The 280,474-nt window shown below is 37.2% G+C and overlaps 1 protein-coding gene across 1 annotated transcript; it reads right to left on the reverse strand.

The window, feature by feature from the left end:
- Nucleotides 1-11,694: 11,694 nt before the first annotated feature.
- Nucleotides 11,695-151,591, reverse strand: TRPC4 (transient receptor potential cation channel subfamily C member 4). Its single transcript, XM_052671340.1, has 11 exons — nt 151,076-151,591; nt 100,801-101,205; nt 76,341-76,859; nt 49,293-49,629; nt 35,829-35,968; nt 31,186-31,496; nt 29,432-29,627; nt 27,595-27,789; nt 18,489-18,530; nt 16,499-16,588; nt 11,695-14,308 (listed from the first exon to the last, which is right to left on the reverse strand). The coding sequence occupies exons 2-11, from the start codon at nt 101,176-101,178 to the stop codon at nt 13,592-13,594; spliced, it is 2,925 nt and encodes a 974-aa protein (XP_052527300.1). The 5' UTR covers nt 101,179-101,205; nt 151,076-151,591; the 3' UTR covers nt 11,695-13,591.
- Between the last annotated feature and the right edge of the window lie 128,883 nt (nt 151,592-280,474).

Consider the following 280,474-nt stretch of genomic DNA (forward strand, 5'->3'; position numbering starts at 1 on the left):
ACAAGAGGTAAAACATAAATCCTATGAATTTCTTCAAGGCAGAAGCAAGGATGAGGTAGAAATGAATGAAAGCTACCTCTCAATTTTTTTTTTTTCTGTTTGTTTCAAATAAATGTTCAGAATCTGATACCTCTGTATTCCCAAGGATTTAGTAAATAGGGAGCCTTCCGGAAATGCTTGTAGGCTCTAGTTTGCAGTGTAGGTGCTGCTATTAATGTCACACCAGCAAATGTCTGCATTTCTTTACAAAGATACCTCCACAGCCTGGACTAAGGTGCAACTTCAAGTCAACCATATCACAGAGATGTGAACTCCTGACAAGGTATCCATTTTCCCAGCAAAGTCTGTATTATGCATGTGTCTTCCATAACGGAGGTGGTGAAATCGCTGTCCCTGGAAGTGTTCAAGAGGCATCTGGATGAGGAGCTGCAAGATATGGTTTAATCTTGTGGTAGCACTGGTAATGAGAAGATGGTGGGTCTAGATGATCTTACAAGTCGTTTCCAACCTTGTGATTCTATGATCCTATGATTCTATATGAGGTTAATCTTGAGAAAACTCACTCAAGAGAGACCTAGATTCTTGCTGATGACAATACCAGGATAGAATCTGACTAGTGATAGTGTGCTGTATGTGAGAGAAGTGCCAAATTTACTGGAGTATTCTGTATTAATGAGCATCTTTCTCAAATTAACCCATTAGACACATTCTTCTTTGTAGGTCAGGCCTGTTCTGAATAAGAAGAAATAGAGAACTCCTTAGCATGCTTAGCTGAAGTGGGAAGCTTGTTCCAGACTATCTAAAATCGCAGAAGTATGGACAATATTTCATAGATATTCATATTTCAGAGAGAGATCAAATTGAGACTTTTATTCTGCCTTTAAAATAGGTCTGTCACAGTTTTGAAAAGAGTATCTGTCCTCTTCTTGGCCTAGGAGTCTAAGCCAGATAAAAACATTGCCTCCTTCTTTGCATCTTTATTTTTTCCTGGAATAACTGAAGTGACTCAGTGCACAGAGGTTTTATTTCTAATTCTCAGTGTAAAATAATTTTAGGAACTAAACAAAGAGGCAGTAAACAATTATATGTTTTATGATGGAAATGCCTAATTCTGGTTAAAGATATAGCAATGGAGTACTTAATTTTCAGTTTTTTATTTAGTTAATATGATCATACTGTGGTAAAGCAAGCATTAATTTCTCTGTAGCGATAATTTCAAGAGCCTCTATGAAAACAAATAGTCTAAACATTAGGGAACATGTTTGGATATTAAAAATATATGATTGTTCACTTTCTTGATCTCAGATCAAAAGCACATCTTGAACAAGTCTGAGTAATTCACTGGAAAAACAGAAAGATCACAAGGTCATGATTAACAAACAAAACATGACTAAGAGCAGAAAATGCACTACTAAAATACAAGATATTTCTGTTCCCATGTAAATCCTCTATTCCCAGGAAGCTGAAGTATTGAACAGGTCTAGGGAAGATGTGGAAAGTGAAAGCTTTGTTTTGTAGCCAATAGACGAATTATGAAACCTAAACAAACAAATAAATAAATAAAGAGTGCATACTTTTAGAAAATCACTTGCATTTTAAAAGGTTAAAATTGAAAAAAAAAAATCAGTTAATAGGTCCTCCTGCAAATGGTGGGAATGCTTTTTCTATTCTCATGTTCTCTTTCTCCAAGCATTAACTGTAATAATTCCTTCTGAAACTCAAGTAAGAAGGTATAAGACACAAATAGGCCCTGTGATAGCAATTAGAATGATGAACTGTAATCCTAAACTCTCATTGCTTATCATCATTAAAAAACAGATGGCCTTCTTCTGTGAGTAGGTGTTTTAGTCTGAACATTTTAATAAAACTGTACTGGAGGTAAATTTTAACTGCAGTTTCAGCTGGATGAAGCTTTCTTCACTTGCAGCTTAAGCTTTTAGAGTACTATTCATTATTCAACAGTATCTATTTAAAGCCTTATTATCTAAATTCAGGTTAAAAAAAAAAAAAAGGCCACAGTAATATGAAATCCCCATACACAAGTTAAAATTAGATTTAATGTGGAAGAAAGGATTCTGTGCACTACTTCATGTGTCAGGGAGTCCCATCTTGAACTGATTCATAGGAACCTGTGGGCATGGGAAATAAAGTATGTTCCCACCAATTACAAGTGGTTTCTCAAAAATAGAAGATGAAAAAAAAAATTGTATTTTTGCATTTTGCTTCAGGATTAGTGTGACGAAATAACTGCAAAAATAGAATAATACAATCATAGAATAACTAAGTTTGGAAAAGATCTCAAAGATCATCTAGTCCAACTGTCCACCTATCACCAACACTTGCCCACTACAGCATGACCCTCACGTACAACATCTAAATGTTTTTTGAACACCTCCGGGATAGTGACTCAACCAGTTTCCCAGGCAGTCTATTCCAGCATATGACCACTCTTTCAAAGAAAAAAAATTTCCTGCTATCTAACCTGAACCTCCCCTGGTGCAACTTAAAGCCATTCCCTCTCATCCCATCACTAGTTACACAGGAGAAGAGGCCGATCCCCACCTCACCACAACCTCCTTTCAGGTAGCTGTAAAGGGAAGTAAGGTCTACCCCAAGCATCTACTTCTCTAAGACTGAACAATCCCAGTTCTCTCAGCTGCTCCCTCTAAGACTTGTGCTCCAAGCTCTTCACAGCATTGTTGACCTTCTCTGAACACAGTCTCTGAACACAGTGTCTTTCTTGAAGTGAGAGGCCCAAAACTGAATGCAGTACTTCGATTGTGGTCTTAGCAGGGCTGAGTACAGAGGGATGATCACCTCCCTGCTCCTGCAGGCAACACTATTTCTGATACAAGCCAGGATGCCATTGATCTTATCAGCTACCTGGGCACACTGCTGGCTCAGGTTTAGCTGAGCACTGACCAACACGTCCAGGCTCATTTCTTCCACATATCCTTCCAGCCACGTTGGGACTTGTTCTTGTTGAACTTCATCCTATTCACCTCAGTCCCAACTATCCAGCCTGTCCAAATCCCTCTGGAGGACCTTCCTACCCTCAAGCAGATCAACACTTCCACCTGACCTAGTGTCTTCTGCAAACTACTGAGAATGCATTCAATCCCCTTGTCTAGGCCATCAAGATGCTTCTTTGAATCACATTACATGTGATATTCATGCATTAATCAGGGAATAGACTAATTCAGAATTTGTGTGGGGATCAATTATTTGATTGCATAAACATGGATGAGAGAGGAGTGAAATACACTAAGAAGAGTAATTATGAGATGTGAGGACGGAAAAGAATGGTGGAAAAGAAAGAAATACTCAAGAAATACTCAAGGGCTGGATTTAGAAAATGGAAAGAGCCATTAATAAATTAAGTTAGAAATACAAGGAAAGAAAATCTGGAATACCAGGGAGAAACTTGGAAATGGAAGAACCTTTTCCAATGATGAAGGATGAACACAGAGTTTTGTACACTGCTCATGCATGCTCTTTACTGATCAAATTGATTTTAAAGAAATGTTGACTGAATTATTTTGATTTCCCAAGTAAGTGTTGAGGACATGACTTAGCATGCTACATTTTCCTCATAAATTCTGTTCATTATAGTGTAGTCCTCCTATTCACACATTGAAGGTCAGCCTTGCATCAAACTGAAGCAAATGTATATGTAAGGATTTCCATCAGGCAGAGACCTTTGTCTCTAGATGAGGCAATAATACAATTTAATATTGCTGTAATTTACATTCAAACTTCCCAGCACATCTCTTGTCAAACACAAATATATAGATAGGAGTTATTCTACCTTCCTCAGAGATGTACCTGTCTCTAGGATTATCTCTGCTGTGTAGGATAGTTGCTCTAGTAACTCTAGATAGTTACTCTAGATTGTGAACTAAATAAACTCTTCCAGTTCTGTTCCAACTTTTTTTTAGGAAAACAAGCCAACATGAAGTCTAAGTTGCTCCTACTTTGAAGAGTGACTTAAACACTGTCAGGAGAGAACATTGTGCTTTCTTTGACACTGATGACAGTGTTAGAAAAAATCAGGAAGCAAATCCCAGGTGAGATTTTAGATGTTGACTGAGGATACTTAAATTAGATTTGTCCTGGTTTCAGGTGAGACAGTTAATTGTCTTCATAGTGCTTGATATGATGCTGTGTTTTAAATTTAGGATGAAAATAATGCTGATAACACACTGATGTTTTAGTTGTTGCTAAAGCAGCACTTACAGAGAGCCAAGGATGTTTTGGCTTCTGGTGCTGCCCTGCCATCAAGGAGCTGGGGGGTACATAACTGTGACTGCTGACCTAAACTGGCTGAAGAGATGTCCCACATCATGTGCTGTCATGCTGAGCAATAAAATTGGAAAATAAAACTTGGCTGAGGCGGAGGCTGCTGCCTAGAAAGCGGCTGGGTATTGGTCAGTGGGTGCTGAGCAATTGCAGCGTGCTTCACTTGTTTTATATATTATAATTATTATCTATTATTCTTTTCCCTTCCTTTTCTGACCAATTAAAATGCCTTTTCTTAATCCACTAATTTTGTCTTTTTCCAAATCTCTCCTCATCCCACTGTAGGCAAAAAAGCAAATGGCTCTGTGGTGCTGAGGTGCCTGCTGAATTAAACCACAATACATTTTAATAATTTTACATAAAAAATTAATTCCATGGGGAAATAGTGATCTAATTCTATATAAAAGCATTTGCATTTTGCAATACAAGCAGCCATTTTCAGGTTTATGATTTCTTTCACTCTGTCTTTCATCAGTTATTTATCCTGATCATGCTGGCTAAATCTTGGCTCAGTATCATACATCTGGTTCTATCTTCATTAGCTTCTGGGTGTGAGTATGTGGGAATATGTCATGTTTCAGAGTTTGTGTTCCACAAGAACAGAAAACAAACAAGCAAGCAAAGCAATATCTCCCAAAATGAAGAGCTCTTTTTTCACCATACATGGTCCTTAATGAATACACTTTTTCAGTATTCTTTTCACTGGGGGAATGGTGCCATATATGGGTTTGAATGTGACTTTGAGTTGGCTTGTTTTAGAAAAGTCCATTACCATACTGAAACATGCATTATTATCTCTCTTTTTCAGATTATGTTGTGTATGTCTATTTTTTTTTTTTATCATTCTTTTGACAATACTGTTAAATGATGATAGATTGTATTCAGTGAATGTCTTCCCCAAAAGAAAGTTCTTAGTGCAGGCTCTCAAAATGAGCAGAGTCCATTTCTCTGAGGCTCAAATCCTGATGCTTTCTTTATGTGTTTCTGATTTCAGATCAAACCTATGCAAATCAAGGACTGTAACTCTACTTGGAAAACAGTGAGATTTATGCCTTTGGAAGTTGAATTCTGTTAAAATCAGTGGATCCAGTTCTCAGATGAGATCTCCCTTAATAGTCTCTTGATTTGCAACCTTTATTAATGAAATACTCATCAACAGTTGAATACAAATTCCGTATCTTTTGCAAAGCAAAGCAGAAACAAAACCTTAATACTACTTAATGAAAGTGGATGTTACTGAGGGTACTAATAAAGAAGATAAGTCCAATTTCTTAAAGAATACCTTCCTTTAAATTTTGTTTTTGCTGCTTAGTTCTTTTTCTTAAGTTATAATTGGAGTCAACTAAATTGAGAAAGATTATCTCCATGCTTTGGTTAGTGGACGTGAGTATTCATATCTGTGTTATGATTGAATGCTATCTCTCAGTATTGCACGCAATTCACCTGAAGAAAACTGCTTCTAGTCTTTCCTAGAAACTGTCCTGTCATCCTATGGACACAAGGTCCTATCACAGAACCACAGAATCACAGAATTGTAGAGATTGGAAGTGGATCCCCAGAGATCATCAAGTCCAGCCCCCTTGCAAAGCAGGCCTACAGTAGGCTGCACAGGTAGGCATGCAGGCAGGTCTTGAATATCTCCAAGGAAGAAGAACACAGACCTCCCTGATCAGCCTGTCTAGTGCTCTGTCACCCTCATTGTGAAGAAGTATTGGAAGCGTATTTGTGCAGAACTTCCTATGCTCAAGTTCATGTCCATTTCCTCTTGTCCTGTCTGCACAGATGGCTAAAAAGAGGTTGGCTATGTCCCTTTGACACCCATACTTAAGATACTTATAAGCATTGATCACCTCTCCGTCTTCTTTTCTCAAGGCTGAAGAGACCAAGGACAGCAAGTGTTATTCAAACTTTCCTCATAGTGGAGATGCTCTAGGCCCTTTTTCATTTGTGGCCCTCTGCAGGACTCACTCCAGCAGATCCCTCTTTTGAGGTCCGACCAGGGCAGAGAAGATGTTACATGTTATACTCCAGATGATGAGACATAAAATGTTGCATTATTGGGTCTTAATAGACTACTTACAGAAATATACAGTGGAAATGGAAATGGAAAGTGGTATATTTACTGGGGAAGGGACACATTCTCTGTATAAACATATCATCAGACTGAGAAGATTAGAGGGGAAGAAAAGGACTTTATACCTTTTCCCCTAATGTACATGAAGACTTACTGGATTTAACTCATAGCTGTCACTCATAAAAATGGTGTTTTATGTATCTATCTTATTGTAATTTTTTTTTTTTGTAAATATTTTTTTTTTTTTCTTTTTTTTTTTCTTTTTTTCTTAAAGTTGAGCATATGCAACAAATCCGAAGAGCATTCTTCTTTTTGAGTTCCATGGACCAAAAAGCATCTTATGAGTTAGCTCTTGATTCATGCAATGGAATAATGTCTCACAACTCCTGATTGTGTAGGGTTCTATTTCTAATGTCCAGACTAAAGAGCATTTGTAATACTAACCACTTTAAAGGTTTCATCTTTTTGGAAACTCCAATTTTATATCTTGAAGTCTTGAACACTCCTGTTCCTGTCTGCAAGTAGTTCTCTGGTACTTTGAAAATGCAATAGTGAGTAGATTGCCCTAATGAGACTCTGTTATCAGCAAGCTAGGAAAGAAGAAAAGTGAGAGAAAATATACTGAAGCATCATCCTGTGGAACTGGTATTCATTTTATCTAACATCAGCCATTGGAAAGCTAGATTTCAAGTCAGAGACAACTATCTACACTTCTGAAGAGTACAAAGGGGCAAAGTATCTCTCTCAAGGACCAATAATCTGGCACTATGGATGGTGTTTGAAATGGTAAAATATATCAGTCCTTGAATGTACCAATTGCTTTCCACAGTAGAAGGAAATTGAATTGCAAAGGGATAAAGGCCAGACTGAAAAGGCCACTGCAGTACTGAACACTGAAACGCATCATGCTGTGCAGCACTCTGCAGTAAATGTTAGTCAACTAAAGAGAGCAGAAAGCCTTAGCCAAGAAGAAAACAACATATTTTCTTTAAATCCAAAGAAAAACAGAGCTGAATGAGGAAGAACACTGTCAGAGGAACAAATATCGTGTGGAGAAAAGCTATAAAGTTAAAAGATCATGAGTGCTCAAAGAATACAAATATGAACAGTCAAAACAATGAATACAAACGTTTCATGTAAACTACTGTGTTCATGGAGGTGAAAGGCTGCAGCTATTTCTTTTGTTTGTTTGTTTCTTTTATAGAGAGAGGAAACATTTCTGTTGCATCCTTTTAAATTTGTAAAAAAAAAAAATAATAATAATAGCAACTTCTAAAGCATTAAATCAGTGTTCGGTGAACTTGTTTTGATGTAGATCAATGGTTTTGATTCCTTTTTTATATTTGGAAGATTCAGCCTCAACCCCAACAGTTTATTTTGGATCGCATTGTACTCTTAACTGTAAGCTGTCTCAGAGGATCTCTGAACTTCTCCTTCTAAAGTGTCTGTAGGATTCAAAACTAAATTTTTGAAGCTAGTCAAAAGGCTGTAACACACAGAAGATTTTTATTCTGGACATTGGCATATTTGTGTGGGAGGAAAAACTCTTGAATTCCTGCCCCAAGGACAGCAAGTGTTATCAAATGGTTGCTTGATGTGAAAATACAGGGAATTTTGAGTAGTGATCTGAACAGAGGAGTTCTGCTCCTCAGGCAAAGGTACAAGATTGCTTTTATTACATTTAATTTTACAATTATGTTTAATACCTTTCCCATTACTAGTACTGATCTTCTATGTGTACTGTGTGTTTGCCCAACTGAAGATGTTTTTCCCTCTTAATAGACTAAAGTGAAGATAGGTTGTATCACTGTCCAATATGAATATCTAAATTTCCATTAAAAATATATATATATATTTAATACAGTTACTTTGATCTGGATGCAAAAATGCATTGCCTGATTACCATCTTTAAACATTATGATTCACCTTTCTATTTCATGCTGCCTCTTGCTACTCTCCCTACATTGCCTTTACTGATTACTTACAGAGATTTAGAGAGGAAATGGGATGTTATAGCCTACAATACATATATATATAGTAGAATTTGTGATGGGCATATAATTGTTTCTTTAGATCTTATCTCTACAATGTATTTATGTAAGGATGTACTTGCAAAATTATCCTCCTGAATGTGGTTCAAGGATGCTGTTAAGGAAGATACTTTTGTTTCAAATCCTCTGTTTAAGAACTTCGGGGGCGCATTTAATAGAACTGCTTTTTACACTTTTCTATAATTATAGCTATGAGAAACATATGTATTGTCAGGAAACTATTTTCTATTTATTTATATTTATTTATATTTATTTATATTTATATATTTATTTATTTATACACTATTTATTCACAGAAAAATTCAGGTCAAGAACATTATTGTGGGTCTTTTTGTGAAATCTTGACCTATCTAATATACCTAATCAGTACTGTGCCAGAGACTCATGTAATCAGGATGCACGAGATATTTGGCACACACCAGTCAAAACTGTAATGGCCTCAATCTTTGGACTGAGAAAACAAGACTAAAATCAGCTGTAGAGCTGTGGCTCCTCCCTGGGAGGCATCTACCAGACTTGATGTCTGCACAACACAGAGGTAGCACAGTGACCTGCATCTGGCTCACCGGGTCTTGCAGCGCGAGTCTTCTGATGCATACACATGGCTTTCATATCTGCAGTGCCCTCCTTGGCCATCCTGGTGGCATAGTAAAACATGCCTCAAGTTGCACCAGGGGATGGTCAGGTTTAATATTAGTAAAAATTTATTACAGAGAGGTTTTGAGGCATTGGAACAAACTGCCCAGCCAGGGAAATGATAGACTCACTGTCCCTGGAAGATTCAGGAAACATGTAGGTGTGGTACTTGGGAACGTGGGTTAGTGGGTGTGGTGGGAATGGGTTGATGGTTGGACTAGATGATCTTAGCAAGCTTTTCCAACCACAATGATTCTAGGATTCTACGCAGATGTAAGAAGCTTTTACACTGTCTTTTTGAAGATATGGTATGCAGGTGATGTTTCATCCTCACCAAAAAAAGTATGAATTTTAGAGATGCTTTCTGAACATTCTGAACAGCCTAATATTGATGCAAATTCACTTCAAATTTTGACTGTTTTCTAATTCACGACGTCAAGCTATATTTCAGAAGACTTTTTGTTAGGAATTTGCATGCTTTTGTGTGTGTATGTGTTTTCCTCCTGTATTGATGCTAATGGCGGCTCCAGACAGAGACAACTATCTTCAACACTCTTCACTTTGCTGAAGGAGAAAGCATGCTTTGTTTTACAAAGCTTTATAATATCTCTGCTGTGGCATATTGGATGTTGCTCTGTGCACCTCCAAATCTTTCTTGGTACAAATGTCCTCCTGAAACATTCAATGAGGAGGGTTCTTTGCTGGTTGGCTTTTTTGTTTGTTTGTTTGTTTGGGGGTTTTTTTTTGTTTCTTTTTTTGTCTATTCACAAAGTAAACAAACAAACAAAAACCAACAAACAACAAAGAACAAAAACAAAAAACAACACCGCCATTTCAAATTTGGACACATTTTATGCTCTCACCTATTTTCACAGAATGAGATGCGTATTTGTGATTAAAGAGAACTCTGATCACCTAAGAATCACATAAAAATAGAACAGATGATGATTTGAGGTATATTTTATTTGATATACCTTAATATTTGGTTGAAAAAGAAAAAAAAAATCTTACAATTTTGCTACACAATGCAGTATCATGGCTCTGCGCTAAGCATCCTGCCCAGTCTGTGCTGATAATTTCTTAGGAAAAATTGTATCACTTCATGGTGCCTATTGGAAACAGGTGGACATTTGCTTCAACCAGTACAGCTATTGCTTTGCAAATCCTGGAGTCAGACATGTCCCTGTTTATTACAAGGGAGTTGGACTAGATGACATTTACAGGTCCTTTCCAACTCAATTCTATTTTTCTATCATTCTATCTGTTCTCTCTTTGTTGCTCTGTCTTATATCTACTCCAAGACTTAGACAAGCATAGTGAGGCCCCAGCTCATGGCTGATATTTCATGTTAACTGTTCCATGCTTCTGCTCTGTTGGGAAGTTCACAGGTGTAGGAAGAAAAAATATTTTGTACCACTGAAGGAGTCTCTTAAGATGGCAAGATAGCATGTAAAGAAAGCTCTTAGACCTATGGAGATTTCCTTGTTCTGATAATGATACTGATCAGATTATAAATACCCTCACTGGAATATCTTGACTGGAATGAAAACAGTGGTAGGAATGTGTCTTTGGAGGAAGGACTGCTCTTTTGTTCTGAATTTGCCTAGTGAGAGGATAGTGTGGTTGGGATTCTGAGTTGTTAGAAATGATGATAAGTAATAAGGAAGGGAAATGCATTCAAGCCTTTGTCTACTGGGAGCATGTAATTCTTGATGACAGAAAAGAGCACAAATTGTAGTCCCACTTTTGCAACTCATAAATTTAAATTCTGCCATGACTGTAGTAAAATTGCAGATGCCAGTTTATATCATTGCACTCATACTATTTATCTCTACATTCCCACTGAGAGAAATCTTCTGTATCGAGATCTTGTTATACTTTTATTTTTTAACTAGTCACCATTATTTGCTGTTAACAAGGAACCTGGAATCACAGAATCACAGAACAACCTGGGTTGGAAGGGGCCTCAAGGATCATGAATCTCCAACCTCCCTGCTACAGGCAGGGCCACCAACCTCCACATTTAATACTAGACCAGGCTGCCCAGGGCCCCATCCAACCTGACCTTGAACACCTCCAGCGATGGGGTATTCACAACCTATCTGGGCAGTCTGTTCTAACACCCTACCACCCTCGTAGTAAAGAACTAGTGCATTTTTTATGTTTTATGATGGAAATCATTTACAATGAAACCTATGCTATGGTTGCCCTTGGCCATACCATTTTATTTGTCAGTGGTAACAAAAGATCAGAACTTGTCATGGTGCCTTTCTCTGTGCTGTGCTGGACTGCAAAAAATCAGGCAACTAGCTGAGTCAGTAATTCCATCTCAAACTGGCAGTATGACAAGGTGCCACACCAGAAAGAAGAAAGGAGGCAAAGTTTTTAAAATGAAAATCAACCCAGCATCTCTGGACTGGCAAACTTGTATATCCCAAATGACAGTATTGGCCTTTATAAAATATGTTGTGAATCGTTTTATGAAATCTGTGATGGAGAAAAACTGGGATATAGAGAAGTTTATAACAAAAGATACATGTGACACATTGACTTTACGTCATTCTTAGCACAGACATTACAGTAGAAAAAAGAACTCTCTAAGAGTTGATCTAGTAAAAATGATATGAAGTTATTTCATCATTATTATTATTTATTTCTTGATACGCTTGTTATAATTCAGGTGCTTTCCAGACAGAAAAGCTTCTGGCCCTGCCCCGAGGAGCTCACAATCTAACGGTGGACAAGGGAAGAGATGAGGAGAAGGGGTCCACAGCGCAGTCAAGACGCCAAGATGGAAATCAGCCATAACTTAGTAATCAAATGTGGTGTAAACACAATGTTGCAAAGCAATACAGACCTTTTGTCCCACTTTTCCATTTTGGCTCTGTGAATTCACTCCTAGGTGCATGGCGCATGTGCATGTACAGGAAGGAAGCTCACAATATGTGAGCTCATACAGAGTAGTATGTGAGTGAAGCAGAGCGGAAAAACTCACCCAAATGTATATCAATGAAAGGATTTTCAAAACTCAGTTCAGTAAAAGGACAGTTTATGTCCAGACTGGTATGGCTTTAGGTCATATCCTACAAGGTGGTAGTTAACATGTCATGGATTCCATTTGTTTTGTCCTCATTTTCTGCACGTTTTGTGTTCCTAGGAATATAGGATGTAGGTGTGCTGTATGCACGGGCAGGTTTCTTACCACCGGCAAAAAAGAACTACAAAATCTATTAAAGTAGGGACAGGGATGTTAAGAATGAAATGACCACAGTGCTGTGGTATTTTTATGTCTCCACAGACAAAGAATGGTGTGGAAGCTCAAAGGTGTTCCTTCTTAGGTCAGTTGTAAATTTTTTAATAATGTAGGACACCAGTCACTAATTAAAGAGCAACAGACTGTTTAATTTTAAAAATACCATTTTTGACTAAGACAAGAAGTCACTTATCAATTAAGAAAAATACTATTAGACTTTCTTTATACATTTAAATGTCTAAGTAATTTTATAAAACCTCCAATCAGGTTCCCCCAAACTCTGAAGCTGTCAAAGGAACTTTCGTCAGGTTTTTCTTTAAAAACTTCTCAGCAAACTGCCACATTTTCAAGGTACTCAGGGGATCACTGTTTGCTTGTTTATTCCTGATATATCTTTCTCTCAGCAAATACAAGTGTATTGTGAAGGCAAAAGCTAATAAGCAGCAGAACATTAAAGTGCATAGGTTGTCCACATTTGGAAAAAGAAATGGTTGAAGAAGCAGTAGCTGTTGTGACTACGGATTCCTGGGAAGTAATCCGCCATCAAAATTTAGCAAGACACAAATATTTCTTTTGCTATAAGATACATTTTTACAGTCTTCAAATCCGGTGTATTTCTAACAGTGGCATCAGGAAGGGAATAAATCTCTTGCTGAGTGGGAGAAGCTGTAATTAAATAATCAAATAGACTGATTGTTCAAAATTTACAGGTATTCATATTCCTTCAATAAATAAAAGAATATACTTTATAGTTTGTTTCTTTATAGATTTTGAAGCAAATCAAGTTCCTAGCAATTTAAATAAATGATTCTAATAGCTTGACATGACATATGTTGACAGGAACCACTTACGATTATTATGTTGCCCAGAATTTTTAAGAACCTACAAAGTTAAATAAAGGCGTACAAGTCTCTGAAGCTACTTTTTATTTGCATAGAAAAATATTTATCGTAGGAGTCAACTATCATATGAGAGAAATTGCTTTTGTTGAAATTGAAAAAGATAGCTAAAAAGTTTCTGTGGGTTATTGCAACAGTACAAGAATACAAGATGCTTCCATTTATTAAAAAATGTAAAACAAATTGTGAAAGCTAAAGCAGGCTACAAAACAGAAGGTCCCTTTATTATCTTTCTCTTGTTTCCTGTGTTACAAGATCATGTGCCACAGTTGAGTACTATAAAGTGTAATTCTGCATATGCTAATATGTTCTTAAAACATTCCCCCCCAAAAGCACTATGCAAAATATATATATTTGTAAATGCTTCTTCCTGTAAGCATCACAACCTGGTTATCACATAGTCACCCTGCTCAATGGTTTCCTGTTTTCCATCACAGTTAGTGCTAATGTCTGATTCCTTGTCCAGCTGATCCTGTGGTGTGGCTGACTCTGAGTTTTGTAACTCCGTTTTCTCTGTTTCTAAAGCACAAATACTTCCTTCATCCTGTGAATCCAAAGTGTTGCTGTCATTTTGCAACTCAGCTACCATGCACTTTTCATCAGGACTTTGGGTGTTTACTTCGCAGTTCATAGTCAGTTCTCCCTCTTCCAGTTCATCATTTTTCTCACATTGTTCTTCTGCCTGTTGACGGGAAACTTCTTCAGAAACAGTGTATATTTTATTTGTACTCTGTTCCGCAGAGTTTGTTTTTGATCGTCTGTGAAATAACCCAAAATTTTTTATGTCTGTTACAAAATTCACACGCTTCTGTTTCTCCTTAATGGACTCTGACACCAACATTGCTGAGCCATTGCTTACGTTATGTGCTTCAGAGGCAATTGTGGCTGATCGTGGGTGAATCATTGTTGTAATATCAAAAAGGCTGAATGCCTTTTTCTTTCCTTTCTTGTTTCCTTCACTCTCATTCTTTTCTTCAGTTTCTGACAGAGAGGCAGCATCTTTGTTCATTTTTGGAGTCTGCACATTAGAAAGCTTGCTTCCTTTTAGCAAACCCAGGACTTCAAAACGGAAGCTGGAAATATCTTGTTTTAACTCCTAGAAATGAGTAAGAAAGATCAGAGGATTAGTTCAGGAAGAAAGATCAGAGAATGAAACCTAATGTGACTTTTCCTCTAATTAATAAACAAAAAATAAATTAAAAAAATAAAAAGCTTATGCTATGGATCAGTTATGAGCTTCGTCATCTGGATAACCTGAGATGTTCAAGTTACTTAGCAGACTCTGCTTAATAGATCTTCCAAGTAAGGCAAAAAAAGTGACCAGCAATTTCATCAGGGGAGTCTTCAGAGGAAATGTATCGTGCTTTAGAGATCACTGACAGTGGTGGAGAAAGGATCAAGGACAAATTTGTCACCTGCAGCTAATCTGCTGAACTGCATTATCTCAACACTATAATGGCATTTTGATGCCAGATATTAGATAGATCAGATATTATCACCATCCCCAAAACACAAACACAATAGGCGTACAGAATCATGCAACAGTTTAGGGTGGAAAGAACTTCTGGAAATCATCTGGCCCAACTTCTTCTCAAGCAGGGACACCCAGAGCAGAATGGTCAGAACCATGTCCAGGCAGCTCTGTCACTTATACAGTAGAAAATTTCTTCTTGATGTTTAGACAGAACTTGTTTTCCAGTTTGTGCCCATTACTTCTTGTGCTGGCAGTAGATACCAGTGACAGAGCCTGGCTCCATACTTTGAGCAATCTCCCTTCAGGTATTTGTGGACACTGAGATCCCCTCAAGACTCCTCCAGTCTGAACTGTCCAATCTCTCAGCCTCTCCTCACAAAAGAGATGCAGAAGAAAGTCCTAAAACTGGACACAGCACTCCAGGAATGGCCTCACAAACACTGAATAGAGGAGAAGAACCATCTCTCTTGTCTTGTTGGTCATACTTTGCCTAATGCAGCCAAAATATATATATTTACCATTAGCCTTCCTAACAGCAAGAGCACAATGCTGACTCGTGTTCCACTTGGTGTACATAAGGACCCCCAGGCCATTTTCTACAGAGCTGCTTTCCAGCTGTGCAGCCCTGGTGTGTTTCAGTACCTGCAGATATTCTTCCCCAGGTATAGGATTCTGTACTTCTCCTTGTTGAACTCCATGGGGTTCCTATCAGCCCATCTCTCCAGCCTGTCCAGATCCCTCTAGTTGGCTTTCTGGTGAATCAGTCATTCCCTCTAATCCATCCTCTTATCCATGAATTTACCGAGGATGCATCCAGGTTGGTAAGGAAGATGTTAAATAGGACTGGACCCAGTATTAGCCCCTGGGGTACTCTGCTCATTACTAGTGTCCAGCTAGCTTTTGCACAACCAACTACCTGCTCTCCTGCTCTGTCTGTTCAGCTTATTCAGCCTGTAATTCAACAGCTTTTCTATGAGGATCTTATGAGTGATATGTATGTGCAAGCTTCTCTGTGAGTGGAATGCAAGAACTGCAGGCAGGACTTTGTGCATTTCTCCTCAATGTTGGGTAGCTGGCAGCAAAGAAAAGAGTTAATCACTGCAGGATGCTTCTTGCCAGTACAACTTCTGATCTCTGTCCCTTAAAGGCCTATCTTAGGAAAAGACATCTTGCTTTTACAAGGTGTCTATCTCTTCATTTTCTATATGAGAATATGAGAGCAACTAGCTCAGGCTCTTTCTTTATCTTCTGCGTGCCAAAGTTGAGGCTGATGAATATCATTTTGGAAATTTGAAGGTTGAGACACTAACAGTAACAAAATATTTAACGCTAAAAATACACAGTTATGTAAAAGTTGTGGTGCATACGGCCCCATTCACTTAGTCTTGTCAGATTAAACAGATTTTAATATTTGACTCCTTATTTAAGTGTTCAATTTATTAAGCCATACAAAATGTGTTCTGATACAAAAGTGCAAGTGCACTCAACGGCACATAATCTGTATTTCCTACGGTGGAACTATTTGCATGTTATATTACCAAATACTTTTTTGCACACCCTTAGTCCCACTTTGGTGTGCCCTTAGTTCTTCCCTCTCTTCACCCCGTAACTCAAACTAGATGATAAAAGTGATTATTTTCCAGGAAGCAAGGGTTGTTGCAGTAGTCTATAGCAATACTATCTGCGTGTGGTCCATCAGCACACGGACACCGCTCTATGGAGGAAGATATGTGCAATTGTACAGGTGGGGACTGTGAAAAATGTGCTTCACAGTCTTCTAAAATATCTATGAACATACAATTAAATACATACCTTAAAATTTTCTTCTGTCAGCCCTTCCTCAGTTTTGGCATCTCTAATCATTGCTGCAACGTACCTCTTAACCAGATTTCTCATAACCTCCTAAAAACATAAAACATTGTGTTAGTTTTCTGGCTCATAGTTACTAAATCTATGCTTACTAGGTCTGCTCAACTTTTTGTGCTTTTGGAACATGACAAAAAATGTACAGACCTCAGATACAGTTGTTTTTGTTTTTTTTTCCCCTCTGTTTTTTAACAGTGATATTAAACATCCTAAGAATGGCTGCACAGGGTTTGACCAACTGCATACCTCATGCTGGTAACCTGCTCTCTTACAGTGAGCAGTTGCTGATACTTAATGAGGAGTGCAAGTGGAGTACAGTCATGTAATGTTATTTCCAGCTGTATTCTTTCAAGCCTTCTGCAGTCTGAGAATCAGGAACCTTGTGAATCAGAAATGTTAGCCTTAGGTTTAATGGCCTGCAACAGGTTTTCCCTATGTGTTTTGAATTCATGTAAACTTTCAGCATCCACAAATTTGCTGATGAATTTCAAAGCAAAGCCACAGTGAAACTCCTTGTTTTTAAATTTCCTTTTTTAATAATCTGTTCTCTGATAGTTTCCAGCATTTCCCTCTACTTCTAAGAATTCTAAAATTGTTTAATTTGGAAGAAATGTCTGGAGGAGCCCAATCCATATCCCTGACTCCAAGTAGAGCTATCACTGCAGTTGTACAAGGTTGCTTAGGTCCAATCAAGTGCTGAATATCTCCCAGGATGGAGATGCTGCAGCCTCCCTGTGCTGCTTTTTTTTCAGTTCTTTACCACCCTCAATGTGACAGTGATTTTCCTTACAGAATTTCCCTTCTGGAAACTTGAGTCCATTGACTCCTGCTCTTTTTCTGTGCACATCCAAGAAAAATCTGGCTCCCTTCTCTCTCTAACCACCCACTGTGTTATTGGAGATAGCAATTAGATCCCCCTTAACCTACTTCATGCTGAACAAACACAGATCTCAGCTTCTCCTTTTATGTCAGCCCTCTAACCATCTTGGTGGCCCTTTGCTGGATTCCTTCCAGTTTGAAACATCTCTCTTGTAGCAGGGGGCCCCAAACAGGACACACTGCCTCAGATACAATTGTACAAGAGTGGGCTGGAGGAGAATAACCAATTTCTTCAGTGTGCTGCCTACAGCCTTGTTATTGCAGCCTATTACATGTCTGATGTCCAGTCTGTGGATAGATGGTAAATAGCTGCTGTGTATTCACCTTCTATATAATTTCAAAGACTCCTGTTGTACCCTCCACAGCTGTCATTTCTTCTGGTTGGAAAGTCCTGATTTATAGTTATTTTCCATATGGAATCCATTCATTTCCAATTTTTCAAGTGTACAACTCACATGTTGGTGGATATGCACCCCATTAACACAACAAAAAATGGAAAATAGATCTGAAATTATCCATTATGCTACAATAATCTCCCAAAATCAAGAGACAGAAGCAAGAAGGATGGAGAAGAGCAGTTGGCAGGAGTCAATCAATCCCTCTAGGCAGAGGTATTATTAAGGAGCTCTCGGTAGGTGAGCAGAACTGGAGAGGGAGAGATGTAGAGCTGACTGATAGAGCACAAACAGGTAAGAAACATGTATGTTCTCAATTGATCCCAGCAGGGAGGTGGGAGTGTCCATGTCTTTTTTAAAGGCAATCCATGTTGAAATGGATTAAATGTTAGTTAGTCTAGAATTTCTTTAGGAAACTATCCTTTTTAAACCCACAATTAGACTACTTTTCTAATGCTGTTATTTCAACAACAAATATTCTACACTCTTTTGCAGAAAATGAAATAAACACGGATTTTCTTTTTTTCTTTTTTCTTTTATTCTACTTTCTTCAGAAACCTTTCCCTTCTATTCCATCTCTCCTCTCCCAACAGGATCTTTTGGAGGCACAAGCAAAAAAAAAAAAAAAAAAAATTGCCAAAAAAATAAATGTGCAGCTTTACCTGGTATTGATGATGTCTTCTCAGATTGTCAGCTGCACGTCTCTGAAAAAAAGAAAACAATGGAATACAACAAAAATCATGAATTTCTGCCTGGTAATAAAATACAGCACAGTAAAACAGCAACTCTACGCAATTTGTGGTAACTAACAAGGTGAAAGACATTGTTCAGTATCCTTCGAAAAAAGTGGCAGTGTTGGACTGAAGACTGTCATTAGCTTTACAGAAGGGAGTATGCTGTCACTAAAAAAGCTAAGTGGATTTACTACATTTCCATCAATGTGCTGCTATTCTGGCATTGATGTGAGTGTGGTGTGGCAGCCGGTTATCTGCTTGCAGATGACTTTGAAAGTCATAAATCTGATATAGAAGAACAGTGTGATTGTGTAACACACTCGCACAGACAGCAGGAATTGAGAAGAGCTTGGCATACAAGTGGTGGTATCTGTGGCTGTCTCCTTATGTCTCATTTAAGACAGAGCTATCCAAAGCCTACAATATAAAACCATTTAAAAGAGAAAATTCCCTGCTTAGTTCTTTGTTAAAAGGACTCTTGATAGACGCGGAAGCACAGAAGACAGCAGCTCAGCTATGAGATACAGAGTTTGTTGTTGATAAGGAAGGAGAGTAAGAAGTGTAGTGACTATGATCAGGAACAGCAAAAAGAAGAGTGGCAGGATGAAAGTAAAGCAAAAGCTTCAAGAAAATTTTGCATTTGCATATACTGCTGTATCTATGAGATGTCCAGAAAAAGGTGGTGGAAAAAAAAAAAGCCTTGAATTATTTAGTCCTTGAATTACTGTTGTCCTCAACATACTGAGTCACATCTCTCTTATTCTCCAACTTAATTATCCCTGACTGGTGAAAGAGTGCACTTTGTCTTTTTCACTTGGATTCTTCTATCTGCTGCTGATTAGAAAACTACGAGTCTGACCACTGGTTATATTTCTACAAAGTAGAACACTTAGAATGTCTTAAAACAGGATAGAACGATATTCAAGAGACTCATTAAAATTAATCTCCGTTGTGTAAGCCAAGTACAATAAGGTATTTTGTCACCTTTTTTTGCTTGCAACTGATTAGTAATTTATTTATGATTACCACTTTCCCATTTTGGGAACATATTTCTGCTTTATGGTTGATTTTGTTTTGTAATTAACTTGAGGGTTGCAGTACCTGCGTGCTCAGCAAAAGAAAATAAAAAGGGGAAAAATCATAATTTACTAATTGTTCAGTACATTTACCACGAGATAGGGCTTTATTCATAGATACCTTGCCTTCAAGATTTTTCCAAAAGATCATAAAATCATAGAATGGCCTGGGTTTAAAAGCACCACAATGATCATCTAGTTTCAACCCCCCTGCTATGTGCAGGGTTGCCAACCACCACACCAAGCTGCCCAGAGCCACATCCAGCCTGGCCTTGAATGCCTCCAGGGATGGGGCATCCACAACCTCCTTGGGCAACCTGAAGTGATGTTTCTGCATCTTATGTCATATTCATAGACGAGATGGAAATTCCTCATATGAGAGTTTACAGGAGAGGTGGGAATTCCTGTCCACCATCACTGCTGAAGGGACAACGTAGCCATGGGAAGGACAATACCCTCCCACCATCTACACCACTAGCCAGGATTATTTTTCAGGCTTTTCTCTGCCGACCACACGATGGAGATATTTCACTCCTGCTGAGAGAGCGCCAGGGGAGTCTGAGGCATTATGAGAATTCTCAACAAAAGCTCTGACTCACAGGCAGAAGGAAAATCACTTTAAGGTGTATATGAAACACACTTAATTTCAGGTGAAGCTAGTAACTCCTATAAATAAAACAAATGCTAGCTCATTTCTTGTAAACTGCTTTCTGCAGTTGCTGTGTTCTCTGCTTTGTTTTACAATGAAGTGTGAAATAAAGGCATAGGTTTAATCTGTACCTGTAGCAAGAAATACTTCAATCTGATTTATCCTTTTTAAAAAACAATTCTGAAACTCCCAGAAACAAAGGCTATGGCTTTTCTAGTCTATGCCATGATAAAAAAGTGGAATTTGAAATGAGTATACAAACAGATATATTTAAGTAATAATATGTCCAGAACAGTTGTACTCTCTCTAACAATAATTTTCAATCAATAACTCTGAGAAGCTGCAAGAGAATACAATTAATGATGCATTTGTACATACATACTGCAAAGGTAAATATGCAGACACATAGCCTATCCAAGTTATTAACCCCATCAGTTCTCTAACTCCAGTTTACATGTTCAGATTCTGATTCAGATTCAGTTCATAATCTTCTTTTGCATCCTTCTCAAAGTGCAATGAATCTTTACTTAAACACATCTGAAGATCAAGACACTACACCTAAAATGACAACAGCAATTATCTCTTCCTTAGTTGGTTTTCAGCCAGCTTTTCTCTACTCAGCCTAACTTGCAGTTGTTCAAAATTTGTTTCAAGTAATTGCTGTGCTATGTGCATGAAGTACTGGAAACTGTGACTGACAAAGGAATAAAAATTAAATCTGACTGAAAAATAGCAACACAGGAGGAAACAGTCTTGTGATGTCAGTATCATACGAGACTGTGTTACTGCAGTATTTCATCACTTTCCAGTGGGTGGCACCAATACACTGTAGGAAGTCTTAGCAGTTTTACTGGCACCGAAAACTATTTTGGTCATCCTGTTTGTGCCATTCTGAGTAATTTGTATTTTTTTGGAAGAAAAATATCTCTAGCAATCAAAAAATGCCACGGTTTATATTACTTCTTTGGGAGCTATTTATCAAAAATATATTTTTTACAAAGTATGAATTCAAATTCCTTTGACCTCATTTCTTTCTGACAAATACCCAAATAATCTGATGAATTTATGATGGGATATATTCCCATATTTGGAATGGAAGCATGATACGACAGGGACAAGATCTTGTCTGTGTGGACAGAAAGGTTTTCCTGTGAGATGGTCCTTGATTATACAACAAACATGCTCCAGATTACTGACTTCCATTCCATGTGGAAGGTGCTATTTCTTCTCTTAGTTTTCAGCAACAAACATTTCAGGGATAGTACAAAACAGTGTATTGACTCAGAATTTGCATCATTTCCATTTGGAGAAAGAAAGCTAAGAGAATAAGAAAGAAGATTTTCTCTGACAAATACTAATCATTATCATGTAGATTGCTTGAAAAAGTAGCTAGGAAAAAAAAAAAAAAAGCAATTTATCTAAACATCAGGTACACAAAAAACACTAAAGATATGCTTGGTAAATCCTTTCCATTATATCCCCTGGAATACTTAAAATTATAGATAAAACACTTCTTGGTGACTGACCAGGAACAAATTGGAATGGAATTTGAGGAAAATAACACAATTACTTCAGTATAATCTTGGGAATTCTTTACTTACATTTCTTCTATTCTAAAATAACAATAGATTTCAGATGATTAACAAGAGTAGCCTTGAGACACCTAAAGCCCATAGGAAGTCAGGAGTACTTCAGCTTGATCAATAGAATTGCATTACTAAACTGGCTCTTGCTAAGGTGAGCTGACAAAGTTAACAGAAATACTTTAAATAGCTTAAAGGGAGGCACACATTGTTATTTCAGAGTTTTAAGTGCAGGAGATACTTTGTGATAATAGCTGAAGAGAATGCTGCATACCTGGGATATGTCAAAATGACAGAAAATAAGGATGTGCTGTAATCTGAAAAGGTAGATCTTTGATTAACAATGGTGGTGAAATGCGAGTAAACGACATGTGAACATACCAGCCTTCCTGTACCAAAGAAGCCAGCTGTAGTTGTCATTAAAATGTGCCACCAGCATGATTGGACAGCCTTTGAGAAAGCTGATGTCCCATGGAAAATCTTCTTTGACCCCATCACCCACCTCTTCAGCAGCTTAGTATGACAAAGGATTCCAGAAACACAGGACAGTCAAAGAGAATCAAATTAATCATCTCTCTTCAGAAGCTCCTCGCTTCCTTGCAGACTCTCTTCTTTCATGTAACATCTCTGTTGTAACAAGCGCTGTAAATGGTCCTCCCAAGCAATCATGCCATTGTTAACTAGTTATCATAATTATCAGATTATTTCGGGTTGGACATTAGGAAAATTTTATTCTCTGAAAGAGTGGTCAGGCACTGTAATGGGCTGCCCAGGGAGACGGCTGAGTCACTGTCCCTGGAGGTGTCCAAGAAATGTTTATGTGTTGTAATGAGGGACATGATTTAGTGGGGAAATACTGGTGGTAGGTGGACAGTTGGACTGGATGATCTTGGAGGTCTTTTCCAATTTTGGTGATTCTGTGATTCAATGATTCGATCTCCACTGACATTTTTCTTTCTTTGTATGAGTCACATCAATCTTTTCTTTGTGTACCTGCTGTAAATTCTCCTGAACCTGAATCCTTTCTCTATGAGTTCTACTTGTGTATAATCTTTTTAATTTTTTTATATATACATCATACATTATGTATATAATCCAACATAAATCTATATGTATGTATTCTTTCTATATTCTTATACATATATATCTGCAGATACATACACACACGGAGTGGATTGTTGGATACACGTTTATACATCCTCAGTTCACTCCTGATTCATGACTCCTGGCTTTTTGGTGCCGTTTCTTTAATGCGTTATTTTATATCCAGTTCTTGAAAACTGGCAAGACAAGCTTAACAAGACAGATATATTCTGTCAGTAATTTGTTATGCACTCTCTAGCACTAACTCAGCCTTTGGATTCCCATTACTGTTATTCCTACTGGCAAACACTGCAGTACATCGCTGCTTTCTAATAGCAAACATTATTTAGAGGCTTCAGAAAAAAAATGTTTCGAAATCAGAGTTCCACGTCACAGACAATCTAGTATCCATCTAGCTGACCTAAGAAAATGAGCCTTACAGGAGTTTATAGGGTTTTTTTCCCACTATCAGTCATAGGAAAGGTATCAGAGATCATAATACAGGGCTCATGTGAAGACAAGTAGGTCCCAGCAAAGCTTATCTTGTAGATCTGAGGCTGAGATTCCAGTGAGCTGAAGTCAGAGAGCTGTCACTTAAGCTCAGACAAAAGCCCCAGATAACTTTTCACTTCCATTTGTTTGTAAGGGCACAGTGTTTCTAAATTTAATCGGCGATGGTGTTCGCTGGGATAACTGGAAAAATTCTGGGAACCCAAGGCTGAGCTGTGGGTGATGTGAACAAGTTTTTCACTATCTGAAAACAGCACATTCCTCCAGGACAAACTCTGAGCTTATGATGGTGTGCCCATGTTTTTCCTCCAATGATTTAACCTCTTTATTGGGAAAATTCACTTAACTCAATTGTGTCTGCAATACTATTTATCTGAACTGTGTGTAGACCTGAGTGAACAGTGGCTGTCATGCTCTGGTATCTACAGACAGATTTTCCCTATGCAGAAATCATAGGGCATAGTGCAAACTCAATTTTTAGTTCACTTTGGAGCTTGAATGTATAAGTGGGCTTAAAAAATGCAAAATGTTCCTAAATCAGACAGCCATGTTGGGACTCCTGTTATACCTGAAAAGCTAACTGAAGAATATTGTAGTTTTATGAGATACTCTGAATCTGTCTGGTTAACCAAGGCCACTCGCTTCTTCCAGGCAGCTGGAATTCTGGTTTATTGGTGGCTCAGCTGGTGAAAACTCATTCAGAAGGGTTTCAGATATACTTGCAGCTAAGTGCCTATTTCTGTAGTAGAAAACTGTAGAAAACTGGTGATGGATATAGCACTGCTGTCTCATAGAGCTTCATGATTTCCACTTTTGCTCCTCAAACAATGTGTTTTTTTTTTCTGTTTGTTTGTTTATAGAAAAGAAAAAAGAAAAACCACACACACAAAAAATCCTTATATCTCTCCCTCCTCCATCTCCTCTGCTTTCAATTAGTTCAGTTATTAGCTGTCCAAATCCTAATCATAGGGAAAACCAGGTTCACCTCCTTCTCTTCTTTTTTCCCATGGGACCACCTTTTCCTCCAGGGTATTCACTACTTTGGGATGGGAATTGTCTCCTGTCAGTGCTGTTCTGCTTGGCAAAAATAGTTGAATACACACTGGAGAATGGAAGTGAATTTGGATCTCCCATAGCCCAAGCTATTTGCTATTCTTAGCATGCGCTCCAATCAGAAATTCTGTCCTGAAGCTGAAAAGTCTTTCCCAACAAAAGATTCTTTGAAGCTGGTATACATTCATTAAAAAAAAAATAAAAATTAAAAAATCCGTGGTTTTAAATGCGGAATAATTCCCAATCAGCTTTGTATATACACTCCTTATTCACTGACCCTTTGCTGCAGCAGTTTTCCAAAACCTAAGCTGCTCTGTCCAGCAGTTGTTATTTAGGCACCCCAGCAGGAGGCAGTTACTGGAACCTGGTGGTCTGTCTGAACCCCCTAGTCTCACCATGTAGGGTTGAGAGCATCCTGCCTCTTTCTTCCTCCTTCTAGACAGCCAGGAATAAATTTACTTGCGGAGCTGCAAGTTGAAAGGGAAACAAAGGAAAAAGAATCCTGGATGGAAAGTCTGACAGAGAATATTGTCCTGAAGGCTTTGATGGGATGGATAAGATATTCTGGATCTGTCCCAGTCAGTCAGGGGTATTGTGATAACCAACTGTAGATCCTCAGCTGCTATGAACTGGCATTTCTCCACTGATTTAATATCACTCTATCAGTTTACACTAGCTAATCATCCCTATTGAATGCTTAACAAATGCCTAGCAGCGCTGCCCACTCTCCCCCTACACAAGTACAACAATCTCTCTTTTTCTAACAAAAAAATCACACATTTTCCTCAACTTTAAACTTTTTTTCTTTGCTAGCTTACACAAAGATGCTCTATTCTCATTTTTTTCACCATTCATTCTCAATTATCTTTTATTTTTATTTCTATCTGAATCACTACTTATTTTTCTACGCTGCTTTTCTAATAGTAATATGAAGGATTTTTTTTTTAGTGCTTCTTTCTTACAGTCTGCTGTTAGTTTGTTTCAATATCATACTCATGCTTACAAGCTTCTTTTTCTGGCTCTTGCATATCTACGAACACAACAGTGAAGCGAAGCACACTTCCTTTTCAGAATGCCAGCAAGATCATGATATTGCAATAAGCCTGATTAGAAGCTTTTCACAAAGAGTACAAAGAGAATCTATTCATCAGTTTAGGAAATGTGATTTAGTTTTATGAGTTGTACTGCCTCCTTATCATGCATCTGTGCATCTCTATGAACTTGTTCCGCGAGGTGTACCTGGTGATAAAACTGAATGCCAGGATATGACAGAAGAATAAACAGGAAAAAAAAAATAGGCTTAGTACTCACTTTGTCAAGGAACTAGAAACAGAGCCACAGAAAGAAAAAAAAAAAGAAATTTGTAGAGTAATGGTCCAGCAAATAATTGAACCACACTCTTGGCTTCTTTGGTATACTGCAACCAGGGTTAATAGCATGAGGACTACAGTCCTGTCTTCTTCCTCTTACATGACACTCATATACTCTCATTTGATGCTTTGCTACTTGAGCTCCTTACAGTGAAAACATTTAAACACACCACGTACTTATAATGAAAAAGCCATCATCCACGTTTGACTCACAATAGATTAATTTGTTTATTTATTTATGCTAGCATTGCCTTACTGAGGACTAGTTAATCATGCAACTGATTTTTTTATTCAACATGCAGAAAATATTCCTAGAGAGATTTATTTGCTTATGGATCAGATTGTTGCCTGAAAATTGAGCTGCTGACTGAAAGGTCTCAAGTGGACACCTGAAGTTAGGAGAGAATTCAAATCTACTTTATCCATTGCGTCTACCAGAGAAAAACTGTGATTGAGATATTACACAATATCTACTGAATCCAAATGCAGAACTGTTGTGGTTTAACCCAGCAGACAGCTCAGCATCACACAGACAGCCATTCATTCACTCCCTGCTCCCAGTGAGATGAGAATCAGAAAAAAAATAAATAAAAAGTAAAATTCATGGATTGAAATACAAACCATTTACCAGGAAAAAAGAGGAAAAATAATAGTGATTATAATTATCTTTATATGTACAGAATGCATTTCCAAACAAATGGTTCACAATGGAATTTCTTGCTACCTGCTGACCAATGCCCAACCAGCCCTCAAGTAGCAGCTTGCCAGCCAGCTCCCCCAGTTTTATTGTTCAGCATCATCACCACGTCATATGGTATGGAATATCCCTGTGGCCAGTTTAGATCAGCTGTCCTGGCTTTGTTTCCCACCAGCCTCATGTGCCCCCAAGCCTGGGCAGCACTGCAGCCCTGCACTGTCACAGCAGCACCATAAGCCTAAACGTCTTTGGCTCTACAAGCACTGCTTTTCAATAACTGAAGCAGAGATGTGTTATAGACATTATTTTTCTCCTAAAGCCAAGACACAACAAATCACTATGAAGGAAATCAACTCTATCTAGCTGAAACCTTTGTGCATCTTTCTCCTTTTTTTTTTTTTTTTTTTACTTTTTTCCCTGTAGACATTTCTACTTCTAATGAGTGCTAATAGAACAGGATAGTAATGTGATCCTGAAATAACTTGTAAATTCAAGTAAGCAATTCCAAGTAAGTGGCTACGTTTCAAAATGTTTTCTTTAATGGAAACAGCTGTTGGTAAGAATGCTTTTATGGAAAACTCATTTCAATACACGTTGAGAGACAAAGAGATACAAAGAATATGCCATGGTAGTTTATACACAGTTCTGTGCTTTATGATATGTCAATGGTACTTGCATCGTGATACTTGGAGCATCATCTAGAACTCTGAGAGTGATAGACAAATGTTCCTTGATGTCTGTATTGCTTTTAATCTTTCTTGCACTATCTTTAGATGAGGCATCATCATGGTTCATACTGCTGTGCAGAAATCCAATGATGCTTTCTCTTTAGTCAAATACATTGACTTGAATATTAAAAAAAAATAGCACCATTATTCTCTGCGAGAATTATTATGTAATTCCTATCCACAGTACTTGACATTTTAGAGGCCTCTATTCTCTGACAAGGCTGAGAAATACTTTACTGTATAGAAAAGAGGAGGACTAAAAGCTGAGTAGAACATAAGACTTACCCCTATTGTTCCAAAACTTTCAGGTTTTCTTCTAATTTTTTTCTTGCACAGGTGTCTCCATAACCACCTAATCAGATACCAGAGGGACTTAGGGCTTGGAATGACATTGAAAGGAGTGGGCAGAGTCCCTCCCTCTTCAAAGTAACTCATCCAGAGTTTTGTCCGAGCAAACTTCCACTCGATGTCTGCATGATCCTGCTCAGAAGAAACACAACAGAAGCACACATGTTGCTGTAACAAAGAAGGCGAAACAAACCTCTGGGAAAGCTGAACCTAAAGTTAGAACAATCCCAGAACTAATGAATTTTCTTGTCCCTTCTTCAAAGAAGGTCTTTAACACAAAGAAAACTTAAGCTGATTTACTCCAGTAAAGAGATATTTGATGCATACAGTATATGCTTTCAATCTTTCTTGCTTAGCTACAGGCTTTTACATAATTAACAATCACTCAAACAAGAAAGGATGATTACAAGCAAAAAAAATGCTACATTTCTGATAGAGATGTTTTGTTACAATAGCAGCTCATCGTTATTCCACACAGATCATTCTAATTTCTCTGCTGTGTAGCAGCTTCAACAAGTCTGCAAACCTCATACACTCTCAGCTTCCAGCCTCAGAAATTCATAAATAGTTTATCCACAAATGATGAGGCTGTTTCAGTCTGTTGAGTTTTATATCCTTCTCTTTCTACTACTTCAAAATTAAATATTTGGAATTGGTTGTTGATGTTTTGATTTTTAGTTTGAAATTTTATTTCTTTTGGATATTATATACTATTGTATAATTTAAAAAAATAATCAAAACCCAGGGCTTGAAAAAGTTGCAAAATCTTAGCAGCAGAACAAGAAATGTAAAGTAATAAGGTTTGATTTGGACAACAGACACAGAGACCAAGAACTTCAACCACTGATAAAACCTAAACTTTAATATTTAGCCATATATACTTTTACAATCAAAACAGTTATTAAGACATTCCTGGAGAAAAGTATTCTGCCTGCAATATGTGTTTTTGTGAATGTTAGTATGCCATGGTGTTGTGTATAACTATATACTAACTCTGTAACTACTACAACAACTGTTAAACACACGTAGTCATTTCTTTTGTGGACAACTTCAGGAAAAAAATAACAAAAAACAAATGTTTAAAAGTCTTAACAATGTGAGGCTTTCTTCTATTTGCTTGCTTTCTGCATTACTATATTTGAATTATCATACTATGAATTTCATTAGTCTCATTAATAGTCAGCTGAGAATTAAAAATAAGCCAACAGCTCTGATAACAATAAACACAGTTTTCATGAAATGAGAAAAAATACACTGCTTGATGAAGAGTCCTGACCTTTTGTTTCACTTGTTAATGAGTCCAAAATTGTATGTGAAATTCAAGCAATTAATTTCTCCTCACTGTTTATTTATGTTGTACAAGAATCCAACAATAAAAATGTTATAAAGGTTAATCAACATGTGAAAAATAAAGTAGGGACTGCACGATCTGTGACAGAGTCTCTTTCTTGAGACAAGAGCTGCACAGTGTAGTTCAGGCAGTGCTGAAGCCTGCACCATTTGCTGGCACCTCCAAGGCACCCTTCTCTACCCACTAGTTGGCGTCTACAGTAGAGTCACCTCTTTCCCATTCTGAGTTTTGGGAAAATTCACCCCTGTTCCAGTCCAGTTGTGGTCTAATTTCTGTGCCCTTCCTCAAAAGCACAAAATAATTGGAACAAATCTATATTCTATACTTAAAATAGATTTACTGCCAGAAAAAAAAAAAAAAAAAAAAAAAAAAAAAGGGTTGCAGGAACAGAAAGACAGTATATGTTATAAATAAACAACTTACAGCAATCAGCTGGTAAGAATTATTCATCATGGCTATTAGCATGTTGAGTAGAACAACCAGAGAGATTACATTATAGGTACCAAACATGGTGGCCCCAACAAATTCAGTAAATTCATGCTTTGGTTGCACATTGGTCACATATAGATTGATGAGTCCAAATATAGACCAGAATAATGACTGCAGCGTTTCAAATAATCTGAAAGACAAAGCCCAAGAGGAAAAGCTGTTTAATACTAACACATATACTTTTCAGATCAGTTTTTTCCCAAGACACACAAAGTCCTTCACTTGATTAAGGTAGATGGTGCTCATTACAATAAAGGCAACATATATAGAATACTCTTCTGGAGAAAAATTACCTAAATGTTTCAGATCTGAACCTATAGATATCCGAAACAGGAATAAAATAATAAGCCTGTATGTACAAGATTGTTCAAACCTCCAAAGGGTGTATTTTAGAGATATTATTTTGGACATCTGTCTTTGAAGAATTTTGTCTCTGTGCCTTGAATTTAGAGGATAGAACACAGATCCAAAATGAACTCACTGACTGTGTTTTAGCAACATGGTAAAGTAATTATGGTATGCTTGTATTTGTTTGATGATATCAATTTATGCCATTTTTAGTTGTTGAGAGCCACTGAGACAAAAAGTGAAGAATAGTTACAAGGGCATTTGTATCTTTAGCATCCATTTGTGTTTTTTGTTTTAAAGAATACAGACATTAAAAAGACAAACACGCCACTCTCAAATTACACGTGCTTTTGCAACTAATTGACATGGTACTTGGAGAAGTTTAGGGCAGCAGATAGGAAGCTAAATGACAATATCTAATAATATTGTTTCCTCCTATGATCAGCTCTGAAAACCTCCCCCGTGTTCTTCTGTTCAAACAGCATACCTGTGTCCACTCAACAGTTAGAGTTTAGACCTGCATGAGATGTTATTAATATGCAAGATTATGAATATTCTGTGCCTGAGCAGTTACTTGATTAAGATGAAATAAAAGGTGTTATTTAAAACATATACATTTGAGAAGGATGCCTCTGATATTAAACATTTTTTAAAAGCAGCCTACATATGATTAATAGAAGATAACAGGAAATTTTTCAGTGTAGAGGTTCAGTCTAAATGGGAAATGAGATGGAGAGTATTCATTTGATAGTGTTTAAGTGCTATGAATGAATTAAAGAACAGTGAGAAGTAAAATCGATTTTTAAGTGAAAGAAAAAGTTAAAAAATGTTAAAATAGAATACAAATTTGAATGTGTAGAATGGACTCTGTGTCTGTGGAAATCTGGAATGGAATGATTTTTTTTCCTTCCTCAGTTTATCACAATTACAAGGAATCTTTATGTTTTACAACTCTGGACTTATTTAATGTCCACAAGTAGTTACAGAAAAATTACAGAGCAACAGCTGCCTAGATAAGAAAACTCTGCCCTGGTGATTTTTCATCCCTTAATTCTAAATATGTACTTTCTAATCTCACATTATCTTCCCCTTCTTTTTATTTTATCTTTTAACATATCTTTGGTTATATAGATTTCGCTGCAGCATAGGATGAACATTATTACACACTGATGTGATGTTAACTGGATTTATTTTTTATTAAGGTAACTTTAGGAGTGTCTGTCAGTATTCCACTGACCAAAAAGATACCAGAAGAGAACAAAAAGACAGTCTCTTTCCTGTAAGCAACACTTAAGTGAGTAAAATGTTGGGCTGAGAGTAGAAATAGATCAGTCACTTACGTTGAAAATGCATTATTCTGCTCTGCACATCGTATCCCTTTGCACTTGGTTTCTTGTGTCTCGTAGTAGAAGTACAGCTGGTTCAATCCATTTGCAAATGCTAGCAACACAAGGCAGTATATGAAGAGAAATTTCAAAATGTCCAGCAGCATTCTTCCTAGAGATATCTGCAGAGGTCCCAGGTGAGAATTTGCAGTGAATAACGAGATCAAGCGTAAGGAGCTAAAGATGTTTGCAATTGCAAACAGTGCCTCAGCCACCAGTGTTGGATGCCACATGTCCCAGCTCTGTCGTGGAACCAACCCGCTATACTGAAAACAAGCAGAAGGGAAAAGAAAAATTACTCTTCTGTTTATATGAACAAACAAGTGTCTGTTTCTTTACGAGCCATCCCATTAATTTGCTGAGAGTACAATGAAAATAAATATATTTTGGAAGGAGTTATGTCTGTTGGAGTGCTTTTTATCTCAGCAAAAACAAAAATGGATGGTCTCTGAGTACTCATTCTACATTTTCATCTTTGGGACACTCTAAACTTTCTTGTTTTTTACTGCACTTTGCATATGATTATGACTTTCACAGAAGCAAAATAATTTCTAATAATTCTGATGAAGTAATAATAACAATTATGCATGAAATTCACAAAAACTTTGAAAAAGTTGGAATAAAATATTTAACTAAGGAATAAATACGTTGCTTAATCACTGACATTTACAAATTATGGGAAAGTGGTTTATTAATGAACCATGGCAAACTGCTTGTGTATCTCATTATCAAAGAGTCTGATCCTGGGAAATGCAATTCTTCAGCATTTCCAAGGATCCAGCTCTACCAAAACATTTACTGAAGATGTTACTTTCAGCTAATGCTTGACTACTGTGGCAAACTCATTATTTATTGGGTCTCATTAGTCTTCTTTACAAGATGTATCAGAGGACAGAATCTAAGCTACGAAGCCCTCTAAAACTGTGCGATAGTACAATGCGAAGCAGATATAAAGACAGACTACGATGCAGTCTGTATATATCTACTCTGGACCACCCAGACACATCCTTCAGAGATATTCAGCATGTCTTCAGTAGTAAGGAAAGGGGCACTTCCTGTCAGCTGTGGCCAGATATAACAGCATAGCCATACGTCACATTTCCACTCCATGTTCAGCATCCACAGAACAGGACTGCTCTTGATGTGTTTTCCGTGCAGTGTTTGTTGGGGCAGGATCCTATTACCATGCTGGAATTGCTTTTTTCAGCTGGTAGGGCAGCAGAGGCCTTACCTGTGCCCAAAAACAATCCCTTGTTTCACAATGCAAGGAGTTAAAAAAATGTCAGCTTCTGCAGAATCGGTGGCATAAGTATTTCACTTGCTACTAAGCAGAGTGTATCTGACATGGTGATCACGAAAATAATAAATGTAGAGATAAAAATGCATTTTCAATTACTTTTCAGAGCTTTTGCCTTAAACAAGAATATGTTTTCCTACTAGATTTTTGTGTTGGAAACTGAGACTCATATAATCAATAACATGAATTTGCATGCATTCTCTAGCAGAGCTGGGAATGGACAACACTTGGTCCAGTGCTCAAGTTTAGAAAATATTGAAGATAAATCAAACAGGTTTCACACATGAATTGGCGTTGTACATCATTTCATATACTATTACAAAATAAATACTCTTCCAAAAACACAAAAGCAACCATTTTGCTTAGAGCACAAACTCTTATGTTCATATTTATAAGCCTCAATCATATCAGATGTGATGCTTAAAATTAGTCATCCTGTACTCCTGTAAAATGTAAGAACTTCATTTTTTATTATATTAATCATGCTGTTATTTATCAGGGAGAGAGCATTTTCAGTGGGTATAACAGTTTAAAGACCTCACATACTGATACATAATTAGAGGCAAAGAGCATAGCCTTTTGAAAAATATGAGATGTACCCATCATTTTTTTTTTTCTGAATACTGAAAATGAAGCAGATAACTGATCTGTCTTAGCAGTTTGCTCATCCTGTGCACTCTTTGGTGAATTTTCAACAGTCTTTTGTGAATTTTACACTATACAGATATCAGCTGTTGTAAATAATAACTGTCCACTTAATCAGTACATCACTCAGAGAGCCTCAAATAGGCAATAAACAGTGAGTTTTACTCTAAGAACATCTATCACACAAGAGATCCAAGAAAAAAGAAGGCAGAGAAGAATGCCAGAAGGCCTCCATAGGTCCAGTAGAAGCTCGTGAACTTACTTAAGCACAAAAAGAAGGTCTACAGAGAGTGGAAGTAGAAATGAATTACCTGGGAGGAATACATAAAAGTGGTCTGAGCAGGTAAAGAAAGCTAAAACCCAGAAAGAATTACATCCAGCCAGGCACATTAAGAGGAGCAAGAAGAAATTCTACAGGTGTACCAGTGATAAAAGGAAGGACAGGGAAGATGTGGGCCCTCTCTGGAAGGAAAATGGAGACCTGGTCACAAGGGATACAGAGAAGGCTGAGGTGCTCAACAACTTCTTTGCCTCAGTCTTCATGGCAAGGACTCTAGCCACACTGCCCAAGCTGCAGGAAGCAAAGGAAGAAGGAAGGTCCACCTGCTGTAAGTGAAGATCAGGTTTGTGACAGTCTAATTCTATTTGTGAATTCTATGGGAATATATTCTATATGTGATTCTATGATACTCTCACCCTTTGATTCAAAGGAGTTGGTTAAAATGGCTTCTTACACAGCTTGAGATGCTGAAGTGATTCAAAGAAGGTAAGATGCATCAAAAATATTAGCATAGTGATTTGATAAAAGAGAAATACAGAAAAGCTGTATTTTAGAAAAACCTATATTGAAATATTTAGGAAATGAAAGCAAAAGTTTTGTATCAAAATGTTCTGGTTACGTTTGGAATCCTCTCAACCCCTACTCAGAGCTGGGGAACCCTGTTGCAGGTGTCTTAAGGAAGTAAGTTATACTTGCATTACTTGGTTCGTCATTACATACATTGTTTTGATTGTCTAACTGACAACACTGAGGTTCTTTAAAAGTACAGAATAGTCATTTGGGTGCAACATTGCACACGCAGTAAAAAAAAAAAATAGCTGCATAGTTAAAGATAGTACTTTAGGAGCTGTGATGATTATGATTGGCATGCAAGCTCTAGTTTGGAGACCGATGGATGCACATTAACATATTTTCATCTTGGAGTCTGATTACCACAAGCAGAAACTATCTGGGATTAAATAATTATAATATCTTGTAATTAATATTAGTCTAAAGTGAGTAATTGGCCATCTCCACTGCTTTGGAAACGAGCACTTTCAGTGACTTACTTGCTTTGCTACCTGGAATGGTGGAATGATTGTTTTATTCCAGTCACTTTATGATGAGAAAACCTTGCCCATCCACCAACTTTAAATGACATCTCTTCCCACATTTGAGCCTTTTTCTTTCAGGCAACATGCCAAAATTTCTTTTATTGAGATTTCCAAGAGTTTGCAATCAGAAACCTTCTGTGAGAGGAGGAAGCTGTTGAGCCAGTTGATCACGTCTTTGCTTATCCCTGCCCCTGATCAGCTCACTTTTGTACCCTTGTGGATAATCATCAGATGACATAAATAAGTTTCCTATGTTGCTCTATACAAATGGCAGGGATGCCATAGGAACAGCTGCAGTTTAGGGACAGTAACCAGATACTTGATGGCTGTTTCCTATTTTCAGCCAAAAGGATCTTGGCAGTTCAGAGACTGCTTCCATGTATATGGGGTAGATAGTGACAGGAAACTCGAAACAGCAAAAGTAGAATGCTGATGAGAGCAGCCAGTAAAAATGGGCTTGTTATCTTGGATGTGACAAGATCTTTGAGACAGATGCTAAGAAATGCTTTCATTTCTTTTCAGCTGTGATTTCCTTGCATTTGAGACCATTTGTAATGCAAATATTTCATCTTTAGAAGCAATTGCTGTTGTATTATGGATTTACGTTGAATACATAGGAAATGTGGCATGTCACATGATCTTGCAAAGAAAGACCGCTTTACTGGAAGAAATTTCAAGCAGAGCTAATAAAAAGTCCATGAAATAGGTGAGAAAATGAATATATCCAACGTTACATGATCATATTATGCCATTCCATTTTAATTTCTAATCAAATTGCACTTGTGATTTTTTAGATAAAAAAAATTAAAATCTTGTTCTTCAGCATTTTTTCTCCCTAATTTTAAGTAATACTTTCCGTGCAGTCCTGCCCTCTAGTTTTGCATGGTAATTAAAATTTTCTTAGGAATGGTAACTTCTTACTGAAAAATAGGCAAAGACTAAATAAAATAAAACTTAACATTGTACAAACAATATTAAGGATTGGGTGTGATCTGCCTTTTTGAAAAATACTATAGTAAAAGAATTATTAATGATTAAAAGAAAAAAAAAAAAGAAAAAGGAAAAGAAAAAAAAGAGATTGCATGAGTCAAGGAGAAGAAAAAAAATTAGCTGCAATCTTTTGTTTGCTCTTATTCTGATCTGACTTCTTCTCATAGCTGCAGCAGATCCGTGAGCAAATTAAGTATCTTTTACATTGTTCACCCTGAAAACCATCAAGTACAGAAGAAAAGAAGCCTAATTGTTACCTTAAATATTTTGCTGAAATAAATAATAAAGTTACCTTTGAAAATGCAACGATTTTCAAAGAGATTGTTGCCAAGTACAAGGAGTTCATTACAAAATCCATGAGGTTCCACCAATCATGAATGTAGTCCTGTAGTCCACCATCCCACATCTGTTTAATTTCACCCCAGATAAAGCCTGTAAATAGAACACAATTCATTGAGCATGAACACTAAATAAAAACATCTGCAACTATTCTAGACACTTATCTCACAATAGATTGAGTTTCCTTACTTTAGTTACACAGAGAAGGTGGATGAGTGCTCTAAATTACATATCTAGTCAGGTAAAATTTTTTCAATTAATGTTTCTGCAATTAACTTTTCAGGTATAACTACTCATAAAAATAACTAATCTGCTTGTACAAGGGAATTTTCTTTGGCTTTCTTCAATCCCCTTTTCCATCATATTCTAATAAGTATAAAGAAGGTCTCAAAACCAGTCATTACTGCCAAGCCTGTCCTCATTATCTATCGCAATAGAGTTCAACGGGAGATTGAAGGAGCCAAGACAACTCATTAACTTATTTAAATAAAACAAACACTGTAAGGGATAGAACTTCTATTGATTGCTGCCAAAGCTGAAGTAAAGTCTGCCTTTCTTGTAGGAAAGAACAGTTTTTTACATTGAAAATATTTTGTTGATTCCTTCCTTTGGGGCCTAGAGGCATAGAAATTTTGTTCAGGTTTGCAAAACAGTGGGAAATCTTGCAAGTTGTCTGATATGACCTCAATTCAACAGCTTCAGAAACAACTGTGTGGAGACTCCCAAGTGATGCAAACTGTAAAATCTCTCTGAAGAGCCTACTCCAAATATTGTATTTACTGAATGGATTCATATTGCATACATATAAAATATGATTTATTGCATATGTTGGCAAAGAAGAGCTGCTTTGCTCTGCATTATATGGAATGATAAAACACATAAACAATGGCATATTTAGAGAAATACTGCATATTACCAACAGGTCTTTTTGTAGTGCCAGTAGAGTTTTTCCATTTTTCTGTTAATTATTTGATTAAAATAATTTCCTACTTCCGTGCTCATTGAAGAGATAACATTTACAGTAATTAAGGCCAGCCTATAACATATAGATGTTGAGATACAGTTAATTCATCATGGCTTCCCTTCAGCTGCTGATCATGTGTTCTTTTAGAAAGTATCAAAAAGATTTCATGCAGAATCCACATCACTTTTAAGTCATAGCTTAGCTGACTTTGAACCTTGAAATTTTGTCTCAGTGCTGACTGTAAGGGTAAAGGAGGTCAAATGGGGGGGATAGATGGGATGCGTACAATTTGATTGTGTAGTGTTTTGCATTAAGTCATTTTGTCTCCTGATTGCTTTTCAAAGGAAAAAATCCTTTCCTCTCTACCTTGTCCCATCAGGTCTCAGACACACATTCCCATTTTGTTTCTGCAACTTATCATCAGATATCAGGAGCCTCAGAAGAATCTGAATCATCTAATAGTTCCAGCAACTTTTATTTTCATACAGCTCTATTTCAAACACATCATCATCACTATTTCACCTGCCTGCATAGTTGTAGGAACATCCATTATATGTCTGCTGCTCCTACTTTTTGCCCAAGCACCATCACAATGGGAATACACCTTCAAAAGTTTACTAGGCAGGCTCATAAATGCCTGCCAGTTTCAGCTTGTACAAAGCCTTAACCATCTGCTTTTCAAAGGGCTGCACACTCCTGTCACAGAGTACAAACAAGACTATAGAAGATCTGGCTCTCTCTTCCCTCCAGACTACCCTCCGGCATACAACACGTAGTCCATGTACTTGCAAATATTCTTGCTTGGTCTTTTGCTATGCTGTAGGCACAACATCTTGAGCATCATCAGGTCATAAAAGCAGTGGTTTTGTGTGCTGTAATATACTCGTCACATTTCAAACTCTGCTTTGAATTGGTCCTGCTCAAACTGCGAAAATGCACATAAAATCCAGTGTGACACAGGAGCCTGTGGTGGGGCTCAGAAGAGACCTGGAGACTAAGACTTGCAATAGAGGTATGATCCCTAAGCCTCGTTGTTAGTGAACAGATCCTTGCCAATTCTTATTATGCGATCTTGACACTAGGATGACTCCTGTCACTCAGAAAGCAGACAGCTGCATTGATAAAAAGCTTCCAAATTTTAAAAAATAAAATAAAATGAAATGAAATAAAATAATAAAAAGCTTTATAGAAATAGAATACAATGACATAACCAAAAAAAATCTTTTCTAATTCATTGCAGTTAAATATTTCCTTTAAAATGTGCTTAGAGAAGGAGTAGGTTGGGCTGATCAATAAAATAAATACTTAAAGACTGTGAGTTCATTAAAGTCTTCTGCTGAAGTACTGCATGATTTACAACTGCCAAAGACATGAACTGACATAAATGCAACAGGGCTATTCTCTGTAAGACTGTTGTTCAGCATCACATACTTTGGTAGCACTGATGGAAATATAGAATTATGTACAGACTGAAAAATAAATGCCGTCTAATGCTTTGGCATAGATCTTTTGCTTTGTGAATGAAAAGCCACACTCTTATTCCAAACAGTTCCTTCTTCTCTGAAAATGAAATATATTTATAAAGTTGATGTTAAGGGAAATAGTGACCTATTAAAGATTTCTCGTGGAACAGAATAGTTTTAAAGTTGTTTGTCAGTGAAAAATTGTGAATATAGTTTGATATTGTAATATTGGTGATTTTATTTTATTTTATTGCTCCAAGACTACATATCACTTTTATTCTGATGCAGGGATTGCTCTTTTTAAGCAAATGATTTTGGAAGCCCTACATTATTTTTGGCTATGCTGGAGATTTGATATATTAATCATTCTTGACATCCAAATATGTAAGTGCGAACTCCTTAAATAAACACAGTTACTGAAATTTTATGGGACTCCAGAGAAGCTGACTCTAACTGACCATAAGGGAGCAGATCGTCTCCATTAAGTGATAATTAAGTGATAAAATTGTTCTTTTCTGTTCAGCAGCTGACACAAAGCAGATTCACTGTGGCTGGGGATGAGATTTTTCTGACCTAATTTTAATTGTCTGCAGTGCAAACAGCTCCATCTGAGGTAGCCACCTTGGATTCCCTTTAAATTCAATGGAGAGAGAGGGTAGCTGGCACAGATACAGATTCTGGACTACAGATATCTACATATCAGATGAATCCTAGTCTCACAGTCTACTCCTAATGTAGAAATTAGGGAAAAGATCTCATTAGGAGCTCTTCAGTGAAGTGGAATTCATTTAGATTCAGTATTTTTAAAAATGATACTGCTTTTGAGCAATTTCCATGACTTGAGACTCAGAGTCTGGGTCAAGACTTTAAAAGCTTTCAGGGCCGTGATACTGAAGTGGGATTTGGAGGCATGAGATTCTGTACCATGTATTGGTACTTTCCTGTTTTTAACACAGCTTTTGGTGTCAGGTGTTCAGGTTTGAAATGAATATTACAGCAAATGGATTCTATACTCGTGACAAGCATGTGTCCATATCCATATGTGAACAATAGCATTTCCCAGGCAAGTCAGATACCTATTATTCTCTTCGAATGAGAATCTTGGGAGATACAAAGTCCTAAAATGAATTGCCAAAATCAGTAACTCCGTGTCAATGACACCATGGAAGCTGAGTTCAGTCTTTGGAGATACCAGGTCTCTATGGATAGGTGTTCTGATGGGTATTGAAATAATGAATGCTGGAAGAACTGGAATGTTCTGTAAGTCCTCCCACATGCACATGGAGGGTTTTCCTAGAAAAGTGTAGAGTCTTTCTGCAAAACCAAAGACTTCTTCAAGGCCTAGTAAGCCTACATGATGGTTCTAACCTGGGCAAGGAGCTTCCAAGATTCCAAGCTGCATGGTTCAGAGTTAATTTCTAGTCACACATCCAGAGATTGTGAAATGCTGTTGTAGATCACAAAAAGGAACTTTTTGCAAGAGGAAGAAGTCAGCATGAAGAAGCCAGGTCTTCTCTTCACAGAGTCTGACACATGCCAATTTTGTTTTCTTATATTCACTGGGAGAATCAGCAGCTAAGAAAATAATGTATTTTTTCTTAAAGAAAGAGACACACAGAAATCAAGGAAGTATTTTCTCTGTGACTTTACATACTCTTTCTTTCTACTTGGAATATTTAAGAGTATCTGGACACAACCTGACTTTATTATCTGAGGAGTCCAGTCCTCATCATCCTGTTTTTATCATTTATTTCCACGTAAATTATCAACACTATGCAGCTATTCCACCTCATTAATCAAGGATTTAAAACAAGATGCTGAAGACATTGAAACATTTATTGTTTATAGCTTAAAAGCCAAGTAAAGAAAGAGAAATAATAGCATGGATATTTTGAAACAGGTTGGCACTATACAAATTAATGTGAGTTAGTATCTTCTCGTTTTAATGGAATTAAATAGACTTAAATACAGGGCAGGAATCCTGCAGACCACATGAAGACCTGGGAATTACAAGCAGCATGGAGACATTTTGTGAAGCACTATGAAGTATTACAAGTAAGCTGATGAATGCAACTTGGCTGTAGTACAGTTTGACTGATAATTCAGCTTGATTGTGAAAGAAAGTTATGATATTATTCTGAACTTTGCTTTTAAAAAGATTTATGGTTTACTAGCTAGTTTTGCCCTTACCTTTCCTGTGAAAAGTTTAGAGTTCTGTGCTATTTTTGTTCCTTACCATTTAGTGATGGGAAGAAGAAGGCTCTCCAGAGTCAGTCTCTGCATGCCAAGTACAACAACAGCCTTTCAGTATGTTTTCACGGGGCTGTGAAAGCAGTTAACTGACAAACTCAACTTTTCTCTGCAGATTACTCTAGAGTTTTTACAGGTACAAGAAGTGAGATGCTAAAGATCTAATGCTCTCAGAAACAAGGGGAGGTAATTCCAGGGAATTCAGTGAGCTTTAATAAGGCTTGAAATCTCTCTTCTGTTTTACACGTGATCTGACAATCTGATTTCTATGGAAGGCAGATGACGGTGGCAAGAGGAACAGTGAGTTCTTCTGGTGTAATTCTAGGGCATATTTTGTTAATGAAATACAGCTATTGCAATGAATCATATATGAATTTAAAAGCAACCAGCAACCAGGGTGGGTTGTTTTTTTTTTTTTTTTTTTTTTTTACACAAGTGCTTGTAACAATAAGACAAGGTCTAATGGCTTCAAACTGAAATAGCATGTATTTCAATTAGATATGAGGAAGAAATTATTCATTATGAGAATGATGAGGCACCGGCACAGAGAAATTGGGGATGCCCCACCCTTAGAAGCATTCAAAGCCAGGTTGAACGGGGTTTAGAGGAACCGGATGAAGTGAGAAATGTCCCTATAGCAGGGAGGTTGGAACTAGATGATCTTTAATGTCCCTTCCAATCCAAACTATTGTATGATCCTATTCTTTCTCCTAGGCATAGGGAAATGGACTTTTGTGGAGCGTGTCTGCGACCTATATAAGGTCAGGCCACAAGATGGGAATGGCATAGCCAGAGATGCCGTTCTCCCAGCTCTCTTCTCAGGACAGTGATACTCAAGTAACCTGAATCTGGGACTACTGCAGATTAAATTATCTGAACATACATCTCAACACTGAGAATATTTCATATCTAAAATCAGTTTACTCTTAGTCCTCACTTTCTTAGCTACACAATTCAACTTCCCCGCAATGTGGAAGCAGTGAAAATGAGCTTCTTTAATACCTCTGGAGTACAGACAAAAGGTAAAGAAGAATATAAAGAACATGGAGCATTGAAGTTCCACTCTATCAAAGCTGAATCCATTCAGTGCTGATTATTTATCAACAGTACATTTACTCATGTGTTCAAGGAAAAGTATAATTTCCAAAAAACACTGATCACCTGTAAATGAAACTAGACTAAGCACAATATTAACTATGACATTATATATATATATACACACATATATTTTACATACAAATATGAGGGATGCTCCAAAAGTAGTGCCTCCTATTTTTATAATATTGTCCCATGATGTCAGAGGCAGATGTTGGTGGTACAGCAGTAGAAGCTGAACCATTCTCCCAGTATTTGTTTACACTTTGTTGCCTTGAGACAGATGACAGCACAGGATCTGTCTGACAGAATGGCATCTGACATGGAAGTGCATATGAAACAAAGGTCTTCAAGGCTGAAAAAATTGCACCCAATGACATTCATTGAGGCTTGCTAAATGTTTACAGGGAATACAGTGGATGTGAGCACAGTGAGGTGTTGGCAATACTTTTCTAGAAACAATGCTGTAATAGCAAATGTCACCTACATTGGTGCAGATTTTCTCGAGCGTGGCATGCAGGATCCTTTTCATCACTGGCAAAAATGCATAGCTAATGATTGTGACTATGGTGAAAAATAGTTCTGTGATAGAGCAAATATTCTGGACAATCAGAATTGAACAGCCCCTTGAGTATTTATGGATTAGTTTCATCAAATATCAGATTGTTCAGCTGTTTAAGTATTTATTCAGAAATTTGTCTATATAATGGGATAGCTGATCCCTTTACCTAGTATCTTAAATGGGAAGAGGTCTGGCTTTTCCAGTACTCTCATGAATGCTAAAAGGAAACATACGCATTTTTTTTTTTTTTTTTTTTCCCCTGAAAATCTTCTGAATTTCTTTAGCAAAATGTTGTGAAATGCAAATCAATTGTGGTATGTTGTCATAATGGAATTTTAAAGGAGATTTAACAGATTTAACTTACTACATCTAAACTTTATCAGACCTTTTTCTTCTCCTGTTATTATGCTTCTGTAAAACACAATTTTGGTAAAGAACAGAAATATAAACCAAGAAAAAAATATCCCATGGTTCACACAGAAATAAACTGCAACCCTGGATTAACTGTTATGTTCAGTTGGCCAAAGGGGCCATAAAATTACTTAAACTGATAAACTTACTCATCCAATCTGTTCATCTTCTGTGTACCTAAGCTTTCCGTATCAGTGGACTGTAAACATAGATGATGTAGTTGTCACAGACTCAAGCAGCATGGAAGACTGTATTTTTGGGACAGATCTTGTGCTTAAGCAGAAGTATCTAGTGTTATGTTAGACGTCCTGAGGTTATCAAAGCTGCCTCTTCATGTATTGTTAAAAAAAGTATAGGTTTCCTGTAGGACATTTATCATAGGTACATCCAAAAAATATTAGATTTTCAAAGACTTCAAAATTTATGTCAGTTTCCACTTTGTAGGCATCTGAGCTGCTTTCTTTTAATGTTGACTTTGATTTAACCATTTCATGACCAAACTTGCTAAATGCCTGAGTTTAGAGTAAGGGATTATACACAGATACTTCAGTATGGAGATACAATACAAAAATTCTACACATTTCTGAGTTTGAATTCTGCTCTAAAATTATGTTGTAGAGAGAAAATTATCCATCCAAATGCCTAGGTCCATTCAAGTACTTTTGCATGAGGGTCTATAAATCTGTTTAAGGAAAAAATATATTCGCATTTACTGCCTGCACGTCTGTTAAGCTCTCCACATTTACATAAGGAGTGGACCCACGCATAATGCTATGCATTAATCACCATGACTTCATTGAAAATTTCTGGCAAGCAATCATTGAAGTTGATTTAAATCTTTCTTAGTTGCACGAAAATATTGTGGAGAGGGTAAAAAGCAAGGCTTACATCTTAACAAAGGTAGCATTGATTTATAAAACAATACGTATCCTAGAAGTAGAGTCCTGCAATCTGATACTTATTAACATATCGTATCCACATATATCTATATATTCTTTATTATTCCCAGTACTAGTTGCATTTTCTTAGTGTTGCTAGAACCGTATGATGAATACTCCTATCATGGAGTTAGTGAAAAGAAATAAAGTTTTCAAGTATATTCAAGATCCATAAAGTAAGACAAGCAGTGCAAGAAGAATAAATTAATGTATAACTTGTCTATGAAGCACAAAAAGTCCTTCGTAGCACTTCTCAAAAGCACTTACATCCCTGCATAGAAGTTTAGCATCATATGAATCTCTAGGCAAGTCCAGAAGTGGATATTTAGGGATGTCTGAAACAATTCATCCCCCTCTCCACTATTATTGAGCATGTAAGAATTTGGAGATCTCTTGAGAACACTCTTAACTAAGAAGAGTACTAGGTCAGGAATAATGCTGTGTGGGAAAACATTCACCTTCTTGATAAAGGGGAAACTGAAGAAGAAGGAGATAAAAAAGAAAACCAGCCAAAAAAATAAAATAAAATAAAATAAAATAAAATAAAATAAAATAAAATAAAATAAAATAAAATAAAACAACCCAGCAACAAGAATAACAGAAAAAAAAAAATCTATAAAAAACCCTCACAGTCTATAGCAGCTTTAGTGGGGGATCTACAAGGAAGCAAATTCATAAAAGCTAGGCCTTATGCATACATTGTTTTATCCTGATCAAGTAAAGAATTTTATCCATACGTAGTGATGATTCCAGTGTAGGGGAATGTATCCCTGTCTTTGGCAGAGGGGTTGAAATTAAATGAGCTTTAAAGGTTTCTTCCAAGTAAAAGTGTTCTATGATTCTGTGATTCTGTGATCCTTAAGCTATATGATTATGAAGTCCAAATGTGAAATATTTGATTTGTAGAGGAGTAAGCACAATGTCATTTCACTGAAAATGGGACTGAGGCCGAAGAGAATCTCAGGATACTGCCAAAACCCATTTCCATCAGCAAAATCTTGTGATGGTAAGAAAAAATCGGATCACATTTAATATCTTTTTAGACTTGAATACTTGTCTTTACATGATTATTTGATACTATCATATAAAATCAGAGTTCTCATTTATAGATATTGCCTAGTGGGAAGGAAGTTTTCCATAGCTAATATAAGTGTATTCAAATTGAGCATTCCATGTATCTTTGTAGCCTGTGTTAGCCTGTGTTGAGCAGTAGTTTGTAATAAATGGCCTTCCATGGTCATCATGTGCATTATCCCTTGTGTCTGAAGTTGCATTCCAGCTTTGTCAGGTATTGTCCTCCACTGTACCGTATTTATCACTATTGGTTACGTACTGTTTCACTTTGCTGGCTGTATTAGCTTTTATACCTGTTCCCTGGAACTTATCAACTTGTATAATTACATTTTGTACACATTTTTTTCTAACAAATTTAGAAGATGATGTGTGTTGCCACCTTTATGAGTCCTTCATCTGAAGTGTCTTGCTATGCAGTTTGGATGTGCATTGTGTTCAGTACGTTCAATAGTGTACGTTCCCATATATTCTTCATAACAGTTTGTTGACAAAAGCACAACCACATGCTCCACAGATTCCTACAGTCTAATAATTCATACAAGCTACTGGCAGAAAGAAAAGGATAGGGAAAGTATTGTTCCAGAGACCAGTAACAATGTAGTACTGCTCCAGGCACTGTTTTGAATAAAATAGTTGCAATGCCCATAAGAGAGTAAAAGCATCATGAAAACAAATTTGCCTTAAAAATTGTCCTTTTTTTTGCTACAGTCATTCCATAAAACTGCCAAGGAGCTTTTTAGCCCCATCTTCTAAGCACCAGAAATATAGAAACTGTTGTTGGCTTTCACCTCTGAGTTATACAGCATTCTCTGGTGAATCAAATGTCCAGAGGACTCAGGGGACATTTACTGTGGCTACTACTCAAACTTAGAACAGATATGGGGAAGTCTATAGGTACCAGTAATATCTGTATATGAGCTACTTTCAAGGCACTTAGGCTTATTTCCACTTTGCATCACTGTCAGCGCACTCAAAGGCAATGCAGGGACTGGATGGGAAATTTGATGGTGCAAAATGTTCTTCCCACTTTTTTACAACATGGGTGTGTTGTTTTCTGTCCTGTTTTTTTTTTTTTTTTTTTTTTTTTTTCCAGTGGTGATAGATTCTCAAGGATAGGAGACAAGAGTATGTTTCTGCAGTGTGAAACATCTGGCATACTTGGAAAATCTGAATTATCAGCTGCCATGAAGAAAATAAAATTCTTACTAGCAAAAGCTTATTTCACATTTTCTTAGATACAAGGAAAGGCAATTCCAGTTCTTGTTATTCACAGATTTTTCCACAACTCTTTCTTAAAGCTATAACATTTGTTGGCCTTGTTGTACTGACTTATTGCTCCACAGATAATCTCTACATACTTTACACTGCTTGCGTAATCTTCTAATCATGTGAAAGGCAAAATTAATGCAGAAGTTTCCTTAAGAGAGTTTTAAAATGTAAAATCGATAGTCTCCATGGAAATGTAGCCCAATACATGTTTTTTCCTCTGAACCTCCTACTCTAGTGACACTTCTAATATGTGCTAATTATGCATATTCAATCTTCTTCTACATAGCAGTAGGCAAATAGAAATTACTGTTTAACTGCTGGAGACCTTAGATCTTTATGGACAACTTATTAAATTCTATGAAATATATGTATGCTGCAATTCCTTTGGAAGAGAAGCCTGGAAAGTAAAGCTCCTCTTCCTCTCCATTTTTAGAGAAGCAGCTATTAAAATGCAAATTACATGCAGAGGCATTTTAATGGAAAGAAGGACAAACAAAGACTTCTATTGTTTCAAATGTTAATAGTTTTGACATGCTGTAGCTACTCCAGGCTAACCTTTGCTTTGGGAAAATGATTTACTTGGGCACGTTCCCAATTTCAGAGCAAAACTAAATCCTTGTGCCATATTAGTTTCATCTCAGACTTCAACATTTTTCATTTGCATCCACAAAATCCAAAGATATCTATGTACTTTCCAGATAGAATCAAGAGTGACGTACATACTCTTTTAGGCAGACTAAACTGTGGTCTAGAATCTAACCTTAGTTTATTGATAGGAACATAATAAAAGCATTTAATTTATTAAAAAATATCTTTACCACAATCTTTATATATGTGAATTGCAGTCAAACACTCAACACGAAACCAGATGCCCCATGGAACCACTACTAACTACTAGGGATCACTGTATAAAACATGCAATGCTTTCGATACAGTAGATTTTGGGACACACAGGTTTCTCTGAAAATTATAGTCTAGATTAACCACGAGTTTCTGACCACGTTATCTGAATATTCATCTTTATTCATGCTCATAAACATTTGTTTATGCAGCAGCTGCCTTCATTGACTTGTGAAGGGCCTATTCAGCACAGGTAGGAGAGGGATAATCTGTCCATATGAGGCTCTATTATTATTATTAATATTGCTTTGAGAAATGATAGTCATCTAGATAGAAACAGTTTTCAGGGTTAATTGTTTCTTCAAACAAGTGCCTTGGGGTGCTGAGTTATTTAAACTCATTCCCAAGAAAATAACAGTGTTAGAAGTTGAAGGTAATAGAGGTTCTTTATCCCACTGCACTTTTTCTGAGGAGGAGTTAGTCATATAATTATAATACTGCAGTTACCTAAAAATAGCCCTTACCTTTCTCAAATTGTGCTTTTTTTTCTATGGTATGTTACATCTTTAAAAGATTAAGTTAAAGGTAAAACCCACTTTGATATATTGGGGTCTATGTGTTAGCTGCACATTAATTCTTATTACCCTTTCACCTTAGGATACTGTGAAAAGGAGGTACTGACTACTTGCTAGGCTGGAGAGCAAAATAACTACTATTACTTCCAGGCATGGAACAGTACCAAAGAACTCCTTGCTTCTCCTCAGCCTTGTAGCATTGATTTCTGAGGAAGTAATGCATGAAACTAATGAGCTTTGTATTAGTTTCTTACTTCTTGATGGCATAAAATTGGGAAAATTTACTGAGGGAGATTTTTTCTTTACATTTAAATGCACTGAAGCTAGCCTACTTTGTTCAAAGGAAGCATCATTCTGATCAGCCTGCAACACTGGTTAATTTTTTTACAATTCTAATACAAGATACTGGCTTTAAAAAAAAAACATTTGTAACGTTATTTACCTAGTGAAGGAAAGCACACCTTGCAGTGAAGACTTATATGCTGTTTTGTCATGGGGAAAATCCCATCAAGCTGTTTCTTCTGAGAGCTTCCCAACAAGTAAATCAGGCAGACAAGTTTGTTTAAGTTGTTAAGAAAGGCAGAGGTAGCCCTGCCTCTTCCTGTAGTGGCAAAGTACTCTACTAAGGAACATACAGTCAAAAACGCACTGACTCATTCTCTTCCAAAATGCCACTGACAAATAGATTATAACAAAATCCACACTGCATTATTAGTTATGTCATCAATGATGCTAAAAGACTTGTTGGTCTGTTGCTCTTAAAAAAGATGGGTGTTTAGGAAAGGTTTCAAAACTGAAGAGAGGCAGCATCTTCACTGGAAGCTCTGGGAGAGGTAAGTATATTAAAGGCTCACCAAAGCATTTCAGAAAGTTGTGCATGAAATTCTCCATGATAATCTAAATGAATATATCAAGCTTAAATTCTTGCAGTTAAAGCTACCAAGTCTTTTCTTCCACAGTTCCATTTCAGTCAGTATTGTTTGTATTTGTCCTGATGTGGTCAGCAATCAGACCGAATTGAATAAATTAAGAAACACAGGAAAGGCCATGGTAGGCAGAGAGAAACAGACGCACCTAAGATAGCACAATACCTAAAATAATGCATTTGATAAGAGTGCAAACACACAGGCAGACGTGTAAGGTTGACATTGCTCACACAAAAAATGCCTTTCAATAAACTGAAACTGAAATTTTACTTTGAACTACCAGAACACAAAGTTAATTGTTCCTTTTGAAGAATCCTAGCAAACTTTCTTATGCTTTCTGATGAGAAAAGATTTTGTATGAATTTGCAAGACAAGTTCTCATCAGTGGTTTGGCATAGAAAAATTACTCTGCATGGGTATTTGAATGTAAATAGTCGCTTGAAAAGTTTGGTCAGCACTACTTGCAAGAGGTGATACTAGAAAGAGCTCTTTACTTTCACAGGTAACAAAGTAATGCTCCAGAATTGACACTGCCTCATTCTAATACATGAAAAAAGTAATTATTAGAGTTAAAGGACCCCTACTTAAAAAATAAAATAAAATAAAATAAAATAAAATAAAATAAAATAAAATAAAATAAAATTGCACTGGAAAACAACAACAACAACAAAAACAACAAAAAACCACTAAATGGACATTTAGAAGAATCAGAACAATTTCTGCTCTGGAGAAAATGTATACTAAAAGTATTATCAATATTAATGTTTCATGCCGCTATTTAATCTTTTCCCTCGCTGTAGTATGTCAGAAATCCTACTGGTGTGTAGACTTTGGATTTTTAAACATTTCCTGAGTTCTCTACTAATTCTGCCAAGTACTGGAGTACACAAATAGATAACACAGTAGATAGATACCATACATTTGTTATAGCAGGTCAATAATTTGTGACAGATTTATGACTCTCAACTATGACTTTCCTCTCAGGAATGCTTGGCAAAACCATAGGGGTCAAAACACTTTTCACTGTATTTTCTTTAGTAATACATTTACCCAGGACCCACGGTAATATCATCCACTCAACGATGGTTGGAGGTGGTCCCTGCATGCTCACGTCTGACCTGTCAATGTGTTGAGATGCAAGCAACAACAGGAACAGAAAAGTCAAGTAGGATGCAGTATGGCAGATAAACTTGATAAATGGCTTTCTGATGAACAGCCCTAAGGGGCTTTTGGGAGCTATCAAGTAGCACACAGAGAAGACTGGGAAAAGGAGTCCTATGACAACGCATGTCAACATCTTCACAGCCCAGTGTCGCCTCCTCCACCCAGGGAACTCGTCATACCAGCGGGATGCAAGCAGCTGCTGGCAGTTGGGCTGGGCAACAAACTGAGGAAAGAAGAAAGGGAGATGGTTAGTTCCCTGTTATCACTGCAAAATTATTTGCATGCTATCTGTGATACAGTAAGTAACATTCAGATAGAAATAGAAGGAAAATTCCCCAGCCTTTTCATGCTCACTAACACCAGCAAGGCAGGGAAGGGTCAGTCTACCATTCCTTTAGTGCAAAAAGTATAGTACGAATCTCCCAAAATTTCACTTGCACGGTAAAGCTTGACTTCCCTATGAGTAAGGTACACAAGGAGTCAAAGGACTGTAAAACACAGATATCTCAAACCTGATGTCAAATTCACAAACACATTCACAAAGAATACTTCTGTTATTTGAACAGCAGCACTTCACTTGCAGAGAATTCCCAGATCATCAGGTGGAAGTCACCAAGAAAACTGAAAGCACAATATTTTTTACTAAAGCAAAAGATATATAAACAGTAGAACTGAATTCCAAAGGGAAAATGAACTATTTCCAGTATGTTCCCTGCTAATTGTCTAAAAAGTAGCTTTACATACTTTTATACTAAACAAAACTCTTACATAATATTTACAATATGAACCAAGCAGTAGCACTCCACAGCACTTCACTAATCCTTGTTAGGCTGTATTCCTATCATGTATGATCTTCTATGATCTGTCCATTTTCTGTGATATGATTTCAGTTTTAAAATACAATTCCTAAAATTGAGTTTCAATAAAAATAAATATATCATTAAGTATTTCATATTTTTCAGCTATCTTTTCAAGTAAGCTTTAAGTGTATTCAAGGCTTTTAGGACATATTTTGACATGACCACTAGTTAATGCTTTCTTTTATGAAAGGGACGTACAGTAGCAGCATGCTAGATTTGACATAAAAGATATAGAATTGAAGCAACATATGTATCAAAGACAGCCTGAGCTGATGTACTACTTTTAGTAAAAGAACTGCAAGAATATTTTTCCTTATCATGTTTTCAACACAAATACCTACATTGTTTTAAATCAGAAGCTGAAGACAATAAAGATGTGAAGGCAATTATTTATCTTAAAATTAATACTTTAAAATAGTTAATTTACATTAAACAATATTTGAGATCTAATTAAATGCACATAGTTTTTGATTTTGCCTGATTTTGATTAATACCAATAAACTATAGAAGACAAGTTCTTTTGGAGATGAATAATAGGTAAGTTCTCAGACAGATTCTGAAACCACTGGGACTCCTACCAGGAGAAAATGCTATTTAGTCTGGACTGAAATGAGAGTCAGCATGCATCTTTCTGTATATGTCTGGATATTGTCAGAAACGTTAACCTGAGCCAAGTTCAGACCTGGTGTACGTTAATGAAATGCCAGTGATCTTAACAGAGACATATTTGCCTTCCAGACACCAGCACTGATGCTGCCCCTGACTGTTGTGAAAGAAAAGATAATCTACTCATACCATAAGCATCTTCACAATAACCTTTAAGAAGACTAACAAAGTTTTCTCTTTTGTCAAGGAAAAAAAAATGCATTCACAATGTTTCTGGGTGCTTATTTCAAGATACAAAAGTCTAGAATAATATTGTATCAGAACAGGCAGTATCTGAGTTGTGTGTTGCCAACTTTTTAATGGGGGTCTCCCTACAAAGAAAGAAAGAAACAAACAACCCTTACTTGAGTATACATAGATTAGCTCTTTGCTTGACTGGTGGAAAAAATATGACTCTTAGACTAGTTCCTGATTAAAATATTTTCATTTTGTTTTTACCCCAGAATGTAGCAGATTCATTTTGCTACAGCTGTTTTCTTCTCCTTCTTCGTAATATCCTCTTATTACATAGCATCTCACCTAAAGTATGAGTCTTCCTGAATTTTGCCACTGTCCCTTTCCTCAATTCCTTTGGTCCACTCTAGTTATTTTGGGGACTGTGGTGATGAATGCAATGGTTAGCTCAAAGGCTAGTAGTGAAAGTAGGAGGCACAGTCCTTGAAAAACATGGCAAAAAAGAATTAATTTCCCTTGGTTTAATGTGGACGAAAAGAGGGAAGATAAGGGCTTTTTTTTTTTTTCTTCTCATGTCCAAATAGTGTGCTGTCCTGCGACTGAGTAGACTAAAAAAGATGCAGAACTATCTCATGCTACGAGGAGATATTTGCTGACAATGCCATCGGGAAGATGCTCCACACTGAGTTGGCAGTAGCTGCTTAGTACTAATATTTAGCCAGATTAAAACATTCAACATTAATACAGTAAGGAGGTGTAATGAGTAATTGCAGAATTTCTGAATAGACTTAAAAAATTAACACTCAGATTCCATCATACTTTGACAGCATTGCTGAAGTATGACATATAAAGGAAAACGTTCCTTCAGAACTGAAGGAAATTTTCAAATTCTGGACAATGGGCCATCAATTTTTTATATTCAAATTTTTCAATAAATTAGGTTTCATACTTTTCTTAAAATTATGACCATTACAGATATGACATAACACATTTAGCACTGGTTGGATCCTCGTGCTATAGTGGAAAACTAACTTACACTACGCATTATATGTGACCAGAGTTAGAGTTATCACCTTTAGCTATAGAGGAAGAAAACTGGAATTGTTCTCTAGATGACTTATAGATTTAAAAAAAAAAACCAACATAGGAAGAGATTAATTGGATGATATGGATCAAGCATGTAAAACACTACGTCAATACTTCATAAGCTGCACAAGCAGTGAGGCAATTTTAGTAGTGCAGGCAGAGGATTATAATAGAACCCACAATACAATGTCTACAGATGATATATTGCATTTCTGGGAGGTCCAGATACAGAGTTTCATGCTGTCACTTTTATCAAATAACACTGTTGGCGAGGTTAGTGAACAATGTCCTGAAGCAACAGAGTAATGTATCTTCACTGCAGCCTTTTCTTTATGGTTCCAAGCTCTGCTGACCATATAAATACTCTCCAAACTATTCAAGTGTCTTCTTCAGACAACTGGAAAATTAACCCAAATCTCCTTCTGACTTTTCTTTTAGAGTTATTCTTTTGCACTTCCTTTATCAAGGAATTGCATAACATTATTAAAAATGTCCAAATTAGTTTCCACTGCTTGCTCCATTTTTTGTGCTGAAGACAGCGTCACCATATGTCACAAAAGATGCTCAGTACTAATAACTATTCTACAGTAGCTGAATAAGGGAAGTTCAAATGGGGAACTGTGTCGATGCCAGGAAAATGCACACAGTGATGAACATCAAGGCTTTTTCCTCAGCTTCCCAAAGAGGGGGAGATTGTGACTGCACTCTGCACCTCCCTTCTTGTCCTTGTGGGCCTGCTTTCCTCAGAGGAAATCAGGAAAAACGGCGTGTTCTCAGAACTTGTCTTCATGTGTTTGAGGAACCCAGGGCTGGAAGTCTTCCTGCGCTGGGAATTCTTCCTGGGCCCCTGGGCCCCACATTGTAAATGCTGCCTATATTGGCTGTCTCAAAGGCATTACTCTATGTTATGTATGGTTATATAGGCCAGCTAAGTTTATCTATAAATACATTTCTTATTACAATTTTTTTTTTTTTTGTGATTTACTTACTAAAAAAAAAAATACCCTTAACTTGGGGGGAAAAAAAAGAAAAGAAAAAGAAAAGTAAGTCTCTCCTGTTTGCATTAGATTTATACTCTAGCTACTCTAAACCGTTTCATCATAAAGGACTGGTAGATACGGATGGAAAAAGACTTCATGCTCCAATCAATGAGAATCCTCTGTAAATGAATTGGATCTCATCTGGGAGATTACATGGCAAAGCTAAGAACAAAAATAAGTCTTCTGGTGAACTGGGGATTTTTTTTTTAAATGTATATGTGGACATATATAAAAATGGACAAACATTTACCACTAGAAAAAATAGGAATATTCTGTGAAAGTAATTTGGTAGCTCTACACTGCTTGCTTATGCCAAAATATTTTCACTTTAATGTACTTTCTCTTCTTCAATTGAAGATACTACATTCTGAGGTGTTCAAAACATCTTTTGTATTGTCAGTATTATGTTGGATGTTATTTGACTTTGACATTGTCTCCATGTAATTAGCAATCAGTGTGTTTATATTTTCACATTACAATGCCTTCCTCTTGCTTCCAGCAGTTTATAATTATGTGAGGGATTTTGCTGCACTGATTATTCCTAGTTGCACATCTTCAGCTCCCTCATAGACACTGCTTGTCAGAAACGGTGTCGGTGTTCATCCTTTCAGTTGTGCAAGGAATTGGCTCTTCCCTGACAGTGGTGAAAATCAGAAATTATTCATAGAGCAAGCAGAAAAACAATCTACTATAAATAACAGCAGAGCCAGATTCTGGTTATAGCAGATAAATATATTGCATATTATTTCATTTTACAAGCTTTTTAAATCTGATCTGTAATTTCCCTATAATACATGTCCTATTTTCAATTGAAGTGATGAAGAAATAACATAAGAGATACTGTACCCTGATATATAATTACTTTCAAGAAACAATATTTTTCTAGAAGTACAAGTTTTTATACAGTATGTATTAGTCATTGCAAGTCTGTTCTGTCTGTAGCACATCAGCACTTTAAATATTTATTTCACTGTATTAGAAAATACACAAATTTATAAAAATAAACAAAAAAATCCAAGCAATTGTAAGGTAGTGCACATTTTTATATTTTACAAAACAATCTACAAAATCTGAGATCTTAATCAAATTATTGTTCTGAAATCAGAAGGTGTTTTGTAAACGTGATATAAACAAAATAATGTAATTAATCACCTATAAATGAAAAATTATCAAAGAAAAGCAATATTTAAATCCTTTATTTATTTATTTATTTATTTATTTTGCTTTAGGTACAAATGAGTTATGCTGTCACACAGAAAAGTATCCCTGATATCACTTCCTAATGGAAGAATACTAAAGAAAATCTGTTAGGAGGAATTGAGTAGAAATACATAATTAACACCAAGTTTCTTAGTAATACCTTTTATTAAGCCATGGTCCAGGTTTTCTACTCTGCTGTACCATACAACCATTACAGCTAAGTTTCAGGAAAATGTTAGAACTGAGGTCTGCTCTTTTGTCCCACTTATATTATATCACAATGATTGCACAATGATTATAAGCACAAGTCTTTTTTCTTTGTCTAGATCACTTTTTTTTTTTTTTTTTTTTTTACTTATTATATATATATTCCCAAATACATTATGAAAACCCAAGCTCTTCTAGTTATTTAACTTCAAATTTAGATGTCAAAATTTTCTCTCGATTCTGAAAAGTATATTTGCTTGGCACTAATGACAGATTCAAGTCCAAATCTCATTAAGCAGCTTCTTCAATTTGGTAGATTTATTTTATTCCTCTGGAGACACCACTATGTATTCTCCTATATATCTACCACCCCTCCAGTTATATTTGTGGACTTAGGCACTTACTCTGTGAGGACAGGTTCAGTAAGACAAATAACATTTAATTATATTTTAAATGCTTTAACTTGGTTGACTGAATAAGTGCTAATTCTCATTTCTAAAAGCTGGGAACTGTTCTTTGGACTCCTTCGGGTGTATATCTGCTATCTGCTTTCTGCCTCAGGCCAGGAACCCTGAGTTCTGTGCCAATTACTGTGAATACTCTCAAGTCCATGCTGTTCAAGTCTAGAGCTGACTAGAGAAGGCTGTCATTATAATCATAATTCCTGCAGGAAAGAAACCACTGGGTCAGATTTCCCTCAAGTCTGTCTACAGCTTTGTGATGAAAGGAACTAACCAGTTCACTCAGGATTAGAGCACCAGAGCCAACCAGCTTGGATAACATCAGGGAAATCAGCACGAGATCAGTTTCCTTCAGCAAAACAAATTCACATGATTCCTCCAGAGTGAACAAAAAATTCGTGGGGAACAGAATAAAGTGGCAGTGTTTTTTGTACTTCTGGAAACAGATGTAGAATTGTTGGGTTGGAAGAAACCTCTAGAGATCATCCAGTCTAACTCCCTTCTAAAGCAGGTTCCCCATAGCAGTTTGCACAGGAGGGTGACTAGATGAGTCTTGAATACCTCCAGAGAGGGAGACTCCTCAACCTGTGTGATCAGCCTGCACCAATGCTTCATCACTCTCACAAAAAAGTTCTTCCTGGTGTTACTGTGGAACTTTCTGTGTTGGAGTTTCTGCCCATTGCCCCTTGTTCTATTGTGGCACACCACTGAAAAGAGTCTGCTCCCTTTGACTTGACTCCCACAACTTAGGTATTTATAAACAGTGATGAGATCTCCTCTCAGCCTTCTTTTGTCCAAGCTGAACGGCTGCAGGTTTCTCAGCCTTTCCTCATGCAGGAGATGCTCCAGACCCATAACCATCTTTCTGGCCTTCCATTGGACTCCTTCTAGGAGACCCCTGTCTTTCTTGAACTGAGAAGCCCAGCACTGAGCACACTACACTGGAGTTGGCCTCACCAGGGCAGAACAGATGGTGAGGATCACCTCCCTTGACCTGCCAGCATAGTAGCAATGCACCCCAGGATTCCATTGACCTTCTTGGCCACGATGGTACAATGCTGGCTCATGGTCACTCTGCTGCCTACCAGGACTCCCAGGTCCTTCACTGGGTTCCATTCCAGCAGGTCAGCCCCTAATCCACACTGGTGCATGTAGTTATTCCTCCTCAGGTACACGACTCTACAATTGCTCTCGCTGAACCTCATCACTTTCCTCTCCACCCAACTTATCCTATTGTTTGACTTAGAGTATGAGGAGGAAGAAAAAAGAATAAATGGAAAACATAAAAGTGAAGACTGAAATACTTCACTAAAATAATTAATGAATGTAACTGTACAAAAAATGACATTGCATTTTTTAATTTTAACATTTTAAATTTCCTTTTCACCACAGTGACACAAGCAGATGCTCTCCATTGTACTCACTGATACTTCTCAGTAAAATGAATCAGCACACAGAACGTTATTAAATACCTAATAAGTCAAGACTTATCTATAATTGCAATGATTCTGATTAATTGCTCAGAAAAGTTAACAGCCATTGAAAATAAAATGCAGTTCTTAGGAACCAGCTGCGCATGAATAGCCCTGTTAGACTTCCCAGTGGTAAAGATAAGTGAATTAGATATTTGTTTTGGAGATGAGCATGTGAATAGATCAAAACTTCAGAACTAAGCTGTTGGCTAAATACTTCTGGTTTCCATTTTGGGCAAGTAAGGTTTACAACACATACATATAAAACATAAAACATAAAACACAACACATAAAACATTTTTTGTAGTGAGAAACACTTTTCGCACTCCAGTATGTATCTACAGATACAACACAATATGAACTAGCTGTCATTGTATTGGACTGCTATTTTCACACAGCTAAACGGAGCATAACAATCTAAAAAACAAGGCTGATATTTATCTGCAACCCCTGAGACAGAATGGCCTCATGCAACAGTACAAGGTGGAACTGGAGGTCTAGGGAGTAGCAGAATGGACATGGGAACAATGGTAAGCAAGAAGCTGAATATGACTAAGCCTGTGTCACTAGCATGCCAAGAAAGGTTACAATTCCCAGTCTTTTTGGCACTTACGAGACTACATCTGGAGTGCAGTGTCCTGTTTTGGGTTACTCACTACTACAGAGGTACAGGCAAACTGGAATGAACCTAGAAAGGCAAATCCAAGAGGTTGTGGGGCTGGTTCAAGGGATATACAGGGAGAGAGGAAAGGAATTGACTGTGCTCAGCTTAAAAATGAGAGGAATCCTGTGTTTCAGTTGCTGTCTGACACAAATAAATTGGACAAAAGCTTTTATGGACAAAAGCAGGCTTTTCTCAGAAGTACAAAACAAAAGATGAATATGGTTGCAATACAATCAGAAAAATTCTAGTTATAAAAAAAAACGTTATTCCCTATCAGAGCAATTAAGCATTGGATGTGAAAGGACACTGCAGAACCTCCATCCTTGGAAGCTGGCTGGGAAGTTTCTTAAGCCACCTGCTTTAGCTTTGGTGTTAGTCTGGCTTTGAGCAGGAAGTCAGATCAGATGATCTTGAGAGGTATTTCTGAAGCAAGTATTTTTATGATCCTACGTATAATGAAAAAAAAATGTTTAGTAAGAGCCATAATAGTTGTGTTTACAGGTTGGATTAACTTACATAGGTTTAAATTACTTTCCTAGAAATTGAAAGTATTGTTAAGATCCTTTTCATGGATGCTTATTCCCTTTGAGCAGAGGCAGAGCCTGTTTGCCTGATATCTCTGAACCATATTATTTCCAAATACAAAAAAAAACATTTCAACTGTTCCAAACATTTGTGCTGTAATTATCTGTGAAACATGTTCAGGTAAAAAAAAGCATAATTGTCAAAATATTTGCATATTTTTTTGTCCCTTCAACCCTATTACTCTCAAAGTGGTTTTTGGATACCTCTGACAATAATATATATATATATTTTTTTGCACCAATGTTGTTTACAAAATGTCAGCACATATTTCTGATATCAAAACTGGTTTTGTGCCCTAATTAGGAAGGCCTCTAACCATTAAGTGGTCAGCCAGACAGGGCTAATATTTCAGTTAGCTACAATTCCAGTGCAATTGAGTATTCTCAGACCCTGCTTATTTTAACATTTCGTCTACTTTTTCTAGCTGCCTTGTTGCCAAAAGGAAATGTTGCAAATTAATAAACCAACCTATCAAAATTCAAGAGAGTAAGGGAAAAATACCAAAGAGACAAGAAAAGTCGGTTTCCTCTTCAGGGAACACTTGCTTATCTGAGAATTTCTATGGGCCTCACTGGAGACTGACACTCTCCTACTTTGTGCAGTTTGTTGCAGAAACCAAACAAGTAATAGGGACATTCTTAGCTTCATTTTCTCTTTTTGAACATCCTTTCAGATTTGAGCAGGTTATTCAGGAGAAAACTTGTCCTTTTCCACCTTCTTGTCACCATTTTCAGATTCTGCCTGTTTATAAGAAGAGAAGCGAGTTTTGGAAAGCTTGTTTGAAGACTTGACTGAATACAGAATGAGGGAGATGACAGAAAAATAAATAAACAGAATCATAACAGTCATTTAAACTGAATGAAGCAATAAACTCCATATTTTCTCTTGAAAGTTTTCTATTAATATGTTGTAGCGAGGTCTGGTTTTCCAGCTTTATTAATAGTAAAGAACTGAATGTATCCAGTCGCTTAGTCTACTTTTCTTTCTCTTCCAATGCTTCGGTGTTTTTCATCTTGAAGTTCTCTTGTCTAATTTGGATATGCATTCCCTTGAAAAATCAGATTAATCACCTCATTTCTGCACAAAGACTGAGTTGAAACTGAACTGAACTTGGTCAGTGACTGTCAGTGTGTTCTGAGACCATTTGCTGGAGAAATATACATTTTGTAATAAATCCACAGCAGATTTATCATTTGTATATCCAGTGTAGCCTTTTCTGCTGACCTTCAGATATGTTTTTTGTTGGTCCATTAGCTGTACTATTTACCTTTTTTCCCAGTTTTGCCTTATGTGTGTTCTTAAGTGGCAAGCTGACGATCACCATGTGCATCTTCAGTGCTTTAAACACACAATATGAATCTCAGAAGGTTTGCAGAGAGTATAATTGCTCACTCAAAAGCCATGCTCCTTTACTCTTAAGAGCAGGATGCGGTTCAAGAAAATGTCCTTTCCCTGTGAAGAGATCTAAGAAATAATGTTCTTCCCCACAATGAGAAGATTTTCTATGACAGCTATTTATTAAATTCTCTGTACTGCAAATTTGCCAGCCTGGAGAAATGATGACGTTTCTTTTTCTTATGAAGTTTTTCTATTTATGGATAAACATTATAGTCTGGTACTTCAAGGAAGTGCTGGAGATACTTTCATTGCATCCATGTGAAAAAAATATCATAACACTGCTGGTTTCTTTCATGGAAAAGGACCAGAACAATTGAAGGAACAAACAAAAAGCCTTCCTTCCTTGGGTTTTTATATATGAATCACTTTTAGGGTACATTCAAAACTTTTTCTCTCAGAGAGTGGTCAGGCACTGGAATGGCTGCCCGGGGAGGGGTGGAGTCACCGCCCCTGGCGGTGTTCAAGAGGCGTCTGGATGAGGAGCTGTGAGATAGAGCTTAGTGCTTGTGGTAGCAGTGGTAATGGGAGGGCGGTTGGACTAGATGATCTTATATGTCATTTCCAACCTTGTGATTCTATGATTCTATGATTCAGGGTACAACTGAGTGATTTTGAGGGACAGTGACTGAGTTTGAGCCCCAGGTCTCAGTCATCCACAACCCTATTTGCTCTTGCCTAGGTCCAGCTCTGTTCTCTCCATCTGGCTCTATTCAGGGAAAATCTACAACTGTCTGTAGCTAGTTTGCAGACGGTTCCTTTAGTGTCACTTGCTTTCAGGGCTGGGCTATGGTCTGCTCTCCATTAGCAGTACAGAGAAATTCTCAAGCAGGAGTTACTTACATCTATATTTTACAGAATTGTGTAGTGTGTTTCTGTGCTAGACATCTAAGATCATCTAGTCCAACTGTCACCAATACTGCCCAATAAACCATGCTAAGTACTACATCTACCATTTCCTTAAACAACTCCAGGGACAGTGACTCCACCACTTCAGCAGGCAGCCTGTTCCAATATATCATCACTCTTTCTGAGATGAAATTCTTGTTAATATCCAATGTGAATCCCTGTGCAACTTGAGGCCATTCCCTCATGTCCTATCACTGATGTGTGGGAGAAGAGGCTGACTCCCAGCTTATCACAAACTTCTTCCAGGTAGTTGTAGAGAGTGATAAGATCTCCTCTGAACCTCCTTTTCTCCAGACTGAAAAATTCCAGTTCCTTCGGCCACCCCTTGTAAGACTTATTCTCCAAAACAGCTTTGTTGCCTTTCTCTGGACGTGTTCCAGGAGCTTGATGTCTCAATGTCTTTGTTGTAGTAAGGGGCCCAAAACTGAACTCAGTACTTGAGGTGTAGCCCCTTAGTGCTGAGTACAGGGAGGTGTCATCTGCAAGCTTACTGAGGGTGCACTCAATCCCCTTGTCCAGATCATCAATGAAGATATTAATCATGGTTAGCCGCAATACCAACTCCTGGGGAACATCACTAGTGACCCGTCACCAGCTGGTCCAGGTGGAATTAAAAAAATCAACTAACTAGAGGATTTCTGCCTTGAACCATAGGTAGACTGTATGATGTCTTTTGAGCTGTTATTACCTCTTTGTATCTATTCTATCGCTTATCTCTCTCTCCAGCTTCTGATCTTCTCCCCAATAGCTACCCTGTTGCTGTAAAGGCCTAAAGCTAATTGCATCACATACATTAATCACAGAAACAAAACTTCTTTGCAACCCCATCCTCTCAAATTCACAACCTAAATACCACCTTGCTGAGGTGCTGGTAATAATGAGCCCCCTCAGTGCTTCTGTCAGCTCCAACCCTGGCAAATGTTGTAGTCCTTCTATTTTCATCTTCCATCAAAACCGAAAACTCCTTCAACAGCCAAACATTTCAGTGAAAGGCAGAGAGGATGTCAGCCAAAACTATCCATACTATTAAATTATAATAACAACTAAATTACATCCCAAATGCACAGGGGAACAGCAACAGCACTTAAGTTTTAACTGCAAGTTCCTTTAGTGCTTCATTTTAGAGCTTCAAAGTTACCATAACAACAGGAGTGGTTGGTTGCTTTTTTTTTTTGTTTGTTTGTTTTTTGTTTTGTTTTGTTTTGTTTTTTATTTGTTGTATTTTTTGTGGGGAATTTTAAAAACTTCAGTGAGGAATCTGGCACACAAAACCTTACGTTCTTTGACTTTGACAGCCTAAAAACACAAAAACTCACCTGCTGTTTTGATAAGAAGACTGGATGGCAGATGCATCTCACTGTTTAAGGAAATATTTTTCTTTTTCTGCAGTACTGAACTTGCTGAACCTATTACAAACCCAAGCTCATCCATGGAAATTCAAATGGAAATTCAATGAGAACAGAAGCCAAAGGACCGAAAGCTGAGAGAGCGATTGTATTGGCAGAATACATGTATTGGCAGTGTTACAACTATGGCCAATTTACTTTAATAGTATTTGTGAAAGAGGGAAAGCAGAAAACAAAGAAAATCTGTTGCCTTAATTTTCTCTTTGAAAATTACAAGATAATGTTCTTCTCCTAAATATTTTGAGATGATATGACGATAATTTTTAAGCAGTTGAGGAAGAGTATATGCAACTGATAAACAGTCAATTCTTTTCCTTAATATATTTTGTTACTACTTTTATTCCTAATATGAAGTACTTGTGCTTCATCCACAGGGAAAAAACATCTGTGAACTGAACACTTTCATATTTTACCTTCTGATGTGACAAATACTTTTCTACCAATTCATCCATCTACCTATGTCCTTGGTGAATCACTTGAAAATTCATACTGCTTGGTCATTTCAAACGCATTGAATTATATGTAAAGTTAAATATTCTTAGAGTACTGCTTCAATATTAATAACAGCAAAATTATGTATGTACCATTAAAAGTTAATAAGAATTAAGATAAAAAATGCTCCGCTTTTTATGCTTTCAGCTAATATGTCAGGGCATGTATTGGTAAACATGTGAGAAAGACTCACATGGCCAGAATTGTTAATACCAAAGAATGAGAGAGAGCATCTGTCTGTACTTTTGATGACAGGTTCTTAGACTCTTCCAAGCACATTGGTCTCTATGCATATGACACCTCAATTCCTGTCATTGTATCATAGGGTAATTCAGGTTGGAAGGGAACTCAGAAGGACTTTTATCCAGCATTTTGTTCACACCTCCAGCTTCTTTTCTCCAGAGCTGCCAGGTGGCCAGTCCCCAGCCTGTGTTGTTGCAGGGGCTTCTTCCTTCCTCGATTCAGGACTTGATTTGTTCTCGTATAATTTTCTTGGCCTCCTGACAGCCCTGTCCTCAAGAGTATCAGCTGCTCACTCTAGTTTGGTATCACCTGAAAACTTTTCAAGAGTGAGCTCCATCTTCTTCAGATGACTGATCACAGAATCACAGAATAACCTTGGTTGGAAGGGACCTCAAGAATCATGAAGCTCCAACCCTCCCACCACAGGCAGGATCACCAACCTCCACATTTAATACTAGAGGTATAATACCAGGTGCCCAGGGCCCCATCCAACCTGGCCTTGAACATTTCCAGGGACGGGGCACTGATACATCTGCTAAGCAGTTTAGAGGCCAGTACAGAACCCTACAGCAATGCAGTTTTTATTTGTCTTTTTTACTTGTCTGTGACATAACAACCACAAATCTCTGATCTTGATTACTCAATCCATTTTTTACCTATCTTGCTAGTCAGTCCACACAGCAAAATACTAACGTCTAACTTGGATACAATAATACAGTACAAAGTGATGTTGTTAGAGTGTTACTAAAATTGAAGTAAAGGACATATCTTCAGGCACAAACATAATTAGCATCCAAGCAAATATGTATATTCTGATTGTAAAATTTCACTTGAATGTTTGAACTCAAAAGCAAGCCAACTTCAAATCAACATAATCTTAAATACTGACGAAGTTTTATTTTACCATTATTTGCACACAGTAAGTTGCAATGATGATACATCGAAAGATCTTTCACAGAAAATAAAATGTGCTCTTACTCCTAAACAAATTTTGCCAGGGTTTAGTAAAGAGCAAAGAGCATTTTCACAATCAGGTTAGGAAGACTCTACCTTAATTTTCTTTAATGGATAAGACAATAACCTCTCTTCAGTCAAGTGCGATTATGCTACTTAACCTTTCATGTGATTTGACTGACACATTTATATTGAGAATAGGACCACATTTAGTGTATATAACAGTTTTTTTCTTTTTATTTCAAGAGTTTTGCTTTGGTTTTGAACAAACTCACTACAGGTTTCCAGCTTTGAAAATAATGATGAAGAAAAGGTTCCACATAAAGTAGTCTTGCAGGCTATCATAGCTCCAAAAGTAGTTATCGCCTGCAAAAATTTTCATCTAACCTTGAAATAATTAATATTGTTTAGGAAGAGTCAATCCAAGACTTTTTGACCCATTCTGTAACCCAAACACAAGCTGTGCAAATGGCATGACTGAGACCTTTTCCTTCAAGAGAGGCAGACATTTTCCATGTCCAAGCTTTTTCCCTACAAAGAACTCTAAACTGAGATCTAAACAGGTGAATGCATATAAATAACATGAGTCTCTGTGAGAAACTCATTTTCTCCCTGAAATTTTCTGCTTAATATAGAACTCATGGTGAATCAGAAGGGAAGCCACATCTTTGGCTGCCAAACAGATTCCGGTACACAGGCCCTCAAGGTTCATCCATCTCAGCTTAAGGGTTTTTTCCAATTCTCAGAACAGAATATCAAGACTTTCACAAAATTAGCTTAAGGCTATTGTTCTTTTCCTTCTGAAATTGTATCTATCACGCTATGTTTTTCTGAAAGAATTTTACCTTCTCTTTGCCCTGTATAACACATCTAGTTATCCCATGTCACAATTCCACAAAATGTGGAAGGACCGCAGGTGGTGCCAAGAATGATTTTGTTCATAAAAATTTTGAGTTGTTGTCTGGAGATGTCTATCTCTTCCTATCAAATATGAAGGGATGTTAGGCTGAGTATGACAGGTGCCTTAGTTAAATACTCAGTTATGTAGAATATCTCAGGACCCCATATCACTAACGCACTGCTAGAACAGCTATTATAATAGCACTGCATGCTATTAAAAGGACAAAAAAAAAACCACCAAGCCTTGAACTAATCTTATTAATAACATGCCAAACATTTTTTACCTTCCTTAACACTTTCAGCCTGGCTTACTGTCCAGTGCTGCATAACTGAGTCATGTCTTTTTGTGAACCCTAACAAGGCTGCTAATGAAGCCCTTAAGGCTAGCTTTTTAGAACAATCTCTAATTTAAATGAATACATTATCATACTAATTAAATATTATTATCTTCCTTCACAGCAGGCTGTGTTTCTTTTTCCTCTTCATCTACCTAAAAAAATAATGAGCTAGATCCTGTACTTGAGAAACAGAACATAGGTACACTGCACTTTATAAGACTTTCAGCAGTTTCTCCTTACTGAAGACCTGCAACAGTCATCTCACTCCTACAAATGATAAGGATGCTCATATTTTTTTCCACATTATGAAAGAAACACGGTCAGAGAAAAAAAAATATGCATGATATGATGTAATAAATAACATGCTAGGAGATGTTCAGTTTCTGATTCGTCTTCATATTCATATGCACTTATCTTTGGTTTTCCTTTATTCTTAAAAACGTTCTATAAAAATATTTCCTTTCTTGTTAGAAAATGTTGAAGCTAGACTGAGCCTATTCTCTCTCTGGCAAAAGAGTTCTCACTTTTTAAAAAATATTTCCCCAAAATGTCTTGTTTCAACAAGCTTTCCACAGTGTTTTGCTCTGCATCTTTCTCTACGAGTAACTTGTATGACTACAGTAACTAAAACAGTACAGAATTAGAATGGCAGGGCCTGTATTAAAGCAGAAAGGAAAAAAAAAATAAAATAAAAAGAAACACCCTATATGGAAGTACCACATAGATCACAGAATTTAAGCGAAGAATGAAATAAAAAAGATCTGAGTATAAATACTGATAGATTCTGAGTGTTGGGGGATAACAGGCAAAAAATCGCAGTAACTTAGCCCTGCCAAGATGCTATTCAATCATGTATGCAAAGGTAGGAAAAGCAGCCCATGTAGATTGGACACAAAACTGTATGGAGATGGTCAAGACTAGTGGTAAGTAACAATGTGTAACTGGATATCCAAAGAGAGAAAAATTCCTCACCAAACCACACAGCTGTGTGATTTGATGTTCCCTAAGAAACATTGTCAACATGCTCTTATATGTGATACTAAGGGGCAAGTAACAGCAGAAAGTGATGATATCAGAAGGTGTTTTCGTTCCTGTTATATCACTACTAGATGACAACTTTCCAGATAACATTTGAATGTGCAAAATCAAATTGAATTGAATTGAAAAAATAAAATTAATTCCATTTTACATTTAGCTACAGAAAACATGGTTTAAGAGTATCTGGACTTCTCTTCACCAACCATTTGGGAGAAAAGAGGAAATAATCTCATTTTAGATTAGATGAATAGAATAAGATTCTGGAAGTGCCTGTTACTTTCCACGAATAATTACCACAGACCAGGGATCCACTTTGAGAATGAAATACCCAAATTCAGGTACATGTCAGTAGCAAGCCATAATGCTGCTCAAGTTCCCATCATTAGTGATTATACAGTTAATACAGACAATGAATCTTAGGAAGAAATTCAGCTCACATCTGGAGCTACAATTCAGTTGCCTATATAAACACAGACATCTAGTGCTATTCTGAACATTCTAAAGTTTTCTGGCCTCTACTTCCTTCTCTGGAAGGGTATGTATTCACTACAGCTATAGCAGCATATCTACCATCTCTGATTATAGCTAAATTATAGCTTTCTCAGATAGTGCTAGACACATGTTTAGGAAAATAAACTGATCTCCAGCGCTGAAAAATTCTCTAGGACCTGTTGCGCTTAATTTAGATGCCATAGCAGAAGTTTACACACAGAGTCCACCCAAAAACAACAATACATAGAGTCCTTAGAGTTCTCAGTTCCCCTATACCTTGTACCTTTTGACATTCTCAAATGTATCCAAGATATCTTCACAAGACTGAGATACATGATACAGGAGAAAAGAGCTATTGTTAAAATGACAAATATTAATCGGTTGAGTCCCTGACAACATTTACTGTGAAGAGTAAAAGATAGCATGTCTGTAATCTCAGTTCTTTGTCCTGGGCTTGCTAAGCACTTGATATGCTAAAAGAAAAAGAAACAATTCAAAAGCACTTACATATTAGATAAACAGACCAGTTCCTGAGCATGTCTGCAGAGCAACCTGCAGCACATATAACTTTCTAAATGGTCTACTTCACTTACTGTCAGGCCAAATGAACTGTAAAAGGAAAATGGCATCGAAAAGTAACGGGCTTTCATTTCTCTTCTTATTTTATTTCAATACACCTTTGCACTTGTTTCAAATTGTGTCAGACTCTGTAATCTCACATTATATAAATGCAAGTGAAATTACAAGTAAAGATAAAACAACATAGAAGTAGAACAAAAAGTGGCAATGTTTTATATTCACTCATGACAGCACATCCCTCTGCCGTGGATGTGTAACCATTGTGTGGTTGGCAAAAACAGCTGCAGAGAATGGGGCCTAGGAGTATTTACAGTAATATCAGCTCTGCTATTAGAGCAATGAAAATGCAGAAGTCTCTACAATTGAGTAAGAAAAGAGAGAAAGTGTTAGGGGAAAAAAAAGAATAGAGGATGAAGAAGAAACTGATATGAATATTGAAATTCCTGGAGTGTACCTATATGTACGAAAAGGGACATATAATTAGAATCTCCAGGTATATTTTAGGCATCCAAATAACCAACAAAGATTTTCCTACATTTCTCAGCAGTCTCATTCAATCTAAACAATTATCTGAAAGCTATTCTAATATCTGGACTAATCTTGAAATGATTATGAAAGCTAAGTTCAAATAAACATTAACAGACTGCTGACAATTTTACCTTTCTTGTGAATCTTGTAATAATCAGAATTTTTCAGTTCTTGGGTTAGAATACATGGGTAGAATGTCCACTGCTGGACTATGTGAAGGATATGGTCTGAGAATAATTTGATAAAGAAGGAATGGATTGAAGAAGAATGTCATCCCTTTTGTTTCAGAAGGAAGCCAAATGCCCCTTTAAGGAGGACTTTTTAATAGTTTTGTGGGAACATTTTGTTTTCAGTACTCAAAATCTCCTAGAATTTCAAATATCACCAGTCATGCTTGAGATTTACATGACTTTCACAAACATAAGATTTTATTTTTCATACCAGTGCCATATTGAATACCTCTGACATTTTTCCTGCTTTAATTCCTAGGGCTGTAAAGTTCAGACTATTCTCTACTGGAAAGTACTGATCTCTTCTTAGACTTGAATGAGTTGGATATTACTGGATTTTTTTGTTAATCATAGATCTTATCTTTGATAATGGATGCATATATTCATGGAGGCAATGAATGAATATTTTAAGCTTGACGGTTAAGACTTACAGTAAAAATCAGGGCTCAAAAGGGAAGTGAGAAATGCTCTGTGGATACCTGATGGAGCATAAGGAAGGCTGATGAAAAGAACAAGCAGATGTGCCTAACATAAGTTTGCTTTTTTTTTTTGTCTTGTTTTATTCAATAAACATTTATCCTAATGGAGGGAGATCTGTGAAGCAGGAGAAAATATCCCTCTGCAACACTGTGCAGAATTTTCATCCATCTGACTGTTCAAATGTGCCTGTTAAGCAATTACTCAATCTTACCTCAATTGCTCCTAGCAAAGACACAGAAAGGCTAGATACTGGACAGCTCTGTGTGACAGAATCCTACATGACACATGAGAGATGAAGAGTTGCTTAAGAGCATCCTGGGAGCTAAGAAACAGAAAAAATGAGAATGGAGTTAAATAGACCCTTTTGAGATAGGTGCCCACATGATCTCTTCTTGCTACTAGGGCAGGTGCTAACAGTTGATGTAACATGAACGATCTGAAAGTACTGGGCTTTGCAGCGAGGACTAGAGTGAAACATAGCTGATGGTGTGCTACAGCAGTAAGAGGAGGGAGCACAAAGGGGTTGCTGCACTAGGGAGAGGTAGTAGCACTTAGGAAGGACTGATGGAGATTGTGGGAGGAGTGGAGGCAGCCAGCAGAAGCAGATTCCTCCACAGTTCACTTTGGTGCTCTTCACTCAGCAAAACTAGTCATCCTGAGCTGTGTGATGAGTGCTCCTGCTGGGGCTGATGAAGAACAACCAGACAACCAGAAAGTACATGGAAGAAGGGAAGGAGGGGGAAAAGAGGACTGTAAAACACGTTTACATTCCAAATAAAATATTGTGTGCTACTGTTTTTATCCACTATGTCTCTCAAAATTTGCTTGTAAAATGAAAGCTTTATGGCTTTAAGCGTGAAAAAGGAGTTCCTGGGGCTGAATGTATCCCAGGTCTCTAGGGAGGTTTGTTAGTGCATTAATAGTGACTCCTTCAAACAAAAAAAGCCAATTTCTGTTGCTGCCAGTCTCATCCTAACAGAAAGGCTGTGTACTGCTAGTTAGGGATATGTACTACTGCTTGCTTCTGCTTTATGCAGACATCACAGCAATGTTTCTTTTAAGGAAGATGCACAAAAGGAACAGAAATGAGAGACTGCCACTGTACTTCATTAACAGAAAGTTTCCTTCAGCTAAGTATTTCTACCAGGTGTTCAAAATAATAAGACATTGGTGTCAGTTCATGAATAGTTTAACTAGAACTTTGATGAGATGACAGGAACTTGTGTGCAGCATACAGAATTCAAAGGTTACTGCTGCCTTTGGAGACATCATTAAAAAGTTAGTGTAGAAATTCCTTTCCCTTATGTGGTCTCTGAGCCTTCTGAATCTAAAATCTCCATTAACACAGAATAAAACCTACAGTTGATGCAATAAAGTATCTAACTTGCATCATATTTTCAATGGCTCATGAAATAATTCTTCTAATTGAAATTTCCTGTTTCTTTACCAAGCCAAGGGAGCAGAGATGTCTCCACAGTCAACTTAGACATCTTATCTTGAGCAGGCAGGATTTCCCTGTGTGTGTACCACTCTCTTTTGACTATGTAAGGAATTTTCATACTCGCTTTAGGAAAATTGCTTCACTGCATGTTTGAAATGTAGGCAAAATTAAATACCCATCTTAAACAGATGTGCTCCCACTCTGTGATTAAAGAACATTTTTTTCCTAACAGCAATAACCACAGCTTTCTCTGGGTTCTGATGTAACAGATAATTAATTAGAGTAAGACTTTAAGCATATGTGATAGATGGATAAGCTACTTTCATAATTTATGCTATTTAACAATCTGAGGAGTCTTTATCTATAAACATAGAGACTTTTACATGATTTACAAAGCAAACATATGACCTGCTTTAGAATACCTGGCAAACTGTTTATCAAACTTTTGGAATACTACGGCTGAGTGTCTGCAGAAACTGGTCTTTTGGAGACATCTACTCAAACCTGCATACATCACTCCTTTCAGTTATAGGATTCATAGACTAAACACATCTTCCTTTTGTGTTAAAAATGTCCAAATATTATCTGAGTCAGTGCTTTGTGGGGTTTTGCTATTTTCTTTTTCATGGAGACTTCTGACTGCACCTTTCCAGTCTTTTGACAAACAATCACATAGCTGCAGTGACTGGCTAACACGTAGTTCCTGTGTTTCTATTTACTTTTCTTACTGTTTTTTCTTTAAACACAAGGCAATTCTTAGATGTTGTGTCTCCAAAGTCATTCCTTGTCACATAGTCAATAATTCAGGATTTTGTATATCAAAGAATCTTAATCAGAAACTCACTATAATGGCTACTAAAATCACTCAAAACCAATCTGTGATTCAAAAGGAAAATTCACTGAGTCAGATTTCCACAGTACATTGCTGCCAGAGGAGCTGCATGGAAATTTCCAGCATTTTCAGGCATATTTGATATTCCATATCAGAATAAAAGCCAAGGTTTCCAGAAGAATGACAGTTTAAACAATTAGAACATATTACATAGGAGATGCCAACTTTTTATTTTAGTACTTTCACTTTTTTTTTTTAATCTAGTCATTGTTGAAATGCTCCATTGTGATAAGGGATAATTTTTGCTTTGTATCAAATGTATACTGCTTTGTACAATAAAATGATATGTACTATATTAGGTATCAATAATACTCTGTCAAAAATGTTAAAGTGCAATTGAAGAAGAATCTACAGTAAAACAAAAAGCTTTATTTTACTGAAATAAAGCGTTTAGGCATCAGCATGAAATGACAGATTTGGAATGAATTGACACTTTTTCATTGAAAATTTCACTGAATTTCTGACAGTATCGTGAAACATTTACATTTCAGTGGAACTGTATTTTACATAGAAAACTAATGATGAATGCACAATGGCATTTTTAAGCAAATCTTTTTTTTTTTTTTTCAGTCTTGCATTTTTTTTTTCAGTCTTGCCCATTTTCCTAGAAAACAAGAATAAATCCATTAAATATAACTACCACATTACTATACTTCAGAATTAATTAATCAGTTAATAAACTAGAGATATTGGTTATATCAGTAACCTTTGGTGTGCGTTTTAACTTATATGTTATAAACAGTTGATCCGTAAGCTATACTTTATTTTTTATTTGTGGGAGTGTCAGTCTTATTTCTTGTCTGCCTGGAAATAAATGTGCAAGATAGTTTGAAGCTGATTTCCGTTACATAATTTCCATAAAATTCTCATTATTAAAGTCTCTACTCTTTTTAATCTAGAGCATGGTCTTTAACCATGCTAATTAGTAAAGCCCACTGTCTTTTTCTCAGCTTCTTTGCCAGTTCAGGCTCTGCGGGTACCAATGACACCAATGACTCAGAAATAAGCCTGCCCACGGAACTGGGAACTTCTATAAGATCAGCAGTAGGCATTTAGGAAAGGTTTTGAAGTTAGGTAGCCAAATTTTTGGTAAAAATCAACAATTCAGCTCTAAAGAAATGTACTGGAAAGAGAAATGGAAATTTAGCAACTGTTCAGTGTTTTAAATCAAAGCTTTACAAAATAATTCAAGATCAGAAGAAATGTCCATTCCTAACCTAAAAGTGCTGCCACTTTTGTTTTTCCTCACCTCACATGTGAGAGCTCTGCCTTTACACCATTGCTTTTTACTTCTTACTCATTCTTCTACGGCAGAACTGATGTTCCTCCATAGTAAGTATTGTAAGAAAATCCGTATTTTTGTATAAAAACAGTGGTGCCATCAAGAAGACAAGGTGACTCTCAGGTCTCATACTTGGTCTCAGGAAAAATGGAATTTGCAAACATGTTTCTTACCCATTTCTAGTTAGATTAGTGTTTTAAATTTTTTTTCCTCAAATGAATGGTATCCTATAAGCCAAGACTGAAGAAGATCTTTTGCTTACTACTTACAGAGGAAGAGAAATATGATCATGGTAAACTAAAAATGGGAAAAAGAGCAAACAAAAGATAACAAAACAGAACAGGTAGCCTCCATCCTTTTGAAAAGTGAAGAATATAAATATAATTAACATTTCTCTTTTTCTCTGAGTTGATAACCAAATGTCTAATAGCAAAGCAAAATGAGATAGTACTGCCAATAATGGCAACCATAGCTTGCTACTATTTTTGAACTATGTCTTAAATGATAGTGGCCAGTTAGTATGAGGCAGGCCAGGCTAATCAGAGAGATAAATTACATACACAATTTTTTATACTGCCCTAAAAAAAGTTCTTATGAACCTATAATATAGAGACTAGAGCCTATTAATACTCCGTTTCAGATATGGTTGACAATTAGTAGGCATTGTAGTAAACGCTTCTTCCCATTTGTGTAGATACATGTATAATATCTAAGCAGAACCACAGTTAAAACAAGCTAATTGAATAGTGGCAGACAACGTGGTTTTGCTGAGATTTCTTTAGTACATAGTCTCAATATGTAAGACGACACCCACTCCACAATCAGCAGCAAGGATGACTGGTTCTACTTCTTATTATAGACTGCACTGTTCTCCAATATTTAACTGCATTTTTGCACCATGGTTTGCAATCTGCTTGAACTCAGAGTGACATATGAGTCATACGTGACATCTGAGAATAACTTCTGCTTGTGAATCACATACAAAACTGGGGATATTCCTTCTGAGTACTTAAATGAAACCACAGTTGAATTGGGCAGTATTTTTATTTGCTTCAGGAAAACAGGAAACTATTTCTCACTGTTCACAGAGAAATGTAAGTGACAGCCTTTACAAAATTAAACTCTGCCTTAGTCTAGATATTATTGTACAGCACAGAGTAAGCGCCCAATGTAGAGTGGTGGTATCAGGGAATCTCTTGTATTGCTGACAATTGTAGATTGGGAAATGGTAGAAAGTGGCATCATAAGCATTAGCAACTCTTCTTTTCTTACAAGCAAACAGCACTAGTGGTGCAAAATTAAAAGAAAAAATGTACCTTGGGTGTTCTGTCCCAAGCTATTTAGCTATGCTAAAATTGCAGGTAATTACACATAAGCGCTGACAGATACTTCCTAGTTCTGCCACACAAGTCTGCGAGGATATTCTTAACAGTCCTGCAGATATCATTCCACAGTGTAAACTTGGTACATTTTTTTCATGTTATTATTTACTGACAAAGCAATTGGCTTTATCAGTTAACTTTCTGAATGTGTATGCTTTCTTTATTTCCATAGATGATAATACAAATGTGGTACCATAGGCTAGTAGGTCACTACATTGAGCAGTGCTTAATCACTTCAACTTTAATGACCTTTGTTCATTACAAGATAATTCTATATCTATATTTGATCAAACACTGCATCATTTTAGAAGCTCTTCAACAACTCCCAGCTGGAGTTTTCTCATATTTGCGAATTTTCTTCTCTTTACACCAGAAAAATTCTGTATCATTCAGTTACCTGCTTTTCCCACAAGATCTCTCAATCTCATGTTCCTACCCAGTCTAGTATCTGGTTTAAACCAAGTTATATTATCCAAAACCTACTGCACTCCTTTACGATACTAAGTTCTAACAATCACCATGCTTGCCTGCTTATTAAGGCCAAGATAAATTAATGCTTATAATTTGTAGACTAATTTGAAATTTGAAAGAAAAAAACAAGAGAACTCTGACTCCTGAACAACATGGCACATTTCTGAAACAGTTTTCATCATGCTAAATTATTTTCTTATTTTGAGTCACATTTCTTGGACTTAGACTAGATGTTCTGAACAATCAGACCTATTCATTCATGGATTTCTGACCTCAACCCTAATATATTACCATAATGTGGAATTTTACTATTCAAAAGAAAATAAACAAATACAAAAAAACCACAAAACAACAACAACTAAAACATCCAAGCAACAAACAACAACAAAGGAAAATAAACAGAAAATAGAGCAGAGGAGAGGAGAAAGAAAAAGAAAAAGGAAAACAGAGGAGGAAAAGTATTAAAGCCTTTCTTTCCCCCCAGTTAAAAAAGTTAAATCTATGGTTCTCCTCTTAGAATAGGAATGTGTTTGCTGGGGAGTTGACTTCTGGCGTTTGAGATATATAGGGCAGAGGAAGCCAAATCTGTATTTTTAAGCAAATTAAATTATATATTTATATATATATATTTTAAATCTATCTCATATATTTTTCTTGCCATTTTCAAATAAATTTTATGAATCTCCTCTTCTGCTGGTAATCAAGCATGTAAGGAATTATGAAATGTGACAGCATCTGATACAGTGAATTACCTGGTTAAAGGTTAACCAACATAACAAAAATAGAAAATAAAAAGGAAAAAAATGAAGTCAGCACAGAAGTACAGAAACCAGAGGACAATGGAGGCAGTGATGAAGACCAGGACTTGTATGAATGGGCCATTAAAGGACTGGATGCAACTGCTTTGAGAAGGGTGAACCTCAGCTTTGCAACAGACCATAAGGAGGGGAAAGTATCATCATGAGAGTTACGGGGTTCATTAAACTAATTATGGAGTATCAGAAAAAACTTCATTACATAAACTTTATTACAAGATGTTTATGGAAAGGGCAAAGGAGGGGGAAAGAGAATGATCAAGGAAGAAACATGACAAAATGGAGAGGAGAAAACAGTCCAGGCCTGTCTTGTATAAGTAGTTGATCAGTATGCTAGAGACCCTGGGTTCTGGGTTCTGGCTGGCCAAAACGAGCCAGGCTGAAACAAGCCCTAGCCCTGGAGCCTGCTGGATTTGGTACCTCTTGTGACATCTTGTAAAATCCTTAACACCGGAAACAGAAATACCTATCTGATCTAATTTAATTATGATCTGTATCTACTAGTATAGCTAGAATCCAAGTATTTGTTATGCCCAAGATAAGCTTCTTGGTCTTTGTGCCTGATTTGCCAGAACTTTTTTAATCATCAGAAGAAAAACAACTAATCATTAACATCTGCAAATAATTCAGTATCTAGTAGCAAATATATTAAGGAGCACAGCTAAAGAATCTAATGAAATCTGATTTTACTTCAGAGAGACTGAAAGGGGAGGAATAGTGGGAAATATTTATAGAAATGAAGAATGTATGTAAAATAAAAAAAAAAAACAGTACTGCTTTAATGTTTGCTATTACACAGAATCAATAAAGTTTAATCAGCTCTAATACTGCAATTTAATTAGGCATGGGAATCAAAGGCAACTATAAAAACCATTTCCCCCCCCAACAGATGTGTCTGACTGTCTGTATCTCAAATTAAGAAAATTCAAGCTTTGTACCTATCAGATTTTTCTATTCTAGCTGTTTAATGAAACCAGAATTTCCTAAATGATTATAGGATCATGCATTTTAACACAAAATTTGCATTTCAAGCAATCAAAAAGTAGTTACTGCAAGGCAAGTCTGGAACTGCAGCATCTGAAAATAATTTACAAAGGCAGATAATTTATTACATAAAACATTAGACAAACAATTATATAATGATGCAGTACATATCCAGAAGGAAAAAAAAATACACATTAGATTGTTTATTATGAGATCAGAGACCAATGGAGGTGTTTTTGCATTGGTACTTCAGTAGGTCCCTGTTTTCATGGTATCTTAATATTGCTAATTATATTTTAAATGGTCAACAGAGTCATTTCATATGTAGTTACTGCTCCTGCAAATATTTCTCACATACTTAAAATATTAATACTTTTATATTTTTTTCAGAATAGAGACTTAGCAATGATAAAATAGTTCAATACAACACAGATTTAAAAAAAAAAAAATCATACCTGATAAAAACAATTAACCTTTTTTAATTTTTTTTCTTGCTTTTACACTTCAACATTTCATTTTATTTTTGATGTAGAAGTTCCAAATGAGACGAAAAAATACATTTCAACTTATTTCTAGCAGGGATCAAATGAAGTTTTGGAAGTCTCAGAGGAATTTTCTTTGTATCACATCTTTCCATTATGATTCTCTTGCTTTTGCATACATATCTTTAAAAGAAATGCAAGCTTCAATTGAATAACTGTATCTGTGAAATATACTCACGAATTTTTAACTGTTATGGAAAGAAATACCCAGGTAATTCTATTTTGAATTTTATGAAGAAGAACACAAACATCAAGAATGTTAAAATTCTGGGAGTTGCACATTGCTAATAACCTTTTGTTTCCTTGTCTATTTATAGTACTCATTGACCCTTTCTGAAGAAACCTCCAGAGAAGTAACTTATGTCACAAGTATCTGAACACATAGCTTCCTTTTTCTTTTAGGCACAATTAATACATAAAGTTATTTTGAAGTATGCTGTACATATTTCTCATCCTCCTATTGAAGAGTATCTCAGAGCACAGGTACAGGAGAGAGTCTGTACAGGTGTAACAGAAAAAATTGTTTGGACACAGGCTATAGAAAAACAGTTCAGATTCTGATATTATAATAAGAGTTACTCAAATATATGTAATTAAAAATGTAAAGAAAGAAGAGACCATGTAGAAGAACAGCAGAATTTGTCTCAGTTAAAAGGATAAGCTTCAGGCTATTATCTAGCACATTACTACTACTTAATATGTTTAAATATTCTCCAGCATACTCACCTCTTTTTGACGGTACTTAATTGCCAGTTTCAATCTTGCAAGATCATTGCCACTTTGTTCTTCTATTAAGCTATTATCATCTCTGTAATTAAGAATAATTTCCAATTCCCTGGAACTCCGTGTCTGATCCAGAAGATCTTTTGCAAATTGCTTGCACTGCCGCGACAGTTCCTCATATTCTGACTTAAATTCATTTTCAACTTTACTCAGTTCCTGCAGCTCCCAGCTCAGCTGAAAAGCAGTAAGGAAAGGATCCTCACTGGACAGAGCAATCAAAGATGGGCTCGCCAGAGCCTTGTAGATATTGAGCCTAGATCGAGAGTGCCGAAGGCTGTCCACATCCGAACTTGAGACGCACTCAACGCAGTTACAGCGGACCTCGTGTGGCCTGGGCACAGAGACCCCCTTCTGCACGAGGAGTTTGATGATTTCATAGTTGTTGGTGTGAGCAGCTAGAATAATGGGTGTGATATCTGGCGTGAATTCTGAAAACTGCTTGTCCAGAAGTATTGGTGGGACCTATAAGAAAAGGCAAAAACTGTTGCAGGCTTCTTAATTGACTGACAGCTACAGAAAATTATGGTACAGATAATTTACCAGCTTTACTGTTACTGATGGATTATTGCTTGCGGCCAGAAGCAAAGGAAACCCTTTAAATGTAACAATTCAATTAGCCAAGATAGCCTCTGTTCAAGTAATAAAACTGCATAAAGAGAGTTTGATTTTTAAAATCTGTTTGTACAGCTCACAGGCAGCAATTTGTTAGTGCAAATGAGTAAATAAACATGTCAGATACAAATGTTCTTGTCAGGTGTGTTGAAGCACAAGCTGTGAGAAAGATGGAAATACTTTCTGATTTCTCACTGATTAATCTCACTTTTATAAGAGAGAGTCATGGAGGTGTAATTGTGATTCTCTGAAGGAAGCAGTGAACAGGAGACAGCAAGCTGGAGTTGCAAAATAAAAAGGGCAAATCAGTGTGAAAGAAAACATACATTTGCAGGAGAATTTTACAAACGTGACAGCGTAGTGAAACAAAGATACTGGCTGAAAAGATTTCACTAGTCTCAGTTTTACATTCACGTGTGCAGACAAATGTATTCTGCTTATAGGAAAACAGGAGTAGGGGTTATCAAGAGGTAACACAGGGTCCCAAGAGAGGAAACATCACTGTGGATTTAGTTGTCTGTTGTGGTCCACGTTTTATCAAAACATTGCAAGATGTTTATTTTTAACCTTGTTTTTATTTTTTACAACATTTGACTCTAAATGTTTTGCAAATCAAGACATCTCATTAGATCTCATTAGACTAGTATGACAAAGACACATACATTTAATTAGCCAATATCAATTAAAAAAATGGTGTAGAGAGCAGCACTTATGGACAGCTTTTGGTCCTCAGTTTGGTAATCAGGTACAAACTCAATCTGCTTCAGCTTGAAGAAGACAAATAATCCAAGCTCATGAGTTTGATATGCGCCTGGATATATAGATTTGTCTTGATGCATAGATCTTGTCTGTGATGTCACTGAGCAAAATGAGACACTTCCAATCCTCAAATCTCTCCAGCTATGTAGTTTTAGATTAATCTTCTCTGTTACTTGCATATTATACAGACAAAAAAGAGAGCACATGAGCACACATGCATACGTTGTTCCTGCTCTCTTAATCACAGTTAAATAAATCAATGTTTTTTTAGGCTAGAAAGAAATGAAAATGGCAGTAGTGGCTCAAAGACTGCATTAGGAAAAGTGAGCTTTTGGTGATCTGGCTGAACAGAGGTTTTCTGGGAGGGATGTGTTGTGCTCTGCCATCATCCACCACAGCCAGTGAGTCTCCCAGCGCTCAGGCCTGGGTAACAAGGTGCAGAGGCAATAGCTGGAAGGGCAGAAAGCTGAAGGATAAAAAGACATAGCTTCAAATCTTAGCAACAGTTCAGGCCATGCCTGTGTCACTTAGCATGTTATTATCTTTGTGCTGTCTGACAGTACTAAACTAATACTTGCTTCCAGCACTGCCAGAACTGAAAGCTATCGCAACACGTCATTAACCTCAATCTTCTCTGAAATGTTAATGGACACACAACTCTAAACAACATGGTATTACAGTGATTGACTTGTGTATGGGATTCTTAAACTCAAAACTTGCTTGTTTTTCTCCTTGTAAAAATATTTCATCTTAAAGAAACCCGGCTGTAAGGCTGATGCACACATTTTGGAATTCATTCCATCACAGTTCACCCAAATATAGAAATGTGCATTAAATCATTTCAGCCTTAACTTACAATGACATTTAAGCTTAAAGGGCAGACCCTGAGACTGTAATTTTAATTACATCATGAGTTTAACCTCAGAACCTTTACATCCTATTTTAAAATTTCCTCCTCGCTTAAACCAAAGATATTAAGAATGCCAAAGCAATAAGGTCAAATTATTCCCTCATCAGCAGCATAATGAAGTACTTACATTTTGAACTTATAGAATCATAGAATCATAGAACTGCTCAGTTTGGAAAAAACCTTAAACATCAAGTCCAACTGCAACTTAACCACACTACCCTAAAGTTATGAGTACTTGCTCTGAAGTCACTAGACCTACAAAGAATTTTAATTCCACAATACTGAAGTATAATTTCCTTTAAAGAAGCCAAAACATATAATGAGCACTCAGTGATATCAGCCACCCAATCAAAATCTTTGACAGAGCATTTTTAGAAAATATATGATTCTTTCTTAAATCCAGAGAGGATAAAAAGCTACTAGGTCTTACAGACACTGACTGTGACTGTAACTCCCCAAGGCTCAGAAGGGATGTGAATATGAGATACACTTTGGAGTTAATACGTCAAGTGTGAGGCTGCTTAAACTTAGGAAGGTCAAATGATATTTGCCTTCTTATGTTTTATTGAATTTTTTTCCTATTTCAACTTTATTTATAGGGCTGAGCAAAGCAGTTCGAGGATTATATACTTTTATGTACATCTGTATGGGGGTGAGTAGGAAAAAAAAACATCAGAAAAGAAAGAAAGCATGTCACAGATCTGTACATTTTACTGTTCAGGGACATAAGGTTTTTCTAATTGCATTCTTTTCCCCTGTGCTTGTTGTAATTGGGAATGAGTCAGTCTGACTTAGATACCTAAGAATTTTTTTAGATACCAATTGAAACATCCCTCTTAAATATGCGTATGAATTCCCTTTATGGCTAGTGTGAAGTCCCTTTGCTATGACAGAAAGAGAAATCTGGTATAAATTAATGCCAAACAAGTCTGAGACATTTTATCCTAGGCAAAATGACATCAAGGTAGAGAATGATTTCTGATGTCCTGTTGGATATTCAGGAAATTGCCACTCTAGAAAAAGAAGGAATAGAAACCCTACGTACATTTCTGTCTCTATTTAGATTTCTCATAATGATTCTCATTCCTGCAGTACTCTTAATAGAGAGATTTAAAAACGCCAATGTCCTTTTATTTCTTTTTTAGGTGCAGGAGACCAGAATCTATGTAAAGAAACTTTTTTTCTTGGATAGCTCAGTTCCTACTAGTTTGCTTGAGTCATGCCTTTATAAAGACATATATACAAGACAGATAGAAAAATGAATACATATGTTCTCTAACGGAGTAAAAATCTATATTAGGAAATTAATATTACAAGAGTGTGTTAGCAAGCTCATCAATTTGTTCAGAACTATTTCTCTACAACTGTCAATCAACCAAACATCCTGGAAAGACTGAACTTTGACTTTCTGTACAGCCCACAGCATACAAGATATCCCTATGCATATATAGTTAACTGATTCAGACTCTAGTTAGTTGATTTCTCCTGTTCCTTAGTTCCACATTGTTAGATTATCAGCTGAAAAAAAAATGAAAATTTCAAAATTTCAAAATAACACCTTTCAAATGCATTAAGTTCCTAATAAATTTCTATATATTTTAAATATCTTGAAGGTATAACTTCAAGACAATTAGGGTACAGTTGCCACATCACTGGAAGAGTCTGGATCCTGTTTATCCTGAGATCTGAAACTCTCCTCACAGTTCTGCACAAATAGCAAGCTCAAAATGGTGTCCCAGATATGGGGAAGGGTTCCTCTTCCCATGCCAGGATACTTGCTGTGCCTTGCACAGCTGGAATGTTGCTTGGTTACTGAGTGGATGGAAGATGCCAAAATGAGCTTAAGAAAAAACTCACTTCAGAGCAGCGTGTGTGATACACACCATGTAACAGCCATCTGCTATATTGTCATTTTCATGCTTTCTGTAGGTAGCTTTCCTGGCCTCTCTGGAAAGGTTTCAATTTGTTAATTACCCTTGTACTCCCTACATTTCCTAAAAGATTTGTGGAGCTTAAGTACCAAATGCTTAATGTAAACTGTTTTCCCATTTTATTTATTTATTTACAAAATTCTCCCTCTACATGTAATTTCTTCTACATCTAATTTTGGTCAGAAACAGATGTACCCACAAACTCTCATCCTTGCTCCAAGACACTGTAAATTAACTAACAGGAGCCCAGAGACTGAATGAAATGCACAGCAACCTATAAATGTGCAATGAAATTTAAATTTCAGAGATATTGTATCTTCTTGCAAATGCACACTTTGAATACTAATTAAGCACCTGAAATACTAATTAAACACCTGAACTTCTCTGGAGATGTTCAAGACCTGCCTGGATGCTTACTTGTGTGACCTGGTGTAGGGAACCTGCTTCGGCCGGGGGGGTTGGACTTGATGATCTCTGGAGGTCCCTTCCAACCCCTGTGATTCTGTGATTCTGTGAGTCTGTGAAATGCTGCCCGTGTAAGTTCAGCACATAAGATTTCATTACAAATTTTACAAATTATGTCTTTTAACATTTTCACACTCACAGTTCAGCTCAATGCTGTAAAGATGCTTAATGCTCCTCTTTCTTTTTTTTTTTTTTTTTCTGGCATCTGTCCACAAGCCACAGAGATGAAAGAAATGGAGCAGGACATATCTGAGGTCAAGTGATGTTAATCATTTTGGGTCTGAATTAAATATGAATTGCTGATGTACATTTAAAATATTAATAAATATTATTTAAAATAGTATTCAAATTACTAGACATGTAAGGCCACCGCCCACTTGTGTGAAATTATAGGATCTGTTTCACAGTAAAATGGAAGGAGTGATTAGCCAAAATAAAATCTTAGCCACTAACTTTGTGGTGGGAAGATTTCTTTGGCTGCAGTTTTGAAATGGAAGTGCCTTCTGTCAGATTCCAAATGCTGATATGAAGAGAAAAAGTGGGAGATAACATTTCAGGTGAAAAAAAAACAGTCAATTTGGCTTAAGGCAATACCAGCTGGCAATTTATCTGGACCTCAGGACACGAGATTTGTTCCCAGTTCTGGTGGTCACTTCAGGTTGCCTAGGCAGACCATCTCTTTCTGCTTTTCCTAGACGTGTCTACTTTTTTGAACAAATGATGCAGAATTTTATGAAGATTTAGCAAAAAATAATAAATAAACCTCAGATTTTGGTGTGGCCATATCTGAACAAAAGATTCTGCACTCTTTTCTCTTTTTTTTTTTTTAATTTTGAAACTGAGCTTCACTCCAAAACTTGCCTATAACTTAACAATAGAAAGGAACGATACCCTACATTTGGATTTAGATAAAATTATCATCATGAAACTATTTTATCATTTCAGTACTAAAGACTAATTTTGTTAATGTCCTTAATATTTTCCCAACAAAGTATTATTTTGTCAAGTCAGCCCAGAGATGTTCTTTAAAAGGGATGCTTCAATAAACATATCACAACAGATATCTAACTTTAGATAGCTCAAGTTTGGTAAATACTTGCTTTAGCGTATGACCCAAAATAATTTACTTAGCAGACTGTGCTCTGAACTAGCTCACAATTTAGTGTCTGAGCTACTTCATGCTAATGCCAATCTGCACCTAACCCTAACTCACATCTCCAAACCTGCACCAGTCATCATTCTGTCCAGTTTTCCAGATCGTGAGCAGAAGGTGTTAACAGTTAATGCTAAAACATGCTATCTGGTGGAGTTTTCTTTTTTCTATCCTACTTTAGTAGGGCACCGAGCTGCCAGTTTTGCTTCTCCTGAAAACCTGAAAACCCACTTCAGTGTACACTGTAAGAGTCGTAAATATGTCCGTGGATCAGGCCTACGTATCCTTACTTGTTGCTAATACACATTCTAGTTTGCAAGGTGTAACTTCTTCCTCGTTAGAATAGTGGTTATGTAATATCATGTCCGTTTGTTTTGCTAAAAATTTTCTTTCAGCTTTTCTGGGACATGACAAGCAATGGGGAAGTTGCCATAGCCAATATTAAATCCCTGTCACAATTAAGAAAGCTTCAGGGCTTGCCTTTTGTGTACACAGGACATTACTAAAGTTACATTGACAAGCCTGAGTTATTTTAATTATACTTCATCCAAGTTCAAACTCAGTTTTCCAAATCTCAGTTTTTCTCTCTTATCAGTTACACTTAAACTAGCATAAGATGTGACCCAATGGTTTTCTAATGCTTTTTCATGCTCATACTATTATAGCTAAATGAATTATTGTGCTTCAACAGTCACATCATAGACTGATGACTTCCAGTTTCTGTACCAGCCAAGATGCACAAAGAGAATTAATGCTACTATATATTAAGAAAAATAATTACAACAGCATTTCATAATTCACTGAAACCGACATTTTCTAAACAATGATGATGACTTGCACTGTCCCATGATACAAATAATAATATATTCTTAAGACAACTGAAAAACATTCCAGTCAAATAGTGTAGAAGACTAGAGCAATAGAAGCATCACATGGCATAAAATGGGGAGGAAACAGTCCTGAGAAGCTCTTGTTTGTCCCCTTGACAGTGCTTGCAGTTCAAGTATGGTAACTACACTACACCGTTCCTCACAGATATTTAATCAAACTATTCTTGAAGTCTTGCAGTGATGAATGGATATGTTGCACTCTTTTCTGGTAACTTTTATGATATTTAATTTGTTTCACGTTTGCGCAGATTAAGCGTACAGTGCTTTGCTTTATAAAATGTGGATGCAATGAAAACCTTATTTATTTACTATACTTTCCTTTTTCTCTTTTAAACACTCTCATTCCTTCAGACTTGTGCTATGGAGCATGTTTTCTAACTTCTATGAGACTACTAAATTCTTTCTCTACATTCTTTACCACTTCTCAGTATAGAGGAGGACAAATTTATATATCTCATCTTCTTTTGAGGTGACCAAGTGTGATATTGATGTGGTACTGTATTGTCATTTTCTATTAGTTTTAATTGCCCATGACATGTTGTTGTCTTAGCTATATTGAATTCTAGTTTATACTTGGCTGACTCTTTCTGCTCATTTACAACCTGATACTTATTACTAAACTATTCTATTTTCATAGAAATCATTTATCTGGTTTGCCAAAATCATCCTGCATTCTAATTGTGCCCTGCAACAGAATCTGTGACTGCCTCAGTTTTATGTTGTATACAGCTTTAACACGCTCCTTCTATTTCATTCTAAGCATCATAAATTAATATATTGATTGGAATAGACCCTTGCAGAATTGCTCATTTCATCCTTCACTCATTCTGCTTTACAGAGGACTGTTGGCAACTACACTTAGTCAATATTTTGAGTGAAAGCTTCTGAAATTTTACAAAACTTGAGCTATATGATCTGCTCTGCCCTAACCTATGTAGCTTGCTATCTGGTGATGAATGGAAATTGTGTTGTTATGACAAGATTTATTCCTGACAAATCCAGGTAACCTGCTACTCATATCGGCATTTTCTTCTAGGTACTTACAGGCAGTATATTTGATTATATTCTTTGGAATCCTCCTAGTGTAATAAAAGTACAGTTTTCTTTTATTTGAAAAAGGAGAATAGAGATTGGAAAGGAAATGTAAAACGTATCAATGACAGTTTCCAGATGGAATCATAGAAAAAGATACTTCAGTTGACAGATTTGGGACATACATTTGTTGGGTGTGACTGCTGAGAAAGCCTTCAGCACTTCATTTCTCTTTTCTTTTTTTTTCCTTCTTGTATGTCTGGGAGTTGATCCAAAATACTGCTGTACATAAAAGTGGTCATTTTCAATTAATGTTTTCCCATGAGCATTCTGAGTGGATGGATATGTCCTTACTTCAGTCAATTCAGTATCTTGAGCAATGGCAAGAAATGACTTATCTAAATAATAAGTGACTGTCAGGATAGTTTGAATTTGTTCTTTGCTCTGCAGTTGGGACCTGTTCTCTCACCACATATATTTTTGAAACTTGAATGAGAAGAGCTTCTCAGGTAGGATTTTTGAGCATTCCTTGAGTGCTCAGAATGACAAATGACAAGTATGAGTTTTGTTTTCACTTAGGAACAATGTAGAAAGAAAATGAAGATGGTAGGGAAAAATATATGAAAGAAAAAAGATCGTATGGAAACAATTTAAGGATAACTTAAATTATTTCTCTTACATTGTAATCAAACTCATATAAGCCTTTTTCAGCAAGAGAAGCAAAAATCAAAACTTTGAAAATATTCAGAATTAGACTTGGTGAGTCCTTCTCACTTCAATCTTCTTACATGTATGCACAGTTTCTTTTCTCAAAGGCAAGACAGTCCAAACAGGCAAAATCATTTTAAGTTTATTGTTGATATTCTGTTTTCAGAGGTCACCAGGAGGGCTGGGAGAGCTGCTGCCCATGGGGACCTGTGTGGAGCAAAACATGAAGGGTGAGCCCTGCAGTATGGAGCCTTGCTGGAGCAGTGCTTGGAGAGCTACTCCCTGAGGGAAGTCTATGCAGGATCAGTTTGGTAAAGACAGAATTGTGTGGGAGGGATTTCACACCGGAGCAGCAGCAAATTGACCGTGAAGGAGAGGTAGAGACAAAATGTTATGGACTGACTGCATCCCCCATACCCTACCATTGTTCAGGGGAAAATTGTATGAGAAGGTGTTGGGGGGGAAGAGCAGGTATTTTTAGTTTGCTTTTACTTCTCACTGCTCTAGTCTGTTAGTAATAGGCTGTAAATTACATTAATCTCCTTGTGCTGGGTCTGTTTTACCCATGACAGTAACTGGTGCATAATCTCCCTGTCATTATCTCAATCCTTGTGCTCTTTTTTATGGCATTTTCTCCCCCTTTTCCACTGAGAAGAGGGAATGAGAAAGCAGTATGGTGCACTTTATCATACCATCAGAGAGAAACCACTTCAGAGGAAGAGCTCTTGCTTTTCCCCAGCCTTCTCGCAGGACGGTTCCAAGAGTCAGTTGGGGAGGTGAGAGTAAGTGGTCTTGCTTCTCCATGGAAGTCTCAAGGGAAAAGTTAGAAAGGGTCTTTTAGTCTGACATGGATCCTTTGATTTTACCTCAGCTTCACAGGCATAAAAGCAAAAAGGTGTCCTGCTGGCTACGGAATGATAGATATGTCTTTTTTAAAAGGAGGTTTTGAAAAAAAGAGTAATGGATTGGTGGCTTCTCTACGTGTCAACAGACTGTTAAGGAGAAATAAGTGTTCAGGGGGAAGAGTGTAAATTAGCTAATTTTTTTTAGAACTGATTGCAGTTACTTAATATTTCAAATTGAAATGTGATATCTTCACACCTGGGAAATAAATTTCATATCTTAAGAAAATTTAAAAGGTTGTACAGTCAAAGAACAAATCAGAAATCAGACAAATGTAAAAGACACTTTAGGAAAAATATGCCCAGTATCTTTTCAAAATATTATGCAAGGAAATATGAAAGAATATTGAAAGGATATAGAAACCCCACTGTCCTAGTTATATCAGTATTCCATATCATGATGATATCATGCAACAGGGTGTTGGGTATAGAGACACAGTGCATTGTGGAGCTGTATTTCCTAGTCTCCTGCTCTCTAGCTGTACCACATGAGTTCTGATTCTCCAAAAGATACACTGAGATGTATATACTACATTTCCCAAGGGCCTCCACATGATCTGCAGTTCCAGGTGATGGAGGTGAGATGGCTTCCAGCTTCAGGCAGCACAGTGAGCAGCAGTACGATCATAGCCTTCCTCTCTCTTCCATTTGAGTTATTAATTGTAACTCTATTTCTTATTATTTTCTTACATTCTTTTACCATTTGCAGTAAATTTGTTCTCTCTCCTTATCTTAATTGGGTCTTTTTTTTATTTTCCTTGTCCTCCAAAGGGGAGAAAGGGGCCCCCTTGTCCTATCACGCTTGAAACCATGACACCCATAAACAATAAAAAGGATGCAGAGCAATCACTTTCATGACCATGTTATTCCTGGTATGTTCCTTAGTTATGCCGTGCTTTGTTGTTTAGCAGCAGCTCTAGCTTTTGAAGCATACTGCAAGTATTCTAACTTTGGAAGATGAAGACCAAGACTAGTTCGTATAAAATAGAGGAGATTAAAGTTAATGCAGCTGTACTGGCAGAGAAAAACTGAACAGCCTTTAATAGGTAGAGGATTGAAAATTGCATTTTAATAATTTTATCCTCACCTGTGTTCATTTCCTTAATGGTAGACACTTTAAGATTCTTCCCACATCTAAAAATCAATAGAACAATCTGATTGACTATGAGGTTTTGGGAACATGAAGCAGTCCTTGTAGCAGAGAAGACTGATAGAAATTAAATGTATGCATATATAGATACATAGCCTTTGAAATTTCCACTGCAAAGATATAAAAGGAGAAATGAGAGAGATATACCTTACTATATACTTCCCTATGCTCTGAAAGACTATTAGCAGGATATTAAAAGTATTTTAGGGTAGACTGCTATAAAGAAGCCTTTGAAACTGGTGCTAAGGCGAAAATGGATTGGTCCAAATCTTTGCATATTTTGTGTTAGTTCTATTTCTGTGTTTCTGTCCTCCTGAACTTACTGATTGATCATATATCTTGATCTCTTATACATCTTGTACACAGTGCATCCTAGTAATGCAGCTAGGGTTAGAGAACTAACCCTATCATGCACTAAGATGTAAAAAGTTTTGATTTGAGCATATGAAAATAGATTATTACTCTACTCAGTGCATGGTAGTAACAGAGACTTAATAAGCAGAGGTGTAAGTGAGCAGGGAAGAGAAATTTCAACTTGTCAGGCAGTATGTTTGTATTAATAGTTGACATCACAAAACAGGTGGGAAGCAAATAAAATGGTGACAGATTATTTTTTTTTCATTTTCTATAAATGTTTATATATATATTGACATAATATGAACATAATATGAAAAGTAAGGTTAGAGGGTGAATATTTCAGGTTTCATTTCTTTCCTGCCAGAAACCTACAGACTTACAAAATATTTTAGTACCAGCTTCTACTAGCTCAATTTAAAAGGGAAATAACTTTGACCCCTGCCAGTCTGGGGTGAAGATGCGGAAGATGTGAATTTCAACACTGGCATAAAGTGTAATTAAAAGATTTCTGTCAGTACAATATATGACATATGTAACTTCCATCCAGAAAATGTTTGATAAATTGAGGGTGTAAGTGGTGGTCTCCTAAAACTGTAAGTAATTCTAAGTAAGACTGTAATCACATTAATGGGTACTGTCAGTCACCCCACTGTGACTCTGGAATTTGTTGGGCTGTTCCAGGAAATGCTCAGAAGATGGATGACTGAGATCTAAATTCAGCTCGGAAAGCAAATGGTATCCTGGACTCCATCAGAAGAGGGGTAGCCAGCAGGGACAGGAAGGTGATTGTCCCTCTCTACTCTGCTCTTGTGAGGCCCCATCTGGAATACTGTGTCCAGGTATGGAGCTCCAAGTACAAGAAAGACAGAGAGAGCTGTTGGAGAGGGTCCAGAGGAGAGCCGTGAAGATGACTAGGGGACTGGAGCACCTCCCCTACAAAGACAGGCTGAGGGAGCTGAGCTTGTTCAGACTGGAGAAAAGAAGGCTGCGAGGTGACCTCATTGTGGCCTTTCAATACCTAAAGGGAGCCTACAAACAGGAGGGGAGTCAACTCTTTGAAATGGTAGATAACAGCAGGACAAGGGGAAATGGTTTTAAGTTGAGGGAGGGAAGATTTAGGTTGGATGTCAGGGGGAAATTCTTTACAGAGAGTGTTGAGATGCTGGAACAGGCTGCCCAGAGAGGCTGTGGATGCCCTGCCCTCGAGGTGTTCAAGGCCAGGTTGGATGGGGCCCTGAGCAGCCTGATCTAGTATTGAATGGGGAGGTTGGTGGCCCTGCCTGTGGCAAGAGGGTTGGAGATTCATGATCCTTGAGGCCCCTTCCAACCCTGGCCGTTCTGTGATTCTGTAAAGAAAATTCTGGAGTGTGAACTGAACTATATTACCAGATGCCAAAAAAATCACATGCCCACAGGAAAAAAAAACAACCCCCTCCCCCCCCCCAAAAAAAAACCAACCAAATTATGAAATTACCAACCTCTTAAAAAGTTTTGATGAACATTTAAAACTTATTAAAACCAAAGGAAATTCAATTATGATGCACACAGGTGTGTGGAAACAATATTTCACTAAGTTCAGCGTTCATAGAACAAAAATGACAGATGTCTTGTAACGAGAGCGAAGTTGATGATAGAGTGTAGGGCTATATATGAGCAAGCTCCTCAACAGTGGCATGTTTCTGTTTTTTATTTTTCTTTTAATTGTCATAGGTTTCTCCTGTGCATAATCATTTTGAAAACCATGCATTTTAAGATCATTAGGGATGACTGCATGACTCACTCTCAAAGACTGATTGTAGAATCACATAATCACCAAGGTAGGAAAAGACCCACAGGATCACCCAGTCCAACCATCTGCTGATCACTGATAGTTCTCATTAAACCATGTCCCTCACCACAGTGTCCTAACTTTCCTTGAATACCTCCAGGGTTGGTGATTCACCACCTCCCTGGGCAGCCCATTCTAGTGCCTGACCACTCTTTTGGAAAAGTGGTATTTCCTGACATCCAGCCTGAATCTCCCTTGGTGGAACTTGAGGCCATTCCCTCTCGTCCTATCACTGGTTACAGAAGAGGAGATGCCAACCCCAGCTCACTACAACCTCCCTTCAGATAGTTATAGAGAGCAGTAAGGCCTCCCCTGAGCCTCCTCCAGACTGAACAATAACAGCTCCCTCAACTGCTCTTCATAAGGCCTGTGCTCCAGACCCCTCACCAGCTTAGTTGCCTTTCTCTGGACACACTCCAGGGCCTTGATGTCTTTTTTGAAGTGTGGGACCAAAACTGAACACAGTACTTGAGGTGTGGCCTCACCACTGCTGAATACAGAGGGGCAAATGCTTCGCTGCTCCTGCTGGCAATGTCAATTCTGATACAAGCCAAGATGCCACTGGTCTTCTTGGATACCTGGGCACACTGCGGGCTCATGTTCAGGTAAGCATTGAGCAACACCCCTAGGTCAGTTTTCTCTACAGAAGTGATCACCATGAAGCAGTCCATTTGTTTCTATTTCTCCTTGCATATAACTAATTTCATAGATTTATAGATTCATAGAATGGCCTGGGTTGAAAAGGACCACAACAATCATCTAGTTTCAACCCCCCTGCTATGTGCAGGGTTGCCAACCACCAGACCAGTCTGCCCAGTGCCACATCCAGCCTAGCTCTCCACAGATGGGGCATCCACAACCTCCTTGGGCAACTTGTTCCAGTGCATCTCCTCTGTGTGAAAAACTTCCTCCTAAAATCTAACCTAAATCTCCCCTGTCTTAGTTTATAACCATTCCCCTTGTCCTATTACTATCAACACATGTAAACAGTCATTCCCCTTCCTGTTTATACACTCCCTTCAAGTACTGGAAGGCCACAGTGAGGTCCCCCCAGAGCCTTCTCTTCTCCAATCTAAACAATCCCAGTTCCCTCAGTCTGTCTTTTTAGGAGAGGTGAAGGCAAAGAAGGCAAATTTCAGGTAACTGCTCTTCAGCACAGTGACTCACAGATGAAGAAAGATCTTGAGACAAGAGATGTCTCTGCAGAGGAATGGGACTCTACCACTAACTACACTGTTGTCAGCTTCAGGTGTTTGAACTGGGGCCCGGCTCCCAGTCCATATATAAATATACCTGTATACACATTTATACACATACCTACTCAGTCTATCTCAGCAAGAGCAACACCATTAATTGCCCCTTGAGAAACTGCTCTAATCAGAGGGGACAGTAGATTGTTTATAGTGCTCCTTGAATATTTTATATTTGTTAACTTCAAAAGTTAACTTGCATAGTCAAATGAAAGGTAATCACACATGCTGAATCACACAGAGTAGATGAGGTTGAACAGGACAACTTGGGATCATGTAATCCAAACTCCCTGCTTCCAGCAGGGTAACATCCAGGTAGGTTTTGAATGTCTTCAAAGGAGACTTGTCTACTAACTGTAGAAGGCAGAGATTTTGGACATTTTCTTTTATTATTATAAACTTGGGTGAGTGCTATAAAATGGCTATCAGGAAATATATAAAGAGGGGAAAGTAAAACAGCACTGAAAAAGGGACCTCATTTTTGCATAAGCCTTTAAAGATTTTCTTTTATATTCTTAGTACATTTTATATTTTCAATGGCTTAATCTTCACTTATCTCCTTGCAGTATCAAAGTCCTTTCATTTGCAGAATGAGCTGAAAACAAAAAGTTGAAAAGCCAGCAAAAAATGACAAAAAAAAAAAAAAAAAATTTCAAAATCAATAACATTTGGAGTGTATTTTTTGTCACCAATTGCCACTGTACTAAACGTGTATTTGTTCTCATCAATATGTTATGAAGTTCTGAAAACTGCTAAAAAGGAGGCTTAGTAAATCATCATCAATAACACCTGCCAGTAATCTGGCCTTAAGAATCCTGCAATGTTTATGGTGCCAGTAACAAAATGGTTCATAATTTTGTACAGGTCAAAAAGCTGTCACATTTCCCCCATATTTTGGCATGTTTCTCTTGCCACACTTCATATTTGGAATATTATGATTTAACATTTGTTACAAGGTGAAGGATGCATATTGTAGAATACATTGCCTACCTCAATATTGAAATTACTTGCAGCAATATTTGATGGCACCAGCTTCTGAAGTCTTTCCTTAGTAATTGTCACAGATTTTTCTGCATAGCTACCCACCTTTCTGTGATGCATACAAACACAGACAATTTTGATGCATTACCAAGCTCTAATAACACTTGCAGCTTTTTTTTTTTTTTTAACTTGAAATAGTTCTGTCTAAAAAAAAATTGAAGAACAATACCTTTTTAAATCCCTGTCTTCATCTCTCATGCAATTAATCATTTCCATTCTTATGTTACACCTCTCCTTCGGAGCCACATGTTGTTTCCATGTGTCCAAATGATTATATTAAAGATTGAACATGTGGATAAACTGCTCTATCTATGTAATTAATAAGCTGGATTATCCTCTACACAGCCTCTCACATTGATCTCTGTCTCTCAATATTTTAAAATCTGTCAGAGAATTACAATTAATAAAATACCACTGTAAAAAAAAAAAAAAAAAAAAAAAAAAAAAGCACTCAGCTACCCACTCAGAGTGGGAAGATTCAACTTTGTGCCCTCACATTCCACTTCAAGACTGTATACTTCAAGCTCGACAAAATAGTGTTGCATTGCCTCCTCCATACTCATTACTAGCTAGACTGCCATTAATCAGAACATTCAAAAAGGAACTTAGTTCATGAACTTCTGTGGGAGACATTTTCAAAACAAAAAATGATGCTTTAATCTCAACAGACAAAGAACATTACACAAGTGACTGTGACTGATATTTTCCAATGCTACTGGGGAAATGATTTAGATAAGGAAAACTATAAGGCATTATGCAGTGCTCATTACATCTTTCCTTCTGCCTCTGCTTCACCACTGTAAGCCTCAGCTCTCTAATTAGGAGAAAATCTGAAAGAGCATTTCCAGCATCTTTGTAGTCCATGGCATGTGATCTAGAACTTCAACCTGTATAAGTTTACCTGATCCTCTCCTTCATGACCAGCACTGCTACTAGGAGGAGGTACAACCGCGTTGTGAGGCAAGGGAGAGCTGGGAAAATTAGATAATTTTAGGAGTCCTGTTAAGAAAATAATGGACTGAAACTGACTGAATGCTCTGTGTATGCTGAGAGGACTCCAACTGAGACTGAAGTTAGGCTATGAGCACAACTTCAGAGAAGAGCACTAGCTTCATTTCAGACTCCTCAGACTTCTCAGAGACACTTTTAAGAAGTATAAGGATACCAAGAGACATGAAATGACCAGAGTGGGTGAAGAGGATACAAGGGGAATTTTCAGGGTGCTATGTGAGACCTAGAGACCCAGAAGCTGTTAAAGATATACCAAATCTAGGCTGTCACCATCTCAGTAAAACAGAACGACTCTTCAGGCTCAGTTCTGCTTTCATGCTTCCTGACTTTTCACCTTCGGAATTTTTATCCGTTTTAGGTAATGCTGCCAGACTGAAGGCACTGCAAAGATATCTAGCTTTGCTGTGTGTGTTTTTTATCAGAGAGTTTAGAAGGTTCAGAATGTTTGCACTGTTACACATTGACTGCTAAAGTTCTGCAAACAAAATATGAGAAAAAGTTAGTATACTGTACCTTGCCAGGACACCCCAGAAATGAAGAGGTGATGTATAAGGAACTGATAGCAGTGAGATAACTGTGCAGGAGATAGAGATGTCTCACTGAGGACACCAGCACCACTTCTGAAGAGGGTACAAGAGTGATGCACCCAACGAGCAAGAGACTGAGAAATCTGCTGTATAGCAGCTATACCTCCCAGTCTACTTTGATGTCTAGTAAAATTTCAGGTTTACAGCAGACTGGAATAGTGTTGCAGGGATTGGAGACATCCAACTTCCACCTTCTTTCCATGACCCCCTCTTCATGACAAGCTGTGTTTTCATGTTTATAAGCTTCCATACTGTGGAATGAGTGAGCAAGGGACATACTAATATGATCACTTCCCCCCCCCCCCCAACCCCCCCCCCGTCCTGCAACCTCCTTATGTTTGTGAATATCATTTCTGCATTAGCCTGATTTTGTTTTTCCAGACATCTGCAGGAAGTTGTCTCTTGAGCACCTACCTATAAAAACACCAACGTCACAAAATCACTATCTAATAGTAAACAAGGAGTCACAACAGCATGACTAAGCAATGTCTGTAAACACTTTAGTCATGATGTTCCCTATGTCCTGAATCTAGACCATGGGTGTCCTAACTGTTGGCTAGCCTGGGCAGCACTGACTGAAATGGAATTGTCTTTGGTGGCATATAAAACATATACTATAACTGATGTATATAAGTAACAAAAATAATATTTTAATAACTTATTAAATATTTTATTATTATTTTACTGCATTATTCATTATTTTTATTAAATCATTAAAATCATATAAAAAGAGAGCAACTAGTGGGATGTTTGACCTCGTTTTTGTGAAACTAATGCACCAGTCTGGATGACTGGAAGCAGTTGCCATTCTTAGTGGATTCTCAGACATTTTTAATGAAATTTTAACTTTCCTGTACAAATAGTTGTTCACAAAAGTACATACTGCCAAAAACTGATAGCATGAAAAAGGTGTGATTTTGAAGCAAGGCATATCTTTTCTCTGGTAATAGGGCTTATAAAAGTCTAATAAAGACACAAGATCAAATTTCTTGAGTTGCGTATTTGATTACAACCCTATACCTTTCGTTTGAAAAATCACAGGTATTTTATTTGTGTCAAATAAAAATGGAGTCACAAATATACCAAAAAACTTAAGACTTCTTTGGAAATCTTGAAACCTATTCTTGAATTCCTTTATCAAATCTGAAAGCAAGGCTGCATATTTTTTTCTATTCACAGGACAGTATAGCCAGTGTATCAAAATGCATAAAATTATTTGCCATAACTTGATCTTGCCATATAAAGTTTCATTTCAAACACTATTTTGCTTTGAAACATAGCACTGATAAGTTGATTTTCACCTTGAAGATGCATATTTAACTCATTTAAATGAGCAGTCAAACCCATTAAATATGCTAAATCTGTGAACCATTTTTAATTTTTGTGTTCTGGCACAAATTTTGATTCCTAAATGATTTTGTTTCATTAATCATAAACTCTTCTTCACAGTACACCCTGACTTAGGCATCTTACTTCAGAAGAGTAAATGATGTCCCATAATCAGAATCAATATTTTTAAGGAATTCCTAGAATTGATGGTGATTGAATCCCTTGGATATTATGAATTCAGAGCTTTGGTGATCATTTGTGTGACATTATTCATTTCTAAAGCTTTTGTGCATATGTTTTCTTTATATATAGTGCACTGATATTTCATCAGACGTGTTTCTAGCAGCAGTTTCATCATTGTCAATTAATTGCATAAGTCCTTACTTTTTTCCAGCCATCACCAGAGCACCATCAGTAGCTATATCAGATATGCTGACAAAGGTTAAAGAAAACCACTTTAGTTTAATTTTTACTGCTTCATACGTATGGAGAGATTTAGCTGCGTCTATTAATGGCACGAAAGAAACCATTTCTTCAGAGACGTTATGTTTCTTACCAATACCTCTAATAAAGATGGCAAATTGAGCCATATCTGCAGCATCAATAATTTCATCTACTGCTGCAGTATAACATTCAAAATTAGCAGTTTTACTTTCCAAATGTTCTTTGATATATTTTCCTGTTTCTTTACTTCAGCTAGCTATGGCTACAGTCTGGAGAGACAAACTGTTTTTATGAAATCCCGTTCTTTTTTTCAGGACAAATTATATTGCCACACATTGCAGATTATGCTGAACAGACTCACCATCAGTAAATGGTTTTTATTGTTTGTTTGTTTGTTTGTTTGTTTGTTTCAGTCAGATGCGCTGCAACATAACTGACTTTTATAACAGAGTTCGATTCAGTTTTAACTTGTAAAATTAAAAATTCTGAGACGACAGAATTTTTTCAGTTCTGATATTTTGTCTTTACAAAATGTTCCTTGATATGCATCAAATTTAGCAACATTTTTTGCTTACATTTTTTTCAAAGTGTTATCCTTGAAACCTGATATTTCCTTACAAATATAAGCATAGTGCCATATTATTTGTCTTGATAAATAAGTACTCATCTGTCCATGTTTTGTCAAGCATTTCCAAATAAGTATTCATCTGTCCATGTTTTGTCAAGGGTTCCTTCATCGAAGATTTTTCTTTTTTGGGGTTCTGTTTTCTTTTTGGATCACGTTAGGTAAGTTAAAATGTTATCGACAATGACAGCATTATACTCACCAAGTGGCACAAGTGCATGAAACATGTAATATACACAAGTTTCAATTAGACTCTGTGTGTGTGTGGCCTTTGCTAGAGGGCTAGATGTGAGTTAGCATCCTCCCCTTGTCTAGGTTTCAGGCCAGACAGTGTTAATAGCGCTTCAATGAGTGGCTGTTGTGAGCGATGGACGCTTGTTGTTGAGCCAGGTTGCTCAGCCATTGCCGCCATGATGGCGTGGGACGGGGCAGCTGCAGGACAGGCTGGGCCAGGCCACGTGTGGCCTGCAGGCAGAGGAGTGGACGTGCCTGATCTAGACTTTCAAGTAATAAGGATGCTACACAGATTCAGGTTGAATAAATAAGATTTCAACTGCACTTATGCTCTTTGTAGCATCCTCAGGAGACAGCTCCCCTCTTCCCTGAATATACATGCATATCTAAGCAAACAGTCATCCAGAAAGAGAATGATGCCTGGGTTTGTTAAGCAGCAAAGCATACTGTAGTTTGAATACACGTACTGTCTTCCAGTTTTTTATGATATCTAACCTAAATCCCCTCTGTAAACACTGTATGCTTATAAGGTTTAATAAGATAAAAATATTTCCAGCAGATTCTAAATTTTAAGGAACAGTGATTTTTTTCCCCTCTTAAGTTGGCATTCAACTGTCCATCAGCATAAGCAACAAGTGTCTTGGCAGATAATTCAGGACATATGGCTTTGAAAAACTGATAATTTAAAAGTACTTGGGTAAGTTTTCCTCAACTTGTTCACCTTGTGTTATTTTCCTCTACATGTGCTGTAGCAGCTGCTGCAGCTAAAAAAATTTGAAAATATAATGCAAGTGACGAATAACTATTTTCTTAGTAATACTAACGTATAGCACAAAAACTTCACTGAGGAGGTTTTTGAAAGAAATAATCAAATACAATTCTAAGCTGTTAAATATATGTGCTTCATCTGTAGTCACCAGATGGCACCAAATGTATCCATGTACTGATAATCAACTTAAAACTACTGTAACTCTTGTACAAGTCTTTGAGATCCAAAGCACGCTACATATGGTGGAGCCCAACAGCTGAGGGGTAAGTAGACTGGGGAGTTTAGATTCAACTTAAACAGGATCTGACTGAATGTTTTTTGAGGGGAATAACATTAAAGAGGAAAAATAAGTGGTCCTTCTTGATTCTGAAAATATTCTTTGGATAAAATTTTAAAAATGCAGAACAAAAGTATTATTTTAATTAAATCCATTGATTCTTGCTTAGAGTTAACACCTTTTCACTCTTTTTCTCCTTTTCCTTTTAAATATTTAAATGTTTTAAAGCACCAAATTTTGAAGGAAAATTATTTCTTTCCAAAGACAATTTCAATTGTCTTGAAGAGCTGTACCTTTCTGTTGGCACAAACTAAATTTTCTTCTGGCTTTCTGATGTGGCCTGTGAGCTCTTGAACTATGCATTAAATTCTATGCTTAGAAATCCTTTAATTTAAAATATTACCAGATTATTTGATGAAGATGAAGCTGTAATTAGCTATTCCTTATTTATAAAACATTATCTCAAGAATATATAAAAAAATAGAGCTAATTCATTTAATTGTAAATTATGAATTTTATATATATATATATATATATATATATATACTTGAATGCTTATATATATATATACACTTGAATACTCATCACCAATAAAATATTTGGGAATCTAAACTTCTTCAAGTTGGCAATATTTAGCACACATATTTTTCTTATTTGTTATTAATCTCCCTCCTCTGCAAATAACTTCTCTTCAAGAAAAAAAACAAACAAAAAAACCCAACAACAACAAAAAAACAAGAGAGTAAAATCTTGACCACAGTGACTTAATGGCAAAACTCTGACTAACTCCAAGGGCCAAGATTTTACCACACATGACCAACTTTACACAAAGAAGAAGAAAACCAAACAGACAAAGATATCATGTTATTAAAACACAGAGTCTGAAACTGAATCATCATCTAAACATAATGGCAAATATTTACAAATAACAAAAGTAATCAAAGAAAGTTAAGCTGTAGTTTGAAATAGAATTTCAAAAGGAACTTGATCCTGTGAGGAGAATGTAGCTTTCTGTCCACAGACTGAGAATATAAATTTTAGCATATAATTCTAAACAATCAGATTTTATATCTCTAGCTTGTTGTAATGAATTTTCAACCAGCATGCTACTTTTGATTATGCTTAATATGCAGTTGTATCTGCTTCACTACAGCAAAATGCTTACTGCAAAAATGTAACCTACACTTATATTCACCTCATCGTTCCCTGTTCTAAAAATGAGCCAATCTGATTATCTACATTTATGTTACATGTAGAAGCTTAGTGATTGTTGGGGTCCCCAATACAAACAACAGCCTGAACATGCAAATAATCACAGCTTTTTTAAAGGACACTTTTTTTGCAAGCACTAGCTTGCATGTAGCATCTGCATTTGTAACGAGCTTTCCTAGCCTTGTGCAGACACAAATGGAGATGTCACTGTTCAAATGATCCATGATTATTCTTCATGCTTTATAGTAATCAGCAGACCCTCAGCAAATATATTGTGAAAAGAGTGTTAGCATTTGTAAAATAGACAGATGAAATGTGAGGAGGATGTTAACACCATTATTTCACAAGCAAACTAAAGAAGAGAAGAAACACTGCTTTTCATACCATCTAGCAGTACCACTAGCATTTCCATTGCAGAAGCTGTGACGCATACCCAAAGATATAAAATCACAGAATATACTGAGTTGGAAGGGACCCACAGGGATCACTGAGCTCAACTCTTGGCTCCACACAGACCACCCAAAATTCAAATCTTGTTTCTGAGAGCGTTGTCCAAATGCTTCCTGATCTTTGTCAGGCTTGGTGCTGTGCCCACAGCCCTGGGCAGGCTGTTCCATACATTCATATAAAGAGCCTTATGCATCTTAAGACAAGTCACTGCAAAAGGCAGCATGAATTCCTCTCCTAGTATCTCCACTTTTCTCCATTGGTAACTGTAGCTCAGGCAGCCAGATTAGAGTCGAAACAATTCTGAATGTCTACCACTAAGTGAGATTAACTTCACTGTGCAAATGGCAGCTCCTATTACAGAGGCTGAAGAATGGAGACAGGTGATTTAACTGACTTGGCACTGGGCCTTGCATTGTGACTTCTGGCTCCTGGTACATCACACTGAGAAGTTGTATTCTTATCTGTATGTATGTTGTATTCTTATCTGTACTTTCAGCTGAAAAATTATAAAATGAGCCAAACACAAAGTAAGTTTAATTCCCTTCCCCTTCTCTGACATAAATCTGTTGTCACTTTTTCTGTCTGGAAGACAAGGCAGACACACACATTTGTACAAAGAGCTACTATATTTCTTTCTTCCCATAACAAAACAAAACAAAACAAAACAAAACAAAAAGGCTTAGAATTCATGTTATTTTGTGAGCAAAAATTATACTTTTACCTATCATCTGCAGTTCTACCTGTAGCAAGTACATAATACTGTAATTAAGTATATTGTAAGCATTATCCGAAAGGGTTCTGATCATTCCATTATATTATCCACTGAAATGCATTCATACAATGCCTACAATATATTTAAAAAAAAAATGAAATAGATGAAAACAGAATACAGTATTGTAACTTTTTATAAGTCTTTCTTTCCTGAAGTAGTCCTGAAAGTATCAGTATTTATGGGTTATGTCATCCTATCTCCACTACTTTCCTAAAATGGGAAGAATGAACAAGACGTGCATGAGAAACATCTTCTCAAGATGTTTCAGATCCATGCAAAGGCAGGAGAAGGAGTTTGTATCTTTTAGTATGTACATGACAAGACAGGATGCAAGACTACTGAAGATAGTGCTGGAATTAAAATTAGTTGGGTCCTGGCTCTCAGTGTGTCTTGCTGAGCTGGAAGAAATAGTGACCACCACATGGAGCGATTAAAGCCTTCAGTGAAATTCAGAATTCTGCCTGAACTATCAGTGCTATCAGAGGGTAGCAGAGGAATCACCTGTGTATCATGTGACCTGTACAGTGTGGTGGCAGATCTGAAAGAGGAGGTGGAAAAATTAAGGGAGTATATAAGGAAGATAGACTGGTGGAGCCACAAGCTACCATTCCTACAAGAAAGGCACTAGAGGGGACACTACATAAGTAGCAGCACTTCTCATTCCTTCTTGTAATAAGGCAAAAAGAGGGGCCCTATGAAATAGGGAGGAATGAAAAAAGGTCCCTGCTTGGGATGACAAGCAAATCCCCTCATAGCCTACTTGGTCTTCCCAGGTGCCCTTACACAATACATATGAGGCTCTGGAATCTGAGGGACAGGCAAATGAGGATGGTGATGTGAGTTCAAGGCCAAATCAGTCAGTTGCACACCTTAAGACTACTTCTGCCAAGAACAAAAGAAGGGTGATTCTTAGGAGACTTCCTTCTGAAGGGAACAGAGGGCTGACCAGACCCTTCCTGCAGGGAAGCCTATTCTTTCCCTGGAGGTTTAATCTGGAGGTGGCTTAGTGGAGACCTTATTGCTCTCTTCAGCTACCTGAAAGGAGGCTGTAGCGAGGTGGGAGTCAGTCTGTTTTCCCAGGTACCTAGAGATAGTATGAGAGGCAATTTCCTATAAATATCTGCAAAAGTAACATAAACAATGAAATGGTAGAGTGCTTGAACAAGGTGGAAATCAGACATTCCCTGGCAATTCCTTCTTACTGACTGGAAGTCATTGCTTCACATCCATTCATTTCTTTTTGCTTTTGTTGAGACTTTACAAGTGGCTGAATGAACACTATTTGTCTAATTTAGTGCAAAGTTAAACAAGTATTCCAAAAGGGAGTTTTGAGAGCGATAAGCTAAATGTGAGCCCCACCCCAGCTTCATAGAAATGGTAGTTAACACTTCACTCAGCTGTAAGTGGAATACATTCTTAAGTCTGGGGTAAGAAGGATGAAAAATATTTTTATTCTTACTTGTTAGATGCCAAATCTCATGACAACTATATTAAGCCCATAAGCCTTGTGGACATATGCAGATATGACTGATTGACAGAGATGTCTAAACACAAATGAATACAGCATCACAACCATTGATTTTCCGATCTGAAATATTTATGCTCTAGGATGATGTTTGGCTTTTTCTTCTTGCTTATGCTCTTTGCATGATTCTCCTCTTTTGATAAGATCAGACTAGACACCAAGAGCAAATCCAATACATACCTGTTTCTCCCCACTGGGCTTCTTGTGGTTTAGCAGCAGTTCCACAGCACCAACCACCTCCTTCCTTATGGCGTGCAAAAGAGCATCTCCCACATATACATTAAAACTTAAGAGCAGCTCAATGAGCTCAAGGTTCTCATTTTCAATTGCAATAAGGAGCGCAGTTCTTCCCAGGGGATCAATGCAGTTAATATTGATCTTGAAATAAATTTCTGCTTCTTCCAATGCTTTCTTTACAGTAGCATAATCTCCTTTCTCCACAGCATTCAGATAGGCTTTCTCTGAATGGGACAGTTCAGATTCTGCTCGTACAATACGAAGAGGGATACGATCTCTGTAGGGAGCATTGACACTTCTTTTGTAGTAGAACTGGGCCATATTTTATGCCATTCTAATACTTCATCTCTGAAACATCAAAAGAAAGATTAAATCAATAGTGTATTTTGTGGTACAATGCACCAAATTAATATTTTAAATATATAACTATATAAAACTCAAAGTGATGTTGAAAAAAGTAAATGTCTTCTATCAAAATAACCTGTGAAATCACCAACAAATGCAGAAAAGAAGACACATAACCATCTTGTTCATACTTCTCACTCAAAGTATGATGTCAGCATACCATATATATTTCTTAAACTTGTGGCAAGAATGAGGTGACACAGCTTGCATCAGATGTGCGGCCACATTCCTTCACTAAGTTCTTCTATCTCATCTTTGCTTAAGTTTGAGAGTATCCTCACGAGCAGGTGCTGTTTCCCAGAACTTATGGTAACATTTTTTTGAGCTTGACAGTAGTAGTAAGTATGCCACTTTGAAACCTGTTCCTTTGCCCTTCTAAAGACACCTAGCTTTGTCTGAATTACACCTGTTATTCTGCCTGCACTCCAGCCTGGCATGGGTCTTTCCCTCTTCAGACTTCTGTACAAATGTCTCTGATATCCAACTCTAGTAACTGTGTGTGGTCCACTGAATACAGATCTTTTTACCTGTTTCTTTAGGTTGGGAAGACTACATTAGGGTTGAAATAGCTGTTAGCTGTTAGCTCTGCCAAGTGCTCCTCAAATACCCTAGAAGCATAAATTAGTCTCTTCTGACTTATCTGAAATATATAGACTCTGCACAGTTCAGTAGTGTGCTTTACTACTAAGATTTTGATTCAATCTCACATACTATTAAGAAAAACATTCATACAAAATGCTTTTCAAGACAGCACTTACAAACGTATAAATATGAATCCAGAGCCTGAAAAGAAAAACAAAATCTATATAAGATAAATCACAAGGGCTGGTAGATAAAGATCGTGGTTTTGATAACGCACTATTCAATTCTGTACTCAAATACTGAAACACTGCAACTATGAAACAACTCTAAAGTCTTGCAGCTGGTAAAGACTTTAATGACTTTGCTTTTACTCTGTATTTACTGAGCAAGAACTTTTTCAAAAGAAGTTCCTTCAAAAAAAAGTGACTTAAAAGAACAGGGTATGCATACATAAAAAAATGCTAAGGCTAAACAGTTAGTCAAAGAAATTTAGCTTCTTGACATTTTCTCCGCTGACAACAAAAGTTTGATTAACACAATGTCTCTTCCTCCATTTTTTTTTCCAACACTGAGAAAGACATAATGTTTGTTTTATTTTGTGAGGTTTTGATTGATTAAAAATTTCATAAGATGGCATGAGAAGCAGTGATTCATCTATTCCAGTCTCTGTATGCAGTGCAAGGAGAGGTAAATAGAAAAGACATTAATAAGTTTTTTTCTTTGTTTTCTGGAGCAGATCAACAGAGCATGAGGCAGGGAGGTGGCAGCAAAGGAGATATACTAGGAAAAAATTGCATCTAGATCCACATATATAGAAACTCAGCAATTGCACTTTGCAAACAAAATGTTTCCCAGTTCTTCCTCCACGGTGTTATCAGTCTGCACCATAGGCTACTAGAGAGTGCACAGCTGGTGGATTATGTTCTGTTGCAGTCACTATAAATAAAATACTTACCTGTTGCACATTTTTGTGCCCCTGGAGCAGAGAGAACACATTCTTATTTTTAGTATACTGCATTTTACCAGTTTGCCATTCACTCTCTTGTTTCTCAGGCTCAAGAAGAAAACAAGAATGTGTGCAATCAGTTCCAAATAAATAAACCTAAATGTACATATTCATATATAGATACCTACATGCAAGTTAGGTTGCTACATTCTCATTACAGCTATGGAGATCTCTTGCTGAATACTGAAGGGCATATCACCTGGCTACAGCTGCTTCTTTAGGATGACTTAGGTCTCATGTAGATAGGTAAAACCTAATAACTTCAAGCTGTGCAAAGATGATACTTGCTCTTCAAGGCCCATTCATATGAAGTTTTTATATGATACTATGGTTTTGGAATACCTGAATAACTATCTGTAAAACATGCCAAGAATATTTTGAAATTGTGGTGCATAAATGAAAACCCAGATATTAAATATCTTAGAATTATGACTTATGCTAGAAAAAAAGTATCACTCCATGAAAAAAAGAAAAAAAAAAAGTATTCATTTCAAAATAATCTTTACTAGATAGTTATGTCATGGCTGAAAATAAATTTGTTTTCAAAGTGCATATTTCTCCAAATTAAAATACTGAGCCCAGCTTTCCCACAACTAGACAAAACAAAACACCATATTATATTCATTACCAAGCTAGCTGTAGGAATAATACAACAAACATTAATAAAAATATTGATTAACATTTTATTCATTTTTATTAAAAAGTATTCAATGGCTTTCATCCCATTACTTTGGCCACACTTATGCTATGTTCTTTAATGTATATTTTAAGATATATTTTAACAATTATATATATACTTTAACAATTTAGAGGAATTTTTCAAAAATAGAATATTAAATCTACAAAATATTGCAGCTCAGTGCTGGTAAAAGGTTTAGCTGTAAGCCAGTGATTTGGTAGCAATGGTAATGGGAGGACGGTTGGACTAAATGATCTTGTAGGTCCTCTCCAACCTTGTGATTCTATGATTCTAGGCAATCATAAATAAAAAGAAAAATGACAAACATACTGACTCTCGTATTCAGGCCATTTCCAATGACAGGAAGTCATTGTGCTTTATGGTTTCTCCCACAGCACAAGACAAGTCTGAAAGGGGTACAACTTCCCTTGGAAGATTCATCTCAATCAATATTAGGGACGAAGTCAATTTATTTAAATATCAACATTTGTCACCATATTATTACCATTCCATCTCCTGGTGATTCTACAGAAGGGCTGAGGTCTCTTCAGGTGCCAGCCCAGTGGTGAAGTAATCTCAAATAGCCTCAAACACATAGATTATGCTCTGGAAACTGATTCTTGCCCTCATTATTTACAGTATAAGAATAAGGCACTTCATAATGGTGATTTCTCTGACTCATTTTAGACTGCTGCATTAGGTCGAGAAAAGTCATACCTTACTTTAACATGGTTAAAAACTAATTTAGATGTCATTTCCCTTTTAATTGCCTTCTCATCTTGATTTATGACTATTCTAATGGTATTGCACATTGTGACCTATAAAACTTATCTTACTGTATTGATCACTTCTTTCTCTCTTCTTTGTAGTCTTCTAGTTATTCTTAATTTCCTTTTTAAGCTGATGACTCAGACAATTGAATTTAAAATCCTTTTTGACACATTTTTAAACATCTTAATTTTTAAAAGTAAAATTTTCAATTCTACTTTATTCCTTCTAACTAAAAGCAAAAACAAAAAACAAAAACACCACTAAGGCACTTTTGTGTTATCCCCTACTACTAATAAATTTGGTTGGTCATTGATGTAAGGAAACACTGTCAAAGGGCATGCTGAAATTCCAAAAGCTAAGAATTTCATATGCACTGGTAATTATAAATAATGATTAGTCTCAGCAACAGAGCCATTTTTTCAGCACTTTGGTGTTATTTCCATCAGAAAAATAATTTATGAGAAAATACTCACAGACTCAGAATAGGAAATAGCTTCAGGCTCAGAACAGTCTCTTGAAAAGGAGAATTATTTAAATACTTTACCAGGTGGACCTGATAATAAGTGATTTACTAGATTTTCTGGCATCCTTTCCTCTCTCAGAAGGCCAGCATTAAAGGAAAAAACATGAAATAGCTACTGATATTGGAAGATAGGATATTGACTGAGATAACATAGTAGATGTACCCACTTAAGCATGGGCATGCCCACACTATATAGTGCTCCCTGCATAATACTTTAATGAAAAATTGATGTGAAGTCAGTCCTTATCAATTATTTTATTTTTACTTGCTACAAACCAATATTTCAAACAAGATGTGAAACTTCCTAAGAAGCAACTATAGAGGCTTCTGAGAAGCCTCTGTAGCCTTCAGTTCAGACAAGTGAGTAACTCAAGGATTTGTCTGTCGTCTCCTGAAACTACTTTATATGTACTTTTCAAGGCAAAGGAGAGATTCTGACATTTGTTATATTAATGAAAGCATGAAATTTTCTTCCCAAAATAGATCAGGGACAGACTAACTTTAATCTGATACAGAGTCCTATCTGATACACAGTAAAGATGATGTTTAAAGGGAATTTTTGAAAACAAAATTCCAGCTCTTGAAAACCTCAATCCAAAAGAAGTATGAAGTTCCTTCAACTTCAGTTATCAATGCAGACTGTCAGTTTTGAACAGGAACAAAAGAAATGCAGATAAACTGTTGATTTCTGATCCCAGTGATACTGTGTATAAGTGAATGTTTAGACAAGTAAATTAAGCATGCTTCTAGTACTGAGGTCAGCTGGATGAGCTGTGCCCATACTGTTAAAGTCTCACGCCAAAAATAGGATAGATGAATGAAAAGTATCTACTGGAAATAAATTGTGGTCCATGCTAACTCCAACATTGTGCCTGGAAATTGTGCGGGAAGACCTTAATTATCTGGAGCCAAGACCATTCCAAGGGCTGCTGTAATAATGTCAGGCACAGCTAATGGAGATCCACTGCCCATGCATGTCTCCCAGCACTATTTATTATACAATTCTTAGATCTGACAGTACTATATACACGGTCCTCTCCTGAAAGTCATTTGTCATTATTAGCTCTGTAATCAGCTTCAGACCTGAAAGCTAACAATAGCAGATGCAGTAATTTGGACTTTAACATGAAGTCATGCATGCAGGAGATAAACTAAAAAGCATAACATGGTGTACATTCTCTTTGAGGCTGTTGATTGATCTGGAACAGAGTAAATCTTTTCTTTGTCCTCTGTCTTAAAGTACCCTGCAACTGAGTTACAGTAAAGCAGAGAACATGACACATTATAGAGCTGTCAGTGGATGTTGAGAAGCAAGCTGTCTTGTTTTCTGCTTAAATATCTTCTGGGTTCACAATCAGCAAAACAAGACATCAGCTAGAAGTTGTTCTTAATTTCCAGAGCCACAATAGATAAGATATATGACAGATGAAACTCTTCCAGCTTCTTACATTAGAAGCTTTAAATATTGAGTCCCAGGAGAATATAATGCTGACATGGAATGTGATGAATGTTGCATTTCACAGTATTATTGCTATTTCATAGCAATATTTTGGTTTTAAAGAATAATGCTTCATGTATAAAGAAACGATGCTCTGTATGTTTGCTTAGGCCACACCAAATAAGAGAAAACTTTCATCTTCTAGAAATGACATCACACCAGATTTCAGTGGAGAACAACAGGTTCCTCTTGTAACAGTGACATTTAAGGTTAAAACTGTCATCAGCTTGAGAAATACCAGGAGACTGGATTATGCATCTTCTGAAAAAAAGTGGTATTAGAAATGAGATGTACAGAGTAAAGGATTGTGTCGGAGTAGAATGATTTGTGACCAGGCACTTGCTATTGCAAACCTGTGTGTTAAAGACAGAAGCATTCAAGAACTCACTTCTTCATAGCTAAAACTGAGGATAATTTCATTAAGTACTGCTCTCATGATACAAGAGAAGAACACCACAAACACACAAATACTATTAGACATTAGTATCATTCTAGTACATAATATATTTGTTCATCTCTCCAGTTTTATTCAAACTAGAAATAGATATTCCTTGAACAAAAACAGACTAACCAACCAAGTGGACAAACAAACAAAAAAAAGCTGAACACCACACTTGGCAATAGTATGCAAAGATCCTCAGGAAAATAAGGAATTAAGCATGAATCCTGAACTATTTGTTTGTGCTCAGAGGGGAATATTGAAACAGAGTATAGAAGAGAGGACTTTTTTCAATGGACTGACACAAACTTGCTTTTTGAAAGGATGGAGCATGGATGATATCAGCACAGCCTACATGTTGTAGGCAGCCAGTTTGATGGGAGGACAGAGCAGGCAGTAATATAGTGATCTTAATCAGTGGCTGTACCATCCATTTAAGCTGACCTCCCTGTCTATTTGTCTGGGGTTATTCTCCTGGGTAAATTTAAGGAATTACACAAAATAATTTTTAAGAGAAAGGACTTCAATGTCATCTGGCTACACAGAAGACCTTCTTCCAGCATTCCAAACAGTAGTGCTGGCTTTGTGCTCTATGAGTGTGATCCTGTAAAGTTCTTACAAGTGCAGTCAACATTTCCCAGAAGATATGGGAAGGGGACTGTCTCCTGCTTAGGGAAAGGATAGGCGATGTTAATGCAACTCTTTAAAGCATGGGAGAAAAAACAAGTACACAATTTCTGCTGAGAAAAATGAGATAGCTTGGCAGAAATGCTCTGACTGTAAAAGTTGACTTGAGAAAAAGAGAGGCAGAATAGCTTGGGAAAGACAGGACAGGGCTTTTTCTGAAGCACTGCTTGTGGGAGTTACGCTGCAAGTGCCAGTGATGTTTCTATGCTTCAGGATGCATTTATGCACAGATCTACATCTTCCCATGCTTCGCATGAAGAAGTTCCAGGCACAATAAAGTTTGGCTAGAAATGGGAGGCTGTGGGAAGACTGCCCAAATACATCTAGTAAAGAAATCCTAATAAACACACTCCAATGAGGGTCCTTTTTCAAATGTACAAGCTATGCTATACTAAGTTGTGACACTTTCTATTGTTTAGGACTGATAGCACGCTGGTTGCAAAGAGATCTGTGTACAAATACATGCATTCCCATAAACATTTCATTACTGGCTATTGCTGTCAGAGTGGTATTTGTACTTCGCAAGGAGGCAAGAAATGAAGACTAGTTATGGGAAACTAGTCAGTCTTCAGAATTTTTTGGCCTGTGTCCACTCAGGCCTTTAATGGTTTTGCCCTCTGCTTATTCAGAGGCATGTGAGGCAATGCATTTTAATGTATTTAACTAAAAGACTTCATTAAAAAATAAAATTGGAAAAACATCACCTAAGTTCAGCTACCAATAATATCACACTAGTTCATGCAGAATTATAATGATGAATCAAAATCAAACTGAGATCAAAGCAAATCAATTATGTTTAATAGCAGGCAATGTTCCACAATCAAAACAGATTCCAAAAAATGTTATTACACAACTCTAGGAAAGACTATCCTCCATTGGCTATAAGCTCCGATAAAGGAATTTGATTGAAATGAATCAATTTTATAATTTGATCAGCTAACTAGTTAAACACCAAAGCAAAACCACTATCTGGACAAAAGTGTTACAAAACCAGTCATAATTTATTTCTCAAGAACTTATATCATCATGTGGTAACTAACCCTTCTTTCCTTGTAGCAGTAAAGACTTCAAAGAATAAAATAGAAAACCACAATTCTGTCAAATTCTATTTACCAGAAGTCATAAAATGACAGGTTCATGTCACTCAGGACTTTTAAATGTATAGCACAGAACAAGCCCTTATGAATACTGTGATGAGGTATTACACAAGGCTGCTTGAATCCAAGGGAACATTCCTTTTCAGAAATTTGTCTGCATGGAGCAATTATGACTTATGCAGATGCACAAATCACAGAATCACAGAATGGTTGAGGTTGGAAGAGACCACCTGGGATCATCTAGTCCAAGCAACGTCACCTGCAGCATTTTACCCAGATTGCATTCAGATGAGTTTTGAACATCTCCAGAGTAGGAGACTCCACAACCTCTCTGAGTAGCCTGTTCCACTGCTTTGTCACCCTCACAGTGAAAGTTTTTTTTCTCATATGGAGATGGAGCTTCCTATGTTTTAGTTTAATCCCACTGACTCTTATCCTGTCGCTAGGCCTCACAGAAAACAGCATATACCCATTCTGTGAATGGATTTCCCCCCTCAAAATACTTGTACGCGTTAATGAGATCTCCTGTCGGTCTTCTCTTCTCCAGACTGAACAGGCCCAACTCTATAAGCCTCCTCTCACCAGAAAGATGCTCCAGCCCCTTAATCATCACAATTCAGGATTAAAAGTCTCCTGCTAAATGAGAATAGAAGTTAAAACATGGAGAATAACAGTAAGACAATTCTCATAATTAAGTGGTGAAAACAGTTTTCATGTGGATACCCTACCTCATATAGGCACATCTAATATACTGCTCTACAGACACACTTAAGTACTATGTAAAGCCCTTTATCTTAAACAATGACTCCTCTCCCAAATACATAATAATTCCAGTATGATATTCATGGGAAAATTATATTTGACAGAGATTGAAATAGGAAATCAATAATTGATGTAAAAAATTTTCTCTGTGGAAAATATGTCCTGTCAAGATTTCCGATCAACAGAGGATTAATTATGTGCTCATTTAGGACAGCTTTCCAATTATCTAGCTCATCAGCAATAATTCAGATTTATCCTTGGGATGAGGGAGTAGGCAACTTCATTTAAAAGCATCTGTGGTATGGTTCCTGCACCTAGAACCAAAACGGGACAAGTTTATCAAAACACAAACTAGCCCATCTTAGAGCTGCAATCATAATTCTCAATACGGGAATACTTGTTTGGCACATTAATCAGATAAAAGAACAGGGAGTGCTATAAATATCTCAGTAAAATGAAACTTGGTTACCAGGAACTCTTTGAAACATTATTTTAGCTGTCAAGGAGTTGTTGTAGTAGAGCCACAGATGTAAAGATTAGCACAAATATCTCATATGAACATCATGCAATCAAGAAAAAATCAGCACTGCTTCCTCATCCTGGGAAGCCTTAAATAGAAGAACCTGAGTTACCAAGTCCAGCCTCTTTATTGCACGCAGCTCCCACAGACAACTTTTTTTTTTTAAGAGCAAATCAGATTTCCTTAGTAGTAACTGGGATCCCTAGGCTTGACCCAGCTTCTCCTCTGCTGTTCCTGTGAGCAATGGGGAACAGAACTATATTTCTCTGATGATCTCAATCCTAAATCAAGTTCAGATGTTGAAGATTGCTTTCAGGATTATCCTTTCTTCAGAATATTTGGAGAGAAAACCGTCTCTCTCTTAGACTTCATTTTGCCAGGCTGCACAAATTCAGTTCTATCGTTAGCCAATATCTCATCCATTTACATTACCTTAAATGCCTCAAGGTGTTGTGCACAACCACTTCCCTGGAAGGATATACATTCTTGCCAGCTCTTTTGTCAGACCCCAAATACCCTGGGCATTCAAAGAGTAATACATGTCTACAAGTAAGCTATCAAATTGAATTTTCAGTCTCCTTTCAAGTTTGTATTATTTCTTTGCAATACCACCTTCTCTGAGTAAATTGAAGTGTATGCATTACTTCAAGACACACTTCCATGCCTTCGTAGACAATTTCTTAAATATTTTCCTATCTCATGCTTAGATAATTTGCTTGGTAGAGTTCTAGAACAGCAGTTACTTTGTTCAAAGCTGTATCACAGTCATCGCCTTCCATTAGCTGATAACCCATGTTCTCCTTGGCTGTCTCAGTTTATGAAAGAAAAAAAAAAAAAAAAAAAAAAAAGCCACGAAATTAAAAATCAAGCCACAGGACCTTTTTTTTCTTCTATAAGTCTTATGTTTGTATTTTGTTCTTGATAGGTTAGTCTAAACTGTACTTTCCTTCCTGCACTAGTGAAATAACCGACCTTAGGAGGAAAACAAAAGAAACCTCATAAAGCAAGTATTTAATTCTGTTGTGATGTGTATAAATAAAAGATATATTTTTTCTTTCCCTTGCATTAATCAGTTCCCAATCCAGTGCTTTATTTTTAGTGAGTTTTCTCTTTACTTACATGCATCACATAGTTCTCTGGATCTGTTAGTAAGTCTTTGACTCTAAGACCTCTTGTAGTTATGAATGTCAAATGCTCCCTGTGAACCGCATGAACTTTATTCTTGAAAAGTTTGTTCTAAATATACCTGTCATCATTTTCCTTTACTGAGAAACTATTTTGTTCTTTGATTTATAAAATCTTTTCTTCCATTTTGTCATTTTTGTCAGTGAGGCAAAACAGTGATCAGTCATCAAAAAGAGAAGTTTATAGTGTTTACAGTTTCCCAAGTCAATAAAGTGAATCTATCTCATACTAGCAACTGTAAGGAATAAATAATGTAGATATTAACTACATTAAGTGCTGCTGCACCTAGACCCACTCTACCTAAATTTAGACATCTTTCTAGAGTTGTTAAGATGAAACGTATATATCTTGGAGTCCTTCTAAAATTATTGGAGAAAGACAATGAGAGTTCTGCTACAAACATTCAGTTAAATCAGTTTGAATCTAAGCCTGAAGATGTGCATGTTAAGAAGTTTCTGAACCAAAGATGCTCAGAAAGTTCATTTTGTAAGGAAGAAATTTCAAATCTGACATGGTATTTGGTCAAAACCAAAGGAAGATGAATGATAGAAGACATGTTCCTACCTTGATGAGGGATATCTCGTTTTTCAAGGGATATGTAGGTGCCTGCCAGTATTGTACATCATGTAAAGTAATAATCTAACTCCAGGATCTGGGGTGATCTGAATTCAGGAAGAGTTCACTTTACAGGAAACCTATTCCTAATTCTAATTCCCTTCTAAATACGAATGCTCATAGCAGAAGTGATGACCTACCCTTAGTACGTCTAAACATTTCTTGAACACCTCCCTAGGCATTCCATTCCAAGATGACCTTAAAGTGCAGATACACAATCATCTCTCTGAAAGTGTATCCCATATTCTCTGTAGTCTAATGCATGCTACCACTGCGCAGTTACCTACTGAATGTAGGGATTTATTTCAAAAAGAATTGCTTGTGATGTAGTTTCCATTTAGAAATAATATAGTTTTCTTCTAAAAATGAAATGGTACATGAAGCTGAGCATAAGCCATATAAACCAAAGGCAAAACTACTGGTGAATCCAAAAAGGCTTTTAGAAATACTGCTATGTGCTTCTACTACAACATTGTCATGCTTTATCTTGAAAGCAGTTAGTTTCTCAACTCCATGCTTCTATTAAAATATCACTGCGGAATACACCTGTTTAGAAATCTAATTTCCAGTCCAAAATTTCTTGTAGACAGTTTTTCTTGTTCAAACATCTGCTTATAGAATAACTTTTCTAATTTCCCAACTGCATGATGCGTTTTTATAAACAATAATATCTCTGACTGAGTTTCTGAGTCACTCTGGGATTCATTTAAAAGGAGGAATTAAAGTTATCTTTAACAGAAATAGATAGATTACCTGAATTGTCATTTTCCACTTAGGAAGGAATTCAGCTTTATCTCTGACTTCAGGAAATAAGGAGAAATTGAAATAATGCTATTTTGGTACTGAACTTCTGTAATAAATAAACTTATTCCTGTAGACAAGGAACAAAGGAATATTACTAATATGAAAATAACAGTTCGGTGCAGTAAAAAAAGGTAATGTAAAGGTAATATATGCTAAGATGCAATCTATAGCATTTTTTGTTTCATCTTCTCAGTTATTAAATTGCCATGATAATATAAGATCAGGCCAATACTATGAATCATAAACACAGTTTCAAAACACAGGCCTAAAAATTCATATCAACACATTTTAAAATTATTTTAAAATTCTTCAGGTTTCATTCCAGTCAATGCAGACTTTCAGAAAATTGTAAAATAAAGTCATAACACATCTCAAAGAGTTTACTCAGATTTTGGAACTCAGGAAGATCAACAGAAAGTAAGTTAATTTCAGGTTCCAGTGTAAAGAAGAAGATCCAAGTAAGATGAATTTTAGTTGCCAGGAAAACTTGCAAAAGAGATAAGGAAAGACATAGAGAAAATTGTCCATGAAGTTGATTAGAGAGGACATGTCTGGACTTGAAAGAAAAACAAGTATCCAGGATAGGTATTCAGAAAGAAGAGCAAAGCACAAATGAAACTGCAAAGAAATGCTGAAAAATTAACGACTGTCTTATAAATTCCATGCCCATAGGGCACATTAACTAAATAAAGAACACATTACTCTGACTTGACAGTAACATCTTCCCTGAAAGCACGGCTAGCACATTTTATCTCAGCAACATGCACTCCAGCCATCACTTCCCTATCACCAAACTGCCTCCTGGTGTTCTCTGCAGGGATCTCCACCAGTCCCTCCTATGCTTCCCCACACGGTACACGTATGCTGAACACTGAACAGTGATGAAATGGGTTAGTGCACTGATGTTCTAACCAACAATGGTGTTTTCTATTTGAGGAAATCTAAAATTATATAATGACTTTTTTTTTTTTTTTTTTCCGTTGAGAGCTACAGTTCCAGATGTGCAATAGCCCTTGAGAAATGATCATTTTTAACCTGTCATCATCCACTATGAAAACAGTTTATATGTTTTACCAGGGCTCTGTGGGAAAAAGTGGGCAATTATCTTAAAAGCAGCCAATTTAAAGTGAAGGCTGGTGAATGAAAGGATGATTCTTTTTGGAAAGGATTAAGAATAAAAAAATTCAAAGTAATTTTGTTTTATTGCAGGAAAAAAATGTAAGGCCATCAGATGCCAAGGATAGCATAGAATAACAGAATCATAGAATCGCAAGGTTGGAAACAACCTGCAAGATCATCTAGTCCAACCACCCTCCCATTACCATTGCTACCACAAGCCTCTAAACCATATCTTGTAGCTCCTCATCCAGACACCTCTTGAACACTGACAGGGACGGCAACTCCACCACCTCCCTGGGCAGCCATTCCAGTGCCTGACCACTCTTTGAGAGAAAAAGTTCTTCCTTATGTCTAACCTAAATCTCCTCTGATACAACTTGCAGCCATCTCCTCAGGTCCTGTTTGTTGCCTGGGAGAAGAGGCCAAGTCCCTCTTCATCACAACCTCCCTTCAGGAAGTCGTAGAGTGCAATAAGGTGTCCTTTGAGCCTCCTCTTCTCCAGACTAAACAATCCCAGCTCCCTCAGCCACTCCTCATAAGACTGTGCTCCAGACCCCAGATCCAGACATCCAGTACAGGGGGATGATCACCTCCCTGCTCCTGCTGGCCACACTATTTCTAATGCAGGCCAGGATGCTGTTGGCCCTCTTGGCCACCTGGGCACATTGTCAGCTCATGTTCAGCCAAGTATCAGCCAATACCCCCAGGTCCCTTTCCTCTTCACAGTCATCCCAAGCTGCATGGGGTTATTGTGGCCAAAGTGCAAGACCCGGCACCAGGATCCTTCTGAAGGGCCTCCCTACCCTCAGGCAGATCGACACCACCTCCCAACTTGGTGTCATCTGCAAACTTACTGAGGGTGCACTCAATCCCCTCATCTAGGTCATCAGTAAAGATATTAAACAAGATGGGCCCCAGTACCGACCCCTGGCGGACACCACTTGTAGGTCTCCAGCTCCACAGCTCCACAGGTCTCCAGCTGGACTTAGCTCCATTAACCACTACCCATTGGGCATGGCCCTCTAGCCAGTTCCTTACCCAAACAAGAGTATACCTGTCCAGGCCACAAGAAGCCAGTTTCCCCAGAAGAATACTGTGAGAGACCATGTCAAAGGCTTTGCTGAAGTCTAGGTAGACTACATCAATGGCCTTTCCCTTGTGTACCAGTCTGGTCACTCCTTTGCAGAAGGAGTTCTATGAAGTTGCAGAACTTTGTAGAGTTCTAGAACGAGTTACAGGAGCCATAGAAGGAGCATGTTCATGGACCACACCTTCTGCTAAACTCACTACTTAGAACAAAGGGGAAAATAAATCTGACACTGCTTTGTTCTCTGCTTTAGTGCTTAGTCATCTCTGGCTGAGGGAGGAAATGCTGGGAGAGGTTTTAACCATTCTCACGGAAAAAAGCCCATCAACTGTGCTTTTCAGAAGTCACAGTCTTTCTAGAATAATCACACTCAGTTGCTTAGACAATTTAAAGGCAGTATAATTTGGATGTCTCCTGTGTGGGATAGTTCCACTGCTTATCGCACAGTGGCATGTCAGGAAGAACTTAATCAAACTAATTGTCTGAAAACATAAGGTCAACCCCAAGGTAGAAAAGGCAGCTGGTAATAAAACTCTTGTCAGACACAGTTATTCTGTTTGAATGAACGAGGGTAGCTTGATTCTGCAAATTGTGGAGATCAGTAGGAGAAGAAAATGTTCACCACTTTTAGCAGTGGCTTAGCTGGCAGGACTGGGACAGACGTGAAATTGTAACACACGTACACACAAAATGGGCAGTGGATCAAGCAACAGAATGTGTCCATCTGAATATCACAAATGACAAAGAGCTGAGAATCACAGCTCATGTCAGGGGACTCTAAAAGTATACTCATTTATTTCTGAGAAACAACCAACTGTTTGGATGAGAGCTATGTCAAAGTGCTGCATATATTTGACAATCATTTACTGGCAAGTTCCTTCTGGCAATCTTGTGTCCTTTGACTCCTTTTTGGAGAGTAAAACTGTGGGTGGGATTCAGCTCAGGGTTAAGACACCTGTGTTAACTGTCTATATGTAGACACTAGCATTTGAGGTAAGTCCCTAAATAACCTATGTTGTCAGAAGATAGCCAGGATGGCGTTAATTTTGCTAAACAAAGAATCTGATGATCTTTAGGATATCTTACATGCCTGAGAAACCTCTGGAGACTGGCTGAAATAAGTATAAATAAGTATATGCTTCTTTGGCTATAGGTGTAAGGCAGATAGGATGCCATCTCAGATGGCATTAGACACCTATCTTTAGGCCACTTCACAGCTTCACTCAGTGCAAACAGCAGCATTTACAAAGTGATTCTACTCGTATTAGTTAGCTGCAACACTCTCCAGGCTACACTGTCACGCTTACAGACACCTGTATATAGATCCTGTGTAGGTCTGGAGCTGAATCCCCCCTTCTGAGCAGAACTCAGTTGCCTGAATAGTGTTGTCTGGAGTCATAGGATGGTACATTAGGGTGTCAGAGATGTTCACAAAGGACTAACAAGCATGAAACAAGACCACTGGGGACCCATGCCCTCTGGAATGACAGACAAGGCATTTTTCTAGTATGCTGCCCAAGAATCAGTGCTGCTGGTGACATACCTGAGTGTCATATCAGTAGTTCAAAGATTTACCACATGGCTGCTTTATTATCTAAAATTAATAGCAGTCAGATATAAAATGTGAGTAGGGAAAGAAGAGGTCCCCGAAATGAAGCCAGAGAAAGTCATGACAGGCAGTACTTTCTCAGCAGGTACACTCTGCAGTGTTACTCACTAAGAACAGCCAAGGAATACACTGAATTCAGAAATTCACTGAGGAAGAAGGAATACACATGATGCACAACAAAGCGGTTGCAATGACAAGGGTGCTACTGCCAAAGTGTTCCCTGCCAGTGTAGTCTATAAAAAGCCATACAGTAGGTCAAAGGGCTGGAAAGCAACATGTCTTTTCTTGCTGATGTTAGAAGGCCAGCAAAGATTGTCTTCAAAGAAGACAGTAACATATTGGCATGGATGGGTACTTGCACCTCACCGTATGAGCTGGAGTTTACCATGTACTTGTTGTTGCTGATAATGAAGTCAAGAATGCCTTCTGTTAAATCTGTATCTGAGAAAGTAAGAGATGATACATTAGCAGTTATCTTTTGGCACATACAAAGCTGTTGCAGGCACTTTGCGGGCAAGTAAAGTTTTTGCCTTGACACGAAGTGCTATCAGGCAACAGGGTGTCATCATCCCACAGTTTGGTACCTTGTTACACCACATTTGAGCAGACGTCAGAGTCCTTCTGGGCTGCCATCTGGTGCTCCCGATCTATGATACTCGGTTCAGTATTTGCCCTGTTAGAGTTATACACTGACATGTTTATCTTAGAGGTAGAGAGATTTCCCAATAATTTTCATAGATACATGGTTTTCGTACTACATTAGAAGGGCAAAACACCACAGAATATAAATGATGAATACATATGCAAGTATTTCAACACCAGAGGGAAAAGTTTCACAGCCCAACACAGTTCAGTATTAAAAAGGCTTCTGAGATATTAAGCTGATATTTTACTTTGCTAACTTTCAACCTATTACTTCTATTTATAATCATAATGACCTACTTAAGTACATGTTGTCAACTGCCTGCTTATTGACAACGATTCCACCTAGCTATTTTCATGTACGCCATCAATTAACTACAAAGACTTGGGATATGCTGGTTATATGTGTGCCTTTTGCTATTGAACAATGAACAGTGGTTTTTAGTACATTCATGATTTGTTGCTGTTGTATTTTCAGAGGTGACAGCATAAGCCATCTTCAGTAGTATCATGAAGCAAGAGTTTTTAACCTTATCTTTACCTTCATAATTTTTCAGTTAACTTCTTGGTTCATCCATACCTCTCCCCCAGTGAAAACAAAAAATAACAGAGTGAACTAAAAATAGTAAGTATAAGGAAATAAAGCCAACTGTCCTAAGAAAACTGTTAGCAGCCTATCTTTCAAACTTTATTTTGTGTTAGGTGAGAAGGTAGAAGTAAAGAGCTGGATTGGCCTGTGACCAGCTCTACGTCTTCTCTACAAGTCCAATCTCACTCGATGAGACTAGCGGGTTGGATCTAGCCAATGCAGGTTTATGAAAGAGGGATCCTGTTTGACAAAACTCACCTCCTATGATCAAGCAACCCACTGAATGGATAAGGGAAAGGCTGTGGAATTAGTCTGCCTAGACTTCAGCAAAGCCTTTGATACTGTCTCCCACAGTATTCTCCTCGATAAGCTGGAAGCTCGGGGCTTGGACAGGCATATTCTTCACTGTGTAAAAAACTGGCTGGATGGCTGGGCCCAGAGTATGGTGACATGGAGATAAATCAGGCTGGCAACTGGCCACTAATGCTATTCCCCAGGGGTCAGAATTGGGGCGTACCCTGTTTAATATGTTTGCTGATGATCTGGACAAGGGGATTGAGTGCACCCTCAGTAAGTTGGCAGGTGACACTGCACTGGGAGGAAGCACTGATCTGCCTGAAGGTAGGAAGGCCCTAGGCTGGATTAATGGGTTGAGGCCAACTGTATGAGGCTTAACAAGACCAAGCACTACAGGCTTGGGGCAGCGTGTCTGGAAGGCTGAGTGGAGGAAAAGGGTCTGAGGGGTGTCAGTCGATAGCTGTTTGAACATGCGGAAGCAGTGTGCCCAGGTAGCCAAGAATGCCAATGGTATCCTGGCTTCTATCATAAATAGTATAGTTAGCAGGAGCAGGGAGGCAATCATCCTAACAGACTGAGAGCCCTGCTACTATGTTTGGTTTTGGGCCCCTCACCACAAGCAATGCATTAGGAACGGATATCTTGATTGACACAGAAGGCACTGAGAACTGTATTTCATGGGACTTACTTAAGATGAATACTGTCTTGGTCATCAGGGGGAAATTCGGACATCAGGGGGAAATTCTTTACCCAGAGAGTGATGAGGTACTGGAACAGGCTGCCCAGAGAGGTTGTAGATGCCCTGTCCTTGGAGGTGTTCAAGGCCAGGTTGGATGGGGCCCTGGGCAGCCTGGTTTAGCAATAAATGTGGAGGTTGGTGGCCTTGCCTGTGGCAGGGGGGTTGGAGATTCATGATCCTTGAGGTCCCTTCCAACCCTGGCCATTCTGTGATTCTGTGATTCTGTGATTCTGGTCCTGTGAGCTGAGGGGTAGCAGTTGGGATTTGCTAAGCATGGGCTTGGAGTGTATGCTCTGGCTTTTGGTCATTGCGAAGAAATGTATTTCACATGCTGCAATGTCAAACGAAGCTTGGCAGGAAAAAAATAAGGACATTCACTTAAAGGGATGATATAGTAACAGATTGATCTAGATGTAGCTACAGCATCTGTATCTATTTTTTGCAGAGTTGAAACTAAAGCACTGAGGTAAATTGCTCTGATCATTAAATAGATAAGAAAGTTCCCTCTACCTCACTGATACATGAGAGCATTACAGTTATTTTCACAGGTTCTGGGGGCTCATAAACTTAGTAGTATACTTTTTTAAAAAACACTTGATGTGAGGACAGAAGTATTCATTTACTTAGATGATAGGATTGTCCTGTATCGCATGAATTGATTTTTTACTCAGCGTTTAGTAAAACTTTTCAGAAACCCTTCAGAGTGGGGTCTCAAAATGGCAGCATTTCCAAAGATTCCAAGGAAACATTCTGAGATGTTTTAAACTCTTCTCTCCTAATGAAAGTGCTGTTCTAAAGGGTCATATTTTTCAGCGATCTTTCTGAAAAGCATCACCAAAGAATAGAAATAAAACTGACTAGACTAGAGAAAGCAATTGAGTGTGATGCTAAAGATAGGCACTTGGATGGAAGAGTCAAGTCTTTGGTTCTGCATTCAGGACTGTCTAGTACGACACACCATGAACTACTGATAAAGTAAGCAGAATATATTGGTTAAACAAAGAAAAGTATAGAATCATAAAATGACCTGGGTTGAAAAGAACCACAATGATCATCTAGTTTCAACCCCCTGCTATGTGCAGGGTTGCCAACCACCAGACCAGGCTGCCCAGAGCCACATCCAGCCTGGCCTTGAATGCCTCCAGGGATGGGGCATCCACAGCCTCCTTGGGCAACCTGTTCTAGTGTGTCACCACCCTGTCACCTGTCACCAGTGTGAAAAACTTCCTCCTAGAATCTAACCTAAACCTCCCCTGTCTCAGTTTAATACCATTCCCCCTTGTCCTATCATTATCCATCCTTGTAAACAGCCATTCCCACTCCTGTTTACATGCTCCCTTCAAGTACTGCAAGGCCACAATGAGATCTCCCAAGAGCCTTCTCTTCAAGCTAAACAAGATCAGTTCCCTCAACCTTTATTCATAGGAGAGGTGCTCCAGCCTTCTGGTCATCTTAGTGGCCCTCCTCTGGTCCAACTCACAAGAGCCAAGTAGAGGAGGACGATCACCTCCCTCTCCCTGCTGGCCACCCCTTTTTTAATGCAGCCCAGAATACAGTTGGTCTTCTGGGCTGCAAGCGTACACTGCTGGCTCATGTCCAGGTTCTCAGCCACCAGGACCCCCAAGTCCTTCTCTGCAGGGCTGCTCTCAAGGAGATCTTCCCCCAGTTTGTATAAATACCTGAGACTGCCCCGACCCAAGTGCAGCACCCTGCACTTGGCCTTGTTGAACCTCATTAGGTTTTCATGGGCCCACTTCTCCAGCCTGTCCAGGTTCTTCTGGACAGCTTCTCTTCTTTCCAATGTATTGACAGCACTGCTCAGCTTGGTGTCATCCACAAACTTGCTGAGGGTGCACTCGATGCCATCATCTATGTTGTTGATGAAGATGTTGAAGAGCAAGTAATTCTATTTTGGATAGCAATGAACACTTTTAAAATCAAATTCATTACCTTCTGTCCAGAATTTGTACTGACCTCTAGAATATATCAAGAGCGATTTGTCTCTACCTACATCTACTTTTTGCTCCTTCTTGATTGAAAACAAACCTTTGCAGCTGTTTTAAGATCATAGAAACATTATAGACAATAGATGAACAGAAGTAGCAATGTACACTGTGCTAAACATATTAGAAGATTCATTTGCATTTTTAAACATTCTTTGGAAATTCTGCAAATCAAACGTGGTAGTGAAATATTGCTCCAGACGGTCCGACAATGCAGAAGTATTTTATGCTTAAGATATCTCCAGAAAAGTTACCTAGAAACAGTAATTTAGGGATTTGCAATTTCTTATGTTCATTTGCAGGTCAGAACCAACTCTACCATCTAGAAACCACAAAAGCTGCTGAACTCATTACCTCGTGGCTTTTTAAATCCAGAAGCAAATCTTCCTCATTGTTTCCCGCTATAATGAGTCTGAATAAAGATGCTTTGTATATCCTTTCTCTTAAGATAATGTTCTCCTTACATCACCTGCAAATGCCTAATTGGAGCTACATTGTATTGTGATACTATTTCTGATTATTGCTAAAAGAAATCTAAAAATGGCTCCTCACGTGATCCAACTTTGTTCTTTTTCAAAGTTAGCTTCAGTAGACATAGCTGTATTCTAAATTAAAGGGATCATATGGATCAAATATATCTTCAGTGTGGATGTTTCCTTTGAAAATATGTCCATATGACTTGAATTTTCTACTAGCATAATTTGCAAAATGCAGCTGGAAGATGGAGGCAGATGTCAAGAAGTCTGTTGCAAAGTAAAGGATAATCTTCCAACTGCATAAAAAATCTTTAAAGATGGTCTGGTATATCTTTTTAATGGCTGGAGTTTTGCAGAACAATGTATCTCTAAAGAGTGTTTCATCAAAATCATAATGTAGCACAGAAGGGAAAGGACTGTCATCTTGTACAATCTCACTCCGGTAAGAACATCACTCTTAATCTCTAACAGGTCAGTTGCCAGTGGCAGAATTCTAGGCTTTGTAGGTTAACTCACTCCTTCATCCTTACCCTGTAAATCAAATTAAAGTGTGACTAAATAAGTTGTTTGTAACTGCATCTTTCAGGGTGAACTGATTAAAAAAATAAAAATATTTCATTACCTAGGTAAATATATATTGAAATACCTTGAAAGACAAACTACTATCATGGTAGTTATTGCAAAAGGACTTTGAGATTCAATATATGAATGAAATGGAAACAGACAAAAAATATTCACTGCCATGTATGATTCCAGAAAAAAACAAACAACAAAAAAAAAACCTGACATTTTCCTGTACTGTTTTTTATCTCTGGCCTTTAACTCACACAGCAAATTTACCCAGAGCTGTACACTGTAGGAATATAACAATTTAACCCTGCGTGAGACAATATAGGTGAAGAAAATAATCTAATCATGATAGATTAAAATGAAATGACTATTAGTTTTAAAATGAACAGTATAAGTAACACACCAGAGAGACTAATTCCAAACTCTAGTAGCTTCTCAGACATAGAACAGGGCAATTGTGAAAGCCTCCCCAGGTCGTGATACTATGATTTTCAGTCTCATCAAGATAAGCAGCAAGTTTCATCTTTGCCCACGACAGTGAGATCATCATTTCTGACTACCATGTAAACTGATGGGGAGAAATTCCTCCCACCTCAGTTTAGTTGTCTAAATTTAGTTGTCTACAGTAGGCTTACTCAAATATAGTAGATTAACTAAAGGGAGTGTTCCTTTATAGTAAGTGTAGTGATGCAACAGGGGGTTATTCCTCATAAGTGTCCTCAGGATCAGCTACATTCTTTCTGGAGGTCTTGGGGCCTAGAGGGAGGCTGAAACTGATTTGATTAAACTTAGACATGCCTAAATAAACAACGAAGGCTTTTATCTGGTCATCCAGAAAAGGAATTGAGGCAAAAAATTATTTCCGTTTGCGCCACAGAAAAGTGATGAAAGGCAGGAGGAGGAGGTTTAATAAATATTAAAAATGCATTGGGTGGATAGTTATTTAGAAGCAAAATGAACATTTTTCTAGATTTAGAGTTGATTTGCTCACTGGAGATCATTTTAAATTCAGAACTTCATAAATTATAGCTAAAAACATAGTGGCAGTCTACTTTTAATACTTTAGATACAATTTGTAACTTAAACCTTAATTAAAATATGTCTTAGCTTAGTTCATGTTTCGAAGTAGTTACTCTGAGGCTTGACATGCTTAGAGACATGTTTTAGTGGTGAATTTGACGGTGCTATGTAATGCTTGGACTTGACAATCTTATTTGTCTTTTCAAACTTAAATAATTCTGTTATGCTATGATGCTATGAGATTTGGAAGACTTTATTATAGTATCTTTAAGAAATTTTTTTTAAGAATTTTTGTCTCTTATGAAATAAATTTACATCAACTTCTGTGGCCCCAAGCCCTGTAGTCCTTTACGTATTTGATACATCAGGGCAATAATGAACCTTTGATAAACATCTTTTTTGTTTTCTTATTAGGTGAATACCACGTTCCTGGTACACTGTGTCCCTTAACATTACTGAGTCACCATATAACAATGCCAGACACAATGGAGAACTCAGATCTAAAGCAGTATGATTCTTGAAATCCAAATCTTTCATTCATGCCACTGTATCAAGGTCAGATGTTGATGTCTGAGTTGGTTAAGGACTGTGGAATGTTTTGCTTCTCAGATGAGAATATTCTTCCCAAGTGGCCACAGGACTCGTTCCTGGGCCTAAATTGAAACTCAAAACATTCCACGACCCTTCACCTTGCAAACAGAAACATCAACATCTGCCTCACATACCACCACCTCAGAAAGAGGACACACGGGCTGAAATGTCATCAGAAGTATTTTTAAAACACTGCTTAGGAAGAGACTCAAGTCAGAGCAGTGGTTGTAAATAATTAATTGGATTAAAAACAAACAAACAAACAAAAAGAACACCAAAAACTATAAGAAATTTAATGATGTGTCAGCTTTACACATTTTTGTTTTATTTTTAATCTCCAGAGGATTAAGGATTCTCCAGAGTTTGCACTTCAGTGGAGTGTGCACTGCAGCTTTTAAAATGTGGTGGTAAGCTGCAGTTTACTACCTTTAACTCTAGAGTTTCTCCAGAACTCTTGTCTTCCTGGAGACAGAGCAAATAAACTGTTACTAGAAATGAATAGTTCAGTAACATTTATAACACTGTTTCCTATTTTTAATAATAATATTCATCATTAGGCTTTGTATTTCAGCTGGTTGCTCATGTACTCAAGTATTCCTTTTCTATTTTTGGATCTGATCCTTCAGCACTAAGCATTTCATTCCCACACAACAGCCTTAAAGAGACACTAAGGCCACGCAGAAGACTACAAAAGTTTAAAACAACTACCCTTGCAGCATGCACACAAAATTTAGCTGCCATTTAACAGAACTTCAACAACTGTGATACATCACAGTTTCTTCCTTGCAGTTTATAAAAAGATCGTGGTCAACCAGACGACACTCTGAGAGTAAGCTGTGAAAACGCTTCCCTGTTACTTAATCCACTGGAAATTTCCTGTTTGTTTTTAAGTACAGAAAACACTTCCACAAAGACAGACACTTTGTTGCGACCACCTCTTGCCCACCTACCTCTGTTTAATTAAGTGACAACATTTTACATTTTCTCATGAACTTCTGAACAGATTGTTTAAAATTAAATGGATCAGCAAAAAGGTGGGATTAAGCAATGAACAGGATGAGCCTGAACTGGGAGAAATCTGCTTGTGCAGGAAACTTTCAGGTCATTTCAGGTCTGCTGGGAATCAGGAGAAGACCAGGAGACCTGTAAGAGGGAAGCAGGTGATTCACTACCCTGGCTTAGTAAATTCAGATATCATCAGACACTAAAACTAGCTGCAGAAAAGTGACAGAAAAAAGTGAAATCCACAGAAGACTGAAAAATGTGTAAAGAAAATGTTTACTCTAGAGAAGGAGGAAGATAATGGTTTAGGAGAAGAGAGCAACAGAGCCATAACCAAGTTCCTTTAGAAGACCAAACTCTGGATAGAAATATAAACTGGGACTGGAAAGTGGAATAAGTCTCACATTTTAGGGGACTCTTCATCCTAAATAATTCTGATACTTCCATAAATAACATAGTCTGTGCCAACAAAAGCATTTGACTGTTTCTATAGTATTTTTTGCAAGTATAGCTGTATTTGCTGGTGGGTATGGACTTTCTCTTCCAGCTAAATGAGAAAAATACACAAGGAAAATATTTTAATAGACATCTATCAAAAATTAGTGTCTAGTTTTTGAACTATTAATTTCAACTTTTCTTCCCACTCTGGATCATGTCACAATTCTTAACTTTTCATCTCTGTGTGTGAGGGATTGTATATATAACAAATTTTTCTGAGATTATTAATTATAAAAATAATTTTGGAACACTGACATGTACTGAGTGGATATACTCTGTCCTCTCCAAAAGTACATTACTGAATGCAGTCCTGAAAACAAGATCTTAAACTGAAAGCATGACTGTACTGACACTACCTTAACTGGCAGTGTAATAGAAAACAAGGCTGAAAGGATTATAAAAGTGGTTACTAAATGACTCCTAATTTTCTTAGTAAAAAAACATGAACACAGAGCATCAAACATTATATCCTTACATGCAGCTCTAATATGTGGTCTTCAGTGCAATTCTTACATTTAAAGTAGAACTGATGAATTTTTGCCTTAAATAATGACTGTAATTTTTTGTCTCAGAACATGGGAATCACCTGATGTTTGTTCTTTGCTGCAATGTCTTCTAAATGAGCCATGGATGGTGTTGATTCAGGAAACAACCTGGAAGGGGAACACAACTGGGCTGGAAATGAATACATTTTTTTTCAGCATGACTTTTTTTTGTTTCAGGTCCTGTCTGGGAAAGCATTCCCATACCAGTTTTCCCACAGTCCTATCAGCAAATAATACAGATAGCTGAGGCTACCTTACTATACTGTAGAGCCATTAATGGAACCACAGAATCACAAGGTTAAAAAAGACCTACAGGATCATCTAGACCAAACATCCTCTCATTACTACTGCTACCAAAAGCCAGTAAACCATATCTTGTAGCTCCTCATCCAGATGCCTCTTGAACACTGCCAGGGATGGCGACTCCACCACCTCCCTGGGCAGCCATTCCAGTGCCTGATCACTGTCTGAGAGAAAAAGCTTTTCCTTATGTCTTATCCTTTATGAAATTTCTTTCTAGAGAAAGACAACACACCAGTTAATTTTGTTTCTGTATTAAAGCTGGCATATTAGCAAAGATCAACCAACATTCACCTCTGATGTCATGGGCTAATATAATAAAACAGGAAGCATTACCTGCAGAGTAGCTGAAACATCAGTTTCAGCAGAAGAACTTCAGCAGAAGTATGGAAAAGTTACTTTGGGAAAACAATAACTTGACATCCAGAGGGTGGAAATATTTAATTAAAGTTGGAGTAATAATCTCTACGTTGCTGATTTCTTATGCATGAAAGGAGAGAAAACCAGCAATTATCACCTCAAATAAATTATACTCCCTGCAGCCTTTTTGAATTAAAACAACGTGCTGTGTTAATATTTTAAAACATAACCTATCCTTTTTCTTGAGCCTGCTCAAAATGTGTGTCAATAAAAGCATGCTGTTGGTCTTCATTAATGCTGGAAGTATCCAGATGCATGTCCCATGAACAATGTGTAGACATACATCTCCTCACCTTTCTATTTTGATCAGAACTGTTTACTTTTTGTCAATGTATTAAATGCGGAGCTTCTGCCTGTGAATATATTGCTTCTTATGGATTTTCTTGTGGAAGAAACCAGCCAATAAAAATTTGCTTCCTCCTTAGTTTTTGTTTCGCATTCTCCTGCTTCATAGCATTTAAAAGTTAATCTTTCATTAGATAATTTGTTCTTAAATTTTCCAGTGTAGTCACTTGTGCCATTCCAGTGTAGCTCCAAGTAGGGAATATTGTCACAGACACAGCTCCAAGAACCATTTAACCCCTGATGAGAGCAGAGGGAGAGGATATAACAGTTAAATGGCACCAGTTAATCTCCTCTCTCTTCCCTGGGGCAGAAACAGCCTAATGAAATGTTCAGGAAAATAAAGCTAATGAGAATAGAAAACCTGTTTAATTTCTTTCACCTTTCCTTTGCTCACTCCATAGAGAGAACCTTCAACTCAGAGCCGCTGCTGCTGCATTTCATAGCAAACTTATGCAAATTTAGATCAATGTGCATTCAGTTTGTCCCTCATTACTCTTTTTATCTGTTGTCCATTATTTAACACAAATTAAATTTGAAGAAATATTTAATTATACACAAAGTCCATGCCATAGGTGGAAGCTTAAGCCTTCTGCCTGGAAAGCCAGTCTGAAATGCCCAATACTTGAAATACTTGTTCTGACTGCATTATTTGGGCCTTGTCTTCACTGCACTTCTATATTTAATGTGTTTTATGTCAATAATTCATAGCTCAAATTACATTAAAACTTTGTCACCATTATCTCAATAATCCAAACAGATAATGAACATGCTAATCAGCTCTTAAAATTTACACAGTATTCTGCAATGTGCTACCACAAAATAGAATGCAATCTGCAAGTTCAAATACTGGCAAGACTTTTAGTTTGGGGTCATTACTTATTGACAGACTAAGGCTCATCTGAAAACCAAAATGCCATTTTTAATGGATTTAAAAATTTCAAAACCAAGCTTTGTTCCAAATGAAATTATTTCACTATTTCTCAAGAAGTTAAAATGCTGGGAGAAAAAATGATAGGGAGAGATACTATGTTGATTACTCAAATGAAAGAAAAAGTTACAATGTTGAAATTAATAGTGTCCTTAAATAATTAAATTCAAATAAAAATAACTTTCTGAAATATTATTTTAAAAATTTCAAATCTGATTATTTCAACACTGAGAAAATTTATCTTCCCCTGCAGTTTTCATTAAATATAATTCTGATGTCATCTATTCTGGTAGATTTTGGACAAAGTTTTAATGTCTTCTCACTTTAACATCTTTAAATTTTGCTGTTATTCATCAGTCAAATTAAAATAATATTAAAATAAATTTATACCATATAAAATATAATCTGGGTATAAATTTATGTGGGAATATTGCACTATGAATGAAAAATAATGGATAAAACTCTTCAATCTGTGCATGCATGTTTGCATAGATGGGATTCAACATTGAGATTGAGTACTCTTTATATAAAATATGCAAATGGAAATGATAAAAGATTCAGGCAGTCTGCATAAAGCACCCTCAGGCAAGGTCTGTTACACCTTAATGGAATTAGAAATTTGAAAAAAAAAATCCCATGTGCATATGTTTAACTCCCTGAAATAAATGAAGCGCAGAACTATGCAATGCTGTTGCATTTCTTCAGCAGGTATCTTGCACAGGTAGCTAAGGAACTTAGGATGGAGTGCAAAAAGCACAAGAGCAAGTACCATTTAAGAATCTCCACAGATCAAGCAATGTAGGTTCAAGCCTTGCTGAGGAGTTTACTAATCCTCATGATGCTTAATTACACTATCTTTCCACCTTCAGTTACTTCCTTGCTTCATTCAAGTGAAGAGATTAAGTTATGTCTTTTAATGGCACCAAAAACCATTTCTTTGGTGACATTGTATTTGATATCAGTACCTCTAATAAAGATGACAAATTGAATCATATCTGTAGCGTTGGTAATTTCATCTACTACTACAGCATAACATTCAAAATTAGCAGCTTTACTCTTCAAATTTCCTTTGATAGATTTTCCTGTTTTTTCAGTTCACCTGGCTACAGTCTGGAGAGACAAACTGATTTTAGAAAATCCCACTCTGTTTATCAGGACAAATTATATCTGTCACATTCTCCAGACACTGCTTAATTAACTCACTGTCAGTACATGGTTTTTATTTTTTTGCAGTCAGATTTGCCTCCACATAACTAGCTTTCATAATAGAGTCTGATTGAGTTGCAGCTTAAAAAACAAACTTGTTGAGATGACAGACATTTTTTAGTTCTGCTATTCAGTCTTTACAAAACATTCCTTGATATGTATTGAATTTGGCAGTATGCTTTTGCATACAATCTCTTTTCAAAGTGCAATCTTTGAAAATGGACATGATTTCCTTACAAGTTACACAGAGTGCCATATTACTTATCTCAACAAATAAGCCCACATTTCACTGAACACACTTCCTTCATCCATGAGTTTTCTTTTTTGGGGTTCTGTTTTCTTTTAGGATAGCATTAGGTTGAAATCAGTGTCTCGCCAATTGACACAAGTGCATGCAATGTGTAACACGTGCAGTTTTCAATTTGACTAATGGTGTAGTGAGCGCAAGAGGATGAGATTAGCACACAGAGTGCATCCCACTTGTTTTGGTTTCAGCCCAGACAGTGTTGATCACATACCGATGCGTGGTTGTTGCCGAGTGATGGTTGTGTGCCTGGGGCCAGGTCTGGCCACTTGGTGGGGCAGAGCCTCTGCCATGATGGTTTGGGGCGGGGGGCAGCCACAGGATGTGGGTTTCACATGCCGGTCCTATATGTTTGAGGAGATGAAGCTGTTGCTGGACTGTCCTAATCACACATGCTAAAGGATTTGGATCACCTATTTTGTTCAACCTTCTCCTGCATCCTGACCTTTGAAACAGAAAGACAGAAGGACAAGAACAGAGCTGAAGACCTCCTTTTTTCCTTCCTGGGACAGACACAACTTGTCATACTGCTTTTTCACTTACTGGGCAGATCTATGTAGAGGAATTGCATATCTTGACCTCTGCAATTAATACAAATGACGGTGTTGTTTTGGTGTTTTGTGCCTTGTTTACAGAGGTGGATAACAGAATAAGTAAGAATAACAGAGGTGGATAACAATAAGAAATTACAAGGGTGGATAGTGATATGACAAGGGGGAATGGTTTTAAACTGAGAAAGGGGAGGTTTAGATTAGATATTAGGAGGAAGTTTTTCACACAGAGGGTGGTGACGCACTGGAACAGGTTGTCCAAGGAGGTTGTGGATGCCCTATCCCTGGAGGCATTCAAGGCCAGGCTGGATGTGTCTCTGGCAGCCTGGTCTGGTAGTTGGCAAACCTGCACATAGCAGGGAGATTGAAACTAGATGAGCATTGTGGTCCTTTTCGACTCAGGCCATTCTATTATAAGTTTCAACCATACTAATCCTTATGCTGAGGTAAGAGAATGCCATAAAGTTAATGCATTTTTTGTCTTCACTATCATTCCCTTTATGCAAAGAGATACATCTAGTCTGCCTGAGATAGATCCTGTGCAAATCTTACAATGTTGCACTGGCAGATGCTTCAATATCCACAATCCATGTACTGTACAAGGATACAAACAGAATAGATTTCAAACCCTACCAAGTACGCCAGCAACTTCAGCTAACAGACATTTTCATGTTTTTTGAGCATTTATTCCTGTGACAGGAATAATGAAGCAAATTCTGCCCAGAGGCACAGAGCCCCATTGCTGGGGCTGACATTGTTTTACAGAAATTGTCAGTGATCATTGGAATCAATCTGTGCCCAGCTGCCCAATGAAAGACTTCTCATCAAACCAAAGAGCACTCAGGTGCCACACACCCTGGCTTGAAACTGTAAGACACCTAGCATTAATTTACAAATGAGTTTTCCTATCTGCAAAGTGCTGAGCAGCTTGCACTACCGATGGAGTGTTCACCCAGTATGCGCTGGCAGCCTGAGTGTGAAAATTAATTCTAAAGGCTGAATTTTTTTGTTCAGTTCTGTGGTCTTGGTTTTCTTGGTTGAAGTTTATCATAGAGTTAAAGTAATCATAGAGAAAATCAAATTGTGAAATACTGAATATAAACTGTTACATTTTCCTTAATTTATTGTGAAGCCAAGAGGTATCACAACTGAAATGAAGGTAAGATTTTTTAATACTTTGAGACTTCCAATACACTTATCGGAACACTTCATTTTAATTAGTGATATTAGAAAAGGAACAAGTTATTTGCTTTGAAATGGAAATTTGTTAAGTTTCACTTCAATTTCTTCCCTAATTTTTAATTAGTTTTAAAATGAATTACTTTCCTACATGTGACATATGGCACTGACATTCAAATATAGCATACTGAAACAACACGACACTGATGAGTTCAAAGAATAACAGTAAGATGTGCAGTGAGAGTGTTTGTACTACTTATGCTGTAATAACTTGGGAAAACATGATAAATAATAAAGAAATTATGATACTTTTCTGTTCTAAATGTACAGTCCAGGTTGCACAGACTCTATGATAAGTCCAGAAATACAAATGCAAAAACTGCTTGCTTTCAGCTCTGTCTTAAAGTACTTTCTACTGTTTCTCTGGTAGAGCAGCACTAACAGGACATCCCTCCCCTCAGAGGGACACAGTGTTGACCACCTTCCTACCAGCTCATTGCATTCTGATATCCAGAAGTAAAAAAAATTAAGTTGAAATTCTTCCCTGAATGAGAAATTATCTGTGTTATACAGATGATGTCTGGGGCTGACTTTGTTTTAACCCAAATGAAGTCAATGCCATGACAGGAGATGAAGTCCTCTCTGCAATGTCTTAGTCCAAACACAAAGGATAAGACTGTTTTTTGTATGACCAATACTGATTGCTGCCATTTTAATGAAGACTCATCTGTGGATGTGCTATATGGAAAAGAGGAGGGCAAGTAGAGCTGTTAGAATTCTGGAGCCTTCCAATAAGGGCAATCTACAGGCCTATGTTTCTTAATGCATCATGAAAAATATCATGTCGTCCTCTTTCTTTCTTCCCCAGCCCAGCCTGAATCCCAGTAACTGCATCTCCCCAGGCAGTTACAGCCCTTTCAGCTAATTTCACACTCAAAGCTTACAAGATATTGATGAGGTTATTTTGCTGCATTTCGTTGAATTTAAGATCACCAGACACCTTTGGGCATGTAGTATTGTGGAAAACAATTTAGCAGTAGCAGCAATAACACCAAAAGAAAATAGCAGTTACCTGAGCAGATCTGTTTCTCCTGTTTTAAATTAGCCAGCTCAACCACATTACATGTTATTACAAGAATGGACCAGCCACAGTAGATTAAATTTTCTGCACACATCATCATCTTGCACAAGGCAACAACTTAACTGCTATCAGTAAACTAAACAACACAGTCCAGATAAATCTGAAGGAATTCCAGGAAGGAGTTCAGACTTGACAGTTTTAAAAAGAATTTAAAATTGAATATTAAAAATCTCTTCTTGGAATAAAATTCCACCCCTTTGGCATTTCAAATGGAACGCAATGTTATGAATCTTCACTGTGCCTGTACATGGTCTATAAGCATGCACTGAGAAAGTCCCAAGTTGAGTTGGTGGAATCCAGCATTTTGGTCCATTACTCAGCCTTCCCCATTTCAGGTCATTTTTTTTTTTTTTACCTACATGCTTTTTACATCACTCCCTGAACACAGTATGCTAACAACCAAAAAAAAAAAAAAAAAACCCAAAAAAAAACTACGCAAAGATCTGGGTCAGACTGAATAATACATTCTAGAGCTAAGGCACAAATTCATGTACTGGATTTCAAGAAAATTGTGCCACATTTTCAAACTGTAAATGCCAGGTGATATAAGTTATCCAGAGGAGAATTTCTTCCTGCAAATGCTAAGATCACTGTAGGAAATAAATGTTTAACATAAATGAAAAGCCAATTGTATTTGAATGTAAAGGAATTAAAAGTAAAATCATCTAACTTTTTTTTTCTAACAAATTTTTAATTGAATTTTTCACTTACAGATCACACTATTACTCTGGTTGTTTTTTTTTCCTCCTCCCTAAAACATTTATCTTTCTGTATTAAAAGTTTACCATCTAAGAAAATTTAACTCTGAGCTCCTGTTCAGGAATTACAAACACACTTCCAGAAGAATGGTGCACACCACTTTCACTTCCATTCAAAGGGACAAAAAGGCATAGATTTTGGAGCTCTAACTAAGAGAACGCATACATGTAGCTCCACATTACAGAACTATATATATACTCAAATACAGTCACAGTTCTTGCAATCAGTGAAAAGTCTGATCATGCATATATCATGTACTTAAGAGAGGCTCTTAGGAAGAAGAACAAAAGACATCAGAATAGCTGCACAGTTACCTGGTGAGCAAAGCATTTTTCTAGAATTCAAGGTACTGCTGGGTGAGATTGGGTGAGTCACACTGCTCAGTGACTCACAGAATTAGGATTATGAAACTGATTTACCATAGACAACTGCTGCATGCAAAGAGCTATTAATCTTATTCTTGTTAGAGGAAGGATGTCCCGTATTTCTCTTATTTAACTTAATGAACAAATTGCAAATCAACATGACTCAAAACTCAACATGAAGTCAACATTCAGAAGTTAGAATGAATTCGGGATGAGGTAATTGAACTTATTTGTATATGCATCCAAACTGTACACAGGCTTACTGGACAGTCTCAATACTGCTTTAACCAAATTTCCAAGAAATATTAAAGAGCTTTAGAAATAATATCTACTAAAATTCCTTTTAGACTCAAATAGAGAATGCTTGCACAGTGGAAGAAACATTACCTTCATTACAGCATAGCAGAAAGTTTCTAACAGTTTCTCTTTGCTCTCTAAGCCTTCTTTCAAAAGATTTTGATTCAGGTAGCAATTATTTTAGATATACCATTTTAAAATATAATTTCAGAATTTCTTAAATTTTCTTCATTTTTATTCTGTTTTTTATTTATTCATTTTCACTTAGCTATGATATCAACAGAAAACTCTAAGTTTATTGAAGGAAAGGGAGTGGAATCATCATAAATGAGAGTATTTTAAGAATAGTTTAGATAAACTTTTGTCTTTTGCAATCCTGAGAGAGTAGCACGTATGCTTTTTGTAAATTTACTTCTTCTGGTCACCTGTTACTGTCTCTGTTCCTTGATTCAGTAAGCTTAGCTCATATAGTCAGGAATGTCTAAGAAGAACCAATTTAAAACACTTTCATGCAAAATTTTCATGGAAACTGACCTGAACTGTGTGATTTGAACAAATTTTAGTGAGGAAAAATCCATCTAAATATACATATATATTTAGAATACATACATATATGCCTCATCATATTACAATAATTTCTTCTTTTTAAGGGCAATCAATAGTGGCACTAGCAATCTTGACTGACACTAGACCAGACCAAAAATATCCATCCCATGTCTACATCTACATCTACGAGTACACCTGTATCTTCATCGACACCTTTGTCAATATCTATGTCTATGTGATGGCTAGGAAATGGGAAATTACACCTACATAGACTTTTTTTTCTTTCTTTTATATCACATATATAAATATCATCTCCGTCTTCCACTGTGGACTAGATCACAGCAGAGAGAACTGATGTGGCACGTAGTGGCAGTAAACCATTCGCTTTGTCTGAGACTGAAAAAATCTTTGGATCAATACTGCAAGAAGAATATTGGAGACTGCTTGGTGACTCACCATGCCATAACATTAAATACTTGAACACAGGTAGATGCCCATTCAATTGCAGATATTTAAATATGTCTTTGCTGCATTCCTTGTGATGCTTTCTCCTCATCTTAGATTGTAGTAATTAGACTCATAACTGTTTTCAAAATTTAAAATTTCTCTTCACCTATGAATGTTTGAGCTTACATGAGTCCACTTATGAAGGAGAAGAAATGGGAGAGGCAGTCACTGCATAACATTTTTGTGGGTTAACTGCTGAGATACTGTAGGCATGTACGAATATGCATGGTATTTGTACGTGCCACAATACTTCCAGGTAACGAACCAGAAGTTTTACAAAGCCATGTAGTCATTTCATCTTTGCTGTGCCCAGTACACAGAGCTTTTCAAAATTATAGAACAGCTGTTTCTTTTGTCTCATGAATACTCGAAAAGACTTCTAAAGATTAAGTTAAAATGTTCAGAGATAGATGAAGTTATTGAAAGTTGAAACTCTCAGTGCAGGAAAGTTGAGGGTTATTTTAGTTGTTAAGAAAAGAAAGCTTTACACAAGTTAATCTATTCTCTAAAATCACTTGGATATTATCAAATCCAAGGCCAGTACTTTCCTTAATAAGTTATTTAGAAAAATTTTTGTTTGTCTTGCAGATGTGTACAGATACCTGCTATGAGTAGTGTGAGCAGTATAGATGTTATTATCTTCCTACAAAGTCTAAATATTAAAATTTTCTTCTCACCATATTCTTTGGTGTTTTCTTTCCTGCAGAAATACTCCCACCTACATATTACACTGTTTATTATACTGTTCACTACTTTAAGTCTAGTGTAGTCTCTGGTTTGGAAGAGACTGCTGATAATAATTTTTGATGTATGTTTTCCTTTACTTCTTTTCCTACTGTGCATCAAAAGTACTATGATGAAACGAAAGCACGATGTTTCCTTTAGGTATTCTTTTCTTTTTACAGTCAGCTAAGTGAAATGTGCAGTTCAACTATACTCATCTACAATTTTATGTCCCTTTCAAAAGTATGATCTTTTATTTTTCTTTTTTTTTCCCCCCCCAAAGAAGGAGTTATTAGCTACCTACGCCTTGTAAATGCCTGATGATTAGAATGAAGTACAGCCTCATCTCCCTTAACACAAGAAGTCCATCTGCTTCCATTTCAGGAAGGATGACTTACTACCATGTTCTGCTATTGCTATGACTCGTGTTTTGTCCTGCCTTCTACCTCCTTTTTCTCTTCTAGTCACACAGTTAACATTTATGATAAGTATAAACAGAACTAATTTGGCAACTGCAACATCCAGATGCCTTGTCTGGGAATGTATTTCCAGTGTCTGCCTTTGGGGTTTGTTCCTTCATTAGCTCTGCTTCTAGCAATGCTGATGGAGCACAGAGGTCTATCTGAGCTGGCTTAAAAGACTTCTGTCTTCTCCTGCTTCTCTACAATCTATTTCTGAGTATCAGGATATCTTAATTTATCTTAATTCTCATATGCAAGACCTTAAAATGGAAATATGCATATTTTTATTTTACGTCTATGAATAAATTTAGTTGTAGTAGTAAAATTAGTTGTAGTGATCACGTTCTTATGTGGGTATGAGGTTTATAAACCCTAGTAGAGATAGCATGTTCTGTATGTGTTCATATGAGTGTCCAGCAGTGTTCATATTATTCTGTGCCTGTGTGTTCACATGTGTCTTTTGGAAAATCAGCACAATGAACAACAATATGTACATATACATATATATAGCAACAATGCTATATGTGTCACCATTCCATTTTTAACATATTTTTTCTTGAGTCAAATATGACTGAAGCTTATCTGTGGTCTTCTGTAACCCCATGAAGATTTTTAGCAAAAGTTGAACTGAGTTACTGAAGTCTGAGCGTTTTTCTTTCTCATAGAGTAATGCAAATGATTAAAGTTCCAAGGCTTTGCATGGTGAAATGCTGTCAGTCAGAATGATCTGTATCAATAAGATCAAGATGCTGGATGCCACTGGAATCAAGTGAATGGTTGAATCCTAGATCAAAACATCAAAAACAGAATAAGCTTTGCCATGAGCCACTGAGAAAAGAATCCTGCAACACAGTATTTTACTTTTTAGCTTATAAAACAACGATTTCATGTAATTTCTGAGCTTCAGGATTATCATACTAATGCTTAGCCATATATGTGTGCATTGTATTGCTAATAATTAAAAGTGGATTACAAGACAGGATGGTGGAGGTTGACAGAGAAATATTTCCAAGATTAGTGGTATTTCTCACAATTTGAAAATGGTTCAGGTATGGGCTTTCTGTGGGACTCTGGCCTACTCAATCTTCCCTGCGTTTTGACTTAAACATATAATAACATACATAGACAACACCTTGCAGTGCTATGGAATTGACAACATTCTTTGACAGGTGCCCTGATGAAAACCAAAATTGCTCAAGCTCAAGGCTTGGTTATGTTTCTGTCAATTCCAACCGAGTGGGAGAATGACTATAAGTGCATCTTGACAGTACTATGCTATCAATTCTAAATTTTTCGGGTAGGCATGAGATAAATGAGATTGAATGATGACTCCTTTCCCCTCAATGGACAAACTGAAAAACAAATGAGGAATATGTGTTCTGTTAAGCTTTTGTTAAAGAATCTCTGATTTATTTTGCTTGGATCTCTTGTGAAGAAGCACAAGTACTAAAATTACACTTCAAGCCTGAAGAAAAAAGAGGATTGTAACTTTGTAATACATGTAATTAGACTGGAAAAGACAGAAGAACTTTGGTTTCTGAATATCTCAGCGGGTAGTCTCCCTGCTCTTATTTCAGTATTAAGAGACTCAGTAAATTCCTATTCTCTTAAATTCTACAGTTTCACAGGTCTGACTGAGATGTGTGTTTAACAAACTCAAAAGTTCAGCTGGGTGGATTACCATTAGAGCACAAAAACAGCAAAATCTCAAGTGAATAATGAAAATTCTGATACAGTTTGCATTAGTTCCATATGCTACAGTGAGTAATAAGCAAAATTTTAACAAATGTATGGGAATCGAAAAGGACTGATCATTAGTATTAAAAGCATTTCCAGAAGATAATGATTCATGTTTCATAAATTTATTTGATCTTTATTTCAAATAGAAAAATAAAAGTTACGCTCCCAGCATTTAAATAAACTTCCATAAGCGAAATAGCAGATATTTTATAAATCTTCCTTTCTTGTCTAAGCTTAAATGACTCATGTCCAGTTGCATTCCCATGTGTCTCAGTTACCTCTGCCAAATTGGCTCCAGGAAAAAAAAAAGAAAAAAAAAAAGTATTCTGTTACTCTTGTTTTATAAAAAGGGACAAGACAAAGAATTTCAAGTCACGGTTCCTAACAGATAAGATGAATTTTCTCTAATTAATATATCTATTTTCTGTCCAACAGAATTTGCTTCTCTCTTTCCATGCTACTGGAAAATTTATGCATATCTTCAGTTTTAAAGTGACACAAATGATTGAGCACGCATTTTTAGTGTCCACATTTCATAAATAAGACAGTAGTACTGGAAAACATTCAGAGAAGATCAACAGAATAATTAAACTTACAGAAGAATTTCCAAAAGTGGAAAGAGTAAGTGAGAAATCTTCAGTATGTAAAGATAGACATATGGAAAATACTTATGTTCCTCCAAAAGTAATGTCTCCTACTTATCTCTATGGAAGCTACCACTGATAAAGAGCACAATAACTCTGATAGAGCAAATTCTCAGATGCAAAGCTGTTTCTCAGCATTAGCTATTTATTTTTGCCTGTGATGTACAAAAGGCTGCATGCTGCACTTGTAACAGTCTTCACCACTGTTGTCACCACTGCTGAAATGCCCTACTCATTGCCAAAATGCAACACGCACTGCCTCACTGTGTTCACATCCATTCATTGGTTTCCATAGATGTTCAGCAAGTGTCAAGTAATGTCAGTAGATGCCATTTTTTTCTGCATGGAGTAATTCAATTCCACACCTTTGCATGATATGCACTTCCATATCAGACACGATTTTGTCAGACTGCCCCTCCGCTGCCATCTGTCATATGGAAAATAAATAAACAAATCAAGTAATGGAAGGAACACTGGCAGGAACTTCTACTGCCATACCACCCATTTTTGCCTCTGCTGTTGTGGGCCAACATAATAAAATAGGAAGCATTACTTTTGGAGCAGCCCTTCAATAACATAGGTCCACGTAATTGTGGGTTGCAAGAAGAGAACAGACATGGATCCGCTGTTCAGGGTTTTTTTAGGGATGAGATCCAAGAGTAGTCAGATGAAGGCAAGGGATGCCAGCTTCATAGAAACAAGAGCTGATGAATCTTCACACAGTGACTTGAAGAATTCATTATTGAAGGATTCTGAAATGCTAAAAGTGTACCTGTATTACCCAAAAGAGTGGATGAGTTCAGGAAATGATTACAAAACACATAGAAACCATATCTGTGAAAGCAAGACCCTGAATTGTGCTTGGAGTTTGGGAGAGTACCACAACAAATGATGGAATACACTTCCTCTCTTATGACACTCCTGCCTAGAATTTTACTGGCTTTTTGCCACAAGCTACTAAACCTAAAAGGGATTAGATGGAGGCGGTAAGGCTGTAACTGCATTAAAGTTAGTTGGAAAACCTTCCATTAATTTCAACACAAGTTATCTCCTTCATTGAAGGAAAGCAGTTATTATCTTTCAAGCTTTACTTCACCACAGCTTTTGAGTTCAAGGTGTTACTTCTTACAAGTAATTAGATTTATGTACTCTACGCCTGGCAAATCAACACTGCCTTTAAGAGAAGGTAGCAACAGTGTTTTTTCCAGCACTTTAAAAGGCACAAATTATCAAGAGTGGCTGACAGTTGAAATAGGAGTCTTTCACTCTGAATTAACTTTATGTGGAAAAAAATTGTTTCCTTTGCTCAGCTTCATCTATTTGTTCAAGTAGAGTATATTCATTTTTATAGATCTCTTACAACTTTTGGTAGAAGTCTTGGTATCTGTTGCTTCTTATTCAGCAGCTAGAGAATATTTTCAGAATTAAATATAATTAAGAATTTTCTATCACCCAAATAAGGCATTCATTTTGTTCTTAAAAGCAGCTTGGACTGATACAGTTGAGCAATTACATGCACATGCATTGGGCTTATATGGCATGGTCTGGGTAGTGGGGGGCTTCAGGGTGTCCTCTGTGAGTAGAGCCCAGCACTGTCCCATGTCAGATCAGAGCCAGCTCCAATGGCTCAGCTCAGCCAGAGCTGAGTCATGAGCAACACTGGATGTCCCTCTAGGAGAGGAGATGTTAGAAAGGGAAAAACTGCTGTGCAACAGCAGCTGGAAGAAATTTTCTCCTTCCAGTCTTCTGAAGAGGAGAAGTGAAAGAGCAGCATGCGGAGCTTGGCTGCCCATTAGTGTGAATCTGTCACACCACAATACTACATTGCTGACTTATGGTGTCACTCCTATAAACGCTATTTAAGGCACAATTGATACGATAGTATTTTGTTTTCTTTTTCTTTCCCACACATTTTAAGTGCATTGTGATGTATCCCTTGATTACTTTAATATGAAATCACCAAGATGATATAAAGTGTTCCATCCTTAAATGCCAATGCACTGCTAAGCCAACCAATCCTACAATTCATGCTATTTTTCAATCATAACTGCTCCTAAACTTTGACAGGCTGTGAGACAACTTAGTTGTTTAAGTAAGATCAGAGCTGAAGTCAGTGGCAAAGCAAACTTTGACTTAGCTGGGTAGGTAATTAGTCACAGCTTATGGAATAAGTCTTTGTAGGGCTGAGGTTATGGAAATGATAAATTAATTCAACAGAAATCCTAGATTCATTAAATGTGCCAGATGCTATAGGTCAGAAAGCGATTAAGACATACACGTAACTAAGTACAACAACAATACAGCTACACTGCAAATAGAGTTGAATAGTTCCAGTTACTGCAAATCCTAAAAAACGACTATTTCTCAAATTACTGCTACCTATTTCAGTATCACTTACACCAGCAAATGATAGAGTGCTTTTCAGCTCGCTGTGATCTGGCCTTACTGTTACCAATCTTTAAATCTTCTACTTCAGCAAACCATGACTTTTCCTATTCTTAAAACCTCTTCTACATCACTTCAGTATTTGTCTGTTCCCTGGTGTGCTTCCTCCTATTCTGTGCGCTTTATTTAAACAGTCTCTTAATCTGTTAGAATTGAACAGCTGTTAACACTTCTTTTAAATTGGTCTTAATTACTATTCCTTTCCATTCTCATCTCTAATCCATTTTACACCTGTAATCCTATAGCAACTGGTTTCCAATTTCCTTTTTTTAAATAAATTAAATGAGACATCTTCTTGTTTTTAGCAGTGTAAAACACTTGGGGATGCTTTCACCAATTATTTTACTTCACTTGTCTTTCTGACAAATGCTGAAACCTAGAAAGTCAACAGAGAAAGACAGAAGAGTTCAGGGTGACAACTGTCATTCTTTTTTGCAAAGTTAACCCCCTGATAAGAAACAGATTCATTGTCAGCACTCTAGAGGTACAAAACTAAGATTACTTAAGATCTTTTATTCACTAAGGAGTTTTCAGAGTTTGTTTCAGCCTCTAGTATATTTGAAGATGAGTTTCCCTTGAAGAAATCTATTCAGTCTCTTTGCACTGGCATTCAAGGTTTATTTAAACAGCTCAAAGATGAATCCCAGTACCCTCTATGTCTATCTGTGTTCTAACACAAGGACAGAGCTAATGTTTTATGTTCAATAGGGCACAGTAAAATGAATATGACTAAAAATTGAATATGTGATTAACAACAATAATCACGTGTTGTTATTGGTAGAATCTTCAAGCAGAGAAAGCACACTCTGAAAACGTATCTCTGCAAATGTCCTATGCAATCAATGAAGAAAAAGGCCCTCTTTACGGTCCTGAGCAAAGTCAGTCTGTGTTTCATCTATGTTATTCAGAACAACTGATGCTAACTTCACTTAAACTAACAGTTCTGTTTAGCATACACCTTTTGGCTATCACCTCTGATTCTAAAATGGCAACCCAAGCCAAATCTTTGTATTTTATCCATTTTGTTTTGGTATTAGCACTAACACTTAAAAGATGCACACCAGTTACTCTAAAATTCCCTTTTTTCACTGAAAATGCATCCTCATCCTCTGTTCGCATTACAGTTCTAACATTTAAGGGCAGGAGATCAGAAAACAGAGTCAGTTCTCAGGCATCTGCCATGGCAATGACCCTGTGAAATAGCAACAGGATCCTGAAAGGTCAATTACCTTTTCCTTTATTATTACACACACTGTGGTCTCCAAACTTGGAAGCAGCTCTCTGAAGAAGTTCTGAAGCTGCATAGCATAACGGTCTCCTGCCTCCTTTCAAAAGCTTCCTCTGAGAGCTTCCCTGTGCAGTTTACTTAAGGATCAAATGGTTAAAAAACATTGTTCTTGGGCTTATGTGGATGTGATTAATAGATTGCTGTGTTTTAAATGGATAAGTTGTCATTTCTACATAAAAGACCAGAAAAAAAAATCCTTCTGGAAAATAAACAACATGAATAATACTGGTTCTATCCTAGTTAAGCTATGTTTGCTACCAAATTTAAGAAAAACATTCCCTAGTAGGAGCTGCAACTGTTAGCACAGTGTCAGGGCTGTCAGCTTCATGCCCAGACGTTGCTGGCTGTTACAGAAGGCTGTCTCCTGGGACTTTCTAAACTTGTAAAGAAAGGAAGTGCCTCTGGACTGCTGTTAATTTTTCATACCCCGGTATGTTGCCAAAATAGTCAGATTTACAGTCCTTGATTGCTTGTAGTGGCAAATAAGCTATAGTTGGCCAAGAATTAGACTTAAATGCCATTTAAATCATATAAACAAATGCAGTGAGAGTTAAATATTCCTGGCCAACAAGATACAGTCAACTATCTGTGTATCAACATGTGAAATAGAGAGATGCTTTAATGGGCTGTATTCCTGACCACAGGATAGATCTTCTCCTTCTCTCACAGGAGTGAAAATTAACTTTTAATGTGTACCAGTAAAAGAAATAGTGCCCACAAATATGTACATACATGTAGAACTACATATGTGTTCTTCTGTTATTTGTGTATATGTAGATATGTTTGTATAATGCACATACACAAAAATATAAGTATCTATAAGCACATTTGAGCACAGAATACAATTTGATCTGTAAATTATTTTCTTCAAAATATTCAAACTACAAACATATCTGCTTGTGTTTCCTATAAAACTTGCTAGTGGAATCCCCGTGTTAGAAATTGACTCTACCACGGTGTTTTGAACTCAGGACAGTTGTTGGGACGCCAGAAGACATTAAAGAAGTTGGAGAAACTGAACAAATGTCTTGATGATTCCTACAGAACACAACAGCCGGTTGACATAAATAGATAAAACATTAAAGTAAAATTGTGTTTCCATATGTTCAGTGAAATATGTCATTTACTGGAAGTATGAACAACAACTTGAATGTATTGAATATTGAAGAGTACAGTAGGGTTTGTCTTAGAGAAGAGACTTCCAAGACTCAGTTGTCGCTTTGATGTGCTATCATCTTGAACTGGCAATTAATTTTCTAATAAAGCTGTCAAAAACTGTTTAGAATGGTTCCTGGAGGTTCTGTAAATTTTTAAAAAAGAAGATTGGTTTAAAAATTGCAGGTGTGGTTTGTTTAGTTTGCCTTCTTAAAATTAATTTGCCAGCGGCAGAAAGTTGCAAGCATTCTTTCTAATAGATATGATGAGATTTTAGTCCTTGTTAATTGCATCAGTATGCTTGAAGAAAACAATCATTGCTTCTCTCCATTAAAAGATTCAATGTGAATTGGAAAGAAAAATAAATATTTAGATAAGGAATGATTTGAGAGAATGGTTGAGCACTCTCCTCACATTGTGGGGGCTGCAGCCATGAATGGTAACAATGATGGCAAACAGATGAGTGTTTTAGGCCTACATATTTTTCTAAAGAGACCAACATCAACAAGATTTTGGAGTAGGTTCTCGGCAACTTGTAATTGCATTAGCTGCATTGGAATGGAGAATGAGACCAAATTTATTTTTTATAAACCTCTAAATTATTGAGAAGAAACAAGAAGCTGCCAGAGCATTATAATTCTCTTGGAATCAAGGGGGCAAATTTTTGAAACAACATCTTCTGTCTGAGGCACCATATCTATGATTAATGAGAAGCACTATTGTTTCATTTTGTATTTTGCAAAATTTCACATTAGGGCGTTAGAATTTCAAAGGACTTTGACCATTATCATCATTAACATCATTGGCTGTAAAATGGGCTTGTTAAATCATAGCTACTTGTACAAGCAGGAAGTATTAAAAGTTTCTCAGACATTTGTGATAAAATCATGGGAAAAACATCAAATAACGAGTTATGTCTCTGTTAACCAAAGTAATGCTTCAAAGTACAACGCCAACATGCAGATTAGCAACATCTCCAATATAATTATATTACATGTTAAATGCCTTAATGGCATTTAATGGATTCAAGGTAATGAATTACTGTAGTATTCATATTTTCTATGTCATCAGATAAGAAATATTCACGAGAACTTTCAAATTATATCCCTTCAGCCCGGATTCAGGCAAATATCACATATTGAGGAAAGGTGTTAAGTGAATTTTTAACAAGAAGCACCCCATGAAGCTCTGAGGACAGCAGAACACATGGTAGACAGACTTCTTTATGTTTAAACACTTTCTTGAAACCAGGCTTTATTGGAAAACACAGGCTGCAATTATTTTTTCAAAAGAAAGCCCATTATGTGCTGACCATAAAGCTTAGCCATTTTGAGCTGTTGATTGTTCCAAGTAATTTTTTATTGCAGGCTTTAAGAAAAAGGTTAAAGGAAAGTGTTAAAATAACCATAAAGAATCAATTAGTCAAGATAACACTGGAGGAAAATGATTAAAATATTGTTTTGCCCCAGTATAATTGTCTTACCTATGTTTGCAGAAGGAAATCAAGCCCGAAAAGATGTCTATTGTGTTACTGAGAATGGGAATATCATGGAATATATGAGCATGAATGTGTTAATGTCTCTTGGTAGTCTTCATTGTCCTTTATTTCATGTGACTACTTTGAAATGAGAACTGATGTTTCCATTTTTGTTTTGTAGTTTTAGTTCAGGACTAAGTACATATACTTACCTATATCATCAGTTTTCAACAAGTGACATCAGTGCCTTGGGCTAGCTTCCTGGTTGGTTTTAAAAAATTAGTACAGCATATTCTTTGTATTATTATTATGAAGCCTTAATAAATGTGTAACTAGAAGGTACTCTGATCAAGAATATTTTAAGAATAAAGATGAGATTAGTATTTGCAGTCCTAAGAATCCAGAAAAGACATACAAGGTCAGTTTGTCATCCTAATCCTCCTTTATTACTAATGGGAAGAAATGCACCTCCTGCACAGAGCAATTAATCTCCTTCAAGATAGGTCACATGAATCACCTTAAAAAGTTACTAGGTTCCTTCTACAGGCTATAAAGTCTAGCATGCTTAGCATTGAAGTGTCTAAATAAATCCAAAAAGAAGAAGTTAATGGCTCTTGAAAGGCAATTCTATAACTAAGATTCATAGGACAAAGTAGGGAACTATTCTGCAGACAGCTTGGTTTGCATAGAACCATAGAATCATTAAGGTTAGAAAAGACCACTGAGATCATCCACTACAACCACCAGCCCATCACCACTGCACCCACTAACCAAATCTCTCAGTGCTACATCTACACATCTCTTCAACATCTCCAGGGATCTACTAGATAATAGACCTACAGGGAAACTGTGTGCTTTTGAAGGTGGTAGCAGTGGGCTTTGCAGGTACTTCTGTGCTATAAAACCAAACAAGTTTGAAAAATAAACTCACCATACCAGCACAAACAGGTTTAAGAGATTTACTGCAGGTCTAATCACTTCAAGTGATTACCATCAAAAAGGAAAGGGAAACATCTCTCCCAGTCCACAATCAGATGCTGTCAGTATATGCAAAACACAAATGGGGTATTTTAGTTGTTTTCCAGAGGAAAACAAGCAGGGTGTATGCAGCAGGCAGTGCTGAAACATAGCAGGAGGATTTATTTTGAAGTGTTTTGCTAATAACAAGCATTTCCACATGAACAGAGATTAAAACAATGATGTCATTGCTGACAGATGATTTTCATTGTAATTATGTACCCATTACACCAAGATGCACTGTAGAAATAGCAATGTTGAAAGCATTTGGGAAGAATCTGTCCTTGCTTTGCTTTGCTCCAAAGAAGCAGGATGTGTTCTCCACGAGAGAGACATCTTGCACTAGCAGGAGGTAGGCTGTGAGCACCCAGAACTGTGTGTTCTTTTAAAATGGTCCAGTTGACACTCCTGTTTTCCTTGGCACAGCCACAAGATTTTTTTCAGCTACCCAACTCAAGAAATTCTTTAAAATTCTGAGAACACACAACATGATATTTGAAATAATTTAGCGTGGTGTAGTCATATAGTTATTGTTATGATCTCTGCGTCCATACCATGAAGGTCAGTAGCACCTTGAGATATTCAGAAGAAAGAAGACACCTATTTTCTGGCCACTCTGAATGTGCATTTTATTTTCTTTTGACATCACTGGGATAAAATTCATCTCATCTACACTTAGATGTGTAAAATCCAACATCAGCAACAATAAATACCTGCAGAGAGCAATTCCGCCTACTTTACAGGTGTATAAATTGCATAGTTTAGCTTGTCCACTGGAAGTTTATCTACGTCTCCAGACAGTACATGCAGAGCATAGGTACTTGGTTTGCAGCTGGCAACCAAATCTGTGGTGTCTAGCTGAAAGAATCTGACTTTTTGTGAAAAAATCCCTTTTTAGAACTATTCAGGATTTGTCAGTAAAGACATTTTTGACATGGATCATTATATACAATCGGGAAGACTTAAATCAGGCACAATATGACCTTGTATCCTCTGCTACATCCCTATTGTCTGCTCCTACCTGCAGAAAGTAAATGATCTGTTCTGCTTTTTAAAATGCAAAAACTAAAATTAAAGCATTTCATTATTTTATGTAAGTGTAATGTTTAAATTCAGAAAACAAAGAAAGTTTCCTTGGGAATAAATTTGGTGTTGCTCTTTCTTCTTCGTCTAGTACATTTACTTCTGACACCGCACTGCTAGTCTGCTGAAGACAATCTGTATGCTACAGAATACTACAGATTTAATCTTCAAAAGAGTATCCTCTAGTATTCTTCTCCAGATTTATGACTACACAGAAGGAACAAAGGCAAAAGCCTGTCCATTAATCTAATGAACTCAGGGCTGCATTGATTTTCCTAGGACTGCTAACTTCCTGTGATTTAAGTAGGTATCTTGATTAAATGATGGTTAAAGTAAGCAAATTGAATTCCCAGTTGATGCAATGCAGAATCTACCATAGGAAGGTCCTTACTGGCAGAATGCCTGCCTCTTGTAAGGAGAGTCCAGGCAAGCTTCCCACTACTATACATTATGGATTAGATTCAGAATTGTGTTGATGCTTCTCTCATGCTTTAGGGCCTGGGTTAGTAATCACCCCTGGTACTTGGCTATCACAGAGAGCATCATCAGCTGCTGCTACTTCTTTGTGATAGACATCCAAATCAAAAAGAGACAAATGTTTTAGGTAAGCACTGACAGTTAGCAGATGACAGTGTTTAGAAGAATCCTTCTCTAAGTAAATTGGGTTGCAGGGGGGGTAGTTGGCAACTTTCCAGAAGCACACATCCAGCACACAGTTGTGAGTTCATGCTCTATGGGAGTTGTTTCAAAAGTAGCACAGAAGTTTGGGCAAGTGCAAGTGTATGTGTGTGCAAATGTTTTTAACCTGTGTTTTAGTTTGATTTTTGGAATCTTCATGCCCTACTACCACAGCTCAGCTGGGATTGAACAAACACATCTTAAGAAGTCAGGCTCCATGCCTCGGGTCCTGCTACACAACAACCAAAGAGAGATGGCACTTGTGGAGGATGATGGTTTTGTTCCAAAGGAGAAGATGAAATAGAGAGATTGGTCACTCTTAGCTTCTGCTTCTCTTTCTCCAGGAGAAGAAAAAAGAGACTACAGGGTCAGTTCAACAGCCAACACGGAGGTATTCCATGTCAGTTTGGACACCAGTCGCTGTATGATACATGACCTATAGGAGACTTGTGTCCTAGAGTGAGAGGCAGCCACAGAATGTACCTTAAGTCAACTAAAAGGACAGGATGCACTTCTGCATGGCCAACTGAACTGTACCTCACATGGCCAGCTGGCAAAAGGACAGGAGGAGCAAGAGCCCACAGCATCTGCTTTTCCATTCTCATTTTAAGAATGAAAGACAGCAAGAAGAATGTATTTCTGGTTCTTAACACTGGTGTTAGAAGGAATTGCTTAAAAAAAATAGAAAATGAAAATAACTTGTGTATCAGGAAAATACTCATGAAAAACGAACGTGCTGAGATCACAGGGCTTGGCTACTTCATTGACAACCCATTCACAAGAGGTGGGATTGGGGTCTCTGCTTTCTTGGGGTGGGGAGGGCTGCTAGTCCTCAGTAGCTTTTCATAGTATGTGGAAAAGTACCCCTGGAATAACCCATAATGTATATATTTCAGAAAATTCCAGGGGAAAATCTTTTTCTCCATTTATTGTTTCTCTTTATATTCATTATATAATATGCCAGATAATATTACTACCATCACACTCAAATGGTTCCCCTGACACACACATGTATGAGAGAAGCTCTTCAGGTGGTATATCCAGCACAGGTTCAATGACCAAGGTATTGCAGAAGTTGTCCTAGACTGCAAGGGATAAATCTGACTGGTTCAAACTCCCTGTGATACATTAAATTCACTCAACTGAAGGAGTTCTCCTGTCCTCCCTCAGCCCATGGTTGCTGAAAAATAGTTTAGCTGCAAAAAAAGATAATTGTAATCCAAAGTTCTTTTCAGCTCTTATCTCTCACCCGTCACTGCCTAAATTAGAAATAAATGATTGAGAGAAGTGGAAGAGTTATTTTATGATTCAAACTGATACATAAGTTTGATAAGGTAGAACAGAAGAAGAACAAGAAAGAAAGAAAGCAGAAAGAAAGAAAGAAAGGGAAAAAGAAAAAAAGAAAAAACAGCCCTGAGAAAAAATGAGAATGATTTATTTTAACATGGGTGTTACTTTCTTTTTCCTGTGCAGCACATTAAAATCCATTAATTCCTTTGTCAACTTCACTGTGCAAAGCAATTACCTCTTATTCCAACTGTTTTTCAGATTCTGTTTGACAGAGAGCTAATGCACCTAGGAGTGACATTTGCATAAAAATCTGTTACAAAAGGAAAAAAAAAAAGAAAAAAAAAGGATTCAGTTGTGTTGGCTTTCCCTGTTTTCACTGTACAAATCATAGTAATTAATCTGTATTTAACCAGTTGAAATAATTTTCCAGCAACAAATGTCAATGGACCTGAGGATTCTGGCATCTCTGTTGCTGGTGTTAGTGTAATGCTGTGCTCAGAGTAAGGGCCAGGCTCTGCCTTTCACCTTCCAGGGTAGAAGCAGACCTTCTACAGCAGACAGTTTCTGGAATCTTGTTTGATGACACAAAATGCAGTGATGTGAAACTGATTTATCAACAAAGCTTTATCTCCAACCTGCTTTCAGGAAATAACAATATTATGCTCAGTAAAGTCACCAGACTATAACCCAGCACACCTGAAATCTGAACCTGATCTGACACTCATGAAGCCACGGAATGTCTCAATAGAGCAACGCTTCCTAAATTTTTGCCTGCTTTTCCTTGAGATAGGTTATAATGATCCTTTCTCCCCACTTCTATGTTGTCTTTCCATAAGACAAGTCATGCTGACTCAATCTTTATTTTCAGAAGGAATTCAGTCCTTTTCAGCACTGATTACCAGAATGGCCAATGTAGCAGAGCAGGCAGAGATGCTCTACGAGATTTTCCCTGTTGATTTTAACTCCTCACTCCAATGAATCATGCTCCTGAAAAAAAAACAACCTTGGCAGATTAAACAGTGTACTGGCAGGGAGACAGGTCTCAGGTGTCGGGGGGAGCAGTCGTGCTCCTTTCTGTTTGTCACCTAAGGCAATATACACATATAGACAATGCTGAGAGCTGATTCCTTAATAGATTTCTCTACATGAGTCCTCTGATATAAATTTGATGGGCTGTCCACAATATAGAAATGCAAACCCACTTCATCCAAACCAGAGCCACTTGGCTCAGGACATGATATTTGCAGCAAAAATACTGAAAAAGAGGCAGAATCGTACCTGATCTAGAATGACCTCAGCTGACTTAATACTGACAAGCAGTACTTGGCTCTATATAGGAAAGATAAAGAGAAATGGAATTTCTTTCTGAAGCTATTTTAAGTGCAATGACTACTATATATAGTGTCAGAATAAGTGGCTTAAGTTAAATTTAAAAACAGACATGTTTATGTTTTGCTGTTTCCAAATACAGTCTCATGTGTTCCAAAGTCTGAACAACAGAAAAAAAAGAAAGAGCAAAAACTATAGTAAAAAGCCCCATCCTTTTGGAAGAAAAGTGAGGTTTTTCAGTACCTTCAGAGGGTAAGGCAAAAGGAAAAACAAGTGTCATGAGACTTGCACCCATTTTGATATTAAAGGACTCTTCCTGAGCTTTGTCTGTGAGCTGGCATGCTGTCAGGTCCCCTCTAAGACTGTCATTAGCTATTTCAAGACAGCTGTAAAGCAGTCCAGTGCATCTGACTTCTCTGTATGTCAAATTCTTGCCCATGTCAATATAGTAAAATTAAAGAAATTGTACATATTTCCACAGATAACCTTGCTAACCTATTAGAGTCTCAGCTTTGGTAGAAGGAACACAAAGAGTGATACATGCATGCTATGTCACTGCAGTATAATCAAACTTAACATTTCAAGTAGATTGTGCTCAAAGACAGATACTCTAAGGCCAGCATCTAATTTACTGTGTGGGACAAAAACTATTTGCCATTCTGTGCTTTCTGCACGCTGTAGAAAATCCATCCATGCATGAATTCTTGTACAGAGAAGTGTTTCTTAAGCAAAAGCAAGGAGCAATCTCTATTTCACACTCACATAATTGTAGGTCTTGGAAGGGACTGGGGATCAAGTCCAACTCCCTGCTTTTCACTATTTGTTTTTAAGGAATGCCCTTTCTCTGGAAAATAGAAGAAAGGCAGAGCGTGGAAAGTGATCTTATTTATTTCCACCTAAAAGGTGTGTCGGAACTGGAAGAGCCATCTCACTTCTGGGGTATGCTTCAATAAATACAATTCTGGTTACCATGCTAACAGGAAACCACTCAACTGAGTGCAGTAAAACAAAAGTGCAGAAATGACATTTCCTTGTAGAAAGAAGGAAATATATTCAATTAACAAGACTGCAGGTTTTACCAACCGCAGCGAATTTCACAGTTCTTCCCTTTTGCAGAGTGCAATCTGCTGTCGGCACGTAAGGCTCCTGAGCATCAACTGCTTCTTCCCAACAGGACCTCAGCCTCTGCCCTATGTCCTGAGGGCCAGCACCTCCCGATGCCAACCGGGTGAACCCCACCACCCGCTCCGAGCGCCCTTTCACCGCGCAGCTCCCTCATCAGCCTCGCATTTCCCATCCTCCTGGAGTTCTCCGTCAGGACCCCGACCCTTCCCAATGGATCGCAGCGCGTCCCCTCGGGCTCCGGGACCGCCCGCCGCTGCCGTGCGGTGGGTGCGGGTGCGGAGCGCTGTGCCCCAGAGCGGTCCCACCCCCGGCCGCCGCTGTCCCGCAGGTGTCACGCTTCGGGGACTGCTGATGCGAGGGGAAAAATCCCACGTTCTGTTTGGACACGGGAAGGAGAAATTGTCTTAATTCTCGGGTTGGGAACAGAGTGGTGCGCAACGTCGCCCCTTGCCCGTGTAGGCGCAGAAGTGACATGGAGACTTTTTTTGTTGTAGAGGGTCAAGAAGGGAACCAAAGATTTAGAAGGAAAATACAGCAAAGTTACGGGGAACTTACTTGGTTTAGGTGCGTGTGTTGGCAGCCGGCATCTTCCTTCTGAAGTTCCAGCGGGTCACATTTTCCCCGGGAAGCGCCCTTTTTGTAAGTTAAATCCCTCTGAGAAATGTTTGCTTTGTTTCGCTCCCTCTCAGCCACTTTTCCTCATTTTTGCTTTATTTTCTCCATTTCTGCCCCCGGTGCAGACGCTCGGACGCTAGCCCACCGGTTAGAGGCTCTCCATCACTCCCAGCCCAGGGGACCGCGCCTGCCGGCGGGCTTCGGAGCAACAGATGCGAACCACGACCTTCCCCGGCTGCTCAGTGCGGCTTCTCCTCCTTCCCTGGGAGAGCCTCATGCTGCCCGTCCAAAGTAACGGCTCCTTCCGACGCAGTGCTTCTCCCCGGAGCGCAGCGCTGCGAGGCAGGAAAAGGACACGGAGATAAAGGGGAAAATCACCACAGAGGGACACTCGCACCGGCTCGTGCCGCCCGCGGCGATGCGCTCCCCGCGAGCCCGGCGGCGGCTTTGCCACCGCGTCCCCTCCCGCCGCCGCCCCCGCCGCGCTCCCCGCGCCCTTCGCCGCCGCACTGCAGCGCCCCCCTGCGGGCGCACCGCACACTGCGGCCCCTCCGCGTGCCCCGGAGATGGAGGGGGGCGCAGTGCCCACCCAGCGATGGAGGTGTGCGGGTGGGGACAGCTGAAACGCCGAGAGATCGCGGAAGAGGAGACGGTAGCTTCGGCGAAAGTTCGCTGCTGTGCCTCTGGGAAAGCCCCCGAAAAGCCAATAAATAAATAAATAAATACATAAGTAAAAGAAATCTATGTATTTATTACTGTTTATTTATTTGAGCCCTTTCTAGGGCCTGGACACGCTGCTGACACAGAGCAAGGCACGCATCTGCCGCTCACTGCGTGCAGAGGCCACGGGGTCTCGGCTTTGGCGGTGCCCGCAGCGACCACCCCGGGGACTGTCACCACGCACCCTTCCCCCAGCTCCGTGCTCTGGGTGCTCCCAGTGCCCAGTGAACGGCCGCCTCTGCCTGGCCCCCCGGATCAGCGGGGGTATGCAGGAAGGAGGAGGAGAGCAGAGGGATGAGACGGGGCCAGGAGGAGGGGTGTACGAAATGCAAAACGCACGAGTACCCCTCGTGCTGAGCTTTGCCCGTATCTCTAGCGGAGACTTGAGAGCGCTGAAGTGTGAAAAGCTTTGTGTGGAGCATAAGTGTGGTCATGCCGTTACAGTAAATGAGAAGAAACTGCCAGGCGCAGATGGCAGCATACAGCCCCAGACCTCCACGGGCAGCCCAGAAAAAGAAGCATTAAGTGCAGTGGAGGCTGAGTAGAAAGAAATGCCAGGTTCATTCTGCTCTGGGATTTTCACAGTTGCAGCTCCTGCATCACTGCGCGTGCTGCTGCAGTACAGATTTGAGGCATGCCCCTAATGAGCTGCTGTGAAGATTTCAGCAGAACTCAGTCCTCTAGGGAGCAACTCAGAAAGCAGTGAGGTGCTGTGAGCAGTACAGCACAGGTAACGCGGCTCTGCCTGTCTCAGCCACCGAGATGATAATTGCACTCCTGAGATCAGCTCCTTCTAGCTTGGGTACAGACCAAATGCCAAAAGCAGCTACGCTGGGTAACGATCACTCATTCAGTACACACATGTGCATAGCAGCATATGTAGGTAAAGGGATGACTCCAAAAGTAATGTCTCCTATGTTGTTATGTTGGCCCATGACATCAGAGGCAGATTTTGGTGATATGGCAGTACAGGTTGAACCTTCCCACTAATACATTACATTTTGTTTCTGTGCGACAGATGGCAGCAGAGGGGCAGTCTGATACAGTGGTGTCTGACATGGAAGTATGTTTGAGGCAAAAGGTGTGGAACTGAATTCCTCCATCTGGAAAAAATGGAACCTGCAGACATTCATTGATGCTCGCTGAACATTCTAGAGACCAAACAGTGGATGTGAGCTCAGTGAAAGTTGATCTATGCAGACACCATTTTCCCAGCAATGACACCATCAGCAGCTGGGAAACAGTGGGTCACTGCTGCTGGTACAGATTTTTTTACAAGCACAGTATGCAGGTTCTTGTTCACTACTGCTGAAATGCAGAGCTCATTGTGGTGACTGTGTTGGAAAACAGTGTTCTGCAACTGAGGATTTGCTCTACCTATTAGTGTTAGTGTGCACTTTGTACCTGTTGTAGTTTCCATGGAAATGAAGGCATTACCTTTGGAACAGCCTACATATATGCACACACATATCCCCACGTACACACAAAAAAGGGGTGAGAGAATTAGGTAGATAGTGGGACCCTGTAGAAGCAAAGACAGCCTGCAGTGTAGTGTGGAAAAGGCTGGACCATTGGATTGCATTGGTGATGCTAGTGAGAGCTCATCTACATAGCACTAGAGTATTTGTACACCTTGTGCATTAATTCATCAGCTGCTACCAGCACCAGTGAGATTAAGCTGCACTACTACAGATTGAAAGTGTAGACAAAATTTACTTTCAGAGGTTTTTGATGCTCACTTCCAAGAGCAGAGTGCTTTTTTCCCATACGTTTCCTTAATAGATCTTGAGAAGCCAAGTTCTATTTTGAGTGTATCATGTTTAATTTATCACAAGCAAATGCCTCTATAATTAACAGTATTTCCTATGGTTTTTTTATGTGTTTCGTTGTGACATTTCTTCTTTTCAGGGTTGAATGCAATGTGGTGCTATCAATGCGCTTTACAGTTTCTGGCATTTTACATATGATAACCCATTAGCAGTCTCCCGTGGTCTTGCCAGTGCTCATAATTCCCAATTAAATTAATGTTCAGATAAAATCTCTGTGGTCTTACCCAGATGAAAACAAAGTAAATAGAATTTTATATCTGATTCAAGACAATGGCGTCAGAATCACTGCTCTCCTGAACTTACGCTGGTATATTTTATTCTCAGCATGTAGTGAGATGCCAAATGTCTCTCAGCAGTAGATGATGTGGCAGGGAGAGAGTGGCACAGGGAGAAAATAACACATTCTGTGGAACCTGTAACACATTCCACAGTTTTAGAGGTTACGTGGTAATAGCATGACTGGGAATTCCTTTAGTCCACTCACAGCATCACACCAAGTTAGAACAGAATCATAGAATTATAGAATTGCTCAGGTTGGAAAAGATCTTAAAGATCATCAAGTCCAACCACAACCTAACCATACTACCCTAACTAAACTAATAACCCTCGGCTAAATCATGCCCCTGAGCACCACATCCAAATGGTTTTTAAACACATTCAGGGATGGTGACTCAATCACCTCCCTGGGGAAAATTAGGTTTCCCTTGAGACCTTCTCCATTTCTCCTCCTATGCCACTTCACTCTCCTCAGAGCCTGGCAGCTGACCATTTGCAGTTCAGCTAAAATTTATATATCCGAAATAGCAACTAGGATGGTCTGCTCCCCTTCACTATGCAGTTTGTGCGAATGCTACTAGAAAGTATTTCTTATTTTATTTCATGAAAAAATTTACATAGAGAAAAAAAAAAAAAAAGACAGATTGAAAACTAAGAGACAGATGGAAAATTTAGCAGGCTCTAATTAATTTAGCCTTGTACAGTCATTGGCTACAGGTAAGAGCATTTACAACAGGTGTAAAGCATGGTAACTTTATCAGAACCAGTGAAGCTAAGCTGGCTCATTTGAAGCTATTTTACATCAAGGAGAAAAGCGCAGAAGAAATTCTGGCCACGTGTTTTCAGTACCAGGTAAAAGATACTGTAACATTCGTCTATTCTTTTCATGTTAACATTCTTTTCAATTTACAAAAGCTTCTCTTACCACTAGCATGAATATTTAAAGTCATATGACATTTTCACTAAGGTGGAAATTTACATGTGATAGAAAAGAATTTATAACAAGTATTTGAAATAATCTAATCAATTAGTTAAAATGAGAAAATTAGGATAATAGAGGAAGATTTCCTTAAGTTTGTACTGTTTTCATATAACTTCAAATATGCTTCTAGTGATCTACTACTATTCATTAGCAATAACCTAACTTGAAATCACAAAGTACAACACTATGTCATGTTTTAGTTTAGAATATTCTTTCAATAGTTGTTTTGGAGACTGCGTTGCTAAAAAAAAATGCAGATTATCATTTTTTTTTCCTCTGCATTACTTTAATTTATGAAATCTGTAACAAGTTAATTCCGTTAGTTCCATTGTTACAGGCCATGCAGATCTCCCAGCCAGAACTTTTAGCAAGTGGTAAGCTGTTCTTGCCAGCCCACATCAGGCATTCCTTATTCTTCAGTCTTTCCTTCCCCATAACTCAGTGTATTACCATTTATGTACTTACATACCATTAGTAAAACTAATGTTTTCAAAACTACAGACTTAAGAAAAAGAGATCCTTTTTAATTAATGATTGAAGAATGTGAAAAAAATTGCAAAAGAAAAGAAAAACATAACATCGCAAAACTTTTATTCTCAATTGAATATTTACTGATAAAATCATGGAATCGTTAAAGTTGGAAAAGACCTCTGAGGTAATCCAGTTAAACTATTAACCCATCACAACCATGTCCACTAATCCATCCATCAGTGCCACATCGACCTGCTTATTGAAAACCTCTTTGGGTGACTTTTGGGGTATACATCTTCTTGTGAAGGTGTAACACAGGGAAGAAGGTCATGAGAGAAAGAGATAGGAAGACATAAAGGGAGGAATATGTAGAAAGTGAGAGGCTGATCCGAGAATGTGAGTAAAGAACTCTACTCTCCTTAAAGCAGGCAAATTCTGACCTCAGCTGTGATACTGTTGGGTTCAGGATGTTCTTCTATGCCAAAACATCTAGAATCTTCATCTACTTTTTTTTTGTTTGGTTGATGTAGGCAGAGCAAAACACAAGCACACCACTGGAAAAAAAAAGGTTTGATATTTGGCCAAACTTAAGTGGAGCTCTTCATCTGAATTTCTTTAGATTTCCAGGTTATTAAGATGAGAGGATATTTGTTTTTTATATTTCAATAGGGAGAAACACATATTTTAGTTTTATTAACAGGTAAACTGCTATTTAATTTTATTTTTGCAGCTTAGGTTAAGGACATGTAGAATTCTATGTACACTTCTCATTTTATTGCTATTTTAAAATTCATATTTTTAATGGACAGCAATCAGTTAACCTTCTTTTACACAACTAAATTTGTCAGTTGTCCAGAATTCACATTTATCATTTTTTCTAGCATGCTACAAGTCTTTTCTCCTTTGTTCTTCTACCTTGAGTTTTGGAATAATTTTAGCTTATCATCACGGTATTAGTTTGGAAGTTGACACACTGATGTTTACTTCTTTCTTTTACATTTTTTTGATGATTTTCAAAGTTAGTTTTGACCTCTGTGATTATTTTCATATGTCTGTGTTTCCCAATAAGTGCTTACATTCTTTCAGAATACCCAGATGTTGCATTTTTGAAATCTTTTAACACAGAGTTCTTTAGGAAAACACAGGTCTAGTGGATCAAAGGCAGTGTTTGATTGGAACAGCTCCAGATCAGAGACATCTGAATTGAAGCATGCACATTTGAAGTGCTGAGCATCTTCCAATCCCCTTAGAGTCATTGGAAGTCTATTCCATACCGTTAAGAGAGCTTAGTGAGTTCAGCTTTGAATATAAACTTTGATTTCCGGATGTGATAACTAGTCTAAGCACTCTATTGAAAGGAAGCCGACACCAAAGTAGAGGTGCCTCATGCTATTTGAGGTTCCAAAGGCTCTCCAAGACATTTGAAGATGATGGGCAGGTAGGATTTACCTTGCCTTGCCTTGACAAGAACTTGTCATACAGGTGATCTGCAGTTTTCCAGAGGTTAGATGAGATATTCTGTGTCATCTCACAGGGCATTGGACCCCTACACACAGGCACTTGGATCCACAATAGATCAGTCTTGGTTCTAGCAGGAGATCACACACCTATATCTCATAGGTAAACACCAGCATTGTAGACACATAAAATCAGGTGTTTTAATCACAATATTAATTATTACTAATAATTAATTATTATTAAAATATTAATTATAATTACAAGGGAGAATTAATACAGTGATGGCAAAGGAAAGTTTGTTGAAGAAGAGTAGAACATAAACCTCAGCAAAGGTTCTTTTCTCATTTTTTGAAATAGGACAGTAACCTGGCAAAGGGTTTGAAACTGTGGAAACAAATGGGATATTTTGTTTAAGAGCTAGAGGGAAAGAAGAAGTGGAATTCCAGGGTAACTAGTCAAGCATTTTAAGTATTTCTAAGAGTATGTGAAATAAACAGAAAGAACTAGATGCCTTGCTACACAAACAAGCTATAACTTAATTGACAAGACAGATCTTTTGTAGGATAAATCAGAGGGTTGGAGAGTTGAGGGTACAGGCTGTTCAGGAAAGAAAGGCAGGGGAAAAAAAAAAGACAACATTCAATTATGAATAGTTTGTCTTTGATCTTCTGAAAGAGATGATAGATATGCCAAAAATCTCTAAAGAGAGAATAAATAGGTTTAAAAGAGGGATTTACCTCAAATAATCAGTTTGGGAGAAGAAGGATGTTGAACACTTTAAACATATATATATTTATTTATTTAAAACAAAAAAGGAAAGGAACAGAACCTTCTCTGGAAACTTTTTTGGAGATGTGGTTATGTATCTTCAATACATACAATATGTCTATCCTAAGGTAGAATATGTCTTAATGTGGGAAAAATGCGAAGGTGAAGGCTGATAATCTGATGAGAGTGACTTTGAGATGATAGAAATGAGAAAAGCAGAGTAACTGAAATGCACTTCAAAGAAGGAAAATGGCTACAATGTCAGATGACTGGAAGAGAAATGCAGAAATTTTAATGAAACAGACTCAGGAAGAGGCAGCCATCAAAAGATGCTGGAAAAATAAATAAATAAATAAAATAAACTGTAGTAATGGCATAGACTTTCAGAATGTATCAACAAGAGCATAAAACATGAGAAATCATTGTTCTCCTCTAACTGAACAGCAATTCACACCAGTTTTGGACTTCATGTTTGATGGTGTTGTTGAGAAAAAAAAAAAACAAATAAATGCAGGGAGCCCAGAGATCAGGTCATCTTTGAGAAGTATTTCAGTGTATTTGGTCTGTTCTGCTCAAGGAAAGATGGTTTTAGGCTATCGTTATATAGCTACATCATTCTCAGTTGTATAAAATACAGTTGTACAGAGACAGCTAATGGACTTGAGAGGAATAGGATAAGTAATCAGATTTTTGTCTTAGCAAGGAAAATCTAAGTTCTACATAAGTAGGATGTTTCTAACTATAAATTGAGTTAAATATTGGAAAATTTCACTTGTGGAAGATGTGGAATCTTTATATTTGCAACCTGTGAGCCTTTTTCTAGGAGTAGCTTTATTTCCTATTTTAGGATTCTTTAAGTGGCCATAATGAGACATTTTTTCCAAAGCTTAGTGTACCTCTTTTTATATACGACATTTTGGGAAAGTGAGTTTTCATGCTTTTAGGAGACGAATGCAGCCAATCTGTTTGCACTCTCAGATGCCATTTGAACTGTGTGACTCAAATTTGAAAGCATATGTAACTTAAGAGAGCAAATAAAGCCTCTGTCCTGGGTTTTATATATGAAGTTGGTGAACTCTTACTTTTGGACAGTCTCATTGAAGCTAGCAGGGCTTCTGAACACGTGAATACAGGAATTTGTTTTGTGCCCATGGTGTATTAAGTCTATAGGAAGAAGATTCAATTGCCTAACCATACACAATTTTAGATTCCTGTGAGTTCATGCAGGGACAGCAGATATAAACTGAGATCTGCACCCACCCAAAGGCACACCAGGGATATCCCACCACTTGGATGTTCCACTGTGCCTACAAAAGCATCAGCAACTGTTGTCTGTGCCAGCAATTATTTTCACTTCCATATTTTTTCAGTTAACATTCTGGTAAAACATGCATGCTTTTTTTTTGCCTTTGACCCTCCTGTCTGGTACAAGTATTGATACTAAACTGTTTTAAATACAAATCAAGGACTAATTACTGAAGTCTTTGGAAAAAAAAAAAAACAAAACAAAAAAAAACCATCACACATAATTCTTCTTTCTTAACTGGACACACACACATACACAGTCAGCAATTTTTTAGTGTTTGAAAAAGGAAGATGCTTTTGAAAATGTATGGCCTTTAGGGTATACTAAGGATCTGTCTCCTACTATCTGCAGAATAACAGAAGTTTAGCTGGGTGGTGAGATTTGTTGAAGTAGTGCAGAACCTGAGATACTGTATGAAGTTTTCTCATTTGCTGAAGGATGCAAGAAAAAGAAGAAGGATACTAATCAGGCTTGAAATATCAGTTCTGTTTCTGCCTTGTAAGTGCTTCTTTTACAATGCTTCTGAGATTCAGTTTTCTTACTTGTGTTGTGGCAACTGCGTTTCATTATCACAGGGTTATGGCTGTGCACTCAATGTCTAGGAGGAACTCTTAAAGGTCTGCAAAGCCACGAAACCCCCTCTAAATTGTAACAACAGAAGCAATGTCAGAGTTGCCAACAGTGGATGCTGCAATGATTCTGTTTTTTCAGATAACAATCAATCTCTGTTTTAGATGTTTTCATGAATGTAAAGCTTCAGAAGAGGATTATGTCTGTGTCTAAACTATTGCTGATAACCAATCCTACTATGCACACTGCATCTAATCGTCAAATATTTGAGCTTGATGGAAGTACTTGTATATGCATACTTATTGCAGCAGGTCATATCAGTGGCCTGTGGGGACTGAACTTACTTTCATCCAACATCTGGTAACAGTTTTGTTAGTCAGGCCTTTTATGCTTGCATATAGACAGGGCAGAAATAAACAAGAATTCATCAACTTATATTTTTATTATCACTTTAGAGTGCCTTGGTGGGTTTTTGTGGGTTTTCTTTGTTTGTGTACACGTTGCAGAACAATACCAAAGGGTGTTCTTGGATTTTAAATTGCTTCATGCAGCATTCAGCTCTATGTTTGGAATTACATTCTCCAAGTACTGTTAAAATCAGAAATAAATTTATTTTGTGCCTGATTATGTGTAACAGCAAGATAATTTATTTTTTTTTTTTAATGTGGATTTTCAGAACACTGCTTAATGAGTGTTCCTGGGAGACAACTTACATTTCTTTGCATCAGATGTATGCCGTTCTGTTCTTCTATTACTCCAGTATGTTGTGTCTGTAGTTATTTAATGAAGAGAAGGGCAGAAGCTGGTCGTGGGGAAGGGAAGAGCAAGTGCGCAGAGAGTACGACTGTATGAATTTTCCCAGCCCTACGATCAATTGTAGTTCCTAGGTGCGCTCTTTCTGTAGCATGACTTATCATCGTTGAAAGACCGATAGATGGTGCTGTGGAGACAATTTGAGCAAGGTGCACATCATCTTAGTCGTCCACATCTGCGTGAGGGAGGAAACAGGCTCATACAAAAAATTATTTCTACCTGTATCTTTTTTTCTTTCTTTCTCTCTCTTTCTTTCTTTTTTATACAGTGTTTTCTTACAAGCACATTTTTTTTTTAGAGTTTCATGCTCAGTTCTAAGTCAAAGAACTGAAATTGCCTGTGAAATGCAAATAAAAGTGTAAGCATATATGTGTGTATGTATTTAGGTTTTGTTTTTATTTTTTTTTTATTGAAAGGGAGAAGCTTTCCAACATTCTACTTCAATTCAGTGTTCTTCTGATGCTATTCTCACTGTACAGTGGTCATATCGATTTTGGTTTGACTCAGTTTGGTTAAGATCTGTAGTATAAGATGTCAGCTCTCCTTTATTGTGTGCCTTCATGTGCAAAGCTTTAATCTCTTGTCACTTAATCACTGGCTATGCAGGAGCCAATGATGTCAGCTTTCCTGTGTCTGTTCACTGCCTCTGGTCACTGCTGCCCTTGCTGGGAGAAGACTGATTAATGTAGACAAGAATAATTTATATTCCATCAATGATACAGTAGAATCCAGAGTGTAGAGATGTAAGACAGTCAAATTGTTATCTCCAAGAGACCCTGAAGCCTCTTTGTCTCAAGATAGTTTGGTACTTGATATGGTGCTCAGAACTTGATTTCATGGGAGCCTACTACTTGTGCAGCTTCTGAGACCTCTGGTGAGATCCACTTAACCAGATGCTAAACCTCTACAGTACAGATGTTCACATGAGATAGTTCCTTGCATACAAACTACACTGTAAGCAATAGAGACAGAATATTTAAGCAGTATATTTTCTTAGATATGATTAATCTTGCTATAGGGCTGCCTGTTTTTCTTTAATGACTAGGAAGATAGAGCACTGTTCTTAGCCTTCATGTGAATATCTGCAAAGAATCCTCTCCTTGTAGCCGAAAGAAATACAACATGGCCTTTCAGAAAAGGAAATGTAAGCAACATTGTGACTTGGAAAGAATTTACAATTATATCTGCTGTGTAGAGACTAGGCTGCAGTTGCATAATCTCAGATGCAACTCAAGTCAAGATCTGGTTTGTTTTGTAAGTAACATATCCTTAATTTTCTAGGTATCATATAGTCTATGAAGAATGTGTAGGGGGTGATTGATTGCTTCTGCAACACCGTTAGAACTGTCCCCTAACTGGAATGGGAACTAGTGGAGATTTGAGCAGGCAATTATGATTTGTGTGTCCTGGGCATGTAACTTAAACATGGCCCGATAGTCATGGTACCACATCTTCCAATAAGAAAATTTAGACTTGTCAGACTTGGAGATTAGATAACTAATTAAGAGAAACTCAGTAAGGGAGCGACTGCATTTAATGGCACCATTTCTAAAGTGAAAATTTCTGTGGGGCAATAAAATATGATATGAATATCTTTTGAATCTATGCTGTCTCATTGTACACACTCTCAGTGGAGTGCTCTCAATGGAGCACTCAATAGTTACTGGTCTCAATAGTTACTGGTCTTTTCCAGGTCTGTAAAACCTCTCTAATCACTGTGACTCAGATATCAGAGATAGAACTGAGAAAAACAATGAAAACCTTTATTTAATTTGTTAGTGTTTTTCTATAGAAACTCCAGTTCATTTCAGATCAGTCATGAATATTTAGATTTTATAAATACTGTTGCATTTTCTCAAATTTATAAATTTCTAAAAATGACTGTGAACGTGCTAAGTACAGGAGATAAGCACTCAAAAGAAGATGATGTAGTTAATATAAATAATTTTTTTAATATCCGAGTGAGAGAGATTAAGAGAATGTGTTTATAATAATCATCCAACTTTACTTGTGATGTTTCTCCAGGGGAGAAAAACATTTGAGGCATCTGTCCAGATAATTTGAAGTAGAGTTGAAAGTCTATTTGGATAGCAGCTATTTGGAAGTTGCTGTGAAGAATGGTAATGTATACGTGTTCTCACCGAACAAAGGATATTTATTGCAGTAGAATAATCTGTGCTTGTGTAAACTAGCACAACTCTGTTATTAATGATGATGGCTAATCCATGATCTTTTCCAGTAGGAAAAAAAGAACTTGGAGACACAGTAAAACAAACCAACTGCCCCTGCCACACACATACACACACTCGTAGAAAAACAACCCTCCTCCCCCCTGCCACGCACACACACAAGATTAAAATAACAACAACAAAAAGCAAAGTGTGAAGATTCAAAGGCTTTACAGGTAACTGCCTTCTTTCCCTTGGGAGCTATCACATCCATTGTCAGATACAAATTCAGATACATGCTCTTTTTGCCACTGCTCTGCTCGAATACATAAAATAGCATTCATGACTAGGTAGATATCTTTTTTTTTTTTTTTTTTTTTTTCCTCCTGGATAATTTTGTGGGTGGGAGTACTTATCTGTGTAATTGTATCATTTGTGCAAGTGATTGTCATGATTTTCAAGAAATTTTAGGTTTATTATGCATGTTAAAATTTATGAATAGCTTTCCAAATTCAAGAAATTATTTAACGATGGAGAAAAAAATCGCTGAGTTCCTGTGACGATTAAATCATTTTCTTTCTTTGTGTGAACTTCTGCAACAATTTTAAATCTACAGAGACTTTTCCCTCTGCTAAAATATTTGTATTTGTCATCATTTAGTTTTATTGTTGAATAACTTCCTTGTATGTGAACTGTTTCTTTTGCCACCCTGCAAATGGTTCCAGTGCACTACATGTTTTCATACCTCACACATGAATAGGAAACATTTTTCCTTCTTTGTCTCCTAAACAACAATTTCCAAAACAATCATTATCATCCATCTGAAATGCTGAATATGAAAGTGATTTTTTAAAAATCTGACACTTATGTTGTGTTTCTATCTAGTTTGATGGCATCTAAGTTTGATGGCTCATGAAATTCATATATTTAATTAAGAGGCAATAAAATCTTTCAAAGTAACCTTCTGCATGTTTAGTTTTAATAGATTACTGTTAGTGAAAAGAGATCATAGAATCATGAATGGCTTGTTCTGAAAGGGATCATCCCTCCACACCTTCCAGGGACCTTCCTCCACAGCCTTATCCATCCTGGCCTTGAACACCCCTATGGATGGGGCACCCATCTTCTCTGGGCATTCTGTTCAAGGTGGCCTAGTGACAAGGGAGGAATCAAAACCCGTGCACATAGAGTCCCAGTCCAAAGTTATATCAGCAGTCACTAAGAATAATTTTTTCCAGTTTCATTGTACAGATGGTCTGTTCATTACAGGGCAGGCAATTGAGCTTTGCTGTAATACTTTCTTCTACATGGGAAAAAAAGGAATAGGAGTGTTGAGATCTAGTATCTTTAAATATTTGTTATTTCTCATCCATTTTTTTTCTTGTCAACTGACTAGATTTAATTGGAATTTAAGCTAATGTAGCATCAGAGATTGTTCTTAGTTTTGATTCTACTTTATGTAGCTGTGACAATGCATTCTAGAGATTTACTCCACAAACAGGGTTTTTCCAAGATAAAAATAAAAAAAAACAACAACATTATTTCACAAGGTTTGTTTTTTGTTTAAAAAAAAAAAAAGATATGGAAAAGAGGACCAACATGACTAATCTTTTTTTTTTTTTTAAATGGCCTTTAGTATAAACTGTTTGTGATAGCTTCTTACTAACTATGCCTAAGGGATTAGGCAAATATGCATTTCATTAGTATCTTGTTGGTAATAAACTTTCAGTCTGAATGTAGTTTAATTCCCTGAGGTTGTCCTAGAAACACTTTCTGGTATAGCTGGCCTGTTATTTGAGGTGTGTGTAATTCTTCTGATGAAGACTCTTCATTGACTCTTCAGAGTTCCTTTCAAAAGCTTGAATGTCCCTAGTTCTAGGTCATGGTCACACTTGTTTTGGTAAAATGGCATAAATGGAATTAAATGGAATTAAAAGGAAGGCATAGCGCCATTTCCTTTCAACTTACAATAAATAAATAAATAAATAAAAATTAAAACCATGTATAGTTAGATTGACCTTTGAAGAAATCTTACAAGAGAGAAATGGTGTAGAAATCCTGAAATCATAAAATCATAAAATCACCAAGGTTGGAAAAGACCTCCAGGATCATCTAATCCCCAACTGTCCACCTAACACCAATATTTCCCCTCTAAACCACATCCCTTAGTAGCATTCTATTGCCTTGCTATCAGTATTGGAAAGCAGCTTTTCCTCAAGTCTAAATTAATCCCTCTCTTGCAGTCTAAACCACTTCATTCGGGTCCTGTAGAAAGAGAGTATCTAAATCATTTTTGCAGCCCTCATGTGCGTGCTTAAAGGCTGTATTTATATTTCTTACCAGCTGTTTTCTCTAAATACCCACTAGAAATACTTTGGGTCATGTATATTTCTATACAAATAAATATTCCTCTTGTCTACTTGAACAAGGTTTGTGCTTCTATATTAAGGTTAAAAATTGACTTTTGTATTGTCTATTTCTTTTTAATCTGTGCATTGATCTGCAAATGTCTGAGATATTCAGGAGACTTCTCCTTTTCTTTCTCCTTCAAAGTGACTGCATCTGCAGTGACACAGGTGGTAGTATCTTTACTCTCTTGCTAATTCTGCTAAGACTTTGCTAGCGATTTTTCAAGCATGAGGTAGTAAGAGTAAAAAGGCTGGATGAATCCAGAACGATTTTCATAACATTTTTTTAATGTCCTGTAAATTAGCACATACCAACAGAGATCATGCCAGCTTAGTGGGGTAAGCTTCTCCAGCCATAACCAGCAGAGTTGCTGACTGCAGATGCCCATCCAAATTACATTTCCTACTATGGCAGAGCAAATTTTTTTTGTGCGGATTTCATCCAAGATTTCTCTTCCCAATTCCAACACTAAAAAAAAATAAAACAAACCAGGGGAGGAGAGTGCATACTGTACTGTAGTTGATACTTTTGCAAAAGAAGATGAAGAAGACTTACTTAGAAGCCCAATATGTTTTATTAATAACCCTTCTAGGGACACTAAATCATGCACACATGCCCAAAATCCGCTAGCTATTTAATTATGGATTTGAATGTTGTGCAGATAATTCTATTAAGAAATTAGAATTTTTTTTATTTTTTTTTTTCTGGTGGTTTGTATGTACATATGCACAAACTAAGTTTGTATTAAATGATCAAAATATGCTTAGAGGTGGAAGAACCAGTAATTCTCAAAGTCAATTGTAGTTGACCTTCATAGGTGTACAACAAAAATATTCTTTAATTTTGCTGCTTTGTTTGACATATTGCTTGGAAGTATTATTTTCAGATGTATTTTCAGATTTTTTATTTTTTTTCCAAAGCTGCTGAAGCTCACAGGAAGGTTTGGAGGAAGTCTACTCAATCCAGAATTGCCTTGCACAGAAAATTAATTCTGTGTTATGTGTGGATTAGGAAGAGAAGATCTTAATTCTCAGCAACAAGTGGTCTTGCTCACCATCTGCTTAACGTGCCAGTTTAGACTGAGAAATAGATGTCTTGTTATAGCAGGACACAATCCAAACCCCAAATGATGGCAATTTTCTGTCTATAACCTTTTGAAGCATGTTGCTATTGAAGAATAAATCCATCGTGGAACATGACAAAGGACCTGAAGGAAAAAAATGTAGTCTTCCATTCTGTGATTAATGTCACGGAAGCAGTGTCACAGTTCTAATGTTATGTCAGAGATCTGGGTGTCCCATCACCTGGAATGTTCTAGTTAATGATATAAATGAAAATTCTTGTTGTGTTTCTGTGTGTCTTCAATCTCCATTAATTCTTCATTTGTAACCCTCCAACCCATGATCTAAGAGCACCTATGACATTCTTGAATGTGTTTCCTAGCCTGATGCCCAATCTATACAAAGATGTGAGTGGCACCCAGCTATTTATAACTATCTTGTTCAGCAATCAACCCTATTTTTAAAATAGAGTTTTTGTAAGTATTCATATTATGTCATTAAAAATTTGCAGTGAACATTTATATTATAAACACAGATCTCAGCCACAGCAGCTGTGTAAACCTAAAACATAGTGATATTTTACTTATTTGAGTTTTAATTTTTGTTTGTTTGTTTGTTTCTGTATCATTTTTCTTCTACTTCATGGTAGTGATTACAATCTGAGAGCTGTGCTACTACATCATGTTTATGGAAGGAAACTGAGGCAGACTTTGAATGCTGGGCGTTATGAAATGAGTGAATGTTTGAAGATGCAAACCTTGCTGGGATAACATGGAAGGGAGGAAAGGGAGCCGGAGCAGGTGTCTGCACATCCATCCTGCTGCATGGTTTTTGTTGTGAGAGGAAAAGTCAGAAAGAAACTCCAGCACAAAATAGTGTTAGTGCAATATGGGCAACTTGTAAACAAAGATCAGGAGTTCAGTGAACAGAGAGGTTTTTTAACAGCAGAAATGTAGGGTACTCAGAGCCTAAATATCTAGAGCATTGTAGATAACAGCTACCATAAGCTTTCTTTCAACTGTTTTTTTTAAATAGTCATGTATACAGTGAATACAATCACAGTGGAAAAGGTTGTTAAAAAAAAAAAGTCATGGACTGAGTTTGAACCCTGGACTTTATTCACACAGTTCAGTTTTTAGGTTACTCTCTTGCTTTAGTTTGGACCCACTAATTAGCTGTAACACAAATGACACAAAATTCAACTGAGCATTTACCCAAGCTTTCTTTTACACATTTGACTGGGGAAATTCTTTACAGAGAGAGTGGTGAGGTGCTGGAACAGGCTGCCCAGAAAGGTTGTGAATGCCCCATCCCTGGAGGTGTTCAAGGCCAGATTGGATGGGGCCAGCAGCCTGGTCTAGTATTAAATGGGGAAGTTATTGGCCCTGCATTTGGCAGTGGGATTGAAGATTCATCATCCTTGAGGTCCCTTCCAACCCTGGTCATTCTGTGATTCTGTGATCCTGTGATTTCACCATCTATTTGCATGGATGGACATGCTAGTTGCAAGGAGACACATGTATGTTGGTCTATGACATCAATCCGTGATGAATAAATGTACTTACTGTGCATGAACAAATACAGTTTGGCTATAATAACTATGTTTCAAACACATTTGCACGGTTCTTATTTGAACTTGGCTATTGCTGAGATTCCTTGAAGCAGAATGTATTGATGGTTTTTGTTATGCTCATTTATAGCAATTCAGAGCAATTATATTGGTTGTTTATTTCTCCATATACATATTTTTTTATTTCTGTGGAGGTAATTCTGTTGCTCATTTGGCAAATATGCTAATAAATGAAGTCATGGAAATGCTTCATTATCCTGAGAATGAATGCTATGACACTTTGGAGAGTCAACAATTCACATTAAGTATTTCATATCCTCTGCAAAATATTTGCACTGATCTATTTTTGCTTAAGTACTCTTTGTTTTTGTTAAAGTAATAAACATTTTAAAGCACATTTTTATGTACGGTTTACTGTATTTCTGTATCCTGGTTAGTGTAGCTTACTATTCACATTTTATTCATTTATAATATTTAACTTATTTTTAACTTTTACCATAAAAGTATTTCAGAGTCAGACTTTATATGACATGTTCATACATTATTTACTGGATGATTGCACATATCTCTATAGAATTGTGTTAAATCATTAATACACCAATAAGTTATCAAGCTCATTCTGACTTTGTAAGAGAGGAAACATTTTATTTCTCATTCTTTTCCTTTGCTACCTACTTTTGTTCATGACTGCCTTATTTTTGCTTTCTCTCTTAGCTATTTCTCTTTTGGGAAGAAATAATCACACAGAAACATATGCAAATACAAAATGGGAACAACTGTGTTGCATTGTTTAAATAGGCTCCAAGTCAACGTCTAAATTTAAAATAAGAGAGTATTTATCAGTAAAAAATTATGAATCTTTATTAGTTAACAATGTTTGTATATGCATTTGTGAACGATAGCATGTGTGCAGCTGTGTAGATGTCAGAATGGATGGAAAAATATCAGCAGTCCATGCCAGCAGTGACTGTGACTATAGAGATATGGTGCAACTGCTTTGTATAATAAGAAATCCAACAGAATATTGCTGTTGTCACAGAGTAATGGGATGACATGTGGTCATTATGGTGGAACCACTGCCATCGCCTCTGCCTTTCGTGAAATCACATAACAATCAGTGAATGTGGAAGCCTCTTAACACGCAATCTAAGGGTTTGCTTTATTTCTGGCAATCGTGACCTGTCTGTCCATGTGCAAGAATGTTTTCCATGGCTCCACGTAGCAGCATGACCAAGGATCAGCCCTTGTTCTTGTCATGAGCACACTTTTCCTAAGACCACCAAGGACATACCATGCTGCCCTGCAGATCTTTTGACTTCATAATCTGAATTTAGGGAGCAATGCCAGTTTGAAAACAGCAATGAAAGACAGAAGTATGAAACATGGAAAGACTATGCAGAAAATTCAGCATGTCAGGAAGTGGGTGAAACAATGATTTTACTGGGGCCACTGAGGAAGTTCATGACACATCTCCTAAACACAGATAGATACTTAATTATGAGAAGCTGCTATTCTAAAGCCAGTAGAAACCTCTAAATATAGTACTGACAAATTGTGGTACTGACAAAAATCAGACACTTTCTTTCCTCTACATAGAGATAAGTGAAGGCTTTTCACTCAACTGCTTTAGAGAACACAATCCAATCATTCTTAATAATTTATTTAGTTCAGTGCAATCAGAAGGCAGACATCATGACAGAAACTTGGAAAGAATCAGTAATCATCAATTGGCTTCAGGCAAATTGTATGGAACAAAATAGGGCTGTTTGACAGGCAATATCAGTCCCTGTGCTGTCTCAATGGAATGGTACCAACTACAGCAAATAATGTATTGAGAAAGAAAAAAAGAAGTAAGATCAGTGATAATGTCTAAAAATAAGAACTGATAAAAACTTCATAGTTCCTAGTATATGTTTGGATAACTGGAATTATAACACTCCTCTCTCCCCCAAAGTAAAAGAGCTGCTTTTTGTTTGCATGTTTGTTTTTTTTTAATGATGCATTTTCTAATATTGTCTCTCAGTGAGACAGTCAGATTGCCTTGTCAAGAATATAACAGCAGCACAGTGACAGAGACACTCTAAATAAGAGCTGTGATGATATCAGGAATTAAACTTATTAATTTATTTATGGTTACTTTTTGATGTTAGTATGCAGTTTTGTAGAATTGTGAATGGCAGCTCTGATTTTCTTCTAACATTCAGCTTTTCATTTTATTTTATTTTTTTTCTGGAGATAAAGGCAGCAGTGGTGATAACTAATGGAGCAATGGTAGGAAAAAAGAGAAACATCTCCAGTTCTCAAACACCGTTAACCATGAGAGCCGTGAAAAAGATAAAGATGCTGTTTCTTTGAAACTCATTCACAAACAGAAATTTTCTTGTTCAAAGTGGTTTTGTACAATTCTGTTCATCTAGAAGTATGAACTATGTAGATGTGAGAAAGCATTATAATCAGCATCATATACCATAAACTGGGGGGTAGAACTAGATGGTCGTTGAGACCCCTTCCAATCCAAGCCATTCTATGCTTCTATTATTCTATAATTCTGTGATCAAGACACAGTTGGATTCAAAATAATAATTAATCTCAATCAGATACTCTATAGAGAATCACAGAACTGTAGGGGCTGGAAGAGATCTCTAGAGATCATCTAGTTCAACACCACTGCCAAAGCAGGCCCCCTACACCAGAATGCACTGGTAGGCATCCAGGCAGGTATACATACTTACAGGCAAATATCTGAGGACAACAAACTGAAACTGTAGATAGCTTCATACTGAATATGGCTTCTCTCTAGATTGCTTATGTTCTCAGCTGCTTCTGCAGTGCTGGATATACTTGACCTGCCTGACATTTGCACATTAAGTTTTTTCTAATGAATGTACTTGTGTCATTGACTCATGCATGGGTATGCCAGCATGTTTTAATTCTGTTTGTAGGCAGTAATTAATGAAATTGATGGTGCTTTTCATTTCAACTTAAAGGAGGGCTGCACTGAGAGAAAGTATTGCCCCAAGTGCTGCTGTTGAAGACTTCATTTAAACAGTCACCATAGCCATACCACCAGTGAATTTCGAAAAAGTATATTAAAAAATACTGGGAATAAATGTTTTCTTGTTGCCAAGGGCAATAAACTCTGTGGAAATTGCTTTCTGGTTTAGTACCTCCTTGGAGAAAGAAATGTTAAAGATCTTCCACATCTATGTATTTTTTTCTTTGGTCTATTATTCTATTATACTTAAAAGAAAGATCAAAATATAAGTGGAAGATAACATTCATTCTTTCATTTCTTAAGTTTCTATCTTATCTGTTGAGGGTAATTGCTTATCTCGATTGTTTTTATTTATTGAAATTGTAAATATTAATTAACACTGATATTCTCTTTCTTTTTATTTCATAGCTGTTGAAAAAATTCAGAACAAAAGAAGTGTACGTAATGAATAAGAACTCTTTCATTTACAAGAAAAAAATACACCATAGTATATTTCATCCTTAATAAGAAATTTACTGTCTTTTTACTTATTAGCAAAATTTGTGCTTCTGGACAGGAATTCATGGAGAGAAAATGATAAACAAAAACAAAATAGAAACAAAATAGAGATGTCTATATTAAAATCGGAAAACAGATAGTTATTAAATAGAATGTAACAGCTGAATCAAACTGAGTGAAGCAGGAAGAATTTCACATTCATCTGAACCTCAAAGATATTTACAACTTGCAAAATGTAATTATCCATCATAATTTCCCACTAAGAATCAGATCTATCGTCCTATTTGCTATCAATGGATATGTGTTTTTGTAGTGGTGCCTCAAGTTTTTATGCTTACTGTCTCTCTTTGTTTAATGCAATATGTTTATAAATTATTTTTTATCAGGATCAGTTCCAGGCATTAATGGATACATTCTGTCAAAATATGAAACATATGATTTTTTTAAATTTAAATCATAATTTGATCAGAGTATCACAAACTCACAGAATGTTCTGAGTGGGGAGGAACCTCTGGATGACAGCAAGCAGGTATACCCAGAGCAAGGTGCTCCTTCTCCAAGTGAGAAGTTCCAGATCTCTTGACCCCTCCTCATAAGAGAAGTGCCTCATGACCTTCATCATCTCGTTGGTCCTATGTTGGACTCTCCTGTCTTTCCAGATCTCCCTTGTGCTGGGGACCCAGAACTGTAGTCAGCACTCCAGGTGTTTCTTTGCCAGTGCTGAGTAGAAGGGAAGGATCAGGTCCCTTGATGTGCTGGTAATATGTTACCTAATACAGCCTGGGAAAACTTTATCCTTCTTAGCAACAAGACCATTCTGCTGGCTCATGTTCAATGTGGTATCTGTAAGAACACCAGCTCCTTTTTGGCAAAGCTGCTTCCTGGTAGTATATAGAGTGGCAGAGATTTCAGAGAAAATGCTAGACATGAGGGGCCTATTCCCTTCTATCTTACTCTAAAAGAGTTGGTGAGCTTTTGGATGGACCTGTCACAAGATAGAGTAAGTTATATGGCTTTAGGAGAGAAAATCAACATCTGTACTTGTGAAGGCAATTAAATACTGCAAACCACTGATGATACTCCCCAGAAAACATGGCGGTGAAGACAGAGGCTGCTTTGTTCACCACAGTGTAAACTTTTTCTGAATTGCATACAGTCCCAACTACTAAGAGAATGCTTGCAATGATGTGAGGTGGGGGTATTCAAATTTACACAATATTATTTGCTAGTGAGTAGAAACACAAAAGTCAATGAATCAAGATTCCTTGGCAAACTGAAAGCAAAAGCAAAACCATCACCACCCACAAGAACAACAATAAAATGTGTCCAGATATGCTCTAGTGAGCTTCCAAAGGGCGATTGTCCAAGGAAAAAAAACCAGAGACAACCTATGCAACCCTAAATATGTTAATTGGATGTCCTCCATTATCATCATCCTTTCCAGCAATGGTGAAGCCAACAGAAAACACATGGATTGACAGAAGTTAATTTCTATCCAAGGTTTTGAAAACTTCAGTAGTCATTATCAGAGCTTCATTATATTGACTTGCTGGACTCTATGTAAGCTTTTTCTTTTGTTCCTTTGAATCACCCTGGGAGTTCTGGCTTCATAAAACTCTTAACACTCAAAGCAAAACATTAGGCTAATGTGTTATATTCCCCTGAAAAACTGTAGAGCTTTGTATGGTTTCCAATGGAAACCACAATGCCTCCCCAGCATATCCTCCCCTGGAATCAGCAGGTGTCATATTTTTTTAATTATTTAAATCACATTGGAAGGTCGTAGTTAGGAGCCAGCATGGGTATGGAGAAAGGGAACAAAAGAGCTTTGGGAGCTTACCAAAACTGCTATTTCAAGTTATATACAGAAGAAAAACCCTGAAGTATCTGAATAACAATCGGCCAAGTCACTGAGCTTAATATAGATCAACAAAGCACACCTTGTTACATCGTCACTAACAGAGACATTCTTCCTATGCTGGTAATAATTACGATAACTTCATCATACTGACTGTAGTGGAAAACTTGTTAGATGCTATTTCCTTAACTTTACAGCTGAATAATTGAAACATAGGTAAGAATTAGTGATGAACGTATATATCAGTGTCAGAGATAAAGCTTCATAAAAATTGTGCTCTTCTATATATTATTAATTAACAAAACTTTATTCAGGGTTTCTCTATGGATAAGTTAGTACTGTTGAATAATCGGTTGGACACACTGCCTAGAAATCAGAGCCCTAAAAAGGAAAGAAAGGAAAGGAAAAAGGAAATAATTTGTAAAAATAGTATGCTGGCACACAACATGTCAAAAGCGCTGGGTAGGAGACTTTTGAATCTGAGGATGGACATGATTATGGTGGTAACTATGAAACATTCCAGAATAGAGTGAGGAAAAGAGATACGATGGTAATAATTGTAATTTTGATCTTTTTGGGGTAGCAGTCCATCTCAAGAAATATTTTTTCCGGAGAGTGCCTGAAAATCATGTGCTATTGCCTAATCATAACGATTGTTTACTGAGCTCCGGCTAAGAGTGCAGAAAGATAAATTAAAAAGCAGAATGGCAAATGGCATATCAACAAAAGACTGTCATTCAGTCTTGATTTTGTTTGCTTGATGAGAAGGAGTTGAAGGGAGAGAGAGGGGTTCCAAATGCTTCACTTTTCCTGTGTTAATGTATGCTGCTGGTAAACAGCATCAAACAGCAAATATTTCCCCATTATGACTGGAACAAAAAAAAGGCCAATAAAGGAAGAAATCATGAAACACTGCAACACTTATTTTATTTGATATCAGGAAATGAAGTGTGGTCTTCTTTTCACTCTGAGTATGGGGAATAAAGAATATTTCTCAAGTCTCTGTGAAGCTGTTTATGTTTACATACTAGGAAAAAGATGAAATAAATATTCTTAATACTGTTCAAAAAGTCTTCTGTATTTAATTAAGTTTGATCTCCAGTCAAAACAATGTTCTTTTTCCTGTTCGTGTTTTGTCTTATCAGGAGCATCAGCAACCTATCTATTAGCATGAATCAATGCAAGTAATTTGAATTGGGTCATTATTTCTTATCTTCAGAAAACAATTTTACGTTAAATCTCTATACAGAATCATAAAACTGTAGAACTAGGGAGAGTTGCAAGAGGTCCTGCAGTTCACTCAGTTTTGTATGACAGAATCAAGTATATCTCACACATGATACCCTTCCAAATATTTTGCAGAATCACAGAATTGTGATTGGAAAGAACTTCTAGAGATCACTGAATCCAATTCCCTGGTAAGCAGGGGATCCCTACAATGGATCATGCAGGCAATTATCCAGACTGGTCTTCAATATGTCTTTGCTTAAATTTGTTATTTAAAATCTTGTTTGAAAGAAATTGGTGGGCCTTCTGATACAGTGAGCTTTTGAGCTTTACCCAAACTTAAGTTAGAAAGATTTTTAATAACTTCATTGATATTTCTTCTACATCAGATTTTATGCAAAATAAGTTTTGTACAAATCACTCTGCCCTGAAGGAAAATAGAGATGGAATAACTAGTGACTTCTTTTCAAAGACATGATTGTGTCACCTCTTCTGGCTGTTTTTCAGGTCACACACAAATTCAGCCCACTCCAGCTCTGCTCTTACTTGTGGTTGCAAGAATATGATTTAGAACATAGTAGAACCTTACTCAGTGCAAAATCTATCACATTATGTACTTGATTTTTACCCAGTGGTCTAAAAGTTATGTCAATATAGAAAAATAAATGTAACTGATATAGGAATTTATTATATATTTTCATTCTCAATACAATACATATGATGTCTGTTTAAATGTTTATAAATTTAAAATTTGGTGATCTGTTGCAAGATCCCTTTTTGATACTCACGACTGCCTTATTTATAAACCAGAGAATAAATTCTTTCCCCTCTCCCATTGGGTGGTGAGTGAGTGAACGGCTGTGTTTACCTGCCTGCTGGTTACTTGCCTGGATTGAAAAGGACCTCAAAGATCAGCTAGTTTCATCCCCCTGCCATAGGTAGGGTCACCAACCTCTAGACCAGGGTGTCCAGAGCCACATCCAGCCTGGTCTTCAATGCCTCCAGGGATGGGGCATCCACAACCTCTCTGGGCAACCTGTTAAAAAAAAACTAAAGCCCAATTCCTTTTTCCAGCTACTGGATGAAACATCATATCCAACAGCTTCCTGAAAGTTTTGTCTCAGTGTGTTGTAGGTATTAGTATTTTAACTCCCTCACCATACTGTGCATAATAGTTCGGCAATGTATTAATAGATTAAATCATTTAAAGTCAGAGTAGTACAGAGTCTCAAGCACTAACATTGTAAATATTAATATGTAGCAAACATATCACATTTGGTAAAGTAGACTGCTTGACTAAATACTAATTAAAGAGGACAATTTTGAGTATTGCAGAAAACATGCTTTGAAAGATGTGGACTTCACAAGAACTAGAAAATGCATTTAACAACATGTAAAAAACCTTTTCTGAATTATGATTGTAAAATGATGCATTCAGTAATGAGAGGGAAAAAGAGATCTGGTTGACATTCAAGACTAGAAAGCTCTGGAAGTAGAAGTATTATTTTTCGAAAGAAGTAATGTAAATAATAAATGTAAACAAGTAAATGTAAATAAGCAATAGAAAAAGGAGGGGAGACATTTTAAGTTTTTGGTCTATAGAGTAAAACAGTTTTGAGTTGTTTTTTTTTTTAATATACTTCTAGATATGACCAACAGCTCTTTCTATGATACTTTTTGGATAAGGAAATCTACTATACCATACTTTCTATAAAGCCTGATCCAAAGACCACTGTGATTAATGCACTATGGATGATACATGATCCAGGAATGCATTATGGGCTAGCTTTTACAGAATTACGAAATAACTGAGGTTGGAAGGGATCTCAAGAGCATCATATGTAACTGCCCTGTTGAAGCACAAACATACATACGTCTTTGAGACCTGATAAGATGCATCCTACTCTGTAAAAACACTCATATAAAAGCTTGATGCCAAAAAGTATTAGTGAACTCAATGCAGTATATAATGGCCAAGGATACAAGCACTGAAATGGTAAGAGCTGTCATTGGAAGACCAGAGGAAAAATATAATATTTTCACACTGATCTCTCAAATACTTGAAAATGCCCTAGTTTCATGTTGTAATTAGTCATTCAATACTTTAAATTCCATCAAATAACTAACAAAATAAGGTGAAAATGTGCTCTATAGTTCTCATTCTTGTAAGTCAATAAAATAAGTATTATTCAGTACTACAAATTCATATGATTTTTTAAAAATCAATGTTAATTTTACAATTTTTTAATTTGGGGATAATAGAAAATGTTGCTATGGGAAGTATTTCATAGACTTTTTTTAAAAAACAGATTTTTATGTGTTTTGTTTCATTAATTCCTGTTACACTGAACAAGGTATTTCATGTCATCCAGAATTTGAGGCAGCACAGCTAAGGATGTAGAATGTGTTGGAAAAAAGTTGCTGCAAAAATAGTCTGCCACTTGCAAAGTTATTCATCTATGCTTTCTTCTGGCATGCTACTTAACACTTTGTACTGGAAAAAAATTATAGTGGAAATCAAGTTTTGATAAAATTTATTTTTCTTTGAAATAGTCTTGCTTGTATGGAAATTTTTAATTAAAAATATATAAAAACACACATAAAAAACCCCCCACAAAAATGCATCAGAATTCATGCAATTTTTAGAAAAAATAAATATTTCAGTTCAGGAATGCTTCTGTTACAGAAGTTTTACTTTGATTTCCTGGTATCACCATTTTCTTTCTGGTTGCATTCCCTAAGCACATTCAGGCTTCAATGACTCAAGTAAGGTAGAAGTCCTAGGAACAGGAGGCAACAGTGCATTGCAAGAAAATGTATTCAGGCGAGGGACTGTGTCATATGGAAGATGATAATAGCAGGAAGCATGTGCACTACTTTGACTGTCAGGCTGCGGTAAAAGCTTTCATAGTTTTTCCATATTAGAATATTTGTTTTGAAATTTTCATCACTTGATTTTTGAATGAAATACAAACTGCTGTTATAAGGGGAAAAAAAGCTGTCATCTATATCTGCTTAGACAAAACATCTATGTATGAACGTTTTATCTGTACAGGAATGAATGCAGCCTAAACATTTATCACCTATTCTAAGCCAAGTTAGGGATACTCTTTGGAAAGCAGGAGAATATCTTTTAGATAGCGTGTTACTGTCATTCAAATTGAAGTCTCAGCATTACAGTGTATAATTTGGAAATAGATGGCTGCATAAGTTGACTTTTCCATTTTAATTCTCTGTTCATAATGATAGACATGAGGTTTAGAAATCAGGAGCAGAAGTGCAGCATCCAACTTGCCAAATTGTACAATAGCTCTCGTAAAATGACAGTCTTTGGGAACATCTTCTGAATGATTCTAGGATACCAGTATGTTTGCCTATCTATAACAACCTGATATTTATAGCAAATCTTTAACTTGATGTTTATAGCAACCTGACCCTGACCGCGGGCCTACGTAAAACTGGATCAATAGCTGGTAAAACTCCATTACATTTGAGAGTCTGCAGGTCTAAGGGAGTAGCTGGCTTTGAGCCTGGCTTACAAATCTGATAAGAGATGGACTATGCTGAATCACTGAAAAAAAGTAGACAAGATACAACACTATTAGAATACAAAATAAGGTGTCATGATCCTCCATATCTACTTTTTTTTTTTTCTTCCAGAAATAATCAGAGTTTCTACTACATTACATGCTACTTTGCTATACACCAAATATCTGTTTTAGTGGTTGAACACCATAAAGGAGGGTAATAATGATGAAGAACAGCTCCCAGCAAAAAAGCCTTATAATTTAAAATTGATGTAACAGTCACAGACTGTATGTTTATCTACAAAATTTGAACAGCAAGAAGGCAGACAAAGGTAGATATGTCTATACCTGCTCTGCTTTTCTATGAGACTCCAAGCTACCTAATTTGTACTTAATCAAAACTATGAGAATAGTAAGAAAAAAAACTAAATTATTTTACTTCCAGTATTGCCTAAACAGATGCCATTCAAAAAAAATTTCATGTCAGATATAACCCTAAGGGCTTCTGAAATCAATAATAGGAGGTTATGGCCCATCCAATAAAATAAACATCTGTACTGATAATTTCTGTCTTAGTCTGTATAGCACTGTTTTGGTGCCCTCAGACTGGAATTCCACTTGTTTTTCTTGCTAAACAGTGTTTCTGAGAGCTCGAACAATTTCTTCATGATGTGCTTCTTAGCAGTAGCAGTAGTACTAGAAGGAATACTGAATTCCTAGAGGTCAAAGCAGGATTCTGGACTTATATCTAAAGCAAAGATTATCTCTATTTTGAAAGTTCCAAGTTTTTATCCACAGTGGAGTGCTTCTATTGCATTTTGATATAACAGTGCTAGCTTTAAAACAACTAGCATGGAAAACAGTAGCAACAGCAATGCTTACTATTAATTTCAGTGTATGCTAATGGGCATGTATAAAGATCCTCACTATGTATCTAGAAATGTGTCATTTTCAAATAGGATCCATCTAGGGTGCTGAGGGAGCTGATGGAAGTAATTGCCAAGCCACTTGTCATTGTTTATCAGCAGTCCTAATCAGCTGCAGAGGTGCACTTCACTGCTGATGGGGGATCTGGAGCACAGGTCTAATGAGGAGCAGCAGAGGGAACTGGGATTATTCAATTTCAAGAAGAGGAGTCTCAGGGGAAACACTAATGGTCTCTGTAACTGCCTGAAAGGAGGCAGATGAGATGAGGGGTGAGATGGGGATTGGCCTCTTCTCCCAGGTAACAGTGATAGGAGACAAGGGGATGTCTCCTTAAGTCGCACCAGGGTAGACTCAGGTTTGATATTAAGAAAAAAATTATTCTCAGAATGAGTGGTAATGCATTGGAACAGGCTGCCCAATAAGGTGGCAGACTCACCATCCCAGGAAATATTCAACAAAACATGCAGATGCAGCACTGAGGGACATAGTTAGAGGGCATGGTGAGGATGGGCTGATGGCTGGTCTAGATGACCTTAGTGGTCTTTCCATCCTTAATGATTCTATGAATCTATGATTGTGCCTGAATTAAAGTTTTCTGGAGTATATGCAGCTGGTCACAGGTGGATAAATCAAATGTGTAGGGAGAATGCAAGAATAAGTATGATCACTATGATAAATTTTAACACTGAAAACCTGTTAACTAAATTTTCTCCTTTTGGTGGATATCTGCCCTTAGAAGTATAGTAATGAAGTGTGAATGCACACAGCTGGATTTGTTATTCAAGATTTGTCATTCAAAGTCTATTTTTTGGAGCTCCAACCAACAATAGGAAAGTCATCTGCAACTATACAGAAAATATTTTCTAAAAATGCTTGGAAAAGTATACATGGGAAATCTAATTTTTGTAAGAGTGAAATTTCAAATGATATATTAAGCAAGCCACATTTTTTTCCTGCCTATTGTAGGGAGTCAATTCTCTCAACGTGACATTCTTTCTTGTGCAGAGAACCAGAAGTAAACATATGCAATGCCTTAAAATCTCATTCTGGGCATACAAAGGAATTAATTACATATTTCATTGCCAAAAGAGAAATGTCGTGATTCACTGCCCCTCGTCATTTCTGAGAAATATAAATTTAAGTCTGATCTCATCAACTACATGTCTGAATCAAACATTCTGCTACAGCCTCTGATTTATTTATTTCCTTCTCTATATTGTTTGTACTGAAAAAGATTTATGCAGTTTGCTTCAACATTTTAACTAATCTGGGTATAAAGTAATTCCATCTCTAAATGCTTAAAAATTTAGACTTTTCCCTAACTATAATATAATCCACTGAAATATTTACTCTTAACAAATCCATACTTTGTTATTATAGTACTATTTTTTATGTGTATTTTCCCCTAGAAACTGTCAAGCAATCTTTTGTAGATTTACCACATCTCCCAGATGCAATGAAAAATAAATTTGGAGAATGCAGTTGGGTCTATCTTTTATTTGTAGCAGGTGTTGGCTCACTAACAATTTTAAATTTAGTCCCTCCTGACTATGAAAACAAAATGTTTCCAATTGGCCTCATTCTGGCTCTAAAAGCACAGTTGATTTCTGAGATGGTAGATAAGACCATGGGATTTTATGACTTTAAAATAGAATGAATGGCTTTAAAAGGTTTCAGGATGATATCTTCTAATTCAGGACTCATGCCAATGGCACAGTGATGAGAAAATTATTCAGCACAGACCCATTAAAATATTCAGAATCTCAAAAACATTTCCATCTCTTATCCAGATTTAAAACAAACAAACAAACAAATGCATTTTAATCTCCAAGTTTTCCACAAAGCAAAGTAGAGATAAACTTAGCCAGAAATTGTCAACCTTCTGTGATCATGGCATTCTGTACCCATATAATAGTTTTTATCATTAGATTAGTTGTTCTTCTGTGGGTAGATCATTCATTCTTTCTGCTGCCTTTCCACTGCAAACTCTGACCAGCCCAAACAGGATGGATGATACTTTTGATCAATCACAACTTCATCAACAGAAAAACTAGAACAAACAAGCATTGAAAGAGATTCTTGACTGTATGCATATTGTGAAGCAAGCGGGGCCGAGTGTGGGTCTGATTATTGCTCTTCATCTACCCTACATTGTAGGAGCCAGTCTACCCCCTGGTTTGTATCCCATACCAATTAGTGCTGGCTCAGTATCCTTATTTTGCCTAGTAAAGCTGGATAACAAAAATTTACGAAGGGCTGTCTCCTGATGATAGGGATATTGTGAAATTCCATCCATTAGTAAAGCTAAAAATCTTGATGAAGCAGCTGGAGAAAAAAAGTAAACTTAGAGGATGACTTTAACAGAGGATGCACTCTTACATCCACAGATACTAATTTAGTCTCCTATTTTTTCTACCTTATTCACAACATAGAAGTTCAATTCCTGGAGTGTCAGTCAAATTAAAAAAATACATCAGTTGTGTCACTGTGACCAAAGGGAAGAGCTAGGTTTCATCAGTTTCCTGGTTGTCTTATTTTTGTTAGCAATGATCACACAGACACACACAACTGGGTTAGGGAAGGCCCAGCACACATGCATTGTTGTTCACCTGCTTCAAGTCAATGGGACAAATTCCTCTCAGATCAGGGGAACGGGAGCTGTAAATATGACACTAAAATAGTATCCCATCAGCTTCTGACTGGAAAATCTATGAATAAAGTTAATGAAAACCTTCTGAAGAAGCACTTGGAAGAAGAAATAGATGTGGAATCATAGAAACCTTAGAGTTGGAAGGAACATTTAAAGGTCATGAAGTCCAACTCCCCTGCAATGATTAGTGACATCCATAGCTAGATCGGGTTGCTCAGAACCTGGTCTAGCCTCGCCTTGAAATTCTTCAGAGATGGGGTATCCACCACATCTCTGGGCAGCCCATTCCAATGCCTCACCACCCTCACTGTAAGAAACTTTTTCCTTCTATCTAACCTAAATATACCTTCCTTGAGCTTGAAGCCATTTCCCCTTGTTCTGTCATCACAGACCTTGCTAAATAGACTGTCTCCTTCCTTTCTGTATCTCCTCTTTAGGTACTGAAAGGCTGCTGTCAAGTCACACAGCCCTCTTTTCTTCAGGCTGAACAGCCCCAGCTTGCTCAGCCTGTCCTCAAAGGAGACATAATTCCACGTGTAACTGCTACTAATGATTTCCAGAAATGTGTTGATTCTACTCCTTCCTCTTTCTTCCTCTGTACACCCACTCTTTGCTCAACTCCAAAGCAGGAAAATATCAATCTGATCTCAAAAGGGCAAAAGCTTAACTCAGCAGCTGGTCTCTAGGCTGAAAAGTAAAAGACAAGCTGTGATGTGAGATGAACTCTTTTCCTCAGTGTTTTGGAAAGCATGAACTCTGTCACAGATCACAGAATCACAGAATGGCTAGGGTTGGAAGGGATCTCAAGGATTGTGAATCTCCAACCCCCCTGCCACATGCAGGGCCACCAACCTCCCCATTTAATACTAGACCAGGCTGCCCAGGGCCCCATCCAACCTGGCCTTGAACACCTCCAGGGACAGGGCATCCACAACCTCTCTGGGCAGCCTGTTCCAGCACCTCACCACACTCTCTGTAAAGAACTTCCCCCTGACATACAAATGAAAGATGAAAGGCTATGAGATAATCATTATCAGTTAGGGAACAAATGAAGATGCTAGTAATTAAACTCAGTCAGTCAGAAACCTCGTCACTCAATTTCATAGAATCATAGAATCATAGAAATGCCTGAGTTGAAAAGGACTTCAAAGATCACCTAGTTTCAAACCCCTTGCTGTTGGCAGAGCTACCAACCACTAGACTAGGCTGCACATAGCCACATCCAGGGACAGGGCATCCACAACCTCTCTGGGCAACTTGATCCACTGTATCACCACCCTCTGTGTTAAAAACTTCTTACATATTAGATACATAACTTAAATCTCCTCTGGTCAGTTTAGAACCACTCCCCCTTGTCCCATTACTATCAACCTATATAAAGAGTCATTCCCCCTTCTGTTTATATGCTCCCTTCAAATATTGGAAGGCCACAATAAGGTCTCCCTGGACCTTTCTTTCTCCGAGCTGAACAATCCCAGTTCCCTCAACCTTTCTTCATAGGAGAGGTGCTCCAGCCCTCTGATAATCTCAGTGGCCCTCCTCTGGACCATTCCAGAAGCTCCATTTCCTTCTTGTACTGGGGCACCAGGCCTGGACGCAGTAATCCAGATGGGGCCTCACAAGCAGAAATTTCTGCAGCAGAAATTCTTGTAAGGATCAGGAAAAGCTATGTGTGAGTCAATCACAGGCATATTTCATCTTTGTGCAAAAGTGCATGGTTTTGTATTTTACACAAAGAGGATTTATCAAGATTTACATTTGTACTTTAGTTTTCTCATGTAATGTTCATATCTTCAGCATTAATGCAAGGTATAAACATAATAAACAAAATTGTGATATAGAGCCCAAAATGAAAAAAACAAAAATTTAGATAGAAAAGTATGCTATTTTCACATGAAGTAGTAAATGCATGATAATGTTGTACTGAAAGCTAGAACGTTTAGTCTTGGAAGATTTCCTTGTGATAAACAGCTTAACATGAGGAAGACTAGCAGAGTGGAGCCCAAGATTGAATTAGAAAACACTAGACTTAATAATGTTTGAAAAACCTTTTGAACACATGTGCTTCCTTCTTCCTTATGGACATTTGAAGGAAGTCGGTACTTTAACACAGTAATTACAGCATGTCACTACTTTGCTTCAAAATTTAATTATTAAAACCCCAAACTGATTTTCATACATCTGTAACTTCATACAATCTAATTATACAGGTTGGCCTTTGTAACACAGCAGCGTTTCAGTCTAATTAAAATATGATGAATTCTTATATTTTATGATATAGTAACACTGGAAACGTTCCTTTTCCTCTTAAATTGTATCTTGTTACTACCTTTTAGACCTGTTTATAATGGTATACTTTTATATACTGGCATAGAGATGAGGCACACTTCTTAAAGGAATATGAATGTGTCTTTCTTTGAACTGTGCAAATCAATAAATTTCTCGAAGTTTAATGATTTTTCAAACACACAAATAATTAAAATTATTCATTATTATATTGAATTTATTTTCTCACATCCTGACAGAACAGACTAAGAGGTAGAACAGAGATTTATCACTGTGAATTAATCTAACATTAGAAGACTCAATATCAGATTGTTTGAACTTCAAACATACATGAAAGATTTAAAAAGAATGAGTCAGAATACATTTTATTCTTAAATATCATGAGACTGTAATTTAGATATACAGCAGATTGTCTTCATATCTGAAACAGTAATATACCAAAAAATATTTTTTAGAAAAGGATAGATGATATAAAAACTAGTTAATTAACATTTTGAATGCACTGTATCATACAAAAAAATGTGAAAAATTAAAAAAAATAATATATATCAACTCTCTTGTTGATTTGTTATTGACTTTTACAAACATATCTTTGGTCTTTTATCAAGGATCTTTTTATCAAGGATCAGTGCAGCCTTTAGCATTTACATCCACCAAAGCAAGAATTTCAAGGAATAATTTTTTTGTCAGACCAAGTGATACAGTTGGAAAAAGAGAAAAGAATTTCAGCACATCGTTCCTTCTGGTTTGAAATAGAAAAAAGAAAATCAAAACTAAAAGGTAAGTACAGGTTGAAAGCCCAATGATTTTCTGATTCTAATGTAGATACACTGCTCAATTAAAAGAACTTGCAAGAAAAAATGATTAATAATAGTTGAGCAACAGTAGCAAGGTGAGTACAGACCAGATTGCTAGCCCCTCTAGTCAACTGAGGAAGCTATCTAGCTATCACATACATCTCGGGTTAGTATTAGCAAAATGATAGGTACAAGGAAAAGTATAACATGGGACAAAACTGCTGTTCCTGATTATAATATGCATGTAACTTCTGAACTAGATCAATGACTTATTTTTTGAAGTTTTAATGATGCTCTTTTCTGTCTGCTTATCCAGCCTACACATCAAAAAGTCTTCCATGAAGATTTTATGGGAAATCTGTTGACTTTCTTGTCATTTATTTGCCTGGAAATTATTTTCAAGATAATTGCTTCACCCCTGTCCCATGCATCACAGTGAGACTTGACCAACCTGGATCATGCTCTTGTCCTTAGGAATTAGTTTTGCTATTTATGTTATTAATGGTAATGGTAATGGCCCTAAAAATGTTAAAATACTTTGGGATGGTTCATTCAAGTCAAGATAGATTTATTTTTAAAGCGTCTTTTGCTATGTGAAGGCTGACCTTAAATCTATGCACTGCATCGCAGCAAATGCACTGCCTGCAGAAGGCCTTCGTGTCTGTTACAACTTTCTATGGTATTTTCAAAAACAGTTCCTAAAAGTGGAATAGTTGCAGATTAGCAGTTATGACATGAACTTCTTTTCACAGGGCAATTAACAGTTATAATTCTTATGCAGAACATTAATATTGATTTAGGCATATTTGGGAGAAAGATTGTACAAGAGATGGAATTCTTGGAATTCTAGAGGAAAACAGTAGGATGACTAAAGTTTACAGATTTGTTCCCTGTGCTAACATAAGAGATTATTCTTTTTTTGCACCTGTGTCTCAGAGCTTGCAGAGGAACACTGAAAATCCTTTGTAAATTTTCTGCTAACTGGATTGTTGCTTACAACTAGCTAGAGATTTTTCAGAATGTAACATGGATTCCTGCCATATGCTTTCAAAAGCAAAATAATTTCTTCCGATGTAATAAGCCTGATTCATCTCTCTATCTCTCTTGACTGTAAGCCATATAACAATATTCCTGAAAAGGAAAAGAGGAAATCAAGAGGTTCTTTTGATATATAAAACAAAACACATAGCTCATGTCTCCACAGCACACCCAGTGCATTTATTTTTTGCTTCTCATTTAGTTCCTGCACGTTCAGTCATTTAAGAAACTGAATTCAGATGAAAACTAACTAACCAAATTTTTTACTTCTTTAGCTAAAATAATGCTTTTTAACATCATGGTAAACTTAATCAGCTAGTGGAACAGTTTAATGATTGCCAGAGCTGCCTTCAAGTAAAAAACAGATGTGTTTGGGAGATCTGGTGTGGGCAGGTGAGAGAGAGATACCAGTTCTCTTTGGACAGGACGCTAAGTCAGAACAATAATGAGAGTTGAAATAATCATGTAGGCTAACAGCCAGTCATCAGCTTAGACAAACTATGAGCCAGTGTGCAAAACACCACAATGGTGGATATAAGAAAAAGAGAATGAACACAAAAATCTTTAAAAAATATAATAATAATAGTTTTTTTAAAAATACTGAAGCTTGTTTTGAGAAATATCAATTGTAACATTCTCCTCACTGCCATAAAAATAATATATATATATATATAAAGCTGTTTTATTTCTATCATCAGTTGTCAGGAGGAGATCATTTTTTGATTTTGAAGGCTTTTCCTCCCGCATCTCAGTAAATAGAAAATAAAAAACAGAAAATAATATTGCCTTTGCTTACATGTCTTCACAGAACTTGCCTTCCAACAAACAGGTAAAATGTCTAAACTCCCCTTTTGATTTATAAAGTCTGCTTCAAAATCAACCATGTGATTTAATTTGATGTGCGGACTTAATAGTTGCATTTACTTGCGAGAGCTAATAAAACTAATCAGAAATACTGATTTGAGTCCACTGCTAAAATAGTATCTTTTGAGACTGCATTTTTTTTCCTTGTTCAAAAGCTGCCAGTCCTTTGCATCTGTAGGTTTTAATTTCAACTAGAGGCAAAACAGACAAAAAAGAGAGTAACAGGCCGCATAAAGAATATCTCCAAAAAGCAGAATACACTAAAGATCTCTTCTGCAGAATAAATGATTAGTGTCAAAATGGCAACTGGTCTGGCCAAGCTTCCTGGAATGTGGAGACTCAGAGAAACTCATTGATAGAAATTCCTATAAAGCTCCATAACAAATACAGAGGGAGGTGTCAGTGCCGTGTAAATTACAAGTACTCATGTTTATCCCAAGAAGAAGCATAGAAAATGATGATCCATTTACTGAAGGGATGCTACAGCAAAGTACATCAGTCACAGTAACTGGAACCGCTCTTTGTATAGGAATCTGAAATAATCTCTTTTTACCAGCATCAAAATTTACCACCTAAAATTTACACCACTGAAGGAAAAGTCCCTCAACTGCAGAAGAAAGGGTGTCATTAAGAAGTAGATAATACTCAAGAAAAGATTTAACTGAGGCAATTTTCCCCTTTAATTTTTGTATATAATTGCTTTTGACTTACTGATTTCCACTATCAGAAAATGTGATCCATTTAGCTTACTACTGAACCATTTGTCCTTCATTTTTGGTAGCATCTTTGCTCACAGGATGTTAGAGTAAATGCTGTATTCCATATTTGACAATCATCAATATGTTGTGTCCCTTGCAGTCTTGTGTTAACATCCTTTTCACTTCTTCTTAATCTGTGACTAATAAAACTTTTGTTTTGTTTTGTTTTCATTTACTGTTGTCTGCTGATTAAGGGAAGTATGACAGATCTTTCACTGAGTAACAATTTGTGCAGAGTTTGTCCTGACAAGAGGAATGCCAGCCCTTTTTTGACATTAATAAATTGCATTTGGCTGCAATAGGTGATGACTCTTAAGGGTAATGGATTATAGCCTGTAAAGCCAAATCTTTTGATATATTTAGCCATTTTATTTGAGCCTACAAAAACTTGATAAATGCAAGCATTTTATAGACTTGTTGTGAATTTTAAATCCTGAATATTTTAAGACTAATGGAATTTAAAACACAGGGTCTTCTAGTCCTTTATATGAAATGCTAATAAGCACCACTCTACCCAGGCAAGCATGCAAAAATAGGGCTGATCTGAATTCTTTCCTCATGTCTTGCAGATCTCTGTTGACTGAGGGATATTTTTGGTTTTTCACTGCTCTTCTGGTCTTAGCACCAGGTATTGGTGGTACAGTTATTACAAGCAGCAGTTAGCACCTGGAGTCCATTTCTGGGAGCAGTAGGGTGCTCACACTGATAGTTTCTATTCATTAATTTTACGTTTGTTAATATGCTTTTATAGTTTCATACCCACTGCAAACCTTATTGCATGTCTTGTCATTACATTCCTGCACTCCTCTACGCTGCATCCTGCATCTCCAGTTCTCAAAATCTCTGTTGTTGTATTTCTCTATACTTCAGATGAAAGCCCTGATCTGCAGATTTGGGAAAATGTCCAACAGTACTGACACAGTATGGAGCTGCAGCCTTGCAGTAAAAAGACCACATTGGAGATAGTAACATCAGATTTTCCAGAAAATTCACATGTCCCCAGGGGTTCCTTGCATTAAAAGTGAGGGATACAGGGAATAGAAACTTTGCCATTGGAATTCAGAATTATAGGCAGCTGCCTCTGCACCTTCCTTGTTAGCATACAACATATAGGTAGTGCCCACGTTGGCAGAGAGAGTGGAACCAACATAGGACAGATCAGAAAGGAACAAATTAACTCCATTCCTTGGAGAAGGCAAGAGAAATGAAAGAAGATGTAATAAAGTGCCAAGATATTAAAAAGCTAGGTTTTTTTTGTTTGGTTTTTTTTTCTGAAAAAAAAAATCATAATGCCAGTTGCTGAAATGTAAGGAGGACACAATTCACAGTAAGCTACTGAGAAGCTGGCAAACCTGGCTTTTGTCATGAAGCACTTGTATTTCAGAGTATGAAAATCAGAGTACCACAAGCACAGGACTATGTGATATACTTCAGCAAATAAGCCGTTTGCTAAGATATGTAAAAGGCACTGTAGCAGTGGCAGATTGCTTGGAAGGCACCAGATTCATGTAGGGAGCTTCTCTGGATAAATGCAAACTAGAATTTTAAAACACTCTTTCCTTGATTTTATGTTGTTATGTTGCCCTTTCCTTCTGCTCTTCCCTCCACTGTCTTCTTTCTACCCGTTTTCCCTGAGAAATGTTTCTTCTCTGTTGGCAATTTGAAGAACGGAACATTTACTTTGAGTCACTCAATGGTGGGAGCTGTGAGCTATGAGAGTTTTAAACTGGGACAAGGTGTTTTTAAGTTTTAATTTGGAGTGATAACTCTTAAGTTATAAAAAAAGCTTATTAAAAAAAACCGGGATTTTTTTTTTCTATTAGAATTTTGTGTCATGCGATTTTCTAACTTCTTTGGTCTTGTTTCAGAAAAGAAAAAAAAAAAAAGGAATAAAAACTCAATTGAGTAGTCTCCTACAGAAGCAGGAATCTAGTTTTCTCCCATTTCTTTTCCTTGTATTCAAGTTATATTAGTTTAAAATGCAGTAGATGATCATTACTTGGAAGAACTGGGTTTTTTTGTTCAGTAAGCCTCTGTTCTTCAACACATCAAGAAATATGGTATGTATCTTGCCACTTTCTTCTTTTTTAACTTTTTTAACTAATTCAACATTGTTGAATTTTTTCACTTTTAAGTAATTTCGAACCATCTAAAAGCATTTGGGCAAAAATAATTACAAAAAAGATCTATATTGTAGCCCAAGCAGATTTTATAGTGCACAAAACTGTAGTTTTCCAAAAATAATCTTATTTGCAATGCCATTATAAATAAAATAAAAAAAAAACCACCACTATTTTGGTAAGAGATTCTGAGAGAGAATGTGGCGAACAAGTTGAAACATCATCTAACTGAAGATTATTCTCACTGTGTTTCTGTGTTATTGCCTGCTGATAGATGTCAAGATAGTGAGAATTCACTCCTTGGACAGTCAAGAGGGGTTTGGCAGCCCTGCAGCAGTTCACATGTGAGGAAAATTCTTGACAACATGCCTGAAAATCTGATCATCGACAACATGCATATAACTGTGTTTGGAGGTCATGTCAGATGTTGGAAAAATGAAGAATGTTCTATGGAATTATGAAGTCATATTGGCACAGTTTTAACACTGCCTGCAATTTCAGAATAGCAACCAGGATGATCTCAGGCTGGTGGCTCGCAGATTACATAGAATCTGCAAGGATGGTTCTCAGGAATCTTAAGAGACACCAACCAGGGACAGCCTGGGCAGGTTTGTTGGCTTTGGTCAAAAAACAAAGCACAAGACTTAGCAGCAAGTCAAAGTCACACTGAAAGTCACATAGTCACAGGAAAAACGTGCTTTTGGCATCAGCATTTTCTGGAGGAAAAACTTGCTTTGTAAAAGTTATGCTCCTTTGTAATGATAAATTCCTTTGCAGTAGTCCTTGGCATGGTGTGTCAGAATTTGAAGCTTTTTTCGAAACATTTGTTTCCCTTTGCATTTACTTCTTTCTTTAATAGAGTTTAGCTGTCATCCAGTGCAATTGGAATTGCACAGTTCACACTTTCAAATCTATCTAGATATTTTTAAATAATCAAAGTTGTTATAAATTTTGCTAACTGATCTTTTAAAGCTAAATTAATGCTTCATGAAGGATAGAAATTGAAATTGAGGTGCAAACCAAACTTGGGATTCAAAGATCAGATCACCTTATTTTCTATATTATTAAATTAATTATTCCTGGAGCTACAGTTAAATTGATGGATTGTTAGGAAAGCCACTAATAAATGTCAGTGAGCTCATGCTTTTGAAAAATAACTAGTAAAGTAAAAACTTGCACATATTCAGCCAATATTTTAGGTAAAGGGTCAGCATCATCAACAATCTCTGCTTGACTTTTCTTGCAAAAAATTTGAAGCTTCTCAATTTTTTTGCCTTTTATTCATAGGTAACTTTTTAATATTATGACTACATTAAAACTTTCCCTATATGTTTTTCAAGAAAAAAACAAACAGGCAAAAAACAATGTACTTTGTAGATGAAAACAATTTCTAACATTAAAGAAGATTAAGATTGTTTTGATCATTTGATCTTGTTCTGAGACCTGAATGTACAAACTTTCGGAACTGAATAATCTAAGCATCCCACTTCTCCGAGTTCTTTCCTTAAGCTGTTGGATTATTAGAAAGAATTTAGTTAACCATTTAGACAGAGTGTCAGGTGTGCCTATCAACAGTTATAACTGATTATACACTCTGCTGTGTAGATCATTTCCAGACCAAATACTGAATGAAAAAAAATGGTCATTGAGATGTGGGAGGATATGAGTTATAGTGGAAAGGAGACTATTTCTAGATAGAGGCTTCATCAGATTAAAATAAGGAGTTAAGTCTTAATTCCAGGTCTTTATAATGGTTGTCTTTACTAAGGCAAATAGCACCTTCAGAGTCCTATACGTTAGCATAAACTGGGAATAAAACCCTTTCCTTTAACTGTACAAAAATGGAGCAGAGAGAAACACCTGAAATCCAAATCTGATGTGACCCAAACCAGCCTGGATACCTTTGTCCAGAAGTGCAGGGATCTTGTTATGACCTCTCAAGCTCCAGCCTTTGAAGTGCTGGGGTGTTGGAAGCAGGGCAGCAGAATAGGTTTGCTCCTCAGCAATCCTCTCTGTATCAGCTGTGAATGTCACTTTTTGTGAAATAGCTCTTTGATTGCCATAGTCTGAAGACTGGTATTTGAAAGTTTGTTCTGTTTCACTTTGAAAAACAGACTGTGCAATTCAGGAGCAGAGGAGCATCCTTAGTAACAATTGGACTGTCACAGCCATGGTGGTAGAAAGTCAGGTTGCAAACCCAGGGCAAATCTTCCTTGAACTCATATACCTCCCAAGTTAGGAACTTGACATTTTGTACTGCTATTTTTATATGTAGTGTAGTATATGGCTTACTTTCTTCTGATCTTCACAATGTGTACACAGTGATTTGGATAAAGTACTGTACACAGTAACATGAAAAATTGCATTCATTAGCAGATTTGGCACAGATTAAGACTGCTTTGAAGTCTGGTTCTGTAACAAATCTTGCATAAACTCTCTTGTTCAGATGTTCACTACTTATTAATGTTCCTTTCCCTCTAATAGAGATGCAAAATATTTCAGTTTGGATGATGTTGCACAATAAAGAAGATACTGAAATAACAAATACCGATAGATGCATCTCACAGGGTCTGCCAATATAATAGGAAAAACAAAAACAAAACAAAACAAAACAAAACAAAACAAAAACAAAAAAAAAATTCAATGGAAACTAAATACAATTGTCAAAAGTTAAGAAAGTAAAATAGAAACATTGTACTGAGAAAATGAAACCTAGTGATTTGTTGCCTCGGTAATTCAAATCTTATTCCAAATATTTAATTACAACAGAAGTGTTGTCCACTGAGGCAGTTTTCCCAAGAAATTAATTGCTCTGCAGAATTGACACTAACCAACCATAACATTGTAGTGAATTTATTCAATATTTTTGATATACAAAGCTAGAGATAGTGAGAATTATTCCAAATAAATATATTTGGGCAGAAAATTCTATTCATTGGGCCTGAAATGTTTACTTTCCAACATATCAATCTGGAATTATCTTGGTCTGGATGCCTGACATACTACCCTATTATGAAGTTCCTAGATTTGTGGTGAGCACTTTGGCACGTTTGTTTTGGAAATGAAAGTTAATTCCCTCAAGACCCTGGAAGTGGTGTGCTCCTAAATCTCCTATATCTGCTATGAAAGCAATGCCTCTTACTTTATTATGTTGGTCCACGATTTCAGGGGTGGATGTTGGTGGTGTGGCAGTAGAGGCAGAACTTTGCCACCAACATCCCATTACATTTTGTTGCTTTGTGACAAAATGGTGTCTGATATGGAAGGGCAGAGGAAGCAGAGGTGTGTTATTGAATTCCTCCATAAAGAAAAAATGGCACCCAGTGACATTAACAGATGTTTGTTGAATGTTTATGGAACCTAGATGGTGGAGATGAGTACAATGAGACAGGCAGTGCATTTCAGCAGTGGCAACTGTCAGTGGGTCACCTCCACAGGTACAGATTTTTAAAAGTGGCATGCAGGCTATTGTTCATTGCTGGCAAAAGTGCATAGCTAATGATGGTGACTATGTTGAAAGACAGTGTTTTGTAGCTGAGAAATTGCTCTGTCAAATAATGTTATTGTGCTCTTTGTTTTAGTTTCCATGGAAATAAATAGGAGGCATTACTTTCAGCGTGACCTAAGTCCACTTGCCAGAACAGGATTTGTAACTCTGGAACAGCTACATTTTAGGCTAAGACTGATAATTTTAAGATAACTAAGCACACCATTGTTCATCTGAAAAAAAGTCAACATTGCTGAGTGGAGAGGTGAGGTCCTGGACCACGCAAAGTCTTTCCCTCCCCTCCCCTTTCCTCCCCTCCCCTCTCCTCCCCTCCCTTCCCATCCCCTCTATTTTCTTTAGGTTCAGGATAAAAATGTCTGTAAAATGAAAACAAAATCTGCTGTTTAACATAGCATGCAGCGACTCCTAGGAGGTGGTTACAAGTAGGACCTGTTGCTTGGACAAGGGGCTGTGATGCTAATAGGGCTTGCAGAATATTGCAGAATATTACAGGTAATGGTTCTGGATGCAAAGCCTTGGTCCCTTATTGAACTATTTTTTTTTTTTTTTTTTAATTTTATTTTTTGGATCATTTGAAAGAATTCCCTTGACTTGGCTTAAGAAACATAACAAACAATATGAACTGATATGACCTGTGCGAGATGTGCACAGTCTGCATTAGGCTCCCAGATCCCAAAACATCTGATATTTTCTGTAATGCTTTCATAATGTTAACACCTTAGACAGAAAAGAAACCAGTAAATTTCAATTACATTAGACTACAGTGAAATACTGAAGCTGTAGCCCTAAACTATAAAATCCTTCCTGTACACAACTGAAGTGGAAAATGTTTTTTTTTTGCATGTTACACTGATGAGGCCAGTTTTGGTTTGCAGACTGTCTGAGACATGAATTCTCATGCTTCCTGCTTTCTAATCAAAAAGTCTGTGGGTGAATGGTTCTGATTTGAGCCCACTTTTATGGGGGAAGAAACATTCCAAGAAATATTTAGCATGTTTTGCGGTAATATTTTAAATTACTGAGCAATTGTGCTGACACCACATGAGGAAAGAGACTGAGTAACTCTTTCTTCATAGGTTACTACATGCCTAACATTTTTCAGCCACCTACACTATTACGGATGCAAAGGATGATAATTTGTAACATGTCTGTAAAATACTTTCCTGTTCCATATTTTTTCCAGTGCCTTTTCTTATTTAAATATCTTTTGTAAGAAAGTTAAAAAAACAAACTAACAAAAAAAAAAAACCTCATACATCTAGGATAAGCAGCTGAAATTACTTTGTAGTTTTAAAAATGGTTCATTTTTAACTAAACAAGGAAGAATAAAGCTGATGTAAAATAAATGTGCTTCAGAAATGCTGGGAAATGTATGATTGTATCTGGACAGATTTAGATAATTAAGTTGTATGAGGCCTTTTTTGAACATCTGAAGTGTGGGTGGATTAGAGGAAACAAAGCATTAAAGCTCAATTTCACATATATTTTGTTGTCTTTTCACATGTCTCTCTTTCCTGTGGTGCCAGCCAGCTGTCTGGCCCCATCTGCTTAATAGGACAAGTCATGGTTTCAAGGGAAACAGGAGGATACAGGAAACTACAGGCCAGTGAGCCTCATCTCTGTGCCTGGGTTGATTATGAAACAGATCCTCCTGGAAGACATGTTAAGACACGTGAGGGGTGGATAGGTGATCAGTCAGCCAGCATGGCTTCACGAAGGGAAGGTTGTTCCTGATCAATCTGGAGGCCTTCTATAATGGAGTGATGGGATTGGTGGACAAAGAGAAGGCAGTCGATGTCATCTGTATGGACTTCTGCAAGGCCTATGATGTGGTCCCATACCACATTCTTATCTCAAATGGAGAAATATTAATTTGAAGAGTGGACTATTCAGTCAGTAAGGATTTGGTTGGAAGGTAGCATCCAGAGGTTTGTGGTTAATGTGGTTATTGCCAGGTGGGGGCCAGTGATATTAAATGTGGTTATTGCCAGGTGGGGGCCAGTGATGACCTGTGTCGCACAGGACTCTGTTTTGGGACTGATACTCCTTAACATCTTCATCAGTGACATTGATGATAGGGTGAGTGCACCCTAAATGATTTGCTGATGACACCAAGCAGAGCAATGCAACTGATACAGCAGAGGGAAGGGGTGACATCCATAGGGACATGGATAAACTCAAAAGCTGGGCTGTTGTGAACCTAATGAGGTTCAACAAAGGAAAGTACAAGGTTATGCACTTAGGTAGGGATAATTCCAGATGTCTATACAAACAGTAGCCCTGTTGAGAAGGACTTAGAGTTTCTGGTTGACGAAAACTTAACGAGAGTCAGCAGTGTGTGTTTGTAGCTCAGAATGTCAATGGCATCCTGGCCTCCACCAGAAGAGGGATGACCGGCAGGGCAAGGGAGGTAATTGTCTCCCTCTCCTTTGCCCCTGTGAGACCCCAGCTGGAGTACTGGGGAGTTTGGGGCCCCCAACACAGGAAATGTGGAGCTTTTGGAGAGGGTCCAGAGGAAGGCCTTAAAAGTAATCTAAGGGCTGAAGCACCTCCCCTACAGAGATAGGCTGAAAGAATTTGGTTTACTCAGTCTGGAGAAGAGAAGGCTGCAGGGAAACATCCTTGAAGTTTTCCAATATTTAAAGGAAGCTTATACAGGAGAGAAACCAACTTTTTACAGGTTGGTAGTGACAGGACAAGAGTAAATGTTTTTAAACCATCTGGAGCTTGGTGACACAGCCTGTGGCAGGGGGTTGAAATTTGGTGATCCCAAGACATTCTATGATTCTGTGATTCTGTGATTACCAGAAGGACTTGGGGTACCAATGTGTCTGGTCTACATCTCAAACCTTTAGTTCTGCATGTCATTCTTTTGCTTGTATATGTTTTATGCCTAGATGTGAATTCAAGTCAAATATAAAACATCAAGGCATCTTATTCTTAAAGGGATGACAATTCTTTATTTTTGGATTAAAGAAATACGTAATATCATGGTGCTTTAGCTTTCAGCTAAAGAATAAAGTGCATGTAAAAGTAACAGCTCTCCATAAGGCTTCATCAGCCATTTTGGAGAATGACATGCTTGCTGTTGGTGATGTAATAAATAATAATTTTATGACCATCATTAAGATATTAAACAGGGTAGTCTCCGTGGCAAGACATCTCAGCAAGTCTGTAAAAAAATCGGAGTTGAACATTCAAACTAGAGATTTTGAATTTATTATTACAAATGATTTATAAGTACTGTAAAGTATTATCCATAAGTACTATTTATAAGTAACAACTCTCTGACCCAAGATAAATTGACAATATACATGGCATTCACCATGAACTGAATTGTTTTGTTTGCTTAGAAGTAGATTGAAAAGGAATCCAGAAAAAAAAAAAAAAAAAAAGCTTTTGCAAATACATCAAATCATGGTTTAGTATTTGATTCTACAGCACATCATGAAAGATGCTAGGCAGGTGACAGAATTTCAGATGCTAAGAGTTCTTTTTTTTACTATTTTCAAAGATGAAAGTATTTGCATCTCTTATGTCAACTACATTCATTCAGTGCTGTTTAAAAAATTCAGCTGAGAGTTCCTAGCAGAAATTTATCTGTGATATCATCCATGAGATCTCACCAGATTTTTATTTAACCTCAATTTTTAAAATATCTCATCTTAGTTTTAAGCTTTCAGTGGCAGAAGAATCCACTGGGAGCTATTGTAAATCGTCTCCGTGAATCATCAGGATTAAAACTGAAAAACACCTCTTTAATTTAGCATTATTCTGTCTAGGTTTATTTTGCATTATGGATTGGATCTTATTATAACTTTACCCACTAGATTAATGTACCCATTATCTATGTTTTACTTTCTATGTAGGTATGTAGGGAAAGTCTTTATTAGTCTGTAGTCTTTGATAATCTGGATTGCTTCACCTCCTGGAATGCTTTTATAAGGCAAGATTTTTTTACTTTTTAGTCTCCAGGCTATCAACATCCCTCAAAAATTGTAATTAGGTGATGTTCATAGTTCTCTCACTAGAATGGAAAAGTACCTATGCAGGTCCCACTTTGGGCAACATACTAGTTTCACAGATATTCTGGAAAGGGTTCAGCTGTCACTGCTCCAAACACTCCAATGTTTTCCCCAGGAGCAATACTGTCACAGAGTAATCTAGATGTATCTGTGTCCATGACAGGGGGACAGCAGGCCCACAGGCCCACTGGCCAAAAGGGGAAGTTAGGGGGTTGCTGATGGTTTACAGGTCTGTTCAGCCTGGTTCTGTGACTAATGAGGCAGACTAATGGGAGGGGAAACCCTCTGGGAAATGGGAAAGGGAGAGGAGGAAGGGCAGGGAGAAGGGAGATGGGCCTAAAAACAGAACAGTGGCAATGATCTGAGGAGGAAAGTGAATTTACTAAATACGATATCAGAATGCAAGATTACACACTATGATACAATATAATACAATATAATTAGAATTGAAGCTAGTAAAATCAAATAAAACAAGAGAGAGTATCCAAAAGCCAAAGGTCTTACTTACAGTCTAGGGAGATCACACAATGCTGAGATCAAAAAAGGGGAGAGAAAATGTTTTGTGGATGGTATTTGTCTTTCCTACCAAGCGGAAAACAGAAAGAGAAATAAAGCAAAGTCCTCTGGGGTATGTAGTATGTAGTCCTTCTTGCCCTGAACTGGAGCACTAACTCTTTAACTCTCAGTGCAATACATGTTGTTATGATGTAGAATATTGACATGACACACATATTTTCCGGATACTTAACTTCCAGTAACAGAATGAAAAATCAGATTGTTTGATTCTGTTCATCAGAAAAAAACAATCCATTTGTTCAAGCCTAGGAACTTATTATCATCCTCTCTATGTTATTTTCCAATAATGGGACATCAACAAATTTTGTTACTGAATTTGCTTTACTCCAGATTGTTGAAAAGAACTGCATAGTTCATAAAACTACAAACTAACCTCTACAGATCCTTCCGCTCTCCCAGAAAGTCACTAGACTCACTGTCTGATCATCTTTGAGATCTTTCATGACTATTTTTAATGTGTGCATTTGGTGCATCATGTTAATTTCAGATCACTTTCGTTCTTAATCAAAGTATCAAAAAATATTGACTCATAAGCTCAAAGAATGTGGAGGTATGTTACATTAGCATCCATTACCTCTATTAACCAAACTGGGACCATTAAAAGAGCAAACTACTTGGAGACAATCTAATGGTTTTCCTTAAATTATTAATCACTTCCTTAATTGCTCATTAACAGAGTGTCAGCCATTTCCATATTTACTGATGTTGATCCATCTGGTCTATTTTTAATTACTTTGAGCAACACTGTGAGTTCAACATTACCTTTTTCCAGCTTCAGGAACCTTCCTGATGTTACAAGATTTTTTTCTCAAATCAATATCCTATAGCTAGCAGACTCCTTAATCAATGCTTCCAAGACTCTTAGATGGAATTTTAAAATGCTTTCATTAGTTCCTGTTTAACTTTGTCTTGAGTTGCAGTTAACTGGGAAAATTCAAGAAATTTAAATTTTATTTAATTTTTAAGGTAGTTACAGGAAAAGTTTCTTCTCCTTTATCAGCTTAAAAGTCCAGAGAGAATGAACAAAGCAGAATCAAAGTAAAATAAAATTTTCCTCTGGAGAATAGAAGATAATGAATTATGTTCTCCTAGTATATGAAAAATGTAAGAGATGTCAGTGGATGTGCCCTGTAAATAAAAACATATATAGTCACAATGTAATTAGAATTTGTTGTGGATTAAAGTTAAAACTCATGGATCTAAGGATTAAATTACACTGTTATGAAGAATGCTGAAACAAAGAAAGTTGTGTTCATTTAGCACAACTTCAGCTATATAGAATTTAAACATCTATACTAAATTACTTGTTTACATTTGTTTCATAGTTAACAGGAATATGTAAGATGGTCTGAAGTACAACTCATACCATAGACACCGAACAGCTGAGAATGGCTTTGCTGTCTTTTGTAGGTGTCCGTCTCTCTCCCGGAAATGCAGGGAAAGAAGACAATACTGGATAATTAACATTTGTCCAAATAAAGACAGACAAGGGAAAATCTATCCAACACAACTGATCCAACATGTGTACTAGAAAGAAAGATCCAACCCCACAACTCCTCCTTTTCATACAAAAAATATTATCATTACATATTTCTGTCCAATTGAGAGCAGAGGTTATCGAAACGGAACAAGAGTGAGAGCCCTAGATGCAATGTTGACTTCAGGCTTAGGGATTTTTATTGTTTTTTTGTACAAAGTAATCCTCAGAGAAATAGCAATTATTGTTGAGTAATTTGCTTTAATTGGAACAAATAATCTCTCCTGCATAAAATATGAATACATATATAATCATTGTATGACAGTTTGATTGCATGACTGTATATTAGCCCTTTTATTAAAAGAAAATGGGTACTCATTTAAAACTATTAATTGAATGTATACAACTTTCTGGAGCTCCAGATAAATCTTGGCAGCTACCTCCACAGTACCTACAATGACAGTAGACGCTTAGATTTATGTGGTTTAAAGCCACCCCACACACTGCAGGAATGCAGAATGCCACACCACTGTTTTATGTATTCACCATATGCCAAGATGACCAAAACACAGATGTTCTTTTGTTTGCTTGAATCCTGCCCCCAGCAGTTTCAATTCATTATTGATTAGATTCTCAGTCACTAATTTCATCTGGTCAAAGTGCTCCGCAAGTTATTACTGGTGAGTCTCTCTGTTTTCACTGTGGCTTAGAATCATAGAATCGCAAGATTGGAAACAACTTGCAAGATCATCCAGCATCCCTCCCATTGCTACCACAAGCACTAAATCATATCTCGCAGCTCCTCATCCAGACACCTCTTGAACACTACCAGGGATGGCGACTCCACCACCTCCCTGGGCAGCCATTCCAGTGCCTGACCACTCTGAGAGAAAAAGTTCTTCCTTATGTCCAACCTAAACCTCCTCTGATACAACTTGCAGCCATTTCCTCAGGTCCTGTTTGTGGCCTGGGAGAAGAGGCCAAACCCCTCCTCATCACAACCTCCCTTCAGGAAGTTGTAGAGTGCAATGAGGTCTACTTGCTCACTCAGTGAAGTGTGGCATAAGCAACAAATATATCTGGCTTCATAAACCAGTTTTGGTTTTTAGGGCATCAAGTGAAAAAAAACACTGAGTGTATTTTACTAATCAGTGGGAAGTGACTGGCAAGTTATTAACTAAAAATTTCAAAATATCTGTGGGAACCTAGACCTGACATCTTTAATAAAAAATAAAATCCTCCTAATAGAATTATTCAGAAAACACATAAAATAACTCAAAGAGGACTCAGTGCTTAGTACTGCAGCTACGGTTCTTCCTATTGCACACTTTTATTCAAGAGTAAAGATTTAATCACCAGGTAAAATGTTTCTGCATTGAAACAGTACATCTTTTTCCTATAATAAATAAACAGATAAATAAACAGTGAAATGTTTTATTTCTTTTTTTAAAGAGTGGTTGAATATAGAAAGTGTTGCTTTTATAGACTTTTTCTCAGAACAGGATGCAATTTTCTGAGAATTCAGGTTTCTGAATGTGCCACCTCAACAACTAAAAATTATTAAGTCGCATGACACAGTACAGGTTATGAAATGGGGTATTGAACTAATTCAGCAGAGGTATCTCCAGATCAGCCCGACTGTGTATATCCAGGTTTACCCTATTTTTTGTGTAAGGCAACATCCCTACAGTTTGTGGGTAAGTCATAAATATATAAAAACTGAAGTGCAGAGGAATTAAAGGACTTACTCAAATACAGTCACAAGATGTGCCCATAGGAATCAATTACACATACCTGACAACACTTTTCAGCCAAAATATTGATTAGAATTGGCTAATTCACAGGTTTGACAGCAGTTAGATGCACAGCAATGATGTATTTTAGACTCACTTATTCACACTCATAGTCTGGAACCGTTCATCATATTACTGAACCTCTGTTTTGACTTTGACACCAAAATCCATGGTTGTTCACATTTCCCAGCTGTTGGAATGCCATCATGAATATTTTTTAATAAGTTTGTAAGGTATCCTCCTTACCTTCATGAGTAAGTATGGAAGCCATCCTCTCTCATTCCTTTCAAAACACTTCTAGGTTTCAGACAGTTCAAAAGAAACTAGGGATCATTATTTAGGAATTGAGTCTGAACCACAAAATCATCCTTCACCTACTCACTGTCTGCTGAGTGACAGCTAATGGCAAGTTGCTTATTTAGGACCTGGTCATTTCTGAAAGGTCTCTCAAAACCATTAATTTGGCCTTCTGCAGCTATTAGAAAGGCAGAATTGATCTGAAACTAGCAATAAAGACCATTTTGTAAACCTTTCCTTCTATTAGTTTGAGAAATGAGGCTTATTGTCACAGTCTTGAAATATTCAAATTTCAAGTTGCAATATATTAATTTTCTTAATCTGCAACCTAAAAAGGAGGCAGTGTTATGCTTAAATATGAGGAATTAAAATGATAGATACATATTTGGGAGAGCTGTAGCTTTTCAACAATTATCTGATCTTTCCTTAATTTTCATAATTCACTTTCCACTGAGAAAAAATTGGGTTTATGCTCTATGGCTGCTCTCTTTATTGATTATTTTCTCCTTTGAAATTTGAGAATGTACTGACCTAAATCTCTGATTAGATAACCTACATTCTTTGCCTCTTTTTTTTCTTCTTTTTGAATAACTAGTGAATCACTGAGATTTATTTTTTGACTAGCAGGGAATCAGGATATTTTGTATGTCTGCTCTGGTGATGACAGTGCTGATGACTTCAGATAGCGTTTTAGGTAGCATGCCAACTATTATGATTTTGGTACAAAATAGTGTTTTAAAGCTGGGATTTCTCTCTCTGTTTTTACTTGTAGAGATCTATAGCTGGGCTAATCCTCCTATCAATATTCCAAAATTCCAACTTTAGGAAGTTTAGTTATACCCTGCTAGCTCTTAGCTCTCTCCACTGTCAGCATGTCTGTATTTATTTCCAGGACAGATGTCTATATGGTAGACATAGATAATACATAAAATTCCTTCTCCAGATATTTATTGGGCTGAAAACATGATGTACACATGTTACAGAAGCCTGAGTAGTTCACAAAGCAGTTTCCATTGTTTGTCTCCAATCTTGTGCCAAGCTTGGTGTTTCATCTCCTGCCTGTGCTACCAAAGAAGTGAAAGAATGCGAGTGACTGAAAATATAGACTAAATTCTCAGATTGTTCTCAGAAATTCTCAGATTGAGAGTGGTTAGGCCCTGGAACGGGCTGCCCAGGGAGGTTGTGGATGCCCCGTCCTTGGACGTGTTCAAGGCCAGGTTGGACGGGGTCCTGGGCAACCTGATCTGAATGTGTACGTTTGGTGGCCCTGCTAGGCAGGGGGGTTGGAACTACATGATCCTTGAGGTCCCTTCCAACCCGGGTGATTCTGTGATTCTGTGATTCTGTGATTGTTTGTGGACCTAACAATTGCCTTGCCTGTATTTTGCACTCTATTGTTACTACAGGTTCCCATGTATGTATATATTCTAACCCTGCATATTTCTTAACGCCACATCCTCAGTTCCGAAACATCCAATTTAGTCTTATGCAATGCAAAATAAAAAAGTCTCTGAAGTGCATTAAAAAAATCTGCAAGAACGATAAAAAGCTTTAATTGTACTATTTCAAGACTACATCCATAAGCTGTGCCTCAAAGAAAGGATAGCATGAGGTGAAATTTTTTTGCCTTGAGCAACCTTTCTTTACAGATCAGTACTCATCAATGGAACAACTACTTTGAAATAGGCCACATGTCTATAACACCTTTTCTTGTATTTTTATATGCTATGAACTGAAGGTTAAGTTATATTACCTCAGCTGAAAATATAACTGTATAATAAACTCCACAAATATCTAGATTAATTTTTTATTCACATATATATATATATTTCAGGTATACTCAGGGTAATGGACAAGTCCATTGAAATGAAGAAGAAAAAAAAACACCGTCAGAAAACTGCCAGCAACACCAAATTATCCCTTTCTCTCGAGTGCCCCAAGGATGGTGATTTAAAACGCTGCAGCTCAGGAGTTTACTGCTTAGAATCACAGAATAACAGGATCTTGGAAAAAAAACTCATCTAGTCCAACCATCCACCTACCACCAATATTCCTTCACTAAACCATGTCACAATATGTACAACACCTAAATATTTCTTGAACACATACAGGGACAGTGACTTCACCACCTCCCTGGGCAGTCAATTTCAGTGCCTCATTACTCTTTCAGAGAATAATTTTTTCCTACTTTCCAATCGCAACCTCCCCAGGCACAACTTGAGTCCATTCCCTCAAACTTCTTACATTCCTAAGTCTTCTAACTGTGTTCGCATTTTCAATTTCAACAAAATTAATTACCATCAAATGTTCTAAGATTGATCACCTTATCAAAGAATATTCTTCAAATCTTCTTGCTTGAGTTTATGCAATATGTTTTTACTCCAAGGAAATCACATGATACTTTTGTTGTGAGAACTACAGAAGAGTCTAAAGTCACAGCAGGGGGGCCAGATGACTCTGTGAAGCCCTCCTACCTCACACCCACAGATGTTTTACTCCTTTTATAACTGGACTTTTGTAACCTTAGAAACTTGACTCTGCAGTTGCTGGTTGCAGGTGCTGAACACCAGAATTAGCAGGATCCTTCTTGTTTTCAAATCCGACAACTAAATTCACTAACACAAAATAAGAGGAGGAAGCACATGCTAGCTCATGATCCAAAAGAAAAAGTAATTATAATGGAGTTCATCATCCTCTCTGTTAAATATAAAGAATTAATAAAATGGGAATAAACAATATCCTTACACCTCAAATGCTTCGTGGAAGAAATTATTTCCTCTCCAGCACCACCACATAGAAATACTGTTTTGCAAATTCTGTTTTCTTAGTTAAGAGCTGTCTAGATTTCAATTTGAATTTAAATAAAAAATGAATGATAAAAAACAACTTCTTTCTTTTTTTTCAGTGCCTTGTAAGCTCTGAAATAATGAGATCCTGGAATTTAATTAAAATCCCTATTATGAAGAGATCTCTATAAATATCTTGTCTTTGGTCTAGTAGATATTTACTTCAGCTTTTTTTTTTTTTTTTTTTTTTTTTTTTTTTTTTTTTTTTCAATCTGCAAATTAGAGATTTCTTTTCAAGAGAAAAAAAAAACATAAGAATGAAATCCCCTACTTTTTTTTTTTTTTTTTTTTTTTTTTTCTTTCCCTCCTGGTAAAAGCATACAGCTATTAATGCTTTTAATGCTTTTAACTCACGTTTTCTCATTTGCCTGTTCTTATAGGCAGACATAAAAGCACAAAAAAGAGCACCTTCTAAGTCAACCCTTTCACTGAGTTCAATCTGGAGTCAGAGACAAATTGAATGAACTAGTTATAATGCATTAAGCTCAGTTTAAAGAAAACTGCGTTGAGTGCTTTGCAAAACCACATATAGAGCTTCATGTTTTGATTGCTAAAAGATTTCTTTTTCTGATTTCACATATAAAGTTATTCTGGCTCAGCTGATATATGTCACACTGTGTGTTAACACTATTTCTCACCTTTTGTAGATATCCTACTATTCATTGGTTTACTTTGCCACTGGATTTACAGCATGGTCTTCCTTGCACTGAAAAGAAACTGTGGTTTTCTGATAATGATTTTAAAATTTAATTTAAAAGCAGTTGAAGGTAGCAGACAGCCATAAACATCAAACAATGAAACTCCCTTTCCAGTGAAGGAAGAAAGTCGTGCACTTCCAAAGTATGATCCTGTCTTAAATACTTGTGAGTTTTAGGAACCTAGCCTAACTCAATTTTCTTCTCAGAATCGTTCTTTTATTCTAATTCTTATAGGCTCTTCACAATTTTTCTGACCCTTTTTTGAGATGCCAACTCACGTATAAACTTTGGAGTCAGATTCAGATGGAAAAAATTCAGCAAGGGCAGAATTGTTTTCTTCAGAGTGTCTAGTATGATGCTGTGTTTTGGTCATAGGAAAAAAACAATGTTGATAACAAATAGATGTTTATAGTTACTGCTAAGCAGTGTTGTACAGGGCCAAGGCAGTTCTCAGCAAGAGTTTGGTTAAACTGGCCAAAGTGATATTCTGTACCATATAACATCATGCAGAAGGAGTTTTGAGGGAGGTGGGAGTTGCTCTTGCTCTGTTTTGATGCTCAGGGGGAAAGATGGGCATCTATAGAGGGGTGGTGAGAGCAATTGCTTGTGCATCGCTTGTTGTATACACTTTTACACATATATTTGTAATAATTATCCTTTTCCCTGTCTTACTAAGTAATATTATCTCAACCTATGAGTTCCACTTTGTTTTTTGGACTCTCTCCTTCATCCCAGTGGGATGATGAGGAGTGAGTAAATGGCTGCATGGTGCTCAGCCACCTGCTGGGTTAAACCATAACACAATGTCATAAAAACTACATTTAAAATCCATATGTATGAAAATTATTTCCTTGTTATAATTAAAAACTTTATTTCACACCTTAAAAATATCAGTTAAGATCCCCACTTATTCATATTAAATTAGTTATTAAAAAATATCATTCCTTCCTGCTTGAATTTTGGGTTTCTGAATGTGAAAACACAGATATTTTTTTTTTTTTTTTACTAAAACTAATTTATTGAAAAAACAGAAACTAAATTTGTCAGACTCTGATGATCCCTAATTAACTATCACTTCAAAATCAAGCACTGCTAGAAACATTGGTCAGGATTCTCTATTTTGAACAGTGTCTTTCTTTGCTAAGGGGCACCTACTTTTTGTGATCTTGCTTTCTTGTTTGTCTTAAGGTAACTCGCTAACTCTGCCCATCTGTTGTATGACTGAAGATTTACGTGCAACATCATAGCCTGCCTTTTTTTTTTTCAGCAAAACCTGCAAGTCTACAGCACTCATTTCATGGAAAAAACAAACAAACAAACAAAAAAAAAACAAAACCACATTCTATTATGTATTTCTACAGCACATCACTTTTTCTTCCCACAAATTAGCTGAGTGTTTCAGAAATGACTGGAAAACAGAGTACATTAAGAAAATTCAACCCACAGGTATAATTTAGGTTTACATTCCCAAGAAATGAAAGTTCGGGCAAAGATTTCTGCACATACACATACCAAAATGTACAGAACTATTATTCCATACTCCACTTAGAAGACCGTAGGCAGTATTTCTTTCTCCTTTGCTCTTTTCTTAAAATAATAATAATAATAATAATAATAATAATAATAATAATAATAAAGTGAATTATGGATAGCAAAGTTTCAGAAGCTGACTGAAATCTTGACCACACTGAAGTCCTGCTGGAATCATTGTTTTACTAGTAACTCATTTCAGTCCCCTTTGTTTTTCAGTTTTCTAAATTTTATTCACTTACAACTCATTGTTATTTTTTCTTCTCAAGTTGCTTCCAACAATCCCATTGCACCTGCAGTGTTTGTATTTTATTTCCATTCAGAATTCTGGCTAAATTTCTGTATAGAAGCAAAGTTCTGCTCATGTGTACCCAATTGAAAAACAAAGTTTTATTCTATTAACAAATTAAATGATATCAGGCAACATTACTTGAATATGGAAATTTATGTCCTCTAGACTACTAGAATGGTTGATGGCATAAATTCTACCTGTGCCATCTAATCAGCTCTGAGACATTTCCTGGAAGTCAGAAAAGATCAGGGACAATTTCTAAAAGGGATTTTTGGAAGGTAAGGAAGTTTGTGAATATAGAGGCAGTTGTTCCATGCCACTTGGCCTAAACTTGAAGCCATTTTGCTGTTTAGCTTACTGTGTAAACATATCCTTATAATCTCATGGCATGATCACCACTGGTGAAGTACCTAAAATTTAGGGGTTGCCTTGCAATCAGGAGCAACTCAATTACTTAGAGAGTGTGAAGGACAGCACACATCTCATCCTAGCATCAGTTTGAAACCACACAAAAGTGTGGGTGGGAGTTGTGCTAGCTGGATAACATTGACCTCTTCATGGTTTCCTGCTCTCATACCATGGTACTCTAGATACACAGTACAGACAGCTACATTGTTCTTGCAGAAGATCATCTCCATCATCTCTTTCCAGACAGCATGGCTTTTAAATGAGCTCCTAATATCACTTCAACCTGATCCCTTCCCTGCTTTTTCCAAGAGAAGGATCCATCACTTGCCATAGTTTACCATTCAGACTGAATGGCAACGAAGTATATTGGAAAAACTGGAAAAAAAAATGTTACACTGTGTTATATTTTTACGTGCTGTGAACAGGAATGAGAATAAAGATCTAAAGGAAAAACAATGCCATAACCCACTGTGCTATGTTTGCTGCAGCACTGCACTCAACTGTGCATGCTGAAAAACAAACTTTTCTTTCCTAATATTTAGAGAAATCACCTAGTGGTGAGAAATACCTTGACTAAGAGAAAGAGCAGCATTTTATTTCAGCTTCTGCTTCAGTGGTAATGTACTAGCATGGCTATAAACAAAATTGTCACTGAAAAAATAAGGAAGCCATTTTTTTTTCCCAATATGGCATATTTTAGCATATGTCCTACATTAAAAATGGAAAGAAAAACAGTAAAAAACATATTTTTAGCACCTGTCTGAGCCAGTTAGGAACTATATTTAGTTCAGTAGCTATAATGCAGGTGAGATTAACTGCTTGTAAAATACTCACTTCCAATATAAATGTTGACAGATTGCATAAGCAGCTTCCTGTTATTACTGTGGCTGGTTTATTCTTCCTGGAATGCCTCCAGCTAAGCCTTGAAATGAAGATAAACTGGCAGTAAACATGAAAAAAATATGTTTCAGATATTAAATTTGATATTATTTCAAATGCATAACTCAAAACAATTATTCAACTAAATCTCACATTTTGAAAGATGTCACTGTGTGAAATTCTGTTTAATCTACGACATAAGAAAAAATAATTAAGATTTTGTCTTAAAATCTGTTCTTGTTAAAAAAGAATTTACTTCTCCAATCTTTAGAGCTGCTAAAATGTACATACAGAGAAAATAATATTTCACAGTAATTTTCTTAAGCAAGGTAGAACAACAAAAACAACAACAACAACAAAAAAAAAAAAAAAAAAAAAAAAAAAAAAAAAAAAAAAAAAAAAAAAGAAGAAAAATAAGATTCCATGTATAGTGTTTGATATGAGAAGGAAACAGTATAGTCCATGAGTTTAGGAGAGGAGCAGACAAGATGTGCAGGGCAATTAACATCAAGAAGGTAGAAGATCATGGGATTCTGTTCACTCTCACTGCAATATTTCTGTTTTTGCAATGGTATCTATGTCTTCTGCTTTGTTCTTTTATGATGCAGTTTTCATCCATTTTGTAAGATTTAGGTTGCAAAGTTTTGGCAGTTGGGGAAGAGAATTTCATGAATTTCATGAAGAGACCAGGATTCTCCATGCTGAACAAAGTCAATTCCTAACAGACCCACTGCAGGACTCAGCTGAGTCAACTGCCAAGCTGGGGCCACCTCTAGGAAAGCCCATTTTCCATCTTGTTTTCTCCCCTGTCCTGCAGAGGAAGTGAGAGAGCATCCAGCAGCAAACTAAGGTCGAACCCACAGTGGAATGCAAACAACAGCTTGGTGGAATAACTGAGCTTTGATCACTTCCACCTCTTCAGGAAGTACTGCTGTATTTCGAGGTTGTCATCATCTCGTTGCTCAAACCTGTGTATTTACAGAGACACAGCATGTAGCATATTCAGCAAATGATGAGAGTTTCCAAAAAAGAGAAAGATTCCAGTCACTGTAAACCCATGAAGACAGGTGTATAAATTGTGACCTCTGTCAAGGACACTTTTGTTATCGTTTACAACGATAGAGAAAATAGGGTAGCTGCACAATCATTACATCTGAACTAGTGGTTATACACCACTAGGAGGGAAGTGAAATCCTCCCAGTTAAACCAGCTGGGTGCAGTTCTGAAGTGTGATCTCAAACAGAAGTGCTGGCATAAGGAAAGTTTTATAAGTGGAAATGTGAGACTAACGCTCATTCATGGTTAATTTAACTCAAGGAAAGCAAAAGTGAAAAAAAAAAAAAAAAAAAAAAAAAAAAACCAGATTAAAAAAAAGGGAGGGGAGGGAGAAGCAATTGATGTTATTCTGTAGTCATTATTGTCACTGAAGTGAGACATCCCAAAGTGTTAACACCGATACACTTGTAGGAATCTTTTCAGGAATGGGATCCTTGGCTGTTACCTGCCCATCCTCTAATTCCCAGTTGACTTTATCCCCTGCTTACCTTGATTGCTGCAGGACTTATGACTCCAGCTTGAGAAGAATTATGGTTAGGGAGAGCAAGAGTTTGTCATCTGCACATGAAAACAAAACAGAAATGGATCAAATATATTTTTTCCCAGATTGTAAACACATTTTAATGTTTATAAGTGTAACAGTAAGTGAGAATAATAATAAAACATTTCTAGCCAAAATGTTTGCAACACTTTTTTTTTTTTTTTTTTAAACAATAATTTTTGTTGGTTTATGGCAAAAGTGAGTCCTTGTTACCTCACAGATACTGTGGTGTAGATGTCTCCTCTTCCTCTGCAAAGCTGCTACTAACAAGATAGGCCAGACTACTTTGCTTTGTATGGAGTTCTTATAATGTTTAGACAAATGATACTTCATGAACAAACATCAGTCTGTTCCTGGACATTTTCACTATGGTAACACCTGCTTCCTATCCAAATACTAGTGATAGACCTGCCATTCATCTCAATGGAAGAACTTTGTGGAGAGTAAGACTCATGGTATCCTTGATTGCGTTAGAAAGAATATTGCCAGCATGTTGAGGGAGGTGTTCTTTGCCCTCTCCTCCTTAGTCAAAAGGCCACACCTGGAGTAATGTCCAATTCTGGGCCCCCAGTACAAGAAAGAACTGTTTGGTGAAGGGCTATGAAGATGGTGAATGCACTGGAGAACCTCTTGCGAAAAGAGTCTTAGAACTGGGACTGCTCATCTAGTGAAGAGGAGACTCACGGGGCTCTCATCAGTACCCATAAATACCTGAGGGAGGGTGCAAAGAGGATCAAGTTAGGCTCTATTAGTGGAGGTCAGTGCCAGGACCAGAGGCCATAGGCCCAAACTGGAGCACAAGAGGTTCCCTCTGAACACCAGGAGCACTTCACTGCCCATTGCCCAGAGGCTGTGGGGTATCTTCCTTGGGGATCTCCCAGAGTTGCCTGGACATAGCCCTAGGCACCCTTCTCTGGGTGTCCCTAATGGGGAATGGGCTAAGACAGATGACTTCCAGAGGTCCCTTCCCACCTCAACCATGCTGTGATTCTGTGATCTGCTCAGAGTTTGAGCATTCTGACCTGACAGATTAACACTATTTCAGTATTAGTTGTTTGCAGTTACTAAAAAGATACAAATATCTAGTAAGCAGTGTGAAATACTTCTTTGCTAAGGGAAGCAATAGAGTTCTGGGTCGTAGGGCTCTGATAATAGATGTTTCATCTCAACTTTCAGAACATTTTTCGAAATGGTTAAATAGTTTTTTTTCATAATAGCAGCTTCATATTTACCAGTGTTGCAACATGAATAATCTCCAAGCCCTTTAAAATGTTTATCTTTAAAGAGCTGAAAGATCAGAAGAAGAAAATAATCATGTACAAGTCAAATATTGGTATTTTTTCTTCTCCTACTTCAACCACATTAACAGCTCTTTCACTTCCAGTTCTACCTGTAAGTAGCTCTGCTTCCTCAGAGAAAAAACACTTGCCTATTGCCACTGTGCGATCTGTTCTTATGACTTACCAAGTTCTGACATAAATCATGCAAAAGTAACTGTAGCTATAACTATTGCTTGTCCCTAACCAGGGAAGTTCAGAAGCACCTGGTTTAGTATTCACAGGATTTGTGGGTTGTTTGTTTTTGTTTTTTGTTTTTCTTTTTTTCCTACAAATACTGAAGACACCACAATTTCATAAGTTGTGAAAATGGATTTTTGCTTTGGAGGGGTGCATGAAAAACAAAAATCAGCTCTTACAGATGAGTAAAATGATTGTATTTTTTAAAATCACGAAAAATAAATAGCAGGGTAAATCATTATTGGGAAAATTATCCATGCTGGAAGTTCCCTCAGAAAAAAACACCTGCTTTTCATTAAGTATAAATACAAACCAGTTCCCAACTCTGCCAATTCACAGCTGTTTTAAATGCCATTTTTAAGATGCTCTTGGATCACGAGGAGTAAGAAAGTGTTGCACTTCAGTGAGTCCACGATGCAGTCTAATTAGAAAGTGATGCTTGACTGAATTAAAGGCCCTCTGCCAGGTTCAGGTGAAGTCACTTCAGTTGCTGTGTGAATTTTGAAGAGTGTAGAGGTGAAGGACTAATAGCTTCCCTGGGAGAATTCTTGTCCTTTCTGGTAGGTTTGCAACACCTAATCTTGTTGAACTATTTCTTGCTATAGTGTCATTTCTTCTCTGATGTGTGGCTGTGAGTATATACGTGGGTTTTTTTTCTCTTTTGCTGGAAAGCATCCTATTTGAATAAACTACATGGTATTTTCCACTGAAGTCATTTGTCTTTTTTGAAGCAGTAAAAAGCAACAACGGCAAGTCTTTAAGCAGATCCCTGTGGAGTTTTTGTTTGTTTGTTTTGTTGTTGTTGTTGTTGTTGTTGTTTTAATAACACTTTGCATTATTCTACTACTCAAACGCCAGCGATCTCTGTTTGTTTGTCATCCTGTCATAGACAGAGCAGCACCAAGAGCCTAATGAACTTTCAGGTGCCAACTACAGTCTTACATTATATACTATATTGCTTCATTTACTAGATCCAGAATATGGCTTTGCACTTCGAACTCTACAGATGTCTACTTACTCCTGATTTAAAGGAAAGTGGAAAAAGAAATAAAAGGGAGAATGCAGGCTCTCACTTCTGACTAGAAATCCACCCTGCCCTATTTTTGCTGAAGGTAACATCTCTTGTCATAAGAGCTTTATTGAGTTTAGATGATAGGATAAAAGACTCTCCTGTCCTCTGTTTTGTGGTTTGTTTGTTTTTTTAATCCATACAAGTTACAATGGGCCAAGCTATATAAAGTCCACTATCTGATCTCAACCAAAGATGTGACACTACTTTAAATTATTCTTTAAATTAACAGTCTTATTGTCTTCTCTAGATTTATAGTGAAATAATGGGCTCCTTCTTTTTTCAGTTTTCATGATTCTCTGGAGGATATAATTTTGGTTGGCTGGTTTGTTTCCCACAGTTTTTTTTTTTTAAAAAAAAAAAAAAAAAAATATCTGATTATTTAAGGACTCCTGTGGCACAGGAAGCATACCTAAAGGAAAAGAGGAAATGAAGTCAGATATTTCCAGCAAAAGGCCTCATTTTGAAATGAACGCTCTAAATTTCAAAGGTGTTCTTTCAAAATGCTAGAATCCTGCTAGATCTATAAGCTTTTTCTCACTCTTTTCACAGTTGCCATGCATCACTGAGTTGTAACAAGGGAACACTCCAGCATGGTTTTGGGAGGATGGACATGAAAAACTGTAGAACAGTGTTTCAAATATGTGTCCAAAATTATCAGCAATGAGTCTTACTCACGAACTAATTGCTCACTGTGAACATATAGATAAAATGTGACTAAATCCTTAGTTTTGCAGCTAGTAAGCAGAGAAATGCTGGACACGTTGCTGAATTGAATTGTTTTCATGAGGAAGGTGATGGAGGCACTGTTTCTGGAGGTGTTCAGGAACCATATGAATGTGGCGCTGAGGTACATGGTTAGTGGGCATGGTGGGGATGGGTGGGTGGTTGGACTGGATGATCTCAGTGGTCTTTTTCAACCTTAATGATTCTGTGATAATGTGGTCAGTATTAGTATGGACACACTGCAACCTCAACTACTTTTTGAAAAGGGATGGTAAAAGCTGGGCTTTCAGTTAATTGCCAGCTGCTGTTTTCCATTCTGCTGCCAGTATAATCCCAAAGCCCATAAAATCCTCTGTATGAGTCATTAATTTATGCAGCTGCTTTTTATTTGTCCAGTCTCAAAAAATGTGTAGCATTCTGGCTCGAGTAGAATTAGCATTTGTACCAAGTGCCTCAAAGACTGAGGCCAAGAGAGGGCTATAAAGAAGTGTATGATCAGACTTCACATGCTGCAAATAGTGCTCAGGAGTGGATTAAGAATCCTTGTACCTATTACAAGAGGAAACACTCAGGATATGTACTGAATACACTGGTTTGCTATATAAAACTTTGTTTGTTTCACATTTTAAATTGGTAATTCCCTTTGATTTCAATTTGTTTCTGATCAATAATTCATTTGAGTAATTAGTTTTGAATATTTACAACATTAGTATAAAAACATTGGCTAAGCTAGCTAGAAGGAGAGCATTTTGTGTGTAGCTGAAGTGGGTAAGAGGTCAAAAGCTTTATGTGTCTATACGTAACTGATGAGAAGCCCATGAAGATCAACTAATGAATATGCAAAATCCAGTTCTTCTGGGAGTCAAAAATAGCAATATGTATACTTCTATTGTTCTTAGAAAGTTGCTATGCTTTATTTATTTATTTATTTATTTATTTATTTATTTATTTATTTATTTTTACCAGCTAGACAGATTTACAAAAAAAACTATTGAAGAATCACCACTTGAATTTCTAAACATATGGCATCTGTTTATGCTTCCCACCCATTTCTCTCTTCAGAATAACTCAGGATGAGAATGAAGGCAATTGGATGTGGCAGTTACAGGCTGCTTGATTAATTACTTTTCAAATGGTTGCAAACACGGGCACTCAGCATTGATAAGAAAACACAAGAAATATTTTCTTTGCTGTGGTACGGAAAATGAGCCTCAGGCACAAAATGCTGAAGACCTTCACAATATCAAACAAAATGAAAACTAGCAGTTCTGTTTTCTCTGTAGCCTTTTCACCCATGTGGCTCTCAGTCCTGAAATGCACAACTGCATAAAAGAGCTCTGCACTGGAGGTCTGCAGGAGATGTCAGTAGTTTCCTTAGCAACAGGAGCCATGTGCAAGCCTTCAGAAGTTCCTTCAGCAGGTTTCCTTGGCAGCAAGCAGAGTGTTTAGAAAGGAGGAAAGAAGAAAAGAAAGGGAGAGACAGACACAGTACATGGCAAAATTCAGCAGATCACTTGGGTGGCCCAGAATGAAAAAACAAACAAAAAACAACCCAAACTTTTGCTCATTGCATTAAACTTTTCTAAACATCTGTATGGATCTAGGCTTTCCTCACAGAAGTCTGTAGGGAAAGTGTAGGGATGGCTGTATGTACGTGACCTGGAGGAACACCATAGCATCACATGCGTGTATGCCAAAGCTTCAGCCTGAGATTCCCGTACAAGCAACAGCAGCGGGTCAGGTGGATACAGTGTTCATGGGTAAGTAGCTTGCATATAGACTAAGGAGTCGTCACTCAGAGCTGTCTGCTATCAGCAAGCTGCAGCATAGTCATTTGCAATGGACATCACCTTAAAAAGCAGTTTCTGTAGAAGATGGCCTTCTCTTCCAGCAACATGAAAAAATGTGTCACAAACCACCTCCTTCTCAACACTGCTTGTAAGACTAGAAAGAAAAAATGGATGCACTGGCTGTTGCTGTTTATTTGCTATAACACAGTACAGGCTGCAGTGCAGAACACTCACATCCATCATGTGAATAGCCTGATAAATCCAGCTCTGTGCCAAGACAGACTGACCACTGGATTATTTCACTGTATACAGAATCAGGAACTTATGCATGAAGTCAGCCAGCTTAAAACTTCAGTATATTTCTACACTAGACTGTATTTGTATTGTAAACATCTGTAGAAACATTTTTCATTTTGTGATTTAAGGCACATTAAACTTTCAATTTAACCAAAATCTAAAATAAACCCATTGCATCATCTGGTTGCCAGATAGTGAGGTTTTACATTTTTAATTCTCAACTAAAATACAAAATAGAAAACACATCCTTTGTGTGACGGCTAAGGGTGATAATAGTGTCTAAAAACTCAAGTGATAAGGTACCCTACAAGAAAGAATAATGGAAGGAAGCTTGATGACTGAAGAACAAAAAAGAATTCTTTGGAAGCAGATTCTTGCACCTATGCAGAAGTTCAGTGCCTTTAAGGGAAGATTCTGAGGCATCTGTTTTTATACATAAAGGAAAATGGGTAATATATTTTATATATGTATGTATATATATATATATATATATATAAACACTAACACAGTGCTCAAATGGCCACTTATTTATTGGAGATAATATTAACTTAAACACAAAGTGAACTAGAAATTTTTGTAAGCAAACATAAATATTCCAAAAAGCATTAGACCATTCATACTAATATTTTTTTAGAAGTCACAAAGAGTTTAGTAGGAGACTTCACTTTTTTTTTTTTTTTAAATTTATGATGATGTACTTGATCTGCTCCCACTGAATCCAGTGAAACACGAGGATCATTAGTTCCTTCAGACATACACTGAAGATTTCTTTGATAGCCTTTCTAGATTTCCAATTCAACCCTCAATAGTGAAATTCCACTCTAGGCCACTGCTGCCCTCCTTGTCACTTGTGTTCAGGCTACTCCTTGTGTTCAAACCTCCAGGAATATCCCAGGCACTTGAAAAGGCACCCAAGGCTAGCAGCTACAGTAGCAATATTCCTAATCAGAGATGGCAGTGCTTAGCTTCTGCTGCTGAGAGCCTAGCCCTGCCAGTCAGGAGCAAGCTGAGCGCCAGCTGCTAAGGAGAAATGTTCGTGATCAGATCTGTTCACCAATTTGTTCTTCAAAACATTTTTTTGTGTGTGTGCAAATGCATGTATTGCCTGTCAACAAAAGCCTTTTTGTCTCAGATTTTGTTGGTTTACATCATTGCATGGTATTACTAATTATTTCTGTAAGCCACTGTAGGGACTGCTACATTTCAGGGTCCTGTCAAAATCCTGGTGCTATTAGACAGCTACTGAGCCTGTTTACAGGAAAGCTCTTCAGAGTTTTCAGAGCCTTTCATGAAAATGTACAAGGAAAAAATTAATGCATTTCCTTATTATATTGTCTCCTGTTTGCTTGCCGTTAGCTCTATTTGGGTTAATGCTTTATACTTTTGAGAAACTAATGAGTAGACAGTGTTGGCAGCACATATTACCATTTGTCTTCAGGGTTCTGTAATCACAGGATATATTTTATACGCCCCCTGGTGTAAGGTTCATTTTGATCAACAAGAGAACTTTTGAGTGGGACTCTGAAAATGCTGTCACTCAGGCTGAAATATAGAAATGGAAATTAGTGACAGAATTCTTGCGGCATGCTAAGCAGGAATTAAAGGCCAATAGTTGTGCAGAAGACTTTCAGGCTATCTGGATTACTTTGAACTACTGAGAAACTACCTGCAGTCTTAGACTAATTATGGAAGACAGGTGTGATAATGCCTAATCCCACAGAGTAGAATGTTAATGTCCCTAGGTATCAAAATGGCACTCTAGAGAGTGAAGAAGAAAACAATTAGAGACAGCATGTGGCCCAAGTAGGTGTTAAGATGTATTAAGATGTACACAGTAAAAGGTAAGCCTTCATAGAATGAATCATCGAATGGCTTGGGTTGGAAGGGACCTTTAAGAACATGTAGTTTCAACCCCCTGCTATAGGTAGGGACTCCTCCCTCTGGACCACATTGCTCAAAGACCCATCCAGCCTGGCCTTGAATGCTTCCAGGGAGAGGGCATCCACAACCTCTCTGAACAACCTGCTATAGTGTCTCACCACCCTCATAGTCAAGAATTTCTTCCTAATATCTAGTCTAAAACTCCCCTTTTCCAGTTTAAAGACATTTCTCCTTGTCTTGTTGCTAAATTTGTTCATTATTTGAATATATATTAAAAAAAAAAAAAAAAAAGTATATTGAAGTCCCGCATTTTGTTCTTGTCAGCCTGGTTCAATTGGCAAGATGTGGGGTGAAAGCAGGAGTAACGGAGGGAACAGCTTGGAGACCAAACAAGGTTTTCTCCTTAGGAAGTCCAGTATTCCACTGCTAATCCTCATAATCCATCTTTTCATACAGTAAATTAATGACTGTGGTGTTTCTTTATCTAGCAGCTGACTTTATTGAACAAATTTCCTTTTCCAGTGGTAGGTTTTCCCAGAAAACATAGAAATTTTTCATTTATAATTTTGGTGGAAATTCCTTCTCTCAGTATTACAGCGTAAAATACAGGTTAAATACTTTACAAGATGATATTATCCCAGAAAATAACAGTAAAGTAAAGAGGAATCTACGGAACAGAAGTAATAATTTTTATCTCTTCATCTAAAGATTTATCACTGAGCTTGTAATCCAACAGAAAGGCTCACTTAAGGTCTTTGGCCAGCATGCTTCTGCACCAGTAGAAATGCAATCCAACGTTTTTGCACAGACTCCTTGAGTTTTTGTTTGCTTGCTTGTGTGTTTGCTAGTTTGATTGCTGTTATGAAATTAAATGTTGCAACATACTTAGCACTGGGCAGGTGGGAAGGTCTGTAAAGAATGTTCCTGAGCCACAAATGTTTGCTGAGCCACAAATACTTCTTTAAAAAAATAGCTAGTTCATCAAGCACTATCCAAAGAACTCCAATGCTATGGAAAAGAATGTTAGTTTCTCACTTCTGCTTTGTAGAAAACTTAGGAAAAAACATTTTGCTCTGATTTGAGCCAAAACTGCATTTCAGAACATAGCATTTCCTACATACCATATATGTAACTGTAATCGCAGAACATGCAAACACAAGATAAAACTGATTACAGATTCCACACACACTTCTACTTCACTCTTTTGATTTGTAATGTTCAATATTCAGTGTTTTGTTGGGGTTTTTGTTTGTTTGTTTTAATTCATAGCTATGATCACAAACATACAGCTAAATTTGTCTCACTACACCAACAAACAAGATGAGGGCTCCATTCTTTTCACAAATGTATACAAATAAAGCAATGGAGAGGTTTCAGATTTCAATTGAGTAAGCAAATGAGGAAAGAACAAACAGAAGTATGTAGGCAGATGACTGTTCTTCCAAGCACCACTCTGGTTCCTAACATAGACTGGATTGTCTATATGGGATCAGCAGGGCAGTCTTACAGTCCTATATCTTCCAAATCTTCCAAATCTCCATTCTTCATGCTGTCAATGGATTCAAGTAGCACCTTTATACTGATCATCAACTGAAGAAGTACACTGAACAACCCTAGTAGGAGATCTGAATATATTCCCAGTGAATTTCCTAACAGCTGTGCATTGTAAGAGCCACTGTTCAGATTTGAGTAGACTTCTACTTTGACTTTTGTTTTCAGGCCAATCAGAGTAATTTTCTCAAAGCTGGAAACAAAAACTGGAGAGGTTTGAAAGGCATGCTTGGTGCTGGGAGTGGCAGAGTTCTCAGCTGTGCTTCACAGGGCTCCAGGGCAACTCCTTCCTACATCAGCCACCGAAGGAAAGGCAGAAGGGTATCTGTCTACCCCTCTCCTACTAATAGGTCAGAAGGTCTTGTGAGCTGCCTCAAGACAAGATGCTCTAAATTAAATATGTGGATGTGTAATCAATTTTGAAGCTCTAGGCAATATTTTGAGTAAAATCATGGCAGTTCCAACCTCCTACCTCAGAATTTTTCTTCTTCACAGCCAGCTTTCCTTCAAGGTTGTCAAAGTCTCAGAAGCCTTGAACAAATGATTTGAAGAATAATAGGCAAGACAGAAAAGTAGTCTAAACTACATCTAACTGTATAAGTTCCAATCATTCTAAAAGTTCTTCCCACTACCTTGCAGTCTGGCTGATTTGTGGGATTTCAGCAGGTCTGTAGAGTAGTCATCATGACGGGGGTGGGGAGATGTAGCGAGCGTCTTAGCAGAAGCACGGTGTGTTGCATTTGGTTTGCTATTTGTTTTCAAGCAAACAGTTGACTGACAGGAAAAATATGAACTCATCCTTCTGCTCATTTCTGGTAGCTGTGTTGCTGAGTTTTAACCTACTTTGGGTTGTCTACAGAGAGGATGTTGGTATCAAGGACTGAATTTTATTCTGTCACTTTGCTGAAGTTCTTGGCTCAGTTGTGCAAGGTAGACAGAACAGAGGACATTTCTGTAAGGGTCTGTGAGTGTAATCTCAAAATATGCCATTTGGGGTTTGGCAGCAGGTAAGGGCTGCAGAGGGAACAGCCCTCCTATACCTGGAGCCATGCTGACTGATCTAAAAGAATAAGAACATGATGTGTTAGTTGTAAGCTAGTTCCAGCATGATAATCTTTTAAGGGGACAGAGCAGCAACCAAGGGATGGGTAAACCAGACTGAAACGCATCTTCTTCAGGAGCGAATAGTTGTAGTTCAAGGACATCTGCCAGAGATCACAAAGGTGTGAGCACAGAGAGCAGGCAAGGTACACTAAGGAGTAGAGGATCTGCTGGCAACTCTGACGGCTATGCAGGCCCTGCACAGAGCCATGGCCAGGGAACAAAGTAGTTTAAGACTAATACATAGGTTGCTCTGAAAGTAGTGCTTCCTATTTATTTCCAAGGAATCTACATCTGATATAAAGATCACAATAGCACTATTTGATAAGGAGAAATCTCAGCAACATAGTCACCACCATTAGCTGTGCATTTGCATCAGTGGTGAACGAGAACTTGCATGCCATGCTTGTAAAAATCTGCATCCGGAACATTTCTTGTCTTTCACATTGCTATCACCACTGCTGAAACACACCACCCACCATATCACGGTACTCACATCCACTGTTTGGTCTCCATAAACATTCTGTGAGTATCAGTGAATGTCAGTGGGTGCCATTTTTTCCACATGGAGGAATTCAGTGACACATTTTTGCTACATACACACTTCCATGTCAGATACCATTTTGCCAGACTACCCCTCTGCTGCCATCTGTCACACAGCAACAAAATGCAATGCAATATTGGTGGGAAGGTTCCACCTCTTCTGCCATACCATCAACATCCACCTCAAAAGTCATGGGCCAACAGAATACATTAGGAGACATTACTGTCAGAGTAACTGTCCTTCTTTTTTTTTCTTTTTTTCTTTTTTTCTGAAGGGCCTAAGCCAACGTCTTGAGTGAAAAAGTAGAAAAACAATTTTCAATAATGACTCAAGGTCTTCTTAGGCAGTGCAGAAGAGTGATAGAAAATTGACAGAGGAGCAATAAGAGAGTACAGAAGGAGAAGCGGAGAGCATTTGTATTTCAAATATTTGCTTTAATTGTAACATGAAGTAAGGAATGTGGGAGGTTTTCACAGCTCATGGTAGAAGCAGGTGGGCAGAGCAGGAGGCTTCTTCATTTTAGTAAGTCTGTGAAATGATGGTTTAAAACAGGAGTCGAGGTGTGCAAGCACACTTGAGAGGACATAAAAAGATGCAATTTAGTGAAGGGCTGCTTTATAATGTGATCAATGTCTCCAAAGTATATTGGAGTGGAAAACTCATCAACAGAGAATCAATGACTTGATTCAAGCTCCCTGTGTTATTCTGTATGCAGAGATTCATTTTAAGAAGTAACAGATCAGTGGAGCTGCCCCAGATTACTGAGCACTCCTTATTAACTGTATTAATTGACTGCTTGCACAATTCTTATGTGATGAAATAGACATCACACAGGACAGGTTTTTTACTTTCTCTTTTTTTTTCCTTTCTTTTCTTTTTTTTCCTCCCTGAAGTTAGTTGACCACTGTCTGAGAATTTATCTTACAGAAATGGATCTTTTGAACTTACTGGATGACAAAGAAACAACATGAAGATACTCACTGGAAATAGACACCAAAGAAGTATTCCTGTGATTACTTCTACTGCTTTTTGTTGGGCCTAGTTTTGTTAGTGTCCCTCCTGATTATCTACTCATTTTTGAGGGGTGAGAATGCTCAGGCAATGGCAGCAGACTTGAATTCAGAAATACAGAACTCAGAACAATGAGGAAATTTAAGAGCTTTCAGATGAAAAAGATGCTTCTGTTTATTTAAGAAAAAGGTTTGGTTTTTTGTTTTTTTTTTTTTTTGAAAAAAAGATAAGGAAAAAAGATCTGTTTAAATAAAAATCTGTTTCATAATGAGCCTTCATAAAGAGCACTGTATTGTGCTCTTTGTGATAGCATGTGAATATCATCAAGGAAGCACAAAAGACAACTTCTAAAGAAGTAATGGAAAAACATCCATTGCAAATGCTGGTTACAGTTACCGTACTTCCACACTTCTCCCCGTGGTACTCTTAAGGTGGGTTTTTTTTGTTTGTTTGTTTTGCTTTTTTTTGCTTTGTTTTGTTTTGTTTTGTTCTTCCTTTGTTTGTTTAATAAAGATTCATTCTGTCTAATCTGTTTAATCAGCAGGCTTAATATAATGCAGTTCACAGCTACTAACCTCACTTGCTAACACACATTCCGCAGTGTTTACCTTAATTCTAATTCTGATTTCTATGTGTTAAAGGGAAATTTAAATCACCTTGAAGGTTTGCATCTAGCATGTCTTTTTAATGCTTCAGCAGTTCCACTAGGAATACCTTTGTGTCCTGAAAGAAAAATTTTCACAGATGTTGAAGGGTTTTTCAAGCCTGAAAACTCAGTGACAGATCTAATAGACAGGTCCCAGCATGAGCCAGGTACTTACTGCCTTGAATAGTCTGAGTCTCAGCCCTTTTTGTGATGATTTTCCAGTGCTGCAGCAAAAGGTAATAATCACTCACCAAATGTTAATACTGTTTGCAGAACAGAGAGAACAGTAAGGCAGTCAGAGGGTAGACATTGATTCTAGCCATAATGGTAGCTACTACCAAGAGTTTTCATGGATATTTAATATGGCCTGTAGTCTGTGTTTGTTTCATCTATTTTTACAAAAGCTAAGATGAAAGTCTTGGGAAGACAAATGTTTTTACCCTCTGCACTTACACTGGTCTTGTTTGACTTAGTATCTTTCCTAGATGTGTTGGTGCAATACTTAAATATTTGTTGTAGAAATTTCTTTTTGTTTTCTTTTCCAGACGGTATATCCCACAAGAACAGATTTCTGCAGATCTAAAGTCGGAATGTTGATCTGGAAGAGGCGTATTTATTTTTCTCAGGGGTGCAAGTATAGAGAAGAGTGCATCTTAGCAAATTCAGTAAAATTAAATTCATCCTCTCTGAAGGCTTAACCAGTCTCACAATTCTGTGAAAACGCAACGAAAAAATATCTGGAGTTATCTAAAGAAATCTATTTCTAGGCATACCACTACAAAGCTTCAAAACTCAATAATATAAGAAATAGTATCTCAGATTCTAACCCAGTTATTCCTTGGTTTCTAATCTCCATGAATCTGAAAGAACAACTTTGTAGTTCTGTCACTACACATCTAATGTCCTCATACAAGTCTATGTGTATAAACACTAAATATTTACTAAACTATTTACTATTTATGTTTGGGCCTAAAATGTTAACATTCAATCAGTCAATTTAGACATAACTAAATATTTTTTCAGCATCCAAATTTGCAAAGGAAAAATGAGACAGAGATGTGAGATGAAGGAGTTGAACTCAGAAGAGTCGTGGGTCAGGAATATAGTGAAAGATGTAGATTCAGTTCCCTTATTGTTAGATATCATACAGATATGCACTATTTAGGATTTTTCTTGCTGTTTAGTGTCTAAATTGTGAGTAAGAAAATTAATAAGGACTAGAAACCAAGCCAGAACTTTGCTATATAGATATGTGTGTATGAATAGGATTAGATCAGAAGCAAAGTCAGCTAAAGTAATATGCTAGATACCAGGAGAGGACCTTTAAAAAATGGGCAGTATTTAAATACACCTGTGCAGATTCACAATATTTAGTAATACTGAGCATCTTCAGTGTTTTTTGTTTGAAAAGGTCCTTGAGAATATTGTGACTGTTACGCTTCCTGGTTTGTACTGTGAAGTTGATTACTTTTTCAGTTCAGTAGTCTGTACAGCATCAGGTGCTGTTCAGTCTCCCAGTTTAAGCAATCACCCCTCATTCAGTTTCAAGAGGTTAACTTTAGTCATCCTCCATTGAAAGCCTCCATTGCCTATGCATTAGGTTTTGCAAGCCCGCCTTGTATTATTTTGATACTTGTTGCCCTAATTTCCCATGTTAATATCTAGGAATTTATCTCAGTCATCTGTAAAAGGAGTTATGAGGCCTAAAAAAGAATAAGAGAAGCTGATAGGAAGCTAAAAAAAAAAAAAAAAAAAAAAAGCTTTGGAATAGAAAATCTAATTAAAAAATAACATAAATACATAAATATAGCACAATTTTAGTCATTCAGCTACTGTTAGTATTTCAGGCCAACATCAGTTTAATGTGCTGCCTAATGACACCACTCAGACACAAAGTATTCAATTCTGCTTCAGTCAAAAGAGTTAATTTATAACTGGCTTTCGGATCCATGCCTGAACTTCTAATTCACTGTGATTAAATTCAACCATAGTTGCCAGAGTATTTTCACAGCTGACTGTCACACTGATCATTGTGGCATCAGTTGTTTTCCCAATCCAAGTGCATCAATCTATTGCCTGCTGTCGTACAGTGAAGTCCTGAGCTTTTGTGAACAGACCACTCTGTTCCCTTACAGTCTTTTGCTTGGAACAGTGAAGATCCACTGCAAAGACTGTGAGACCTGACCTCCTACTTGTGCCTCCTGATATTTCTTCACTGACAGAACACACACTGTGGTCGAGATTATGTTATGGTTATGATTAATATTGACATAAGAGCAACAAGGAGCAATGAGTGACTGCTTCTTCTTTTTAAGGTCAGAAAGCCTGAAGTACTTCCTCATGATTACTGATAGCTCACAGAAGTTCATTCTTATATCTGCATGTATTCAGAGATCATCTCTGTAACATTACAATTTTTGTGTGTTCCTGTTTTGTTTCGTTATAAATATTATATTATTTTCTGTTAAAGCAAGTAGTGTTGAACACTGTATTGATGACTTTGAGAACACAGCTTAAAGGTTTACATCCTTGCATGTGACAGTGGCAGTACTGAACAGCCTCAGAAGTTTTATTTCTTGACCATCTAATGTGTGCGTATGGACATGTGTGTGCTTATGTATTTATGTGCACGCATTTGCACTTGAATATGTACATGTCCTCACACAATTATCTGTATATACATGTGCAAATTGTCTTTGCCTTCTCATAAGCAGGGTGTCCTGTGAGGCATGAAGACCCTGGGAAAAGCACTTCTGGCAGGAGGCTGGTAGATTACAAGCCATTTCAAAGGAGCTAGCAGGACTTACAAACACCTTCTCTTTTTACAATTGTCTGTGGAAACTGATATATTTGCTTTCCTGAAAGAACAATTTGATTTTGTTAAATCTGGCTCTATGCCATGCTCTATGCCACGCTAAGGAGAACACTGTTACTCTGGGGAAGGAGGATATCAGTCTGATTGACTATTGCACACTGAATCCCTGCCCAGCTCTGACTCGAGTTAGACCAGTTAGACCTTGTGTGTTTGATCAAGGATAGCTCTCTACTTCTTGAAACTAGGCAGAACTCTTTGTTTGGTGAATATTATTTTTCTCATTCCTTATAAACAAGAACTGAACTTCGGTGAGATGGTGCAAAAATCCAAATATTTGGGCACCAAGCATATGTAAAAGCTCATTCTCCTCCGATTGTGTCATAATATCTCTTTACCCTGTGCAGGCTTGTGCAACTTCGAAAGTTATAGCTGATTTGAAACTTCTGCTGAGGGGTTACCTAAGTATAAATAGCGTGGAAACAATCTCTTAGGGTGCATTTTCAGCATGACAGGAGAGGTAATCATTCTGATCCTATTAATGCCTAATAGGATTGTTCATAAAACCTTTCCCCATCTACCATTTACTTTAGAACCGCCTAGAGGATTTCCCTTAAATCGGGAGAGTTAATCCTACTCCCGGACAAAAGAATCAGTATCCCAGCCTGTATAAGCAGAACTGAGTGTAGCTCATGGAGATACGATATCTGTGAACATGGGGAAATATTTAGCTATGTTGTCAAAACTAATTTAAATGTGGAAATATTTAATATTTCCATCTCTTGAGTTCCTATGGCCAATTTTGTACCAGTAAAGGGAACCAAAGTCAGTCAAGTGTCACTGGGACTGAACTTAGAGAATGGCATTGTTGAAAAGTTATTAAATATATTGATTTTATTCATCCTGTCTCTGTACTAAGAGTAGAACATAGCCAATAAGCCAAGTTTCATAACTCAGTACTCTTCATGGTATTAACTTTAAAGCTGACTGAACATTTTAGTCATATTACTCTCTTCTTATTTCTGCTCATTTTTACATTGATTGAATGGATTTGTCTGTTTTTTGTTGTTGTTTTTGTGTTTTGATTTTTTAAAATTTTTATTTCTTTAAACATACTGAAAAAAACTCAAGATAATTCAAAGAATTTGATATTTAAACAGATTCAAAACACAGCAAAACCATCTACCCAGTTCTGTAGCATACTGCATCACTACCTCTACCTTTTAAAGGAATAATTTTGCAGAAAATGTTTTAATATTTTTTTATTTTTATTTTTTAATCTGAGTGGCAAACACTATATGAGTTTTAACACTACCTAACCTGTTTTTTACTGAACTTGCATAAAATCTGCTCCCCTCAGTTCATCAACCATTTGATTCTAGGTTCTTGTTTCAGTTCAAAAAAGTACATAGCATGAGAGTTTGAAAAAGAGGCATAAAAATTAGGTTAAGGCTAGAGAAAACCAATGAGGCACTTAAAGAGATTATATTACTTTGTGTAGAGGACTGAGAAGTTACTTGATTACAGCATTTAAAATTTTAAATTGAGAAATTGCCTGTAGCTTAGCTTCTTAAACCATTAGGGAGAGAAATAGGAGATAAAACACAAACCACGCAAATGCTAAATACAAATTACGTGGTTTGTTTGTTTGTTTGTTTATTATCTATTTATTTTTCTTAATACCTGAGTATTACTCATAGAAAAAAAAACTGTTTAGCACAGGAAAAAAATGTAGTTTCCCCTTACCCTCGGTCTTGAAATCAAAGCTGGATGACTGGGAAGTTATGCTTTGGTTCAGTAAACAGATATGTGAAATGGAGCATTTGAGCTTTGTGGACCACTGAACTACTGTCTGTTCTGTCATCTATCATAGGAATCACAATCTAAAACAAGTTATATCTCTCTAGTGATTCTGCAGAGAAGCTTGATTGAGTAGTTTAGTCTAAAGTCTCTATTTCTACCATTTCTACCTTAATTCATAATAACTGACTGTGACTCATTCAGGGGATTTCCTAACTCATATACAAAACACAAAAAAGGATGATGTTAAAAATGACTCCACACCTGCAAGAAGTAGAACTGTATCAAAGTAAGCCTCTAATTCTATATTCTTTCTGGGGGTCTTTCAGAAAACAAAGTGGTCTGTTGGTTTTATATATCAAGAATTCAGGTGTGGTAGAAATGCTAACTATCTCTCTTAACAATTAGAGTTGGATAATTCAAATGTATTTATAAATTTTTGTATTTAGTTTGCCACGCCTGATTTTCTTCTTAGTCCTGGGGAAGATGGAAACTATGTCTTTATGATTATTATATACCCTCCTAATTACACTACACTTTGGAAAAGTGCACAGTGTTTCTTATATGGCTTTAATGGTGAATAGTTTCTGGAGCTGTGTTCATTCTGTAGCAGTTCTCTCTGGGCACCATGCGAGGTTTTGTGATCTTTACTCCCTACTGTTAGAAAAACATTTACATCTGCTATGCTTTCTGAGCATTCAGATCATTGAATATAAATTTACCTTCTTTTGATAAACTAAGGGGTTGGGCAAGCTCTTCAGCTGGTCTAGGTGTAACGTGCTTATCCAGCAATCAAGACAATCCAGACTGAAGAATCAGTAAAGACCCCATAACCTTTTTGTTGAATTTTAATGTGGTTTATTTATACAGGCTAATTCATGTGAGTAGTCTCAAAGACTTACGCAAATGTATGTACTTGATTAAACAGAATAAGAATCTTAATTAAAACATCTTCTCACTTACATCTTTGAAAGCTGTTTTTAATAATATCTTATGCTTGGAAATATTTACTTTCGGCCTTCATTCTATACATAATAACTTCAATTCTGAATATTTATACATTTTTCATCTGCCTCTGAAACGAACAGGTTGCCATTGTGAATTGTGGCCTAATTATACCCTCCATATCTCAAGATCATATCCTCGTTTGGAGTTCTTCAATAGGAGCTGATTAGAAATGAAAGTAACTTTTTCCTTCATCCCCAACTAGAGCTGTATATGAGTTCAGACTACTCAGCACTTCTTGAGATTGAGACCATGCATATTTTTAAATTGTTACTCCTTCAGTTAAGTGACAAACATCTTCAACGCATTTTAAAAATAAGGAGATGAAAGCAACAAAATCTGTTGCTCACAAATTTAGATTTCTGGAATGTTCACAAGTACCCAGAATCCTGTACAAAACCTCAAGAAACTTTACTTTCTAGTACACAAAACCCTTAAGAAATACTGACCTCTGCTGTCTATATGGGACTGGAATCACTCTGATAAGCGCTTCTGGCTAAATTTGTAGATTTTCTCCCTTAGATAACCCACTGAATTGCTCTGTGTATCAGATGTCGTTCCTTTCTGAAAAAAAACATCCACTCTTTAGCAGAAGTCAGAGTGATTTGAGGAAATGGAACAATTTTCCTTTCTTTAGAAATTAGTCTAAATCTAAATGAGAGTTGGTAATGATTGTGATTGTCAGTTAATGGCTCATATAAAGAGACATTTTAGTTTGTCTTCCTCTGTCTCAAACACGTCACCAGATCCATATCTGTAAGTCATATTAGAGAAACCAAGAATGGAATCTACATTAAGTTTTCTTCAGGTTTGATAAAAACATAAGTTTTAACCAATAGTTTAGACAAATAGATAGATAGACAGAAAAATATTAAATAAACAAGTAAATAAGATAAAGACAGGAAATAAAAGTCAAGGATACTGTCAAAACTGCCAGAAAAACCTCACGAATTGGTACTTCAATTTACTTACATTAGTAAGAAATTCTGTGAATCCTGTTGAACATACTGTGCGACTAATTTATTTGGTCATGAAATTTTGTGTGGGATTCAGTTTGGGATACCTTGGTCAAGTACCCAGCAAAATGTCATCTAGTACTTCTTAGTAGTGGGGAAGATAGATTACCCTGAAAAGCTTATTAATGTGTCTGTGATGGAGCTGAGAATCTGTTGATGGATATACCTGGTGGTTTTGTTGTTGTTGTTTCTTTCTTTTTGTCTATTTTCATTTGCTCAGTTCTAGCAATGCCTATCACTGAATGAAATAAATTTTAGGCAACATGCGTCTTGCATCTCAGAAATCCGAACGCATAATACTTTCCAGAGGTTGAAACTTACTTATTCTTCAGGGCTTGTTAGCGAAGTGTCTCACAAAGAAATATAAGCACAAAACATTTCACTTAGAAAGACAATCACATAACAGCAGACTCAGGTGTGTTGGCAGTGGGGAGGGTTATACTTTTTATTACACTGTAAATATATCAGATACGTTTAATAAGACCTCCTTACAAATATACAAAGAGCACCTCTTTGTATATAGTTCCTTTTTTAAGGATTATGAAATTATGAGCACCCATCTGATTAGTCTTCATTTTGTTTACTATTTGCAAAACATCGCGTGCCATAATCTTACTATGGTTTTCAGTTAAAGGAGTTATAAGTGCATCCTAGGTAAAATACATACATACATACATACATAAATGGAAACAAACCCAAGAATTATGCAACATAAGAAGGCAGAGAATAGCCATATACAGCCAGTAAGTTATATTCATCTCAGTCCATTTTCCCAGCAATAATTAAATTAAATCTTCTTTTAAAACACAGTTGGATTGCAATTTGATGCTTGCTACTAATACATGTGCTTACTTGCAAAACACTTTTCCTCAAGAGAAGGACTATATTGAAAAATAAATCAGTAAATCAGAGGAAACTGCAGCAGATTGTGACATGCAGAGTGAAGTGAAAAGCACATAGTACCATCATTTTTTGAAAAAGGAGCTTATGATCTTCCTATATTACTCGTGAAATAGGAATGCCACAAAACACCGCCTCTCTTGATTGGGGTTGGCTGAATATCAAAGAGAAAAAAGCTTACTGCAGGAGTGCTGGAATCCTCTACCACTCTGCCACTGGCAACGTGACCTTGAAAAAACTCTTCTTTCTAACTTTCTGTGTCTCTCATCCTGTGCTTGTTGCATGCCTTCATGTCCAAAATCAGTTCTGGTCCACAGCCTTTCACCTCAAGACAGATTTCTGTGAGTGGCTGGATATTCAGTCTTCTCATACTTGGTTTGAAGAGATCTCATATTTAGAGCTCTCAGCTCACGTTTTATAAAACATCATTCTGTGAGGCCAAGATAGAAGATCTTAAGAGAAAGACAGAGGAAATTCATACTCAGAAGTTCATTTTCTCATTCGAAAAGTACCACAAGTATATTTGGAGTGGTGGGTAGAAACAAGAGCATTCTGCACAGCCAGTAGTAAGAAAATCCCCCGGCTCTAGATATTTTAGCATTAGTTCACTGAGGAAATATGAGAATTTTCCATAACAGACTTATTTATCTCAGAAAGGTGTTTTCCATTACATTTTTCTCCACTTTTTATCAGCTCTGTATCTTTTATTACATAGACAGCTTGCATAATTCTGTAACACACTTATTCTTCTTTTGCAATTACACATCTCACTTGCTGGGCACTATGATAAGGGTATGGCCAGCAGTGTTAAAGACAAGTATTAAGAGGTTGGAAATGGATAACAACTTCTTTCTAGTCTGAGGAGAAATAAGATATAAAAACAGGGGAAAAAAACAATCATACATCTGTGGGAATAAAATAAGAGCTGTGGAGCTGTGTATGTCCTAAAAGTGTGAAGTGACAAGAAAGATGAGAAAAAAGTAAGAATTATATTAAGAGCACTGAGGGGGGGAAAGGGCAGGGAGGAAGGGGAAGGGGTGGTTGAAAGATGAACTTTAAGGGATACAGAACTGGATGCTAGAAATAGTAGTCTATATATTAAGATTATTAGAATGATACTTTAAATGTCTTTCAGTCATTCACAGGAATGTTTCAGTAGTCTAGCATGCAGGAAGCAATGCTACTTATAGGAAGTCTTTGTGTCCTCACCATATTTTAGAGAAGAAAAATATTTCTTGAGGTGCTTTATGAACTGCATTCTTCCAGGCTGTGGCCATGAACACGTTTCTTTTTCCAGTATAGACATAGACATCTCTTCTGAACAGCACAAGTGTTTTAAAGTCATTGCATTTCTCAGGGAGACCTGGAAGATTTTTATCTACCACAGGTAGATGGGTAAAAGTTGTCCAGCCGAAAAGTTCCCTGAGAAGCAAATAGTCACTGCACACACACCAAAATCTGCTATGCCAAACAGCACGGAAAAGAGCTACAGCTTCCCACAGATCACAGTCAGAGAAAATGGTGCAATGGTTCTGGAGTGAAGGCTATGGGGCCTGAAGATGTAGTCCTAGAGGAAGATCTTCTCCCATCCAAAGCAATTAAAATGTGGCTGTCTTCCCTAATTGTTTCAGAACTTAATTGATTTCTAACATTTGAATTTTATCAGTGTAGGTAATCTCCCATGCTGTGTGTACTCACGTAAAGAGCCCTAGGAGTAGGTGAACTTGCATAAGACCACTTTTTGCTTTATTCTTTCTTACTAAATTTCACCTGCAATTTTCACCAGTTCTTTCATATAGTCATAAAAGGAGGCAGAGTCAAAGGCTTAAATGCATTTCATTCTTCACAGCATGCAAAGCATGAGATTAGAAAGAAAAGAACCTATTTGAGGTCATAGATTTCAGAGGAAAACAGCATTTACTCTCAACCCACAAAAGGTCTTGATTTTGATTGACTTAATTTGAACCCCTAAGGCTCTGGAGGAGAAAGAGATTTCAGTTTCCTTTGTTTTGTTTTGGGGGAGGGGTGGTGTTAAAGAGCTAGTTACCACAGGGTAATTTTGAACATTATAGAAAAAAAAGGTTAAAAAGCCTCTTTCAACTCCTGCTTGTTCCATAATGAAAACATTTTAGAATTCAATCAGCTCTGTGCTTTAAAAGTATTTTTTTTAAGGGAATATTTACAAGAAGTAAAAAAATGTATTTATCTTCCTATTTACACCAGGATTTTCCTATTTGGTTCAGGGAATTTACTGTCTATATATGCAGAATAAATATGAAAAAAAAAATGACTTAAGCTTTTTTATTTAGATTACAAAATCCTGTGTTGCATAGTTTCCCAGATTCTCTAATTTCTGTAAGACTGAATATGTACATAGGTAGGTACTGTGGTAAAATGTGGTTGAAGTATTATGCAATGCTAAAGAGGACGTTAGGCAAGGAGTCCCATATACTCACTACCCTATATATTCTGAATAAAACAGATCAACTCCGAACTGTCAATACTTAAAGACAAGGCTGATGGGAAGCAACTGAAAGAAAGAACAACTTTGTTCACAAACATTAAGAACTTTCAGAAGACAAGAACACTGAAAAGAGTATTACATAGTACTCTTCTCCTGAGATTTAACCCTTTTCATCATTCAGGTGCATTGAGGACACTTTGCCTTCAACAGATGTACCATGGGTTGTGGTGTTTAGTTATTTCAAACTACACATACTGAGGTGTTGACAGTGTATTCCTTTGCTCTCTCAAGCCCCTCTGCAGGCTCATCTCTGATTTGACAAATGGGAATCACAAAGTCAGATCACACATCTTCCTCTTCTATGTCAGGATCTGCACAAATAACCTAGCACCTCCAATCAGCTCCAGGCACTTGAGACATTGTGAGACTCGTTGTGGTAAATTCTCTGTACTCTATTTGGTCTGTGGTACCCCTGCAAAGCTCAGGGCTAAGATTTGTTTTAGTATTTAATACCTCCCCAAAACATACTAAATGCTGGGAGGAAACAGTAGGGGATGAGATTTCTGAATGGAAGACAGTTTCAGAGAGCAAATGAACAACATCCTGGGAGACAGAATTATTGTATCTTCCTTTTTATGGTATGTGCTTGGAGACTTTCTCTATAAAAGAATACAAATTTTTCTAAGTGTAAAGAATAGATTTTTTGGAAAAATTCTGATTTTGTGCTATTGTATTGACATGAATTACATTTTGTCATTCATACCTTCCAGTGCCTGGAATGGTGTTAAGGACAAATTGTAACGAGAGATTTCATACTATGCATGTCACTTTACAAATTAAGGAACAGCATAAAGTGGCCAAAGTCTTCTATGCCATGACTAAATGAACTCAGTCAAAGAACTGTGAAAGAATGAGGGCAGCTGAGTGCTGAACCAATTTGCGTTTGTCACCATACCCATTTATCCTCTTCCTTCAGTTCTTCAAACACTGTGAAACAGGACAAATCCTGGTGAAGCGAAATCAAAGCTGTGTTGCCCTACTCAGAAAACTCCACAAATGATGACTTCTCTAATCCAACTGTGCTGGAAGTCCAGCAATTAGGAGCTAAGTCCAACAGAGCCTTAAAGACCCATAATTTTTCCACATGAATCATGGGCTGCGGTGCTCAGAAGGGATAATCCACACCTGCTGACCTCCTGTAGGAATAAAAGTATGAGATACAATAAGGCAGATACCTTAATCTTTCCAAGGAGTCTGAACAGTTTGCTAGGTATATACTATACTATTAGATGTAATTTTTAGAGAAGGCAAGGTGATAATCACGTGTGAAAATATGCACTATTTTTGTTTACGTGGAACTACTGAGAAGACATTAGCCCTAGGATGTATGCATTCTATTTAATATGGCATTAAATTACTGTGTAACTCTATTGAAATGGTTCAAAACCCAAGGGTTGATTTATCTCTTTAGGTCTGCCAGGGGAGTCTTCTGAGCTGGAATCAAAGCATGTGAGCAGTGCAGTGCAAGTAAGATTCAGCCTTTTCTCTTGTGCTCAGTCTTCACCATGCATAAATGGTGGCCATTCCCAAGCAATTTTTGAAACACACTAGAAGGCCTTATTTACGTATTGAGACACACTGAAACATTTTTGTTGCATGCAGATTTGCCTCTTGTTGCTGTCCGCAGAACTAAAACACATGCATAAACAGTGCCTTAGTAAAAGATGACAACACTCATAGTTTTTCCCCAAATCTCTGAAAACAAAATGTTTATTGCAGTCTCATAAGCTGTCAGATGTACTAAAGAACTTTTCATTTGTCTGCTTCTGTTTTAAACTAACAGTTCATTTAGAGAAAATGCTGGTTTTGTCAACATTGACCATTCAAAAGTAATTTCAGGACTCAGACAACTTCAGACGATCACAGACCTGAGATAGCAGTTGCATGAATTGCCAGTACTTCACTGAAAAAAAGAAACCTCAGAGCAGCCTATGATAAGCACTGGGTGATTGCTAAGACAGAAAAGACTTTCATTAATGTTTCTGAAGAAGAAAGAAGAAAAAAGCACAAATTATTTTTTTCCCCATAATCTATCCACATGGACAAACCAGAATAGAATTATGCAATTCTTTCAATTACAGTTATCCATAATTATGGATTTCTTTCAAAATTTCACTTCACTGATGGTGGCTTGCTTTTAGGTGTGTTGAGCAGCTTGTTATTCCCAAAAAAAGAAAAATTCTAAGCCACTTGATTGATTATAAATCAGCAGTGAAATCTATGTTACCCAAGTTTGAACACAGATTGGGTTGATTTTAAGACTCTTTGGTATCACTGTATGAAGTCCTGCACTTGTGACAGAATTTTTGTTCTGCTAACCTTGCCTACTTAGAAAAAAAGTTAAAAGAGTGGGAGCCATTACTTATTCAATTTGAACTTTCAACAGAAATAATATGGATGATTCAATTGAAAAGACATTTTATACACACATTACAGTATGAGGAGATTTTGGGGGGAATTTAGGGAACCTCTCTGAAGTTTAAACAGATTTCAATCAGAAATGGCTTAGGCATTCCCTGAGGGGTCAGACTGGATTAGCTGGATTACTTGTATTGCCAGCAATTTTGTAATTGTTCAAGTAGGAAATCAAATAATTGAAGAAGGGACAAGGATAGTCTGTCTGCTCGTTCCATGAGGCAAGGTAGATTGAAACAGCTATAACAGTTCTCTAATGTTTAATTTTTTCGTTTGTATTTAATTGCATTTATAAATAAACTTTCCATGCCCTTAATGGCATTCTTTTAGACAAAAATAAGCCTTACAAATGAGGCAAATCAATGGGAAATCCTGCTCCATAAAAGAAAGGAAGCAAAATTTAAAAAGAAGAAAAAGAAAAAGAAAAAAAAAAAAAGAAAAAAGAAGGAGAATGAAGACAAGTGGAAAATGAAGATTTTTTTTCCTGAGAGAATATTCTATTTTTTTTTTTTTTTCAAGCATGGTGAAAAATGATCTACACATGAACTTGTGGTTAATTATGTTTTTTCTCTAAACTGACTTCAGCAGGAGACAGTGGAACTGACTAAGAACTCACGAGCAGAACAGCTTCCAGTCTGTGGGATGTGGGGACAAAGGAAGAGAAAAATTATAAATCTTCATTGATTTATTCTGTTTGTTTTTTTTTTTGCAGAACTATTAAGTAATGGTGTAATTGTTCTTTCTTTGCAGTGTGGAGCTCTCTACCCTCCTTTTGGCATGAAGTACTTCCATCTTCCAATGAGACAATACCTTCATGAGCTGTGAATGACAGATCTGAAAGCTTGAGAAATGCCCCCACATTCTTTTCCTGAGTCATTATCTCCATGTAGTTGCACTTCTAGTTGTTTTGTCTTGCAGCTGTGGCTTGGCTGATTAGTGAGAACTGATAATTCTCTCCTGTCCACTGCAGTGAAAAGAAGACTGTAAGACAACTATGCCATTAGTTAGTTTCTGTTGGTTTCACAGCAGCAAGAAATAGATAATCTCTCCAGAAGGCACCTTACCTGAAATCTTTGTCTATAGAAGCTTTTTCTCCTTCAAATATCTTGCAATTTCATAGCTGTGAGGTATTTTAATTGGTTTTCATAACTTCCTTTATCATGAACTGATCTCAGCATCCAACCAAGCTCCTCTACAACTCTGTGCTCTGGATGTCTCAACAGTAGTGACAAGCAATTAGAAAAAAATCACTTTAGGAATTCAAAACAGTTTTACTTGTTTTAATAGAGTTGTATTATTAAGAGCTACCTCTGTCATGCCTTCAATCTCTCATCTTTCTCCTAGGCATCACTCACTATTTGGATTAAGAAAAAATGGGTGAGGTAATAAAAATAACTTGAAGTGACAGAAAGAAATTGGCTTTAAAAAAAATGCTCTGTTTCAAATAAGGCTTCTTGGCTCTCAAGATGTACTTGAATGCATGTGGATCTCACAGGGCATACTGTCAGCATGCACCAGGAGAAACAATCCTTGTGCTGCAGATTTTATGAAGTGGAGATAAAAAAAACAAGTGAGGGGAAAACCGAGACACAGACCAGCAGCATGACCTAACCAAATCACTTCTTATGGCAGTAATGTTACTGAAAACCGTAACCAAGTAAACTCTCCAAACCAAATTATAGTTTAGAAAGGCAACACTGCTTTATTACAGTGCTGAATGCGTGGAGATTTCTTCATAAAGCATGCACATCCCAGAGCTAAATCACCCTCAGTATATACACTTAACATATGAACATTCATACAATTTCCACAAGGTTCCAACCTATCAAGACGTATTAAATCTAATATTGCACCTGCATCTGTCAATCAAGAGATTCTTGGTAGGAGTCTTTCAGTTTGTGCACAGATGCTACTGATTTAAAACCTCCTTGTCTTACAGATCGCTCTGGTACTTCTTGTTCTCTTCCATTGCTCTTTTGCACATACCCAACATATCTACACAAAGATGCCTATTCCTATCTATCTGGAGCATCAAGCAGTCTATCCTTTGAATACAGGCTAAATTGTTTAAGTCTCCGGCTTCAGTTAGAGACCTCATTTATCTGACTGTGGCCTGTAGTTTTAAGTCCTTTAAAAGTTGATATTATCTGTGTCTGATATCGAAGACTTTTTACTCCTGTCCACTTCTGATGAAGGATAAGAGCTCTTTGCTTGATATAACAAGGAACAGTGCAAATTTTGCGATGAGATGATAAAAATGTCCAAGAGGCATCACAAATAACTAATTCTTAAAGTTGACAAAAAAAAAAAACAAAAAAAACTGCATTTTCAAACAAACAGAATGGTTTCATGATTGAATTTTCACTTCTTTTTTTTAAGAATTTCAAATGCATTCATGTTTAGAAAAATGCTTTTATGAAATGCCTAAATATACTAATTAAGCATTTCTTCCAGCCTGACTTTGTAAGTGATATTTTTATAAATCAAGACTCAAAGGGAATCTGTTTAAAAATAAAATTAAAAAAACAATCTTATTCTGGTATCTCAAATAGTAAATTAAATTTATATTAGTTTTAGAGCAGATTTTGCTTTATCATTTATGGTTAAATCTCCTACACACACACACACACACAAATCAATTTTTATTTGACAGCACTGATTTTCAAAATTAATTTTATTCTTTGCCTCTAGATAGGGAACTTGGTCTATTAATTCTCTGTCAAACTCATTTTTCTGTGATCTGCACTATGATGCAGAATTTACATTAAAACATTTATTACATTGGCTGCATTATTTTTTCCTCTGTATTATGTACTGTATACTATTTTAAGTATGTACGAAGGTTGTATGTAAAACCTTTAAACTTTTTTTTGCCTGTATTTTCTTATTTAACAAGGTTTTCTTATGAAGTCTTCCATTTACGTGTTTGCAAGTGATTTTAAAGAAGTGATTTATTTATATTCATTTTGAAAAATGAATTCTATTTTCCACCCCACTCTGTTCAGAATAAGAAAAAAAGACTTGTCAGCTGTATACTTCTTTTTCTTACTTAGCTTCACTTTTCATCTACCTGCTGAGTCCTGGTTACAGTGTAATGTGTTTTCTAAACCACATAAGTCAATTATACAACAAAATAAAATGACATACTTCATTAAAACAAACAAACAAACAAAAAACCTGTTCAGACATCATGACATGTAACCCTCACACTGCAAGTAAGTGTTGAAATCATGAACTGTATTTGCATAGTATGCTGCAACTAAAGATGCAGAATGCAGTCTTTGATTAAATTTCATCAGGATATGTTTATCAAGGCACAGTTGCCCAATGATATCTCACAGACATAAATAAAGATTCTTCCTTATATGCTAAAGGAGATTCTAGATTGTGTTTCTGTGGGTAAGCTTTCTGATTCATGAGTTATGAAGATATACATAACATCTCTACATAGCACATCTTTGTAGGATTCCTTTAGTTGACCTTGAAGATCAATTCAGCCCACCTGCAAATATTCATAATGAAATCTATTTTTGACATACACATAATTTCCAGATCCTCAAAATAGGAGAGATTCCCCAGCAGACAGGCAAGAGTGAGACTGGAGAATAATTCAGCAGCATCTGTACAATTGCCATTAATTTATCATACCTTAATGATGCCTTTTATTGATACATGTTCTTTTTGTTTCTCAGAACTTATTTGCTCACCTACATCTCAGTTCTGATTAGACCAACAGATAACAGTACAGAAAGCTCACACTATATCCCAGTTGGCTGCAGATTAAAAAAATATTCAAAATTATATTAATGGATACTTGTATATTTAATAGCTCTATTTGCAAAAAATAAAATAAAATAATAAAAAATCTCCATTCTATCTCCTCTTCTTTTTCAGTAAACAATCCTATCCATCCAGCATTAAGGTTGTTAGCAAATGAGTGATGATGAGAGAATAATTCTTCCTCCTACAAAAAGAAGAAAAGAAAAGAAAAGAAAAGAAAAGAAAAGAAAAGAAAAGAAAAGAAAAGAAAAGAAAAGAAAAGAAAAGAAAAGAAAAGAAAAGAAAAGAAAAGAAAAGAAAAGAAAAGAAAAGAAAAGAAAAGAAAAGAAAAGAAAAGAAAAGAAAAGAAAAGAAAAGAAAAAAGAAAAAAAATGGTATTACTGTAGTCATACATTCCAAAAAATAAGCCTACACTCTAGAGTAATTGCCTAGGTATTCAGAACCACGTTAGTCATAGTACCTTCCTCCTGCTAAGTAGCCTTTTTTGGCAGAAAATGCATGAAACAGCAGAGCAGAGCATAAAACACAGTGAGGATAAGTAAAATATCTGTGCAGTAATTGTGCAGCTAAAACAGATGCCTGATGCACCCATAAATGTATACTATCACTATACAGTCTTTAGTAGTAGCTTGTTTTGAACATAACTTTGTTTTAAACAAGCACACTAATATAATCATAAAAGCAATAAAGACAGTGTTGCCATGCTAGTTAGCAGGATATATGCTAACTGTGTATTTTGCTTATTTTGCAATGCTCCAGTTCAAGAGTGTTAGAATCACAAAATCATTAAAGTTGGAAAAGACTAAGATCATCTAGTCCAGTCATCAGCCCATCAACACCATGCCCACTAACCATGTCACTGTGTGCTGTTGGGGGACAGAACCAGGAATAAATAAAACTCTTTAAGATCAGTGTGGTGTGAAGAAGCAAGTTAGTTAATACAGTGTCAGATTCCTGTTGGACGAGAAGCTGGACATGAGCCGGTAGTGTGTTTGCACTCTGGAAGACTAACTGTGTTCTGGGCTGCATTAAAAAAGAGTTGGCCAGCAGGGAGAGGGAGGTGATTGTTCTCCTCTACTCAGCTCTTGTGAGGCCCCATCTGCAGCACTGCGTCCAGGCCTGGGATCCCCAGTACAGGAAGGACGTGGAGCTCTTGGAGCGGATCCAGAGGAAGGCACTGAGATGATCAGAGGGATGGAGCACCTCTCCTGTGAGGAAAGGTTGAGGGAACCGGGCTTGTTCAGATCGGAGAAGAGAAGGCTCTGGGGAGAACTCATTGTGGCCTTCCAGTACTTGAACGGAGCATATAAACAGGAGGGGGAATGGCTGTTCACAAGAGTGGATTTTGATAGGACAAGGGGGAATGGTTTTAAACTGAGACAGGGCAGTTTTAGGTTAGATATTAGGAGGAAGTTTTTCACTCAGAGAGTGGTGACGCACTGGAACAGGTTGCCATGGAGGTTGTGGATGCCCCATCCCTGGAGGCATTCAAGGCCAGGCTGGATGTTGCTCTGGGCAGCCTGGTCTGGTGATTGGCCACCCTGCACATAGCAGGGGGTTGAAACTAGATGATCATTGTGGTCCTTTCCAACCCAGGCCATTCCATGATTCTATGTTTCTATGATTCTGTGCCCAGGAGATATTTCCTTCCTAATGTGCACTCCAAGGCACATCTCTTATAAACACATAAACACTGTGCCTACCTGATTGGAGAGAGGTCTGCAGTCGTCATCATGAGTTCTTGACTCTACCTCTCCCATTCTCACATCTGGTTAGTTAACTAATTAGTTAGCTAATGTTCCCTTTAACAGGCTAGATAGATATGCTAATTTTCTAAATTCTGCAAAAGACATGATGAGACACACCAACAACAGTGCCACATCTTCATGTCTCTTGAATGAGACCTTCATGGATGATGATTCCATCACCTCCCTTGGCAATCCCACCACTATTTCTGAGAATAAATTTCTCCTAATATTATACTTATTACAAAATTCTTTCAGGAGGCTGCTGGGAGAAGGAGGCCACAACACTAGGTGTTTCTGAATTTCTTACTAAGATGTACAGTTCAAACTGGGGATATGGAAAGAAACCTTGAAAATATGGACATAGATTGTGAAAAGACACCTGACAATTACCTGACAACTTACCTACTTCAATTCTGGCTTCTTCTATTGATAAGTTCTTGAAGTCAGTCACCTTGTTCTAAGCAACTAAGACCACCATAGACTTTAGCCATAATTGCTAGCAGTGTAGGATTGGCTCCACAGAGTTGTAAGATTTGATTAATAAGGGATGACTGCTTTTACTACATGATAATAATGTCTCAAAATAAGAACTATTAGCACAGAATGTAATGTTTATGAATTTCTGTCTTGCAAATCTTTTTTGGAAGTTTAGAATTGGCCTACCTATCAGTCTTCTAATAACTCCCATCACATACATCTTTAATTCCCTAGCTGATATGCATGTACACGTATGTGCATGTATGTATAAATGCATACAAATAGTTCCAATTGCAACAGGTTGATCTCCGTAAACTACAAAATGATTTTTTTTTAGTGTTGTCGCACAACAATGGAGAGAGGGATGTATTTGATTGCTGAATTGCATGGATGTCTTTGAAAAATTAACCTCAGGAAAACCTAATATAGACATACAACATTTGACTCGGCAATTCCAAAGTGCGATTAACTGTGACTTAGTGGGAAGCTGCCTAAGAAACTCATTTTCTTTTATCTGGGTGTATTTTCATTTTAGCATTGTGTTTTATGAGCTAGCACTCTGAATTAATCAGTTTCTTTGGAAAGAACACGTAATGACTGCTTTTCAGAAAATGCATGAAAGGTTTACTTTTTTGAAAAGTTTGCATGCCACGTTCATGTATATATATATATATGTATATATATAGTATATTATGAGACATTCTGTACATATTTATTTAATAGTGTTTAGATTTGCAGTTGAGCTTTACAGGCACTCAGAAGTTTATGCATTCATTGACTTCACAGCAGAACAACACCAAGAAAGGACACTTGTATTTTAGATAGAGATAATTAAAATATTGGAATCATATTTTTCGTACTCATTTGCCATTATCTATTATTACTTTTCTATCTGTAGAGCTTTGTGAAATGTCCTTTGCTATCCAGCTTCCTAGTAGGCTGAATTCTTAAGAAATAGTTAAACTGACTTAAAGATACTTTTGGAACTGATTTTCAGAGGAGAAAGCTCCTATTTTCATCGTCTAATTGTTGCTTCCACACAGTTTGAGGACAGCTTTTAAACTGAGTTTTGCACAAAGATATATTTATGAGTAGATAAAGTTTTGGGGTTTTTTTTTCAGATATTTCATGGTTTATTTATCACGTTCAGTAATTCAGCATTCGTGAGTGTGGGATGCCTAGACTAGAAACTTGGCATTTCTCTCATATAGATCAGTGCTGATTCACTTCATATACAGTGAAATAATAGTCTTTCTAAATTTCACGAATTCCCTGGGTAGTCAATGGAGAGACAAAATGAGAATAAATGTCGTTTCATTCTAAATTAAAGGTTTAAAACATGTTAGACACAAATCCTTTTTCTATGTTGGAAGTTGAAATTATCTGTTGCAAGTAGGCTTGTCCAAATGCACATAATATGATTCTTACCTCGATTCTTACGTTTTAGCACCTCATAACCCATAGTGTTTCCGATGGCCTTTTTTTTTTTTTTTTTCATTTTGCATTTTGCTGCTCTCTCTGTTGCCAGCTTAGATAAAATATTTAATGTACTGTTCTACATAATAAAATTGGACATGTAGAGAGGGGCTAGTTTGGCCTATATCACTTGTATATTGTGTATGATTGAATTAGCCCTGTGAAAACTGATATTGAAGTTGGATGGATCTGCAATTAGAGCAGCACTTCTGAAGATGAGAATGGAGAGAGGCTCTCTGAAATCAAATTGATTGTGTCGGCGATTATTTCCTTAGGACATACAGCCATCCTCTATGCATCGACCACTATCTCTGAAGACCATCAGGCACTGAAAGAATTTGGAGCCTGAATGAAAGTCTTCAAAAAAGCATGTCGAACTTCTTGGGTTTATTTTATGAATAAAAACAAGCAGAGTCAAAGTCCATCTGTGTCCCCAGCAAGCTTTGAGACATTGATGTTAGCAGAATAATATCTTACATGTGTCAGCATGACTAAGGAAGAAAAAATTGCTACAGAGAAGAATGGTTGACAAGAAGCAGCTTGCTGCTTTTACAAGTAGCTATTAAAAGCAGACACCAGGTTAACCAATATAAAGTCATGAATTTATTCTTAAAATAAGAGCCTGGGTAAAAGGAAAGTTCAAAGCCAAAATGATAATGCTTCCAATAACAAGTAAAGAAGGCTCCTAATCAACAAAGCAGGATTCTAGTACTTGTGTGGACTCTCCACGATTAATGGGATCTGTCTGTGTTAGAACAAGCAGACACCAACTTTCTTAACCAAGGGATGATAATCAAGAGCATGAGGAAACATATGAGTTGCATTGGTACTCACCCTTTTCTTGTGGAGATTGAAGACTACTCTCTTCCTATACCATTACGTCACTTTTTCAAAACCCCATCTGAGATGTGACAGCTATCTTTTCCACAGTAGCTTGGGCATTATGCAACTAATAAAAGATGGAAAGGTCAGTATTGGTTACTTCTGCTTTCCAACATATTTTTAATCCAACTTTCTTCCCACTAGCTGATCCCTTCACTCGGCTACCTTGGCAAGAACACTTGCCTCACTTTCCTCTGAAATTATGGTATTACTTAAAAACATGAACTGGGTCAGAGAAGTGAAGTTGAGGAAACATTAGTCAATGACTCCTATACCATTAAAGGATACCTGATGGTTGGGGATTACTACAGGCCATCTGATCAAGGGTAGTCTTTTTGCTGATATGCTGAGAGATGCAGTTGATTATAGGAAGGGGCGTCATCCAGAGGCATCTGTACAGACTTGAGAAGTAGACTTGTGAACCAAATGAGGTTCAACAAGACCAAGTGCAAGGTGCTATACTTGGGGCAATCCCACATGTAAGTACAGACTGCCAGAAGAACTCCTTGAGAGCAGCCAAGTCTGGGACCCCCAGTACAGGAAGGATGCGGAACTGTTGGAGCTAATCCAGAGGAGGTCCACAAAGTTGATCAGAGGGCTGGAGTACATTCATTAGAAGGACAAGCTGATGGAGATTGGCTTTTTTAGACTGGCAAAGACAAGGCTCTGGGGAGAACTCAATGAGGCCTTCCAGTACTTGAAGAGAGCTTATAAACAGGAGATAAATTGACTTTTTATGTGAGAAGACAGTGATGAGACAAGAGGGCATGGTTTTAAACTTAAAGAATGGAGATCCAAGTTATATTATATAATTCTACGATTTTATGATTCTAGGATTCTATGACTCAGTTTCTTTCTCTGGAAGAGTGGCTTAAGTTTCTTCCTTAGTTTGCAGGATTGAGAGACATCTTATGATGTAGGAACTATGGAGCAAGCACGAGTTAAGTGCACAATGGCACAGATATAAAATAAAATCTGGGCAACTCTGGGCATACACAGAAGCAGGCTTTGGTGTGGTGAAAAGTAATTTTCAAAAATAGACAATAGCATAGCTTTTAAGAGTCTCTAGGGTTAAGTAGATGCTGCTCGGTTATTCTCAGGGTCCGAATTCTGCCAAGTCCCACTTAAGGCTCATAACTCCTTTTTTGGATCTAGCTCTTAGCTTCATCTAAATTACTTTCAAAAGTCACTGTATTTATAGTTGTCCATTAGAACATATGAATTAGTGCATAAACATCAAGTCACTTCAATGGGCATATGCTATGTATTTTCTCACTTTGAGTTGAGAAGGGTAAAGTAAGACAAGCTTATGATTCATTTAGAAATTTGCAGACAAAGGAGTATTAATGTGATATGTTGGCAAAATTCTCTATAAGTTGTGAGTTGTTCTTTTTCTGTTGTTGTTCAGGTTTCTTGTTTGTTTGTTTGTTTGTTTGTTTTTTTCCCTGTGCATTTCAAAGATTTAATATGAGAGAAGTAATTAACTATTTTCCAGGAAATTTTTTCCAGGAATTTTGAATGTCAAAAGAATCAAATTTACATAAATTTATATAAATTCGATGTTAAATTCTGAGGTTAAAAATAGTCATATATGTTCAGATCTGTAATGTAGAATAGTAGTTTACTGTTTCTTTATCGCATTTGCTGTCAGTGATGTATTTGATTCTGCCGATTCAAACATCTCTTGAAGTATTTGTATCCAGAAAAATGCAATGTTATAGTAGCAGAATGTTCAGTGTTAAAATCAGATAGTTTATTTTCATAATTCATACTCAACAGATTTAAACATACAGATACCATAAATAATTTAAACTAAAAGGGTTTCAAATTTTCAACTTTAAACACATTACTCTTCATTCTATGAAATCCAAATAAATATTATGCCTGTTATATTTTTATGAGATGAGGGAGATCATCCATAACAAAAATCCCTCCCTTTTCTCACCTCCTTAAATCTTTCTGGAGCGCACCATAAAAGTCTTTTTTTTTTTTTTTTACCTTGGTCTTGACAGTATGGAATAAAAATAAACATTAAAAATTACACTTTCATTTCACCTTTTTAATGTCTTTCTAAAGTTGTGAGACCCATTTTAGGTCTGCTACCTTACGTGGAACTTTCACTGTCTCCGAGTTTTGCAAAGTTATGCCCATAATCTCTCAATTTCCAGAAAATGTAAATCATAAACAGCTCTTACATATTCTGAAGTGATCACAGAGGTGATGAGTGTAGTGTCACCACAAAGCTGGGATGCTGCTAAGTTTTACAAGGAAGCTAATATCACTTTGAAACAAAAACACAGATTAAATAATAAAATACGGTGTTCAGAGGGAAGAAGGTTAGACCAAGGAATACTTTTGAAAAGGGTAACTTCACTTTTTTTCAATATACTGTCCTGAAAAGATGGGTTATTTATAATAACAGGTAAAATACAAAAATTCTCTCCTTTTCTCGCAGGGAAAATAATAATAATAAATGAAAACTGCTTCCAGGTAATTTCTGAATCTCTGTGGAATCTTCACAGAGAAGATTTATTACAAAGATTATTTTTTTCTAATCCTAATGCATTCCTACATATTATTTCACATCCTTCATATGCATAAATCACAATCCATAGCAGCAAAGAGACCCAATACAGTCTGAAAAGATTATCTTTCATGGGATACTTGGTTTATGTGTGAAAAATGTTTAATCATATGGTATATCCTGAATAAACGCTGGACTGTACCTTAGAGATAGAGACTGTATTTTAGAAGATAGAGGAGGTGCTGTAAAGACAAATGTATAGAGTTTAACAACAGTCAATTAGTAAATCATGAAATGCAAATGTTCATGAATCATTCACTACAATTACATTTCAAAAAAGTATTTGTGTAAAGTATTGCACAGGTCTTACGTATACCAATCTCATTTCTACAGGATATCTGCAGATGTTTTTTCTCACACTGGACTGTGTTTGTTTAAACATTCATTTTTTAGTAAGACATTTGTGTCAAAGCGAGATTCAGATCCCACTGTATAATACTATTTACAACATATTATATTCATTTCCATTTCAGCCAGATTAAAGAAGCCCAAGCACAGTGCTATTTATAGGCAATATAATTTTAAGAATCTAGAGACTATGCTCAACATTTTCATGACAGTACCTAAAATGGATTCATGTGATTTCTGTGGTGTTTAAATCCCAAACAATGATTCAAATCAGATATTGCTGAAGGCTGGAGTTTCTGGCTCCACATACATTATTGTATACGAAATAATCTTCATCTGACTTTGATCAAAATATCTATTGATTTGTTAAGAATTCAGTACTTTAAAAGTCTGTTCTCTTGGTGGTTCAAAATAGAGGGAAAGTGTTTTACAGTTTGCAAAATCACTTTGCTTATTTTGTTCCAGCAACTTTGTGTGTCAGAAATCAGACAGCTGATGAAATTGGAGATGCAGGGCACATTCCAAATAATTCAAGTCAATAAGTTCTGTGCTGTGTGGCAGAGCCGTAGAAAACATTTTCTCACCTGTTATCACATTAAATAGCTGTCTGAATTACATGGATGTCTTCGACTGTCATAACAAAACTGAGAAAAATGAAGAAAATATTTGATTTTGTAGAAGATTTTTTTGATGTTCATTTCCAGGAAGCTGCAGATATTTTAGGTTCTTGGCTTTTAAAAAATACAGGAAAATAAAAAGGAAAATAAAAACTTGGTAAATTCTCAAATGAAAACAAAAATTGTGGGTGTGGGGAGGGGTGAGGGGAGACAAAGAGAAAAAATGAGAACTCCAAGAACTTTCAAGTAGGTATTCTATCATTACAATTGATTGGGGTTGGTTAGGGATAAGATAAGGGTAAGGGATAGGGTTAGGGTTAAGAGTGAGGGTTAGTTTTAGGGTAGTGTTAGGTTTAGGGTTAGGGTTAGGATTAAGATTAAGGTTAAGGTAAGGGTTAGGGTTAAGGCTGGAGTTCGTTTTCCAATTAGGGTTATGGTTAGTGTCAGTGTCAGTGTCAGGGTTAGGGTATAGGTTAGGGCAAGGTTAGGTTTTGGGATAGTGTTAGGGATAGTTTTAGGGCTAGGGTTAGGGTAGGGGATAGGGATAGGCTTTGGTTTAGGGTATGGTTAGGTTTCAGTTTAGGTTTAGGGTTAGGGTTAGGGTTAGGTTAGGGTTAGGGTTAGGGTTAGGTTAGGGTTAGGCTTAGGCTTAGGCTTAGGCTTAGGTTTAGGCTTAGGTTTAGGCTTAGGCTTAGGCTTAGGGCTAGGGTTAGAGTTAGGGTTAGGAATAGAGTTTAGGTAGAGTTAGGTTTAGGCTTAGGTTTACGGATGGTTTAGGGTTATGGTGTGAGTAAATATTTAGAGTTAGGATTGTTGGTAAGGCTATGAGTAGGGTTAGGTTTATTTTTTGAGTTATGGTTTGTGTTCAAGTTGAGTAGGTGTTTGGGTCTGGTTTAGGTTTAGGGTTAGTGTTAGATCTAATTTTTGGGAGTGGGTTATTGTTGGGGGTGGTTTTAGGTTTAAGTTAAGGTTTTGGTTTGGGTTACCATTAGTTCTATGGTAGGTCTAGGGTAAGGGTCAGGATCAGTGTTTGTCTTACGGCTAGTGTTAGTATTAGGGTTAGTGTTAGTGTTAGGTTTAGGGTTAGGTTTAGGTTTAGTTTTAAAACTAGTCTTAGGAATATGGTTAGCGTTATGGTTAGGGTTAATGTTAGGGGTTAGTGTTTGTTTTAGGGTTAAGTTTAAGGTTAGTATTAACTTTAGGTTTAGGGTTAAGGTTACAGTTAGGGTTAGTGTTATGAGTTAGTGTTTCATTTAGGGTTAAGTTTAGCTGTAATTTTAGAGTGGCCAGGGAGGTGATCAGTCCTCTCTTCTCTGCCCTTCTCAGGGCCCATTTGGAATACTCAGGTCTTGGGTCTTGAATACAAGAAAGTCAGAGTTCTGTTGGAGGGTATCTAGAGTGGTGAGGTGCTGGAACAGGCTTCCCAGAGATGTTGTGATGTCCTGTCATTGGATATGTTCAAGGCCAGGTTGGATGGGGCACTGGGCAGCCTGGTGTAGTATTGAATGTACAGGTTGGTGGCCCTTCCTGTAGTGGAGCAGTTGGAGCTTGGTGATCCTTGAGGTCCCCTCTAACCCAAGCCATTCTATGATTCTATGATTCTATGATATTTTCTTTTTTTTTAAGATGATTTTATGAATATTTGTATGCCAAATATTATAAGAAAAAATAATCTTAGATCTGTTCCAAAAACTTCCAGTCTTCCTCACTTAAATGAAAGCGTCAGACTACATAACATATAATTAGATTCCATATTCCAAAGCCATGCCTAGACAGCTATATGGAACCATGGTCACACTGAATGCAGTATGCACAATGCTGGTTACATATGTAGGCACAAAGCGATCGCCCTGGTGGATCAAGACCAAGTATATAGTAGAGTAAAATCCTGGAAGAATTCATGCTGTCTTTTCTTTTAAATTGTAAAGAAAAAAAAAAAAAAAAAAAAAAGGTGATTTGATAGAGCTTTGGAGCTTATCCTAGTAGCAGATGCTTTACAAGAAGGGAAGGAACAAAGCACTGGGAGGCCAGTGATGAGTAATGAAGGACTTTCAGTAAATCCACCCTGGTTCATGTCTTCATGTCTTCCTTTGGAACGTATCAGAAATATTTCTCTGAAGATGACAGAGCTGTCTCATTGAAATCTGCCTGAGATCAATGTGTTCTCTTCTATCATGTCTCTGGGCTTATAAAACACATGTATACCTCAAGAACTCTAGAAGCAAAACACACTGTTACATCTCTGTATTTTTTTTTTTTTAGAGACATCCAGTAATTTCTCAGTTACTGAGAATCTACAAATCTGATATGATCTGTGAAAACTTAATTCCTGTCAACATAATCTGTGTTCAACTTGGAACTTAAAGATTGATTTAAGAATGTAAATTTTACCTTAAATACTGAAAATTCTTGTCTAGAAAGATGATTGATTAAGACATTGTATTTAACTAGTGAACTTGAATGGACTGGAAAAAGGGATCTACAGATTCTCTTTCTTCAGAGCTAAATGGCTTCAATATTTTATTTTATTTTATTTTATTTTATTTTATTTTATTTTATTTTATTTTATTTTATTTTATATTTTTTGTCATAATGATTAGCCAACTGTGAGAATCAGACTGACTACACTCTGGTATTTTCACTGAGATGTGACTTTTTTTTTTCTCACCGTGCCCACTAAACTATGTCCCCTAGTGCCATATCTGTACTATTCTTGAATGCCTCCACGGACGGGACAGTGACTAAACTGCCTCCCTGGACAGCCTGTCCCAGTCTTCATCACTTTTTCTGAGAAGTTTTTCGTAATATCCAACCTGAACCTCCCCTAGTGCAACTTGAGGCTATTACTGCTGGTCCTATTGCTTGTTATGAGGGAGAAGAGGCCAAATTCCACGTTGCCACAATGTCCTTTCATGTAATTGTTGAGGGCAATACCATCTACCCTGAGCCTCCTCTTCTTGAGAATGAATAATTCCAGTTCCCTCAGCTGCTCCCTGTAAGAGTTGTGCTCCAGATCCTTCACAACTTCATTGCCCTTCTCTGGACACACTCCAGGGCCTCAGTATCTTTTTGAAGCAAAAAACTAGAGTACTCGATGTGCAGCCACATCAGGGACAACTACTGGGAAATGATCACCTTCCTGCTCCTTCTGGCTATTTCTGATACAAGCCAGGGTACCACTGACTTTCTTCATATTAAACTCAGAGATGATTTCACTTTAAACAAAAGGGATATTTGCCTTTGACTTCAAAAGATGATTTCCAGCTCTGACAATTTTCTTGTAGACACACACCCAGTGATCTACTAAACCACACAAGTGCATTATTATCTCCAACTATTTAATGTCTTTCTACTTCAGAACAGATTGAATATTTATAAAGGAATTCTGTTAATTACAAAGAATGAGCTTGTGTTTCTCATGTAAAATGCTTCATAATTTAGTTTAAAGAGATCATCAATATGGGTGACTACAGAAACAGAAAGGATGCATAGTAGAAATCAGAGCAAGCTTTATGCTTTCTGCTTGTTATGTGTTGAGTTTTTCTGTACTGTTTGTGTGTCAGATCAATAAATACATGTTAGAGAGCAACAAGAAACAATTCATTTTCATGATTGCTAGCAATAAAAACATGTCCAGGAAACAGGACGTACTGTCAATGGCATTATCACTGGAAGTCTTCTACTTTCCATTAAATCACATTCTCATTAAACTACATTCAAAACAGAGGCAAATGTAACGTATAGCTGGTAATAGGAAAGCATGTGTCTTTATGTGTACATGGACATGTTTAAAGCATAAACAGAATATGAAGAGAAAGGTATGAAATAGTGGTAATTTCATAACACATTATTTATCTTAATATAATTTTTGTATATCAACAATTATCAGTGAAACATTTCATTTACTTAAGAAAGAACAATAAAAAACGCATTCACAATCCATTTATAGTATGATGTAGTATGATATAATGTATTCCAACTTTATTTTAAATAGATTTCATGCAAGTCTCTGTTGTATAGTTACTAGAGACCCTTGATATTTGTGAACTCCTTGGGCCTTATTTATAAACATTCATATGTGAATTTTCAGCTGTGAGAATTTCAGCTATGAGAATTTTCAGCTACAAGATATGGTTTATTATCTTGTGGTAGCAATGGTGACGGGAGGACGGTTGGACTAGATGATCTTGTAGGTCCTTTCCAATCTTGTGATTCTATGATTCTATGATTCATTATGGGATAAACTTTCTATTGCTTGAGTTCTCCGGATGATGTGACATTGCTAGTAATGTATGGGGCAGTATGCTAAGAAAAAAAGTAATGTGAAATCTTGCAATGGCACAGTCATTTGTACATATTTGCATTATCTGCGTTGTTTGCAAATGGCATGAAGCAGAGCTAAACTGAACTAAATTATCTGTTAATGATACATTTTCTCATGAAGCTCACTGAGTATCTAATTGAGCTTACTGAAGCTCTGCTTCTGCTTTCCATTCTCCATCTACTTCAGACATAGAAGATTCCCCAAATCACTTATAACAAATTTATCTTGTATTTATTTCTGGAAGAAGCATAATTTCACCTTGAATTCACTGTGGTCCAGATTCCCAGCCTATCTGACCTGACTGAAGCCACATAGCCACATCCTTCCTTCAGTTGATATCAATTATAGTGTCTTTACTTCAGTGAAGCAAAGCACAGGCTCTAGGCTGGAGTATTCCGTGTTGCCTGGTACTGAGAAGCTGGTTTTCTTGTTAGCTGCTGCCCTCTTCCTAACTTAGTAGGAGGGAGGGGAAGTTATTTGAAAAGACATAAGAAGTCTTTTCTCTTTTGCAATATTTGTGGTCCCACAGTCTTCTTCGCAGAATAGAGCCAGAATGATATATAAAAATGTGAATATTTTCTCTTGCAAAAGATGTTGTTATCCATTCCATTTTTACTCCCTATATTCAAGTCTGTCAGCTAAAGAAGGTGAAAATCATTAGATGTATAAACAAAGCTGTGTCTTCTTGTCATTTCTGCCCAAGAGAATGGTTCTATTTCTGCATCATTCCAGTCTTTCATGGTTTGATGTGAAGGAGTATCTTCAGAAGATTATGATTTGACCATGATGCCATGAATGACAGAAAGCACGTCTTTCTTACCTTTTTTGATGTTGCAGCATCTTCATTTTTCAATTCCAGTTTTCAGTCCTGTGCTGACTGGAAAAACAGTGCATTAAAAAAATTTAAAAAAAAAAAAAAAGTTTAGAAAGCAATACACATAAGAAGAAATCAAAGTTAATCCAAATAAAATCCACAATAAACTCATGAATACAGTGATTTACAGAAAAAAAAAAGTATCTGATTTTTCTCTTAAGGTTTACATTTTAAATCCAGAATCTATTTAAACAAATACATAACTTTGCTCATAAGGTTGAAAGATTAAATATTTCTTTTATTGTGAGATTCTACTGACTGCAAGCTGTTACATATGTGACCTTATATTAAACATAGCAGGATCGGTGAACTTTGAATTTGTGATAGTAAATTAATTTCCCATCCAGATCAGGTGATTTTTGCACTGCTGTGTCCATCCGGTAGTAAAGTTCAGTTCTGCTTTTAACTGTGAGTCAGTAGATAGGTGGTGATAGTAGGTGGATAGGCGATGTGTGATATTTGATTTTTTGTACTTTTTATTACCTGAGCTGGTAACTGAAATTTCATTTAAATATCCGCCAGCCATGTCCTTGCTTCTAGTTGAGCCATCTTTGTGGGTGATGACTATTCATAAATATGATAGCAATATGTCAGAGCTGCCTTACACTAAGACAATATTTTCACTGACTTTCAATGAACAATTTTCTGCCTTTTTCAGAGGTAGAAAAAGGAAGGTAGTATTCACGAACTCTCAAGCATAGAAAATATCTAGTACTGACATCCTATTAAAAATATATTCCTAACTTCATTTCTTCCAAAACTTTGCCTTTCTGAAGACCTGACTGCCTAGGGCTGTGACACTTGTACAGTGACTGAACAAATGATGCCATGAACTAAGGGGGGAGATTCATACCCAAAATCCTTAGATCTGAGACGAAGGAAGTGAGACATGGACCGGGATGGGATTCATAGCAGCTGTAAAGTTGTACTGCACTAGGATGATAATGGCATAGAAGGAGGGGAGAAGAATTGGCAATGTATCACTTGCAGGATTCATGTACTTCAAATGATTCTGTTTTGTTGTCAATCAAGGCACATTTGTGTAAATCTTATCATCTACAAATCTATAATCAAGTTGATAGTTAGTGATCACATTCGCTAAATCATATTATTAATCTCCACACTGGTTAATGCTCAAGCACTGCTAAAACTCATTTCTTTGATCTACCTCATACTATCAATAAATGTTAGGTCTCTATTAAATATAATTGAGTGAAAATATATTTGTCATTTCCTGCAGCCACATCAATTTCTACTAAACATAACTGAGTGAAATATATTTGTCATTTCCTACAACAACATTAATGATGAGCCCTAATAGAGTTCCTGTGCCCCCAGGGGCTCACACAGTTCTTTCCTGGAAGTGAACCCAAAGCTACAGCCCTGCCATTCCAGAGCTGTTTGCTAAAGCCTTGGAGGTAGGATGACACTGCAAAAGCATGTCAGTATGCTCATGTTTTGGGGAGTTGTGTGGTATGATCAGTCACTACTCTTTCCATTCTGTCTCTGTGCAGAGAAAAAATTTTTTTTTTTTTTTTTTAAGAGAAACATGGGATAAGGAGGAAAATACAGCAAGCTTGAAGCACTCAGCAAAAAATGTGTGTTGGCAAAAAAACAGTGATTTGGGACTCCTACTACTTTCTCTCTCTGAACTGGATGAACTGGATTCCAGGGTAAAGCCCCGTATGAAGCTGTAATCACTGAGGTTTGATGAGAAAAGTCTGAGCACTGCTATCCCCTCCCATGCTGGTGTGCACTCAAGAGAGGAAGAGATGAAGAATCCTAATATGGATATATCTGCAGAGCCAGCTTGCAGAACACTGGCCCTGCAGATATAGAGGATAGCACAGCTGAGCAAGTCACTAAGGCTTTTCCTGGAGCATTCTTCTCAGCTTCAACGGCTAAATTCTGTCTTGGTGACACTGAATAGGACAACTGAGAAAACTTACTTCTTGAACACACAGAAATGTTTCAGTGTTGCTTAAGGCCAGTTTAACACTTGAGACAATTCTATTTCTACCTAAGTTAAGCTGCAAAGTAATAATTGTATTTCTATTTTCCAGATATAGTTTTCTTTTTGAAATGTCTCATTTATATTTAGGTCTTCTGAGTGTGACAGCACTGATTCAGAGTGTTTGAGATCCCACTACATATCAGTGTGCCAGTATCTCTTTCTTTAAAAAATCCATCCGCAAATTGACAGGCAGTAAGAAGGTGTGAGATGCTTACAGTCTTAATGGCATTTAAAGCAGCAAACATCTGCATGAATAACTGAGAAGATAGTATATTATTACCTACTTTTAGAAAATAGATTTTTTTTTACAGTCAATTTTTACCAGTGAATAAAGAACATACACTCAGACAAACCATCAGGCTGAAGGCCAAATCACCGCTGAGAATTCACTTTGTTATAGTTTCTAATGACACCACTGACAGAGAGTTAAAATGCAAAACAAACAACTCGAAAGTTAGAACAAAATGTCTATTAAGGGAAGACTTCATTATATCAAAATGCTCAGAAAAGCTCTTACTCAAGCATCCTTCAGTCTTTCTGATATGCAGTACGCACAAAATATTTTTTTTCCCATAATTAAATTTTTTTATTCAAAAACCTGTTCTGCAGCTCAGTCCCAGAGATATTTGACCATGGCTTTCTGATAAGTCTGCTCTGCCTCCTGTGTGGTGTCTGGTTTGGTGATATGCTAGATATGAACTGAAATGATTCTGGAAATATTTGTTATCGCCCATTGAAAAGTTCTGATGACTTCATTCTCCCTTCACACCCCATGTTGGCATCCATCAGTTCACCATTATTGCAAGAGTGGAGGGTGGTCTTCATTTTGATTCACTAAATGTTAACACTAAAATGTCAAAAATATGATTTGGAGATCCCTTCCCTAGGGCAGTGGTCACAGTACTTAATTTGCTGGTGTTCAAGAAGTGTCTAGACAACATTCTTAGTCATACAGTTTAGTTTCTGGGTTGTTCTGTGTGGGACTAGGAGCTGGACTTGATTAAATGTATGGATCTCTTCCAAATTGGGATGTTTTGTGATTCTATGATTTTTTGAAGATAAATATAAAAGTCACATATTATGAAAGAATTACTGAATTAACAGAACTTTTGCAAGTCTAATTTCAAAAAGTACAAATTTTAGGACTAATTCACGTGGCCATGAAATGTTTTAATCAGTATAAGAAGCCAACATGTATGTCTAAAGTGTGAAGGATCTATTCTGAACATATGTAAAAAACAATTTCCAGTACTGAAAATTAGTCACAGTTTTTAACTAAATAAGTTAGTTGTCTCTCATAATTTGAAAAAGTCTGGGTATGCAAAATATATCTTTTTTATTTTTATTAGAGACAGAAAAGTCATGGTGATGAATGGCTTTATTTAAATCCAATATAATGTTAAATAAAATTCATTTTTTTTGTAGAAAAACACAGATTGCAACTCCAACCACAGCAGGTGGTTGGAGCTTGATGATCTTTAAGGTCCCTTGCAACCTAAGCCATTCTACGATTCTATGAAAAGCACCATATATAAATTGAATTTAAGATGATAAGAAGCTCATATTCTGCTGGTCTGATATTTTATGTATGCTCTACATATGTAAATCATGTCAGTGGAAATATACTCTGAATGAGAATGTGTGTCTGCACATTGCTTTTGCTACCTTAATGCATCTAATTTAATTAATAATATGAATTGTACATTCATGAGACAGTAATGAATTAGGCTTCTGAGCCAATAGATAGCCTTGAAAGGCTTTTAGTGTAATTTTCATGACTAATTTTTCCAACATTTTGATATTATTATAAAAGTTTGTGCTTCACAAAAGGCACTGCACGTCAAGGCCATTTTTTGAGACTGAGTCTCCAGATCCTGGAGAGAAATGAAGGATTTACACAAAATAGAAGCAGCCATGGGCAGATTCCAAAACCAGAAATTAATAGTGATAAAAGGAATTCTTTTTCTCTGCTTTCTGTAGACTTTTACACCCACTGGTATAAGCAGGAAATGGAAAGGCTTCTGTGTAACTGTGTTCCATTTATTTACTCAGTAGCCAGCTTCATAGTATCACGTCAGCTGCTCTGTTTTCCACTCAGTCCTACCTAGATATTTACCTTCCATGGGTACAGATGGTTGATTGCAGCTGCAGTGATGTTGAAGTGTTCAGTCAAATCAGCTTATGAACTAACCAGTAACTTCTGGAGAATGGTGGTCCCCTCATGATTGTAATATCTTTCCTATCATTATAGTTCACTGTGCTTTAAATTACTTTAAGTAATTTTCATCATTCTGTTCTTGTGGCAAAGTGAATCATACAAATTGCATGACAAAGGTCTAAAACAGCATAAAGGAACAATTTACAGTATTTGTTCTCTCCAGCTATCCTCCATAATACATTAACTAGTACACATAAGTTTTCTATGACTATTCTTGCTTTGATTCATAGCTTATTAATCTATGATTTTGTTCAAGAGTACTGCCAGGAAGCTTAATAGAGCTTTTAAATCTTGTCTGGTTGTCTGTTAATCAAGCTGCCCACTATCTATGAAAAATTGCTCTTGGCACTGGACTTCAAACAAGTCAAGGTATAGAACCGTTACATTTTTTATAAGGTGCAGAAACATGCAACTAGATCTCCAGAAGTTGTTCTGTGTCTGATCAAGAATGTTATCCTGGAGCTGATTTTCTATAGAGTTTCAATAAGGAACAAATTTAAGAAGTCCTAGAATCTAGAGTAAGGTCATTAATTATTATTTAATATTCTTATTTAACATGCTTAAACTTAATATCTGTATATAAAAAAATAAATTGTTACATAGAATACTAGCTATCAACAACCTGCCATCAAGACATGAAGATTTCTGTTGTTTAAGCACTTGAGGTTTTTGATATCTTTGAGTAAGCTTTGTTACATTAGAACCTGAAGTTTTGAGTATTTTACTGCTAGAAAGAACAACATGTTTTTTGTTTTTAATTCTTTCACAATACTATTTACCAGGCAAAATGCTTTTATATTGACAAGACACCAGTTTACAAGACATATTTCACTCAAATATGTTTGGCAAGCTTTGTGAACAGATAAAAAAAGCTCTTGTCAGTGCCAAGAGAAAGGAAAATTAAAAGAAAAAACATTACTGTATTCCATGGCAGGAAAAAACCACCATGCACATATTACATAGAATAGATGCTAAAATTAAACACTGGTTATGTGTTATCTACTATGGAGAGATGCCCTTAGAAGGAGTGAATCATTTTTTCCTAAAATGGACAATGAAAACAGTCAGAGCAATCTACTTCAACTTTTTATGGACACTAAATCTAAACAAGTTGCCCAGTTGCATATATTTATATTTTTAATTGTACGTATGCAGAGTCAAATAAGAGGAATCCCATCCATAAATTCACGTGAATTTTGACACTTGCTAATTAAAGCAAGAAAGACCAGATGTAAGTACAAGGGCAGCTCCAAAAGTAATGCATTCTATTTCATTACGTTGACAACGTCAAAGGCGGATGTTGGTGGCATGTCAGTAGAGGTTGAACTTTCCTGCCAATATTCCATTACACTTCATTTCTGTGTGATAGATGGCAGCAGAAGAGCAGTGTGACACAATGGCATCTGACATGGCATTGTGTATGAAGCAAGGGTGTGTCACTGAATTCCTCCCTGAGGAAAAAAATTTCACACATTTGGCATTCATTGATGCTTGCTTAATGTTTATGGAAATCGTTCAGTTAATGCTAGTGCAATGAGGTTGTGGATGTTTCAGAAATGGTATTGTTATATCAGCTGTGAAAAAGTGGATCACCTCCAATGGTGCAGATTTTAAAAAACACAGCATGCAGTCTCTTGTTCTTCACTGGTGAAAATGCACAGCAATTAGTGATGACTATGTTGAAAAATATTTTCCTGTAGTTGAAAATTTGCTCTATTAAACAGTGTCATTGTACACTTCCTATCTATTGTTTCCACAGAAATAAATACGAGGCATTATTTTCAGAGAGACCTACATATATTGCATAAAAAGGATAAATGAAATCACTAACAATGGAAAAGCACGGAAATTTTAAGAGCTAGGATAGAAGCAGGCTCAAGGCAGATAAGATCGTGTCCATTGTTCTTTTTTCTCAACTGCATGTAAAGTCTGGTGACCTAAAGAATGGAGACAGACATTCTCAAAGGAAATGGAAGGATCCCAGTAGATTCCTAGATTTTACCGCAGTGTTATAGGAAGACGTAGTCCTAAATTGCTCAACTGCATTATGGCATTTTCAAAGAATCCTAGGTAGAAGAGCAGTAGAAGAGAGCAGCAGAAGACATTACTACTCGGTAAGTGGTAAGTTCTAGCACTTCAGAGGAATTCAATAGGAAAGAAAGACTTGGCACTAAGTTTAAATTAAAGCCTATGCTAATTGGTGATAATCTTCTACTGTTGTGGTCAGTTGTTCATGAACCCTCAAACTTTTGGAATTTCAGTTTAGACAAAATGAAAGACTTAAGACCTTTTAAATGCATTTCTTCATATAAATAAAATAGTTCCTTGAAGCCAACAAAAAATATATTTAGGCACAGATTCAGTAGAGCATTTCACTCAATTTTGTAATCACGAATTTTAATATCTAAAATGCATTCTAATGGAAAAGTTCAAAGGACTTAGAACTGCAAATACTCTGTTGGCCTCTGACTTTCATTTGCTTATTACCTTTGTAGTATATAAAATACTTCAAGCACAAGCACAGTAAATGTTAACCTGCTGAACTAGAATGGGAAACAAGACTGCAAATCTATCTGATTCTGCCTCAGGAAGGGTCAGCTTAAAAAGAAAAGCAGACATCTCTAAGACTGGTGCAATCTGATGTCCTTCAAAAACAAATTTTTTGCTCTTTTGAAGTGATGCTTAAACCCCAGGTATTTGCTGTTGGAATTTCTAAGTATTTGGAGAGAGTAAAGGTATGAAATTTTATAAATGTGATTTCCTACTGATGGGAAAAATCCCAGCAAGGGTCAAAGCAGACAATGCCTTCAGGAGTGTGATTTCTTGAATAATAGAATTATAGAATCATGGAGTGGCTTAGGATTGTGGGCACATTCAAGATCATCTAGTTCCAACTCTATGCCATGTGCAGTGCCACCCATCAGCTCAGGCTGCCCAGAGATCCATTCAAACCAGCCTTGAACACCTCCAGGGATGGGGCATCCACAGCTTCTCTGGACAGCCTGTGACAGTGCCTCACCACTCTCTGAATAAATAATTCCCTCCTAACATTTAACCTAAATTTCTTCTCTTTTAGTTTAAAGCCATTCCTCTTTGTCCTATGAATATAAGACTGTGTAAAAAGTTGGTCCCCCTCCTGCTTGTAAGCTCCCTTCAAGTACTACTTCAAGAAAGGCTGCAATGAGGTCTTCCCGGAGCCTTTTCTTCTCTGAGCTAAACAAGTCCAGCTCCTCAACTTTTCTTCATAGGAAAGGTGCTCCAGACCTCTGATCATCTTCATAGCCTCCTCTGAACCCACTCTAACAGCTTCAAAAAGAGAAGAGTAGATTTCAGTAAGCTTAGGTGAACCAAGAGTTCTGTTAGAAATCCTAGAACTTAAGCATCTGAATCCTTCTTGTCTCTTACATGAAACCCAACTTTCTGGTAGTATATTGTACAGAAATCTAGGTTGTGTTTTGTAATTAATATGCAGGGGATGGGAGGAGGAAAACAATTCAGAAGGCCTCAGATTAAAGTCTGAAATTTCATGACATAGTCAACTTATCAGAGATCACTGACTCAATTTTTAAAACACGCAGACAGTCCGTGGGCTTTCTGGCTCTCATGTACATATTTCTAAGTGAATGAAGTCAATACTGAGGGATTTTTAGTGACTCACTCCCCCATTAAATATTCTTCGTTGGTACTAGGCTGATTCATAAGTGGGTGCTCAGGACTTCAGTATCTTAAAGATGATCCACGTGTCTTCTAGGTCATCAGTTTAAAAAGATTGATTTAAATAAGCTCATTAAATCTGTTTTAAAGGATTAGAAATGGCTTTAGCTCACAGTTGTAACTGCTGACCAATCTACAGGTTGCTCAAAAGAGCTCTGAATCACCACCTGTTTGATTCTGCTTTATCTGACTGCTTTTATAAGAATAATCTATATAGACATGTACCAACATATGTTCCCCTGTCAAAAAATCTAAAGTTTATCAGTGGGACTAATGCTACATCTCCTGTTCCAGAACTTTTCTGAATTGATTACTATCAAAATTCTGTAAAAACAACCTATTTAAGTGTATGCTTGTTCTCATTATGATTACTGTAAAGTTATATGATCTTTCAAAACGCTGTTTTTATCAGCTTGTCTAGCTGTCACAAACTCTTTCTAAGAAGTCCATAAAATATCACTTAGAAGCAACCTCAGTGTCAGTATGCTTATATCTACTTATAAACAGAAGAGTGTAGTGTCTAGAAATCAAATATAGCTAAAACCAAATAAATGTTTCAAGTTCATAACCTCCTGATACAGACAAAAAGCTGCTTATCATTGTTCTAAAGGCTACACAAATGGAGTGGAATTGTTAAGTGGGAAGAAAAGTTCAGAAACAACTGTCAGGCTGTGGACATCTAGGTGAAAACATTCAAGCCACTGAGGACCAATGGTCAGATTCATGAAAAGGCAGATATATGAACACTGTGTCTATGCCCTCTGTGTGAGTTGAATGGAATGGAATAGGATAGGATAAGATGGAGAATGGAACAGAGAATGGAATGGAATGGAATGGAATGGAATGGAATGGAATGGAATGGAATGGAATGGAATGGAGTGGAATAGTTCAATTGGAAAGGACTTACAAAGATCAAGTCCAACTGCTTGACCAGTTCAGGGCTAACCGTAATTTAAAGCAAGTTATTGAGGATATTGTCCAAATGCCTCTTGAACATTAACAGGCATGGGACATCAGTCACCTCTCTAGGAAGCCTGTTCCAGTATTTGAACACTGTCACAGTAAAGAAATTTTTCTTGATGTCCAGTCTGATTCTCCCCTGCCATTCATTTAGTTTTGTGACTTTCCCATATGTCTTGTCCTTAGTTCCCAAGGAGAAGAGAACAACGCCTCTTTCTCTGCTTCCTCTCCTCAGAAGATGGCAGAGCAAAATGCTTCCTTGAGCAGAACAAATTAATCCATGTGGGCTAAGGTCCTAGCATACTCATAATTTACGAACTATACTGCACTGTACAGAGATGGCCTAAACTTGCATACCACCTGTCTTATGTAAAAGGCAATTCAGTTAAGAGACACATTTCCTGCTTATATACAGCTCTTTCTGCTTTCTCGCTCTTATCTTTTCAAGGGACACAAAAGGGTAAGCTTAGAAAAATACATATACTATTTTAACCAAATGGCTTATAAAGTTTTCCACAAAGCTTCAGCAGGTTTTAATGCTGCCATTATAAATCAGAGTTTCCTGAATAAATTATTTGCTATTTTCCAAAAGCAATCTCTCTTGTTTTGCTAGAGTTCTTTTGATCTATATATCTCTCTTTCAGTTCAGTACAGCAAAGCCAGTGATTTCAGAAGAGATAGCAATGTCCACATACTCTGCAGGTTCTATTTACTAAATAAGGAACAAAGAGCAGAGGAAATTTTGCCAAAGCTGACTCTGTCTGGCTTCTGATCATAAATAAGTTTATAAAATTGAAGAAAACTCCCTCAACTCTGGAGAAAAAATCCTGAAGCATTAATATGAAACACTATTTCTGATCTCATATGAAAAACACACTCTCTGTAGAGGACTGCAGGTACAGAGTTCAGAATCAAGAGGTATATAAAGTAAATTTTGGACAAATTGCATTCAGGCAGCTTTTAACTGCAGCCTAGAGCACTCACCCATATCTGAAGGAAAGATGCCACGTTTTTCGTCCTACAAATTTTAAATTACTTTAATGGGATACAGGAAGCTGTGAATTCTTCAAAAGTCAGCGTCACCTACACAAAATAAATGTCCTCTGTTCTCTTTAGAGTGCTGTGGTGTGAGACAATACATAAATTATTAGAAATAACATTTCTTATTATTTAGTAACGTTTGAACTTTGTAGACATTTGTAAGACATCTGTGTACAGGAGGATGTTGAAAAGACAAACCATAAGGGTTTGAAAGCTTGGGTTCAACAATCTCCTATGTTTGTAGGAGTACCAGATTTATAGTTTTCCTCTCCTAGAAATAAAAATTAAAGGAAAAGCAGTTCAATTCTGATGTGAGTACTTCTCTCACTTTTTAAATTGAACCTGCTACCCTGTGAGTAACAGAAATAAAGATTTTTTGAGCCAGAGCGAGTAGGCTATTTTTTTTTTTTTTTTCTAGGAAGCCGAATAAAATGCTACCGCACCAGAGAGGGGAAGCATAATTGTAGTCCCTGCTAAGTTGTCCATTTTGTGTCCATATTAATCAAAACCAGGATAAGGCTCATAGTTCATTCCCTAGCTTTAAGCAGGATTACTGCTGTCATGGAATTGTATGGTGCACACTATACATTACTCGTTGTGAGATTCAGAACCATTTTTATCCTCCAGTCCCACTCACACAGTATAAAAACACTGAGCACACATTGATTTCTTACAATAAATTTGTGGTCATTTTGGAAAAAGCAGTTATGTTGACCATTTATTATTGTGATTTGAGAAGTCATTTGTCACTAGGGGGCAAAGCAGATGGAAATATGAAGAGAAAGCTGAAACACCTCATCAAAAAACACTCTGAGATGCACTATCTGCAACAAAGCCACCAAATGCCCACACCATCTAATTCAGCTTCTATGATTGCTGCTGCCTTCTCATTCACCCATCCTTCTGCAAATGTGAAAGGCTTATTTATTTTCTTTATGGTCTCCAACTTCATGAGCTGAAGTATGACTGACAGTCATCTGGGGCTGGTTCTGTATATTACGTCTCCGTTCTGTTTCTCACTATTACTTATAGCAATACAAAACTGAGGGTAGAACACTGAGTCACTAAAAGCAGATCCTGCCAGCCATTCCTTTCTTGAGCAGTAGGCCTCAGCTGTGTGTTGCACCACCTCTAATAAACACCGGTGTTCGGATAGAGTAGTTGCTTAGGAGAGAAATTGTTTCCAGACAATATTTTAACTATTTAGGCTACTTTTCAGGAGAAAATAGTATCCCACTTTAGTCTGTATGTGTACCCATTGTAGTTGCACTTTCTGATGATTTCTGTCCAGTTTCAGCCAAATCTGATGCTGTGAGAAAGGTCTCACAGTTCCCGCAAGTTTCATGAATACAGATAATTGCATAAAAAAAAGCACTTCTTTGGCAGAGAGAAAGGCACAACCGAAGGTCTCTGCTTTTCTCACTGACTGCATGGATGCCCATCCCTCACAACAGGTTAATTCTGAGTGCAGACAATATTAGAAAATCAGAAATCTAACCTCTATGCACAAGCAAGCCATGCTTCAGTAATTCTTCTGCTTTTGTAAAGGATTGTTAACCTGCTTTTTCCTAAAGCCCTATCCAAACTAAGGAAAAGAAATACTATCAAATTACTTTGATATACTCCTTGGCTAACATTGGCCTTTGAAGTGTTTGAAGTTCTAAGAGGAAGTAATAAACAGGAGCTAACAGATTGTAAATATGTCTTATTTTCCTAATCTAGACGAAGCCTAAATAAGTGGAGTAGTGGCCAGTTGAAAGCCTGTGGCTTTACACCAATCCAAAAGTCTAGATATGAGCATTTTCAGCCTAACTACACTGAAAGCAAGTAGTGAAAACTTCTTTCATGATATGAATGACTTGAATGGCAATATAGCCTATGTCAACGTTAAAGAATATAAGAATTTTGCACCATAAATATGCTATTTGTCAGACTTGTTACCGTTGAGTCATCCGGATATTGTAACTCTACATCACCGATGTCTATCAAAGGTTTGGAAAGACAGTGCTTTTGAGAAATATTACACAAGTTTCTCAGATGGAGAAAATCAAAGACACTCCCGAGCTCTCAGAGAGCTATGCACAATCCAAGTTGCAGTTCTGGTCTCCAGCAAATTTTGAATAACTTCCTTCTTCTATGCATATGCCAGAACTTCAGGTCCCAGCAATCAAATCATTATTTCTTCGTGTAGTGTTGAAGATTAGAAGCAGTCTTCTGATCCAATACAGCAAAACAGCAACTTCATATGTTGTCAGCTAATCCACAGGTAGCCTAGAACATGAATGAATAAGCATCTAGCCTAACTCTAGACTTCTCAAATGTGAGTACAACAAACAATTTGTGATTTCTCCACTAAGATGAAAATTGTTCAAATGCCTATTCAGAATGAAATTCTGTTTGACCCTCTGCTTCATCAATAAAGTCACTACATTACATTACAAAAGTGATCGAGTACTCTGGATAAAATGTGTTTTTCAACTCAAGGACTGTTTACTCTGTCTACTAAGAGATCTGAGACACTTATATTGCATTAGATAAAGACCACTACAAACACTTAGACATGGGAGCCTGAATCTGAATTATTGCCTTCAAGACAAATAAAAAAAAAAAAGTGCCCATTGTGCTGATAAAAGTGAGAGACTCTCCTTGGAAAGAGAAAGATTTAATTGTATCTATTGCATTTCCAGCTAGAGATCTGTAAAAGAAGATTGAAATGCTTGATAGGACAGGAGTATTAGTGAGAAAATATACAGACTATGGTTAGTAACAGAGAGCTCCTTGGTTTGCTCTCTGAAAACCACTGAAGAAATATAAAAAATGTTACTGTTCTGCACAGAGGAAAATGGGCAAGAAGTAATACTCAGCAGAAGGTCAATGGAGTTATCTCATGAAGAAACAGAAACAAACAGGGAAGCACTGATTAATGTGGGTTATACTACAATGCACTGTAATGTTCTGAGATTCAGGCCATAAGTTCAAGGGCAACTGGAATGTATTTGATATAGTAGTCATTGAACTGGAATGGAGAGCATTGAATTACGTGCAGAATAAAGCAACAAGGGTATGTGGTAGCCTGCTGCTAGAGATTGCTGTAATGGCAGTCAGGCTGCAGGCAACCCATGAAAGAGGATATCAAAAGGAAAAGTGAATCAGTTTCTTCTAATATAGCAACATGGGATTTCATGTTAACATTAACATTCATGACATATTGTGAAACCACAAGTGTTTTTTCAAGTACTGTGACCTATCATAGATGCAAAGAGCTTATAACCCAGTACAGAAATGATATGCTGATCTAAGGCAAGCTCAAGTGCAAAAGTTATTGCTGAAACCAGTACTGAGTGTAAATGGCTTAAAGTAGGAATGTATGCAAGAGATATGGGAGTTTTACTGGTCAGAACTGCAATGCTATTAGGTTACTATGACAGACTTCATAGCACAGTCACTAAAACAAGTGATAGCAGCAAAAGTGATGTTAAGGAAAAGAGTCAAGCACAGAGCAGGAAGAGAGATACAGATATAGGACCAAGAAAGCACTCATCAAATCAGACGTAACACAGAGGCATGGGGATTTCTGTGGATCAGTAGGACTGTAGATCCAGTGGGACTGGTTATATACTGCACTAATTCTGACCAAAAGAATGAGCAATTGATGACACAAAGGATCTTTAATGAGCTCTTCCATGAAAGCCACATCTACATTGTTTACAAGTGATAAACAAATGGTCATAGGCTTTGGAATATGTCCATTTTTCTTGTAACTTACGTGGCCCCTAAACTGCAAGAAAGATGTTAGAAAATGATTCTGTACGACCAGGATACTGAATATACCTCACACCTCATTCCTGAATGTTTGTTCTGCAACATTTTGATACAGACTAACTTGAATACTCTTTTGGGGAGTGATTCCAACAATGCAATTAGATTTGTTTCTGTCAGTCATAACAATTTTGCAGTATCACAAATACTGCTGTACAAAAATGACTTATTCATACGCAGACCCTACACAAGTCTAATTGCCATCAGATCAATCATGCTTTTGTGTGTGTGACCTTTTATTCAGGCATTATTTATTTGTCATGAAGCTTTCTGTCAAGATATTTTGATAGGGCAAAAATACAGTCAGTGTTTTTCAGGCATATCTTGTCTTACATGGATCAATTTGCATTCTGAGTAAGCATCAGGTGAAAATTCATGCAGTCGTATTTCAAAATGTACCAAGTGCTTTGAATGCTAACCAGTCCAAACCTTTCTGATAACAGGATATTTTATTTTGTTCGTTGTTCACCACAGCAGATGTTAGGACATAAGTTATGAAAAACTTTACAGTCAGGTTCTTTTGCTAAGTTGCATGTAAAGTTTGGAAACATAGGATGAAGACATCTCTGCCTTTTTTAAAGGCAGAAGAATAATGAGTATAAAGTGATTCACTAGAAAGGAAAAATAATTTCCTCACTAAGAGAGGCAGAACCTGCAATAGATGGACAGCTGTCACCAAAAATTAAAAACTGTAATTTCCCAACTGAATATCATCAGAATGAGAATTAACAGGATTGATATTATTGTGCCAGAAGTTATAATGGAGTTTAAATGGTTAAAATTTGCATGTACTCAGGCATTAGACTGCAATTTTCCCACCCATGCTGATTTATAGTGCAGGCTTCCTTTAGCATGTTTGACCCAATAGCTGTCATCTGTGAATTGATAGGACAAATCACAAGACCCTGTTTTAACAAAGTAACTCTAGTATGCAAGTAAGCAGTAGAAATTATACAAAAAATCCAGCTCCAACAGTGCACAACATTAACATCCCCCCTTTTCCCCCCCTTCCACCTCCAAGCAGGAATAATTCTGACACGAGTGATTTTGAGGCCATATATGGAGTTGTGAAGTTCTGTCTAAGCCATGAACAAGGAAACTTTATTTTAAAGCAACTGTAGTGACTGGCACCCTGAGCCATCAGCATCATTTCTGGTGCAAGAGTTTGGCAGCTCATGCACTGCAATTTGAGCATGGCAATTAAAGAAATACAAAGTCAGTGTTCATTTAATTTAATATATCATGTTGAAAGCTGTAGAAGTTCAACTACCAATTCCAAACTAGCTTATCCAACTTTGTAACAAAAGCAGTAAAAATGCTGGAACACAGAACTACTAGTCAGAACTGGTCTTTCCACCTGAAAGGCTAAATACATGATTCATGCTCCTTAAGGTCAGTATGCATTATGGTAGGAATAATTCCTTGCAACACATGCATTTAGCAATGATCATCATCTATGTAAACTTATCATAATAAAAATAAAATATTATCATAATAAAAATAAAAATTACAATAAAAGTAGAAATGAACAAGTAACTGAAGAACAGTTCACTGTCTGGAAATAATGAAAAATATTTTAAAATCAAGGACCAGAGTAAAAGATAAACTCTCTTCCTACTGAAACCCAAGTGTGTTTTTATCTCACTGTAGCATTCTCCTGCTAAAGCCACATACACAATCTTGTAATTCACTTTTTCCACCTCTTCCTGTTCTGTCAGGTCAAATTTGCAAATGTCAGACATGCTGGGAGAGCATGGATGAAAAGCTGGACACAGGCCAGCAGTGTGTGCTAGAAGACTGGGAAGCCAACAGTGTCATGGGTGGCATCAAAAGAGGGATGACCAGTGTGGAGAGGGAGGTGATGGTCTCCCTCTGCTCTGCCCTCATGAGGCAGGCTGGACTATTGCATCCATGTCTGGGGACCCCAGTATAAGAAAGATGTGGAGCTGTTAGAACAGGTCCAGAGGAGGCTATGAAGATGACCAGAGGGTTGGAGCGCCACCCCTATGAAGAAAAGTAGAGGGAACTGGGCTCATTTAGCTTGGAGAAGAGGAGGCTTTGGGGAGACCTCATTGCAACCTTTCAGTACTTGAAGGGAGCTTACAAGCAGGAAGGGGACCACCTTTTTAGACAGTCTGATATTCATAGGACAAGGAGAAATGACTTTAAAGTAAAAGAGGAGAAATTTAGATTAGATGTTAAGAGGAAATAATTTATTTAGAGATTGGTGAAGCACTGTCACAGACTGTCCAGAGAAGCTGTAAATGCCCCATCCCTGGAGGTTTTCAAGGCTGGATTGGATGGAGCTCTGGGCAGCCTGAGCTGATGGAGGCAACATTGTCCACAGCTGGAAGGTCTGAGTCTCTTCCCAATTAAGCCATTCTGTCATTCAATGATTCTATGCTTAAAGCAGCCTGGAGTAAACTGGGGAGCTGATCCAGTAGGTCAAGGTCAGCACCAAGGAGGCAAGAATGTGGGTGCAGGCATGGTTATGACACGTAACTGGCCATGCTGCATCTCCTCAGCTTGAAAGCAGCTGCCAAAGGAAAGGTGTTGCATGCCACCATTTCAACCCCCACAGGAGTCATGGGCAAGGAACTGATCCTATACTCCTTCTGGTCAGCTCCTTAGGTCAGCCAGAAAAACTCTGAGGAGAAGGAGGTGCTCGGGGCTCCAACACTTGCTACCCGGGTATATAAATCCCCTTTCTTTTTGGCTAGCTAACAAGCCAGCACAAGGTGAAACATCTGCCTGCAAATCACTCAGAACAGCAGTGTGTGCCAGCGCAGCTCTCTCTGGGAACACTCTGAAAGAGGGAGGAAGGAGGGAGGCAGTGCCAGAGAGAAAGATCATCATGATGATATCAGAAACTATGTTGTTTTTTCTTTTTCTTCTGCTCTTGTCTTTAATTATTCCATATTCAGAGAGGGAATATGTATCTGTGTTTGTATAGAAAAATACTAGCCTCTTATTTCACTACTGGTAGGAGAGACCATTACATGACATGCAAAATATCCTTTTGCAGACAGGAGATTGGGATGATTTTTTAATTACTTCTTTAAAATGAAACTAAAGCCTGCCTCCACCCATTAAAATCAACTAAGTCCTGCTATTTCCCACACAGACTGAGATTTCATCCTGTGAGTTATAATTGCTCTCTTAATTACACTGGGTGCATTAAAAATTTAACAGAGAGTAAGTGAAAAAGTTAAATTTGTTCTAAGTTATCTGAAATAAAAAAAAATAGACCAAATCTCCTGATAAATATTATTGTTCCAGAGGATGTAGGAAAACCTGTATGCAAAATCTGAGGATTACTGATGAATCTAATCCCACTCTCCTCCCCCACCAAAGAAACCAAGTACTCCTTCACCCATGATGCTCCCAAGATAATCGTGAAGTATGACGTGAATTTTCATCCATTTAAATTTTGGAAATCTTTGACAATTTCCAAATCTTCTGATTTGGAAATCAAGAAAGCCAGGCATTACCTGCTCAGGCCGCTCTTCATTTTGTCATTTAAACAGTCAATCAATCATACAAATAAAACCTTCCAGCAGATCAGGATCAATCACTATTATTGCAGTTTATAAACAGTCACAGTAGTTCAAACCTTTTAAATCACTGCCTATTAGGAGCTCTGTTTCTTGCAAGATATCAATTGATTACTGGCCACATAACTCACTGGCAGGCTGTCAAAAGCAGTCTTTTGACAAGTGATTCATTTAATGACTAGGAAGATGTTCAGACAGCCCAAAAAGGCTATATTTGTATGCTGCCAATATTCCAGTCCTTTTATTAAAAAATGAAATGAAATAAAATGAAATGAAACCAGTACAATGAAGAAAAGAAAAATAAAAAAATCAATGTCAACATTTCTTTGTCACTCTTTCTTTTCTCTTATATTATTTCTGGAGATACTATGTGGATAACTTCTTTGAGAAGACCTATTTTTTATAAAGGATGTGTTAGTATAGAAAAACAATGAAACTTTTATAAAATCTGGTATTGAGTGATGTGACAAAAAATCTTTGTGTGATAAACATATTTCAATATCATACATAATTAGTAAAACCAAATTAAACCATCTAATGCATCAAAACATAACCGAATAGTTAAAAACTAAAAATAATCACCATTAATACTGCATTTCCTTAGATCACTTCTTTTGCTTTTGCAAGACATTGACTTGAAGCAATTGTCTTTATTTCATAGTTAGGACTCATTGATAAGATTTACATCTGCCTTTCTATGTTCTCCTAATGACCAGCTTCACTCTAACACTTAGATTCTTGTCTCAGCTCGTCTTGCTGTATGTGAACTCTAATAACACATGTAGCTGGAACACCAATGGCACATGACATCTCCCAGAAGATAATGTTTTATACATAATTAAATGTTCTAAATAGATTTAAAGCTGGTTTTGAAGAATCATACATGAAAAAATATAGTGGCAAAACTCAGAAAATGCAGGCTTGGTAAACTTTGCTTCCTTGCCTTGAAATATCTTTGACTGATGAGAGCCTGAACCCAAAATATCTTGATATCTTCAGACTAAATCCTGAAAAGAAGACCAGATCTCACAACCATTGCAGGCTAAAAGCCAAAGCAAATTTCTTCTCATCAAGGTTGGGAAAATGTTAAACATTTAGTGAAAGTTTTGGTTTTGTATGAACCTCCTTTGCAAGGAGATTTTTTGGGATGTTTGCACCCCCCAGGCTCCTCCTTGAAGGGGAATATGAAGAACAAGACAAAAAGGAACACAACTTTATGAAGAGTTGAAATCTGCCCCTCTTACAGCCTGCACACTGTCCCTTGCTTAGGCACTAACACTATGGAGATCACCAAGGTGGTGAGGAAAAATGCAGATTTCCTCCTCCAAACAAACCTTTAATGTACAATTACATCTCATGAGAAGAAATGAGTTAGAATAGGTCACAATGATTGGGATGCCTGATTTCTTTGATTCTTGTCAGATTTTGAGCAAGCTTCTTATCCTCCATAAGCACTTTGTCCAACCATAGCGTATTATGACTGCAGCTAAGAAAAGAAACTGTGGCAAGAACTTGTTATTAAGCTACATTCTATTTTCTAAATGTATACATTAGCTCTTGAGAGTCCTGCCAGCAACCAGATTAGTAGCCTCATAATCCCTGAGGAGCACCCAAAATGTTTGATTTTGTTCAACTGATTTCTGCAGAAGAAAGAACACACAGTAATGGCATTTTGTCTGTGAGAAAACACATGCCCTCAATTTTCCTTATAAGCCTTACCAAAAGTGGTTGTTTTCTCATAGCAGGTTCCTGAAGTTCCACATATATGGGCTATTTCTGGGCAACAGTAGAGATATCTTCAGAAATAAACAACATTATTCTCAGAAAGGAATGATGAGGGGGAAAAAAACAAGCTACATGTTGGAAAAATCCTTCTTGTTGTCTTTTCTCTGTGGAACTATCTCTTTACAGGTTTCCATTTTGTTCTCTGTACAGTTGTATAGATTCCTTCCCAGAGTGATGGATGCTCAGCTGGTAACCACTGCCCTTCTTCTGTAAAGCAGAGGCTCCTTGGCAACACGTAGGCAGTTAGGGCAAGTTGCTTCCATCTGATGAGCCCAGCTGCTGCAGCCTGAGCATCTTGTAAGGCATGCTGAGTTGGTGCTGTGCTCTCCTGTGGAAGCTGTGTGTACCTCAAGCACATCTTGCTTTTTGAACTGCATATCTCAGAGTAGTCCCTAAAGCTAACATGAAGACAAGACGTGACAGAAACTGGATGGAAAAACACATTCTACAGGGGAAGATGTGGAATTTGATTCTCCTTCCTGTTTTATTTCTACTGAAATATATTCCCTTAGAACTTAATCACTTGCAGAGTGTCCAACAGGACTGTGATGGCTGTCCTCTATATGACCCTGGTGGCTCATCATGGACAATGTTTGTTTCTTTCAACATCACTGACCAGGCATTAGAAAGCACAAGTGTAAGGATGGCTGATTTAAATGTGTTTATTGCCACTATGTCATGGCTCTTCGTGAAATACCTGGCAGAGACCCTAAATTCACCTTGGGTTGTTTCTGTGTGTGCATATTTTTCTAATTTGTTCAGAATATAAACATAGATTTAATCATGCATCGCCAACCTTCAGATTAATAATAAAAAAGTCTTTTTTCTGGGAGAAGCGATGTCTCTGCTACTGTGGCCTTTTCATTTGGCCCAGCGGCCTGGTGGTTTGCAAAATGAGATGAATCATCATAACTCTGACATTGCAATGGAGTGCCTATCAGCAGAATATCTTCCTTGAGGCAACAGTGGCAGGAAAACAAGTTTTTTCCTCTCATTTTCATCTCTGCCAGCATGCCGGGCCTGTTTCCTTTACCACAGACACAAAGACTCAGAGAAATGTAAAATGTTTTTCCTTTTAAAGGCATTTTAGAATTGCAGAGCTTGACCAAACACAGTCTGTCGGTGATGAAAAGCTGTTTGCTGCCAGAGCTGATTGGGCTGGGCAGAGTTCTGCATCTTCCTCCAACTAAGAAAGCAGCAGCCTTGCAAAGGCTTGGCTCATGCCTAATTGCGAGAATCACTAACAGTCCTTTCCCTTCTCCACATTCGGTCACAGGATCCTGCAGTTTTAGGACCCTTTAGTGTATGAAGAGCAGTGGCCTTCTTCAGGCCACCACACTTATAGGCAATCTTCATGCAGGCAGAGAAGAGCTACCAGGAGGCTAAGGCAGACAAACAGTCGATTAGATTTGTGGCTCTCATTTACTAAGCACAAAGATCTACTGCACAAACAGACCTGGGCTCACTGCTCATGCCTAGTAAGTTATTCACTTCCTAAAATACCATATCTTAATGAGCATGTAAACAGATGTGTGAGAGATAGAGCCACACAGGACTCTGTGTTTACAGTAACAAGTTTGGCAAATGCTGCTTCTTTCCACATGTGAGCAACTGTTGAAAGGACTTGCAGCTTTTCACTCTTCCTCCACAGAAACCCCATTGCTAGAATCAATATTTTAGCAGCCTATCGGTTTTTATAAGTGTGGTGTATATGAAATAGAAGCATGGAGCTTGAGTGATGGCAAATATGTTTAAATGTTCATCACAGTCATGGTCTTGTATGAATGACAGAAATTTCCATCTCCACCATGGAAGAGCAAGCTGAGCCTTGCACTTTATGCACAGACAGATTTTGTAACACTCATGAATATACTCATACTTTTCAGCTCAGCACCTTAGCTTTTATCCTTCCAGAAAATATTCCCAATAGCAGTCATCTCTCTGGGATCATATAAACCACCAAACTTCAACTAAATATAATTTAAATCAGTTAATAACATATTACTGATGTCTACTTTCAATTTGCTCTTAAATGTTTGTATTTCATTGAACTTTAACTTCACTTTGAACTCCTGAAAATTTCAAGAGAATCTCTGAATTGTGAAGTATAGCTACAAATGTACCTCATGTTTTCATTATTTTACATCTTTCCTCATATTTTATGAGAAAAATTAATTGTAATAATCTGCTGATACCATACCTGTTTCCATTTGTCCATAATTAATGAGATACTGTTTTCTAGTTTTATCATGAACTTACTCGCTAAATCTGGTTCTGCGCTGGCTTTTGAAAATGCTCCAATGTGAAGCACTGACTTAGTATTTTTGGCTTAAATCAGATATATTGACAGCACTACTCTATGCAGAGAGAAATATTCCTTGTAATCAAAATTTTCAATCTGAGATCCAGATAACAGTAAAGCACTTCACCTTGAATTCTTATCTGAATGTTTCATCTTCTGTTTTTCTTGCACCTCTTCAGCTTTTTTTTTTTTAAAATTAAATTGTATTAAATTAAACGTAAACGTGTACTGTAACTAGGACTTCTAGTTGTCAGAAAATTGGACGTAATATTTTGAGCTACCAGCATTGTGTTTTTTAGATATGTCCATATTTTGTGTTATAATACACAGCAATACAAAGAGAAAGAGCATGCTGAACTTAGCAGGAATGACCTTCCATCACATTTCAAAACTGTGACTCCCATTTACAAGAAAGGTCGTAAGGAGGATCCAGGGAACTACAGGCCTGTTAGCCTGACCTCGGTGCCAGGGAAGGTTATGGAGCAGATTGTCTTGAGGGAGATCATGCGGCATGTGCGGGGTGAGCGGGGGATCAGGCCTAGCCAGCATGGGTTCATGAAGGGCAGGTCCTGTTTGACCAACCTGATCTCCTTCTATGATCTAGTGACCCATCTGGTGGATGAGGGAAAGGCTGTTGATGTGGTCTACCTAGACTTCAGCAAAGCCTTTGACACTGTTTCCCACAGCATTCTCCTGCAGAAGCTGGCAGCCAGAGGCTTGGATGGATACACTCTTGGCTGGGTAAGAAGCTGGCTGGAGGGCCGGGCACAGAGAGTGGTGGTGAATGGAGTCAAATCCAGCTGGCGACCGGTCGTGAGTGGTGTTCCCCAGGGGCGATGCTGGGGCCTGTCCTCTTCAATATCTTTATTGATGACCTCGATGAGGGCATCGAGTGCACCCTCAGTAAATTCGCAGATGACACCAAATTGGCTGGAAGTGTGGATCTGCCTGAGGTAGCGAGGCCCTACAGAGGGATCTGGACAGGCTGGAGAGCTGGGCTGAAGCCAATAGGATGAGTTTCAACAAGGCCAAATGCTGGGTCCTGCACTTCGGCCACAACAACCCCAGGCGACGCTACAGGCTTGGGGCGGTGTGGCTGGAGGACTGCGTAGAGGAAATGGACCTGGGGGTATTGATTGATGCTCGGCTGAACATGAGCCAGCAGTGTGCCCAGGTGGCCAAGAAGGCCAATGGCATCCTGGCTGGCATCAGAAACAGTGTTGCCAGCAGGAGCAGAGAGGTGATTGTTCCCCTGTATTCAGCACTCGTGAGGCCGCACCTCGAGTACTGTGTCCAGTTTTGGGCCCCTCACTGCAAGAAAGATATTGAGGCCCTGGAACGTGTTCAAAGGAGGGCAACAAAACTGGTGAGGGGTCTGGAACACAGGGCATATGAGGAGAGGCTGAAGGAGCTGGGAATGTTCAGCCTGGAGAAGAGGAGGCTCAGGGGAGACCTCATTGCTCTCTATAACTTCCTGAAGGGAGGTTGCAGTGAGCTGGGGGTCGGCCTTGGCCTCTTCTCTCATGTCATTGGTGATAGGACCAGGGGGAATGGCTTCAAGCTACGGCAGGGGAGATTCAGGCTGGACATGAGGAAGTATTACTTTTCAGAAAGGGTGGTCAGGCACTGGAATGGACTGCCCAGGGAGGTGGTGGAGTCACCGACCCTGGGGGTGTTCAAGGAAAGGCTGGATGTTGTGTTGAGGGACATGGTTTAGTGGGAGCTATTGGGAATAGGTGAACGGTTGGACTGGGTGATCTTTTAGGTCTTTTCCAACCTTGGTGATTCTATGATTCTATGATTCTATGAAAACTATTCAATAATATGTACTCAAAATTCCCCCCTCCTTTATTGTAAATGAGTTAAAACAAAACATGCACACACAAAACAAGGCACACATCACACACACGCACATAAAATTCTACATTTTCTAGAGAAATATTTTTCAGTAACTTATTTGAATATTGAAATAAATTACCATAAAGCTCATCAACAAAAGATGTAATTCTAATAGTTTAATCTGTATGATGTAAAGAGCATTGGTAAATGTCAGTGTATGAATAAATACTTTCCTTTATTTCTACTTGGAAAAAAATACAGTAAGAAATATTTCATATGCAATATTTTTAGAACTTTCTCCTCTGAAAGAAAAATAATAATTGTTTTATTTTTCAATATCCATGACTGCTAACGGTACAATTTTATTAATGGCAGGAATTCACCAAGAATCAGAAGTCTGAAAGCTTTAGTTACATAGCAAGGTAAATAGCTAAAGGGACATTCAATTCAAAATATAAGTTAGATCACTGAGGTATTAGTAAACTATGCACATCAAAGTCTTTTTTTTTTTTTTTTTTTTTTTTTTAAGTAAGTTTCTCATAAATTCAGTCCAAACAGCCTTTTTCCATTTAAGTACATGGACAGATAATGACAAGCAGAAATGTCACAAACATAAAATGTGCCCAACTTTCCCTGCATTATCTATTTGGCCTTAATTTTTCATACCATTGCTTTTCTCACCATCCAATAACGTGGGGTTTTTTTTGGCTCAGCAGAGAGAAATCCAGCCTGATGTCATTTCTCAATTTGCCCTTAACCCAAAAGCTTTAGAACAGAAAGTGGGATCAGTTTTCAAATGCATATTCTTGTAGACATTCTGAGTGCAGAATTTTCTCATCTGTCCATGCTGTTTTGCCAGTGGTGTACCTGTCTCACATGGATACACGGCAACGTCTCACCAGTTCTGGTCTGAATCTAGTGTACATCATCATGCATGAGTAGCTGTTGAAGAAGCCCTAAGGGAAGGCAAATTTGTGCTAATGTGGTATCATGTAAGTGCTCATTCCTAACAGGTCTGGGAGGGGCATCTGCCACAACGTCTCAGTTTGCATAATGGAGCATTCATTACAAATATGGATAAGGGTGCCATCCCATGTCACGATGCATGAAGCTTCAGGTTTTGTGCCTTCAGAGAGGACTGAGTGACTAATGAAGCAGTGAGGTTGGTGATTCTTTGTAACATTTTAAGGATTGAAAGATCTTAACTGGAAATTTGTTCTTTTCCTGCAGGTGATACAAATGTTGCAATTAGCCCAAAGAGAGCACTTTCAGAGACAAGCTTGAATATATTTTATTTCCACTTCAAAAGAGCTCCGGTCAGTTCCAGATAGAGTAGTAGGGCAGGCCAACCGTTTGGAAACCATTTTGTTAGGTGAAGAACAAATGATAAATTCTATTTCTTGCTCCAGATTAATGCAAAAATGATAAGGGAAGAGACTGGCCCTACACTTGATTCAGCTCTAGATGTCAGTGAATGGTCCAGTAGGATTTTAGCAAGAAGGTTGACATTATTTCCTCACTAAAATTATTCTCATTTGTCTGATGAGGGCTGCGGGGTCATGCCTTTCCTTCTATAGGAATAGATAAAGGCCTTGGAGCAAGTGATAGGAGAAACGTGATCTTTAGGTAACGGTCAATCTGTGGGGCAGGGGATGTTCTTTCCTTCTAATTTCTTGCTTTTCCCCTCAAAGAATGGTAAAGCCTTTATCACAGCAATAACGTGTTTCCTGTCTGTCTCTGAACTGTACTTTTCCAGCATTTTAAACCTTGGGCTGAAATATCCTTTCCTTGCATCATTTCACACTTACTTAGTGGATTTTCTAGTTTTCATTCTTGGGACAAGAAGGACTCAGCATCTCTGACATGCTCAGGGTCTCATCACACAGCAATGCCTCAAGGAGCTAATGGCCCCATCAGAGGCGAGAGAAAAGTGTTCAGATTGTGGCTGGCCAAGTTTCAGAATACTCCTTTGATGTAAACTCACCCATTAGGTTAAGAACCTCACCCTACACATCATTTTCATCTTTTCCACTTCTAAGCTGAAATAAGAAGCCTTTAATTCCAGTGGAAAGCTCATAGATTTTGCAGCCCCCAGAAGTGACTCCCTGCAGCTCCTTGTAAGGCTCTTATATCATTGAGGACGGCAGTCTTTGAATACACTCATCATACTAACACATCTTGCTGGGTGGTGACGTAAAATCTGAGCAAGGATTTTGTGCATTCCATTCATAAAGAACACTACAGGCTACAGCGAAGGAAGTACTTAAGACTAGTAGTACTAAAGACACAGCTCAGTCCAACTCTATGTTGCATTTACACACATGAGACATGCTTGCACATCCAGCGCTGTACTGCTTCAGCAGTACAGTAAAACAAAACAAAACAAAACAAAACACAATTATCTGAAAATATTAATTTAGAATGTGCATGCCCATAAATTCTTAGAGAGGAAAATCGTAATATCATAGAACATGCAATGGTTTGAGTCAGAAGGGATCTTAAAAACCACCTAATTCCAAGCCTCTGCCATACGCAGGTTCATCTCTCACCAGACCAAGTTGCTCCAAATCTCATCCAGTTTGGCCTTGAACACGTTGAGAGGTGGAGCATCAACATCTTCTCTGGGCAACCTGAGCCAGTGCCTCATCATTCGCCAAGTAAAGAATTTCTTCCTAATACCTAACGTAATTCTAGTCTCTTTTAGTTTAAAGCCATTACTCCTTGTTCTATTACTATAATCCCTGATAAAAAGTCCCTCGCTATCTTTCTTGTAGGCTCCCTTAAATACTTGGTCTCCCCACAGCCTTTTCTCTAGACTTGAAAAACCTCTCCTCTGAGCTTGTCTTCACAGGGGAGATGTTCCAGGCCTCTGAGGGCTCATCATAAAATCATTTTGAATACTAGCTTAAACTATCATTTCTGAAAGTTAATTGGTTGTAAGAACTGTCATAACTGTACAAAAATGTTCTTTCTAATTTTAGCAATTTAAATTATTCATAAGTGATTACAAAGAAAATAATTAATTATTAATTCATAGCTTGGTCATGGATATGAAGTTCAACAAGGGCAAGTGTAGAGTCCAAAACTTGGGCAGAATAATTGCATGCATCCTTACAGGTTGGGGGCTGACCTACTGGAAAGAAGAGAAGGACCTGGATGTCCTGGTGGCCATGAATCAGCAGTTCACCTTTGTGAACAAGAAGGCTGATGGGATTCTGGGAAGCATTAAAAAGAATACGGCCAGCAGGTCAAGTGAGGTGATCTACTCTGCCCTGGTGAGGTTGCACAGAATCATAGAATCATAGAACCCTTAGAGCTGAAAGGAACATTTAAAGGCCATCTACTCTAGCACCTTTGCAGTGCACAGGGACATCCTCAGTTCAATCAGTTGGCTGGGGCCTGGCCGAGCCTTGCCTTGAAAGTCTACTGCATAACTCTTGATAGGACTAGAGGGAACGGCTTCAAACTGCACCAGGGGAATTTCAAATGGATGTTAGGAAATACTACTTCTCTGAAAGAGTGGTCAGGCCCTGGAATGGGCTGCCAAGGGAGGTGGTGGAGTCACCAACTCTGGAACTGTTCAAGGAACATTTGGACGTTGTGTTGAGGGACATGGTTTAACGAGAACTATTGGTGATGGTTAGATGGTTGGACGGGATGATCTTGTAGGTCTTTTCCAACCTTGGTGTTTCTGTGATTCTGTGATTCTACCACATCTCTGGGCAACCTGTGCCAGTGCCTCACCACCCTCAGTGTAAAAGATTTCTTCCTTATATCTAACCTAAACCTACCCTCTGTAAACTTGAAACCATTTTCCCTTGTTCTATCACAACAGACCTTGCTAAAGAGTCTGTCTCCATCTTTTCTGTAGCTCCCCTTTAGATATTGATAGGTTACTGTCAGGTCATTTTGGATCTTTCTCTCCTCTAGGCTGGACAGCACCAGCTCTCAACCTGTCCTCAAAGGGAGGTATTCCATCCCTTGGATCAATTTCGTGGCCTTCTCTGCAAGCACTCCAACAGGACCATGTCTCTCCTGTACTGAGGACTCCACATCTGGACGCAATACTCCAGGTGAGATCTCTCAGTGCAGAGCAGAGGGTCAGGATCATCTCCCTTGCCTTGTTTGGCTTTCTGGGCTGCATGGGCACATTGCTGGCTCATGTTCAGTTTGCCACACACCATTATCCACAGGTCTTTTTCAGCAAGGCTATGCTCAGCCCTTTCATTCTCCAGCTTGTACTGTTAGTGGATGTTGCCTTGACCCAGGTGCATGATGTCCTGGGTCAAGGATTTGTTTAAACCTCATGAGGGGTTCAGTATCTTGGGCCCACTTCTCAAGCCTCTGTCCCTCTGGATAGCATCCCATCCCTCTGGTGTGTTAACAACACCTCACAGCTTGGTGTCATCAGCAAACTTGCTGAGGGTGAAGTACTGGAATACATCTGGAGTACTGTTTCTTGTTCTGGGCTACTCATTTGAAGAACAGAGATCCTATAGAAAGAGTCAATTTGAGGGCCACATAGATGATTGGGTACCTGAAGCATCTCCCTTATGAGGAAAGGCTGAAGGAGCTAGGGCTGTTCAGCTTGTAAAAGAGAGAGGATCTTACCAATATGTTATGGTGTTAAGAGTATGGAGACAGTGTGTTTTCAGATGTGCCCAGCAGTAGAACAGGAGGCAATGGGTAAAAATTGGAGCACCCCAAGTTCTGTATGAATATGAAGAGGAACTTCTTTACTCTGAGGGTGACAGAGCACAGGAATAGGCTGCCCAGAAAAGTTGTGGACTCTCCTTCTCTGGAGATATTCAAGATCTACCTGGACAATTTCCTGTGCAGTCTATTGTGAGGAAACTGCTTCAGTGATCTACAGAGGCCCCATCCCCCAACTCCTATGATTCTGTGATTCTGTGATAAAATGTATCATATAGTTCTTCTTATAGTTTGATAAATACAGAGTATAATAATTTTCAAGAGTAATCCCTCTGTAGTATTACAGAAGAATATTTAAAAGTGATCAGTGCAGATTGAGCTATCTAATACTAGTCATTTCCTCGTTGTTCCCAACTTCTCACTAGAGAAAGGCAAAATTCATTGAATACGCTGCATAAGAAATCTCTGTAGATAAAAATGCACTTTTTTAATACCAAAGAACTATCTTTCTTCAGATATCTAGTCAAAACTATGAATAATTTAAGCAGAATTGATTTTGTGTGGTTTCTTTCCACGATTGTGTTTTTTACTGGTTCATAGATTTTAAAGCCAGAAGACCCATTATAACAGTCTAAACTGATTTTCTGTCATAAAATCATAAAATCATAAATTAATAACTTTTCACTCAGTGAGTAGAGCAACTTGTGATTGAAATAAAACTTAGATTTTTAAAAGCTTATACAAGATAATTTAATGACTTCCTGTGATAATGTACCACAGCCCTCAATAAATGCTTTCAGTAGTTAATTACACACATAATTGTTATTTCCAATTTGAAATTGCCTTAGTTCTATTTACAGATGCTTTGTCAAGACTTTGTTCTAATCTTCAAGATCAAGATTCAAGTTTTCAGCACATTTTTCTCAAAAAAAATTGCCATTGAAATCTCATTCAGCAAAGAGTATTGAAACCATTTTCCTTAAATTTATTTATTTTCAATATCAATGCGGCTTATAACTAGATAATGATGTCCTAATGCTACCTTATTCATCTAATTTTCCAGACTACTTACACCAATGCATATTTCTTTCTTTATTTTTCATCAGCATTTTCCCATTTTGCAACATAGCTTATATATTTCAATCTACAGTTGTAGCACTGAATTTATTTTTCACTTTTGTTGTAGTGTTGCTAAAATATGTAGTTTTGTGTTAAGGCAGATCTGAGGAACCAGCTGTTTTCTTAGGCAGTGCAAATTCTAAAATACAGCTTCAAATTTTCCAACTTCCTATAGCAAAGTAAGTAAAAAGAGAACTATTTGGAGGCACGTACCCAGAACTCTATATTAGAGCCTTCTTGAGAACCATTTAACAAAAAAAAAAAAAAAAAAAAGTTTTCTTGATTCCAATGATAGCACTTCTAACAGTTTGACATTGTAGCTTCCTCTTTGTTTGCCATACCATACTACTTAAAAACTGTTCCCAACAAATGGTGTAACATGCTCTTGAAAAGGAAAAAAAAAAAAAAAAAAAAGAAAAATTAAAAACCTGATTTCAAAGCTTTTCCCAGCATAATTTTTATTTGCATCATCCTATATTTCCTATGGTAGTAAAGTGTTTTCTCTCTTTTAAAGTAGTTTGTTGTTTTTTTCTTCTACCCTGTGTACATATCCTGCACAAACACTTTATATATTTCATACTCTATTTTATATTCAGAAGAAATATTTATCCTTTTTAAAGAAATAATTAAAATCTCTTATCTTGCATGCAATGTGCCACAGTCTCTGGTTTTGTTCATTTTGAAGAGATGGCATTTCTTACATCCTTACATTAAACTAGTTTATGATGACATTT

Source organism: Tympanuchus pallidicinctus, unplaced genomic scaffold (assembly GCF_026119805.1).
Source record: "Tympanuchus pallidicinctus isolate F22 unplaced genomic scaffold, pur_lepc_1.0 scaffold11, whole genome shotgun sequence".
NCBI classification, from domain to species: domain Eukaryota; kingdom Metazoa; phylum Chordata; class Aves; order Galliformes; family Phasianidae; genus Tympanuchus; species Tympanuchus pallidicinctus.

Coding starts and splice junctions, on each gene's coding strand:
- TRPC4 (XM_052671340.1), bottom strand. CDS start 101,178: ATGGCCCAGTTCTACTACAAAAGAAGTGTCAATGCTCCCTACAGAGAT. Junction 29,628..31,185: donor CAGAATAATGCATTTTCAAC/GTAAGTGACTGA, acceptor TTTGTCTTTCAG/ATTATTTGAAACGCTGCAGT. Junction 16,589..18,488: donor GAAGACATCATCAATACCAG/GTAAAGCTGCAC, acceptor TTATGTTTTTAG/GAGGTTATGAGAAATCTGGT.